Genomic DNA, 277,862 nt, shown 5'->3' with positions numbered 1-277,862 from the left:
CACAGTGCAACAGGAACCTGTCAATTAAAATGGATTCATTCTGCTCGGCGTGCACCTAGTTCAACCCGGGGAGGCGGGGAGGAGAGTGGTGCGAGGACGGCGTGAGGGGAGAGGAAGAGAGAGGCTGGGGCATAGAATGTCATCATGAGTACGTGAGAGAAACGATCACAGTTATTCACCGAGACTCACGGAGTGTACACATGTACTGGCGAGGCTGCACTTAGTCAGCGTCGGTTGTGGAGTTTCACACGTATTCACAGCGACTGCTCAGCGCTGACGGCAAACTGGCAGTGAGTCCCGATGGGATCGCCATGGCAACCTCTGACCTCCACCATCCTTTTCCTTGATGGATATATTACGAGCACCGAGAGAGCAGCCCATTCATTTCACAAATGTGTCTCTCTCACCCCCTATGAAACACACACAGACATTTTCAGGCTCCTCTAGCTCACCGCCTGCACACGTTGATAAAACTAAAATAATATCTTTGTCTCAGTGGGTTTGAAATATAATTTGACATGAAGGTTTAAATTGTTAAAATTCAACAGGTGAGTTTCTACACACACACACACACACACACACACACACACACACACACACACACACACACACACACACACACACACACACACACACACACACACACACACACACACACACACACACACACACACACACACACACACACACACACACACACACACACACTATGAACTTCCTAGGGAAATAAGTAAGAAATTTAGTAAAGTAAGTGTGCGTATTTGATGAGTGATGAGGATTTCAGATTGTGCTTTTATCTTTCCCCAGTAATAAGGCTTTTACTCGATAATGGAAAAAAATGTTCATGCTCTTACTGAGAGGTTTTATCTGTGATGATCAGTCTCTGTTCTGATGGAATTTACTTTTCTTTGACCATTATTTGCTCAACCTGCCACATCCATTTTAGTTACTCTATGTATGGTTCTTGAACTTTTAGTAGGCTTTTATAAAAGCATTTTTTTTTAAAGCCCAAGCCTCCCCATCTCTTACCTCCCAAGACATATTTTCTATTTCTCATCATTCGGATCTTTCATATTTAATTATGGAATTACCTGTTATATTAGATTTTCATTTGGAAATTAAGTTGTTAATGCTGTCTTACACTGCCAAGAATAAATGGGATGGATGAAACCTTTGGTTATAAAGAAGAAAAATATGAGCATCAGCCAATAAAATACCCCCATATGTTCATTTTGAAATCATGTAAACTCATTTTGTGTTGCTAAAACTCACAAATTCCCAGCTGATCCCAGCTGACACTGGGTAAAACCAGGGTACAGCCTATCACAGTGCTGACATACAGACAGACAAAAATTCACACTCGCATTCACACCTACGGGTCAATTCAGAGTCAACATGACGTGCATGTGTTTGGACTGTGGGAGGGAGAAGAACCCACGCCAACATGGGGAGAACATGTAAACAGCACACAGAAGGCTTCATTCCTAATTGCATCACGATTTGCCATGTTCTCAAGTTAAAAATGTAATATATATATATATATATATATATATATATATATATATATATATATATATATTTATTAAGCCATCTTGTAGTAGATATTTTGTTTAGGTGAGTCTAAAAAGTAAAGTTTCCATCAATAGAGTGTTATTCCAATTTAGTGGAAAACAGTGGAAAATAAACTCTCTTTGTTGGAGAAATGTATCAAATTCCCCATCAAAGCAGAGCTGCCAACAATCTGTCAACAACAGGGAGAGAGGGACCCAAAAAAAGCAACATGCTCAGCCTGAAGAGAACTCTCCATCTGTCTGTTTGTATATCTGCACGGAAATCGCAGCCACACAGACAAAAGCGACGTGTCTGCAGTCTGCGGAGGCGACATCACAAACTGATCTCCACTGACTTTTTCAATGCGTCATTGTTTTAATACAGACGTAATAAAGTACATCTAAAATTAATCTGTCTTTTTTGCTTTTTGCTTTTGCATTCTGTATGTAATTATCTGACCCTTGTTTCATGTGTCAAGGAAACTATATGTGCGTCTGCACCATTTGGAGTCCCCTCCAGATGTCTAGACAAAGTGAGTGAGACGAGAAGAGAGATTTTACTTCAAAAAAGATCAAAAAGATGTGGTCTAACCTCTGATCCATTTGAGCGAAGAGCACTCTCCTTAAGCTGCTGACAGACACTCGATGATATAACAGCACTTGACACCCTGTTGGAAAAAAACAACACTTAGAAGAAGAACTTCACCAGTTGAGGTCAAAGAGCACTTCAATTTTCAATTACTATCCCATTACTTTTCAGCAAATGGTTTCTCAAATGGTGTTCTCTAATTTCCTGGGAATTAACAGTGAAGAAAATAGTAAGTACAGTAAAGTAAAAACATTAAAACAACAATATAGAAATGACACATTCACATATTAAGAAAAAAGAGGACAGTAAGGCAGAGGACATACCATAAAATAGTAAAGAGTCAACAATCTATCTTATATAAACGCTTCACTAATCAAATCTGTCTCCAGGCCACATGAAGCTCTCCACAAAATGAGATAATGTGTGAAACTTGATATTGGTCAGTAGCTGCTCATTTGTACAGTGCTGTCATGGAGGTGCAGAGTTCAGCTAATTGTCAGCTGAAGGGAAGAAACTGGTCCTGAGCCTGCTGGTCCTGGAGCCGACAGTGCTGTAGCACCTCCCAGAGGGCAGGAGGGCAAACAGTCTGATGCTGGGGTGAGAGAGGTCCCTGATGATGCCGCTTGCCCTCCGTGGCCGGGAGCGGAGAACCAGTGAGGCGTTTTCTTCCCTAAGAGATAGCAATGAGCCTTTTTGACCAGGGTTGAAGTATGGGGGGGTCCAAGAGAGGTCCTCAGAAACGTAATGCTGTTTGAACGCACACATCCACAATGAGGTCTTTGGTCTTCTGTTGCCGGGGCGACCTTGTAGGCCAAATCATCATTGTTGCAGATGAGGACAACCACCTTGTATTCAATTGTATCCATGCAGGCGTGCAGTCAAAGTCAGACAAAAATGGAATGACTATGAGGTTTCCAGTCTGTATGCTAAGCTAAGCTAACTGGATGCTCTTGTGGGGTTTATTTTTGGCTGCAGAATGAAGCCGTTTTTTAGCAAATAAATTCTAAAATCCCATTGTACACTATCTACCACCACCAAACGGCAGACAGACTAGCAACTAGCTGGTGAACATAATTAAACATTTAACAGCTGCAGCTATTTCCCTCAGAAGTGAGCGAAGATCAAATAGACCTCAAAGAGTGTGAATATTCGACTTGATTTCACCAGAAACGCGACTCCAAAGCTGAATGTGACTGCTGGATGTGTAAATAAACAACTGTTTGACACCAAGTGACCAACAAAAATCCTGCGTTTAAAGTACACGCAGCACTTAATTTTTTTCTTGACTATTATTTCCGTATCTTTGTATATGTGTGTTGCCTGTTTGGCAACATGAATGAATAGTTGTAAGGATAACTGCACAAATTGGCTGTTTATTTCTGTTTCAGGTCTTGAGAATAAACAAACACATTGTCCTGCTTCCCTCGCAGTAATTTGATGGATCATTTGGTCCGCGTTGTGCGTCTGCGTGCATGTTCCCAGGTTTCACTTGATTGTGTGCATGTGCATGTAATTAGAGGGTTATCCGCAAAAAAACAAACGGGTCAAGGCAAACTCATCCATGACTCCTGGTCACGACAAAGTACAAGAGAAGAACTCCAGTTCACACACAGCTTCAACTTTATTAACGGACTACATTACATTGACTTCAAGTTATTTTACATTGGTCCCTTTAAAGCTTAAAATGATCTGGCACGTGTTGATGCTTTTGTTATCACTCCTGGCAAGATCCACTGTGATGTTTTGCCAAGATTCATTTTCCTGTTGCAGACAACGTCCATTATAATCCCAGGCATTTTTAAAAGTTTCTTAGAGAGAACTAAACAAATTATGTGCCAACAGAAGCAGAAAGGCATGTCTAGAAAGTCAGAGGGAAGGAGGGACAAGTTTGTCTGAGTCTCATTGAAAAGGGTCATGGCTCTAACAATACCTGCAATGGTGCAATACACCAATAAATGCATAATTCTTTATGTTCTGATTTGTCAACACGGCCTCCTAAAAAAGTGCATTCATTTCCACCATTCCAATCATCACACATTACAGTATACGCCTGATATACATGTCATTTTAAATAACCTTTGTAATTCTGCCCCCTCACACTGAAAACATATCAAAAGAGGGTTCTTCTGTGGACATTGACACACTTTTTTTTTGGCTAATATACCCTACAGTACATAACCACCTTCTGTATGTCTGACACAGAATACCCGATGCCGACCCAATTAATTTTTGCCAGGACAAACATACTGTTAAACCAACAACTAGCATCTCTCTATAAGCCATAAATCCCTAAATGAACTCACATTCACAGAACAACTTCATTAATCCCAAAATCACATTAGCGATCTCTTAACAGGAAAAAAAATATTTCTCATTTGAAGGGTTGATTAAGTTTAAAAAAATCAAATACCAGATATGGACATGGATATATTAAACATCTAGCAACATATTCATCCTGTATACCATAAAAACTGGAAGAAGCCTGGCTACAAGCTTACCATTACCATTTTTGCCGAGACGAAGCACAATTCCAACACCAAGCAATCAAATACAAGGCGCGCAAAACACGCTAATGGAGCAACAGTGTTGCTAGCGAGGTTGCTTCTTCATGCACAAAGAATATGTACGACCAAAACTTACTAAAACAATAGTCCAAATAAATTTCACATTACTTCACATAAGCGTCAAGTATGTCTTACCTTTGTGCCTGAGGGCATAGCAACGCTGCAAGGCGTAATTATTTCTAAGTCTTCCACGTTAAAACAGCATCTGTCTCCATCTAGTGGTGGAATGGTGATAAGCCACACATTCTAAAGGCATGAGCTGGTCACGTAGACCAATAGGTTACGATCTTTTTGGATGGGAAGTAAAGTGTCCTTTGTTAATCTGAGTCAAACACTTCCAATACAGTTTTAAGGTTTTTCACTTGTTGTGTCTAATAGCTATGAAAATGATTGCCTGACCAAATTAACTTCATCTTCAACACTGACCAAATAGCAAGGAGTGGTTGCAGCAGTAGGGGAGCAATTTAATATTATCTGGCAGAGGCCCGAGTCATCCTCCCTTCTAATTAGAGTTAATCATTTTCAGCTGGCGAGACACTACTCAACCATCTCACCAGCACTGAGTCGTTGAGTTCATGGCACATCTTGAATTTGAATGAAACCATCACCTCGCCTCTTTGTTTATCAGATATGGCTGTTTTTGTACACATCACTCTAATAAAGCTCAAGCAGTTTACATTTGAATACAATAAGATTAGATTAGAATGATCCCTATGAATATCAGCAAATACAAAGATTATACAAAATGATATTGTCATTATTTACACTGGTATACTGTTATTATTCCATGGTGTACAAATATAATGTTTACTGTTTACAGTGTAAAACATTGAGGAATGAGAAATGCCATATAGAGGAAAAACAATAGATACAGTTAGAATTTACAAAATAATAAATACTAGGATGTGTGGACAGGAAATGTAGAGAAGAGAAATATCCAGATCAGACTGCTGAACATCAAAGAACATCAAAATCAATTGTTTTTACCATATTGTGTTTTTGTCTGGAAATCAGGCTTCCCTCCAGTTCTGCTATTTATGTCCTGATGTTTTTACTTTCTACACGATGACTAAGAGTTTTAAAAGTTGAAGCTAATCTGTTTTCTTTGTATAGCTAAGCTTCTTTTATGACTGACTTTTGTTTCATTGCACTCTATTGTTAACTATAAAACTGTTCCCAATGTTGTCCACAATGTGCAACCACAGGAAAGCCTCACAAAACAAATACTGGAATTAAAGGAATGTATCGACGCATTATGCAAGATTTATTGTCAACCCAGTGCTTGAATTATTTCCAAACACAGCCCAAATTACACACGGCCCAGAGATCAGCGCAGTTCCAGTTGTTATTGTGTTCTTCACTTTTGTGTATATGCAATTTGTCATTTCATCATAGCGACAAACCTACTTATCAAAACATTTGAGGAAATGTAGCCATTAACATGATGCAGTATAATTTGAAATAATGGTCGCAAATGGCTCTAAATAAGAATTATAGTTGCCGTTCGACTTCCTGTTCAAACCAGAACAAATTGCACATTTTGTGGATGCTAAGTAGCTGAAGTGAAGTATGAATGCATTTTTCAGCATTCAGTAATACTGAACAATCTGTAAAACAACCAGCCGGCACACAATAACGGCAGCGACACAGAGAGCATTAATATGCATATTTTAAAATGAATCATCCACTTTGCCCTGCAGGGAGAGAGAGAGCTTATTTTACCCCAGAAAACGTACTTTTGGCAGTATGTCCCGCACTTTCACTCACTGCACTCTCCTCTATTTCAATGGCATTCAATACCAATCTCTTTGTGCTGCTAAAGAGGTAATTATGACTGTGCAGCACAGATAAAGAGCAGTATTAAAAACGATTTTATTTTCTTAATGAGAACTTTTAAAAATACTTTCTGGAACCATTTAACTGTTAAGAACGTTTAAACTTCATGAATCATTTTATTGTGATATCCCTCATTGTTTTGACTTTTGGAATCTTTAATATTGCAGAATTGTTCCGGGGTTTTCCATCTGAATGCAAATTGCCATTCTGATTATATTATTGCCACTATTTAACACTTTAAATGGAATGGTGAAGGAGGACCTCCGTGATGATGAGGTCCTTGTGTGAGAGTTTAATTTGAATTATCACGATTTAACATGCTTCCCAAGAAGTGACCTGGACAGCATTGAGAAATGCTTGAGTCGTCGCCTCTTTTTCTGTTTAACAAGCTACCTTCTATGGCTGTCACATCTCTCCTAATGCTCCCTCTTGAAGCACAAAGGGATTTCAGACATTACACTTCACCATACTTCAATATATGTCGCCTCACTCTGCTAAGGCCATCCAGGTCTAACCCTGTGGTATTATGTGCAGGCATGCAGATCTGTCCTCGTATCAAAACAAAGGTCCTCATTCGAATGCGTCCGCATGACTTCATTACCATACCATAGAAGAACATATGCAAACACAACAAAACGGGCATTTCGGGAATACCACTTCTCATTAGCGAACGGTAGCGAGTGGTGGTGAAGTGGTTTGCACCATCCTTTCACAGCAAGAGGGGGTCGGGTTTTGAACCTGCGTGCCGGCCCTTGTGTGTGTGGAGTTTGCATGTTCTTCCCATGTCAGCGAAGGATAATCGATGCCTCTCATTTGAGTGTGAACGCCTGTCGGTGTCCATGTGACAGACTACTGGCCTGTTCAGGGTTTATCCTGCCTTCACGGAGCGATGGATGGAGTAGTGGCAAAGAAGTAAAAGTAAACTGAGAATACTCTCGGCCCCGTGGAGAAGAATGAAATATGAGTGCAGCACTATCTGCAGGTTTGGGCAAATAGGCTGTCGTATACAGTTCTGACTCAACAATGATCATGCTAAATAACAGTGGATTGATCTGTTACTCTGGAAATCAAGAAGAATACAAAAATAGTTATTGATGAAAAATTACCATATAAAATGATGCATGCGTGATTTTTTAGCTCGACATCAAAGCTTATGTGGACACAGAACACCGCCTTCCTATAGTTTTCAATACATAGCTTTTGTTAGAACAGAATCTTTCATTTATTCGGTTATTATGTTTCTGACAATAAATCAATTTGCAATTATTTGTATTTTATTTTAGGGTAACATGGGTGAGGGCTTTCAAGAAAAACCTGCTTAACAGCAGAAAAAAATATTATTTATTGTCTTTTTAGCAACTTAACTTGATTATTCTTAATCATTAAGTGCTATTAATGTGGTCTGGAGGATCTGACAATCTTTTAACTTAAACTTAACTTCATTTATTGCTGAAAGTAGCAAAGTAAAAACTTATTTAATTACAAATACGACCTCCCATAGGGAAACCCTCCATGCAGTGTGTTTGGTTTCAGGCTACGACATTATTGCAGAACTTTTCTGTTGTTTTAACAGTAATGATGTCTCTGGATCATAAGTTTGATTAAGTGCATTGTAATCCCTTTGAGAATCTCTGACATCCAACGCAGCAAGAACTAGCTGTTGATAGATTATTCCAGCATCAGCGTCTGGGTAGTGAAGCGAAATGCTTTGGCAGCAAAATGCCGGGTCGAAAAGGTTCACAAAATTAGCCATTTGAAGAATGGGGTGTGACTTAAGCCCTGCATGAAGTTCTGAACACAGCAGAAAGTAATTACTTTTTAGTCGCTACAGGGACTTACTTTCCTTACACACCATATAGCATGATGCCTAGAGATTTACAGTAAACAAGTGCAAGTAATTTTGGAGCAGATGGGTTCACAATAATCACCTAAAAAAATATGAGGAGAGGCATCATTCAGAAGCACATATGTTTGAATCTGTGTCCTCGCTGTGAATCCCTGGACAAAAGGACCTGGCGGGTACCATGACATGACCTGACCCTGCTGCACTCCATCCAGACTGCAGTTCCCTTGCCTCAATCACACCACGAGTAATCAGCACTCAGATCAGCTCTCTCTCAGAGAGCTGTGCTGTACAACAGGTGTGTTTTTGTGAGTGCATGCAGGAGTGAATGTCAAGGGGGATTCTTGAATCTGGCTCGCGTTCCCTCTCAGACTGCTCCCGAAGGCCTTCGGGGGGTTCACGTTAGACAGGGCTGATGCAAACTCCATCCAGACTTCCATGCCTGGAGGAGGAGATGGCTGCATTTCATGTGAAAAAAAACCCCGAAACTTTAAAGAGCACGGCGGGATCACAGGAGTGTGATGAGACGAAGCTGCTTTTGTTGAAACAAAGTGTCTGAAGAGTACATTTGCAGGATAGTGAGGTCCTCAAACGGGCAAAAACAAAAAGGGACATATTTTCCCCCGTGACGGGTTCTTTCAAGTAAGACACAAACATGAATGAAGTCTCTCTTTTTGGCAGTTCTGAGAGACAGGGTAGTTATTTATTTAATGTGCACTTTCATCCTGTTTGCAAAGCGCTCTTCAAAGTCTGTCACCTTTAAAGTGAAAAAGTCAGATTTCACTCTCTCGTTAAATTAACAGTCTTCAGGCGAGGAGTCAACATTTCTTAACAGAGCACATATTCACACATTGGGTAACACCTCACACAGCGAACACGTTCTCCTTTGGTAGATAACATTGAGACGCTAACGCAGATGATGATTGGAATCCTTTGTAGTGGCTATGTGTATTCATTCGCCCACCTCCACTTATATAACAAGTGAGTGCATGGAATTGCACTCGGACGGTTGTTTGAGACTTTGGGCTAACAACAGTGCTGGAGTCGTTTTCTGTTCTTCACACAAAAACATGAAAAATATGAACATGAAATGGTATGAACTTTGCACCCAGGACAGCTGAATCCTGGGAAATGTAGCAGCTAACAATGATTAGGTCACATTAGGCCCTTGACCAGACATTCAATAAGTGTGGTCATTGGTTAATCTTTGGTGTTAAATCTTAGAGATTTGGTGCTATAAAAGACAAGACATTTGCAAATTATTCCAACTTCATGGGCGACCCTGTATTTGTAGAAAGTTATAAGGTGCAACATATGACATTCGGAGTATTAACATAACAGCAAAAAAACAATTTGCATTGTAAAGATAAAGTTGGCAGAGAATTAAGTTGCCTTCCCTCTGTGTGTGTTGTTATCAGAGCTAGCTAAACATGCTATTAGTGCATGCTAGTGCTCTTTAGGGTACGGTTAATGCATTTACAGAATCATGCTTCATGTTATGCTCTGTTTACATAGTTAACCATTAATTGAGTTTCAAAGTTCAAAGTGCCCCTATGGTAGATAAAACATGATGAAGTGAGCTCTTAAATGGAGAAAACGTGATAAACTCTCTTCTAGGATGCCCTCCCAGTGAAGAAAACGTTATGAAGTGCCCTCTAGGGTACTTTCTGTGAGCTCGTGCCCCACCACATGCAGCTCATGCCCTTTTTATGTGTCTGGCCTCTGCCCCTCATAGCCACTGATATCAAATGATCTTCATCAGCAGATGGAGCTTGCTCAGTTCGTTGGCAATCTCATCCTGAGCTTGTGGTATTTAGGAGAGGATATATTCTATTTATAAATGAATTAATAATCAGAATTTGGTTTCTCTCCAAATCATTCTAAAATGTTCACTCTTTCCTCAAAATGCAGTATAAAAGTAGAGTTTTACTACAGCGGTGTGCTGTTGCACCTCTCCAACCCTTTTAATTTAAACACCCTCACACCTGATCTGCTCTCATCCAGGTAGTCCAGGACTGGGTTGTCGTAAGCCAGCTGGGCCTTTCTCTGGGCAGGCTCTTCCTGCGCGTTGCCAGAGGATGATATATGCTCCTCTTCTTCTTCGTCTCCCTGCCCCTCTTGGCGCGAGGAATCACAGCAGGCGGTTGCCTTGGTGACGAGGCGGTCGAGTGGTTTGAGCGAGTGCATCCACTGGGGCAGGAAGTCCCAGCTCTGGAGCTTAGCGGGAAGATGGCGAGGGCTACGGGCCTGCAGGACATTTACCATGGCGATGAAGACGGTCACGCCCATGAAAGGAGCCCCGACGCCGGCCATCACCTGCCAACCCGCCAGCGAGAGGCCCAGCACCAGCGAGGGCAGGAGCAGGAAGCAAAGGAGAAGGTACAAGACTGCAAACCAGCGGTACTTAGCAGTGCGCTCACCGAGGACACGAGCCATCTTGATGGGCAGGCGCGTGAAGGGAAGAGGATACCACAGCAGAATACCAAAGACATTGAAGAAGAGGTGACAAAGAGCGATCTACGTACAAAGAGATGACAGGCACGCACAGAGGGTGTTAGAGAGGCAGAGTCGTCTCCCCGTCACTATGACAGACTTATACTGGATTGGCATACTGGTGCCTTCCCTTTCTTTTTTCTCATTTTCCGGTGAATTTAAAATGACTGTTGTATGAAACACTGGCTTACTTGTATGGCAGCTGCGAGTTTGTTCCCAGGGCTGGCCAGAGCTGCCAGCAGGGCTGTGGCAGTGGTGCCGATGTTGGACCCGAGGGTGAGGGGATAGGCCCGCTCCAGGCTGATCACGCCGATACCTGACAGAGACCACAGAAATGTAGAAACGTACTGTGACACGTAACCAGGAAACACTGTAGCTTCGATAGCATCTACTGAGGTTTTTGGTTTGTTAAAAAGGAAACTGTAAGAAACTAGATTGAGAAACATTGGTGAGAGTCGGTTCACCAATAAAATTAAAAATGTAATCAAATTAAAATGAACTATTTCAACTAAATAAAACCTATACAAACACTAATATGTGTCATTTAAGATGAAAAAAAAAATCCAATATTGCTGAGATATTACTTTGCCAGACACGATGACAAAACACTGTCAAAAGAGTGGCTGCATGACAGCAGAGCAAATCTATGTAATGAAACATACTGATACGGCTCTCTGAGTGTTATGATGGTTCCCATCTCACATTTATCACTGAGTTGCAGGCTGATGACTCAGTCGTCACTGATTTTACTCGCTTCGTTTAGGCAGTACAGTGCCGCTTATGCAACATGTTCTTACACACTTTCACAAGACTCAAATCAGTGGAAATCAGCAGGTTTATGCCCTTATTTGGTCTCATCTAGCTGGTAAATGAGTTTTAGCCAAGAGGGAAATTTAAGGTATTCCCTGGCTACGTGTGAGACTCAGGTAAACCTTTGGTCAAACGGCAGATAACAATTTGGAAACAACAGTTAGCGAGTTGCAACATTACAATGGAATTTGATTAGCAATAAAACGGTATGTGCTGTTGTTCTCAATGTTGTTCTCTCTCTCTCTCTCTCTCTCTCTCTCTCTCTCTCTCTCTCTCTAAAGAGAGCATTGAGAATAACCTGCAGTATATAGAAATAGCCATTCTTCTCACTAAGGGTCGTTGTTTATTTATGCAGATCACATAGAGTCATTTGTATAATAATTTAGATTGTTTCATAACCATTTAAAAGTTCCTCACAGTAAATTTAAGCCTCAAATTAGTTGGGACTTATAATACTAAATGCATCTATTTATTCATGCTCCTTGCCATCTGTCATTTTCCTTGTGACAGATGCTGGTTTTACATAACAGCAGCATTGTGTTGGTGGATGTCATTATTAAATAGTCTAGACTGATACAGGAAAATAACTCATTTATGAGGATTTAATAAATGAAAATGACACAATTTTAATTTAACAGCTTTTCCTCTCATTTTTAAGGTGTGGCATTTGCATTCTGTAATTTTCCTAGAATGGGATTTAACATCTCCACAACTTGAGACTCTCGTTCATTCACTCACCTACTAGAGGAGTCATGGCTGAAGTAAAGACAGAGCTGCTCTGGACCACAAACGTTACCCCTGCACCCACAAACATGGCCATGTATCCTGACAGCCACCCGAACGGATATGGCAGATCTGTTGAGATAAAGACAGGAGAGATGGGAATAACTCACATTTATGAACACACTACTCTTCTTGACTCTTGTCTCTTTCATGCAATTTGCATCCAAAGCAGTTTTTTTTGTTCCTGCAGCTTGTTAACGTGCTGCGAAACCTCCAGCAGCTCAAAAACATGCCCACCTGTGTTGATGACTTTATGGATGGCCTTTGCGACTTGGCCTTTAAGAAGCGAGTTGAGCAGTTTGACCAGAAGCAGCAGACAGGTACAGAGGACCGCCAGAGAGCCTGTCAGCAGAATCAGACCCACCGTGAGGTCTGAGAGCCCCGTGGAGACAAACAAATGCCTGCCTGCAAAGTGACAGCACCAGCAAACATCAGGAAATCATTCCACAGACACATCGCACTGTAACAGGGCCAATACTGAAAATAAAATAAATGCATTCTAGAAATACATGAGGTCGAACTCACACTTAAATGATGACTGGGAAACGTAGCTCGGGTCACAGTCTGGAGCGCTCACATTGCCAGTGGACTGTGGAAAAAAATAGAAGAAAGAAAGATGCATCTGTGATGAAAACTCTCTTTGGCGCCAGCGTTTGACACAACATGTCTGAGACGGCAGTGGAGACGGGTCTATTACCATAACAAGGTCAGTCTGGCACCATTCCTTCACCAGGCTCCGGTTCCTCATGTGCTCATTCCCCATGGCGATCCCCGTGATCACACACTTGTCGAGCTGAGGGTGAAAAAAAAGGGAGAAATGTTTTAAGTTCAGTGAGTCCAAGGAGTCCTTCAGTCCCATCCTCCATCAGAGCTGCCAGTTTGTGAAGCTCCGCCCCCATTAGTTTTGCTATCAGACTTTCTAGCTTCTGGTTATGCAATAATACTTATAATAGTTTTTCATTGATTTCAAACCGAGGATAACAAAAGAAGGCCTCTCATTTCCCCGCCGGCAACCAACTAATTTGCCAGCTTTAATGGCAACGGTTGCAAACTTTATTGGCCATAGCTCGCTAGCTAATAGGCCTTTTTTTTATTTGTTTTGAAAAAAGACATTTAGACTCGCTGATTTCATTTCGAATCGTATCGTGCATTCTGGCTCTCTGTCACCCACACGAGGAATCTCGTTTTGGAAGTGTTTCAGCCACCACTTTGTAGCTTCAGTTCAAAGTTACATCCCTGTGTTTCCTCCAAAGCTAACCCTGGTTTCTGTGCTGGATCCTTCCCTCCACACCTGCCTCCTGCTCAGCTCCTGTTCCACACTCACTGCTTTGCCATAGCTGCTGGTTTTCTGCCACCTAATCTCAAACCACACACCCTGCTCATTCCTCCAGGGCTCCTCACCTCCACCAACCCCCAGCGCCGTGCCCCTCCACCCTTCCCACATCCACGGCTTACCTCTGTGAAGTAAACCCTTGATTTATTCGCCACCAACAGAGTCACCAAAGTGATTGACAAAGTGATTGCATCTGGGACATACATTTCCATAGTGAGGGAAATACTGCCTTTAAAGTGATTTGTCCATTCGTTTGAACTTGTTTTTTGGTTTGCAAAAAAACGGTTGCTGGGCTATGATTGGATAATCTGTTTGGGGGAGGGGTTGAGCAAATGGTCAATTACAAAAATGCTTCGTGGCCAAAAGTGATACCTGTATGATGAGCTCCGTGACCGGCTCGGTGATGACCTTGAGCAGCTCGGGTGCTTCCTCCCCCGGTGGAAGCTGGAAGCTGGTGACCAGCAGGTGCGAGAGCCGGGCCATGAGGCCACTCGCCGCCTCCAGCGGCAGCAGAACCAGCACCGACAGCCAGTTGAAGCAGTCGTGAATCGTCGCCCCGGCGAAGGCACTGCAGTGTGGTCACAGACGTATTTCTGTGTTTGGCTATCGGCCATCAGCATGATCAACTACTCAGAAAGATTGCTTGTTAATCTGCTTTTCAGGGCTCAACTTTTTTTTGATTCGGTCAGTGTGTAATGAAAGTTTAATAAATTATATGTATTTTACCAGACACGGATTAAGCGACACGCCATCTGTTAAGTGTCGTACATTTCCGTGCCAAAGGGTTACTGGTGGGATCACTGTGGATCGGTGCCATTTCTGCCGCTGTGGTAGAAATTGACACTGGAATGGAGGCTGAAGCAGCGTGAAGCTGCTGATACATTCTCCCCACCCTCCACTGTTTTCTCCTCAGGACAAAACCTTTTATCCTGCTCTCCTCCATCTCCCCACTTATCGTCTTCACCTTTTCCATTTCAATTTCTTCTTCGCTGCTCTTCAGCATCCCCCCCTTTAATGCAACCCCTCTCTGCCTCGCCACCTTTCTCCCACTCACCGTTGAAACTCGGCCCTCTCTGCCGCTTGCATCATGGCTACTATGGTGTTCGTGACCGAGGTCCCGATGTTGGACCCCATGATGACGGGAACAGCCGAACTCACGTCCAGCACTGGGAAGTGAGAACACGCAGCATTGAAACAACGTGCATAGCTAAACAAAGACCATAATAAGTGCTAATGCCTCGGGTACGTAATAATGAGACACGACCTTGCGGCTTTTCAGAATTCAGCCTGAGTTTTAATGGGGATGAAAGATGATTGTAATTTGCAGGTGAGTGGAGGCAGCTTAGCCTTCACGGAGCTTAATTGTGGAGGTCTTTAATGACGATGACACATCCACGCAGACGCACATCCATGCCTTTGCATCTCTCTTTATCCTCTGTGATAATGACATATAATCTCTCTCCTACAGAAAGGATTTAGAAGCACAGAGACAGCTCCTGTGTGCCGATATCATTCACTTTAACCACCGTGACGAAAGAGGGGAGACCTCGGAGCCTGCGGACCGTTAGAGACAGACAGGTCATGACTTGGACATGTAATGGTGTAATGATGCATGATGAACTGCAGGCTGAGACAGTGGGAGATTACAGGGTGTGAATGATTTGATTTCATTACCTCTCTGATCCTGGTCAGACTTGCTAGATTACAATAATTCTCGGATGGATTTGACTAATTCGCCCCGCAGCACTGATGGCAGTTGCTGGTCAGTCAGTGTGTGAGAATCACAAATGAGAGAGATTACATTATGCAAAATGGAAACTAGAGTTATTTTAATTAAATGCAAAAGATAATGCTAATTTCATCAATGTATTCCAGTACTTTCTGTGTAGTAAATGCCTGATTTGGTTTATACTCTGCTCCATTGTTAGATGGAGCGCACTAGCTGCCATGTTCCCTTCATTCGGATGGACACTGTTGTTTATCCGCTTGGCTACTAGAAAAACAAGAGCACCAAATGAGTATTCACTGCAGCTGAAAATAGTCCCAAACAAAGTGCTCCTGTTTGAGTAACGCTTGGAAAAAACAACAGCGTCAAGTTGTTTGGAAATGTTTTACTTTAAAAGATGAAAATATGGATTTGGAACAGAACATTTAGTTGTTGGTAAGAATGAATGGGAGCCACAGACAAGAGACATTGATTAATATGGGCTACAATATATCTTTTGGTCTTGCTTTTCGTGGGATTTGAAATAAGATCAATACAGAATAACACAAGCATTATCCTTTAAATTATGTTATGGGAGAATGAAGAATTCATGTGTATATAAACGCAAATAAATGCATGTGAGCTAAATCTTTCGCTGTCCTAATAAACATTCATCTTTTTCATTTATGTACTTAACCTAAGACATGTTTTCTAATTTGGTCCATAATGCTAAGCAGTAAATCAAGAAGCATGGTTTATTGTATCCTCCATGGGGAACACAGCAAGGGAGAAAACAGAGATTATAACCATAAACTGCAGATTAATAGGATCTATTTGTTATTGCTACACATCACCATGGGATTCTTTTCTGTATTTATTGCTATGTTACTGTTTTTCTGTTTACTGAGATATGTTTGTCTGCTAAATAATAGCCTAGAATAGCATTCACGCACATAATGTACAGCCTACGAACACACACAACATAAATTAGGCCAGCTTGGACATCTTTCCATTTTCTCGAGTCTCAGTCAAAAACCTAAAATAACTTTACACAGACGTCCATGCTCCTACTCACATCCAGAGGCCACCAGACTGACGACAATGGAGGTGGAGGTGGATGAGCTCTGGACTAGCACAGTGACCAAGATCCCCACCACCAGGCCTGCCACGGGGTTAGACAGCACCGCATTGTCCTGGAAAATGTCCCCTGCCACTTTACCTGGTTAGATATGCCGTACACACACACACACACACACACACACACACACACACACACACACACACACACACACACACACACACACACACACACACACACACACACACACAAACCCAGACATGACTTGGTTGCAGAGAGCAGTTTCAGGCAAAATCCAAACAGCTCGCTTCTCCAGACCCAAAAAGGTCAGTAGATGATGCTTTGTGGTAAATTACATAGCAGCGCCCCGGCAACACAATGTGAACTGTTCTGGAGTGACTCACTTATCTGTGGAACATCAACCGGCTGAGTCACTTCTAACCCGCTAAGGGGGGCAGTGAGGGTTGCAGTTCTTACCCCCTGCTAACTGGAAGGCAGAGCTCAGAGTGTCCAAGGAGCAAACGAAGAGGAAGAAGAGGATGAGGAGGAGGGGGATCTTGGATATATTGATCAGGAGCTGCCTGGTCTTGTTCGGTGCTGTGGTCTGTGGAGATCCATCTGTTAGAAAGAAAAATCAACCACCAGGTAGATGGTGCATAATGTGACCTCCAATAGAGGTCAAAAAATACATTGCTGTAAAATGTGGTTTCTGGCCTCTGTACGTCACACTGATTGTGTTTGATCTCTGAGTTCTGGGTGAGAGAGAGCCTCAGTAACCGATCTCACATGCTTTATAGAGAGCAAAGCCATCGGACATACTACGTTATTATGCAGCCAAATGCTGCTGAGTGACAGCAGGACTTTGCCTTTGTTGCTCAGACTGCACAATCCCAGCGGCCCTGCGTGTCTTTGAGCAAGTCCTTATCTAATGAGCCAGCGGTTCAGCTTCTGCTATTCGCCTTTTCAAAGAGATCAGACCTGATATGAAGGCGAGATTACCCTCTTCACGCCGCCCTTGTACCTCTCTGTTTTGGGACTCCGTCTGCCTCCCCGAGTGAAGCTTTGCTGGAGTGGTGATTGGTATGTTGTTTGCGGCCCTCGAAGCCGCCGCTGAGGTCAAGGGTGGAGCCTATGCCGGACTCCCTGTCCTCCTCCTGCGGGAGTTTGGGCTGTGAGGAGAGATGAGTGCCGTGCATCCTCGCCCTCCCTGATAACGGATGACAAACGAGTAAACACTCAGGTGGGGGAGATCGAGCTTTGACAGGCAGAACGATGGCGACTGAAACCCAAACGTTACCGTTGTCGTGGAGCCCAGTGCTCCGTCCAGAGGACACTATGGTTATGGCGCGAGAGGACATGGTGCTTTGGATGCTGTGTGGATAGACGGAGGCAATTAAAAAGACAGTGTGGAGGGAACACATGTGAGAGTGAATGTCTATCAGTAGAAAGAAACCAAGGATATCAACATGTCTGCATCTCTCGCCACTCTACTGAGATCAGCAGACAGGCAATTAAAGGGAATACTAACGCGGCCCACATTATTTGAAATTGGCAGCTGTTTTTCTTTTTCGAGGTCAAATCGCACACTTATACCCCTACACGCTGCTGTGCAACGTCTCGCCTCCTCAGCGTCAATAAGGAAACATCAGCATCCTTGCAACTTGTCTCGCCCTCCGTTTCCTGCAGCTGCAAGTCGGCTCTTAAAAGCGACTCTCGCCGTCTATAGAGCAGCGACTCCCTTCCACGGTTCTCTCGCTCTCCGCTTTAAAGAGAAATGTTTTTTTTATCACCCCCTTTTCATGTCAGCCACTTTTGCTGTATTTTGGGGACTCCAGTGTAGGAGGGAGTGCTAATGTGTCTCAAAGAGGATGGAAGTGAGTAATTACAGTAGTAGAAATGGCAGTAATTATAGTCGCTGCATCAGTCTCATTCTGTTTGGCATCCTGCTGCTTCTGGTGTGCAGAGAGGCCCTGTTAGCATATGGACACAGACTATGGGAGACAAGACCCATAGATTGCAGCTGATCATCTGATTGCCGGTCTGCTACTTTACGATTTGTGAGTTTTTTAAGTGACTGTGGCTCACATAGAAGTATCCATGCTGTTTAGAATTCTCAGAAATGTTTCTGCTTGAATTTTACTTGTAGAAAAGAAAAATTAACTAATCAAAAATGTAAGTCATGGTTGACCTGCCAATATTTTCAAAAGGATCTACGATGGATTTAGATAAAAGGCCAGATTTCCAGTCAAAATAAATAATTAGAGAAATCGTCAGCGTTGATGAAAGAAAAATTGTATATTGACATATGCAGTAAATAATCTTACCTTGCCTGAAACAGTCCTAGGTGTTGTGTATGACCCCCTTGGAAAGGAATAGATCAACCCGAGGTGTAAATCATCTTTAAATACGCTACCAGGTAACACCTCATCTCTTGTCGACCTCATTGTTAATCAATAACACGGAGCAAGGACTAAATGATGCATGAGCTGGCAAAAGCATGTTGTGTACCAGGTGATGAATGATGTTTGTTCAACCAGCTATTTCTTTCGCCTGACTGGAGGCCAGATAGAGGCTCCCAGATGAAGAGGACTGATTGATGGCATTAATGATCCTTGTTGTTGGAGGTTCTTCTGAGTTTACAGCAGGATAATTATGACACCTAGTGGTAAATGTTGGAACAGCACTACCTTATATTCTCACGCAGCTGTTTCCATCATGCACCGTAGTCTGGCACAGATTAAAGCCAGGGTATTAAATGATCATTTCTGACATGAGATAAGTCAGTGGAATCTGCACGACTTGAGCAGAATGCTTGGGTGCTTATGGTACTTCGTTTGAGTCGAGATCAAACATGTTGTGATTGGAAATAAACTACCGAGTGGATGGGAACTATTTCCTGAGATCCTCTTAACACGCACGTACACACATTTGTTTACACACCCTGCTTCTCTCAGGCGATATCCTCCCTATCATGGGAGAATGACACTATGGCCAGAGTACCAGGGTAATTGTTAACAATTAGTCCAGCCACGGTTCTGTCACGTCAGCAGTGCTCTCAACCAAATCTGGCAAACCTGCTGACCGCAGCCTTGCATCCATGAACTCAGAGGGGCAGAACTTAATAACCCACTAGTGTAGAGTTGTTACTTTACAAAGTGTTACGAGAGCCGGGAGCCGGAGAGAGGGAGAGATAAACAGCAGCTGGACCACAGTCTTGGCTGCCGCCACCGTCGATGGCGGCGAGGGGATGAAGCCTTGAGATCTGGTGCTGCATTAAGCAGAGACATGCACACATGTGTTATCACTTATACACACATGGCTAAATCTTTGGCGTGGATCCAGAGCTCTTAGGTATGATCCCCCCCCCCCCCTCCCTCCTCCTCCAGATGCAGAAGGCACAGGGAGGCTGCTGCTCAGCCTGGGGATGAAGAACACAGAGGCCAGCGGGTCGTCATGCACCATCCTGCCACTCAACACGCCTGCCACTCAATGAGCCGCTCAGCAGGCTGCGTTAATCTTAAACCGAGGATCAACACGATGCTTTCAGTGAGCGAGACATTCGTTTGACCATTTTATTATCGACAGTGTGGCAAGATGATATTGTAACTGTATAAATATTCCATAGTCTTCATAAAGAAGTATGAGCTCTCCATCATTGTCACGGACATAATCCTGTTACCTATAAAAGGTAGAATGAAGTTTGTTTTGTAGAATCTAATTTTCATTGTGGAAGTTTGCTGATGACATAAAGGCTGCATATGCTCTCCAGGTTTGGTGCAAACCTGAAATAATTCATAAATTCACAGAGAATGTATTTGCAATTGTTTTGCTACATTAATCATTTCTATACTTTTAAAGAAAGATTGCCAGGAATTCACTGCTTCTGGCTGCTGACGTGTGAGTATTTGCTGTTCTTTTAATCATCAATGAGAGTGAATTGAATGTCTTTGGTTTTGGACTATTGGTCAGACAAAACAATGTGACGGCGTCACCTTGGAATTTCCCTGTTTTCTTTCAACTGTTAGTTGCAAACCTGATTTGGAGATTAATAAGACTAAAGATATTATGACTTGTGCTAAGCAGGATTTCTATGTAATGAAAGCCTCTCTGTTGTTATCCAATGGTTTTACTAGGATTTGCTTGTGGAACTTCCTGTTCAACTTAGTTTAAACCACGTAATGGTTTTACTTTTATAAAAGAGTGCATTTTGAACCTCAGACAGACAGATCCAGTCAACGGTCACTTTATTGTCAATACACATTTTGTGTGGTATGAATACAACACTCAGAGTACAACAAAACAGCATCATCACGGGTGTTAACAGGCGATTGTTTCAGTGTGAGCGAGTTTTTGTGTGTTTGATTTTCCATCTGTTTGCTTCAACCAATCATCTTGTTGTCTATAATCTAGTTCACAAATATCTTACATAATACTTTGTATGTTTCCATGTGTACATATGTACATTTGTATGTATGTTGTGTTTATGATGATCTCGTCGTTTGATGTCAACTCAACTGTCCGTCCGTGTATCACTTCAGCTCCTCGGTGGAGGACGACGGCGTGTCGGAGCCGTCGGGACACTCCTGAAAAGACATGTTTGTAACAGAGAGACAAATGCATAACAGCGTTCTTTCCCTCTTGAAATACAGTGGTGGTATGTAACTAAGTACATTTACTCACGTATTGTACTTAAGTAAAAATTCAAGGTACTTTATGCTTCTACTAAATTTGACAGGTTTATCTACTTCAGAGATCAAAGTTTTTCATCCCCTTCCTGTCCGGTACAAACCATACGTCTCCAAATATGGTAATTTTGAATGCTTGTTATAAACTGTTCCTCTTTGTGTTAAGAAAATGGAAAGTGCATCGCCACAAAGTTGAAAGCACCTTCAACTTCTACATCAGGGAAACACTGACAGGGAACATTTTACTGCACAATGAGTACTTTTACTTGTAGTGGAGGATTTTCATTAGTACTTTTATTTAAGGAATCTGAATTAATCCGATTGCTTCTGTTGAAAACAAACATGTACACAACTCACCTTCACTTTCTCCAGCTCTGGTCTGCCTGGGAGGGATTTCTGTGAGGAAAAGGCCTGTAAGGAGAGACACAAGCATTCATCTGTAAAGAATGAGTACGGGACGAATCACTAACGAGGAATGAATGTCAGATTGCTACTAACCTTCCTCGAGTGTTGCATCTCCTCTGTGGATTTGGACCGGTTCTTCATGTGCTTCTGAGGAGAGGTGGTAGTGGGACACTAGACACACAGGGGAGGGGGATCAGATCAGACGGGACCAGAATCAAACATGTATACTTGTCTCTTAGGCTTTCACATACCTCATTCACCTTCTGTTCCATGGCTGACTTGCAGATGTTTATCCTCAGGAGAAGGTCAGCACGGATCTCGGTTCAGGATCAGAAGATACTTTCCTTTGGAATCCTGCTGGTTGAGCAACTGGAGAGAAAGGAGGAAGGCATGTCATACAGTTGCAAGATATTTTACTGGTAGTTAGTGATTTTTATTTTTCATTTAAATATGAACAACGCTGATCTTTACATCATGAGGGGTCAGATGAGCACCAGCCTAAGCCTATGAGAGACTACATGCAAACAGACAAAAATGCAATTATAGCCTCCTTTCACTAGATGGCGACCCAGCACTGATCCGACTCTTATGTTGGGTAATTTTACTCAACGGCTTTCCCTTGGAGTTTGGTATTAAAATCCTAACGCAGCACTGCTCCCATTATTGCCTCTCATTGTTATTTGTAATGCCAGAAAGGAAAAACAACCTGTTTACATAGTTTGTGTTTTTGTTGTGAAACAGATGCTAAAATGCTTCTTATCCTGTTTCCTCATCAAATAAAGATTTTTGTAACTGTGGGTAACTAAATAAAGGGTCCACAGTCTGCCAACCATTACGTTTTAGATGCTGAGGAAACAGGGTACATTTCTAAATTAATTATTTAAAATATCAAAATAGTTAAAAGTGAGATAAACCAAATAACCAGAGATGCAGAAGAACCTTCATGTATAAACAAAGGGAAGGAGAATCCCATTTGAAAAGGGGGTAGAGCCAGAAATATACAATCAACCTCACAAAGTTGGAGTCATGTAGGACAAAACAATGATTTCTGCTCAACTCAAAGGCCACAACGATTACCAGCCAACAGTCACAGCCAGATCCACAGCTGGTGTCAGGAGCCCTGGTGGCTGCGGACAAAACTCCTTCAGGTCCGGGTCCATTTGCTCGAGACAGATTTTTATACATCAACGATCTTCAGTGCTGTCTGTCAAAGTGTGTTTGTGTCTGACATCTGACCGCTTAGATCAGATCAATCAAAATACTTCCTGGCATGTCAGAGTGATACTGATTTCCTATCCTGCTGAGGCCTTTACACAGTGGAGACAACAAGGTAAGATATGTGAGGCTTTTTTAGACCTCACTGACAATCACAAGTAATCATACTACAAACTGCTGTTACACACTCATTTTTTTAAATGTATTTTATTGTATTGTGTTGTATTGTGCGGCACAGTAGTGCTTGCTGTAGCATTTCATTTAAAGTAAAAGAATAAATGAGCTACCTAGCTAGCTGGCACATTTACATGAAGGTTGAAACTTAAATTATGATTCTTATTCACGTTCAATGGTAAATAAATAAAAATAAACAAATGAAGCGGTAAAATGTATCAAGTATTCTAAAGATCAAACGGACAAAAAGATGAGCACAAAGAGATGTTGCTGAACGCTCCAGAAACACCCAGTAAAAGGCCCTTGTCCTCATGCAGACCTCAACATTATGATTATATTATGTTTCCCCAAAACTTGTATATATGTGTCACATTCAACTTTCAGAGTTGTCTCCTCCTCCCTGGCTTCATGATAGTCAGCGAGTTTAGAGATCTTCAGTGTAGGCCATAGTATTTGTGTGACCGGAGAATTTAGCGGCGCTTCCGACTCAGAAGACACTGATTTGGCCTGAGGGAGAGAAACTTCAATATTCATGACTACATAACTAGTACATAAAAAGGAGAGGGAAAAAAAATCATGTTCGGTCAGCTTTCTTTGAAACACCCTGAGTGGTGCACAGAGAGAAAACAGTGGAAATCCTGCAGGTAAAATAAACCAACCCAGAGTTGTGTGTTCATCACCAAGCTGATTAATAAACTAGTAAATCTGTGCATTATGTTTCTCATGATGAAATTATGTCTTCCTGACGACTCTCCCGAGGTCTGGCTGGGAAAGACAAGAGCGTCCACAGAGCACAGATAGAATAAAACACAAGAGAACATCCCTTCCTGATGTGACTGCATTGACAAAGACGTGCCGGTGATCTTTAGTTGAGCCTGCTGCTCTGCAGGAAGCATTCAGCCCACGTCTCATGAAGAATGAACGGGAGTCGATCGACAGGAGCTCACTCTCCCACTGTGACGTCTGACGTCAGAGTTGATGCTACAGGGCTGCCCATTAGAACGTCCCACGTGGACTGTAATGTATGTGGTGTTCAACGAGGCCTACCTGCTCATGAGCGACCCAGTGGCGTCTCCCCAGCTCCTTTCATACATCAGGCCTGTTATGCACATGGATGTCAGTTCAGTTGGCTCACTCAAGGGTATGCTTGACGGTTTTACTCCATGCACTTACTCTAAAATGTGCATTAGGCTGCAGCGAGTAATAGAGGAGGATAATCTCAGTCTTGAGGGCGGGACACGCATTCAGCGAGTCCTGAGTGCTCCCTCGGACCAGCTCACTGAAGGAAATGACCTAAATGAGAATGATTTGCCTGCTTGCCTCACTCTGTCACTGTCTGTCCAATCTTCGGTCGCGCGAGGAATCCCTTCTTTGTAGTCGAGGCCAAAAGTGGATGAAGGCGCCCATTGGCTAGACTGAAGTGCATCTCCTTTGTAGCCGAGGTAGAAAAGCCCTGTGGCTCTGAGAAACACTTCTCCATCAATTAATCCACATGAGCAAGCTAACGACAGCCAAGGTGACACATCAAAAAGAAAATAATAAAAACCAAAATGCTCATCCATTATTACGTGGCAAATATTTCTCTTTGCAGGGGGAATGTTGGGTCAAAGATATCAAAGAGACCAGCACAGTCAAGTTGCATCTACATCATCACTCCTGTTGTCTTTTTTCAAAAGGTCAAGCCCAAATCACTGACTGTCTGCCTAAGACAATCACTTCTGATAGTCTCCAACCGGTGTTCATTCATTCATCCAGCAACGACGGGAAGAAAATACCCTCGCTGTTGAACATGCTAAATCACAGAAGTTCACACGCGCCCGTTATAGCACATGCATGCACGCGGCGGAGGTTAGAGCACCAAGGTGGGCATGTGGCCAGTAGCTGCACCTGCAGCAGAGAGCACATTAAGACGGCTCACAGTGGCAAGGACATTATGTCCTGTAATTGATGATGATGGGCTGTCTGTTGAGCCACACTCAGGTGTGACGCACACACACACACTCACACACACGCGCGCACTCACACACACACATCCTAAACTGGATGAATTAAGTCAGCAGTCGACCAACACAGCTGTTCCCAGGCTGAATCACAGCTTGACCATGTGTATCTGACATGATAACTGAGTCACTGCTAGTGAATCCATTATGGGTTTCATTTTTAACACACTGAGCACAGAGCCCGTCCTTCACTGGCTGAGCAGAATCTCTCAGTGCACCAGTAATGTGCAAGCATTTATCTGATGGATGGGTTTTGTTTTGCACCACTTGTGTATTCCTCTGCAGAACTCTCAACGGCACAGTGAGCAACATTCAGAGCTCCCATTAGCAGACGATTGAGTTAGGAAAATAAACACTTCCCAGATATTCACAATCTGCTTGTTATCCATTCCAATGCAGATTACAAACCAATGACAGAAACGGAGACGCCAGAAAGCATCGTCCCAAAACGTGAGCTTTCCTAAGAATTAGGGGACAGAGTGGTTTATCTCAAGACAGCATAAGGCATATAATCAAGCAAAGAAATGACAGACAGGAGGAGAGAAAGAGTGATGGGAGTGACAGAGAAAGGGCAGGCAGACACATCTACTGACTGTACAAGCACAGCGATCACCACCACCCCAACAAAAAAAAAGATTAGTCAAAAGGCTGGGGGAAATTCAGACACTCACCTCCTTTTCTCCCTTCTTTCTCCTCTCAGTACAGACGTGCAGTGGAGTAGATGGCACTCTTCATCTCACTGCTGCTATGGTGTCTGTGAGAGCACACCCCTCCTGCCCATTCAGCTCCGACGCCGACGCACCACTCATGCATGGACACACGCGCACACACACACACACACACACACACACACACACAAAAACCACCAGGTGTACCAATCATGTATGCTAATGTCTCCAGCCTGGCAGGTGGAAGCTGTTGACAGGTATCATACTGCACGTTATTGTCTTCTTACACTGTTAATCAGGTTAATTACTTCAAAGACAATCACATCAAGGTGGGCAAATGAGATGCTTCCCAACCCCATACGGCCACGTACTCCGACATATGCACGCTGCTGACATCATCCATCTGTGACTCACTTGTTTTGTAACGCATATAATAGCCAAATGCACCCCGTATCAGTTCCCCCAGGCTCGTCAACTAGAAAACACCTTCCAGCAACAAGTCGTAGATGGATGAGGCTAGTTATTGCCTTCACAAAGAGCCAATCACAGCGCCGCAATGATCTGATGTCACCGTGCAAAAAAAAAAATGTGCCATCAAAAGGACATCATTAGAGCATTTAGAGGGGGCGTTTCTAGCAGGATACGCCACAATGTGATCAAAAGGAGTTCCAACTCCGACCTGTTTACACTGCATGAGTCATGCAGACAGACCGCTGGAGCAGTGGGGTCTGGCTGCAGCACATATACAACCAAATCACGTAGCATTTGTCAAGGCAGGAACTGACCTAAGTGATTCATCAAAAAACCTGACTGCTTTCCCAAACAACAGAAACAGACAGAAAGAAACCCATTTCATCATAAACACTTTAATTCTCTGGAAACACCCTGTGAGATATTTGATCACGTGATCTGATTAATTCCCTGTAATATCACATAATTCATGATCTGGACCCTGAGATATAGTCTGAGGTGACAGGAAAACAGGACTGGACCAGGGCTTCTCAAAGTGCCATCACAGCAAACAAAACTGCAAGTACACACACATTTAACAATAGCAAGTAAGCACAAAAGAAAATTAGTAATTAGTTATTTAAAATATTAAAACTCAACTCATTAAAAATATTCAATAATCTTATTTCAAATATAGGAGGGAAAACAAAACAATTGTGCAATACACTTCAAAACTCCCCTTCTGGACAGTCCTGTGCAGAAACATGTTTTTGCTTAGAGTTCAAAGAAAACCATTACTGCAATGTGATATTGGGAGAAAATAACCGCACAGCATTTGGATCCGGGAACACTAAAGGAAATGCATTGGCTTCAGGGTGAAACTTCTTTTCAAAACATTTTTGGGTACGTGAAGCAATTCATAGCAAATATTCTTCCCATTAACATGTTTAGTGTTTTGTAATGATACTATGGATGCTTGCCATGATCTTTCTTCTTTAAATATTGCCTCAAAAGGCCAATTTACCAGTAAGAGGTGTCAGCACACTGCTGTCTCAGAGCTTATTTGTAAACAATTATAAAAAGTGCTTGACCATTTTTCACCGTCTTTTGATTGGTCTCAGGATGTTGTGAAATGTTTGTTGTAGTTTCTGTCCATCCTACACACAAACACACACGATAGTCTTTCAAACTTGTGTTTCCCTTACGTCTTTGGCTTTAGGTTCAGCAGAGGCTGCGGTTTTCTCCGCTGCTGCAGCCGAGCTTGACGTCTCTTTGGAGTCTGCGGAGGAGGAGCTGGTACTGGGTTCATCTGGCATTGGGTCCTGTATGGCGACTGAGGCCAGCTTCAGGAACAGAGGGATCTCCAGCTGCTCTTTGGTCAAAAGGCCTCGCTGGTCATCAACCCTGCACTGAGCCCTCGTCAGCATGTCCAGAAACCCTGACACACACACACAAAATACCATGCTAACACTTATTTCAAATAAATAAATAACACTGTGCTATTTTTAATCTGCCTAAAAGCTATTTATTTACATTTTATAGTTTTGAGCAAGACAACTTTTTGATAAATAGGTTTTAGAAATATGCAATTCATCAATCATCTCTAAATGTTATATATCAATGGTATAAAATAATATGAATTTGTCAAATCTCGGGCCAGGATTATAGAAGTGGGCATTTGGGTTAAATGTTTTATCATGGTATATACATTTTTATATTGCAATATGAATGTATAAATTAATTAAACATTGTTTATTTTCTAGAAATTCAATTGAGGAACTTTAAAGTTGATTATTGACCTTAAAAACAGCAGCTGATAGAACAATCTAGTCAATGGATGTGCAATTCTATTTGTTTATATTTCCATCTGCTAAGAAAGATTGTGATATGATTGAAAAACCCTTTAAAAAAGGTACCGTATGGTCAGATCGCTGTCACTAACAGAAAAAACGCTGTTCCTTTATGTCCCACCTCGTCTTTAAATGTTATCTTTCTATAGATTCCAAATGTTGGGGATCTCTCTCTGACATTTGTCAAATATCCATCATCTTACAGTAAATATTGCCATGTCGCCCAATCCTACTAGATAGTGCAGAAATGTCCTACCCTCCATTTCACGGTTTTTACTGGACTTGGGCTGAGACTTGGTTCTGTCTGTTTGCAATGATCGGGCCTCCACCCCACCTGCACTCACTGCTCCTGCCTGGGACCAAAATACATTACAGTGTTATCAGTGTATGAAATAAAGTTTCACAGGTGTTTAAATCCTATTAACATTGGAGACACATTCTAGACATCACACAAGGAATAAGAACCATCAACATTCATCATTACTGTCTGCTATCAGTGTGTTTCATCCCATAGATATTAAATATTACCCATGCAACAGGCAAAATAAGTTATTTCTAAACAATAGATAAAAGAAATGTTTGTGGTTGTCATTTAGATAAGAATACAATGAAGGTTGTCACTAGGGTTGTTGTCTAAATTCACTCCCTTGTTCAAGCATAGGCTGTGGTATTCAAATGATAACTAACAATAGCACACAACAGGCCATTTGTTTACCTGGAGATGGGCACGGCTCAATCCAGAAGCTAACCTCAAAATATTTCCATTTTGTAAGGGGTGTAGCGAGCCCCAGAAAGAGTGCCGGGCTCTGAAGCAAATTTAACATAGTGGCCAAACTGTGGAATTACAACTTCCAGGTTTTATCTGAATTTTTATTCTAGGAATTCAAACTTTTTTTTCAACTTTAATAACTTTTAATAAGTTCTCTTTATACATCCATGGGGTTCAGCAGCCAACTCTAACCTGTTCAGTGTTGGCTGGAGTGATTCCGTGTACGTGACCCTGTCTTAAGCAACCGTGACAGCAAGCATGACAACGTAATAGTCTTTTATCAGATGCAGAGTGATACTGACGCAGTGCTATATGGGTTCTATGTCACAGCTATGAACCAATCAGATTGCCTGATTTGAGCTACCCATTTCATACTCTTCATTATATTCTTATAAATAGTTACAGAGTGTCTCAGAAGCTTGCCTTGTATGTATGACTTTGTCAGTATTGTACAAACAACATCGTCTCACCTGTGCAGCAGCAGAACCACTGCCTCTGGAAATGTTGGTCTGATCTCTTCCTATTAAAAAACAAGCAGATATAATTCAGTTTCCAACACGCTTCCACTTCAATTAGAAAACTGTGGAATGCTGATGGTGCTCCACTGCGTTTCAAACCAACATAAGCCAAATTTTATATTCTAGACCAGAATGAAACTGGTCCTACTGGGATACAACCAGTCTAATCTAATTCATTGCCCTAAATGCATCGACTGGGGCTGAGGTGGGGAGCGCTGATCCAAAGTGAAGTTAGCTCTGGTCTATTAGCAGTTGGGAAAAGGGGTGAGTGAACTCAGAGTGGCACAGCACTCAACAAACCAAATGGACTAAGACATTTCAACCCCACAGAAGAGAATGAAGACACAAAGAGAGACGCACAAAGAATTCTGAGTAGGAAAAAAAGCAACAAGAGCGATGCAGAAAAACCCTGCACACATAAGTGGATAGTGAAAAGATTTTCTCCTTACCACCAGCTCAGAGAAAGAGAGCGCCAAGAAGACCCATAACAATTACGTGAATAAGAAGACTCCTCCAAAGTTCAGGCAGCAGAAGAGAACACACAAAGCATCACCAATATATCGCCCACATTACCACAACAGTGGCCGGAGGGCCAGAATGTGCCTTTTTCTAATTTGATTGAATTCATTTCATTTACTCAGCCAAGCAGGTCTCTTTTCATCCTGTGGCTGCTTGTGCTTTTTCTGGGAGCAGTGTAGTTATTATTCAACGATGTAAACATGAGTCTCTCTGGTTCCCATTAAAAAAAAAGGTCAAGTGTATTAACCTTTGGTTTTGTCGAGCCGTAGCATCTTATTGGCCAGTCTGAACACATTGCCGGTCATGTTCACAGGCTCGTCGCTTCCAACCTTAAATTAACAAGGAAACAAGGCATGACGGACTGATGGTGACACACAATCAATGAAGAAGAGACCGAAAACAAGTCTTGATTCATTACGGAAAACACACATTAATGCATGACACAGATGGTGTCACCCTCGTCACTTACTCCACTAACACAATCGTGCAACCCATTACAGTTTGAAATAAAAAGTTACAAATCAAGGAACTGCTCAAGTGCTGGCTACGACATATGGTCTCATTCATACACACACTCACCATGGTGACCAGGGCCTCTTGCTGCTTGAGGTTGTGTTTCTGCAGCACAGAAGAGAGAGCTTCCTGGAGCGTCTTACTGGACTTCACCATAATCCCCACAGTTTTACCAGTGAAGGCAATCTCCAGCCTGAAAACACACACGTGTATAACGATAACCTCTCTAATGCAGTACACAAACAGTAAATGCAGCGGGACAGCAGCATGGCATCATCGTACAAAGCCACTAATCTGCCACCAAATGATATCTGAGCAGTATTTGATTAAATTTGGACATTTGATAATGTATTCATTGCAAATGATGACTAATCTATGTCTGCTGTTAACAGAAGGACTTCCCTCTAATATGGTGAGAAGTGGCATCCTGTAGTGGACACTGGGTGTGAAAGCCTCATAAGGGTGACAAAGATAGCAAAGGAAAAAAAGGAAGTGACACTCACGCAAACATCACCCTGAGCTCCAGAGAAACCTGTTGATCTCTCAGTACGGTGCAGTCCTGGTCCAGCGATAAGGGTTGCTGCAGGGAGAAAAAGGTGCATCAGATCTGTGACGATCAGAGTCGTCTGCATCAACAGGGGATCATTTCACAAAGTTAAAGACATTTAAAGAGGGAGTGAGAGGTTTAGAGGATGTTATAACAGGAAGAGGGTAGTCATGTTTCTCATACCGCCTGTTGCAACTTTGCAGTGTGGTATAGTTGATATCTTTGAACAGCTACTTGGTTTAAAGCCGTGGTGGTTGGTGCTGCAGACGGAGCAGCCAAGCCCTCACCTTGTCCTTGCCATGAAGATATATGATGACATCTTTCAGGGGAAAGCCTCTCTTCTCACACAAGCTAGCCAGCATGTCTTTGATGGGTTGGCCGTTACGCGTGGGGGCCAGGGAGGCACTGCCATCGGGTAAGTAGACACAGCAGTAGCCACCCTCCATCCCTATCCGACCCCCACCTCCACCACCCTGCTCTGGAGACCGGGGACTCGATCTACCGTTCTACGTCACAGATGGAGAAGAAACAAAAAGTTGGGTTAAGAGTGAAAAATATTCTGCAAAAAAAAAGAAGTTGCAAGAGCTTTATTATTTACTCATCCGTTTCTACTTTGATTGTACAATTATGTTTTAATTGTGTTAGAACAAGAAATGCATGCAGACTCTTGTCACTTAAAGTACACTTTGAGTCCGTTAGTAAAAGCTACGGCAGCGTGGACCTGCAAAGTTTCCAACCGTGTTGTGTGGATCATGTTTTGGATTAAACTGTAGACTTTTAGAGTTTGTCAAAGTAAACAGTTCCATTTTTTGGGAAGAAATGTTTGTTTTCACTCACTCAATCAATAACACCCTTTTTGTCATCAAAGCACTGACCTCTATCTGCCTGTAGAGGGAGCCGAGCTCCACACTGCTGCTGGACATGACCGACAAATGGGAAGCTTTCGGCGAGACTGAACCATGGATTTTGGATGCATCTATTATTATTAATGATGGAGGAAAAGAACAAATGGAGACATTGTGAGATAAAAGTCACAGGATGTACATCAAGGCATAACTTAGAAGCATAAGATCTGCCACAACCTCCCCAGGATCCTCTTTTCTGTTGCTGTTTCTCTGGGAAAGTCTTGTCACCTTGCAAGCTGCTGGAGTCCGACTTCTTATGCTGTTTGAGACAGTGATGATAGTGATGCCGCCACAGCAAAATTAAAGTAATCACATATTTCCCCCCCTTCCTCAGTCCACTACCTTCTTGTCACATAAGGGGCTTCTGGTGGCCACATCCTCCCAGGATCCCACGTGGAACAGCGCTGCAGAAAGCTGAGGCATTTTACTGTCTACACTCGCCAAAGTGCAGCTTTGGTAGAGGGGAGAGCGCACGAAGCGCCTGTAACTGTCCATCTTCATCAGTTTAAATATCTGACACAAAGCAGGGACAGTTGCACACACACGTCAGCAGAGGCACCAACAATTAATCACTAATGTTAATGAGTTAAAATGGGAGAGTGGACTCCAAACAGACCTGCGCTTGAGCCTTGTTAAACATGTCAGGTGTGGGCTGCTCCAGGTCCTTCTCCTCTGTCTTGGCTGTGTCGTCGATGTTGACCGAGTAGGGAGCGCTGTCAGACAGGTATGTGTTGTAGATGGAGCGACATGCCATTTTCAGCTGGGAACACAACAGCTCCATCAGACTGCAATCTCTTGAAAATTAGATATCAACTAAACTAATTGTGTCCGAGCTGATGAGACATCCTTTTAACAAGATTAGACACAAACCTCAATGACACACGGAACCAGTTTCCTTTAGTATGAACAAAAACATCTCAAACAGCTTAATCCGACATTGAGGTTAACAGCTACGTAAAGTGTTGATTAATGTTACTTAAAGAACTAAATATAACATATTCAAAGCAATTACAAAGCAGAGGAAACTTTGCCCCTGCTGACTGCTATAAAAACACAGTTAAAGCAACATAGCAACTCACTGTGAACATTCAACATCTGTAGAAGTACAAGAATGACTTCCAGGAAAGTTCTGATGAAGGGTATTTAAAAAAAACTATAAAAAAGGGCACTCATCCAGGGTAAACACACAACAGCAGCACTATGAATCGCATTGACAGGTAAGAGGGTTCGCCATGCAGAGAGTGTCATCATACCTCGTGCAAGGAGTTGGCTGGGATTTTCCTGAATTTCTCACAAGCTTGCCAGAATAAAATGTTCTCCGCACTCACCTCCGACATCAAAAAAGCCTGTGGAGAAAGACACATACGATGTGTACGAACACATATGGCACGTCTCATGATAGGTTGCCAGAAAACATCGATACTTGAGTTATTCCTGAACCGAAAATCGCAAGGCTTGAGCGTTGAGTGCGTCTCACCGTAAATTGGCGGACTCCAAAGGGGTCCTCCAACAGCTTCTCAAATGAGACGGCCCAGCCCAGCACACTGTTGGCTGGGCCGGCCTCTCCACCTGGAGTCCCTGGAAGGCTGCAGCTGCTGCCGCCACAGCCCCGTGCAGACATGTTCAACTCTACAACACAACCAGACAGAAACACACCCATTTATCAGCGCAAAAAAAAAAGAAAGAAGAATGACCAAGAATGAGACTGAATCAGATATTTTCTTCCGTCGTGCACAGACATGTTTCAGTTCGGAAGAAATGCACGATGGTCGAGGCTGTTAGCGTGCGTGTTTGTTGTGCATGCTTACCTCCGTCTGACACTGCCTGGCTCTGTGAATAGAGAGACAGAAAGATAAGGTAGTGAACTATGCTAAAACAAATTATCCGAGTCTGAGGCCGTCACGGACTTTTAGGATAATCCCTATAGTAGAAGTTGAGATATTCCCTTGATTGAATCAGAAAATCAAAGAGGAATTGTATTAAAATTCATACCTATTCTCTAAGATGTGGAAATCAAATGGAAATCTCAGTGTTTAATCACAAAAATGTTGGAATTTTCTGCACATTTAAATATTACAGTTACAACTTTACAATGCAAGTAGCACAGCATACTCAAAATGTTATTATAGAAACTAGACACATACACACACCAAGAGGCATACATTTAGGAAGTGAAATGTGAACAACATCTCTCTCTCTCTATGTAACAATGTAGTGCAATCAGTCAAGCTTTCACAGGAAGTGGTTGTGACACTGGTAACAATGGCTCTCATTCAGCTTTTAGAAGCCAAAAAAATTCACATCTTGTAAGTTATTTTACCGTTCCTGCTCAACAATCAAGTTACAGCGATATTATTTAAAGGGTGGCACATTGGCGGTCCTGGGTTTTAACCTGGAGGCCTTTCTGTGGCGTTCACAGAAACCAGACTTGAATCATTGGTCTGATCATTTGAAGTCTGGCTTGGTTTTGTGAAATGTCTTAAAATGTCAACTCTTTAGGTAAGCTCAGGTCGCAGTTTTCATAGGAAGTCCAGCGTATCTTGCACTAATTTATGAAATAACCCACATCAAACATGATAGGGGAAACTAGTCATACAGAAAGGTGCATGTCATGTTTGTCAAGTAAGTATTAAGCACACGGACAAGGCCCACCTCCTTTGTAGAAATAGATGATCAAAAAAATAGTACCCAATATTTTTCCGTAAACAAATTGCCAGTAAGAAGATACACTGTATGCGTGTGAATTTCAGTTCATGCAAAGCAAAAGTGTGTGAGATTCTGTGCTTCATAACGGCTCAAAAGGCAACAGCTCTTGATAAACTTTGCCCATATAAGGTTGATATGGGCCGGTAGTTTCTGCAGGTGTGAGCTCCGCTGTGGCTCCACCTCTTTACATTTTGCTCCACTGCTCTAACTCTGACTCCGAAAACATGACACATCGATGCCTACGAATACACTTCACAGGAGAAGCCAACACGCTTTTCATCCACAGTTTTCTACGAATGAAAATAAACGCCTTGTCTTGTTTTTGCAAGGTCTCATATATTGCGAAAAAGAAATATCTAAGGCTTAGGATTATCTGTAAACCCTTTGAAGGAGAGACGAGATATGCCGCCAAACAGTGAGGCAAGAGTCTGACGAAGCACCAGTTGTAGAAACATTGGCAAGCACACAAAATGCAAAGCGCACTGCTCCTGTGAATTACATCGTCATAAACACACTTTCACACCTTTTGCGGAAATGAACCGATTCAAGACAAGTAATGGTTTCACACCGACTCGACTGAAGCCAGCTCAGCCTACACATGACAAACTGGCAAATGGGCATGGCTTGGTTTCCGCTTCTGACTCAAGCAGGCCCGGGCTGTTTTCAGTAGCAACCAACTGTTGGCCACACAGCCCGTTTGGTTCTGGCACTTCTAAAAAAAAAAGTAGTTTTAGACAGACACGACAAGCCAACACAAGAAACTGCTCTATCTTACTCGACAGCTATTCTGACCTGAATGTCGAGTCAACAGTTTGCGCTTTTTCAGCAGGCTGAAAAAGTTAATAATGACTGGGTTGAACTCAAATTTATTTCTCATATCATACTCCTTCAAATTCCTCTACTTTAAGGGCTGATAAAGCCTCCTCTGGCATATGCATCTACAAACCACAGGCTCCAAAAGAACAGCTGCAGAACCAAACCAAAGCGAACAAGAGTCTTGCCAAGTTAACTCACCATGTGGCCAGCAGGAATCCCTAGAGTTTTATTGCAGTTCTTCGCCATGGTGGCTCAGACACAAGACTACAAGCCGAAGTCTCTATGCGATGTGCACACTGTCAAGGGGATACAGTAGAGTGCTCCACCCAAACATGATGCACAGTTTTCAAACACACACACGCACACACACACATAAACTCATCACTTGGGTCTTCCTGTCACTTCCTGCCTGGAAGGGAAGTCTTGCCATAGCAACAAACCACAAAAGAGGAAGTATGGCTGCTATGATCAAACTGTTCTCAGCCTGCGTCTTGAGAAACACTATGACATAGGAACGCAAACAAGACACACACACACCCTCTGTTTTTTTGTGTGTAGGAGTCTGTGTATTATGCATTTTGACACTGCTATATAATACAGAAAGCAATTTTAATGCTACAGCACTGGATCTGAGATGTTATTTACAGCATATTTAGTCATAGTGAGGTTTCCTTTTATTTAGCAGTCGTAGAGATTTAGATATTTAAAATACAACACACAGTACCTCCTCCTGATATTCACTTATTTTAATAGGATAAGCCTGCCAAACAATAGTAGGTCAACTTCTTAAACAATTATAGGCCTATTCTTTTTAGACACCTATTCATTATCTCACATGTTCAGAATAATATATTTTTTTAATGGTACACAGAGCACCAGAAGTTATAGTTATGAGTATAATTCTGTAGCTAGCAATTCAATGAGTGTAAATTGACAAACTGCACTTTCTGTATTGCCAAACACGTTAAGCAGGCATGCACACTCCATTTAGCTCGCGTGTGAAATGACTGTCGTACCTTCTTGTCCGCCATGATGACAGTGGCTGTGGTGGCGGTGCACCATTTGTCATATTTCCTTAATTGCTTTTGTGCAGCAACTTTTGCCAGGCGGGAGAACCCGTGATAAAGTCCTCTGAAAGCGAACATCTTCAGGGGGGGGGGGGGGGAACACGCGAGAGTCAAGGCGAGGGAGACGAGAGGCCGGAGGTTTTACAGGTCGGAGTTAATTAAACAGCTGAGACCTGAACGTTACCTGTCGTCTACGTCCTGACGTGCACGAGCACGAGCACGAGCACACACAGGTGATGGGGGGAGGGTTAATTGACTGCACCTGTGGGATATAGTAAAACATCTTACACAGTTTACTGTGTGCTTTTGTTTGCATATCAAAGGATTGTATGCAAAGTGGTGGTTAACATTATAAGCTAAGTCATATGAGATGCACATGTAGCTAGCTAGCTAACTTTCAACACATAAACTTTTAGCTACATCAAATATGTTTTAACATGGTTTGGATCGCACAAACTTTTCTTTTTTCATCATTTAGCCAACTTTAAGAGCGTGACAAACAGACAAACATCATGAAAAATGGAACAAAAGACATGAGTGAACGTTTCTGCTGCTTTACTTCAGTTCAATTTCAACTCAATTTTATTTATAGTGTCATATCACAACAGAAGTCATCTCAGGACACTTAACACATTGAGCAGGAATACGCTCAAAATCTCCAGTCAATACAATTTCAAAGTCCCAACATCACCCAGGGGCAAGCGTTACAGCGACAGAGGCGAGAAAAAACTGCCTTAATAGGCTTTTAGGCAGAAATCTCCTGCAGCCCAGGCCCTTGGGTTCCAACTGCATTTGGTGTTAAGAGATAGTATCAGCAGTAGTAGTCCATGGCAGCAGAGATGGATCCATCCAACCACGTCGCCGTAGACCAAAAAGCAGGAGTTCCCTTCAAAATGAAAACTCTCCAAAAAATAGAACTATAGTTATTTCTATTTTATATATATTTATATATACTCAGTTAGTAAACTAAACATGCATTATTTTGTGCATGTGATAAAGAAGGCCTTAATCTATCATTCAAGCCATTTGTTGTACATATTCAACATTTTTTTAAAGAAAATGATGCAGAGGTGGAACAGACTTGTTTCTGCATCATCAATGACCAGAACCTCGGTTTTAGAGATGTCATCGTGCACCCTGTCTCTTACCGAGTGCATGCTGCGTTAAGGAATGAGTGACGGATGATCAGCAGCACTCTCTGCTGGCCGCTGCACGGATAAATGAAGGCCCTGGATGACTAGACTGAAAGAAAATGCATTTCCAAGCTTCAGTTCCATATAATTCTGTCAATTTGACAGAAGCCCAAAAGGTCAGGGCAAAGTTGTACCTATGTGTCACATTATCTGCAAAGACAATGGATTATTTGCATACATAAACCACTGTTTTGCCTATAACAGGTTACAATCCAGCATACTGTGGCTGTCTTTTATGTTCCTGTGACTGCCTCTCTGTCTATTTCTCATTCTATCTGTTTGTAAAAATCCCATAATGTTACTCGGCAACATAAAAAGCAGCAGCCTGACTGTCATCGTTGCCATCGCTCCCACCTATAAAACACACAAACAGTGATACCGATGTGGCGTTCTGTTCCGGGGAAAAATTAATTTGCATTTACATCAGTGTTTATGATCAGCTCTGCCGTGCCCCGTCAGATGCAAAGCCCATCAGGTTAGGCAAAACAGAGCAGCTCATTATTCAGCTCCGTGCGTGAAGAGACAACAGGTAACAAGGAACACTTACGAGAATTATGATATTTCATATAATTGTTTTTAAATATTGTTGTTGTGTAGCTTTTATTCTAGATCCTGACGAACGTATTCTTAGGCTAAAGCAATTAAATGATAATAATTATTTTCTCTTCCCACAGAGAATGTTTATGAGAGGGGTTTACCTAACTATTTGGCTTAGTCATCTCCTCATAGGTAAGGAGCCACCTATGCATTTGACAGGCATATATATATATATATATATATATATATATATATATATATATATATATATATATATACACATTATTCTGACTTTACTTTATTTTAGTTGGTGCTGGCTCTACCTGTATTCCTGTCCAGTGTCTGAGATGTAACACCACAGGAGCAACTCAGGTTAATTCAGGTGAATAAAAATCTCTCACTGTTTTTATAGACTACATTTGGAAATGTTATGTAGCAGCTCATGTACCTGTACATTGTCTGCCATTAAATAAATGTAAAGAAAAATTCTCTCAATGTTATTCTCTCCCTATAGATCCTTGTAAACTTTGCCCAATTGATCCGACACAGTGCATCAATGGTGAGGGCAATCTTTCTGTTCATTTGTTTACTTGAAGATACACCCTATGCACTGTAAAGATGGTACCATAGGTACAGTAATTTGCAGTGAAATGTGGAAAGTGGTACTTCAATGAGGTTAATTGAACATGGCAAACATAGGAGACCCTAAAAAACAAATGTTCATGTTCTTCTTAAAGAATAGATTGCTGAGGGTTTTACTGAGTAGAATAAGTTAGAATGGGTGGATTTCTATTTGCAGAAAAAAAATTGCATCTGAAAATGACTGGAATGTGTCATGTATGCTTTGTTTTTAAATAAAATGCTGACCGTATTAATTCCCGTGCTTACTTTTCCCTCCAGTAACTCAAGATATTCCTTTAAACTGCAAAGAAGGTAACCTGTAACAATATGTCCGTCTACGATAGTGCACTTTAACACATTTAACTTCTACTCATTACTATGCATTATTTTCTATGCACTTATGTCATCAGTTATGCACATATCTCCCTCTTTACCTATTTTAATGTTTGCACAATGTGCAATGACAATAAAGGCATTCTATTCTGTTGCTTCCCTCCACATACATATTTACCCTTTAGACTTTCAGGTTTCCATCAGCAGCAATGGATCTGATCTGAACGAGGGCGATGACATCAATCTATCATGTGACCATAACCTTCCCAATTTGAATCTGACATTTGGGTGGAAGAGGGACTCGGAGACAATCCAGGAAGGCGAAAATAAAAGCAAACTTTCTCTCAAAAAGGTGTTAAAACGCGAGGAAGGCCAGTACATCTGCTTTGTGAACAGCTCATGTGGCTATTACGAGTCTTCGCCACATAGTGTCACTATAAACAGTAAGTAGACGCCGTCTCCCTGCTTATTTCACACATTACACATCACTGTAATGTTGCTTTTAAATCATTAACCAGCCTCAAAATAGTGTAAAGTACAATTTGGGGGATTGAAAATGAAAAAGCCGAAGCATTTCATGAAAATATGAATCATAAAAAATGCACACCTCAATGACACTTGGTAGCATGTATCTTTACTGTGTGTGTGTGTCGGCCTCTGTGTCCTCATCCAGACCAGAGTGTGTTGATCCTGGTGGTCTGCGGTGTCGCCGCTTTGGGCCTGGTCCTGGTTATGGGGCTGGCTATGAAGTTCAAGCTGAGAAGAGACAACGGTAAAGAGCTTACTTTAGCATGAATGAAAATGATGATAGATAGATATACTGTAGGGCTTTGTTAACTCAGGTTTTACATATAGAATATTTAATTCAATAGTTCAACATTGTGGAAAATATGCTGATTTGGCGTCCTTGGAAAGTGTTACAGAGATCGATAATCCTCATATGTCCATAAAATATAAGGCTTCAGCCAGCAGCCAATTATCTGAGCTTCACCTAAAGACTGGAACGGGGGGATCATAACACTCACTGATTAACATATTATCTATGATTTGGTTATAGTCTGCATAAAAACAAGAATAAAAATGGCAAGTTACCAGGGGTTTTGTGTAACTCCAGGACGTTACTACTACTACGTTTGCAAAATTAACCATATTTACGAGGAATTGTAAGGAATTTAAACTGAATTCTGAGTGTATAAATGTATCCACTGTATAGTGCCCTCAAAAATTCCACAATGGATTGACATTAATTGCGTACTGAAAATCTTAGAATCTCAGATTTGACTTCTCTCTATACTTTATCAAGTATGACACCCCCACCCCCCTTTTTCTCTCTCTCTCTCTGCAGCAAGACACAGAGAAAGGCAGAGGCAGAGGGCAAACATGGAGCCACCAGCGTCATTCATACCACACGTGCCCAGAATAATAACCAGTCCATCACCTTCAAAAAATAATGAGTGATATTGTTTTGGCTGTTGTCGTATTTGATCTAAATAATAAACTGCGTTTGAAGCTGAGTGTGTGTGTGATCAGCTGAGGCTACGAGGCCACATCCACTAACCAGAAAGCCTGCTCGGTCGAGCAAAAGGGTCTAGAAATGTTTTAATCCAGACACGGGACAGGCGTTCTGAAACTAATCCCACCGAATGCTCGACTCACAGGAACGCACACTACATACGACCCACACAGAGCAGCTTTGTAGCAGCTGGCATGTCATGGATATATGGGATGATAGCGATATCCACTCCTCTCCAGATTTGAGAGTTGATTTATCAACATGGAAATAATAATTCCTGTGGTCCATCAACGTGATATCATCTTTTGAAGTTTACTTGTTAAACTATGTGGACTCTTTTGTTTCCCACGTTAACAACATACTTTCCCCTCAACCATTTGGCAAAAGGACTGATCCTTTTTTTAACACATATATTTCTCCACTCGTAACATCCTGGAGTGTGTCAGGAAGGACTGTTTATTCGGTTTCCTCCTATAGCAGGTGGCTAAGGGATAATCCTGGTAAAGCCACTGCAAAGTGGAGATGGAGGCATGGACAGAGGAAGGGGGAGGAGGGTGGATGGGATGGCCTTTGCATGGATGACTAGGGCTAATTCTGGCCTCCTAATCCCAGTCCCATCCACCCTCCCCCTCTCCCAGCGAGGAGCAATTGACGCCCAGGTAGACATTACTAGCACATAGACGCGTAGCACTTAACCCACTCAAGCTTACAGAGAAGGAAGAGGGGAAAAGACAGACTTTTTTTTCCCTGGATAGCTACCCCGAGGGACCTGAATAGTCAACACACCTGTGGGAGCTTCACTGGAGAATGTAGCTGCAGCCCTCCAGCCAAGTCACAAAACACGCCACCATGGGAGAAGCTCAAAAGGTAAGTGACCTGATCTGGAGGAACGGGATTTCTAACCCCATATGTGAACCTTGTGGTATTTGTTTGATGCTCGGAACTAATTACAGGTGGTCATGGCCTCAAAAGGGATCACTGTTGGAGTATTTAGCTGCTATGCTGTTGGATGGCTTGTTAAATAGTGTCGATATAATGATTATACATACAAATGGAACCTCTAATGCACTTCACACGCACATATACACTGTATTTAAAGCTTTTTTTTTCCCAGCAGTGTGACGGTCTGCGATTGCACAACCTTGCTTCAGACTAATCACGTTACATAGTACACCATTGTATGAATGGGCTCTAATCAAGACTAGTGCTTTTCTAAATGAAGCAACAGATTAATTCTTAGAAGAGGATGGGGGTGGGAGCGACACAGTAGGAAGAGATTGGTGGATGGGTGGAGCAAGGTGGACACACGTGCGGCCAACAGTGCTATATGTAAGAGGAGCTTTGACCTCAAATCTAAAAAAAGAGGTCAGTGGGATCAGTTTTAAGGCGTCTGAAGACTGTTTGTCCTTTTTGTTTACCTCGGGATATTACGTTGGATGTATTTCACGGGATCTATGTCACATATTATGTGGTTTTCATGCTTTTTTTGGTTTTCTAAACCAAAACATTACAGGTTGACTTCCTCCAGAAACAGTTACACTCTGCAAATACTAAAAAGGATGCAGAGTGAGTGCTGAAATAAGTTTATAGTGTCCTCCCGAACCCCACCCTCCCCCTCCCATGCAGGGCTTACTCTCTGTCATTGAGAAACTGAAGGGAACCACAGAGCAGGAGGTCAGGATAGTGCTCCTGGGGTTGGACAACGCCGGCAAGACCACACTGCTGAAGAGCCTCGCCTCTGAAGATGTGAACACCATCACGCCAACACAGGTACGAGGAGGCTGTATGTGAAACACACACACACACACACACACACACACACACCATGACCTTAAGTGAAGTTACTTACTCTGCAGTATAATAAAGCAAGAAGCGCCGCTGACTGACACGCTCGCAGATGATGTTTTTGTGCCCTTCATTTTTAATTGAATCATCTCACCATGAACAGCCAAGCCACTTTGTAAGATAATTACCTGATGCTCATTATTAAGTGTGTTTTACATAAACAGCGTGCATCTGCCAAAAATAGAGCCTCAGTATTCTTTTGTTAACCAACAACAAACCATTCTTCAAAGAGCAATTTGTCCGCTGTCACTGAATCCATTTGCTAAAAACATTAAAACCGTGATGGATTTCGCTTGTTTTAATGAAGCTAATATATATATATATATATATATATATATATATTGCACTGTAACCCGGCATTATAAAAGGCAGGGGGATTGCATCTAATCTTGTGAGACCAGCTGGACCAGTGCACGCTGTCGTTCAAAGTAATGGGATTCAGAAGACCTTTGCTTTTTTGACACGCTGTGAAACGAAATGATTGGTCTTACGCGTTTACCACCAAACCAGTGGGATAATGATTTTGAGGACGTCCATCCTGTTAAATCCTATGTTAAATAACCTTTCAGCTGGAAATTGCCTCCCGGATTTGCATGCTCACAGCACATTTTCCGAGAATGTCCTAACATTGTAGTGAGGCAATTTTGTTATCGCCCTCTTGTGATGTGATTATCTAGCCTCTAATATGATTATCTAATACCCTTTCATTGCTCTCACAAGACGAGACATAGAGCAGCTGTACTGCCGGGTCCTGGACGAGTGTGACGGCTCATCAGACGCCAGGCAGGGAGGATGCTGTCCGCCATGACAAGTCACCACGAAGCTAAACCAGACTTGACACATAAACACACACACAACACACTTGATCCCTCCAGTCTTATCCTCAGATTTGCTCCTCAGCGAGCCCTCAGGATAAAGCAGTTACACAACCTCGCAGACTGAAACAGAAAAGGAGTTTGCGTTATGAAAAAGGGTGCCGGATTAACACATTTACCACCTCCTTATAAAACGCAGAGAGCACACGTTGCGCTTCTGCTGATATGTAACAATCTTCATGTAATAAAATGAACAGTGAGTCATTTAATACACACACACACCTGTGCTGTAGTACAGTGCCACCTAATGAATTGCTTCATAACCATTTGCGAGGCTCTCCAGGTGCTGCGTGCTGGAACGGTGTTAAATTGAAGGCAGTGAGGTGCAGTGCAGTGACTCCGGCTTTGTGTTTCCCTCCAGGGCTTCAACATAAAGAGTGTTGCCTCCCACGGCATGAAACTCAATGTTTGGGACATTGGAGGACAGAGGAAGATCAGGCCCTTCTGGAAAAAGTACCTGGAAAACACAGACCTGTTGGTGAGGGTACTAAAACTCAAGTATATAACGAGCAATCAAGAATGACATTGAAGTATATGCACAGCTGAAGCGCTGTAATTGCGTCTTGATGAAGGAACTTGTTAGTAAAACTCTAATGTTGTGGAACATTTTTTTTTTTTGGAGAGGTTGACAAGTGCATCTTCTGTTTTCAATTAACGCTGACTTTTTGGCTGCTCTTCAGGAGCAGCAGCTGTATTTGGAAAGAGTCGCTGACACCTTCAGGAGTTTAACGCGTCGAGGCCAAAAAGAAAACTTTATTCTGTGTTTAATCGTCAGCTAATTTTATCGCAACATATTTGTCCTTTCAGATTTATGTCATTGACAGCGCAGACAAGAAGAGGTTTGAGGAGACGGGACTGGTGAGTTCGATGTCATTTCCTGCATCATCATATAAAAGGACAAGAACCATAGCAAAACTACTTTTTAAAAACATATATAGTAAATTGCATGTGTGCGTATGTGCAGGAGCTGTCTGAGCTGATTACCGAGGAGAATCTAAAGGGCGTACCAGTGCTCATCTTTGCCAATAAGCAGGATCTGGCCACAGCATCACCGGCCAGTGAGGTCGCCGAGGGACTCAACCTGCATACATACCGGGACCGCGAGTGGCAGATTCAGGCCTGCTCAGCCGTGTCTGGGGAGGGAGTTCAGGTCAGACCTCGTCCCAAACTTGTCCTTTCATCCATTGATTAAAATAAAAGTACTCCCTGCCTTCCAGCTACAAGATAATACTGAAAACCAGTCTTAGCTGCTTTAATAGAGACTCATTTGATGGTTTTCATTGATCTGTAAACTCTGAAACTGATTTTTTTGTGTTGTATTTGTATTTCTCTGACAGGATGGCATGAACTGGATTTGCAACAACATTGTGAATAAGAAGAAGAAGAAGTGAATCACAGACCGGGGAGTCAAAAAGAGGACCAGCATCACATAAGGGATTAAAGAAAATGCGTCACTTCATTAAACACCAACACACCTCACATGACAGATCCCGTTCCCCTCACAGATTTGAATGTTTTTACATTTTTATGAACATTTCTCAACTGTAGCTCATTTAAAAGACATATTTCAGCTACAGTAAGTGCGTTAGGCACTTATTAATCAAAATGAATGTTTTTCTCCTCTTATCCCAGGGATCCTTGTCTGGTGAATCTGTGTGCTTTCTTAATCACTGAGAAAACACATGTGAGTGTGTAGCCGTGTAGAGCTGTTGGGGTTTGTCAGTTACATAGACACCAGTTCAGTGTGAGTGTAAAGTATGTGTTTTGAGATTTTTGACAATAAAATAATTAGTCACTTCTGCTTTTTTTTTGGTCGATTGTTTCAAATCTTAAATTGCCATCAGTCAAATTCACCCAAAATGTGCAAACTTGCATCTAGCGGCCTCTTTGGCGGTAGATGGAACTGCAGGCGAGCCTCTGGGACGGTGTCGATCTGCGTGATGCTTTCAAACGCTCCACACTGAAAGGAGGTCCGTCGTTTTCCCTTGTTCACGGTCACTTTGCTTCTTGATGACTTGCCCTTCTTCACTTCCATTAGTTTTTTGGTTCTTTTTCTCCAGACTGGAAGTTGAATGATGGTCCTTATCTGGCTGTTGATCGTCCATTGTGAGTCAGCAGTAATGGAATGTACCTGGCTGCGCCGGTCAAACACTTTAGACTAGAGGGAGCCTGACTCAGCAGTTGGAAGTTACCGATTTCCGATTACAAGGAAAGCTCCACCTGGGCAGAACCGACCGCTGCTGACTGACGTAAAAAGCGTCACTAATTTTTAATTGTGCGCGGGAACGTCGCCACAGACACGGAGATCCTATTTCTGGGCGAAGCAGCAAGAACAAGCACTTCCATTAGTGGGTCACATGATCAATCACCATTGTTTTAACTCACTCTCAGATAGATAGTAACTAAAAAGACACTTAAAAATATGAAAATATTTACAGACTGCCACTCAAACATGTTGTTCAGGGAACAACAGAAAACATATGACTTTGACTGTAAATGTCAAAACTTCAACTTCAACTTCAACAACTTTATTGTCATTTCCACATATGTCCACATACAGGAAAACGAGATACCGTTTTTCAAGGTCCACAGTGTCGCTGACACACAGACATTCAACAACAAATAATAAACAAATAACAGATAACATGTAACAACACAACAATCTAACTATAAGTATAAAAACAGTATAAATATGTAAAGTGTATGAAATGTAAAGTGTATGAAATGTAAAGTAAACAGTGTTGGTACATTAGTGCAAAAAGTGCAGAGGAACCGTAACCAGCTCAGCTGTCAACTTTATTTCCACACCACGATGACAAGCACTCGCATTGCAAAGTGAGAGAGAAAGAAAGAAAGAAAGAAAGAAAGAAAGAAAGAAAGAAAGAAAGAAAGAAAGAAAGAAAGAAAGAAAGAAAGAAAGAAAAGAGTTCACAACCGTACACCTGCACGGCAGAACAAGATATCCAATCTTCAAGGCACAGCAGAGCAAACAGTGCAGGAAATTACACGCAGAGAGGCTCATTTACATCAAAGAGACTTCCTCAAAATGTTTGTTTTATATGTTAATTCCAGGGCGATTACATAGCATGCTGTCTCTCTCGCAGCCATGTTAGAGCTCTCTGGATCCCTTTTCACAGTCGCCCATATGACACACCGAACGTCCAGCTGCGAGCGCTTTTGTTCTCCAAGCAGAAATACAAACGGCCTACTTTGTGTGAGCAACTTTCTTCACCTTCTGTTCCGAGATCTGCAAAGATTGTGTAAGATCATTGATTTTGGAAGACTTCTTCAGTCTTTACCCACACATCTCCACTAGGACAGCAGTGGTCAGGACCCCCCCGCCAGGCTTCAGGGCCCACACAGCCCTGTGGTCTTTTCTTCAAGAATATTTGTCCTTTGGAGTGACCTTGGTGTTAGGGTAAGCCCTCTATTCAGCCATTTTGGCTCTACTCAGCTGCAGTTGGAATGAATGGATCTTTTTGTTTCTATTGTTTGGAGCTGTAATTAACCATCTGATAGCACTCTAAAAATCACATCAGCTGGCGGGCTTTGTTCTGTGTCCCACTCTACATGAAATTACGCTAATGATTTGTTTTTTCTTTTCTATTGTTTGGTATTTATGAGTGGTTTTGAAAAAAAGAAAAAAAACAACTCACTGGTTTAATTGCTAAAAAAAAAATGTGAATATTGAGTTATCTCCCTGGCAACTCAAATTTGGTGCAAGAGCTGAAAATAAATGTTTAGGCATCAACTTCTGTTAAGTGAGCACGGCAGGGGGTGCGTGACCAATTACAACTTGTACTAAAGGATGTTAAAAGATGTTTGATAGAGACCAGACGGTGCAGGAGTCTGGCCTGGTGGGGAGATGAGATTGCATTCTGCTGTTGTTGCGTGCTGCTCCCTTTGACCAACAGGTGGCAGTATTAGAGAGGCTGATTAATCCGAGGGATGCTCTTTCCCATTCGTAATTTCGTTAATTTTGTTCCAGAGCTCATCTTTAATGGAGTTTATTCTATTCTTGCACAGCTGCAGAAGATATCATGTAATCTGTGATATCTGTACATATTTAAAACTAATTCTACTCTCATTTCAGCAGCCCCATCATGTGTATTTGTATGTTTAAAAACACATTCTTAATCCTAAAGTGATATGATGTCACTTCCATGCAAGTGGCCCTTCAACAGGTGTTGCCATGGCAACCCTCCCTGTTATTCGTGGTCCACCAGCCACCTCTCTTCTTCAGTCCAGCCCTCCCTCTCTTTTCCTCCATTTCTTTTATTTTTCCCAAGCTCTGCTCATCAAAAGAAAGCCTGCTCAGAGAGACTGGACTACCTCACATCCCAGGTATGAACAAAAGACACGTCTGTGCTCTGCTGTCTGCGAGGAAGATAATTAACCTGCTTAAAAACAGCAGGTTAATTGAACATTTATGTCGCTCAAATGAATAACGTTGGTTTGTAATATTTCACAGAAGTGGATTGTGTTAATAATGTGGAAAGTCATTATTTCCAAGCAGTCTTATCCTTTAACGGCAGGTTGACTTATCACCAGACATAATGAATTGAATAAAAAATGAATCTTATTAATGTGAGTGTTCATCTGTGCATGTTTTTCTTTTTTCCTCCCTAAAGCTGCAAAGTATCTCCAAGCCACTGAAGCGTCCCACCATGCCGGAAGTTGCCCACATGCCCTCCATGAAGCCACCTCCACCGGGCTTCAACGTTACCCTGACGACCTCCAGCCTCCTCACCACCACCACCACCACCACCACCACCACACTGCTCCCACGGGAGGAGTGGCACATGCAAGTGCACACCATATTGATTGTGGTCATTTTTTGTGTTGTCTGCTTCCTGCTCCTGCTCGCCTTCTTCTACGCCTTCTGCTTCCATTGTTCCATCGGCTCATTGCCTAAAGACTCGCGCACAGCCAACGGATGCAGCCTAGACCGTGAGGACGCCACCTTTAAGCGCAGCTCCTCTGATAACCAGTCAACGGGGAACGTTGTCTGACTGGGACACTGGACCACGATGACTGATATTTGTCTGTCTACCGAAGGATTTGTGTTTGCATCTTGTTCTAGTGGCATATATCGATGTAACACCTTCATTAAACCAACGCATGGGATTTCAGACTTGCTTTATCTCCCATATTGTTTTAGAACACTAATCATCAAAAATACAATGCATGTTGAAGCTTAAATACAAGGGCATAAGGTAAGGTGCAGGCACACATGCATACATGTCACACGAGCACACATAGACACAACAAGAACAAAAAAGCACACCTATATATCCATACAGATGGAGAAATGAAATGTGTTTAATAAAAGCAAACGTAAATGTGAGTCTGTACGCCGATGCCTTTGAGTGACAAGACAAACAATAACAAGCGGATCCACGCGCGGCTCGGCAGTCTGCTCTCTTTATTTTCACTGAGCTGACAAGCGTTTACATTGTGCCGCGGCTGTGTGTTTGACGAGACTGATATAGAACAATGAATCCAGACATTCAGGATGAAGGGGAGAGGAGCGGGAGGGATGGGAGGGATGGGGTGGGGGGGTACAGAGGGGATTTCTTCCAAGGATGAAATAAGATGTCAAATCTACAAAGTGCAGCAGAACAAACATGAAATGACTGAGCCAGTGTCCAGCTCAACTGTGTGGCAGTGCCCACTTTTTGGTGTTGATACATGCCGTACAATGATTACACAGCAGATTTCCGTGGCAACTGCTGTAATCTGAAGAAGCTAATCTAAAGTGTGAAGTTAACAATGATAGCCGCGGTTTTCTTTCTGTATCGCCAGAGCTAAACGAGCACTGAGAATGTTCCTGTGCAACATAACACCACGCATAGGCCACTAGAAATTTCAAGCATTACAGACTAGGCCATGTGCAAACGATACATCATTAGAGGCTGTCATGGTGTCACCGCAAGAACGCCAACATAACAGCAAAAAAGGGCATTCCTATTTGACATTTGAATTGTACAAAAAAAGCCATTGAGGACCGCTGGGTATCCGCTAGCATCTGTTCATGATATGGAGCACATGGCACTCTTGGAGCAGTGGGAATCGGAGCTGCCACAGGATTCCATGATGGAGTCTCTGCCGTCGGGGGAGTCCAGCTCCAGGTGAGCATCCTGGAGGTCGTCCTGCAAAGCAGCCTTACAGTAGGACTGGGTAAGGAACAATTCAGGAAATCACAGTGACGGGGACGGATGAAGAAAGAATGATTTACAAGTTTACATTTACATTTATATTTAGGGCATTTAGCAGACGCTTTTGTCCAAAGCGACTTACAATAAGTACATTTGTCAAAAGAAGGAAACTACAACATATCATTGCCGATAAAGTAAGAGCTAAAAAATAGAAACAAGTGTTCGGTTCTTGTCTGAGTAAAGTTGTTGTTGTTCCGGAGTCAATGAAAGCCTAGCGATCTCGGTACCCATAATTCCCTCTCACCTTATGAGCAGCCTTGTTGTCGCCCTGGCGCGCCTTCATCGATTCCTCCAGAGAATGACCCGAAATCTCCATCTTGACATCGTCCTTGTCCCGCTCTGCCACCTGTGGGGAACCCTGGGGGCAAAGACAGAAGAAGACTCAAGGATTCAGAGATGGTGATGATGATGATGATGATGATGATGATGATGATGATGATGATGATGATGATGATGATGATGATGATGATCATGGTGGTGGTAATGAAGCGAATGCCTTTTGTGTGTGTGTTTTTACCCGTCCCTCCCTGTGTTGCGGGGCCTCGGGGCCTGAGAGGTTGACCTTGCTGATGGTCTGGGACTCAAACTGAGGACACGCAGCCTGAGCGTTTCCGTCTTTGTCCCTCTTTCCTTTCAGCCAGTAGGACTCAATTTCAACATTTCCCTAAAAATGGACAAGAAAAAGTAAGATTAAGGTTTGGATATGAAGGTGCATGAGTTATGCACAAATATTCAAAGACTCAAATGCACAACTTCTGTTATGGAGTGGAGTAAAATTGCAGGTGGCAGATTTTCAATAATCAGGATATGCTGATGAAAAACGAGCCGCTCTTGCTTTCTTGGGATTGGCGCCTGTAATCAGCTGCCTTGGAAACCTTTGGGAGTCACTCTCGACGTCAGACCCGGCGATAAAACAAATCAACATGCGAGCTGCAATTACCAGCTCTGGACGCTAAGTGTGCTGACTCCCCAGAGGCAACACATTGTGAACTATTATTATTTCACTTATTTCCAAGAGTCAGCAATGTTCATGATTACACGATTGCTGATACACAGAGATTCTGTTAATGGGGATTACAGCATCAATGTTTAATTTGGAGTAGGTTGTGTTTAATGTGCAGTGGCTACTTTTAAGTGGGGACCTTCAGACAGGCCCTGAACCGCATCATCATCACTGTGTCGCTGATGTGTTCAAAACCAAATCATATTAACAACATGTTGGGGATGCAATTAATGCGGTGCGTGTAGTTGCTGCGGTAACCGTTTTGACCTCTAACCTTGATAGTAATGGTGCCTCTCCTTTCAAAAATAAAGTGACTTCCTTTCAGGTGCTCGTAGGTGGCGCTGCTGAGCTGAATGTGCATCTCCTGAATGAGATAAAAGAAGACCAGGAAGTTAAAACAGATCACAGAGAGCATTTACTTCAGTCATCATATACTCTGTTGTCCATAAAGTTGGAATTGGAATGTATATATAGACATGCCGACTCAGCTTTCCCTACCTTTCCATTGCTCTCCATGGCTGATGCGGTGTGGACCGTGTCACCGTGGAGACCGTAGCGTGGCATCTTATGTCCCACCACGCCTGCCACCACCATCCCGGAGTGGATCCCTGCAACCAGAAGAAGATGAGAAAAAAAAAAAAACACATTACTTCACTTCGTCAAACATAGACACACAAACAGGTCCAAAGCAGGTTCTACCCACCGACACGAATCTGTACGTGGTTGCCGTTAGACGGGTCTTTCAGGTGATCTATGGAGCGCACCATGTCCAGGGCCATGTCGCAGATGTTGTGCGCGTGATACTTTGTCTTCTCCGGGGCCCCCGCTACCACCATGTATGCATCCCCGATGGTCTCAACCTGGAAAAAAAGACAGGTGAGTGCAGCAGCACTCATTGGACAAAGTAGCCCATTTCAAAACCGAAATCACACGACGAACCTTGAAGACGCGGTGCTTCTCGCTGAGCGTGTCAAACAGCGTGTACATGGTGTTGAGCATGGAGACCACCTGCATCGGAGTGATGTGGCTGCAAATGCGAGTGAATCCCACGACATCGCTGAAAAGAATGGTCACATCTGGGAACACCTGGTGGGAAAGAGATAAGAGTAGTTGATGTACTGCACAAAAACACACACAGAGAGGTGAGTCATTTTGTGTCTATGCACCATCAGGCAGTCGCTCTTAATCAAGCAGAACGTTTCAAATAGGAAAAAGGGGGGATTTGCATGGATGTGGGTGAGTGTTCAGGTACCTGTCACTATCTGGGTTTGGCAAGAAACATAAATGTGACAATTTAGCCAACATTTGTGCCTCATGCATGAATGTGAGACACTTCAGGAGACTGATACGGCTGTATCTGCCTCACAAAAAGACTGGGAATGTGGAACCAGCTAGTCCCTGTAGACAGCCAGTCTGATGCTATCGAAAGGTAACACGATCCGCTTCGCAGCACTTCTGCATTTCTAGGTGGATTTTGTTATCTTTGGATGGTGCCGGGCTAGCTAAGCCACGAGTGCTATCAATCCACTCATCTAACTCTCTGCAAGACGGTGCATTTCTCACGATATAAAACTATTGTTTCAGAGAGCAGCAAAAGTCAACTTGCTTTAGGCGTTAAATCATAGAGTAGTGGCACGATCCTGACCTCACAAGTGTTCACGGCCGGCTCTCCTTTGCGCAGCCGTTTTGCCACTGGCTTGGGAATCATCCTGTACAAGAGGTCGTCGGTCTTCTTCATCTCGTAGTCCAGCATCTTCATGCTCTCCTCCAGCTTACTGGATTTCTTTTGCTCCTGTGCTCACAATGGGGGGGACAGAAGAGAATAACGCTGTACATTTGTGTGTAGTTCTTTAACCCCCATGTCTGCAGGTTTATCTGGGGGCTGCCAGAACCGAAAGAAGGGCTTCAGAGCATCTTAGCACAATGCAAGTGAGCTGATCGACACAAAATGCAGCTGTGCTTGGCGGAGGGAACCTGTATGAGAGCTCTCTTCAGCTCCTCTGACTGCTGCGTGCCCGCCAGCACCAGGTCTCTGCTGGAGTCGTGCATGCTCAGGTCGTTGATGTAGAGGCCGGTCTTAAACATGGCACTCAGACTCTCCATCCTAGACACACACACACACACACACACACAGACAGTTGAAGAGAAAAAAGGCCAAAAAAGGACGAATTCACAATGATGTTCATAATATGTATTAAAACAATTCATTAAGAAACAACACATTGATACAAATCTGGGAATTAGTGATAAATATGTATAGTTTCCTACAGTATGCATAATGTAAGCAGCGTGATGTGGCATTAAACATTTAAGTAGTTTTGTCAATACATGCATAAGGGCATTTACTTGCAAAACAAAATGTTTGGGGGGGGGTTAGGTAATGTACTCTGTGGAAAACACTCTCAGTTGCAAATGGGTTCCCATTAGACTCACAAGAGCTGCACTGTCTGATTACAAGCTAATTAGCAGCTCATTTCATGCATGGTAAGTGCTATTAGAATGGGGCCCTGATTTGATTCACTGCCCAGGCTTTTATTTCCAGCCTCCTAATTCAGTTTAGCTCTTTACTTTTTTAGAATGTTTTACATTTCATCTGCACGTTTTAATAAATATTGGTGTCTATGTGTGTGTGTGTAGGGGGGGGGCTTACACAGGGGTTCCCAGGAAGATGATGGACTCCCACTCTGGCATATATCTCATTTGTCCTTTTAGTTTTAGGCAGCGGCTCCCATCTCCCCAGCTCTCCATCGCATTAGCGCTGTTACCGTCTAAAAGAAAAGTGATGGAATGCCAACGAGACAAACATTTAAAGAGGTGTTTTAGGTGAAATGTAAGCTGTAGATAATAACTGCACTGTGTTAACAGTGTCATTCTAATGGATTTGGCAGAATAGTTCATCTATTTGGGTGAATGTGCTGATTTGCTTTGCTAACTTTTAGTCATATCAGTGTGTTTCGTGCAGCCGTTTAATGTCAGCTTCACATGACGGCTGCAAACAGGGGAAAAGACGCTAACCTGGCTCTGTTTTAAGGTAACGTCAATGAATGTGGGGTTTGTTGTTTTTGTGTTGGACCATTTCTAGGATGAGAACAGTGACTTCCAGGAGTGTCCGCTGGTTGCCTGGCAACCGCATAGTGAAAACAAAACAAGTCAGAAAGTAATTGGTCTGAGCCAATGACTACTCCCATGTCTATAACATCTTAATTGTGAAGCTTTATTACCTTTGGACAGAGCCAGGCTAGCTGTTTCTAATTTAATGCTAATCTAAGCTAACCCAGTGCTTCATATTGAACACACAGACCATAGATGGTATATGAGAAACTCTAAATGGGACCATCATTTACAAAATGGACATCTTGCTGCCAACTATTACTACTAAAAATGACAACTATTACAATGTATAATTTTTTTTGCAGTCATTCTCTCAAAGACTTCCATGCAATTGGACTTCTTTTTGTAACCAGAGGAGTCGCCCCCTGATGGACAGTAGAAAGAATGCAAGTTTAAGATTTTTCAGAACCAGAGCAGACGCCTTGTACAGATGTGATATTGAACTTCTAAAACTTCCCATCAACTCAACAACTTTCAACAAGTAAGCAAATAAGCCTATTTTCCAAAATGGTGAACTATCCCTTTAAACTGAGATTCCTCTGTGTTGTAAAGGTGCCTTTGATAACAGATAACAGAAAGGTACCTTTGTAGTCATCTCCAATGATAGACTGGAAAGCCATGAGCTCCACGTCTACGTCAGCAAAGCGATTAGCAGTTTCATAGTCAGAATCTGTGGGCAAAAAAACGGGGGAATCAGTCAGAGCCATAAACATATTCACCCCAAACCCCACCCCCACCTACCCATGACAACCAGGACCGGGATCTGCTCCACTACATTCAATCAGTTTAAGTCGATTCAACACATCAATGCATCTCAAAGTGAGCGAGTTTCGCAACTGACTGCAGTGAAATTGATCTGTCCACAAACCCAAAAGGACACACACCCCTGCGAGGATTTGCATGGCTCCCACTCTTACTCTGGACTCGGTTGTGAAGGTTCCTCTCTCTTTTCACGGGCTCCTTGGACATGATCTCAAACAGGTTGTTGGGGTGGGAGATGATCTGCATACAGATGACTTAAGTCAGTATTATCAGCACTCTTTAAAGCTGATATGTACATGTATGCTGAACAGGAACAAAGTGACGTCTCACCATGTTCCAGGTGAACTCCCCTAGGGGGCGAGCAAGCAAGAAGGCGTCGTTGATCTTCTTTCCATCCAAATCGGGGAAGACCGTCGCCAGGCCCGAGCCAACGTTGTGCACCACCATGTCCTAAAGAGTTGAAGAACTGCTGAGACATTTTCCGTTCATTTCACGTTTAATTTCATCCATTAGGAACGTAACTCAAAGGACTTACCTGTCTGAAGACGATGTTAAAGGGGAAGACCTCGAAGAAGAAGTCTGAGGTGATGGGCAAGATCTCCTGCTCTTCCTCGTCCTCCTTCATGATGTAGCGATAGGCTGAGTTGTCAAAGTTCAGCCTGCACGGACATACAGATCGATATGTTTCCTAAAGTTAAGTTTAAATTCCACTACTGAGAAAGAAGCTGTGTGTGTGTGTGTGTGTGTGTGTGTGTGTGTGTGTGTGTACCTCATGGTGACATGGGAGTAGTCTCCGACCATCTGCTCAGACAGCACCTCCACATGGATGTCGCAGTTGTAGAACTGCTTCCCCATCTGCCTCAGCTGACCCATGGCATAGTGCAGATAGCCTTTGCGTTTACTCCTGCCAGCCAGAGGAAGAACATTTCATATCGGTCTAAAAGAAATGAATCACACAGCGTTCTCCCTTCCTTTTTTTGCCTTGTTCTTCTACTTTTATGTCCTGCCCCTCCTCCTCCTTGTCTCTGACCTGTAGTGGAGGGTGACTCCGGTGGCTGACTCCTCCTGGCAGAAGAAGGTGGGAGGCTGGACTTTGGGGTAGCTGAAGCGCAGGTACTCATGGAGATTATCGAGGCCGTTGACAAAGTCACGTACATGGCGGCCCAGCACCTGCATGCAAGAGACGGAGATGTCTCAGATAGTTGCTCTACGTTTTTATTACAGTACTTTTAAAGGGACACCACTGATTTATCAACAAAAGGCCATGGGGAGTATTGCTCAGCCTATAAAAATTGATTTTAAAACATCTTCTGGGGTTCTGGAGGGAAATCAGAGAAAACAACCGCCCAAAGATGTCATCAGTGTTATTTTTGGCTGAAGGACACACCATTTAAAATGTCATACAAGTGACTACAATTCACAATATCTTGTCACTCGCTGCTGTGGTTTTGAATCTCAACTTCCTCATAATAATAATAGACAATATTTTTTTCTACCTTAAGGATCCTGTCATAGCCGTACTTCCCAACAAAGCCCAGGAAGTAGACACCCCAGGAGTTCATCAGCTCGTTGTAGGGCGTGCCTGTCACTCCACTGGCTGCCTTTGCAATACGGGGAATCACACTTTCACTATACACCTGCAGACACACAAATATAAACCTTAAATTATATCAAAATACTTCTCTTGACATCAATACGCAGCTTCAGATAAAAGCAGACAGAGTGGTTAATGTGTGGATGCTGCACACAGACAGCACAGCCTTTTGCAGACATATTACTATTCAGTGCACACATACAAAATGATATTATGCAAAAAAACGTACCTGGTGGGTGACAAAAGAGTGTAACCTGACATCTGCTCTCTCTCTGACCAGCTTCCACACATCATCTCCGTACGACTCCTTGATGAAGTCGTGCAGACTCTCACACAGCAGCCCGTACATCACGTCTCTCTGGATTGGAGCTCAAAACCGAGCACTGTCAAGACAGCTCCCCAACTGATTGACTTCCAACGGTCTTTCCAAACGGCACCTGCAAACAAATAAGAAGAAGGTTCAGGGTGACGACTCTTTCAGCCCAGCCACCTGAATTTTAATGCCTGAAAGCTATATATATAAAAAAAAAAAAAAGCCATACACTGAATATTGTTGCTCTCAGGACCGCCTGTGGAGCTTTGAACTTTCCCAGATTAGCTAGCCAGATAAGGTTTCATCTGAAGGCCACCAAGACAAACGGTTTTAAAGGTGCACTCATTGCCCATGAGTGTGAATGGGCCTCTATTGTGTTCTTGTGTCAGCTGTCAGCACCTGGTGGCCGTCCTCCTCTCTCCATGTGACATGAACACGCTGCGGAGGCCACCTCTCAAACACAGATGTCACCAGTCAGGAGAACTGGCCTCCGTTTCCATTTTCTTATTGACCCTTTAAAGAAAATTACATTCTTACCACTGAATTATCATATATATATACGTCCATTTATAATTGATTGTAATAAGAAATACGTTTGGAGAACATAAAGGAAGAGACAGATTCATTTAATCACTCAGTTCCACTCAAAAGCTTAAATTTGACATTGAAGGCACAGCGTTCCACCGTTTTGCACTTTGCGGCTCGTTACCACAGTTTTGCAAGCGTGTCGGAGAACTACGGTGGCCCTCAGGTGACATAAAAAGCAATGTTTTATTGGTTTGTTCTGGGCTACCGTAGAAAGAGCCTCTCAGAAGAGGATCCTCTCCCCATGTAGATATGATGGTCTCATTCTAAGCTAATGGAAACACAATGATTCATATATGTTAGATATTAATATCATAGTCTCCTAAATCATACACTTTACAAGGAGACTGTTAACCTACCAGGCTTTCTTTTTATAAAGCACATTACATTTTTTCCAATAAACAAATGTAAATAAACCCCTTAATGGGCGGCAGCTATTCAACTTCCAGTGTGTCTGCAGATGTTTTTCTGTGACTAAGGATGGCTCCACGTTTTCTTTCAGACGCCAGCAGGCTTCCCACTGGGGGAATAGTGCTGTTGTGGAGTCGGGCAGGTGCAAAATCGATATCCAATCTTCAACAGGGATGAGGAAAATGTTTTTTTCCCTCCAGGCTCCTGCTGAGCTCAATGAATCAATTTGCGGAGGGGAAAAAGTTACTTGATAAAGACGAATTTGAGTTTGAAAAGGCCAACCAAATATAAAGTTTACAGCATAATTTGTCCTGTAACACAAAATGTGAGTTCATGCAGAATACACAACTGGATGTTCCCAGCAGTTGGTAACCCGAGGAATAAATGAAAATAGTGTTATTGGAGAATAGAGTAGACCATATTTTAGGCTGCTGAATAACTGACAAAGATGGGAAGCACAAATACTTTGTTACTTGAGTATTTATTTTCGGACATCTTTTTACTTTTACTCCCTACATTGTACTTAATACTCCTTACATTTTTCAAAACAGGCTCGTTATAGTTTTAATACATTTAAGTGGAAGTGTTTTTTCTCATATTAATATGACGCAAGATTCAGTTAGCCTTGCAAAAAAAAAGAAATGTCTTTCATTGAATGCAACTTGAGTATCGTATGACTTTGACAAGTTTGTAGAATGAAAGAAAAGGACGTCAGAGGTCTCACACCATCAAAAATGGAAACCGCAAACAGCCACGGAGCTTAACCTTTGACCCTAAGGTCTTAAACGAAATCACAACCTCGATCGCAGTGACCTCATGAATTTTACAGCAGAGCATGTAAACCTGTCTGGGAGACACATGGTGCAACTCAGGATACAGTATGGTGGTGGTGGAGCGGCTACAGAGTGCTTCACAGAAGAGAGAAATAGAAACTGTGTGCGTGTAGGTTTACAGTGGAGAGGTTGGACACATTCAGTCTGGACAACAGCTGTTATCACCCACGCACACACAGACAGGGGATCAGATTTTTATTAGCAAAGAGGTTCGAGGTCAGGATGCAAATCTCTATACTTGCCCCCTCCCCTTAATTGCCCCCTAAACGCTCCCTCTATCCATCCTCACTCATATCCCTCTGCTAAAATAACCCAGTGAGGTAAGCTGCCGAGGCATCCCGGGATGAGTTTTATACAGACTGCTCCCCCGCTGCCGAGGAGAGTCGGAGTGGAGCGTGGAAGCATCCCAGCTCGAGAGCAGGATAAACCAGAGGGGCACCCAGACCAGCTCCGACACCCGGCATACAGGCAGGCAGGAGACCCAGGTAAGGACTGGGCTGACGAGTGTCCTATTATAGCTGTGGTCAAAATAAGCAGGGACAAAAGGCACTGCTTACACTACAACCAGGTCCTTAAGTGAATTAAGAGAAATATACATTTCTATGATGCTGTAGAGTTATACTAGTATAGTTACTAGTTATACATGAAATCACATTCACATTAGTAAGAAATTAAGTATTTTAATTCTAGAAACGTAATCAAAAATATCTGTAAATATATTGTGTGGATATAATGTTGAAGTCATGCCCTTTGCACGACTTTGTATTTAAGGCTCGTTTTATATCTGAGTTTACGATATGTATAAAATGTGTTTTTCTTGCTTCACTAAATATGAGGTCATACTGAAATAGGTTTGCGGTGGTAAATGGTCTATTAAAGCAGTAAAAGTATGGCAAAGCAAATAAAAAAATCCTCAATAATAACCATTCACATGGAACGTGTGTGTCCATCAGAGGAAGATGATGATGATGATGGTGAACTCAGGCCTGGATGACATGACTAAGCAGAGGATGTTGCAGACTCAGGCTCTGTGTAAGGAGGCCAGGGGGGGTGAGTACGTGTGGATGATCGTTAGAACTGACATACGGATCATATTTGGAAGTAAGCTAATGCATGAATATATTGTGTGTATTTGCATGTTTAATCCACCATCGTGTGCACTCTAAATCGAGGAGCTCCAGTGTGTTGAAATCCTCCACACATTCCAGCAGGGACCGTCCCAGCTGCAATGTTTGTTTTCTGTCCGCCAGCTAGGCTTTGAAAGCGAGTCTCCTCTACTCAGCAGAATGTGACTCCCGCCACTGGATTTAATGCAGGCGGGATCAAAGGCAGCTCCTCAAGGGTGGCACATGCCCAGACTTCTCCCACTTTTCATGTGCGAGAAAGAGGGGCCATCCTGCTCTGACGCAAGTCTTTCATCCAAAGATTTTATTTATACGCCCAGTTACCCATGCAACCCCTGGACCACAACAAACATTACACACCCCGTGACATCATCTCCAGGCTATTTCAGACCCTCCACTGTGCCATGATAACACGAGAAGAGACCCTGAGCTGTGCAGATACCAACTTAGCGGTGCGGTACACGTTTTCTTTTTTTCATATCAGTGCCCCTCAGCTGTCGACAGAAACAAGAAGATCAGAGGAGACATTATGAATTGCCAAAGGTCCTTATGAGTCTGTGTTGCTTTTTCTGTTTCTTTTCTATTCCCCAAATGTCTGGAAGTTGCTGTTATCACAGACGTTCCCTTTGCACTATCAACTAAATGTCACTATGTATTTATGCACCTAATCTGATGACACGCGAGGACCTGCGGTGAATAGATTTCCCTACTCTGATACTGCCATTTTGAAAATGATAATATTAAATGACTTCACCTCCGTTTGTCTGCCGTGTTGTGTCAGGTGGTCTGAACCTCGGGAAGAAGATCAGCGTGCCAAAGGACGTGATGATGGAGGAGCTCAACCTTCCATCTAATCGAGGCTCTCGCATGTTTCAGGAGAGGCAGAAGAGGGTCGAGAAGTTCACGCTGGAGAAAACCGCCAACAGCTCTTACAACCCCAACACTGTAAGGAACTGAGGGAAGGCACATCACACAGGAACTCCTACACCTTAAACACACAAGATGATCTACCTGTGATTCTCACACGTCGTTACAGTGGTTTTGTTTTGGCTGAAACTGGGGTCTTCTTATATTAGTTGCAAAAGTATGCCTTATAGACTATGAAGACATTATGCTGTGGGTTTATTCTCAAAACTCACAGACTCATAACAGAATCAAACACAATAAATTTATCTGAAGAAGGTGTGAAAATAGTTGCTATACAGAAAGAATGAAATACAGTATAATGCAATTACTGTCATCTACCTTTCTCTCAAATAAACGGACCTCCATTGTTGTGCCCACCAAAGAGAAAACCTGAATCCCATTTAAAGTGTTAAAACTCTAACTCACAGATGCTCTCTGGGAAGAGATGCCTGATAATTGAGTATGGTCCTTTAATGTTTTAAAAGCATGTCTAATGTAAATAGCCTTGTGTAGTTATTTTCAAGAAATGTTGGTTTAGAATTTCAGACTTGTGTAAAGCAGACATATGTTTATGGTTTAAACACTGCAACTGCATTTACCAGAATGCCATTCAGCTGCATTTTTACTACCTACTAAATGCCCACTAAGTCTTCTTTCATATCCCACACCTCCAGTCAGTAAGACATGCTTCTGCTAAAATGCTTAAGTCCCAAACCAAAGCTGAAAAATCTGATGACATTATCAGAAATATTTTTTGAAAGCTCCCTTTAGAGCCAAGGAAGGATATTAACAGTTCATTTCAGAGCGCTCTTTGCTACAAGTAACCAAACTTCTTTTTTTTTTTTTAATTCTTTCCTCAGACCATCAGGATGATGAACTCGGTCCAGAATGTCTGTCTCAGACCACAATTACTATTGCACAAATGTGACAGTATTCATTTTTACATTTTTCCAAAACCAAAAAAGACACTTTTCTTACTTATATAACATATATGAATCTTTTTTTTTTTATCTTACAAATAAAAATCCTTCATCTCATCCTCGTTGAAAACCAGAAATGTGTGTGAATTTCCAGGTGTATGTGGAGGAGGTTCCTCTCCCAGAGCAACAGGGAGGTAAAGAAAACCAGGCGTTCTCCATCCCTGGTAAGCACAGCCTGGTGATGAACCTTCAGAAGACCGTGGCAAAGAAGGGAAGTCCGGATGTCCTCGCTCCAGGTACATCTTAGTACACAGTGAAATACAGCCACAGGCTGCCATAAGCCGACTAACTAGCAACGCATGCCTGGAACTGCCAGTGTCCACTTTGTCAAATAAATGAGTTTTCTTATTGTCAGAGCTAGGAGAGCTGGCAGTTTGCAGACGGTGGTTATGTGACCATGTTTTGTGTATTTGTCCTGCCAGAAGGCACTGCTTGTGCTCTGACTGACAGTGCGCTAAGCTCTGTTTATTATCAGGGATTCACACTGAGATCTAATTACTGTGGCTCCTATTGTTGACAGGAGTGACATCAAAGAGATTTATATGAATATTAGATCTGTTTGCGCTTTGCTCTAGCTTTGCTTTTTATTAGGTTAACTAATGGCTTTTGTCATTTGTTTCCAAAACCAAGGAATATCAATTTTACTGAAAAAAAGGGGGGATTTATTTAGCTTGAATTGAATAACATTTAATTTAGAAGGGGAAAAAATGCTTAAAATGAAATTGATAAAACTCTTATTTTATGTATGTTGCTATAAATCAATGACATTACTTGTTTCTGTCAGGATACTCTGGTCCCCTGAAGGGAATCCCTCGTGAGAAGTTCAACACAACAGTAATCCCCAAATCCTACAGTTCCCCGTGGAGCCAAGCTCTGGGAGACAACACAGAGCTACTGAACACCCTAAATACACTGCTGGCCCAGCTCCCTCAAACACCACAGCCGTCCAACTACAGGTCCTTCAACAGGTAAATCTACCTTTCCACACCTGCTGCTGCTTAGTAAATAAACCATGATTTATCCACTGGAAGCAGAGACGTCGAGACCCACCCATCTTCAAATAGACCCACAGATGACCTACCCATGTTATCCATCACAATCATCCCCTCCCTCGGCTCCACTCCATGTTTCCACAGTTTGAAAATGAAACTCTGGCTTGCACCTCCTTGGAGTATGGCTGCATGATGGCTATTTTGAACCCTCTTGAAAGATGATCTACTTGGAGGGTTTTAATGCCCCCCCCACAAGACAGATTACGCACGAAAGCGCATCGCTTCTCTCTTGGCACACAAGGAAATCACACCAGTGAGGCGGTACAAAGGTTAAGCTTGGGCAGATGGAGAAATGACGAAGATCCGTAAGACAAACTCAGACTTTCCTCAATTACACTTGTCAATCACCGTTTCCATTCTGGAACTGTACCCCCTGTGGAGGATCCACTTACGCCCTCGAGATAGTTATGAAATTGTGATGCTTTAATTAAATCTTTACTCCGACGGTCAGCGCAGCCCCACAAGAAGAAAAAAAGCTCACCACACAATCCCAGCTGGCTTTCTCCTGTTAACAGGACGAGCTAAAATCAGAGCTGACCAGATTGGGTATCATGTATCATTTGAATGGCCCCCCTTTATGGTAAGGAGCCTGAGCCATACGATACCTTGGGTCATATTCCGCAAAGACCATGAAACACAATGCATGCAGCCTGCTTAGTAACAACTCTCATCTCCTTCTCCCAGATCTGCCAGGCCATTCGGTGGAGCTATGGCCAGCAAGAGAGTGATTCCAGTGATTGGCTTTGAGGCAGTGGAAACGAAGGAGCTGCCCGGCATCGCTCTGGACAGGATGTGCCGACGGCCCAACTTCAACAGAGCGCCCAGGGGATGGGGAATTGATTACAACCCCGAATCTAATGAACTATGAAAAGTGGCTGATCAGCTAAAGACTGAAGCACTGACCTATGCTTGCTGCTCTCTTCCTATGATGATGATCCTGCTGTTAATCAGTGGGCACTGCAAGAGAGAAAAACACTCCTGCATGATATTTAAAGTGGTTTGCTACTGCTGAGTGGTTTGACCAGATGAGGTAAACTGAAGACTGCTGGGATCACTTGATTGCCAGTCGAGTCCCTGGCAATGCTGCCAAAGGCTGAACAGCTCCGTTCCCTTTTGTTATGCTTAGCCGTATCTGATCCAATCAATGTCGATACCTGACACCCTTCTCTCGGTCTCCATCTGATACGTTTCACACCGTCTTGACATCTTCATCCCCCTTTTATTCCTTATCTTCTATAGATGTAAGAGCAATAGGAGAGAACTCTGCACTTGCACAACAAGTACCAATGAATAATATGCACTCCGTGATGATCAATGACAAAATTGTGTCATTTTAATGACAAGTGAAAACAACATTCAAAGAAAGCCTTACAATAAACAAAGTCATTATGCTGTGTCGTATCACGTTTGTTTAAAATAAAAAAAAAAAGTAACTGAAGACGAACAGGTTTAAAAACGCGCCTCAAGATTCAGATCTAAGTTGGACAATGTGACTAATACAAATTTAACCGACATTTTTATATGTACAACGGCTCCAACTAGAGGAGCCTGTAAAAACGGTACGGCCCTGATCACATCGGCCAGTGCTCTCGTGTTTGTAACCTTCACAGAACGTTCTGGTACTTTTCAGCTGCGAGTGGCGACGCAGTCGTCTTGTAATATCCTGGCTGTCGTCTCTCCAGACAGATGGTGCCGTTTCAGTTCATTCGCTGCACTGCAGGTGGCATAATAAATCAATGTTATCCAGTAAGACATAACTGTTTTCTCCCAGAAGTAGTCTGCAGGTTTCAGGCCCGATGACAGCATCTGTGGTGAAAGCCCCCCGACACCCAACTGCAGTGTGACTTCACTCTGCCAGCTATTCACCATGACGTGAGCCATGCGCGGCATGGGCCCCCATGCGCTGAGGATCCTGAGAAGGGTAGTGGATTTGACCAGGAGGTCTCATGCTCATTGGAGGGGGCATAGGTGGAGCCATGTGACCCATGGGGTGAAACATCGGAGGGCCAAAACCTGATTGAGAAGATGAAAAGGAAAGGGATGAAGCTTATCTCACCGTGTTGAAATCATTTTCACCGCATTACATGATTATCTAATTCCTAACAGCAGCTTTGCAAACATATTGTGTAAACATTTAATAACAGATCAGGATTACCAAAGTAGATTCTTAAACAGTATAAAGTCAATGGGATTATTTAAAAACGTTCATACTTGACATATATTAGCATGTATTAGATAGAGAGCTGCAGGAATGAGTCCTAAATCCCTGAAATTTGTCAGTATTTTTGCACTTCTGGTTCCCTCGATTCAAAGCCAAATGGGGTTGTTTAAATTTGTTTTTGGTTTGATGCCTAAAGTAAGGTTTGTGCTCAACACAAGCTTAAGATATGTTTTGTTCCACAATAAAAAAAAATACGACAGTAGATATCCCGCTTGTGAATTTGAAGCTTTCAAAAAAGGCTGTTACTAACAAGAAGCTTAATGAGACTACAAAATGTCACCACGCCAGCTAGTCGGTCTTTACAGCCTCATTGTGGATATTCATAGGACTGTGTTGTCGTTTGTTTATAGCCCCAATTTCGTACTTCTTTCGATTGCATTTACACCTCAAACATCATAAAAGATCTGAAGAAAATGTAAGTATAATAAACTTGTTTGCCAGATTATTTTTTTTCTGCAATGGTCCCATTGGCTTTTTGTCAAATGAACTAATAAGTTAATAATAAGGTGCAGAGTTATGATTTTACCTGGAGGAGGTGGGTTGATGCCTGGAGGTGGGGGCAGAGCGATGTTCATGACCGCAGGAGAGGTGCCAGGGTCCAGGTTAAAATAGTTTGCAGGAGCTTCTTCATCTAAAGCTGGCGGTGGAGGAAGAGCTGCAGCACAAAGACACAGAATTAAAGCAATTTCAGGTATTTTAATTTCCAGCAGCAACCCCAATCATCCTCTAGTATGTGTGACCGAGAAGAGAACGAATCAACAACTAATGACACGATGTAGACATTAGAGACAACTTACTTCAAACAACTTACTCTCACATGACATGATTACACAATACACACAAAAACACCTAACCCTCCCTGTGTTTGCAGACTCACTTCCAGGCAATCCAGGTACAGGATCAAGTCGGGTGCCCATCTCACTGACGCCATCTTTGATGCCTTCCTTCCCTCTTGCTGCCTGTGACCTAAAAAGGCAAACAATACAAGTTATACTATATATTAACCACATTGCTTACTTTGTGTCACACCACTGAGTAGTGTGCGGCATTCTGTCCCGAATACAGTAGTCCAAGTAACCTGACACCAAATTCTTTGCTGTGGTTAAGTTCTTACAGCGTATGTAATAACATTTTGCAGGCAGTCATTCACTCTCAAGCATGTGTTTTAAAGAAACAGCTTGGAACATTTCATTTAAAAACACATGCTCTGTGAACACCACCTTGCAAATTAGCACTATAAATCTTCACATCTCCTCCCATGTGGCACCACCTAGTAAGGTTGTATGGTGGCTACCCTAATGTTCACATTTTACCATCTTAATTAGACTCTTACCTTCCCCACTTGACAGTGAGCCTCCGTCCATTGATGATGAGTTTGTTGAAGGATTTCTCAGCAGCCATTTCAGCTGACTGCCGAGTGGCAAACTGGATGAAGGCACACTGCTGCCTCTGGACTATGGTAATGGTGCGAATCTCACCAAACTGGTAAAAGTGACTCCTGCAACAAAACAGATTAAAACACTGGAAGTTGGAAGGTTTGAATTGTAACAGTCATTTTTATGATTATGAAAATTCCACCAAATAAACGTAAATCCCACTATCAATGAAGGACGTGTACAGTTATGAAATATAAATCCTTACTTGAGATCTCCATCAGTGACAGTATCTCCCAGACCCCCTATGTAGAGGGTGGAGATGGACTTGTCATCTGGTGGGTCCAGTCGGGGCATAGTTGAGGCGCGTTTCAGCAGCTTGTCAGCGACTGGGTCATTGATGCCGTAGTAACGGTCCTTGATGTTCTGGTCGGCGAGAGGGTCATCTGGATCTGTGGGCTTCTCGTGCCTGTGTATAAAAGGACAACCAGAATGGGGAAATGCTGACGTAACATTTTTTTTTATTTTGTCTATGACAATAGGTAATCAGATTACCTGATAAATAAATCAGGACCAACTATCAGCACAAAACACTGACAACACAGCACCAAGCCATAAGGTCCTGCAACTTTAGCCCATTTCATGAAGTGCCACTCACCTGTAGGGACACTCCTCGCCTCTCTTACACTCTCCCTTCACCCAGAAGGAGCAGATGTGCGGCCGGTTCCTCTTGTAGTATGGAGTGGTCCGGGCCAGTTTCAGCAACATATCACTAGAGCTGGGTGCTTTACCTAGCTGGCCCACTGGCCGTGTGCCGTCAGAACCGGCTATCTAAGAACACAGAGGTCCAAATGGACACAAGGGGTCAATAACCAAAAAAAATCCAACCTTAGAAAGAAACTTAAATGACTTATGCACTAGCGGGATGTCCTGTTTTGTCCTCTATTTTGGTGAAATTTTAAAGGGGAACCAAAGCTCTAGAAATACATTAACTTTCAGGGTTTTATTAATTGTGTTAATAAAGACAAGCTAAAGTGTGTCCTTTCCTATAGTGTCGGTAAACACAAACAATAAAAATTGGACTAGACTTGGATACGTATTTAAGGATGTGAAATCGAGGACAAAGAAAAGTGCTCAGGCCATCCTTTAAAACTAGTTTTAGCTAGTGTAGCTGTATGAAAATAATACACTGAACAGCAAATATGTTTCTCTGCATCAGAAAGCAAATCATACCTCTCTCTCCATGTTCTGTGTGTAGTACTCTTTGTTCACATCCGACTTAGGAACCTCGTCTTTAACTGAAAGCCCAGTGTCTCTGACCTGAATGGGCAAACCTGTAAACCACAAGGTGTGACAAGTGAGTCAAACTCAAACAGCTGTATGCTTCACCCAGCCATAACAAACGTACACGGGTCAATTTCAAATGACAAGGAGTAGGTTGCAGAGACTCACCATACTCCAGGTCCAGTAGACATGTCTGACAAACATTTTTCATTTTACTGCAGGTCTGACAGACCTCCGTTTTCTTGAAACGCATCCGTGTCCCTGGACACCATCTGAACACGGTGAATGGTCGAGCACAAATCTGATGGGCACAGAATGAAAAATGACACTCTTACATGATCATAGCATTACAGGTTTAAGCTAAACTAATGTTGTGTGCTGCATCATTAAGATTTAAAATATGAATGCAATACATACCTTGCATTCTTTCCCATACTTATCCTTGGTCTGTAAAACAAAACATGAACAAATATGAACCTTTACTCTGGTTAACAACACTACAAGGAAATAACCTAGCAAGTCATTATGATGTACAGTAATGTAAACTCACCATACGGATGTAAGGGTTTTCTCCTAAACATGTCTGACATAGAATTGGAAAATCCTGAAAGACAAAAGGAGAACATGTTGATTTTAAACCAAGAACCATATCCGTTAATCATCCAACAGCCCCCTGAAGTAAATTATCTGAAGCAGGACCATTTTCCATCTCATTTTCTGCTGTGGGCACCTGGGCGATGTTATATGTGTGAGGGCTTGCCTGCTCTTACTTTGCCATCTGTTGAAGGATGCCGTTTCAATCAAAGTGTTAACTGCTGAAACCGACCTCTCTTATCCAATCTTACCGACAGCATCAGCCAACCACCTAAATATAAGCGGCTCATGTGGCTCACACGTCTACACACACACAGTCTAGTGTTGCAAAGTTTGTATTCCGGTGTGTTAATAAAACCAACATTGGTCCAAGGTTCTGTTGTGTCATGGTTCGAGAGGAGTATGATTTGTTGCCTTATATAGTAGGATTTCAGACATTTAATGGACGCATAATAGAATGTATGGTTAAGATTTACATTTGTATAGCACTTAAGACTTAAAAATACGGATGACATGCCTTCTTCGTGCGTCGTTATGACGTTGAGATGCGACGCTGGGCAGGCGGAATTGGGTCCTCTCCTGTAAACGCCTGCTAAGCTAACGCTAACGTTCTAGCTTTATGCTTCCAGTTTACAATTGCCGAATCAAAGGACAATCCCAAACAGACAATAACACAACGATGTGCCGTAATGCTTCGGTTCCGCAAAACCCGGTAATGACTGGATATGGAACTTGTTAGCAGTTTTAATAGTTTGCCTGCTAGCACTAGCCTCATTTAGCTCAGATAGCCAACATTAGCAGAAAACATATGGCGGTTAAATAAGCCGGTAGTGTTTGTTTTCACGCCAATATGTGATGGAATTAGTATACCCACCTTCTGTCGGACCTTATTGTTGGACGCAGATTAAACGTGTAACGTATTATGAATTAACGTTTACACGGTAGCAGCCACGCTTCTACTAGCTAGCGTTAGCTAACGGTATGCTAACTAGCAATTTAGCAAGGCACTCGGATTTGTGGCAAACTGGTAGTTTTTATGATCACATCAGTTCCTACAATTTACCTCGAAACGACCGTGTTAAGTCGGACTACGTCTCCCGTAAACCATAATGCAAAAATAAACGTACCGCGTCTTCCCAGTTCTGTCTGTTGTAGGTGTTGGATCCGAGGGAAGTCGCCATTTTGCAGAGTGAGAGCCAAAGGGCTCGAACAATCAACGACACAAAGTGTCTGACCACAATGCACCGCGGCAGAGAGCCACGTTTCACCTTTGGGTGTCGCCCTATTTCAATAAACTATCATGCATAATCAAATTAAGAAAATGTAAGGACTACACATATTTGGAAAGGAGAATTATTGTAATGAAAGCAACTCTGGAATGGACCGTTTATGTATAAAAGTGTAGCTATGTATTTTCCCTATTATCATCATTTTGCTGTACTGATGTTATCGCTCATCATGCACACAAGTTAGGCCTCTATTTTACTTTAAAATTCTACTCCTTATTTTACGTACCGGCATATATTTATATATATATTGAAGTATATAAAAATGATGCAATAATCTTTCATTAAAAACCCAGCAGTGATAAAGTTCTTAGCACATTTCCACATTGACCAAATGTAAATGTAGGCTAGTCTACTGTAAATGCATCATACAAACATGAGCGTAATATAGGCTAATTAAGATAAATAACAAATTTGCTACTGATTTCTGCAAAATTATTACTTTTAGGTTTGACACTTCAAGTAGGCTTCATTTAGCTGGTAATGCTTCTCTACTTTTATTCAAATTAGATTTTGAGGACTTTTTCTCTAAGTATTTTTTTTATATTCTGTTAGTATTGCACAAGTACTTCACCCCCCTTCATTCACATGTGAGTGAGTGAGTGAGACAGAAGCCTTGACTGTCTGGTGTGTGCGTGTGTTTGTGTGTGCGTGTGTGTGTGAGAGAGACAGCTTTAAGCCAATCGTGTAGTCCACTTACTGTTTATCTTTCCACCTGTTCCATTGGCGGTGAGGGTGTCTTTGCTGTGTGAAACTCCAATTAGCGGGGCATAGGATGTTTGAGATTACGGATGGGCATTAAGCCCTTAATGTTTACTTAAGGTCAGGATGAGGTTGTGGAGGAGTCAAAGGGTCGGGATTGGAACCAGGTCTGAATAGCTAAGGAATCTTTCATATCTGCCATTCCGGAGGTCGGAAAAGGAAGTCTGCTGTACTTTTAGGCTACTTATGAAAAGCATCTCCATACTCTTCTCTTATGATGTCTGTCAATTGCATTGTGCTCATCAGTCAGGTAACACTGAATATTGATCAACAACCTGTCTGTGCACTGTGTGAGGGACACTAGTGGGACGCTGAGGTAAAGGCACAGCCTTCTTTGTCTTAATAAGCCATGCAAACCTATCTCCTCTATCATGTGATGTGGATGACAGCCAAAGTTGTTTTGAAGGACGGCTTTGTATTAGATCTAACCACACCATAATCAAAATCACCTGACGAGTCAGAGGACATGGTGTACTGTTACCTCCCAGCTGCTCTCTGTTGTGTGGGCCATTCAAGATATTATATTGGAATTGTATTGATATTATGTTCCTTTGTGGTACAGTGAGGAATTAAGCATACTTTATATGTTCATTAATAATACTTTTTATACTACATATTAATGTATTTGTGTCCTGCAACTACAGTACCTTGAATATAAGGTTATACAATCACGAATATATGGCATACCTGTAATATTTTGTGATTTTTGGGGGCATTTTTTCATCTGCATGTTTGTGGTGACTAATCAAAACCATCACGACCACCATCACTGTTATTAAGAAATAGGAATCACACAAACTTTCAGGATAATCCCAGTATCACTGCGCCGTGTAATTCCGAGTGGAGCGGAGCTGTGCAGACACGGTCCACCAAGGCCACTATAATCTCACTACTGAGGATAAACCCGTGCACGAATATGATCGCACGGTGATTTTTTTTAGGAGTTATGTAGTGCACGTATGCGCATATCAGAGACAAAAAAAGGCGCCGCGCTGGCGCCTCCTGTCGACAGTTATGGGCCACTGCCGGTGCACTGAGCTGCAGAAAGAGAGGGGCATTCTCAGATTTCTCGATTTCTCCCAGTCGAGTCCGCTGTGCCGCTTCTACCTCACGGCCGCCAGCAAACCGAGACGACGACGACTACGACGACGACATGCGCCCGGCGCGCCGTGCTTCAATCCCGCAAAACATCCCGACCGGACGGCGTCGTGCCAAATCCGTCTAAACCTCCAAAAAACGAGGTGAGTACGTCGACAAAAAAACGCGAGTCGCATCGCAGTGTTTTCGCACATGTTCGGTGGGCTTTGCGAGACCGAGAGCCCGGCCGCCGCTCGGTCTCCCAGGCCAGGCTAGGGAACATTGTCTGGCGCAGGCGGAGAATGAGGCCAGTTTTCCGGCCCCGACTCTCCGCTGGCTGCAAGCGTCAAAGCGGCCGGAGACATAGCGGGGAGGCTCGGTGCGAGCTTTTCGGCTCGTCCAGTATGGCAGCAGAGAAAACGAGGCTAACGTTATTTTGTGTGTGTGTGTGTGTGTGTGTTTTTTTTGAAGCGGGTCAGAGGGAAGTTTGCGCTCAGGGAAGAGAGAGCGGCGTCCGGCTCCCGTCCGTGATTTAATATCGGAATTCCTTTATCCAGCCGGATACCGTAATACAGCCCGGTGGCGGCTACGAGCCACCAACTTGTTTTTCTAACTTTGAGGCAGCTGCAGTGTGCAGAGTATTCATCCCCAAAAAAAAAAAAAAAAAGCTGGCCTCAAGTTAGCTTCAACAATTTGCCAACAGCGTAGCGATTTGACCACAGACGTAACATCCTTAACGTGTCTCCTGCAATGGAAAGAAGAAGGAAAAAAAAAAAAGATGGATTCTGCGTGCGCGAGTTATAATTAAAGGTCTATACGGGAGTCTGCCACCTAATCCAACAGCGTTTGCAACAGAGGTGGATGGAAGAGCACCGTGGGAATGCAGCGGCCGCTTTAACATCGTTCAATTTGTCCAAATGATTTCGGGCAACTTGGGTTAATTATCAGCAGCGACGGCAGCCCTCTTGTGTTATGACAGATGATGCACCAGGCTATTAGGTGGGCTACCTGTAGGAACCATCTGCAGGGGCTGATTGTTGCACAGATTCCTCTAAACTAAGATTTCTATTTGATCCCAACCATAAACTTGGATTGTAAGGGAGGAAACCAAATAAATAGACTGCTGACTATGCTATATCATGTAGTTTTAGTTAGTGCGATGCACTCTTAACAAATAAACACCCAGTATAAAGTGGTTTAATATGTGGCACAGTGGCACCAGCGATGCAGTGTCCTTTTTATAAGTAAGAGCTGTCTTTATTGTGTGTGTGTGCGACTGCTTTGTGACTCTTTGTTGTGTGTGTGTGTGCGTCTCCACCGAGATGGCTGCATCTATTAAATACTATAAACACTTGACTCTGCTCTGTAGCAAAAAGGGGCAGTCCAGACCTGCCTGAAATCCGTTGCCTAGGGGTGCGAGCGCGTGCAAGCGTGCACCTAAAGTGAGTAAGAGATTGCTAAAGGAGAATGACTCACGCTCAGAATGTGTTTGGCAAAGTCAAAAGGACTTTCCCTGCGTTTTTTTTTGCCTCAGCTGCAGAAGACATTCTTGAAGAGTGCTGTCCTTCTGGTTTTATGCGTCATGAGATTTATTTGACCGTTGCTTTACTTTCCCCCCCCCCCAAGCCATGTGTTGTTTATCACATGTCCCACCCATCATTGGGGAAAAAAATGTATTCTATTTGCAGATAATACTTAAAAAAAAAAACAGCGTGGTTAGTGTCATTTGTTTGTCACAATTTGTGGCGAGCTTGAATCTGTAGGTTGCGTCCTATTTTATCCGTGCCAACTGTTTGTCTGGTTGTTCTAACCCTCCATCTGACTGCTCCCGCTGGCTGCCAAACATGCTGTGATCTAGCGCTTTCAGTTGATGAAAGCTGCCACTGCTGCTGCAGCCATTTGATCATATATCAGCATCCCTCCACTTAGATATGCCCGTGAAAAAAGCTGCGACTGAGTTACAATGCCTACACGCGGAGGCTGATAAAATACTGTGGGCATGACAAGCATGTGACGGATCGCGTCACCAAACGGTGTTTGGCGGTTTATCAGAATGAGACATGATCACAGACAGTTTGTCATTTTTAGATTTGAATGGGGAAGGGTGTGAAGGATGTTGTCAAGTCAGGCGCTCTGGCTGCTTTCTCCACGTAGAGGAGGATGCACGTCTAAGTGTAGTGCATTACCAATACCATCGCATTTAATGGTTTACACAGGGTAACTATAGGGAACTTCAGCGCCCAACGACATGCCATATCTTGTATTTTTCCATGTCGGTGCCTCTTGTATCCACATGCAGTGTGCGTGGGGGGCAGACCTCTCTCCGGAGCGGGGCTGAAGCCAGGCATCCCTCCAAAAACGCGAGCCCCCCCAACCCACTCTGCTGGGTATAAGCACTGCTTTGTGCCACAGTACTGCTCCCTATGGTTCTTATTCATATACTACTACAACACCACTGGCTCCACCAGATACTGGAATCTAAAATTGGAAGTGCACCCAGAATAGCCCGCTGTTTGACAGATAAAACTCGTTTCCTCATTAAGTCGAGCATTTTGATTAATGCGCCGGCATGCAAGGGGGACGACTGTACCCGTCGTAAGGCCGCGAGACGGTTTGTGTCGAAAGGGCCCGTTTCTGCCTGGAATGCGGCTGCTGCATTTGTTGGCTTAGGCTGCGCTATCGCGAGGGGGTATTGGAGAGCAGGAGCCGGGTAAATACATTTCAAACAGCACAGCACAACCGAGTATTAGCAAGTGATCCGATAGCATCAGTAATCCTCGGGAAAACCTGGAGAGTTGTTTTTGAATAGCGTTAGCCTCCATCTGATAGTTGGCAGGCACCGGGGGTGTCCACATGTGTGACTGACTGGCTAGGTTAGCGAGTCGTGGCTGAATGCTACAGTATGCAGGCAGATCAGATTACTGAACGATTAGCCATGGCCTCCTATCCCCGGCCCGGGGAAATGATTTTCCACTGTCATAATTCCCTGGACTGAATTACGCAGGCCACTGACTCAGAGATACTCAATACTACAGACCCCAGTGCTGCTCTGCATAACTGTTGCTCTCTGGAGAAGGGAGATAGGTGGGGGGGAGCGGTCATGCCATTGTTGCACTAGAGGACAAGTAAGTTTTATAATTTGAATTCCCAGTTGAGCTTCACCGCTTCTGCTCGACACGGCAGCATCGAATGTAGCCGAGGGTTGACGCTCATCGGGATGTTTACCGTTCAGTTGGGACTAAGACATGACGTAGGCAGCTGGAAACGGTCCCCAAACCGTAAACAGTCCCTCACATGTCCTTCTATTGTGAGACGTACGTCAAAAAAAATGCGAGCACATGTCAGACAGCCGACGAGGCGGGCGTAAATCAAGCAGGCCTCTAGTGGAATTCAGCTGAATGGAAAGATGGATGGAGAGAGGGAGAGGCTATAGCTGGTGGAGGTAGGACTATGTTTCTAAGGTTCCTACCCCCCCTGAGGCAGGAATCCGATACATTCCAGAGGCTCCTGTATCCAGACGAATAATGGAGACTCGGGTGTAGCGTTTCATCAGATGACATATGATTGGAGCGTAAGTGCTGGGAAAGTAAGAGCTATGTCATAGGCTCGGAGGTAGCTGGCTCTGGTTGCCGGAGGGATCAGGAAATATGCCAGAAGAACGGGATAGTTTTATGTGCGATATGGATTTATCCCCCGTCGGAAGACGGCATGTTCGGCAGCTCTTATCACACAACCGCTACCGCTTAGAGAGACCGTCGCATCATTTTAAGGCATTTAGGTGATGCTCTGATCCATAATATGTTAGAATGAACGGCGGCGTAGGAAAATTTTTCAGTAGTTTTATCCTATAAACTGTTCTGCATAGGTCTATAGCGGCAGCTAAACTGGTACTTCAGTGACGAATAATCAAATGCCAAGCAGTAGATGAGAGTTGAGACCGTTTTCTGGGTCCACGACTTTCTGAGAACTGTGGGACATCGTCTCGATCAACACCTGTGTTCACACAGTATTAGGAAGCCAATCCAATTTTCTCTTCTGATGCGTTTTCAGCTTCAGACATGCGGCTCGCCAGCTCCTAAGCCAAAGGCTATTTATATTGCAGACGCGGAAAAATGCCCTGTTTTATTTAGTGGTCAAAAAACAAGCTGTTGTGTGTGTTAATGGACTTCACCTCAGCCATTCCGGTGGACCCTCGGGGTGCAGCGCTTTCATGCACTCGACGAGGAAGCTCTCGGCTCTGCTCCCTTAATGAAGCCATTTTCAGAGATGCCGTAATGGGAACGCACCACTTCACTGTGGGATATTCTAACCCTGTCCTCATCATAAGTGCTATCAGTCATCAGATACAATTAGATTTGTTTTTTTTTTTTCTATCTGTCCATTTAGCAATTTAGAAGGCTCAGGTTTTTTTTTCTCCCCCTGTGAGATCTCTGTTTGCCTTGGTGTTGCATTGAGACATGCTTGTAAATCAGATTGAGGAGTTTTTGAAATATTACCAGGAGAAGAGGAAAGCTGGGATGAAGAGTGTTGTGTGTAAATGTGAGACATTAGCTGTACATCAGCTGACCTAAGGCTCGGTGCTAAAAGCTCACCGATATGAGCTCAGAGGGCAGACAGGTGTAGGGTGGGGGGGGGGGAGGGGTCTGAATGTTTACCCAGTTGTCTGGTGGCCTCGCTGGGTCTGGCCACACCACAGATCTCACACACATACTGTCACCTACTATACGCTGTACGCCCACACACACGCACGCCTCAAGTTGTTTACCATAGTATATATGCAAGTGCAACGCATAAACAGTTTGAGAAACGTGATAAACTAATTTAATAGAGTATTAAATAAGGTTTCTTAGTGTAATATTTGAAGACACTTTCACTATTATACATTACGATACTTTGCTTAAAGAACACTTTACTGAAATGCACATATATGATACATATAAACACTAAGTTTATGAGGTACACCCAGCTGAAATGAACATTTTTGGACAAAAACAGAACATGATAACCTTCATTAAGGTGGGTTATTTTTTGTTTTAGTTAGGTGCACCTTTTTAAACTGGAACGTGTTTAGTCGGTGCTTTTAACAAGCGCGTCTGTCTTTGCTTGCCCTGTTTGACTGTTTTGCCTGAAGCCTCGACAAGACCACAGCCGTGGTCCGCTGCTGCCAGGGAGACCCTGATCTGTGTTTACCAACCAGCGTTTGTGTTTACAGTGCTGTCACGGTGGGCAGGGATATCGCAGGAAAGTCAGGAGTGAACACCTACACAAGGTCAGGTAGCAGTTTCAGTTTGCTTTTGTTAGCCTGCTCCGATGGTCGTGTTGTTAGCCGGGCCAACAGTACTACATAAAAACAACCACCTCTGTGCCGTTGGATCAGAGCAGAGCATTGCGGCGTCCCACCACCACAGCGGGACTGGGTAAACTTCAGCAGGACATCTGGTGCCCCCCGTTCTCTCCTCTTTTCCCCATCTCCCTCGTCTCCTTGCCTCAAATCAGACCACAACACCACACACCGCAAAAAGTCATCTGGTGTCCATTCGCCTCCCACCTGTGAGTGCGTTTGGCTTCGCTGCAAACAAAGCATTGTGGCATGCGAGAGGCTACGTCTAAACAGCTCAGCCTCGCTATCTGGCTTAATCTTCGGGTGGAAACTATGCGTGCGTTGCCAGGGTTATGGGTCATCTCCATTTCAATTCATTAAATTGCACGGAGGCGTTGAGAATCCGCCGTAACAAACTGACCACAGCTGATGGCATACCTCTTCTCCATTTTGAATTGCCGAAGTGGAAAGAATTGTAATGGTGCCGACCCAGGGCTTAGCGGCTGGCAGCTCCGAGTGTACCCCTCCAGTGAGCCGAGGCGGTGCTGTGTCTGCCCAGCCTGCTGTCTCTCATCTGTCCTTGGTGGTAGGGAGGTGTGTGTGTGTTGGTGTGTGTGTATGTGCCAGTCTGTGCAGGACAGGTGTTGGCTGCCCCGAGGTCAGTCCAGATGCAGCTGGGGCACCTAGACAGGAGGACGGCTGGAGACCGCAAGTGACAGCAGGATGAATGAGCTTTGTTTTGTCCGGTTTTTTATTCCGACGGTGCAGCTTCGAACAAGGCCAGCCGCGGTGGTCAGGTGGCGTAACGGCTGGCTGCTCTCAGCGGGACGTGCGACAGCCGCAAGTATCTTGCAGACAGGCTCGGAGGCTGTTTGGGTAAAGGAGCTAAGACTAAAGGAGCCACAGTGAGGTCTGCAAGCCTGCAAACACAAACAGCACCCTACCCCCTCTGTGAAGTGTTAAGTGGCCGGATATGTTGGGTGAATGGGACACAGGTGTCTGGGCCGCGCTGTGTGTGCCTGGCCAGAGGTCCATGTTTGTTTTCTCTCTGTAATGGCCTCCAACTCTCTGCTGCAACTCGACCAGAGCTCATTGGCTCTCAATGGGCCGGGGTGGAGGCCCCCTCTTTTCTTGGTTCTTTTTTTTTTTTTTTTTCTTCTCCTGTGTGACTGAGCATTAGATGAATGACAATAATCTGATAATGAAATTCAATAACACAATGCTGAGGCTACACATTGACCAAGACCGGTCCTTTTTTATTTTATTTTTTTTAAGATCGTTCCTCCTTTATTCTTGCCTGTATCCCTCCTGTTGCCTGTGATCTACTCCAGCAATGTGGGCGTTTGAAGTTGTCAAGACTCTGGCTTTACTGTTGAGTCCTCAAAGTGCTTATGTGACAGGTTGAGAAGAGCTGGAGGGGAGTAATGTGAGTCCCACAGCCTCCATCTTCTACGCCCTCGTCTCCAACTTGCCTCCCGCACACAGGCGTCAATGCCACTCAGCCACCCATTGGTTGAGTGACCGCCTAAAGGTGAGCTATGGATTATGAGGACACACACACACTGCCATCACAACCCCCCTACTGTGCGTCCCAGGGGAGTGCAGCAGGGTGAGGTAATGGGTTGTTAACCCCTCAACCACCTCCATGTTTGGACGTTGTACCGTCAAGCAGTGGCCGCTATCACCACTCTGATCTGATTGTTTGAGAAAACCTGTGGCCTCTCCAGATGGCGAGGCCTCTGGGCTGGTTTATGATAACCATACACTTAATAACTGGCCCACATAACGCGTTCCCAGCTTCCTGACCCCCCCAACCCCCAACCCCCCCAAACAAACTCTGCTGCTCTCATTCCTCGCCGCCACCCTCTGTGCTATTGTCTCTTATGCCTTCTCCCGAGTGCCCTGTTTCATTTCTTCATTTCACTCATCTTTTCAAATTCCAGAATCCATTTTTTTTTTTTTTTAAGTCCCCCAGGCACAACGGGTGACGGCTAGAGACGGTGCAGCAAATTAAGTTTGGTCCCCTTCTTTCGCTCCCCTTGGATGTGGGCACGATGGAGCAGTCGGAGGAGACGACGAGCAAAGAAATCTGGAGGAAAAAGCCCATTTCCCATGCATTACTGTCTCTTTGCTCGGGGGCTATAGTGGAGAAACACCAACACCTCTATAACGCCTTTATTTTCTCTCCTCTCTTTTCTTTTTTCTTGCTCCCTCTCCGTCTCGCTCTCGCCGCCGCCTAACCTGAAGGTCTCTCTGCTCTTGCTACCACTGCTAACACAATCTGACCCAGTTTATTAGTTTGGGTCTAGTGAATCATTAATCGAGGTTATCTAACTGTTCTTGTAATGATTCCGCTGTGACTCGCGTGTTGGAGCCTCCCCACGTTGGGAGCTGATCAAGGCTTGGGCTTCTCGCTCCATACATTTGTACTCTATCATAACCATCTTGCAACAAAAAAAAAAAAGAAGAAAAAAAAGCACCGACCCTCAAGCTAGACTATATGTTTAATAGGTGTGCCATGCACTGTAATATGTCATTGTGTCAGCGCACAATACGAGGACTAAGTGCACTGAATGCAAATTAATCTTGTGGGATGGCAGCAGCTGAATAGAGTGCAGTTTTTGGGAAAGGAGGGGAGCAAAGGGAGGGACAGAAGGAGGGCTAATAGTGGCGACAGAGAGGAGAGGGGAGAGAAAAGAGCATGTGAGGAGGAGGAGGAGGGATGTGGGATTTAGTCATCGCCAGGCCCATTCATCATGCAATGCCTGCTGGGATGCGCTGGGGTCAGTCCCGCACAACACAATTACAGCCTGTTCTGGTGTGTTGTGCCCGGCTCCGGTCTGTTCCGACTATGTTCTGTTGTCTTTTGTTAGATTTCCTCTGTTCTACCTCTCTTGTTTTCCCCCTATCTCCCTCTCTGTCTCTGTCTCTCTCTCTCTCTCTTCTTTTTCTTCTGTTCCGTAGTTTTTGAACTCGCTGCTCGAGCTATAGCTAAATGATCTGCTGCTGTTCTTGGAGCAAAACATCTCAATTAGCTGAGCATTTGTTGTGTTCTCTGTCGGTGTCTTTGAATCTTAAACTCTCTCTTTTGTCTTTTGCAATTACTTGCCACATTTCTTTTTATTTATTGTTTTTCCCAACGATGTGGCGTAGCAGCTTTGCCGGGCTGCTGTACCATCCTTCTTCTTTCATCCACATCTGAATGGCAGCCGCTAGCTTGATTCGTGTGATTGACAGGCCTGGTTAGCATGGTGGCGTGAGATTCTAGTAAGCATGTTGTTTACCCGGCCTGCCTGACAGTCCTCTACGAGCCTACAGATGTTTCCAGATAGCTGTAAATATCTGCGGTGTGCTCTAATGTCAGTCGACAGCATATCTGATGATAAGGATATCTCTGTCTTCCTGTCCTTGGCTATTCTTCATGCGGCGCAAAAAGGAATTTTCCCCTGCCAGGAAACCTTTTAAGGTGGTCTGAAGGCCGAAATGAAAACATCACACGAGGATATCCAGCAGCATCGACGTCTGAAGGCTGATCCAGATATTTGTGTTAACATCATAGTGCATAGCGGGGCTTTATGTCGTCTTGCTGGCGTGATCTGTTTCTGTCACTTTGCTGAACAACAACACGACGCTGATCTGATCTCGTTTTGGAGCGTCTTGCTATAGTTTTGATTTGGCGCTTGAAGGAATAAACCTTTGTAAATTTGCCAGTTTTCTATAAGACCCTGTGAGTATTTTATTTTTAAAATATACATGATGGGTAGAATCCCACTGAACACACACACACACAAACCTGTGCGTCTTATTAACTGTGCAATTTACTGTCAGATGTGACACATTTTTCACATTTAAGAAGCTCGAACTATCAAATATACAATCAATTATCAAAATTCCTGTCATTAGTTGTTGGCGACTTATTGTTAACTACATGCCATAAACTACATGATAGCATCTGCAAATATTAATTGGATCAGGTCGAGTTTCATCTCGTGTGTTTTATTTATGTTTTAGTTAATGAGTTAAAGGTTCCTGCTTTGTTTTAAAATGTAATGATGGATGCTAGACATTTGGAGGACAAATTCTGCTTTTAATTAATGACATCGTTACAACAACTGGTCATATGTCGTCATATATCACGTTCATTATGCTGAATTGTTATGCAGTTGAAGCTGCCTGTTGTTTTTCTATTCTGAGCCTCGTATGTAATTTGGATGATTAACCTGCCAAAAGCAAATCCTTGGAATGACGAATACTTCCCGGTGTTCGTGGAGAAACGTATCCTTGGCATAAACAAGCTGTTTATTAAACGGCATGTGGACCACGGGGGGAACCTAGCTTTTTCCTAGCTTGTGTGTATCTGCGCAAATGACTTCCAGTAGTTGTTGAAGGATTTCTCGTAACTGAACAGAAGACAAACACACCCAAAGGGCCCAGGAGTTCACTTGCTCGCTAAGGATGCATTGGGTGGTGGCTCGGCTTGACGAGAACTAATAGGCAGCCCAGAGATTGACTGAAAGAATGACTAATTGTGGCCAGAAAATGCAACAGCTTAAAGAATGGAGCATCTGGAAGCGATTTTTGAAACAACGGGATCGTCTCCAGCAGGGCTCCATGTCAAACTGTATGGAGGCTCCTCCTTCCCCCGACTTCCTTGAGTCTCTCGGCCTCCCGAGGCGAACTCGGTAAGGAGTTGGATGACAGGATGATTGACTTGGCGTTCTCTGATGTGATATTCATCTTAAAAACTCCGCACTGAACCTCGTGCATACTCGAGCTGTTGGTGGATTGGCAGAATGAGGCTTTTGAGGGTTTCATAGACCCTGACGGGGTAAAACCACATCCCTATTCCAGTCGTGTCAGCTGTGGATTTTTACTGAATGATATCATTTATCGTTTACAGGTCTAACCCCGATCTGAAAGACTTATGATCCTATGAAGGCAAAATGAAATCAAACATGTATTGAAATACAAAATGCCTTATTAAACAGTAGACTTCTTTTTATAATTGGCCACAGCTCAAATCAACAGATAAGCCAAGTGTCTTTAATTAGGCTCTTTTTTTTTAATATATCCCCTAAACCTGTCCGCATCACCGGGGACGAGCTCTAACCACATCCCGTGGCCGGGTTGCCAGGAACACCTGCTCGGCGCCTCTCCAACCTGCAGACGCGGCGGCCTGTCTGTCATCGAGTTGTCTTTCGTGTGCCCTAATGAAGCTGGGAAAGATGTGACGACATGCCTCACATTTCACTCTTCACCTAATTGTGTTGATGTGCAGGCTGATATTAGCGTGGCGGCGGCGGCGGTTAATCTTCCCTGTGAGAGGAAATGGCGGAGTCATCAGGGGGATACGCCGCCGCTAATTAGACTTGTGTACGCTTCCGCGTATGAGAGAGGAGAGTCAGGGGGTGAAGTGAGACGGAGCGGGAAAAGAAAATGTCCCTTTTAAAAGTTTTTTTTCTTCTTTCTGTATCGATTGAATGGGCGCCAAAAGTTGCTTCAAAAAACCTATGTTGAATACGCGGCGGCGTCTTTGAATGTCACGCCGCTTAATGACGGCATCCGCTTTTTGACAACTTGAGGGGGTAATACTCAACATTCATTACAAGCCTGACATTTTCCTCACCCGGTGAAACACCATCTTGGAGAGTCTGAAATTAAAGTCATGTTGAAGTTGCACTGAGAGCGAATGGCCCACTGGTACAAAGATGCTGTTTTTTGACTTCATCTTCCCCCGAGGAAAGCTGTTAGTCGTTTTTGACTGATTAGGGCCCCAAGCCACCGCCTCTCAATTAGACCGAAGACAAAGCTCCAACCTTTTGCTGGTGGAAAATCAGAAGTAATGAATTAGTGATAAAGGTATTTAAGACAACACCATTAGCGGGCGCTGCTGGGGAGGAGGTGGACTGGCTTTTCTTCCTCGCAATTTGCAGACGAGCTAATTTGCAGTCTAAACGAATACAAGTGAAATGCTTTGGATTTCTTTTTCATTTTCTCCCCCTTTTACCTCCTCTGCTTCTTCTCACTCCCAGCCTCCGGCTACTGGTGACAGTAATATTAACCTCATCTGCGCTGCGCTGTCCTCACGTGCCCTACAAGTCATCTCTCGTGAGGGATGGTCAAACCGCTCTGCCGCTCAGGGTCTCAAACCTCGGCGGAGCTCGTAAATGCATTATGACTGCATCGCTCGGGGGTGGGGAGGATCAAATAATATATTAAGATTATGTTGCGATCCGTCACGCCCCACTTGGGTTCGCGAAGTACTATGCCAGCGAAAATATTTTGCAGAGTCATACTGTCATAGGCGTTTTTTGTTTCCTTCCAAAGGCCGCCCGAGGCCTTGTTTGATTTAGTTTTGTATTCTGACCCATCGCAAAGACATCCACACCGCTCCCCCGCTCCATATTGACCATCAGCACACAGACGCGGTGTGCCTATATCCATCTGGCTGATAGTGACACTGTTGACCACAGTCGGGTCCTTTTCTGTTAGTGGAGGGAACTCAGTCCTGTCACCTGAGGGATAAAGTGCATGGTGGAAACTTGTATCCTCTGAGGTATGCGGGGCAAATGCATGGCCTCCGTTGGTTCAGCTGTTCGCCAACAGGGAGGCCACCGTATGTCTCCGTCTGTGTTATTGGAGGAGTTATAGAGCTGGGATTGTGCTGTGGTATTTATGGTTTGCTTTGCTCTGAGGTCACCGTGCCTCTTTAAATCACAGTTTTGTGTCGTTGTGGGGTGACTGTATTTAACCGTGTAAATAAATGGTATTTAACCAATTTCAACCTCCTTGGAGATCTTGTGGAATAGAGGATCTATTCCACAGCAAAGAAAAGGGGTTTGTCCCACGATGGTTCTTCTTTGACCTCTCGTATGACATTTTTCAAAGACACTGGTTGGTGGTTGTGGTTTTGTTGGACATAGTGGCTCAAAGCTCTCAAAACGAAGCAAACCCTAATTACTGTTGCAAAATAGTTTTTTTTTTTTTGCCCACACACATCGGATAAAATCCACCAACGATGAACTCCCAGCTCTTTGCAGTATCTTTTATAAACGGAATAAAATTAAACAGAATCCATCAATTTACAGTTTTTTAATTGAACTGGTATTTTAGGATCTTAACCCTCAACCCTTAGAGAGGAAAGGTTAAACCTCTTCTAACAGGCTGCCTTGACTGCATTTCATTTTTAAAGCAAAGCGAATACCGTATGTTTCTATCGAGCATTTCCAACCGTCTCAGAGGTCATTGGCCTCATCAGCTGCGTTGCACTAGAAGCCTGGTGCTTCAGATAAAGCCAATGTCTCTTTGACCTTGGTCTATGTTCACAACCACCTCAGCACTTTCCCTCACCTGCTTCCGTCTTCTTCCCACGATTATGGTCGGATCTCTGTGTAAAAACACCTGCAGCCATCACCTTACCGCAGCCCCCACCGATCAGGTGACGCTACGATGACTTCACCCTTCATAATACGATCCAACCTTCCTCGCCGTCCCTCTTTTGCTCTCATCAGCTGCTTGCCCTAATTACACGAGGGTGATTTCAATAAAGTTACCGTCGTCCTCTCACTCCATTAGTTATATTAACACTCGGATTCCTGTCCCGGAGTAGTCCATCTCCCCCTCCGCCTTTCACCGAGGGGGGGCGATCCTCTTCTTTTCATGGATCTGTGTAACCTAGTTACTGAGGCCCAGCAGGGGAGGCCAATCAATTAATGAACAAAGGAGCCTGCTCGCTGAGCAGCGGCGTGAGTCTGGGACTATAAACAGGGTGCTCCCAAAACATGGTCGCTGTCATTTCAGTGCTCATCTGATGGATGTTGTTTTGCTTTGTTGTTCTGTCTATGAGTGCTATTTCAGAAGAGCCTCACGCCAGCGGATGCTGCTGCGTTACCTGTTCAGAAACACCAGCAGCCAATATTTAGGTGTCGGCTATTAAGAATTCATAGTGAAATTACTGAAGGAAGCAATGAACATGGAACGTCTAGCCTGTTAAAGTACTTTGAGAAGGGCCTGAAGGACATTGTCTGATCTTCATTTTATATATTTTTTATTTTGAGTGGTCTGTAATAAGACAGTCGCTGATTTTCCAACCACCTTTTTATGTTATTTATATTTTAAATGTTTATTTTATCGATTGTGTGCACAAAAAGAGAGCAGTGAAAATGATGGACTTGAACATTTTTTTCATCATCATCATTATGTTCCATCATAACTGAGATGTAGGTCAATGGAATGGCATTTTCTGCCACCCTGTAATGAAAACTTCGGAAATGAAACCGCTGCTTCCCTCCGACAAAATACGGAGCCGAGCTAACAAATTAGGTATGTGCCGCGGTCAAAGGTTAAACGTCCACATTCAGTGATTCTGATCAGTCTCCCGCGGCAACAGGCAGATCTGCACGGACAGCCCTCCTCTTCTGCACACCTGTGCTCTCTCCATCTTTCACCACTTTCTCATCCTTCCCTTTTCTCACTATGTCTTTTCATCTTTTTGGATCCCCTTTTTCCCCCCTTCGCCTCATCTTCTTTTTTTCCCCCTCCACATCCCAAAGTTCCACCCCTCATTCTGTCCTATATTTTTTTCTCCAGCCTCCCGGTCTCTCCTGTCATCCCTTTTTTTCTTAATCCGGCTATTCGTCCCTAGTGTTGCCCTCCCCGGAGTTTCCAGCTCCGTCTCCCTGTGTGTGAGATCAGGGAGCAGGCTGTTGTAACAAGCTGTTGAATAATGTAAGCAGCGCAGGGCTATAGGCCAGAGTTTCAGTTAACCCTTTGATCTCTGATCACACAGTGTGCGAGGCGGACACAACGTAAATGACAGCTCGACAGCAGGGCGAAGCAGCCCCGAAGGCTTCCGTCTTCCTCCAACCTCTACCTAAAGGCTAAAGTTCCCCCATCCGGTTTCATTGTCACGGCCTTTGTAAGCAAGAACACAGCAAGCGTCCCTAGCCTTTTGTTATTCTAACGCTGATGTATAATTAAAGGGTTAGAAAAGGCAATGCTGAATAATTGATACCGGAGCAAAGATGTCGTGGCATCCTGAACCTTATCGTACTTAGTATTTTTACCTGCAGTGCAGATAAAAGAGTCACCCGTTTTTCTTTCATTCTGGCCGTCTAGTTCAGTCTGCAGTGATTCACCGTGGCACCGTCTCCTCTCCCGTGACTGACGAGCTATTATCATTATTGCATCCAGCCTCATCTCACCTTTTTGTGTGTACTGTGAAGTGTCAAATCACAAGGCAAAGAGACTCAAAAATAGTTGTATTAAATCCTGAACAGAAGTGCAGTTTGTGTGAGTGTGTGTTACCAATTTGTATCAATAAACTGACCTAGTCGCGCATTTCCAATCTCAAAAAAAAGCTGAGCCAGCACACACAATCTCATTAACCCTTTTGTAATCAATACAGATTCCCCTCTCCTTAAGTGCTTCTAGTTAACTTTAGAGCCTCATATCCCGAGGCTAGGGTGTATTGATCGGGCCGATTGGAAGTTTCCCTTCAGGAGGTGAAGGATAGCAGCAGGACTGGGGATGTTTTGGCAAGAGAGGAGAAGTGGAGTGGGTCTTCATGGCTGGATCAGCTTACTACTTCCTCCCCCCACACACCTGTTACAGCCAGCGGGAGGGAAAACACCCACCAATCCGTGTGTATCTGTGTGTATCTCTGTGTGTGTGTGAGAGAGAGACAGAGAGTGGAAACGGCTGTTTGTGTGCTCAGGAGAGCAAATGGTTGAGAGGCGTATCAAATGAGAAATGTGTTACATAGGGTTTATGGTGACAGCGTGTGGCTGGACCGCATTGACTCTGGCAGCTGCTGGCTGGTTATGGATGGGCGGCGGGAGACAGACATTAGATTTTATATGGCTAACGCGCTACATGACAGTCTGCTTTTTCAGTTTGGGCGCTTGGACCCGTAACCCCGCACCTAGCACTACGAAAACGTGCACACGTACACACGCCGTTAAACTGTGTGTAAAATGTGTGTGTGTGTGTGTGTGTGTGTGTGTGTGTGTGTGTGTGTGTGTGTGTGTGTGTGTGTGTGTGTGTGTGTGTGTGTGTGTGTGTGTGTGTGTGTGTGTGTGTGTGTAATGCTGCACAGTGATATTTAATACGTAGCTCTTACATGCTTCCCTTGAGCTGACAGGGAAAACAGCATAGCTCTCTTCCCACATAAATACACCTCTCTGGTCTGTTTCCCTCTTTTAAATAGAATAATGAAATATGGCTTTGATCTGAACTAGTTGTGTTCCAGGACATACACCATGCATGCAGCGCTGTGGAGGCTTGACCCCGTGCACTGGCCCCAGCTTCCCCCTTCTGTAAACCGATATTCGCTTGTGTATATGTGTGTGTGTGTGCTTGTGTGTGTGTGTGTGTGCGCGGTGTCACGGTAGGATACACAGCAGCTGTAGAGGCGTCAGTGAAGAGAGGAAATGGGAAGAGCGAGCACACCAGACAGAGCCCAGATAGACCTGTCAGCTCAGTGACACCCACGCATGCCTCACCCTCTGGTCCAGGGCGGGAAGGGTGGAAGGGGAAAGCGGCGTGGATGGCGGCAGGTAGAGCGCTTCAGCGAGGGGCTGAAATAGACACTGAGTCTTGACCAGCTGCAGTTGACACTAAAGCTGGGGAAAGGATAAAGGTGAGGCGTGGTGGAGCCATGTTTATTTTGAGGAACATGGGGAGACCTGAGTGGATAGGAGACCTGGTGGGCACAATGCCCAACAAAGAATTCCCATTTCTTCTTTTTTTTAATCCACTAAAAGACTAAACACGAACAAATATAAAACACCAGAAGTGTTTATCCATCTGGGGTTATTATCTAGTAGTCGTCTGTCTGGTAGCAATTACAGGGTTATGACTGAGGAGGTATTTCTGTATCGGCACATGGACAGACTCTTTGTCATGTTTCATGAACTGCAAGTTTAGAGTCCTGGAGCCAATTCTGCGTTGTATTGAGGTCTGGACCCCGTCACTTTAGGACATTAACGTTGTTGCGTTTAAGCCATTCCTGTGTGGCTTTTAGCCTATGTTTGGAAAACTGACGGCTTGCTGAAACATAAATCTTCTGTCAGACTTCTGCAGGTTTTCCCATACGCTCTTGCTGCATTTATTTTACCCTCTTCCTCTACAATTGTTCGAGGTCACGCTGCAAGGAAGAATCTCCAAAGCATTGCATTTTTTTGTCTCATTGCACTATTAAGTCGAATTCAGTTTTGCTTCAAAGTTTCCCCGCATGCCTTCTGGCAAACACTAGCCGAGGTGTCATGTGAGTTTTATTTTAACAGGGCCTTTCTCTTTACCAGTATTCTATAAAATAGGACCGCTCTATCCCTCAGGCAGACGTTTTTGAATGCACAGTGTCTCCCACGGGCTCCTTTAGTGGATGTCACAGCAGTTTCCCTTTAATGCCCAGAGATGCTCCGTTTTTTTGAGGATGGCTTTTTCTCTGTAAATGCACAGCTGTGCCTTCTGTAATGACTGCACTTACTGTACTACAAGGGATAATTCAACGTCTGTTTTCGGGTATTTGTTTTGAATATTCCCTTTGACCTCATAATGTGGTTTTTGATAGGAAAATGTTTGCCTTTATATATCATCCAGACACAATTAACATTGTCTTAATTTCAGAAACTGTTCTGATATTAATATAATACCACATATAGAGCTTATACATATGGAATCTTACGTTTGTCATGGAATGTCTGTGTAGAGCCAGCTTATATTTTTTGATACATTTGTCGATTTTCTGAAAAATCCTGTTTTCAGTTGAATTAATCTCCTACAGCAGCAAAGAAACAGTGTGAGGGGGTGAATACTGCCACGTTGGATTAAAGGAGAATGTAGCAGAGCTTGACTGTGGTTGTGTTTTTTTTTTTTTTTTTTTTTAAACGCGACTGAGGCAGAAAGTATGAGAGAGATGGAGAGAGAAGAGAAAAGCTGGGGCTGATCCTCAGTTTGAAAAAAAAAAAAAAACACAGGGTCTGTAATAGGATTCATGACTGGGGCTACAATTGGGAGTGTAATTATTGTTATTGCGATAAACCAATCATGGGGCTGGGTATTTCTCTACATTTGGAGTTTTCATACATTTTAGTGCCTGCAATTACTGCAATGGGGGCACGTGTCAAGTGTGCACTGTTTGTTTATGTAAAAACATACAGAGGACAGCACACATTTCCACTTCAATCCGTTTTATCTGTAGTTTTTGATTGGTCTTTTGAAAGCGAGCTGCTGATTATGAGCACGTTTTCATGCAGGAGGAAAAATCCTATCCGTTTGATCTCGTAGGCAAAAATATGGGCAGCACAACAGAATCTCATCTCTTGTGTCAGCTATTCTTTCGCACCGTGATATTCCCATGGGAACAGCATTTTCTGCTGCGCGAATCGCCGTCAGATCAGTGCGGGCCGTTTTCTTATCTGGACATGAAAGAAGGGAAGATGGGAGAGGGAGGTGTAATAAAAAATGGGGAGGGGGGGGAGAGAGACAGGGCTCCCCCGGGAACGATAATACCTGAAATGCACTGGGCGGCCTCTGAATCCAGCTCATCATCATTTCATGAGCAGGTATTGTACTTATCCCCGTTACAATCCGAGACGCATGCCCCCGCTCGGCAGTTTCCCCCCCTTCAGTCCCTCCCTGATTGATCGAATAGATTAGTTGTATTGTTTATGTGTGTGCCGCAGCCTGTGTTACAGCATGCCCGGGGAGTTTATTATTAGCTTGATCGCTTTCTCTTATTCATCTGCTGGTCATCACCAGCGTTGTTGTTGTTGTTGTTGTTTGATAGCATCTCTGGTTCACGTCAGGTCAGCAGATCCGTTATTGCCGTTCCGCTGCAGGTGTAAAAGTCTTAATAAAACTGTTGTGCTGTAGTCGGAGATACTTTGCGGCTCCGGATGGGTTTTTTTTTTTTTTTTTCCACTGAATAGGCAGTTGATTTCATCCGTAGACCCTGCAGTATGAAACCACACTGACAAGCATGGTTATCTCTGCTTGCCCCTTCCACTCAGAACCCCCCCGAGTCCCACGCTCACTCACACATTCACTCACACACACACACACACACACACACACACACACACACACACACACACGCAGAGACGTGCCTTATCCACGAGCAGTGTGACTTTCACCTCTGAGTGATGCCCATTGTCTGTATAAGGAGAGACCCATTACGGATCCCGAGTCCCAATGGAGACATTGTGCTGGCCGCCATGCTCCCTTGTCCTTCAGCGGCGTCCCGAGATGACAGTAGATAAACAATGTGAACAAACAGTCACTCCCACCAGCATTGATCGGGCCCCCTCGGCCCCCCCTCCCCTCACCAACAACGCCACATTGATTCCACCTACACTCAATTTATATGAAAGAGCCCGTGCCCCACCTCCCTTTTCTACCAGGACTGACAAAAATGATGAATGACCCTCTCCTTCCTCCCTCTGCCACCACCTCCCCGTGCCTCGCGCTGGCTGTCCGAGGCGCTACAAGCCTATTTCTCCTCTCAGAAATCCAATAGACTGAGGGGGCCCCCCCTTTTCCTCGGAAGTGTATGTACCCTTTTTTTTTTTTTGCAGGGAGACGGTGGGGGTTATTCATTGCCTCAGGTCTTTCCTTTTAATTTCCACACATAAACATGCCACTGCTGTAATTTCAGGCCTGCAGGATATCCATATGCATGATGTCAAACCAATCAAAAAAGACTAAAGGAGTACATTATTTTGAATTTCGGGTTGCACACACGCCGTAGGATCTCGTCTCCCGTGGCTCGCTGGCTAATAGTCTGCGACGCCACTCAAAGATGAAATCGTACACGGCGCCTCCAAAGTGGGGTCAATTATTTCTCTTTCTCTGATTAATCCACCGCGTAGTCGCATGAATTGCAGTTAATTAAGACGCGACAACTTTCCTCGTTCGGATCCGTCATAATTTGTGAATTGGTAACGGTCTGACCGAGAATAGAGTTTCAGCTTAGTATTCTGTATATATGTATTTTTTTTCTTTGTTCCTTGACTGCAGAATACAAATGATGTCTTCCATGTTTTTTTTATTTTTTATTATTATTGTACAGATCCAGTGTCCCCATGCTTGTAAATGGGGCACAGAATGTCTATAAATAGATATACTGTGGAAGCGAGCGCCCGGTGGTTATCAGCACGAGGGGGCGGGGTGGTGTACATGCGTGTGCGCTGCTGTTTTTTTTCTATATGTGCTGCGTCGAGGTGATCGAGGCTATTGATGAAGGTGTTGGTTTCCGCTCTCGCCAAGTCCATCTCACCACCCAGACGGGTAATACCATTCAGGAAAGTCTCCATTTCGCATCTCTGCATCGGTGCCTAATGACCCTTCCTCGCTTCGTCTTCCTTCGCCACAGTTTTCCCATGGCTCCCACAGCTCATCCACACTGCTTCTCACACTGTGAGGTAATCCATTTTACACTTACGCCAGTCTCAGATTCCTCCTAGATCTGAAGAGGAACGGGGAGGTTCGGGAGCCTCGTCTAAGATGAAAAAGAATCCGCGATTTGCCATGTATATTTCATTCTCTGCCCTGTGTTTTTATTCATCTTGGTCCAAATAGTCCCCACATAATCTAAATATATATATTTATATAAAACTATGAATGCGTTATCATGCCATTATGCCTGTGCCTGCTCGGGTTTTCTTGGCGGAGGGTGATCAGTGTCGACGGGATCTGACAGGATCTCCTCTAATGGACGTCTAAGTGTGGGATCCGGCTCTGCCAATAGAAAGTACAGCAGTGGTACAGAAATGCCCCAATTCTCTCTAATTGTCATTGAACACTCTTTAGCTGTCATTCCATTCTGCTCATAATTGCTCTTAGGAACAAGATTGCACTTGTCTGGATTTGAAGACGAGCCTCTGCCTTTTTTGCTCCCATTACTGTGTCAACGAATAACATTGGCATCATTTCAATTACGACAGCGCTGGGGCCGAGGTCTTCAAGTAGGGCCTTGAGATGTAATTGGAGGGGCACGGGCGGATGGAGGAAAGGCGTTTTTTTTTCCTTCTTCTGTGAAATTGCCTCAGTCTTGGGGACAGTAAATTGAGGTGCTGAAAAATGATGTGATAATTCAGCCGCATGGTTCGGTAGGGAGGGGAATGGTCTGAAAGTCACTTTCCCGGAGAATTAGAAGGCAAAACTACATTTCCCTTCAGAGTCCTCTGTCCTTCACGCAGTGGCATGAAAATGAATTGATGAGACGGCGGGAGAGGGAAGTGTCGGGTCGGTGTAAATGTTTGCAGCGAGAACGAGGCCCGCCCGCCCGCTTGTGCATTCAGATTGGCTGAAGGGTGGGAGGCTCGAGCGGAGAGTGAAAATACGGCGCCACGTTCCACGCTATTTCATGGCCTAAGCCTTTAATCGCGGCAGCGGCAGCCACAATGGATGCATAAAATGGAATTCAAATTTCAGATTGATTGATTCTATATTGACGAATGCCAAGGCTGACTTAAGGAAAGAAAAAATAAAATAAAATATAACCTCTTTAAGAAGGCGAGTCCTTGCTCCTCTCATGTGTCTGTTTGTTGCTTTTTAGATGTGCTTCAAAAGAAATATGAAAATTTGTGCTTGTTTGAAGTTTAATCTCTGGCAGGAGAGGGTAGGAGGCTGAATGCAAATACAGAAATTTGCTTTAGCTCTGCTTCTTACAGCTGGTGGTGGAGACGTGCAGCGCAGCGGTCTCACAGCAGCATTTGTGCACCAAGCCGAGGTGTAAAGATGCATTCCAGCCTCCCCTCAATACAATGTTCACTCCTCGCCGTCATTGCTCTATTGTGTCTTGTTCCTTTAGTCCCTTCAAGGCCTCTCATGCGGAGCTGGCATAAGCACATTTGGTACTGTTTGCGGTGTCGAGATTAACAGGATTACAGATTACGGATTACACTGGCGTCATTGTTACCCACTCTTAACCTTGACCCGTGCCCCCGGTGTACAATTCCGTCGGACCCAAGTAGTTTGTTTGTCTCTTGTGAGGCCTGTGAGTGTTTGCACAAAAGCTCAGTAATATTTGCTCAGGAATAAAATGGGGAACGGGCCACACGGGCTTTGTCATCGGATCATTTGGATTCTTCTAATGAGTCTTTGGAGTCCGTCCCACGCTGTGATCCGGCCACCGCGGTCCACGCCGACGAGGACGGAAACGTGACAACAACGGTAGCCTTTGAAGAGTTACCCTCCCTCCGTTTCCGGTTGCATTTTCTCCCCCGTTGCCATGGAGAACGTGTTGTTGCCATGGCTCATGGTCATTGAACACATAGGGTCATAGTTTATTTCTGTCACTCGATGGCAGGGAGGGGGGGTAACTGTTGGGTCCAGCCCTCCTTTTTAGAAAGTTTATTTGTCGAAGGGATCACCCACGGCTTGTCTGCCTCTGGTTGACGGTGTTAATGTAGTAATTCCCCTCACAAACCCTGGGACACTTGGTGTTATTTACGCTTTAAAAGTGTTAGGGAGGGAGGGAGGGAGGGAGGGAGGCAGGGGGACACAGGACATGTGAGGCTACATATGGCCAACCGTAGCTTTGTTTATCCAGAGAGTTGTTACAGCTGAGGACCAGGCGTTCCTCATCGTCTCTCATTAATCTAGCAGTGTGGTTCTGGCATGCTTCCCATGATGTGGAGGGAGCAGGTTTTAGTGACCACCCACCCCAAGGAAAAGCATTAGTCTGTCCTCTCGGCCGTCACCTGCCATTGTTTATGCCTCCACTTCATCCTGTCACCATCTTTCAGCTGCTATAAAATAACGAGGGGACTATTTTAATTGATGTTTCCAAAGCCTTGAGATTGATGGTCGCCTTAGGGTTGAATTTCTCGCTCAGTTCCGAACCAATCTGTTTTTTTTTTTAACTTGGTAGTTCATGGTCATCTCGTCTTTTCCTCTGCTTTTGTCCCTCTTCTCCCTTTGCTTTGCTGCTTTTTTTCCTCGTAGTGGTGTTTTCCACCTCTCTTAAAGGAGACTTTTAATCCATGTGTGCATATACTGCACTCATATTCTATGAGCTTTCCATTGAGAATATAAACGGTTGGCCATCAGACACACATTAGTCTCCGTCTGCCTCTCCCTTTTTATGCACAAGTTAAGACACAGACTCTCTCAGACAGACTCTTGTCCTTCTGGTTGCTCTTTACCTCAGGTGTGTCTTCTGTCTACCTCTCATTAGCTAAGCATGAAATATTCATGTTCCCGTTTCTTCCTCGACTTCTGTGCATCCGTTATTCTGGAGGAAGGAGGGGGGAGATGTTTGTGATTGTGCCTCGGCCTCTTCTAAGGTATACATTAGGTGAGATGGGCATTCACAGCAGCGGTTGAGATCCATTAGTCATCGTTCCCTTTAGTCAGGGCTATATCCTCATCTCCATTATAGTAATGTATTGTACTCTGTTTTAGCCGGCCCAATCTCAAAGCTGTAGTTTTGCACTCGAAGCTCTCTCTCTATTTGTGTCAGCTGCTCTCTCACTCCCCCTCTCAGGCTGTCACCTTGTCCCTCTCCCTTCCTGTTGGTTGTAGCGCTCTGTATTTCCGTTTGGAGGTCATCACTGGTAGGCGGTCATCGCTGCTCGCTGTGAGTTGGGCAAGAAGCGAGGTTTTCAATTAACAGGAAATCACTTTCCTATATCAGACACAACACGTCTCATTCATGTGCACGAGGGCGGCGTTGCATATTCAGGAGGTGGTAGACCGACAGAAGAAGACCTGCTACTGAAAAGTGCAGGTTGTGCAGTTAAAACAAAAATTAGTTTTGGAAATATTTTTATGAGGAAGGAAATGCATTTAACGTGTTTGTTACATATCAAAGATGCACCCGTTTCTTTTTTTTTCTTAGAAACAATGAAAAATCTGCAGGACATCTTTAATTGATCAGCTGTTTAAATGTAATATGTTTTGTTATTTGATACAAAAGAAGTTGTTTGGAAATGTGTGATATTAAAGAAATCAATTCATTGAAAAAAACAACAATAAACAGATTATATTGAATTATTGTCCAGTCCTCATACCTAGAATTTGGTTATAAGAAAACCTCTTTATTGGAAGTTTTATTTATTCTTCTATTTTTTTTATTTGTTTGCAAACTTTGCCCAAAAGACTTGAAAATACAGTTAAAAGTCCCCCCCCCCCCCCTGTCTTCTCTTCTGCTTCACCGTTTCCAGCAGCAGTCACTTCCTGTGGCTAATCATACTCTGATATGCCATGACACGAGCCCCGGCTCCCTCAGAAACAAACAAACAAGGCACCGGGAGGATCTTCAAGCGACCAGGGCTGTAGGCTTTTGTCTGCTCCTCTGTGATACATTCTCCGAACGCCCACTGCTTTTTCACAGCCTCTCGTTACATTAGACTCTGCCTCCCCGTAAAGAAGAAACTTGGACACGACTCAGAGAAAAAGTGTGATTTCATCCCCTGCACTCGCAGGGAGATTTAAGGCGTCCTGTTAAGCTTAGCTGGAAGGCTAGAGGGCGCAGAGCTGCTCGCCAGAATGCTGACCTTGATTACATTAAAGGGACACTATATGGGCTGAATTTCCCCAAAAGATAAATTTTTTTAAATAAGTTCAGAAAGCAAAGAATCATCTGGAGAGAATTCTGTAAGAAATAAGGTACGAAATGTTCTGAAGTTTATCTCCTTTGTGAAAAATCAATAATGGTTGTAGGTGGATGGTTGCAGCTAGGATTCACAGTGCTGAGCATAGCGTGGCCTCTCTTGTATTTTTAATGTTACTTACCTTTAATTAAACCTTGGTTTATTGTGCTACTAATAAACCCTTTTGATGGGATGATCAAATCCATTTTACGTCTGATTTCTGTCTGATGAGTCTTGATGGGTTTGGTTGTCGCTGTTTAATGTCTTTGTGCTGAGAGGGGTGTGACTCTACTCTGGTATCTAGGGCTTTATAAATGTGTGTGTGTGTGTGTGTGTGTGTGTGTGTGTGTGTGTGTGTGTGTGTGTGTGTGTGTGTGTGTGTGTGTGTGTGTGTGTGTGTGTGTGTGTGTGTGTGTGTGTGTGTGTGTGTGTGTGTGTGTGTGTGTGTGTGTGTGTGTGTGTGTGTGTGTGTGTGTGTGTGTGTGTGTGTGTGTGTGTGTGTGTGTGTGTGTGTGTGTGTGTGTGTGTGTGTGTGTGTGTGTGTGTGTGTGTGCCTCGATAGCTCTCCATCTTAATGGACGGAGCATCTCCATGCAAATGTAATGATGCTCCGTCCCGTTTCTCCACCAGGCCTCTAAATGGAGAAGCCATGTATTTGTAAGTGACTAGTTCACACTGTTCTCACGCTGCATCTTGTACTTTTCTCACTCTGCTTGATGGAGACCGACTAAAAGGCTGGCATATTATGATAGGTCTGCAGAGGGCATGGGGACGTATATTGAGTGCGATGAGGGGGTTTTTCTCCCGGAGTAATGGATCCCAGTGTTGCCAGGTCTGTCCGTCTGTCACCTCCATGCACTCCTATTCTCTTGAATTTGCTCCCCTTCCATCAGCCGTCTTCCCCTCCCTTCTCCTGCTCTCCATTTTGGTCTTGATGCCGTTGAGGATTTTGAGAGAAATGGAAGGAGAGTGTCCCCGCGGGTGACGGCTTCACTTGTATGCAGTCGCACAGTCCTACTGGACTGAGTCGGGAATTGGCTCGCCTCGAGGCTTTGTTGTCACTCACTTCCTGCCTATTGATTGTGTGGAGGCTCCGTGAGCGAGTGTGTTTTTTGGTTGTTTTTTTTTTGGTTGCACACGGGTTAGGCGTGTGTGTGTGTGTGGAGGGGGGGTGAATTGGCAGCTCTTACTTTGTGTAGGTGAATGCAAGGACTACTTTGGAGTGAACTTTGGAGTGTTGGCACTGGCAGCATACACACATCTCCCACACACAGCTAAAAAACCCACACAACAAAAGCAAGCAATATGTCGTTTTGTTCTATAGGAGCTGTTTCTGTGCTCTCCTGATTTTTGACATTTTTCTTCCATCTCTCTGTTTTTATTTTTATTTTTTCCAGGTGAGGAGATCCGATCCTAAGGGAATGGTGCAGCTGAGATGACCTGCGTGACATTGCTTTTCTCAAGAGATCATTCTCCAATCAAGAGAGCGGAGCGGCATCTAACCAGGACATGGTTGGCAGGTTCACATGATGGACAGGCGATGAAGTCTTCCATCATCTTTCTCCCCCAGTGACTCGGCCTGCCAGCCCTCCCTCTGAGGCATAAGTGTGTACCAGCGGTCCAAGGCCCCCTATTTCTCTGCCATGGTGACATAAGCAGCGCTACAATATGAGGGAGAGCCAAAGTGAGACCGTCTCATTTCTTTCTCCAGTAGCTGCTGCAGCTGCTACCTTAACGCCGTTTTTATTTAGCTCGATAACAAGACTGCGCCTGTTGTGAATAATCCCTGCTCGCCGCTTTCTACGCACGCCGAGAGAGACTGTCCCCGTGTTGCTGGGCTGGTGGGGTGGAGCGCTGTGGCGAGAGACGATGCTGGGATGCGTGACACGCCTCCGTCGGCTGGTCCGTCTCCTCCCCCTGCAGACCTCCCTCCTCCTCCTCTTCCTCTTCTGCACCGTCAGCGTCTTCATCTCTGCCTACTTCCTCTATGGCGTCAAGCGGGAGTTGGAGCCGTCGGGAGGGGGCGTGTCCGGAGCCGAGGGAGCGTCCGCGGACTCCGACGACCTGCGGGTCACTCCGTCCCGCCTGCTCCCTTTGCGGGGCGTCTCAGGAGGCCCCGGGGTGGACCCCGGAGGGGCCAGGACAGATCCCGTGGTGCTGGTGTTCGTGGAAAGCCAGTATTCTCAACTGGGTCAGGAGATCGTGGCCATCCTGGAGTCAGGCCGGTTCAAGTACAGGACTGAGATCTCTCCCGGTAAAGGGGACATGCCCACGTTGACGGACAAAGAGAGAGGGCGTTTCACACTGGTGATTTATGAGAACATTCTCAAGTATGTCAACTTGGACGCCTGGAACCGAGAGCTGCTGGACAAATACTGTGTGGAATATGGAGTGGGCATCATTGGCTTCTTCAAGGTTAAGACAACACTATACTCCCTCCCTCCCCTCCCATCCCTCCCTCCCATCCCTCCTCCTCTCTCTCACACCTTCTGCCCTGTCCATCTGGCTCCACCGTCTCTAAGGAGATGGGATTCACAGGGTTGGACAGACCTGGCTGGTTCAGTATCACTCAGTCCTATTGCTACTGTTGTGTTCTCTTATGTTCCATCCATTTCTTGTTTTTCTTTATTCTGCAATCTGGTCTCCTCCACTCTCCTCGCTCCCTCTCTTGTTTCTCTTTTCTTGTTTTCTCTCCTTTTGTTTTAGTTCCTCTAAAGTCCACAGCCTCTGTACCTCTTTCATCTTTTCTATCTCTCACCGTCTCTCCCCTTCTCTCTCTCTCTCTCTCTCTCTCTGTCAGTAATCCCTAGCTGAGCCTGTTTGCCTGAGGCCTGTTTTCAGGTCTTATGGTTTTAATCACCATCTCTGAGCCACGGAAAGAATATAGAAAGAGATGTGGAGGCATGGATGGTGGTGCAACGATATTAAGCGGTGTAGGTGAAGGTTAGAAACGAAAGCCTGGTGGGATTTACTAGCTATTGGGGAAGATGAGGAAGTAGAGCGAGGGTGTGCATCCCAATGACCTGGACACACAAGGCTGTTGCTCTGCTCTCTGAGCCAATCTGCTTGAAGTGGAACCCAACTAATATCAGTATTTTAGCTCGTTAGAAATCTGCATCGACACGCATGCTGATACGAAACCAGAGAGATGAGTTACGGATGAGTTTTGAGGTAATAAAGATTTGTCGCCATTACAAGTATAGCTTTGACACATAACTTAATCACAGTTCTTTAAAGGATCCATATCAGAAATATATCCGTTGTGTTTATGTCCACTATAGAAAACCACACACCATCTCTGTTTCTCCATGACCTCAGTTCTAAAATGCAACAGGTTTTCATCTGTGCCACCCGAAGTCTATACTAATTTCATTTCTGTTACTGCTGTTTTACAACGATTTGTTAGTAATTTCTGACTGTAACCCTACACAGTGACTACGTAGCTTTTACTATGTTTTTTGTGAACATGAAATATTCCTTTATTTAATGGATTACAATCATTTATGGTCATTTTTCTTTCTACGCGCTGGGTTTAAATGAGGTCAGAAGAAAATAAATCAAATATCCAATTATAATATTAACACATACAGTGAAGTGTGGCGCCTATAATGTCGAGGAAAGCCAGTGTGAACAAAACATTGCAGCGTACGTCAGTGTTAACGTACCGATCCCGCATCCAACGCCCACCGACACATGCATAGTGGTGCAATTCGAAGTAAGACTTTAGTCAAAATGCAGGAGAAACTTGGACTTGTGTATCCGTGGCGGCGGAGATGTGAGAGAATCCGAGAATGACACATTACAGGAGGAGAAAATTTCAATGAATAATCACTGAACCCTCGGTCTTTGAATCTTAGAGGACACAGCGGGAGGTTATTCATTTTGACTGCAATCTCGCAGCACAGCAGATTGAGCGTAGCAGGTAGATGCTGCACCATGGCTTCGCGTTTGAGTAGGCCTGACATCCTTTATTTCACACATGATTGGAGAAATTGGGGAATTATATCTAATACGTTTCTGTCCTCATCAGTCTGGTGTAAGATGAATCTGTGTGATTTCTCTCTCTCTCTTGTCTCCCTGTTGATCAGGCCAATGAAAACAGTCTGCTCAGTGCACAGCTGAAAGGCTTCCCTCTCTTTCTGCACTCTAACTTGGGTCTGAAGGACTGCACTGTCAACCCCAAGTCCCCCCTGCTCTTTATCACTCGATCCGGGCAGCCCCTGCCAGGCCCCCTCCCCGGGGACGACTGGACCGTTTTCCAGTCCAACCACTCGACGTACGAGCCCGTGCTGCTGGCCAAGACCCAATCGGCTGAGAGCATTGCATCGATGGGGCAGAACGCCGCTCTGCTCCCGTCGGTGGTGCAGGACTTGGGGCTCCACGACGGCATCCAGAGGGTCCTGTTTGGCAACAACTTGGTCTTTTGGTTGCACAAGCTGGTGTTCGTGGACGCCGTGGCCTTTCTGACGGGGAAGAGGCTCTCGCTGTCCCTCGAGCGCTACATCCTAGTGGACATCGATGACATCTTTGTGGGCAAAGAGGGCACACGCATGAAGGTGCCCGACGTAAAGGTGAGTCGGCGCTCGAGTTTCGAACTTTGTGAGGATAGAAACTGAACCCCCCAACTTACATATGCATTGTTTTCAACAACCCTTTTGCTAAAATCTAAAAAGTTGCCTCACACGTAGCATGTGCTACCCTCTGCCAGTCATCCAGAAACCCCGTCTTCTCGCTCCTCTTCTCCCTTTGAATGCGTTCGTCCCAGTAGGCCGCTCAAAGCTGACAGGCCCCACTGCTCACACTGTCACAGAAGCTCCATAGCAATGAATATTTCAGGGGCCCAGAGACATACAAAGAATGTTGAAAGCTCCTTGCTTGCGTCCCCTCAGAGCAGAACAGACCCCCTCGCATGTGGAGGCAGAGGCTATGGGGGGGGGGGGGGAGCAAAAACACGGGGGAAGCATCAAGCCCTCCTCGCTGGCAATGCAACAGCGAGCTTTTAGGGAATGAATCACACCCCCCGACAAGACGGAGAAATCTGTGAGCGTGAGAGAGGGCGTGTGCTGGGAGTCTCCTCCAGCGTGGAGATCAAATGAAACAAACACCCGAATCAGAGGAGAGAGAAGATATCAAACAGAATGGAGGAGAGGAGTGAGGCAAGCGGGAGTGGATGTTGAATGTTTACCCAAAGAAAACTTGCAGAATGAAATATGGATGTAGGCATGCACGTGCCCGGGTGTGCACGCATCCTCATTAATGCACTTATGCACTAGTATGAGCAAAAAAAAAAATGCATTAGCTTCTTTTTTTTCCCCTTCCACTGTTTTCAGGCCCTGCTGGAGACACAAAGGGAGCTGCGCACCCATGTGCCCAACTTCACCTTCAATCTGGGCTTCTCAGGGAAATTCTTTCACGCTGGTAAGATGTGAAGAGAACCTTTTGCTCCCGCAGAAGAACACACACTAAACTAAAAGAGATGACACGTCGTACGTCTTGAGTCGCATTATTTAAATGTCTCTGCTCCTCCTATCCTCCTACATGCCCTGACTTCATTTCTTCTGCCGTTAATCTCCCACATGCTTCACATGCTTCTGACTTTCATTTCCTCCCTGATCCCATTTCACTTCTGCCTCTGCTTTGTCATTGTCCATTTTTTATCTCTTCCATTTCCTTTTTCACCCATCGCCCTCCTCCTCCCCGTTCACCTCCCCTCATCTCCCGCCTCCTCCTCCTCACTCACTTTCCACCGCCTCCGTCACGTTCCAGGATCTGACGAGGAGGACCTCGGCGACGACTTGCTGCTGTCCTTCGTGAAGGAGTTCTGGTGGTTCCCTCACATGTGGAGCCACATGCAGCCCCATCTTTTTCACAACCAGTCCGTGCTGGCCGAACAGATGTTGCTCAACAAGAAATTTGCCATGGTGAGTCACAGGAGCGAAGGTCAGATCACATCTCTGAGCGAGCGCAGCGCAGACCATCTTCCTTGTTCAAATAGGCAATCTCAGGCAAGGTGTCTGTATGGGTAACCTGTGCGGTCTCAGTCCTGGTTGATTTTGGATGATACCTGGAGTTACCACGGTAACAGCAACTGTGGATTAATACCACAGCAAACACTACTTGAACAGTTTCTTTGTTCGGAATACAAGAAGGTGTTAACTGTTTGCAGTGCAGCCAAAAACCCTGTATAATGACTGAATTTAAATGCAGTAAATGGCAGAAAGCATGCTGACCATAAATATGAACATATTGAGAATTGTATTATAAAGTTTTAATCTCGCTCATGTTTTTCCAGGAGCATGGGATCCCCACCAACATGGGCTACGCGGTGGCGCCCCACCACTCCGGCGTCTACCCCGTCCACATGCAGCTCTACGACGCCTGGAAGAAGGTGTGGGGCATCAAGGTGACCAGCACGGAGGAGTACCCACACCTGAAGCCGGCCCGCTTCCGGCGAGGTTTCATCCACAGCGGCATCAGCGTAAGACCACTTCCCACACACACACACACACACTGGACATCCATAAGGCCTCGTTATCTCGTTACCTCTGGCCCCGCCGCCTTCCCTCCACTTGTCTTCTCTACATCCATTATCTTTTCAGTTAATAATCCCTTTCAGCCTCCTCTTTCTCCATCTCCATATGCTATCCTTCATTCATTAATTATCCCTCCATCTCCACCTCCTCCAGTCCTTTTGTACTTATTATTCTCTCATTGCTGGCGGCTACTCTCCATCCTGCATTTGTCCATCATCCTCCTTTCCCCTCCGCCTCCGCTTTTCTTAACTCTTGTCCCGAAAGATACCGCACAGAATCTTATTTTCATTTAGCGTGCATCACTTAGGCAGTTATCTCATTAGTGTTGCCGGGATGCTCTATTATTCTACCGAGTGTCGGATGGCGGTGTAGTCTAGTTCCTGTGGTTTTTATTCTTTGCCTGCTTATTTTAACATCTTGTGAAGCACTTTGTGACTTTGTCTGTAAAAGGTGCTATATCAAATAGACGTATTACATGAAACCAGTTGCACATGAGGCACACCTGTTTGAGAAGTGTTGGCCAGCAAGCCCCAGCACCATAACGAAGACTATCGTCGGCAACAATCACTGAAATGTCAACAGCCCCCCCCCCTAAAAAAAACTCCACTCTCCTCAACTTCACAGCGCAAGGTGAATCACATAGTTATGAGAGTGGAATTAAAGTTGAATAGATTACATTCTAGAGGTTCAAAAGAAGAGGGGGAAGAATCGTATGTGTTTATTTCCCAGGTTGACCTTCAGCGCTGATAGGGAGCCGCGGCGCCTCGGTCCAGTTCCTTTTGTAGTGTTGGCATTCAGTCGGCCTGTGTGGTCTCAGAGCTCTGCTCGCGTCCTTCAGATAGCACCGCAGCCTGAATGGACAGTCTCCGCTGCTTACTGATGATTGATATTCAGTTCCCCTGACACTCCAAACTGTAAACGCATTTCCATGAATTTCCATATAGACTCAGAGTGAATAAGGGGTTTGCTTTGGCTAGATGAGCTGCATAATATGAATGTTATTGAGAGCAAACAATGTGTGGGGTAACTGCCTGGAGTACTGACGGATCTGCTCTCAGTGGAGAGCTGATTGTGTGTGAGTGTGAGTGTGTGTGTCTGCATTTCTTTGTGATTCCTTTTTAATGTTTGTGTGGATTTTTTTTTTTTTTCTTGCTATTTCTTTCTTTTTGTGGGTGGTAACTTTGTGTTTGTATCACAGGTGCTGCCCAGGCAGACGTGTGGTCTTTTCACACACACCATCTTCTATAAAGACTACCCAGGCAGTCCGAATGAACTGGACAAGCTCATCAATGGAGGAGAACTCTTCCTCACCGTTCTGCTGAACCCTGTGAGTCAAGTACACGTCCACACAGCGCAGCTTTTGTCTCGCACACTGGGAAACCCATTTAACTGCTCGTGTAAATTGAAATTTAAACAAGGGCCTAGTCAGCGACACACGCTGCGATGCCTGCATTGTGCTTTCTCCTTTCACACTCCCGTGAAAGCTTCTTTTATGGAGCAACATTCGTCAGCTTGCTTTGATAAAAAAAAGAAGTTGCTTTTATTAAAATATCTGCAACAGATGTCACCCTGCAGATAGTTTCATTCTTCTTAGTGACCTTTTAAACCCACCCCTTTGTTCAAGTCTTGTTTTTGTGTCATCCTCATTAAAGGATGGCTTGGTGGATGGTCAGGTGCCAGACTATTGTTCGAGGACGCACTTAAAACTGTTAGCTTGAGACGTTTGAAGCTTTAATGGTTGTGCTGCCGTAATGTTGATAAGATCAAAATCCATTATACTTGGCTTAAATATAGGTGGTCAAGTAATGGTTATTTTCATGATCGATTATATCTAAAAACTTTAACGCTCCACAGGAGTCTAACAAAGAGCCTTGTTTGTTGTTTCCATCACGGAATATCTCCGTCCGTGTCTATATCACGGAATCTCTCCGTCCGTGCCTATATCACGGAATCTCGCCGTCCGTGTCTATATCACGGAATCTCTCCGTCCGTGCCTATATCACGGAATCTCGCCGTCCGTGTCTATATCACGGAATCTCTCAGTCCGTGTCTATATCACGGAATCTCGCCGTCCGTGTCTATATCACGGAATCTCGTCGTCCGTGTCTATATCACGGAATCTCGCCGTCCGTGTCTATATCACGGAATCTCTCAGTCCGTGTCTATATCACGGAATCTCTCCGTCCGTGCCTATATCACGGAATCTCGCCGTCCGTGTCTATATCACGGAATCTCTCAGTCCGTGTCTATATCACGGAATCTCGCCGTCCGTGTCTATATCACGGAATCTCGCCGTCCGTGTCTATATCACGGAATCTCTCAGTCCGTGTCTATATCACGGAATCTCGCCGTCCGTGTCTATATCACGGAATCTCGTCGTCCGTGTCTATATCACGGAATCTCGCCGTCCGTGCCTATATCACGGAATCTCGCCGTCCGTGTCTATATCACAGAATCTCGCCGTCCGTGTCTATATCATAATGATCATTTTGGGGGGGAGGCCTGAAGGGGACGGTCTGTCAGTGTCAGACTTTCATGCTAAACTAAGCGACTGCTGCTAGAAACTTTCATTGGTCTGTTTTGTGGTTGGACAATTTAAAAAATGTAGCATTGCTGGTTTTTAGGTCAGAATATAGCAAAAATATGAATTATGCTTGTTGAGAGCTCAATATGACAACTTACAGTAGTTTGTTTAAGCAGATCAATAGTGAAAATAATACATATACATGCATATATATGACAAATAAAATTCTCTGAAGAAGCCAGAAAAATGTCTGTTCTCAAATCAATTAATTGACTGATTGTTTCAGCTCAAAGTTAATATAGCATATATTATTATTATTATTATTATTATTAATGATACCAGTAACACTCAATGTACGCCACATTGAGTTTATCTTCATCCCCTTTGCTCTGCTCGTTCCTTCCCATTCACAGATTAGTATCTTCATGACCCACCTGTCCAACTACGGGAATGATCGCCTCGGCCTGTACACCTTTAAAAGCCTGGTGATGTTCCTCCAGACGTGGACCAACCTGAAGATGCAGACCCTGCCTCCCATTCAGCTGGCTCAGAAGTACTTCAGCCTCTTCCCCTCCGAGAGAGATCCACTCTGGCAGGTGATGATGATATGATTCATTTATATATTTATTGCATATTAAATGTGCATTCAGTAATTTTTAACAGCTTTTCAGTTATGGAATGCAGCAATAATGACACAATGTAGCAGACGCCGGTACTGTACAGGTACACATGGTGTCCCTTAAAAATAGGACATTAAACAGCAATAGCTTGAGTCGTTTGTAATAATGACTTTGATAGTGAGTAATACATTCTTTTAACGCAATGTCATTACGAAATATATTTTATTAAATGCCTCTCCTTGGTGAACTGTAGTGTCTGAGGGACACAACCTGCTTTCTCTTTTCCTGTTAATTGACATATCTGTTAGAATTCCATAGGAACGGCACTTTTAATACAAAAGGATTGTTTATCTGTTTGTGGCTACAGGATCCTTGTGAGGACAAAAGGCACAAGGACATCTGGTCTAAAGAGAAAACATGTGACCGCTTCCCCAAACTGCTCGTCATCGGACCTCAGAAGACAGGTGAGACGCGGTGCTACAACCCCCCCTACAGGATAAAGCTGGAAATGATTAGATCAGAAGTTCATCATTGAGTTCAGCAGAAGTCTTCTCATGTTATTAGTCGTTTGTACGGAGCCCTGGAGGCCAGCCAGAGAAAAAAATATATATTGAGGCCACGTTTTACTAAATTGAGCGAACGAGATACAACTTGTTCCCACGTTTTAATTAATTAGTTCATATATATATAGAATATGCACTCCCTTAAACCTCTTTCTCTATTCTCTCCCTTTTTGTCTTGTCTGTACCACTCGTTTTTCCTTGTGCTTCTCAGGGACAACAGCGCTCTACCTGTTCCTTGGCATGCACCCTGACCTGACCAGTAACTACCCCAGCAAGGAGACCTTCGAGGAGATCCAGTTCTTTAACGGGCACAACTACCACCGAGGAATTGACTGGTAAGAGAGGTCACAGACACACTACCAGCTACCAAGCGCATTTAACAAGCCATATTTTAGAAATGTCGCATATTGTCATATAATTACTGAGTTGTGCTTAGTTTTAGGACTGGGTCATAATTAAATATGATATTTTATTATCCTTCAGTCAAGGTTACTGTGAATCTGCCTGCATGTAAACATATAGCTGGCAATATTTATGGATATAATTTCTTTATAATTACACTTAAAACGTTATGTTGTGGTAGTTGTACACTAAAATACTCCATATTTTCCATTTGTCAAGTATTTCATTCACAATGGAGAATACAAAAATAGGCTTTACCGTGTGAAATTACCTATATTGTGATAACAGATTTTGTTTTTTGTCCAGCCCTACGTGATTTTATGGTTTTAACTTTGTTTTTGATTTGTTTTTTTTGTGTTCCGTTCACTTCAGTTTGTGAGCACAATACGTTTGTGAGCACAATACACTCATTAGTGAAATTCAGCCAGACAATTAACATCTATTTAGTTCGACATTCACTGTTTAGAGTTTTCTGTAGTTCCAATTTATTTGAAACCTGCATCAATGAGAAGCTTCATGCATCAGAGCACAAAGACTCCAACATTTGTTTGGCAGGCTTGATATTTATGTGAGTGGGTTGCCCAAATATTAACATTGTACATGCTGCTAGATGTTTTTTCCCCCCTGTATTCGAGATGAAAAGCTGTCCAGAGAAAGTACCCTCTTCTACAGAGAGCAAATTGGACCTCCGGCTACTTGTAACACTTTTTATGTGTGTGTGTTTGTGTGTTAGGTATATGGAGTACTTCCCCCTGCCCTCCAACACCAGTTCAGACTACTACTTTGAGAAGAGTGCCAACTACTTTGACTCCGAGGTGGCCGCCCAGAGGGCTGCAGCTCTCCTGCCCAAAGCCAAGATCGTCACCATCCTCATCAACCCGGCGGACAGAGCGTACTCTTGGTACCAGGTGGGTCACGGGCAACCTTGAACCAGACTAATGACTCGCAATGTCATGACTCTGAAAAGTTCACACCACTGTTACATAATTAGGAATTTAGACTTATCCTCTCTTGTCTGCAGCACCAAAGAGCTCACGACGACCCGGTGGCGTTGAAATACTCCTTCCATGACGTCATCACCGCAGGCCATGACGCACCGGTCAGACTACGGGTCCTCCAGAACCGCTGTCTGGTGCCAGGCTGGTACGCCATCCACCTGGAGCGCTGGCTCAATTTCTACCACTCCAGCCAGGTACTGTGGGTGTTTTTGTGAGGTGAAAACTTCCCCCTCTGTGTAAATCAAGCTTTTATGGCTGTGATTTTTTCCCCAGAAATGTTTGGGGTAAAGGAGACTTATTTACTTTGCACAGTGCTTACAGGCAGTGTTAAATCCACTTGACCATGAGGGAAGAGGAGCCATTGTGACAATATTACAATTTTAATGATGTGAGTTTTTTTCTCACAGCTGTTACAAGTCTGCTCCTGTTCTGACATTTGGGTACCATTTGTGTGTCTCACCCAGTTGTTAGTCTTGGATGGACAGATGCTGAAGACGGAGCCTGCTTCCATCATGGATAAAATCCAGAAGTATCTGGCCCTGGTCAACGTCATCAACTACCACAAGATCCTAGCGTGAGTATCGGCCCTCACTTTAAATAACTTGGATGACTTTTCACCATGGGTGTATGGTCCCAGACAAGTGTGGTTTCACATGCGAAATGAAACAAAGCAGATGTTTGACTTAATTGTATTCATTTGATTGGCGGTTTCTGCTCCTTGTTTTGTTGTAGAAACCAACATCTGTTGCAAGGCCTTCCTTTTAGAACATGTTTGAGGCTTAGGGGTAAAGACGCCAGCTGTGAGCCGCAACATCCCTGTTACCTAATAATAAAAGGCATATTGGCCACAAAGTAACTGTAGTAATTGTGTGTTTTTGGATGTAACTATAGGATGGTGGTGATTGGTAAAAGTAGATTTACACTCTAAATTAAGGATTCTATTGTTCACAATAATGTATCTGCTACAGGTTCGACCCTAAAAAAGGGTTCTGGTGTCAGCTGCTGGAGGGAGGGAAGACCAAGTGTTTGGGGAAGAGTAAAGGGCGCAGGTACCCTGATATGGACCCTGAGGTATGACTTTTCTCTTTTATGAAAATAATTTTACCATCTGTTCATGTTTTGGCTTTAATTTTCATTCTTGACAATGTTTAAGATGATTCAGCTTTCCTCCTTTTTGTCTCCATCAGTCCCAGGGGTTCCTCAGGGAGTACTATAGGGATCACAACATCGAGCTGTCCAAGCTGCTCTACAGGATGGGTCAGCCGCTGCCCAGCTGGCTTCGAGAAGAGCTGGTCCACACCAGGTAGCAGCACCACAGGGGGAGACCACAACTCCGCACACTGAACTCCACCCCGCGGGGGGGGACTCTGGCCGAGGGGCCCGAAACGTTGAAGATCCCGAATAGATTTGAAAGGGACTGAAATATATCAAAATTTGAGGATGGGATGTCCGACCAGAACTCAAAACTGAACTGTGGTCTTCCCAAAGCGAAACCGGCCGACGGTGAATGATGAGCAAGAATAGAGCGTAGTTGCTTTCAGCAGCTGACGGTGCTCTGCCTCTCTCTCCCCCGAGATGCTGTTGCTCCGCTGCAGGACAAACCAGGACCACGGACGTCCTGATGACGGCCTCCGCCGTGGGCCTGCAGAAGAAGGAAAGGCTCCGTGATGGCACAGGAGACCTCCAGTCAGTGTTTGATAATCAGATCCCTGCTCTCCTTAATCAAACCTTTTCTTCTTCGCATGAACTTCATCTTGAAATTCAAAGGAAGAGAAAAAAAAAAAAAAAAAAAAAAGTCTGAAGCATGAGCGGTCCTCAGAGTTTCAGCTTTGGAAAAGATGAACACAACATCTCACGTGTCTCCAGCTATGAACTGTGGTGTCTGGATTAAAAACGGAGAACGTAACTTTGACTGTAGCCTGTTTGACAGAGAGACATTGGTGGCAAATGGACATAAGTAAGTGTATGAGAGGAGAGTGGGACATCTGGAGTCTTGACTCGGGCTGCATGTTGTAGCCTTACATGATAGGCCTTGGTAGAATCTAGTTATCACATTTCCAAGTGCCGGGACAGAATCTTCATTACAATATCACCACATGGACTTTTAAAGGGGGGTTCCTTTTTTTTCTTTTTTTATGTTTTCTTTTCACCGATTTTTGTTTTAACGCGTCTTTTATTGCTGACAGCAATGCATTATTGTAGAATGTACCAAAACTAAACATCTTAGCTCAGTTTTCTCACATAGGCCAGATGTACAGAAGAGCGGATTGTCGGGCTCGGCCTTCCTCTGTAGTCAGACCCTGACCAGTAAATCGGCTCGAGCAGTAGGATAGATGTTGAAAGCACAATATTTAAGGCACTCATGTGAGCATCGATTCTGAACATACAGGTTACTGGAAAGCACACTAACAGAAAAAAAATAAATAAATAAAAAGGTTCCTACTACAATCTGTGAAGAAGATCATAAGCTAGCTACTGTATGTTTAATTACACACTGTGGTCAGAGAGAGTCAGATAGTGTACAGAGCAAGATTGTGCGTTTCAAATCTGTTTTCAGCATTGGATTCCTTTTTCTTTTTTTTTTTTTGTTGTCAAAACTGTATATTTTGTTTCATTTATTAGATGTGTTTAAGTTTGGGGGGGTGGAGACGCCGTCTCCGAGGGGGGGGAACCTTTGAAGGTTCCAGGCAAACTCAACAGTATGCCCAGTGAGACCATACAGACGTTCGGTTGTCGGTCGAGGTGTTACCACTACAACTAGATGTCGAGCATAGATAACAAAAAGCTGCTCTTATTGCAATAGTTTTGTACAATGTTCTGATGTAATAACAATGCACATGTTGGTCCTTTTTATTTCCTGACTTTGTAATGTACATAATCCGCAGCCCTCGGTAGACCTAAATTATTGAATGTGTTTGGGTTTACACTCTCCATCAGCCCGTTCCCATCGTGTGAATCGTCAGTGTTGTACTGAGGGGAGTTTGGGTTACTTCGTCGCTCGGATGGTCTCCTCTCATTCCTCTCACTGCCAGCTGTAGTACACAGGTACTGAGTCTCTCCATATAAAGTATTAAGTGATAACGCATAACAGCAATGATGGTACTAATCTCCTGGACTGTATGATAAAGATTTGTAATTGTTGTCAATAATTTTTACAGTGTAACTAATATTGTCGGTGCTTTTTAATTTGCAAATAAAACACCACTGTATTTTTCAATATTTTAAGCTTTTATTCCCCCCCTTTACAGTTTAATTTCCACCTGTTTATCATCAACACGCTTTTGCTGGAATTGAGCGTCTCTCTGAATTCGGCTGACATGGCTGTTTGATTCAGAGATTTCTAGAAACTTACATCATTGTCTGGCTTGAATATGGCTGAACGTCTTTCTGTTTCACTTTTGAGACAAACAACCTGAATCTCTCAAAATCACACGAAGCACAGGCAAGAAAACACACTTTTTGTTTTTGTCCATGCGATGTTCAACAGAACTCAGACTAGTTTAACATGTGGCTCCTGTTAATTAGATTTGAACTGTAGTTTGGGAAAACACCTAGACTGTACAAAAGAAGAAGCGGTCTGCCTCTATTGTTCCAGGAAGTAGCCAGTGGCCAACATAAACTAAAGCAAATTGATGCATTTAAGAACAATAATGGTATACATATTGTTCTTAAATGCATGTATAGATTCTTACCACAATTCATGTTTTCATTGTTACTACTGATAAAATTGCATTTTAGTGTTATATATGTCGTTGCTCTCCTGTTATTGTTAGATGTAGGAGTAATAACTTTATTTGCATTTTTGCCTTTGTTTGCTTATATTCCTTTCCCTGTCCAACACTTTTTAGCTAAACTAAAATTGTATTATAAGTATTTATAGTATACCTTATCTAATAATACAAGTATAGTACTATTTAAACATATTTAAACAGTATTTAATCTTTATTGATTGAATAGCCCAAGTTACCTTTTAGAATTAGCAAAAACAATATATAATATACAATAAAAGAATTTGGGTGAAATTGAGGCCATAAACAAACTCAAAACTTCACTATTGTCTGCCTCTGGCAACAAGTGATGATGTTATAATCGCAGCCAATCACAGCCCTCGCAGGTCCACTGAGCCATCCCACAGCGCCTTTAAGGCTGAGAGTTTCTACATCCTCTCACCTATTCTGAAGAACCTGTCCTGGTACTGCTTCCTCGTTTCTCCCACCGTTTAAAGAAGGGAACCGTCGGACTTCACCCATTTCGTTGCCCTGACCCGAAGAGATGGCCCAGCCTGCAGAAGACGCTCCCCTGGCCAGAGGCAGCCTGGCGGGCAGTGAAGATGCCCTCATTCTCCCTGGAGGTCCCAGAGGGTGAGATGAACCTGGCGTATATCATCGTGACGTAGCTCCAAATTCTTAGCGTTGCTAATAAAGTTATTGTTCCTCTTGTGTGCAGCTGCAGTAAAAATGTATATCATAGTTAAAACTTTTTACTATAGCCTACATTAAAGCCTGCAGGGGGGAAAAAAGTTTATATATTTCTTTAAATTGTGTTTATATAGTCTGTTTTTCACAAATAGTGTTGATGTCTTTTTGCATCAAATTACTTCCTGAAATAAGTGGATTTAGTTATTGTTTTCAAACACTGTATATGTTAAACATTAAACATGTTAATAACTACGCATCTAAGTAGCCCGACATTAAATCGCAAATCGGCCGCTTGACAGAAGTCGTCTGCCTAGTAACTGGTGACGACGTCATGCTATTGGCTAATAAATAATCACGGCAGAAAACGTCGGAGTTTTATATTCCAGTTTATGTATACATCTCATTTATGAGTGTATGAAACATAATAATGTTTTATTTATTTAGTTAGAATAATATTCTCTTAAGATTACAACAGAGTATAAATGCCTAATTAGACACGATTGCGTTGTTTACTGTAGTGTGTGTTTCACTTTTCACTGTTGCAAAGTTATTTATGAAATAAGTAAATGTGTGACCTTTTTAAAACAATAATTTAACACCTGTTTATAGTTTTGAAATGGGTGTTAAATAATAGTTTTGTGTGTACTTCCTCAAATGGAAAGTACCTCCATGGGAAGGCATCTGCCTGGTAACAAGTGATGCTCGCATTCTATTGGCTGATTATGAGCAATGGAGAATAAGGCTTACTGGCTGTGTATCACAGGACAGTTTCATACATACATATGTATATATACACATATATACATATACACATATATACACAGACATTCCAAAAATGTCATAAACACCACTTTTGTAAAAACCTGAATTTACCCGAAATTTTATCCTCGCGTATTTTTCTATTTCCCGTTTTCAGTGGCTCCAATAGCCGAGCCTTGAAGGTGGCCGGCCTGACGACCCTGGCATGCCTGCTGCTGGCCAGCCAGGTCTTCACTGCCTACATGGTGTTTGGCCAGAAACAGCAGATCCACTCACTGCAGAAAAACTCTGACAGATTGGGCAGAGAGCTGACACGCTCATCGCAAGGTAAAAGGAGACGTGAGAGTCCCGATGATCAGACAGGGCGAGAGGAACCTGCTGAACAGAGGGACGACAGATGGAAATGAGCTTATAGCAAAGAAGCTGTGCACTATTCCTATCAAATAAATCAAAATAAAAAAATATACCAGGCTGCTCTCACCCTATGGTGGGCCGAGGGATGTGTCACTAATGAGTAATAGTGAAGTCAGACAGGAGGAGGAAGCTGGAGGACTAGGGAGGTGACAGGGAAGTGAGAGTCTGCTTTAAGGAACTTGATATGAAACCTGTAGCTGCTATTCTTATGTTGATCTCATCATTTCAAGCAGAATCATATGGATTTACCATAAAATTAAATATATAATCCAGCATTAAACACATCCTTTTAAAAGCATCCTTTAGACGTTTTTATTAATAATTTCTGTGTTCATTTATTCTGTTTTATACCACAAACAACAAATAATGTATTCATTGTTCATTAGCTTTTATTTCTTTTGTTTCGGTCATATTTTTTCTTCGCTAACCAATCTGTTTGTCTGTGTTCAGCTCCGGTGAAGATGCAGAGGGCCATGAACAGCCTTCCTCTGATGATGGACTTCGCTCTAGACCAGGATGCCATGACTGAAACCGAAACCCCCCAGGCCGTAGGTTTACACCTGCTTCTTAAAAAATAAAATGCGTGTCACTCTATCTAGGTGACAGCAAATTTGTTCAAGACTGCTCGATTTTATATAACAAATGAATAGATTTCAACGTGAATTAAATTCAAGCATGCACTATTTAACTCCTCTGTTCCCTCCCACCAGAAACTGCAGGACGCCGTCGTCAGCGTGGAGATGCAGCTGAAGGATCTCATGAAGGTACGTTGAACTCTCTGCATCCTGCGTCTCCTCCCTGTGCTGATTGTTGTGTCGTCACTAAACCCTGTTCGCGTTTTTGAGCAGGACTCCCCGCTGCCGCAGTTCAACGAGACCTTCCTCGCCAACCTGCAGAGCCTGAAGCAGCACATGAATGAGAGTGAATGGCAGGTAAAGCCTCACACGCGTGTACATGGACACTAAAACTAAGATAGACTATGTTAAAGTGTATTTCATTTAATTTTCCTCCCTGTTTTCTACACTTCACAGAGCTTTGACCAATGGATGCGTTACTGGCTGATCTTCCAGATGGCCCAGCAGACTCCTGCACCCCCAACAGCTCAGTCAGGTTACTGCAACTTTCTTTCCTTTCTATTGTAGTATTTGGTTAATGTTTGTTTGGTGCTGTGACAGTAGATGGTGTTTTTTCCTAGATTTCCAGAAGGGGGTTTAAGGACTCTGGCTGTAATATATCACTGGCAATATGTATTTATTATTTGTATCAAGTACAGATAAACATTGACAGTTGCAGAAGCAGTGTGTATGTAGCCAAAGCTTATTTAACCAAAATCTGTTTTTTAAAGAACGAGTGAGCTCTTGAAGTGACACAGCCTAGGCTAGCCGTCTCCCCCCGTTTCCAGTGTTTGTGCTAAGCTAAGCTAACCAGCTGTTGGCTGCAGCTTCATATTAAAAGGGGTAGATAAGATAGCGGTATCGATCTTTTTATCACAAAATAAGCAAATCATTATCACTGTAACTTTGCAGTAAGTATCTAAAACAGCAAACAAGTCTTTTAACGTCCTCCACGCTTCCCATCCCTCAGCCACTGTGATCAAGACCAAATGCCAGATGGAGGCAGCACCTGGAGCCTCCAAGATCGGCGCCTACAAGCCCCAGTGTGACGAGCAAGGCCACTACAAGCCCATGCAGTGCTGGGCCCCCACCGGCTTCTGCTGGTGTGTGGACCAGACTGGCACCCCCATCCCGGGAACCAGCATCCGCGGCCGCCCCGACTGTCGGAGAGGTAGGAGACGAGGATTGAAAGGGGTTTTGATGCAATGCCTTTTCATGCCAGGCTTGAACGATGAACGATAATTGCCCCATTTTTCTTTGCCTCAGTTCATCCTCGCCGCAAGATGTTTGTGCCCATGCCATTGCAGAAGGCCTTCAGCGCTGATGAGTGGTGAGCGCTTCAAATAATTTATTTTTTTAGTTGATTAATTTTTGTTTTGCAATTGCCAAGACACAAAAAAATGGTACTTGTGGCTCAATTATTGATTCATGAAGGCTTTCTCTTGACCAGATGTGCTAAACTGAAACTAAAACTCCAACATTACCACTCTCAATCACCTGCACCCATAATGCACCTGTGAAAACACCTGTAATCAATTAGATCACTGAGAAATAAGCTTAATGTTTTATGCTTGTGTACCGTTGGCATGTGGGAAGAACCATTTAATTGGTGTTTTTAAAAATAACATTTTTTGAAGAGATTTTTGGCAGTTTTGACAAAAAGGGACCTGGTTTCAGAAATAGTTTTAGCAATTGCAAAAAATAATTTAGATGTTTATCCACATTTGTTTGTTATTACGCATTACCATGTGTGTTCTTTTTTTTTTTACAGATCAGTGAAGCAAAGCGTTGTTTTTCATCAAGCTTGGCAGACGGAGAAAGTTATGTTAATCTGAACGCAGACCTGCCGCAGCAATGATTTTAATCCCTGATTAGTTAGTGCTCTTCCATGTGATTTCACTTCAACCATTTTTGCTGGCTGCCTGAAATCAAGGCCTGATGCAGTGCATTGCTTTTCATTTTTAATTGTATTTTTTTTTGTCTTTTATAACCAATACTTTTTTAAATGTTCTCATTGATATTTCCACCTAGATATTACTATCATCTATGTATTTTCTCACTTACCTCTACTGGTATCTAGGCATGGAAGGAGGGGAATTTAAGTTTGTTTTTGAATACAGAATTGTTACATTACATTTAAAATATGAAGAGCCAGACTCTTTCCAGAAACATGTACATTGTGACTTTGATAATGGACATATTATAATCGGAAGCACAGTGAAGTCTTTGGGTTATTTAGAGGGATGGGAACACTTCCACAACAGAGAGGAAGTTAGGGATTCATTTTAAAGGCTGTGAGCACAAAAACCAAAACCCAGACTAAATCAAATACAAACTATCTGCGTGGCTAGTAGATAGTTTTTTGTAATTTGGTTTAACCTTTTTAAAAAAGATTGCGAACATATGAGGAAGTGACTTTTCTATGAATTATTTTCAGGAGGCTAAATAAAGTTTTTCAAACTGTTTTTGCATTATTACACACATCAATCCATCAAATCATTTTCCAAAGCTATACAGACAAAAGGACTAAATTAACTTGGATGCACTGGTCACGTAGTCCTGCCATCTGTTTCATTTTTTTAAGTTTCATTTTTCATTGAAGCACACTGGACTCAATTTTGCACTCGCCTTTAATTATCACTTCCTTTGTACATGGATTTAAAACCACTCATCACACCCGCTTTCCCCCACACAGCACTCGAGCACTAAGTTTTGAATTTCATTAACATTAAGAATATCTGCTGGTCCTGCTAACTGAACGCTCGACTGGAGAGAAGACGGTTGTACAGCACCACAACGAAAATACCACACACAAATCCAGGTGGAACAAGGGAAAAAATAAAATGTTCTATTTTTGGATCAGAAATCAGCATTTCCCCAACAGTATATACGCAGTTTCTTTGGGTTCCAGAGGGTCAAATCTAAAGCTTTTCAAGATATCTTTAATGATACCAGGATGCATTTAAAATGTATTATTGATTCTGTTTTAAAATGTCTTTTCAGGATCTGCTAATAAAATCAACATTTTCAATCAGGGCACTGAATCAGAGACTGATTCTCCTACTTTCAGGCAACAACGTTGTGGCTTCCGCAAACTCACAAAGTGTTTCTATGCTTTAGAGCTTAAGCTGAGAGATTGCGAACAGATGGTGGCCTATCTGAGATGGTTATATTCTTCTATCCAAGTGTTAGATAAAGTTTGAACAGAATTAACATAATTTCATCCACTCTGGAAGTTGCCCATCTCTTAGGGTATCCAGAGTTCCCCAAAGCATCTAAAATTAAAACTGCACATTGCTCCTCTCTTTCATTCAAGTATCTGAAATCTCTCCATCTGAGAGAACCTCGGCTCCCTCCCGTCTCACACCTGCCCTCACCTACCTCGACTCCAGCAGGAATAGTTTCTCCATTGAACCACTATCCACTCTGGCCCACTATGAAGTCGCTCACAGAGATTGATTCATTGCTCTCTACATCTCTGGAAGATCTGGATTGAATTTATGATTCTTCTGGAGGTATTCAACAATCCACCACAGACCCTGAAACAGCTACATTTGTCTAATAACCAGCTCATGTCTCCCCTCTCCGAGTCGGCTGGAGGAGAATTTGCCGGCCCGATAAATTAAACAGGTGTTGTCCTGAACAGCACAGCCATGTTTGTTTATGAATAACTTCCCTCAAGACTTTCAGTGGACCAGCAGGGGAATAAATTTGAATCCTGAAATGTGTGAAGCCGACCAGTACTGTCCTCTCTGCCTGACACTGTTTGGGCAGCATGTTCTAATGAGGCCTAAAGGGTTTAACTACTAGCTTTATTAGTGGTAAACAGATTATTTTATAGAACTTGTATATCTTTTTTAAGCAATAATGAGAATAAGTTTTGGGTTGCCAGGTTGTGAAAATCCCTTTTGCTGATTGGATGCTTGCCTTTGCAGACGATCTGGACCAAAATAAATTTGTTGACAATTGATTATGTATTTATTTATAGATGACCAATATAATATATAACTGCACTGGCAAAAAAGGCTAAGCAGCAACCCATAATTTGCTCTTATTCATGGTTTATAACTGATCTATATATCATTATAAACCATTAGAAAACTCGAATACCATTGATAAAAGGTCATTAGTTACAACTTTTAACCACATTTACTGTATTTGAAAGGCAACTTTTTGAGTTATCCAGTTGAAATGTAATGAAGTATAAAGCAATTTCTAAAAACACACATTTTACCACTGTTTCATATTGCAGGATCTTTGTACATCTAGATGATTCAAATTTAATCTGATGACTCGATGCTCAGTGCCCACAGTTGTGACCTGACCTACATCTTGGTAACTGCACCCCATCAACCAGAACAGCGAAAGTAGATTCTGGCTTATTAATATTTCAGTGCAGTGTAATGAAACCCAGGTAGCTGTGTAAGACCAGAAGCTGTGGTACACATATGCATTCGGATGGCCACTGTGAACATGAATGCACCTGTAAGTACTTTATTTTTATCAATCAGTGTGTAAAGATTTTTTTTTTTTAAACTAATTTCCATGTTTCTCCAGTTGTGCGAGGGAGCTGTGCAAGTGGGAGTTGTATTTACTGCAATCCCAGGTAAAGCAAGGACAAAATGTAAAATCTGTACATTTGCTACGCTGTCGCTGGGGATTTGTATTGATTTGTGTGTGTGTGTGTGTGTGTGTGTGTGTGTGTGTGTGTGTGTGTGTGTGTGTGTGTGTGTGTGTGTTTGGGTAAAGACTGTCTAGTTGTTGGTGAAGAAGGACGTGGTGTGGACTACAAATTGGGAAAGAATGGGGTAAAACATTTGAATACGCTTCATCTACAGTCCGAAATGTGTTTTCTGAAACGCCTCACTGTAGAAATGTGTTTTCCAATCAGGAAGCAAAGTCCTTCTGCTTCGACCGCGTTGTGACCATTGACAACATCCAGGTACAAAAGAGCTTCCTAACTCGGATGCAAACCAGTGTGACTGTCATACTCCGCTAATCATCTTCACGTTTCTGGGCCGTGTGCAAACTAAAAGTCTGAATATAAATCTGCAGAGTTTCCAGCCCGAGTTCCTGCAGCCTCTATCTAAGTCCATATCTGCTGGTTATAATGGAGCGCTGCTGATATGTGGAGCCTCCACAGAGAAGATTAGCACGGTGATTGACCACAGTATCATCAAGCAGGTGGAGCCCAAAACACCACTAGACTTAATATAAGATATCCTTATTAGCTATCACTACTCACTCCGGACTCTGTGTTAGCTCTTGGCAGATCTGTTTAGCTGTGTGGCAGAAGTGAAAGAGGAGTTGTTCATCACCGCGTCCTTCCTTCAGGTTTGTCCTTTTCATTTCGTAACATCGCCATACATCGTATCGGACAGATGACACAAGAATAACTTCTGATGTTCGTCAATGTCAGTTTTATCCAGATGGCAGTGCCGTTGATCTCCTGAGCACCAATAGAAAGACTCTTAAACTCGTGGAACACCCTGTCCTTGGAAGGTGAGTTCAGCTGACGACCACTGATGTATTTGACTGCACTGAGTGTAAACCACTGCTTGTTTTCCCAGTCTCGTAGTGGGTCTATGTGAGGTGTGTGTGTGCTCGGCAGAAGAGGCCTTTGCTCTCTATGAGACATGCAGGGAGACGCTGACGGCCAACGCAGGCTCCGTTTGCAGCAGGTAAAGCACTCGTCAAATAGACGCCTGCCATGTAATCCATTAACTAAATGACTTTGCATGGATTAGTAACAATAGAGCTGTGTCTTACTGCAGCATGAGTGATTGGATTGTCACGGAGCAAATTTATCTCTGCGTTCGCTCGTCTGGTTGTCGTACACATCGAGTTGCTTTATGAACAAATGGACTTGTTATTGTAGGGTCGTCTGTGTGTGTGTGTGTGTGTGTGTGTGTGTGTGTGTGCTTCCCTCAGATGCAGTTCCCTGTTCTCGGTGGCCATCGAGTGGAAGCTTCATCCAGAGGAGGTGGAGTCCGAGGTCTGCCGCAGCAGACTGCAGCTGTTCAGGCTGGCGGGAGGAGCCAGCAGGACTGACCTCAGGGGGTCAGTCATACTCTCATACGCAGTGAGCTATCAATTACACGGGCCAGAGGACGAAAAATGACGTCCGCTCAGTGTTCAGCTAAGTGTTATAGCACCGTTCTGACTGATGATGCTGGGGAGTTAAAGAGCTGCGAGAAAAAGGCAGAGCAAGTTATGCTGGAGGAGGAAATGCTTTTAAAACAGTACCAACGCATTAGGTAACACACATAAAGCCTTTTAACCTTTAAGATATATTTTATCCCTTTTGGAAATGTCACAGTAGGAAGCAATGGTGTAAATAATTAAATTAATGATTAATGCTTCAGTTTCAGGGTTTTGCTCTTGTTCATGCTGGATTTAATCTACCTTACTGTTAATGTTTGACAGGCCCAAATATCTGCAGTGGAAATCAGCAATAATTTAACTTGATTCCTATGTAAACACAGTTATTATCAAAGTCATGCAAGATGTTCGACCGTGGAAAGACTTTATTTCAGCCAGCTTTCATACATATTTCTTTACATTCATATTTATTTTAGCAGTCAAATAATGAGACTTGCAGCTTGATGTGGTGGTGAAAGGCAAAAAAATAACTATTAAAGTTAAATTAAACATTTTTCAGACTTTTTGGAGTTCAATTGGCATTTTTAAAGATGCAGTTTGATTATAACTTTTCCTGTTTGTATAAAATAGTAAGGTATATTAAAAACAGCATACTAAAAAGAAAATACTTTCCAGAGTCAGCCCATTAGTGAAGGTCGTGGACCAAACCCAATGTGGAGCCACAACAAGTGACAAGATCCTCCCTCTCCTCCTAAACGAGGCCTTAACAGGAAACAGCAGGACAGCCCTCATCTACTGTATCCAGCCTCAAGGTAGCGCTCCTCCGGGCCGAGCCACTCCCACCTACCCATAATCCTTTGAGCATTACAAATGTCTTTATCCATCAGGTCTTCTAGATGACGAGACCCCCTCCGCTTTAGCTTTGGCCCAACAAGCGAGAAGTTTGGTCACTAAGGCGACAGTCATTTGCTGGTGTCCCAGGGCGACTGAGCAAAAGATCAGAGATAACATGGTGGATCAAAGAACCGTGATGATGTCACAGGGGGGAGGTGGAACTCACAACACGTTCAGGCTCGCAGAGCTGACCCAAAACCTGCAGGTAATTCATAAAACACATTTAGAATCATAAACAGTGTTTTCTCACCATCTTCTAGGGACTAATTGAGTTCTTTTGCTCAAATACATTCTGCGATCTCTCCAACAGATTGTAAAAAATCAGTCTTGGGAGAAGAGGAGGGAAGAGTCAAATAAGATACAGGCCAAGACGCAGGTTCTTACTGAAAGTGTAAACATTTCCACACAACATGAATAACATGAAGACGGCTTCTGTGTATTCCCAACATAATGAAACGAGCCCCGTGTTTTGCATTGATTTAGCAGAGTTGCTGGACTCCAAACAGCAATTTGCACAGCGGAGATCACCGAGAGGGCACGGACATGATGAAAGATTTACAAGCCCAACTCAAACAAGAGATGGAAGAACATATCAGAGGTAATTCACTGTGATGTGAAATATGTTCGTAGACGTGGACATCGATGATATCGTGTGTTTCCCGTATCTACAGAGGGTAAAGGGAATGCAGATACAGTACAGGAGAGAGTAGCAAGAATCCAGCAGCTGAGGGAGGCTCTCCGAGAGGAGACACTGAAGAACGGGGCCGCTACAGAGACGTTTGACCTCTGCCAGCAAGTAATGCACTCCATTCATTAAATATGATAGTGCATGCCGGTACATCTGATTAGATAACGTGCGGACAAGGCTCTGCAAATACCCCATTTTACATATTAACAAGATTTATGATTACGCAAGTGTGCAACCCACACTCCACGCAATCATTTTGCCAATTTAAGTCTCAGTTGGAATACAGCACAGCACAGGAGCAGAGGAGGCAACTTAAGGAGGACCACGGGAGATTAATTCAGGAGGAGGTGGAGAAGATGGAGAGCGACTTGGCTCGGGAGCAGCTACCGGTGAGATAATGAGATACGCTGTTGTCCAACATTATTCAGTTTGTGATCTATCTTAGCTGAGGATGCTGAGTCAGTTTGAATTAATGCAAGCCTGGATTTATGGTGGGCTGCATTTGGAACTTAATTATGTTATTCCCTTGCGGTTTTTTTTATGGTTTCGTCCGTTCCTCTGCTAGACAGAAGGTCCCCAGAGAGAGCTGCTGGTGCTGACCAGAGAGAGGCGGGTCTTGGTGCTGCAGATAGAGGCCCTGCGCGCTGAGGCCCAACAGGCTGAGAGCGACCTGCAGAATCAATATCGTAAACACCAAACAGAGCTGCGAGGTCTAAGGGAAGAAAGCCTGCAGGTTGGAGTTTATTATTATTAGTTTTACCCATAGATGTATAAATGATTCAGGCTATATACAGGACATAAATGTGTATATTCACTCACGTTAGGGTTTTTCTCACATCCAATATGGATACTGACTGTGGTTGTTCCTCTGGAGGCTCTTATCTCCAATAATACATTTATAATGTTAGAAACAATGCATGATGGGTATTAATTACGATGATTTATGTAATAACTCAGCTCTGACACATCACACCTGGGGGGCTGCTATTGGCTGACTCACTGCTTGATGGATGGTATTTTAGGTAGACACAATTGGACACATTTGACACATTTTTATACCTGTCTGCAGTCAGTTTCCAAAAATGGAACAGAAGTGAATGCAATATTTAAAAAAAAAATTCAGATCACTTCATGTCAAACAGATTCTACACATGACTAGGAAAAAAGTGAATAAAAACATAAAATAAAATGAAACTCAGCTTACAAAATGTAAGAAGATAAGAGCATAAGAAGCATTTTAACCCGTGATCTTTCTTGCGTCGCCCATTTTTGCGTGTTGTGTTGTACTGCAGGTGTTCGGGGTCTTTCGGCAGGTAAGTGAGGAGCAGAGGAGGGTTTCAGAGGGCAGATACAGAAGCGTGCTGCTGGAAGCTGTGCAGGATGCCGTCTACCTGTCTGCCCAGAACCAGGAGCTGCAGGCCGACAACAACCAACTCCGTAAAGGTCAGTGCATGTTCCTTAACTTCTACCAGACTGGCTGTTATATTATAAATAGAACTTCCTCTGACCTCTTAGGTTAAATGTGGCAGAAATACCAAGGCATGATCCTTCCTCCTACTAGCATTCAAAACGTCTTCTTTTTCTTTTACAGCATTAGGAGCGTTAAAGGATACTCTAGCTGTGCGAGGTGATCCTTTGGCTGAACGGTTATCCCAACCACAATAAATATATCAGTGTGCTTAATGTAAATCATTTGCAATAAAACAGTTTTTAACAATTTATTGGTTTTAACACTTTGATATTATCTTTGACAATGTTCTTGGTAGAGAATGAAATACAAAACAAAATCACACAAGCAGCACTCTTCAGAAATGTTGAAGAGACAATAATCCCGACTTATTTGAATTGACTTGCATCAGTGTGACAGAATTAAATATTCTATTCTAAAATATGATGTAAATTATACTCGAGTTCAGCCGACAAACGTTCACACATTATATGGAATATGGTTACAAATCAAAACTTGTGTTGGATTCTGGATTCCAGACAGATGGATATAAGGCAGAAAACAAATAGAATCTGAAGGAAACAGACAGGTGGACTGAGTTCAATGGTCATTGTGGTCCAGTGGTTTACTATCTGTAGTAAAGGTAAGCTGCCAGTCCAATCATAGAAACAGGTAGGAGGAAAAACGGTGTCAGCTGCAGCCCTAAGACGGCCCAAGACAACAGAACATTAACTAGCATGGAGCAGGAAATGACGAACAGGCGGGTGATCCCGCTGCCGTGCTTTAGCACCACAGACATCAGCAGTCCGTTAGCTGCCTGACCTACTATAATGACCCAAACTATGCTAGAGTATCCCTCCAGAAAGCTCTTTTCACCTGCTCCAAAAGAGGAGGAGAGCCCATTGATGGCCACACCAAACACATAGAGGTACAGATTCTGCAGGCTGAGGGGCAGCTTCTGGCTCTTCAGCACCCTCTCTGTGTAAACTGCTGCCAGCCCTGAAACACAGCAGTACACCAGAACAAGGAAAAGCCCCCAAGCTGTGATGTGAAGCCTGGGACCTTCCTCAGCTCCAGGCCTCTCAGGGTCCCCTAGATCCAGACTGCTGTAACTGTGGCACACCCCTGCACCCATGAGGAGCCCCAGAGCTAACCACTGAGAAGGCCGGAGCCTCTTGCCCAGGCAGACGGAGTACAGCAGGGCTGTGAAGGCAATTTTCAGGTTCGAGAGGACTTGGTATGAGCTTGGATCCATGTAGGCCTGCATGAGAACCACCAGGTTGTTGTTGAGGGCGTAGAGCATGGCAGGGACTGCATAGGGGGCCACAGTGACTAAAGGGGGAGCAGCACGCAGGGCAGACGTACTCCCAGTTAGAACGAGAGCCGCCAGAGAAGTCAGGAGTTTGGATAACTCAATCATGAGAACACATGACGAGGCGTTGAAAGGGACCTGACCGTCTACCTTGGTGAGAGTAATGAGTGGTGCATGAGAGCCATAAATAAGCACCATCAGCCCAAAGAGGCCACCCCACAGAATCCTTTTCACCCACTGTCTCCTAATCCTTGCTGGAGACCTGAGCCCCACATTCTGCATCACAATCATAATCTGCAAAATAAACACTTAATATCTAACAAATCTGAATACTAGTTATAGTGCAAAAAGCTCACTTTCTGGCTATTTTTTTAATAAATAAATAGCTCTGAATCTCAACTATTTAAATATCCATAATAAAATACATGCACTATTCTCTGTATAAATTTGTATATGCATTTGGGAAGTAACAATGAGGAGGTATGAGACATTTGCTGGAATTATGGCCTGTTTTACACATGACCAATAAAAAGAAATCTTACATACTTAGATAACTGCTCCCAGCAGTCGACAATTGTTGAAATCTGATGGACCAAGCATTAAAACCTTGTAGGCACAAAGTCTTCCATTTTGCATCAACGGCACACAGATGCAAGCGGAAATTAAATGGCAGCTTTAAACTGAACCCAGAAAAAAATAAGCAAATAAAAACAGCAGTCTGTTTCTTTGAGTCCCCAATGAAATTCCAGTTATATCCGTTCTCCAGTCCACGCAGAGATCTTGCAGGGCTGCTCTGTCACAAGCCACTTTGAGCCCTTTATGTCACTGACTTAACTAGGCACCAATTATTTTGGTCCTTTTCTGAAGCCGTTCATGTACTCTTTCACGGTCCTTTCAATGTTGGGAACTTGATAGTTCTGTGCTGCATATATGCCAGTGATTGTTCCCAGCAGCACTCCCAGGAAGGCCGAGGAGCGTAGCTTGGCCACCACATAGCCGGCCAGAAAGCCCTTCAGAAATGGCGATCCCAACACCGAGCCTCCCTTCAAGAGCAAGACCATTTTCAGGGTGAATCAATGTTAACACAATTACAGTAGGACATACTTATTATAAAAACATAATATTGTCAAGAGTTTAACAAAACAAAACCATAAGGAGGATGTTTAAGGAAACCTGAAGACAAAATAAAGTCAACACAGAAACTTCCATCACCTTCGGTTAAGAGAAATGGATTCCCATTTTTTGAATACATTCACCATCCAAAATATATATATTTGAAACAATCCACGGTTGGCAGACGAAGGGAAAATGCGTTCAACAATAAGCTTTAAACAACATTTAACTTATTGCACTGGTGTGGTCAGTTATCAGCTGCATTTGAATAACTTACCTGAGGAATTCCTACAGAAACTTCGCTCTCTACTCGCCTCTGGATCTCCTCCAACTGATTTTTGAGCTTCGTCAGATCCTTTAACTGTCTCAGAGGATCCTAAAATACAAGAAATAAATCACATTGATATTAGGAAACTGTGTACCAATTCCAACGTTATCCTAAGTTAGGGTTGCTAACGTTACTGCACGACGTTACCTAAAGTTACAGTCACTGGCAGAAATGACCACGAAGAGCCTCTATAGCAAAACAGCTACATTTCTCGAAGTTTGCTCGTTAGTTAACAGCGACGTAACGTAACCCGCAACAGTAACTTAATTTTACAGCCAACTGCGGCTGAAACGACCCTTTATTTTCCGTCTACCTAGCAGTTGCTGTCATCTGACGAATCACGTGAATTTAATGCATTTAAAACCGAGAACACACTAGATCACTCACCTTGTCATCCGCCATTTTTGCTCAGTTGAACGATCGGCGCTCGGCTCATAAGCCTGGGAAACTTCATTTGGATTCAGCTCGATTCATTTGGTCTGGGTGTAGTGTTTGCGTGCCGCAATCTTGTTGTAGGCTAAAACATAACAGTGTATTTATGTCGAGGGAAATACGATAATACGCGTATTGTTTCCCCTAAGTGGAGTGTTGTACCCGTTGCAAAACATTATCTTATATTAGCTAGCTATGTGTGTAAAACCACTGGGCGAAAAAAATAAAAAATAACGCCCATGGGACGCACGCGACGCGTTACTTTGACGTATCAAAAACGTATTTCGTGATTCGCCCGTATTTGTCTATTCCTGCATTTGATTGGTTGAAGACCATAGCAACAAACCGCCATCTTTTTTTCCTTTTTTTTTTTTTTTTTACAAGCCGACGAGAAAGGAGGCTACTTTACCGACATTTATGCATCGCAAGTGGATTTAACATGAAGCACAGGCGAATTCCAGCATTACTTACCGTCGGTACGATCCCTGACGTTGTCGGCGACTTCTAAAGGTCATTCAGGGCAGTTTGTAGAGCTTCGGGCTATCGTAGGTAAGGCTTCAATAAGGAGGCATTTCATTGGATAGCTCACAGACTGCAGGCAGTATAAGTACATGCCATTAAACCTACTTTTAAAGCGAGCAAGGACCAGTGTTTTTAACATGTTAGCGCTTTATTATATATGCACGGCATGGCTCCATTATATGTTATTATTATATATCGTCTCTGACGTTGTTGTGCTTTATTCTCACTGCATGGTGTTCAGCCCGTTGTCACTCTGCCCTACTTTCTGTGGCTTTTATTAGACAACGTATCTGTTTGCCCCTATGAGCTTCCCACTGAGCTATAATAAACGTCAGAAATCCAGATCTGTCATCCAAGTGCAGGTCATTGACGCCCCACAATCATGTGAAACGCTGATGGTTAAAAACATAGAATGCAAACGAATATATGTTATAAACTAGCTAAAAGGAATATATATGCGATATAACATCCCTGACATAAACTAACTTCAAACAAAAACGACCGGCTGATCTCATACTGTATTTCAGGTTGGCCCTTTTGGAGATCATGGAGAAAGTGGAGGTGTTTGAGGTTGTGAAAGTGACCGAGGAGGTGGAGAGCTACTACAGCCAGATGGAGGTGACTTCCCCAACAAAGAGGAAAAGCAAAACACAAGATGACAGCGTTGACAAACCTAAGAAGCCTAGGTAATGTGCTTTCACACACATAGCTGTTACAATATCATGTCTAATCCTATTGTCGTGAACTGATTGAAAATGTGTAATCTGTTTGTTTTAGGTCTGCCTACCTGCTCTACTATTTTGATGTTCATCAGATTATGCAACAGGAGATCCCCAATTTACCACAGTCGGAGATCAACAAGCGAATCAGCGAGAGCTGGAAAAGGCTCAGCGTAGCGGAGAAAGGCTACTATCTGGAGAAGGCCAAGTCCGAGAAGGAGGGAACAGACACCGTAAGTTGACATTGATCAAAAGTGCAGAAAAGTCTACGATAAAGTTAACATCCAATGTTAAACAAGTCAGAAGTTACATGACTTTTCGTTTTTGAATATGTTCTGATACCTGCATGGAAAGTAATGTGAGACAACTCAAGCCTATCTTTAAAAAAAGGTTTGCCCATGATGGAGTGCTTGATTTGCTATAGGCTGTTTAGTGTATCAGAGCACTTCTTTATGATTAAGCTCTGCAGAGTACTCATATCGTCAACTGGCTTGATTTCATTTGTAATTAATACATTTGGTTCATGTAACTACAGATAAAGTCAGAGCAATGTATCCCATTAGCATCCAGCACCAGCACAGATAAAGTCGTTTTTGCCTGCTTTGTCTCAACAGCGGCCTCATTCACCGGCTTCTAGTCTGATGTCAAAGTGATGGATGTATGGGATAGCCATGACAATATTCTCGATTGTGCTTTTCCCTCAGTCGTCTCTCAGCCCCTCAAACGACCTGCCAGGCTTCCGCAAAATCCTCCCCAGAGCCAGTTACTTTCTCCTGTCTAAAGGCTGTTCTGCAAATCAGCAGCTGGGGGGCTCTCAGTCAGTGGTGAGTGTGGAGTCTCTGGACTCTCCTGTGGACGGAGGCCTGACTTCCATCTCTCTCACTCAAGACACCCAGTTCACACCTCTTGGAATCGACAACGAGGTGCAACTTTCTGAGCAGCACATTGTCGTCGACGACGCGGGAGAGCGAACGGAAGTGGCGTCTAATCTCACGGCAGCCCAAAGAGTCCCTCCCTCCTCTTCTTCCTCTATCTCATGCAAAGCCCCAGCCTCCACAGATGTTCATGCGTCACAGGGCTCCGTTGGCCTTAAAGCACATGGGGTCACGCTGAAAGGAAATGAGGGTGGAGTTGCCGGTTGTGGTTTTGGTGGGGCGGTGGTGCAGCAGATGCAGGGGGAGGCAACACAGGTGGTTGCCATCGTACCCACCCAGGTGAGGCTTAAATGTCCTTCTACGACTTAGCAGAATTAGCTTATTGTAATCAAAAATGATCATTTTAATCAAGTGTATTTTCAGTAATGCAGTGAAGGGATTTGTCTGTCACTTCAGAACCTACCAGAGCCCAAATCTTTGCCAGGTGTCAGCTCTATGGGCCCAGTGATGATGGTCTCTGTAGGAGCCAGCACAGAACAAAGTGCCAAACCTTCCTATAAAATGGTAAGCACCTGCATTATTCATCCACCTTGTCAACGTCAATACAGAAATTGGCAAGCATAGCATAGACACAGAGGATACCATTATTTAGATTTAAGATGATTGGGGTTGGTAATAGCAGCTGAGGAACATGAAGCTTCATGTCTGCTGCTTTTTGCAGTCTGTGAAGACGTACACCCGGAGAGGTCGAGGGAGGTGTCTAAATGCTGGATGTTCCTTTGTCTATGTCACCCGCCACAAGCCACCAAAGTGCCCTGAATGTGGGAGCCACTTGGGAGGAAAATGGATACCTGCTGTAAGTGTCAAGAAATAACTGCACAACAGTTTGGGATGTTCAAGCTCTTGAGATTCAGCCTCCAGTTTTGACCTGTGGTTCAAGTCGGTTAAATATGTCTGCATTTATATATTAGGCAAAGAAGACGCAAGTGAAAGAAACTGCGTCCAAGCAATTGCCACATGAAGCTGAAACCAAGACTAATGAAAGATGCCAAGCCATGTCTCAGGAGGGGAATTCAGATATGGGTGAAACAAATGCCAGTGGGAGCAAAAAAGAAGGGCAAGTTCATCAGCGCTGCAGGAAGCAGCGAGCAGTTCCAGCTGGGAAACCACCAGAGGGCAGCAGCACCAAGGAGCAGGATAAAAAGTGAGCAGTTTTTATACAAACTTTCAAAAATACTATAATATTGGCTTGCTAGCTGTGTGATGAATAGTTAACATGGATGGAACAGGATTATAATGACACCTGTGTGTTGTTATTGCAGCTATTTTCTATATTGGTTGGTTTTGTTGAGAGAAAGTAATTTGTTTTTACACCACAGACCTTTATATAAGCACAATGTAAAAGAGAAGAAAAAGTATGAAGCGAAATGAAACATAGCTACATTGATTTCCTTTAGATGACATGGAGGGAAATGATTGAGTTAATTGTTGCCACTTTAAATGTAGAAAATAGCCGGTTTCAGTGTCACTTAAGTATTGTATCTATTAACCCAGTATGACTGAAATCTGTTTACTTGCAGCTTTTAAGAAAAGGTTATTTTTCCCATTAGATAGATGTCCCCCACAACTTGAAAGTCTTCTAGGTGCGTTAGGCTGTAACCATTGTTTGTTATAGTTTTCTAAAATGATTTTGTCTTCCTAAAGCTGTTTTCATCGCAGGTCTTGATAATGGTGTGCGTCTCATTTGATGTACTTTCCCCTCTCTTATTGAGCAGACAGATGAAAGAAATTCTTCAAGGCTCAACAGTCCAAGGTCGAAACCGAAGCAACGCTGTTCAGAAGAGGCCCGTTAGACCCATCCTTCCTGCCTACTATAACACAAGTGAGATGAAGCACAGAGCACTCAGGCAATATTCTGTTGTTGGTGCTAAATTAAGGTTTCACCTTATGGATTTACGTGCTTGTGTTACTAGGCCGCACCTTGTTCCAGATCATAACAGTCCCACCCGACAAAGGAAAAATCCAGAGTGCAAACAACAGCAACAAATCATCCACCGGTACTGTGCATCACGGAATTGTATCTGTATTCCACTTTATTAAATGTGATCTTTCAGTTCATAGTTTGGATATTCAGCCAGTGCTTATTGTTGACATGATAAACCTTTTATGATACAGAGAGGAAGTGATATTTATAAATAAGTGACTGCACTGTTTGAGGTCACTGCTTTCAGCTGATGTGGTTGTTGTCTAACCACAGTGCCTCGAGAGAGTTTCTCCGGTCTCAAACCAAGCACTTTAAAGCAGCTCGGCCAGGCAGTAAAGACAACCGCAGCCAAGCAGGTGAACACACACACACACACACACTTAGAAACACATACACAAATACAAACAGTAAAGTCTAATATTGTCACTTCCTGTATGTCTTGCCGTAGGACTCTTCTGTCCCAGCAGATGGAAGCAAGCCTGCATGTTCAGTGGTTGATAAGGGAGTGAATATCCTGTCGTTCGTGCCTTTCAAACAACACGCCGTTTCCAGCTTTGTCAGTATACTACTATTCTCTGTGCAATTTAGCCTTTTTTAGGATAAGAATATCCCCCTTTTTCTTGAATTGTGGGTAATTCTCGCTTTTCTGGGTTCTTTTAGGATTTGGGACTGTCTACAGCACGAGGAAGGGGTCGGTGTAAGAATCCGTCCTGTGACTATATGTACAAGAACAGACACAAACCTGCAGTGTGCCCTAAATGTGGCTGTGAGCTGACCCAGAAGAATGCTAAGGGAGCAAAGGTGAAAGTTTACTTCCTCTGCGTGATTCGTTGCCACCTGTATTTTGTACCCTTTGACCCCTTTTATGAGTTGCTAACCGTTCACCTCATATTTTAATATGGATTTCCTGTTTCCTTTCTCAGTCTGGGACTCTGCTCGATCCGTACCAGGCCCTGAGTCCTGCTCAGAAGGACATCCAGCGCCAAAACACCCTGCAGTTACTGCACCGTTCCCTGCAGATTCCTGAGAGCGAGACTGAGCTTCAGGAAACGCTGACCCTCATCCAGGAGCTCAACAGTCTCCAGATTATCTTGGTTCAACCATGTGGCCAGGAGCACGGGGAAAGCGTAGAAACGGAGACCCTGGTAGAGTCTGGGTGGCCTCGGTTCTATGAATCAGCAGCTACTCACTGTGGCTTGTGTAACTATCCTCTCTTCAAAGGGGACCAGAGGTGAGCAGATGGGTTTCTGTATTCTAAAGATCCTGTGTTGTGTTGATATCCTGTTCCCTAATGTATCCTCTTGCGTGTGGTGTGTTCTTGTACATCCTAGTACCGCTGCAGGACAAGAGGACTGCTGGCTGCTGACCGAGACACTGATCCAGACAGCCACCCTTCAGCTCAAGGTGTGTCTCAACGTTCAGTGTCTGGCTCTGCACAGCTTCACTGACCTGCATCCAGGTAAACGGCACCGCTCAGCAAAACTCGTACGTTGTTCAAATAGTGAAGCCTCCAAGATGCTCTTTACACTTGGTTCATCATGTCTCAAGTGACGGCCTCAAGTGTTCAGACATTTCAGAACCTCAATAATCAAATTACAGGTGTGTTTCTGGGAATGATTTATTATTTACAAAAAACTGATGTTGGTAAGACTTATAATCATTTACAATCTGTATTTTGTTATTGGGCCAAAAGGGGGAACCAGAGCTATGAATTATGTGTTTATCATCCAAGATTCCAGTAATTGTCCCATTTTTCTTGAAATATTAATTTGTCACACATTTTCTACGGTTTTGCCCTTTAAGACTTGTTTATCAGGAACATCAGAGTGTTGATGAATACCAGCCAAATCATTTTTATTTTTAAGATTTAAGATATTTAGCTGCTTAGTGTGACAGGTAAATATTTCAGACCAAGCATTGTTTGAACAGAAACTATCCGTTGCTAAGTATAAGATACAGTAAGTAGATATTGGCTGCAGCTTTTCATACTGTTTTTGTTTTATTTGTGGGCACAACAACTATCCAATACTTTGCTCGGGTATTGATTGTAACATCCTCAGTCATTTTGTTTTACCTGTGGTTGATGTTGATTAATTTTGTGACAGGTTTGTACAACATTGGGAACAGACTGCTAGTTAGTATTGACCTGTTTGTGAAGATCCGGGCCTGTATCAAACTGGGCCAACCCCCGCCTCAGGCAGCCAGGACTATACTGGACAACGTCCCCAATCACCCTGGTAAATACCGGATTGAACACTACATACATGAATACTGCAACTGTATGCGTTTAATTTCTGCCTGGTATTTTGAACATTTATCATCTTGTATCGTCTGCCTTTTACAGTATATATATTCTGTGACTTTCATTGTGTCTTCCTCTTCTGCATCAGTTCACACTCTGAGTCCAGAGGAGTTCTCTCAAATACAAGAGCTTCTCCTGAGTGGCTACTGGGCCTTTGAGTGTCTGACCGTGCGGGATTACAATGACATGATCTGCGGCATTTGTGGCGTTTCTCCCAAACTGGAGATTGCGCAGCGATACTCAAGCAACGTGCTGGAGCTGAAGAAAGTGGAGGTGAGAGATTAATGCAAGGGAATAAATTAGCTGGAAATGAAAGTGAAAATAAAAATAACGTTTTTATCTTGTCCACAGTTCACCTGGCCTGAGTTTTCTGTCTCGGACGAGGTACACGTGGATGACTTCTGGCTGACCATGGAAAGTGAGGCTATTGAGCAAGCCACTTTCCCCACTGACATCCCCATCACACGGGTGGATGCTTCTATCATCGCTCCCTTCATCCCCCCGCTGATGAGGAGTCCCACCGTCATCAACACGGAGAAGGACAAGGTCCTGTCAAACGCACAGCTGCCTTCAGGTACCCGATCCTTTTAAATGTGTTAATCCTATGGAATGTTTAGCAGCAAAAACACAAGTACGGCCTTTGTTCGTCTGAAATATGGGAGATGTGGTTTTCACAGAGAATGAGATGATAATGGGATGATATGCTTTGTTTGTTATGGATGCACATGTCATGCAAGGGTTCCAGTTTCATCGTATTCTATCTTGATGTTACTTGTTGAGTTCTGCTCCTATGCAGTACAGATTTACATCATGCAATGTTTTCTCCAAGTAATCGTGTTTATAGATGGAATTATAGAAGTATTGAGTTTATTTTGGTGGCATTGTCTTATTTAGATCATAACCCATTTTTGAGAGATTGGTTGTCATCATCATGTTTTAGGAGACCCGTCAGTTCTGGTGCGTCTCATTCACGACGGTCAGTTGAGACTCGACAAGATTGAGGATCACAGTGAGGACGAGCTGAGAATAATACTGGGCCGCTGCGGGACCAGTATCAACCCGGGCTCCACCAAGGTGTGTGTGTGTGTGTGTGTGTGTGTGTGTGTGTGTGTGTGTGTGTGTGTGTGTGTGTGTGTGTGTGTGTGTGTGTGTGTGTGTGTGTGTGTGTGTGTGTGTGTGTGTGTGTGTGTGTGTGTGTGTGTGTGTGTGTGTGTGTGTGTGTGTGTGTGTGTGTGTGTGTGACCTGGACCCCACCAGCTATAATACGACAGCTAATATTTGGAGCTTTATTATGATGATCAGACATGAAAAGATTATCCCAAGAAACACAGCAGAGTGCTTGCGGGCACAGACGGTCTGGCCCATCTCAGCAGTTATGTGGGCAACGCTCTTAATGTTGTTAATTAGTATGACAGACACATACGGACAAGGATGATTTGCTTTAAGTAAGCTGACTGGATGTAACATGTCATAAAATACTAGTGTTACTGTTTTGAGTAAACACATCATCATGTGATAAATAGAAAAAGTGACTAAAGAACAGGAAATACCCCCCCGTCCCCACACCCGGGCTGGTGAGACTTCGTGTCTTGCTCAAGGGTGCTATGATGAAAGGTTGAAAGATGGTTTCCTTATTAATTACACGGTCTTTGTTTTCATCTTATCTCTGCTTCCTCTGGTGTACTCATATCTGTGTGGGAGCTTGCTTATATAAAAACCTCCTTTCTGTCTCGCTCTGTTAGAGCGACCTGCTGGCGTCCCTGATTTCCTTGTACACACTTGTTCACGGTGGCCTGTCCACGGCCCCGAAGCCCCCGCCGCACCTCACCGCTGGCAAGCTGTCCAAGGTCTGCCCCCACAAGGTAAAAACAGCAGCCCATTCCAATATGAAAAACGGATATATGGCCCTGTTTAGACATGGGTGATCTGATTACAAGTGTACAGTATGTCAGTTCACACCCGGCGTTAGAATGCATCTCCACATGCGTCTTGAGGGACTTGATCACACCCCTCCCCCTCTCTATATGCAAATTACCACGTAGGAAACGTATGGCTAATAAAGCAGAAGTTGCTACATAAGAATAGAAGATTATCTGTAGCGATATTCGTGAATTCGGGTATATTTTATGACCCTAAGGATATAAGTTTAATGTCTAATGCCTGGGCAATCCCCTGGGAATCCCCGAGGAGACCATGTGTCACACAAAACTTCAGAGCTGAGGAGCCACTGGAACAAAAACATGCAATGTCCCCTGTGTGTTTTGAAAAGGTTTTTCTTTTCTCTCTGTTGTACCTGTCTCCAGGTGGTGTGCGGCTCTAAGTACTTGGTGAGAGGAGAGACTGCTCGGGATCACGTAGACCTGCTGCTGTCCTCTCGCTACTGGCCCCCAGTCTATGTGAGTGACTGTGCCCGCCAGGTGGCGCTGTGTGCTGACATGCAGTACCCTGAACAGGCAACCCAGATGTGGAGCAGGAACCAAGGCTGCTTCTCTGACCCTTTTGAAAAGCCAGAGGTGAGTGATTGATATTAAATCCTGTATTAAGGAACTCATCTGTGTTGGTTTAAATTAAAAACTAAAAGGTTCGAGGCCTGATCAGAGTGTAGGATGACTTTAAAATATATCAACTGAGTATAATGTAAATATTAGTTATGTCAAACAAAAAAATGGTAAAAACTTTAGAGTTAGACCTTGCATTTCAGTTAGATTAAAAGCAGGTTTTCTAAATTAAGTACTTTTTGATTCAGTATACAAAACCACAGATTCAGCCTGTAATACAGTACATCTATTTATATCAAGACGATTCAAGAAGTCTCATACTGTTTGCATATATTGGTTCCTTCAATAAAGGCTCATACTGTGTCGCTATCTTTAGTTTGTGTCATGTGCTGAGCTACAAGACCAGCCGTACAGTGCTGACCTGTCGTTGGTAGCAGAGAACCAGCCGTTCCACCCCATCACCAAATCATCTTGCTGCTGGCTGGTTCATCCTCCTGGAGCAGCCCAGGATCCTCCCATTCTTCCCACAGAGCACCACTCCATGGTCCTCTGCAGAGATCTGGAGCCCTACGTCAGCCTGGTGGCTGAGCTGGAGGTAGAGGAGGAAGACGAGGAGGGGGCAGAGCCAAAAGAGCAGAGCGACAAAGCCGAGAACGTCTCCACGGAGAACTCGGAGGACTGTTACTCGGTAAGCCGTGCGCGCAGGCAACCCGTGGTTTTCAACAACACGGCTTATTACTACCTTTACAACCGTCTGGTAGATTTCCTCACCAGCAGAGACATCGTGAACCAGCAGATCAACCAAGTAGTGAAGGCCTGCCAGCCAGGGGAGGTGGTAATCAGGGATGCTCTGTACCGGCTGGGTGTGGCACAGATCAACACCGAGAAGGAGGAAGATGAAGGAAGTGGGGTAGAGGGGCAGACACAAGAGGCGGGGACAGAGACATACGAGGTTGTGCTTTCTGAATAGAAATGGTTCAAGATGGACGATTCAGCACGCAGGCAGACGGACGGACTGAATGTAAAGATGGCTGCATGCAAAGACAAGAACGCAGATAATAAGACATGAGAGGAAAAGTGAGCTGCATACTGGAAGGATCCAATCATGTGTGACTGTGCTATCCACACTCCAGTGTAAGGGAGACTCGCCTGTACAGCAGCACATTCAATCAGCCATACATTGTGTTCCTGATGCGAGTAAAGAATAATCCATAGTGTTCACTGTGAGAATGTACGGGTTACAAGGTCACATCCTTAACCATCCCCAACTAGAAAAGTCCAGATGATAAAGACTGAATGTCAAAATGATTCATTCAAATGACTAAAAGAATGTACCAGTGTTTTGTTTTTTACCAATAGGGCGCCAAGCGTGTGTGAAGGTGATCTTTCCTGTCACTGAAAGAATGTAGGACAGGATTTTAATAACTAAATCAAAGCTAAATGTATATATATGGAACCATGAATATAGTATCTCGTATTTATTTCACTTTAATGTCTGGAGACGTTTCTGCTTTTACCTCTGCCCCGCCACTTGTTGCCTTCTGGACTTTGCTCTTAGAGAAATGATGCTTAATGTGTGTTTGTCCATTGTACCGAATCATAATGTGTTGGTGGACCTTGTGGCCTTTGCTTTATTTTGGATTACATTTCCTTCTCAACGAAGATCCATTCAAGGACACATGATACAATTAGTCGTCTTAACTCCCGTCAGTCAATCAGCAGTCAGCCTTTGAGAATGAGCTGAACATATGTATTCGATCTGCCTGCATGAGGTGCTTCAGAGATTACTTTTACTTGCTTAACAAAATGAATTATGGGCTAACAAGACTTCCATGAAGAACCACAGCTATGCCAAGTGGTTGAAACCTGGTTAATTTGTCAAGACTGTGGTCACAGGAGCCACATACTGTACATAGTCTGGGCTAAGAAGACGTTGCAATAGCTGAAACAATTAAACCCTGTAAATGAACCTGCTGATGCAACAAATAAATAGAAATCAATTCAGGATTTCGCAGCTCCGGTCAACTGCTGTGAAAAGGACCCGAGCCATCGAGTTAAAAGATGATACAAATGTGTGTCTGATTTTACATTGCTAATGCAGGGAACATTTAAACATGGAAGAGCAGTATTTATGTGATTCAACGGTGATGAAGCTTCTTTTAACTGCTTTGACTGCAAAAACTCTGATCCTACCGGGCATGCACTATGAAAACAACATCAATGTTATGGTTATTCAGAGTCTTGGATGTATTTGTGTTCTGTCTTTTTCCATTTATTTGCGGTTTTTAATCCCTTCACTCAATGTTGTCATCATTGTATATGCTCTGGAATTCTGTATAAACTTAATGATATTTGAAGCATTTCACACTACAGGATATTAAGATGATCATGCCAGAGGAAGAAACGCACCATCTCATGTGACCTCATGTAACAAAGCGGTGACTGACGTCTTGTTAATTCTTTCCGAGAGAAAAAACAAGTCTGGATGAGAAATGTTTTAGAGGGCAGCGAGAACTGGAGGGCAGATTTGAACCACGTTTTAATATCGGACAACAGTAGTATGCTAGCTAACGTTAGGTTAGCCGCACCGTTGCTTGGAAACGCCATCAGCTGCTCCGGCTTGTGTCTCATATTGACTGATGTGGTCCCGCTTGGAAAGTACTGATGTTATCGTCCAGATTTTAACTCCTAAATAAACATGTTTGACATGATATAATTGAGTTCATTATTTATAACTAAAAACAGAACATGTTTTAACAAGAGGCTTATTGAGGCACATACCTTTTCTTTTTACTTTTAGTACATTTACTGCAGCTGACCTTACAAAAAAAAAAAAAACATTGCATGCAGTGTGCATTCAATTGGGACTCACTACTTCATCATAATATGGCACCTAGATATTGGACCCTCTCACTCATATATCTGCTGTGCAAAGGATTGTGGGTCAGAATAGCCAGAAACGCATGCTGGCTTACTATAAAATAGAGATGGGATAACCGACTGTGTGTGTTTGTGTGTGTCTTTGCCCTCCTTTTATGTGCTATACAATTACAATTGACATAAATTGCATTACAATTTCATATTTAAAAATATTTTATAATGAATTCACAAATAACATTCTGACGGATTACATGAACAACTTGTGTATCAAACATAGTCCTTTTCCATCACTGGGCTTTAGTTTTTTAATCAGCAGAATCTAATAAAATATGTTAATGGCTCATGGGATCAGTTGATGACTCAAATCTGCCTAGAAACCATCATCGGAGACTTGCAATGTTAGGCTATTCAGGCTCGGTCTGACCTGCCAACAACCAATTACCGCGCGAACCATGACAACACTCTATAGCGGCAGTAAGTCACACACTCAATAACCGGTCTCCTCAAGCCATTTATTTATAGCGGGCATTGCATTGTTCAATAACAGTTTACGTACACAAAAAGAGTACACAGTGCGACTCGTAGGCTACATAGCACAAGGCTAACGCTAATCTACTAGACTATTTTATGAGCAGAGTCTTGATGCACTAAAACATTGCAAAGGTTTTGGTTCAAAACCGGCCGGTACAAGCCTTTGTTTATCACAGTATGTAGAGCTGCCACATGGCCAGTAGAGGCGCTAGTGGGCCAGGAGACTAGTATGTCAAACACATAGAACAAAATGGGCTTCCTGCCAAAGCCTTAGCCTTGGTAATAGCATGTTATGTATTTCCGTTCTACTGGGACAGACGACGAAAGGAAAACTTTACACACAATACAACCGATTGACAGACGGGATGTAATAAGACATCTTTGACATATTGGGACGTACTTAATCTGTTTCTAGCATACTAATGGTGTTATTGGTATTGGAACACACAGCTTATATCTGGGGGGAAAAAATCCTGTTTGTGTGATTGTGCGATATGATGTTTGTCAATTTCAAAGATACATTTTGTGCAAGAAAGTAGCATTTCTTGTAAAACTGTTGAATTATGAGAGTGTGAATGCATAATTACAAAGACTTCTCACCCAAACGTTGTGAAAGTGATATCTCTTACTTCACTTCCTGGTTGATTAAGATAGCATCACGTATGTAAGTTAGCTCGCGAGCTAGCTAGCTAGCCAAGGTAACGGCCATGTTGGTGTTGGCGATGTGCGAGACGACAGATGTAGTTCATTCATCAATTTCACACGAAAACTAAATCATCCCGCAACAAATTTATGACAAACTGTGACTTTCTTGACTCACAACGTTATCTTTTCATTTGACAAACATCATATGTGTACTTTTCAATTCAAACAGAATAAATACATATTTGTCTTTCGACTTTGACGGCTGTCTCTGAGGGCCATAACTTTGCCTTTCTTTTGCGGAGAAACATCAACATAAAGCCTAGGAAAATGTGTTTGTGCTGTTTCTGATAAGATCATTGAAAAGACAACCACACAGAGGGACAAGATAGTCATTCTGAGGCGACTGAAGGAAAGAATAGAGGACACTGGCAGAGCAATAAAGGCACAGTTACTGAAACTATCTCAGTTCCTTGATGGACAACCAAACAAAAACTGAAAAGTCTGGCCCCCCAGAACATGTCAGAAAGTGGTGAACTGTCTCAGCAGTGGGATGAATTCTTCTCTACAAAGATTTATGAGTGAAACGTAGACAGATACTGAGGGAAACGATGGGACGATATCCAATAAAAAAAATAGGAAGTGACAAGAGAAGAGGACAGAACAGTGTCTATGAGCTCAGTGATCAGTAAAACATAGAAAATACGTGAAATATCTGGCACCACATCATAATCTCATAGTATATAAAAACTTTACAATCTGCAGTTTGAATGACAAAGCTTCATTCAAAGCCTCTGCGGTTTTTCCAGTGATTTCATTTGCAGCGTTTACATCGATTGTCTCATTTGCATAAAATAAACACACAACACAGACATGCCGTAATGATCATCTACTCAACAACATTCCAGCGAATATAAAGATACTTCTTGATTTACATCATGAGATATGTACATTATTAGACATCTCAGTCAGATGCAAGCACATTTGAAATGCCTGAAGTCACCCAAACCTGCAGTCTGTATCTCTCACATAGCTTATAGATTATTCTAAAAGTTGGCAGTGTAAGCTGACCGCTACTGCTAGACAGATCAGTGAAGCTTTTCGTACTAGCACTTGTCTAACTCTACAGGAAATTAGAAGATTAAGTTGTGCCTCGCATGCAGAAAAAAAATAACATTGAAAAAAAAACATTTCACATTGTCAAACATGAAACATTGTTCATCTGATTCATAGCGGATACACAGATTTCCCTGTCGGTTGAGTTGTGTTCGCTGCTCCTAAATCAGACTGAACACTGCTAACACTAATGAAGTTGAAGTGGAACAATCACATGTCGACACCAACTGACAGCTGCAGTAAGTGTGTCACAAGAAACGCAGCTATGACCAAAGCGCAGAGAGGAAAACAACATGGTCATTCTTTGCCTCCTCCATGGTCGATTTAGCATGTTAAAAACAGGGAAAAAACACTCGCACTGTTTAGATGTTTAATTACTGAAGGCGATCGCGGAATGAAACTTAACTTCTCTATAGTACATAAAGATGAATAGTCACAATGTGTGCTTCCTCTGTGAAAACGAAACATGCAATCAAAGTGAACCTGCTGAAAAAAAAAGAGAGAAAAAAAAAGACCTCTACAAAGACATTCAGTGTCACAGGGCGGTAATAAAAAAATAGTCATAAATGCAGTGCACAATACATAATTAAGAATACTCTCAGAAGAAAGGAAACACAGATTCTCCGTTGGATAACAGATTATACCTCAAATTCATATCGGAACCAGAGACGTCGAGGACAAGGTATACAGCTTTGGACACTTTGTTGACAAGTTTCCTCCTCTTCCTCCTAGACGTGGCAATTTCTAGTCATGGTCTGCAGAGAAGCAAGTCACATGCTTGCTGCAGCTGCTTGGCGAGCAGGCACAACAGGCGAAAAAAATAGCTGTGAAGGCGACTCTGCGACTGCTTGTTGGCTAGGACAAGCTGTGGCGCTCTGGTGTGCCACACAAACTATGGCTGATCCCACTTGGGTGATGCTTGTTGACGATTGATTTACTGATGATTGGGCGGCAAGGACTTTCAACAAAACTGGTAGTTATTGGTCTTGATCAGAGGCTGCTCCTCTTCCACGTGGTCACAAGACCGGTCACAGGGGCCGTCACAGCACTTAGGCTTGTCACAGACTTCACCCTCTGTGACCTGCTGCTGCACATTCTGGTAGATTAGCTGTGGAGCATCGGCATTAGGATGGTGAGACTTGGTCCAGTGACAACAATACATATGTTCTACAAAAAATCCCGCCCCAAATTCCTTTAAAAGGAGGAGGGTTTCCAGAGGAAACGTGTGTTTTGTACCATTCATAATTTTGTTTCACACCAACTCACCTGTTCCTGCTCAGGTCGGTCCCCGAGTAGTCTCTCTATCATCTGACTGATCTTGCTGATGGTCGGACGCTCTGTGGGCTCCAGATTCCAACACATCTTCATGATCGTGTAGCTGAAACAAAAGCCAACCCAAAAACATCGATGGTATTCATTTGAAGGGGCTTTATATTTCCCCCGCAGTGCACTCGATTTTTAATTTTTTTTTAATTCTCAAACTTTGTAGTGTAAAATCGGAAATTAGAGGAAAAAGAAGAGGCTCACGGATGTGGTGACGCAGTTTGATAAGAAAGACTTGTTCATAAGAACCCCTGCCCCTCCAGTCTCATTTTGCTGCCGTGAAATAGCAGTTACATGGCTTCCTAGTTTTGAGATCATGTGGCTAACAGGCAGAACTGAGGCCTGACACACAGCAGAACAACAGATGATTAGGCCCTGACTCAGATTCAGTCCCCTCTGTTTCCACAGTTATTCCGGGTGGTGTGACAGCCACGCCAAATCAGCACACACAGATGTTAGGGCCCTCTCAGAGATACTGGGAAAAACACTCTTTTTTTTTTTTCTTTCATTTCGGCTCAAGTTTGGAGTTTAGGCTTGTTGTGTTTTGGGGTTAGGAGATAACCCGTAGCAAGTAAATTAAAATCAGGAATAATGAAAGCACTTCATGAGGTTAGCTCATGTGTCAGTTATTTCAGACGACAGAACAGAAGACTGGCGAGGAGATAAAGGATCATTGTTCTGCTGTGATAAACATTGCGAGAAGCAGGCTACTTGAACTGTTCAATGTCGAAGTCAACTTCAACTATTATAAATCAACCATTATGTCGTCGCCACCACCGTTGCTCAACGTCTGATAAGCGGAGCGCTAACATTTTACCAGCTGATTAAAACGCGCTCAACTGATAATCAGGTGACAGTATTAACATTTCCTGGACGAGGTTGTTAAAAGTGGACAAAGCAGCAGTGATGCAGTAAGTTTGAGCTTACATCTCAGCTGGAGCGAAGTTCGGTTGGCACATCTGGTAGCCGCGCTTCACCATCTTGTAGAACCTGGAGTCCACGGCCATGCTGGGGTAGGGGCTCTTGCCTAATAGAGAATGATGCATTAGTAAGTGTAGCAGGCAAGTCGTGAATTAAAAATGTGTGTAAATCGTTTGGTAAGTATGCACAGGTTTTGACCTAAAGAGAAGATCTCCCAGAGGAGGATGCCGTAGGACCAGACGTCACTCTGGACGGTGTAGACGCAGTCAAAGATGCTCTCCGGAGCCATCCACTTCACTGGCAGGCGGGCCTTCACATGAGGGTTAAAGAGCACAAAAAGGTTGTTTTTTTTCTACTTCATGTAGTCTGTAACTCGGTTAATGTTGAACTGAGGGGCTTACATTGCCCTTCACCACGTAGTTGGAGTCATTCATGATGTCACGTGCCAGGCCAAAGTCACAAATCTTGGCCTCTCTGTGGTCGGTCAAGAGGACATTCCGAGCAGCCACATCTCTATGAATGCACTGCACACACACACACACACACACACACACACACACGCACACACATCAATAAGCGCTCACTGACAATGACCAAATAAGAAGAATGTAATGGGAAATACCCCTCATAGCCCCCTCATCGATGATTTCACACCTCATTCATCATATTCTATAAAAAGCGACACGTTTTTCATGCAAATTTGGTTGCTTTTTTTTTTCAAGATTTAGTTTGTTGAGCGGGAAAATAACCACGTTGAGCCACTGTTGTAAATGATCTCGGTAATGTTTTCTGTTTTAGATCCTTTTTTAGTGGTAAAAAAAAAAAAAACTCACATTTTTGGCAGCCAGAAAGTCGAGGCCCTGAGCCACTTGAAAGGAAAACCTCAGCAAGTCATCGATGTCCAACGGCCAGTCACCAGTCTCCTCACACACCGAGTCTTTGCATGAATCGTCAAGTAACAACGTTAGTAACACCCTGGGTCAGGAAGGGAAGTGGCTGGTTCTTTCATTCGCCTGCTGCTGCACAATGGGTGCATTTGTGTTCATTTCAAAACTGTGAGGGGTTGAATGAAGCGTTTTTTACCTCGAGAAGATTCCATGTTCGGCAGCCGACTGGGTCTCATCTCCAAATAACTGCTTGAAGACGTGCTGGAGATCCCACTGTCACTGTTGGATGGGGAATACAAGAAATAATAGACAAGAGATGTCAGAGATTGAATGTCTTTCACCAAATCCTCCATCATCAGGCTGCACCCATCTGGGGATGTACCTTCTAATGAACTGTCTCTGGCTGGCGACATTCTTGTAGTCATTGGATTCCTCCGTAATGTCGGGAACGCTCATAACAAAGTTCTCAAACGTCTCTGCCTTCTGGCGGAGGAAGTTCAGGAGGTCACCGAGGCTGCAGTACTCCGTGATCACGAGCACCGGTCCTGAGGAGGAGACGCACCGGGGGAAAAGGTGGTTGCATGCAAGTTACTTAAATAAACTAGATTTTCATCCGACTTACTACAGAACAAATGCAGGCTGCTGTCTGACCTCCATAGGTGCAGGCCCCCAGCAGATTGACAATGTTCTTGTGGTGTCCCAGGTGGCTCAGGATCTTCAGCTCAGACATCAGAGCTTCCCTCTCATCCGAATGGGCACTGGCTGCAGAAACACAGTACATATCTTCATCCTGTTATCTTTCTCTCTCTATCGGATCCAGCACAACAAAGGATTTAGGATTTTCACATTTCACTCAGATTTACTCTCTCATAAACATAGCAATCTCTCTGTTTAATCAAAGGTCTTAACTTCTCACCTTTCAACATTTTCACAGCTACACGCAGCGCATTGTCTTCCATTCCCAGACCGTAGGCTGTCGCCTCGACGACCTTTCCAAAAGCTCCTGCGCCCAGGATCTTCCCTGGTCAGACAGGACATGCAACAAGAAAACATTTGAATACAACCCGTCTAAACCAGGACTGTTGTTCACAGTAAAATATCAGATTTCTATTCTATTTATTAACACTATTCTATTCTATTTTCAGACCTAGCTTCAGCTTGTCTCTTGGGAACTCCCACTTCTCATTATAAAGGAGCTGAGTCGGGTCAATGAAGGTGTAGTTGTTTCCATCTCTTGCTTCAATGATCTGCCAGCGGATCTCATACCTGGGTTTCTGAAGACGAAAACAGGAGCAGATTGTAATAAACCACAATGGCAATATTATGTGGAAATATTTGAATGTCGAAATTTTACAAGACCGCTGTATGTTTTAATGGCATCGTACCTGCTTATATTTGTACAACAGAAAAACCAGTAGCACAAGGAGGATGGCCAGGATGCCTGCTGCTCCAGTTAAGGTGGAAGTGAAGAGTTTGTCTGCAAAAGAACAGTTAGTATAGTTTTGTGAAATATTGTGCTTACGCAAAAATGAAACAATAGCATTATGCACTACAAAGGGATCTGCTGATCATGACATGACACAATTTCATAAACCAAGAAATTTCATTTCGTTTTTGCTACCATGTGTCTAGAACAGCACATTGAGAAGTACAGCACTTGTGATCACATCATAAAAAAAACAACGAAAACGACGGTATGATCCGAAACTCACCAGAAACCTCCATGGCAAAAGTGTCGCTGCTGATGCCGACGAGGTTGAAGGCCACGCATTCGACCGTCATCCTCCGGCTGGAGGGTCCCACGGTGAGGACGCTCTCCACCTCCACAGCGCCGTACTCCTCCCTCTGGACCTCCACGGTGGGAGCCTGGAGAGGGATCGCCAGCTGCAGCCCTGTGGTGTTTTCATTGCACCTGCCTCATTGCAAAAACATACACAGTCAGACAAACAGGTGAGATTGTGAATTTAAAGCCCAACACACCAAACGTCATGACATTTCTTTTTCGTACTGTTCTACTTACGTAGGCCGTATCCCAAAACACTGGTACCAGATGATTCTGGGTGCAGGGTAGCCAAATGAAGTGCAGGTGAGTGTGGTTATGTTTTCCCATCTCACCATGGCAACAGGTCTCTCTGCCAACCAACATCAATGATCAGATTTCAAATAAACATGTATTGCATGCTCAACACTGACTTTTACTGATGTGCTTTGTATGTTTCACTTACGATACATTTGGACTTGGAATGTGACGGACGCATTGGCCAAGTCGCTCTTGGCATAGAAGGTGTACTGGCCCTGCTCCTGTGCATTCATCCTCTTCAGCTGCAGAGTAGCATGGTACCTAAAATTAACCCCAAATAGGATCTTGTTACTGAGAAAAAGAGGAATCCAAAGTGACTAATTCTGCGGTTTGAGTTCAGACGGTTCCGATGAATCATCGCCGAGTGTGTCAACAGATTAAAAAGAGAACACCACTCCTCCTTCTAGCCTGACCTGAGGAAACATAATGACCTTGGTGTTCCCTGTCAAACTCACCCAAAATGCACTGACAGCAGATTTCAGATCCAGAGTAGCTTCCCCTTTCTCATCCTACACTTCATCGTTTTGACATATTGGAGAAACTGGAGATCATATTTTAACGTGTGCGGTTTCCTCTAAGCTCTTCTGTGTCGTACCTGTTGTTGTATCTGATGAGCTTGTGCTCCTGCGTGGACGTGTTGGGAGACGTTGGCGTCTGCCACCTGTGCTCTGTGATGTGGGGATACGCTTCGATGACCACGGTGAGCTCCAGGTCTTCTCCCTCGTTCACCTCCACTGAAAGACCCTTGTGGGCCAGTTTAGGCGACAGCTGGGGCAACAGCCTGATGTAGGCTTTGTCTGAAGAATCAAATGAGTGTGCTTATAGTGGTTGACAATGTTCCAAGCTTCTCGCTATGAGGCCGATCGTTTCTGCGGGCTTACCTACGACCAGCAGGTACGTCGTCGAGCTGTTCACTCCTGCTTCATTGGTGCCAATGCAGGAAATGTTTCCAGTGTCTGTAAGGTCCACAGAAGGGATGGTCAGTATGCTCTGTATGTCCAGGCGGTTTTCTCCACTGGAGCGAACCCTCTCCTCTATCAGTGGTTTCTGGAGACCAAAACAGGACATGGACAATCAGCGTTAAAATCATGACTATTACCACAAATCCAGAAACCTCCCAGAAATGCCTCATACTGACCGACTTGGTGGTGTATTTCCAGGTGACGTTGTAGTTGAAGTTGGGGTTGTGTGTTGTGCAGCGGATCTTGAGTTCCTCCCCAACAATGCGCACGTACTCGTCCGTCTCCAGGAGGACGTACGGAGGGAAACGAAGCTCTGGAGAGGAGAGAAAATCAGAAATGTGTCGGCGTCTTGATGCACGTTATGACTTTCAAAAAGACTCTGTGATCATTCAAAAAGTGGCCTCACTCTGAATGATGTTGATGGAAAACGCCTTGGAAGTCATTTCCACCCCGCCGACCCTGGCCGTGCAGACGTAGTCGGCATTGAAGCTGGGGTGGAGCCTGTGGATGAGAATGCCACGGTGCCGGTACACCGTGAAGTTCATCCCTGGTGGAACAGACGTGCCGTTGTCCATGCGGAGGCCCAGGTCTGTGGCTGCCGGGTTGGTCAGCAGGCAGGGCAGCAGGTAGTCCTCGCCCTCCTTCCTCACCACCCGCAGGGATGTGCTGCTGGTCCAGAACACACGGTTTGGGTCTGGAAAAAAAGTAGTAGCAGTATGAGATTTACCCTTCTAATAAACTGTATCAGATATGGTGGTGACGGTGTGGACACTGAGCCAACCAAAGCACTTACAAGTCAACATTAAGAAGCTTGTCCTACTGTTCCGTTGTCATATATCCGAGCTCACCTTTTACGTACACATGCACTGAGGAGGTCAGCTGCTGTGACCCAGCCGTGTAAACACACTTGTACGTTCCAGTGAATTCCGCGGACGGACGTTCCACCTTCAAGGTGCGCACGTTCCCGTTGGCCCTGGACACGAAGCGCCTGTGTTTGGCTAGCCTCGTTTGCCAGTTTACAGGCCCTTGGCCCTCACACCTCAGATCCAGAAGGGTCCCGGGTCTGACCACCACCTCAGAGGTCTGCACCACCTTAGAATTGAACTTGATCACTGGACGCCTCCATTCCGCTGAGGGAGGAACAAAAAACGTAAAGTGAGAACATATTCTCAGAGAGTATTTCTGCTGCAAAATGAGAACCCAGAGCTGTCTCGTCTGTATCTATTTCGGAAAATAATCTCATGAATTCAGGAAACAGATTGAAGACTTGACCCTGAGAACATCCCTCCAGCCATCTTACTTCTGCTTTTTTTTCAGTGACACTGGAGATATAAAAAAAGCTCTATTATTGTATTTTTTATTTTTTATATTTTATAAGAGAAGAATCAAACATTCAAGACTCTTAAGCGTGGAAACGGTTGTCAGAGAGATGTTTCAGGGATCTTTGAGGGAGCTGAAAAAGACCCTGACCCTCAGGGAGTGATGAAGAACAATGCTCTCTTTGATGACTTTGTTAAGGATTTGGAAGTTGGACAATTCATCTGATTTTTTTTGGGTGGGTGTTAGACTAGTATTATGAAATCACTGGAGACAGTGATCTGTCTTTCCTGTTAACCTGAAGCGATCTCTCATTCAGGGTTCAGTCGACACTTTCGAGAAAGGTTATAAAAGTGTACACTTTGACGGTTTTGACGGTGTGTTTCAAGGTTTGAAGCAGAACTGAGATTCCATGTTCAGCATTTTGTTTTATCGTGTGTTGTTTCCCGGCAACAACACACACGAAACAAATAGAGAATTAAGAATGAAAACATTCAGATTTTTTGTCAGAGAAACTGCCGTGAGTGTAAACAGTTGCCTTTCCCTGTTCAATCATCAAAAAGGACTATTCATCCAACCTCAAAATGACCCCAATCGCACCTCTTACAGTAACACAGCGGAAAGCAAAACTAATTCATTCAGCCATAATTAAATCCAACAACAGATGCTTTTATGTGCTCAAATGCAAATACATGAAATTGCAATTTGATGCTTGGCGGGTGATATTCATATATGTCGTGCTCAGAGCTCAACCAAAATGGGGGGAAAGAGAGAAAGAAAAGCGTTGTGTGTTATGTCTCAGATGGAGAAGCAGGCGTGTTTTTTAGCTCCTCTGACCACGAGTTTGTGCCATGAAATGTGTAAAATCATTAGAGCGTAATACACGAGAAGTCATGTTACTGTAGAGTATGTATTTTTATAGATAGTTGGTCAGTTGTGGTACAGAGAAATATGGCCTTTTTAAGATGATATCTTATTGCGATTGTGTTTAAATTCAAACTTTAATTCAATCCACACATTTTAGAGGTCTTTACAAAACTTTACAACTTTCAAACCAACACCAAAATGATGAAAAAAAATCATTTTTTTAGCACCTTTTCGCTCGCATTGCTTAATTTGATATTGTTTAAATCTACAACAGCTATCAATAAGAGTGAGAGAGTGAAAATAAACTATAGGCCTACAGTGGTAGATTTCAGTCAGTGTTTGAAGGCCTTACCTGAAGCAGCAGAGGCCACAATCCCCAGCAGCAGAGCGAGGTAGGACTGCATCCTGGATCAGCTCCAAAACTGCAGTTTGAATGCTGTTGTTTGTGTGCTATGACACCCTCTTCTTTTGATTTGTGGCGTTGGAGAGAGAAATGAGAAGAAAAAAAAAAAAAATACACCTCTGAAGTTGTGACATCACTCATCAGCCCCTCACTGACTTCTCTTTTCTGACCGGTCGGAGCGGCTTTGCCCCGTAAACTTCAACAACAATCTATTCTACTGTGAAGTCTGTCTTCTTAATTAATCAGGAAACAGAATAACGTACAAAAAATAATTAGTGGAAGTGTTTCATGATTACATTTAGGGAATTGGCGAGTCACTGCATCTTTATAAATACAGCTGACGTGCTATGCATTATGGAGGCATCGCTTTTAAAAGCACTCACCTGCCGATGTCTTCAGTGTAACAGAGGGAAATAATCACTTCCCTGGGTTTGATGTTTCCACCATCCAGAGTTGTCTCAACAGTCCCTTCCCTCTCTGTCTGCCTCTGCCCTTCCTCTCCCTTCTGCCTGTTTACAGTCTCCTCACTGAAGTCACACAGCAAATATGATTTTTTTCAGACAGCAAGTGGTGGAGGGTGGAGGGAACTGTGTGTGTGTGTGTGTGTGTGTGTGTGTGTGTGTGTGTGTGTGTGTGTGTGTGTGTGTGTGTGTGTTTGTGTGGGTTGGGGGGGGGGATCACGCTCAACAAATTAATGAGCCGATTCCAATTTGCCATGGAAAAGCACAATTCTCCCGAGACATCCATTGAAGTGAGACTAATCACCTCCAGCAGGCTTTTTTCAAGTGTGGCTTCGTGGGAGAGGGAGGAGTCAAAGGGCTTTTAGAAATCTGACCTAGGATTCAGAGAAAAGCACCGAGGGTGAAGAAAAGTCGACGTATGTGTGATGCACCTTCGAATGTCACGATTCACAAAAGACTCACGCTTCCAGTGCTACTATAATAATACACATTTATTGTCTCATTTACAACACATAAAATGGCACATGTAAAAAAAAAAAAACAAAGATACATTTGTAAACGTTAAGAAGAGCTTTGGTACCGTAGATTGTGACACAGTGATCTTGTGCATTTTAAATTGTTACAGACAAAGTGTTTGTTTTAAATGGTGAGCTACTGGATGTCAACACACCGTCGATACTCGAGTAATGACAGTCGACACATCGTGTGAGTGAGTACTATACAATGCAGGAAGAATAAAAGCATCATTTTTTTTACATACATACATATGGTTATCTAGGTTTCTAGGTTAGAAACCCTCCATAACTGACAAGCAACAATAGCTCGAAGGCAACAGATCTATACAAAGGCACTCACGTGTGCCACATTGTGCTCAGGCAGTGATATGCTGTGTTAAGTAATTTTCCTTGAGAGAGTCACCTGTCACCACAGAAAACCCATTAACTGCAACAGCCACGTGTTTCGTTCAAAAAGTTGATTCTGAGTGTAACTATTAAATCTCTGTTTTAGTATATATATGTATATCTTCATTATGAATATCCACATTTTGCTAAATAAAGTGCAAATCTGGCACAGATCTATGAATTAAAAACCTATAACAAGTATTCAAAAATTCACAAAAGACTTGTATTTATGGTTCTCAAAAAAGAAAGAAAGAAAAAGAACTGAAAACATCTGACACTATGGCATATGAAACTAAAAATAAAAGTATGCGTCATAGTAAAACAGTGCATGTAGAATCTGTCTGCATTTATATCCTGGAAATAGAGCTTCTTTTAAACAATGTTAGAATACAGTGAATACAGCTGTTTGTTGTACTTAAGGGGACATTTTTTTAATGAATGTACCTACTTGCCATGATGATTGTCATTAAAATGTGAAATACATTGTTCTTGTAAAGGGTGGGGGAGGGTGCATCATAAGGCCTCATAAGTCTGGCTACAGTAGAATAACAGTAAAAACATCTTTACTTACTGTAAACTGATTATGTGTGAGGAGAGTACCGTATTCATATTATGGCAAGCTTCTACTAAATGAATGCATGATAACATCACGCTCGTTATTTGTAACCGTTTTAGTTTCAGAGGTACAAAGTTTGATACAAAAACTCAAAAGAAGGGCAAAACTTTCCGAGTGCTTAGTGGAAATATAAAGATTGCCTTCTCAGTCTCAATTCTGCTACATTCTAGTTTAATCACGTTCCCTTTTTTCAGGCAGCTTTGAAAATAAAGAAGAAGAATCCCAGAAAAAAAAGGGGGATAGTTCCTATATGTAGCTACAAGAAGCTGTCTTCTACCTCAGGCGTCCCCGAGAAGCCCAGCAGAGCGTCTCTCTCGCTGGTCCGCTCCAGCCGGTCCTCTTCCGGGAGCGTGTCGGCGGTGTCCTGCGACACGGAGTCGGTCTCCTCCTCCAGAGCCAGAGAGCTGAGGATGGGAAGACCAAGCACAACTTCACTTTGTGCACTCAGTCGGTCACACAGCACGCTCTGTTTCGATTCATAATTAATCCTGACATCTTTCATCTTTTTCTACCTTCCTTCCAGCGGTCTCAACTAAAAAACAAACTGAAATGAAAATCACCCGTTTTGAGAACATTTCAATCTTTTTATACTTGCTTATTTTCAAGAGTTAGAAAAGTATTTCCAGTGAAACTCTGTGTACTTTCTTACATATAAACTCAATGTATGATAACATATTCTTATCAGTAAAACAAGTGGCAGTACTTTAGGCAGAAAATATCAGAAAATATCTTAATATATATCAGTATAAATATCAGTCTGTCTACTATAAGTGACACAACTGACACTAAACGGTCTTATCTTTGAAAGGCCATGGATAGGGCTGCTACATACAAATTATTTTTGATTGTTGCAAAAGAAAATGACTTAATAAATGCAATTATTTTGATAATCAACTAATTTGCTAATTGTTTCACGTCTAGTCATAATTTAACATCTTTAAAAGAATGAGGCTGTTGAACTGAAACTGAAATGTCTTATTTAGATCTTCAGATCCTCACAGACATCTGTGTTTGTGGTTCTGGACCAAAACTCCCCAAACTCCTCAAACCCAAACCACAACGTTAAAGTAAACAAAAGAATCGCCTCAATGCCAAAATTCAAACATACGGGGAAAATAAACTGTTATCATAAATGTAAACACATGAAACACTTTTTGGGCTTTTATTTGACTGTATGTTTATATCTGCCCGCATAATACAGCTATTGTCTCAGCTCAACATCTGGATGAGTGGGTGTGTGGTGAAAAAAGAAACTGTCTTAAGCAAACACATCCTAATCTTCCAAAAGTCAGTATTTGGCAAAATATCTGCAGCATTTCTTTCAGCGGCTCCGTACCTTGCAGGGCTTTCTGACGGCTCGTCAGTGAAAACGTCATCTGGCTTGGGGTCCGGAATGGGAATGATGTATTCGTTGTATGAAGTGATCATTTCCTGTGTGTCCGCCTCTTGCCCGAATTCTCTGGGGATGGAGCTGTAGGGGTCCGGGGGGACGTAGAGGGGCGATGGGGGGCCAAAAGCTGGGTCGGCGATCGGAAAGGGCGAGGAGAACCTCGGTTTGGTGCGGGCGACTGCCGGATGGTCACTCTTCAGGAAGTTGTCGTTAACTTGGTTGTATTTCTGTTGCCGGGGAAGAAAGGTTTTCAACAGTTTGTGAGTTAGATGTGCAGATATGAGACATTAACTCTCCATCTAATTAAATAATCAATGAGGAACTTCAGTTCGTGAATAAATAAAACACTAGGGGTCAGACAGGCTGATGGTTGATCAGTAAGATGTGGATATATTGATGTACCTTTTTATAGCTGTTTTCCAGCATATTCCCAACAGTGTGCACCAGAAAGGAGAACTCAGGCCTTTTCTCAAACTTCTCGTCCCAGCACTTCTTCATGATGTCATAACTGCAATATGAAGGACATGCAATTCATTCATCTGTTGTTCCATAGTTCCATGTCTGAGTTACTAGACGGGTGACATCAGATGCAGGGTTACAATGAGACTCACACTTCGTCAGAGGCGTGGGCCGGTTTGGCCATCCGGTAGCCTCTCTTCAAAGCGCTGTAGAACAACTCATTCATGGGCAGATCGGGGTAGGGGGTCCCTCCTGCAGGAAGCATTTCACAAGTGAACACGTTAACCCTTATGTACGTAGCACCTTTTTAAAAAAACACGGTTACAAAGTGACAAAGTCATATCGATTGCAATAGAAATCACCGAACAATGAGAGAAAAATCAAACTGGAGCAAATAAAAACGCACAACAGGGATTGACAAAAAGGCTTTCCTATAAAGAAGAAGCTTTATAAAACAGTTCAAACATTCAGCATCTCCGACAGCTCGGGGGAAGATGATTCCAAAGGGTTGGGGTAAAACAGCCAACTTTTGTTTCGCAGTTACAGTTGTAGTTGTAGATGAGCGTCCGAGGTTTGGGAGTGGTGGAGAGGTGGAATAAGTTATCAGAGGTTTAACTAGGGACCTTTATGTCATTAATCTTAAAATTTACTGTGAATTTTACAGTAAATCCATGAAGGGATGGACGAACAATGTGGTAACATCGGGCAGCTTGAATTACAATAATCTAGAGGAGAATATAAAAGTGTACTGAAGACAATGCATCTGATTTAGTGGAGAAAACAGGACGAGTTAGGTTACATGATGGTCCGGGAAGTCATGCACAGGCTAGGAATCTAAACTAGATCTAAATTTAAACTGTCACAGTGAACCATAAAGCTGAAGTCATGCACATTTATGTTTTCTGAGATGAAGCGGACCAACTGATCATTGTTGTTGTTCTGACAGGTCTGCAAGAAAACTGGAACTAAGAGGTCCAGTGAAATTCAGATGTAGACGTGGGGAAGTGCTGAGACACGGTTACGTCACCACTTTGAGAGGCTGGGTTGGGAGTTTGTTTTCCAACACTGAGGCTGAAGCTGCGTATGCAATAAACTGTCTCCTTTGTTTTCATGCTAGTTTCCAAAATTTGCAGGAAGAGGGTTTTTTGTTGTGTGTTTTTTTCTAAAAAGGAAATGATGATTTCAAAGTTTGACTGTGCCTAATAACATTAAGCCCTCATACACGTCTTCAAACAAAACTACTTTCAACTAGACGTGGACTTTTAAAGTCGCTATTCATACATTCATCGTCACCTTAAAGCATGTTTTCATAAATCAAAGTTCATCCGAAGTTCAGTAAGTTAAGTATCAACGAGGGGACAAGCAGGCGAAAACTGTACAATGTGACCTACATAAGGAATTAAAGATGATGAATCCCTCTTATGTGTAAACAAGTTCTGACTTGGGTTTGGCTGAATGGCATTTTGTGTGTGTGTGTGTGTGTGTGTGTGTGTGTGTGTGTGTGTGCGTGTGTGTGCGTGTATGTTTATGTGCAGAAATGTGTGTGTTTGGACTGACCCAGTGTGAATATCTCCCACAGAAGAATGCCGTATGACCACACATCGCTCAGGGTGGTGTACAAATTATGGAAAATGCTTTCTGGTGCCATCCACTTCAGGGGCAGGAACGTCTGAATGAATGAAATTAGACACAGGGTTAAAAGACACTGACTTCTACCACTAATTATGGTATTTGCAGTATCCCATTCAGCTAATTTTGGTTACATTATATTGAGTGGTTTTTGTTGAATAAGTGCATTCAAACTTGTGAGGAATGAGACCCAGGTCTTCATTTTTTTAATTTTTTATTATCCTTTATGATGTTGCCACTTACGCTGCCTTTGGAGATGTAGTTGGAATCATGCATGATATCTCTGGCCAGGCCGAAGTCACAGATCTTCACCAGTTTGCCCTCACAGATCAACACATTCCTGGCGGCGAGGTCACGGTGGACGCACTGTGGTGGAATAAATGCAATCAAATAGACGTTTTTGTACACATCCTTCTAGATATAAAGTGTTAATTAGTGAGTTGCTAAGCTAAGCTAACCAGCTGCTCACAGTAGCTTCATATTTGGCGTGAGAGTGGGATCAATCAAAGAATGAGAATGACCATGTTTCCCAATATATGTAACTATCCCTTTAAATGGAAACAATGGAATCTCGAGGCCTGAGTACGTATTATGCAACATCATGACTGATAGCCTACGTTCTTGGAGGCGAGGAACTCCATCCCCTTTGCCACTTGATAGCTAAAGCCCAACAGATCGTCGTAGGTGAGGGTGGAGGAGTCACTGATGGCCAGGTCCAATCTGTCGCCACCTGAACACGATGACAAAGTGACCGGACAAACAATGAGAAGAAGAGAAGGTGAAGAGCGTCGGATGAATGAAGGCATTGTCTTGTTGTCGGGGGGAACTCCGACTGTCCTGTGACTGCATGGGCTGAAATTAAGCTCCCGCCCTTCATATGCTGTAACATCTGTAAGTGCTTTTTGATCAAAGGCCGGAGAGAATGCAAAATGTAGTCATTGATTTACGACGCAAAAACAATTTGCGTGTTCACGAAATGCACTGTTTCAAGTCGGCTGATAAAATACAGTGCTTTTCACGGATAAATGGTGTTGATTATGCGACACTCATAATGTCCATCATTCTTCCGCGTTTCCTGGAGTCGGCGTGCTGGATTCATCATACTCGTTTTCATTGGCGACCCTGGAGAATGAATTATCATCCATGCTCAGCACTTATATCAACATAAACACACAAACCCAACCTTGTTCCTGATAGATGTCCTGCTGGTAGGGAGACTCGTAGGGAGAGGGTTGGATGTCTGCATACTTGATGGAGTCCATCTGCTCCTGCATGGGCACGTAGATGGTGGGCTCATCTTTACTCATGTCCATGTATCCGCCATCACTCTCACTTCCGAAGGACACATAGCTGCAGGGAGAGTTCAACAATGCAATGTGATGAACGGAGTCCCTATTTATTCAGGGTTCTTCATCATGTCAATGTGACAGCATAAATAATATGAATACTTATATATATATATATATAAATGTGTGTTCCTCTGACCCTTTCCTCTGGCTGAGCGGAGTGCTTCCTCTCGAGATGAGGCAGCCGTCATCTTGGTTCTTCTCAGCGTAGTTCTGCAGCAGGCTGTGCTTGTTCCTGTGCAGGTAGTCCACCAGGTCGCCATAGCGACAGTACTCAGTCACCAGATACAGAGGGCCTGATTAGTGGAAGAAATCAAAATTTGTGGTTAACCAAACATATACACATTTTCTTTTCGTACGACAAAAACACGCATTCAAGAGCAAATTTTTAGCTAGATTTAGTTTGTGAAATATTTTGGAAAGTCTTAAGAGTTTGCACGTTATTAAATGGTCAAAATGAGTCAATAACAAATTGTATACATCAGTCACTTAAATAATATTGTGTAAGATCAGTTATACAATTCTATTTCTGACATCATGGTAATATGTTTGTGTCTGTGGTTAATAAATGAACAGATGATACATGGTTTAAATGATGCACAGGCGTGCATGATAGGAGCCGCCACAGAGTGTTTCCAGTCCAAACACAATGTGTTTCTATCTCTTGCCATGTTTCCCTTTTTCTTCAACCTCTGAAGCCACATGAATGTTTGAACCCTTTGCATGAAATTGTAACTTTCTCGCTTGTTCTCAACGTGCAAAAGGATGTCTGTTACTCATTCAGATGAAGAAATACGGACACATTTTAATCAAATATAAACCTCTTTCTATCTTAACTGAGCATGTGGGTTTGACAGTAGCATTTCATTAGCATTTTAAACTATTCACTTGGTTTTCCATTTCCTCTTCACATCCAATAGAGAATACTTCTGGCAAGAAATATTAAAAACATTGTGAACTGATGTACACAATACTTTAAGTTAATTTACTTCCATTTTTCTACAAAACTAATGTTGTACAGTGTCATACCTATTCTAGACACAGCTACTTAAAAACAAACATTAACACTTTGTGGAAACCACATCATCAAAAAATATGGAAATCTATTTTTCATTGGTAACATCCTGTTAAATAGTTAATCTTAATAGTTTTTTTTGGGGGGGGGGGACCCCAGGAAGACTAACTCGTCCCACCTTGGCGACAGCTAATGGGGATCCATTTAACAATAAACAATAGTATCCATTTCTTTACTCATCTCAAAATATACTTAACTTTATAACCTTGAGGATGTTTTTTTTCTTCTTTTTTTATTTGACAGAGATTCACCTCAACAACATTTTCTTCCATAAAATTGGTATTTGATCACTTTTAGAGAAACTGTTGATGCAAAAATGTGTTTTATGAGTTCACAGACAAAGAAAACAGACTTAGAGGACAAACAAAGCCTTTGCAAAGTAGACATCTAAGCCAACTGCAACACCAGGACAGTTTCCCCTTGAAGAACATGCTCACAGCGGACTGTTAATGCCACAACTATAAAAAGACCTAATTATCATGTGTGTTAGCCCAGTATAGCACCGGCGCTCACTGTGGTGCTCACCATGTTTGGTGCAAGCTCCCAGCAAGTTCACGATGTTGAGGTGAGGTCCCAGGTGACTCATGATCTTCAACTCTGACATCAGAGCCTGAGTTTCACTCCTCCTGGCTGTAGCTGGATGGGGAGGGAGAGAGAGAGATGAATATAGTTGGGCAGCATGAGGCAGGTATGAGCTCTAAACAAACTGAGGCCTCACTGTGTCCTTGCCAAACTGCTCAATGACCCGTTGGCTGAACCTCAAACCAGGTTGGCAACCAAACTAAAGCACAGCAGGCTGCTGCTCTCTCTGTTCTTGCAGGAAATATGGCACCGGTGTCACAATAACTGACAGCTACTGTATGCAGGGGGCGCTACTGTGGGCTGCACATTTGTTCACACAAGTTCACATTTTAATGTCTTACATTTCAGCATTTTCACAGCCACCTTTGTGCTGGACTGGGAATGAGTGAGACCGTACGCAGTTGCCTCGACCACCCTGCCAAAGGCTCCCGATCCAAGAGTGCGACCTGAAAAACACAGAGAGTCTCAGTGGGACGGAGTGTGAATTGAGCATATGCTTTGCAGAGGAAAGGGGGCAACCTCTGTTCATTAAAATATCAATGTGAACACATTTCTCTGGTAACTGGATGGAGCAGCTTATAGCGGACGGCCCAAATTCTTGAGCAGCGGTCTAACCGCGGCGTTTTCCTGTTTGTAAGGAGCAGCTGACTACCAACAACGCAAAAACAAAAACAAAGAGCTTTAACAAACGAGGTGGGATTAGAGCCATTTGGTGCACCTCACTTAGTATTCTAGCCTGTTCTAGCCCAGACAACCCAAACCACCAGCACTAAAGTCACCTGGCATACTTGTTTCTTTGCTCTAAAAGTCTGTTAGTCTAAAAGTCTGTGAAAAGCAACAAACACACTGACCAACTATAAAAAGAGGCAGCAATAAAAAAAAAGGAGATGTAATTAAATCATATATTAACAGTAATCTGAGAATCAATAAATAGATTAAATCATCTATGCAGGTTTAAAAATGCAATCCCAAACTCTATTATTATAACAATTTGTTCAGTACATTCAGACAGCCCACGTCACATAGAGAGTCTCAATGGGCTCATCACTCCACACTGTCGTCTGTCCCCCAGGAGGACTCACCAAGCACCAGGTTGTCTCGTGGCATTTCCCAGGCCAGGTCATAGGGCAGGTGAATGGGATCCACGTAGATGTACTCGTGACCGTCCTGGCTCACGGACTCTATCACCTTCCATCTGATCTCATAGCGAGGTTTCTGACAACACACGGGAAGGAGACGAAACACATGAGTGAACAACCACCAAAGCAAAAGGCTTTTAATTCAGCATACATTGCATTTAAACATGGGGAGCTAAAAGAAATGGCGATGGTTGAGTTTGGGACTTCTCACCTTCCTCCACACAGCAATGAGGACGATGATAGATATGATAATGATGACCACGAGGGCTAATACAGCAGCCAACACTGCCACCTGGGAGTACAGAGCTGCAACAGGCAAAAGGACGCACGCCGTTAGATGGTTGAAAACAGAGAATATTCAACCAACAGACATAAAACTTCATTAAATTAACATGTTGGCAATCATTTTGTACAGAAAGTATAGAATCGATAGACGGATATTTATAGCTTAAGTACAAATATGATTTACTATTTAGTGAAACCGTGAACTGTGTCTGTGTGATGATTTTCAGACTTGTTCTTCATTTGTTGGACCAGATCGCTATGTTTGTTTGCTTTAACTCAAATGTCATATTATTGTTATCATATTTTAACGATCCGATAGCAAAGTGGTGCACACAAATGCAACATCCTCGTCGGGACACCTACTGCTGGACACCAGCTTGACGTCTCTTCTGTCGAGGAGCCCTGCTTGGTTGCTGGTCTCACAGCGCACGGTGACCTGCTGGGGCTTGTGGAAGGTCACCTGGCTCCGCACCTGGCTGGTTTTACGAGTCTCGCTGTAGCTGACATTTGTCCGGATGCTCAGCAACTCGGGCTCTGGTGTCAGCGGATGCCACAGCGCCGTCTGGTTGCTACATCTGCAGCAGGAGATCAGCGGAACGGAGCCGAAATCAAATTTTCTGTGCATGGTCAACCCTCCCAGTGTTTGTTATGTGACAGTTCAGAGATGAGGGGGGGGACTTACTGGTGCATGCTGTCACAGCTGTACCACTGGATGGTCGGGGTCGGGACCCCCTCAGCTACGCAGGTCACTAAGTGTCTCTTCCCAGGGAGGTGGTGGTCAGTCAGGTCTTTAATCTGAGAGGGAACTACACACAGGGAGTTCGACGGCCGTTCATCATTGCTGACGCGGATGAAAACAAAGTTTTCGTCCTCCATTTTTTTTTTTTTTTAAGCACTTTCAAATCATCTGCCAGTACTGCGATACAAGAACTCAAAATAGACGGGAACACACACGTACGGTGTGATTATTCTTAAAACGGCGTCTTACCATGGACCTCCAGGTCAAAGGTCACTTCCTTTGTGTCATCCCCGTTTGTGACGAGGACGGTGTATACGCCCTTCTGCTCCTTCCTCACTCTCACCAAGGTGAGCACGGTGACATACCTGAGGTAGAAGGAAGGAAAGAAAATATACACAAACTGCTGTTATAACAGGTTATACGTTGATTCTGTCTACTTTTACATGAAAGCAAAGAAGGGAGCTCAAGATTTTCTCAAGATGTCTGGTGCTCTCTTTCTCTCTCTAAATGATGCACCTTTCAGATATGGGAATATTTCTCAATTTATTTCCAGGGAACGTCGTCATGTACTCTTCTATGTGTTGTACTTTTTTGTTTCCTTTCAGTAAACGTGTCACATCTGGTATTTTTCTCTATTTTTATTTATGGTGAAGGGCTTGTTTGTGAACAGAGGGCTTGTCTCTGTGTAATATCGGTGATATTTCACTTTTGATCCCATTTGATCTGAAAACACAGTCCTGCAAACGCAACATCGTTTGGCATTTTACTGAAAGACATGTGTGAGTTGTGACAGGTATCCTGTGTTTATGGTTCCTGTGTGATGAATGATTGGAGAACTGCCCTCTAGAGAGTATTGTGTTTCTCTCAGCTTATCTGGTGGTGACTGACAAAAGCTGGACGCCTCTGGAGGCTGCCACCTCTAACAGAGGTCCACTGCTAAATTGCTAATTACCTAAAAAGTAACATATACGATGTCTTCAGTTGCTTTATAGTTTGAGGGGTATTTCTTTTTTTTTTACCGGGTTTGGTTGGATGTCTCACCTGATCTCATGCTCTCGTCTGCTCATGTTATCTCCCTTGATGGAGGCGCCGTCTTTGCTCCAGCGGACCAGAGGGGGAGGGTAGGCCTCGATCTCCACTCTCAGCTCCACGTTCTCTTGCAGCTTGACTGAAATGTTCTGCCGCTGAGCAGTCTTCACATTCACAAAGCCTCGCTCTGAGGACAGAAAATAATAGCATCAACGACATAATGCAAATAAGCTATTTTTAATATGAAATGATTGATTATGGCCGAGTTATACGATGGATTATATTCAGGCAGGCTAAAGACGTCACCGTACTGATGCTGTTTATTGCTCGACCTTCTGTGGCCAGACAGTATCTGTCTTTTCCACTGAGATGTCCAGCCAGCACTACTAAACTGTCCTAGTCTCCACGGAGCACGGCGGTTCAAGTTATTCAAGGATTTCATAAACATGGCACACGTCACTGCAGATAGAATAAGCATTCACAGACCCGAATGTATTCAGTGACTGTCGAGAAAGAAGGACCAGAAGTTCAGCATGATGAATCCTGCTTTTAGTGGCCCTCATGTCACATATTTGCTTTAGATTTTTGGGCTTACTGTTAATGGTTGACGTCAAATTTACACAAACATATCGTGTGTACTTGGAATGTAAGTCTAAATATAGAGTTGCTGTACCCTCCACGATATGAAGCTCTGTTTTTTAAGGTGTCACTCTGGGCATGTGAACGGTTTATTTCACACTCTGAACAGAAATAAATAGAAAGTCGTCTTCATTTCCTTTTGGAAGAAGCACCTCTTTCCCCTTGACTTGTAAAGGTTTACATAATAAGCAGACTTCTCTCTGTCAGCGAAACACAATAATAATCTGCCCAGCATCGGTTTGTTTTTAGTTCTGGGTTGCCTGTGTGGGTGAGTCTCACCGAGCACAGTGATGTTGACGCTGGCAGAGGCGGTCTGGTCTTCGATAGTCTCGCGGACATGGCAGGTGTAGCTTCCACTGTGGGCCACTGTGGCACTCGGATAGATCAGGCAGGAGCGCATGTGAATGGTGGACAGGATGACTGTCAGCGGCTCCACCTTGAAGAGAGAGGGACGGGACGAAGATGTGACACTTTAGATTATTGAATACGATTGCGATCGGACATCTAGGTGTTGTTTTTTCGTCTGGATGTTTATATTCCCCAGGATTCCACACATGGATGGCTTTTAAGTAACATGATCAAACAAATCATGAAAAATTTAACTCAAAAGAACTAATACTAACAGCACATGTTCACAGGGGGATATATTAAAAAAACAAGGTGTGTCTCTACATCTTGATGCGATTTCGGCTCGGTCTCAAGGCCTGAGAGTGGATCCCGAAGGGGGAAACGCTGAAACAAAAGCGTTCGTTCTGCTCCACTCCTACTCACCTCTCTGTTGGGGATATCCCACAAAAAAGACACCAGCTCCACTCCGTGCACCGTGCAGTTTACAGTCAGAGGTTCGCCCTGCTTCAGGACGGTCTTTGACGCATTGACGTAGGCGTCGAGGGCCTCCGGGACTGGGACGGGAAGAGAGTGTGGGGGAGAGGAGTAGGAAGAGGTGGGGATGATGTGGTTAATCAAAACAAGATGTAGAAAAGTCTCCTTCACTTCTAATCAATCACTGAACCTGCAAAAATAAACCCTGAATTATTACTTCAGTGTTGAGCTGAACTTTGTAGCTGGCTCCTGTCGGGAGACGAGGAGTAAATATATTTTTACCAAGAGCTCGCGCAGCAGATTGTTAATGTGTTTTCTAGCTGAATTAATGCATTCTCAGACCAAAAGTCCGATACCTCATCATCATACTCACTAAAACAAGCCTGTAGCAAGTCTTCCATTAGAGAGTTGTAAGCTGACTGGAGCATATGTGATATTATGGGAATGAATTATACGTTTGGCCGGACATTGGAGTGCAATACTTTGACTATGAAACTTGTAGATTATGCTGAATATGCTGTTTGAAGAAATGCGATGGGCATTTTATGGGTATTTTTTTTATGGCGCTTTTAAAAGATAGACTCATTAACTTTAATAGTTTGGGTGTCGGCTGAGATTAAATGAAAGGAGCCAACTGTGCGTGTGTGTTTGTAGCTCTCTGGAGTTTTAGCGAATCGAATTTTTATTTTAAGAAAACTTGTTTCTCGAACCGAACGCTTTTCGACCCGAACACCTACCGGCAATGCTGAAGACGTTGAAGGCCTGAGACTCTTTCACCTCCTCGTTCAGCTCTCCCCGACACACATACGTCCTGTCCTCCAGCGGTGCCTTGTACCCCTCAATAGGAACATAGAGCCCCCTGATGGGCAGGTCAGTGTCCTTCTCATACAGGGTGACATTGATGTCTGGATTGGTGACCAAACAGGGGATGGTGTTGTCCTCGCTGGTCTTTGTCACCATGCCGTGGGACCTCTCTATGAACCAAACATCCGGGTCTGTGGACACAAACACCACTCGTGTGATTATCTAAACAAATGCTGTTCTATAAAGTATCGTTAAAGTATCCTGTCTTTAAACAGAAAATGATATAACAGTTGAACTGTGACTTTAACAAAGTGAAAGCAAACTTTTGTGATACTTTTTTCCCCCCAAGGTGTGTCCTGTGCATTGCATTGTGGGTTAATAATGTGCATCAAAACTCCATCTGTTTGCTGACCATTACCCGTTACTTTACCAATGTGATAATTCATCTAAATGTGTCTTTGATGTGAGGCATTTTAAGTTAGTTGAATGGCAACGCAGGCCTCACCTGGGACAAAAACAGCCACCTCCACGGCGTCTCCCGTGTGTCGATCAACGCACTGGTAAACCCCCGTGTGCTTCCAGCTCACGCTCAACAAGGTCAAAACACTGGTGGTGACGCTGGTTTGCACAATTTCGTGGCTTTGACCAGCTTGAAAGGACAGCACTTCGTCCCTCTTGAAGTCCCACGTCGTGTCCCCTGAGCCGGAGCACGTGAGAGTGAGGGAGGAGCCCTCGGCCAGGACGACCTCTTTGTCATCAGGTGTGATCTCCAGACAGCGCAGCTCGGGGCAGAAATACAGAAGGGCTGCGGTTGTCAACAACAAGGGGGGGATAAAAACAAAACAAAACAAAAAAGTCAGGAAGGAGGTCAAAGAGGCAACAGCATGAGGTCAAAGGTTAAAACAACAATACATGCCAGATCCTGTTCTATCTCTAAATGATGAAGGATATGAGTTGTCTGGAGTGGCTATGTGGGAGGGTAATGATGCCTTGTTAGTGACAGATGTATTTCAAATGACAGAGGTCAGTTTGAATGCTTTAGTTGTCCTTTACAAGTATTTTTGATATCTCACAAGCTGGACAAGCAAAGAAATACTCCAAAAAGATATAAATAAAAACTAATAAAACACAAAATAAAACCTAAATGTTTTTTTAGGTCATGACCCTCTCCATCATATAAAGTTTTATTTGGATATGTTTATGTACAGATGTTCATTTCTCACCTGTAACTAGCAGATGAAGCATGGATGGCGTCGCCTTCTTCATGCTGGAGCCTTCAATACACTTTGTTCTGTTAGACAAACACAGGGATAACAACACTGATTAAACTTGATGTACCCTTTTATGGAAATAGTTTTCCTCACACATTGCCTCAGTTATTTATATTTAAAAAAAAAAAGATAATTTTGTCCGCACATACTTCATAAAGAGGAAATGAAACAAAAACAGCTGTAAAAAGGCCACGTTGCATGTGACATCTCTCAATAAGGCTCCATATCATGATGGATTGATTCCTGCCCACATCAGCTCCAGCGGGTCACACGAAGCGAGAGATTAGAAAATAAATCAGAACAATCTGCTTCCAATCACAGAAAATGCTCTGCTCGTTCTAGAGGAAACAATAATAATTTTAATGTGCTGTCAAGCTGCTTTCTTTAATGGAGGCCGGCCGGCCCACGGAGGTGCAGAAGCAGCTCACCCTGGAGGTATTTGATGCCTCGCTGCACCAGGACAGAGCGACAATGTCTGGCTCTTTTTTTTTGTTGTCCCAAGTTCACCGGCATTCTGCCCACTAACAAACGGGTCACTGTGTGCAGCTTTGCAACACGCTCGCTGGCAACAATGCTGCGTCCAAGCTATTCTAGAGCCGCGCTGAGCCATTAATTGGTTTTGGTGTAAACAAAAGTGAAAATGAGGGCATTCACATAAGCTGCTGACACAGGAGCGTACGAGGTTTTGAAAGGTTGCTTCGCTTTCTGTAATGTTAATAGGATAACATGTTGTACACCAATGTGATATTATCATTATATTGGGTTCAAAGGTGGTTAATACTGTACCACACTCCCATGCTGGAGATTGATTACTGTTAGTAGTGGCCTGGAGGAGAGAAGGCAGAAGGAAAGAGTGAGGAGAAAATGAATGGTTTGTTATTATGTTTGGTATGGGGGTTAAGTCTTAGCAGCACAAAGACGTCTGGAAACAGTTAAGGATGGATCACAGGCCTGTACGCAAGAGGGTGGGAAAGAGAGAGAGGGCGGAAGTGAGAGGCTTGGGAAGAGCGAGGGTGGAGGAGGTTAGTGGAAATAATTGTGAAATGTGTGTTGAGAAATCTTGCACCATTCAACATTTTTACTGGATATTGCAACTGCAATTTTACAATGTCTATTTTAAGAACTGGGACTATCCTCATGCATTATGTAATGGAAATATGTTTCCATCTTATCTCCAACTATTAGGTGTTTTATCAGTCTTCAGTTATCAATTGAACCGGTGTAGCAACACAAACTGTATGACTGAAGGCTGGAGCCTTAAGATAATACGGATGAATGATCATTTGGCAGTGAGGTGTAAGAAATTCCATGACTAACCCAAAAGCCAGTTACTCAAACCAGAGATACTCGTTGTCTCTCTAAATTAACTGCCTCTGGAACTTCCGCTCCCAAAAGGAAAAAAGCTCTTGAGTTGCTCCAAAAACATGACTGGTCCATTTCCTCCCCGGCCTCCTGGTTCTAATAAAAACGGGTGAAGGAGAGGCAGACAGAGAGAGAGGGATCCTTTTTTCTTTTTTTTTCTTTCTGCTGTAGCTCTCACACACACACACACACACACACACACACACACACACACACACACACACACACACACACACACACACACACACACAGATACAACCTTCCTGGCACATCAGCTGAAGCACACACAATGTATACACAGGCACATGCTGTAATACACTTCAACCCCACCATCTTCTTCACCCACTACACCCCCCCTCTCTTTCCCCTTTTTGTCACTGGTGTCTGTGTTCGGTTCACGTTCCCACAGTATTTATCTGGAACTTTCCCAGGACCGCTGATACACTTGGGACGCTGCAGGAGCAGGGGGGTCACCGTATCCCCGGGGGGGGGGGGGGAGCTCCAAGCAACCGTCCGCTGGAAGCCGTTCATCAGAGCTTAAGAGAACCAGTAACCTCAGTGTCGGGAATGATGACATTGAGCGTCAACAGCCAAACGCGGTGACGCCGAAGGCATGTGTCACTTGGCAGCATGGGGACTAACAAATCTTACACCGGCTGGCTGCTGGTGCTATTTCTGCTACGACGAGCCGAAGAGCTCCATCAGAGCTGCTGCAGGATATGAACGTACATCAGCAGAAAACCGAAACAAGAATCTCAGTGTGTTCAAAATCTTATTTGGGGGGTCTTTGAAGAGGACGGAAAAATAATGTTTGGCCACTGCAACACGATGAGGTTTTATGTTGACCGATGGGTGTGTGGGGGGGGGGGGGGGGGGCTTTGGAAGGACAAGGAATCTGACCCTCAAGATAGGATGTGCTGACTAGAATCAGAGGGCTAAATGGGAACCAGAAGACCACTTCAAAAAGGGTTTGGAGGGTGGACACTATGACAATATTTATCCAAGGTTTGAGAACACGCAACACTAAAGATCATAGTCATCAAGTCATAGTGCAAGGAGACATTTCTAAAGACACTTTTGAAAACACTGCAGTTTTTGTGCTGCTTTATTGCAGGAGCTGCACATCTGACAGAGCAGCTCTATTTTGTTAGATCACTTAATCCCCAACAACAAGTTGCAGTCACATGGCTGGACACTTAACAAAAACACTTAGCAGTTTGACCAATAAAACAAATAAGTAGATCTTCGCTTGAATCATGGAGACGACGGAGTGATGTTTGAAGCTGTTTAAGCCTGTGGAGGGTCTTAAAGATGATTTAAAGGATCTGAACAAAACATTTCCATAATCTGCATGTTTATTGTTGTTTGAATCTTTGAAATGGGATACACCATTCCTGCAATGACTGTGGGGGTCAAAAACAAACAGTGTTTATGCATGTGATGGTGCAATAACCACCATGACGGATAAACTGTTATCCCGCTGTATATGTTTTCCCACAGATGCTGGGAATACAGTGACTGGCTGACCCTTCCTGATTTCCATAAACATCGCTGCTACACTCAAAGTGTCACCAGCTAATGAGGAAGAATGGTAAAAATCGACCTCGGCGGGGGGCCGCGGCCCACGTACAACCCCACAGGAGCCTGTTATCCCACTTCTGGGATTATCTATATATACTGTAGCTGCATGTTTTATTCAAACATCTGGCAGTGATGAAGCAGTCCTCGATGAGGTGGGAACTGTTTGCTGGAGTGCGTCCCGAAGGAGTTGCATTTAGGAAAAGGAGGGGAATCGTGCAATCTAGAAATATGTCCAAAAGCTCGAGTGCAGCTGGAGAGCTCTGACTTCCTGTATGGGAAAATTTCCTGTGTGGGTGTAAGACTGTGATGCATCAGTGACACGGCAGACCGCTAACAAACACTAACCAAATACTCATGGAGACAACAAGGGATGCCACAATGAGAAGAAGGAGAAACTGCACATCATGAAAGTTGAACTAAATCACAAGCTGCAATGAAAAGATGTAAACTCACGATGAGGAATGAGGAAAAACAAGAACAAAGAAAGAGAGATGCCGAACAGGAACATCAACGTGTAAAAACAAACTAATTACACCAATGACAGAGCATGACATGGACAAACCACAAGAACACTGCACACGGCAGCAGACAAGACAACAAAGGGAGCGTGCAGACATATGCAACGCAATTTATGGGCAACGCCGCATCAAAGCGCGGAGTGGGACAGCAGAGGGAGTCCTGCATCGCTGATGTTTACTCTGCTCAAGTGTATAGGAAGCTGCGATGCTGCAAAACAAACATCTCTAATTTAGCGGCCGCTTCTTTCCAATGAAAACAATTATAGCTCAGATAAGACAGACTACTGACGGCGATCACTTTATTCGGACATGTGCTAAATCATGTTACTGGAATAGTTGAAGAATAAACGTGCCAAACTCTCCTTTTTTTAGTTTTTTTAGAAGGATGTTTTCTTCTCTGAGCAGCCGGACTTTGGCAAGCTCTGTGGGAAAAAAATGACCCAGAGTGTCTTTCTTAAAACAAACCTCCATTTTTATCACTCTTCTCGGACAGACTAATCCCCACCCCCTCCCCACCCCCCCCCCCCCTCGAGTAAAACCGTCTGGTCCCTGGGCAGCAGACCCACGATGCACTGCACACACCCCAGGCGGCCTCGCTGTCCCCGAACATGGCTAATGCACATACTGCACATTAGCAGGGCTGTAATAATGACAGATTAACTGCAGGCCCATGAGTAAAAGGCCGTTTCAAGTGGGAGAGCACACATGTCGTCAACATGCTGTCAGAATATGTGAGTTACTGTAAACAGGAAATGTGTACATTCTGATTATGGAGTCTGTGTTTGTATGAAAGTAATCCATCTTTCACACTGTAAAAGGAGAGACGGGGACTGTTGAATCTCTAGCTTGTGGGCCCTCAGAGATCTTTGTTGTCAGTGCCACATAAACCTGTTTGATTGTATCTGTGTGCCATGTGTGTCAGAGCTGCAATAAACAGATTTAGTTTGCCACTTGGGGGCAGTGGAAGCAATCCATGAATTTGACATTTAATACAGAAAATGCGAATCAATGCTTCGCTAATTAATGCTAATGCTCCAGTAACCCATAGCAGAAGAGGATGCTCGATCGATGATGTAAATAAAAGCATTCAATCCTCCAGACAGTGATGTAGAAAATGTATGGCAATAAGGCAGTTATGTTTATTTTGTGTATTCGCCGTCTCCTCATCAGCTCATACACACTTCACGTACGTCTTTACTCAGTGACTTACAGAAATAGTCATATTTATGTATATTTACTTACTTACAGAAATCCCTAACAAGAAGTTTGCAGGCTGGACAAACAGAAAAACGTCTGGATCAGCAACAAAAACCAGCTTGTATGCTGTAACTTTAGAGCTTGAAGCTGCACTAAAGCATCAGCTTCTGGTGCATTTAAAAAAAGAATCCTGGTTTCATTTGGTTCAGCAGTGAGACACGGTGACCGTGAGTGGTCTTACCTTGGTAACCATAGTGACTCCACTCATGCTGAAGCAGCACATGTTGGAAACTGTGGATTTTGGGTTGCTCCCTTTCAAACAGGGTTGTAAATGCTGTTTGTAGTGGCGGTGGGGGGATGCAAAGGGCTTCTGGGTAAAACTGTCGGTTGTAGAATGACAGCCTTAGATGTGGCTAGTGTTTGATATCGGTTTAATGATCGAATTTTCGACTCATTTTGGAGCCTAAATGAGGGGAAATTATTAAGATGTCCAAAACTAAAGCAGCTGTTGTCATTGAAGTCGTTTCCCCCATTTATTTTCTTGAACTACAGTTAGGTTGTTATTTTCTGTGTGCTTTGTCCCAATTCAAACTAATCATAGGGAATCCAGGGATATCTGATCAATTTGCTTGCAAAAGCAGTGCCACATCCGCCCAGGTTAATTTCTTCTGAGACCTTCGCACCAACACTTTAGGGTATTAGCCCCCCAACCTGCCACGTGAGAACTGGAGGACGCCTACGCACACTTCCAGTCCCTCCACAGTGACACACCCACACCCCCCTAAAAGAGGGAAACAGCTGAATTCAATTAGGCCTGACTGGCTTTAAATTCCACTTGTTTCTCTAAACATGGTTGGAAGGAGAAATGGAGGGGAAAGAGTGACAGGAAAGGATGAATCTGGGTGATAAAGTGTGAAGTTTGGGTTATGTCATCTGGGACGCAGCAAAACAATGTTGGATTTTGGGTATTGTTTTCTATGCGTGGGTATTGGGAAATCAGAAGAAAGGCCACTGACAATAATGACTGTAACTCAACAGTGTTCCAACTTTCTCTGAACGCAGCACATAAACAGAAGAGAATCCAAATGAGACTCATTTTTCCATTGTGTGGGATATTCACATCTTGTAAAAGCAAACGGCTGTTTTTCTTTCGTCCTCCTGTCTCACTGCACCGTATCACCAATTCCAGCATGTTTTTGTTGGACTGGGGCAGCAAAAAAAAAAAAAAAAAAGAGTGGTGCTTTGAAAGAATCTGATCGAGACCAAAACTTCCTGCTGAAAATCTGGGTTTTTTCTAGTAAATTCAGAGAGGACAATGTAATATCTTGATGTCACGCCCACACAGTAGTCAAATCGTTTGACTGAGTAAAGGTAGTAATTCATGTAGTTTCATGAGAAGCTACTCTGATGTTTGATAGGTAAACTTAGTGTAGACTCGTAACATTGGGACAAAATTAAGATAAATGTACTTTCCACCAACTTTGATTTCCTTCTAAAAGTTTGGAATTATAACAAAAAAAGAGAACATGTTGTCCAGGAGTCATCCTGCAGGAGTGGCTGTGTTCTCCGTCTGAAGATGAGATGCAGCTGCCTGTCAGCTCTGTGTGAGTGGGTGGGTGGGAGGGAGGGAGGGAGAGAAGGAGGGAGCGAGGGGGGGAGACCAGATGGACAGGCAAGCGGTACAGGATGCTGAATGGCAGCACCACTTAGTTCTGAGTATTAAAGCTATATGAGTCAGATAAGCGTCTAAGTACCGTGATCTATAGGCATGGCAGCGGCATGAGACTAATAGACTTCCAAAGAAACAACAGCTCAGCTCAAAACTATGAAGGATGAATTATGAATCACCCAATAAGTGAGTCAGAGTCTGCTATATCTAAATAAAAAAAACAAACAAGATGCACTCAGTAAGTGTCACATATACATGATAACATGTTCTCTGAAATGCTTTTTTAAAATTCTATACATCCCGATCCAAACAACAACTCACTAGTTTTCTGAACACGATGGCCGAACAGCTGTGTGTTCAGCTCACGGAGGATAAATCACAAGTGGACAGAATGGGATCAATGTGTTGCAAAACTTGCTGCCGAGCTGCAGGGCTGTAACACATCGGCACATGTGGGCCAGATCAGACTCCTGGCATGTTTTCTGCATGGTCATAATGTGAAGCACATTTTCTCAGAGTGGTTGGCATGCGGAGAGCGCCGGACAGCCAGGAAACAGCTGATGACGAAGGATTAGGTCCGGGCTGGGGGAGTGGAGCCGACCGCGCTGCATCAGAGCCGGGGTGAAGAGCTCTGCTGCGGTGCATACCAGCAGCCTGACGCACAGGGGGAAGAAATCCCCACGATCGGGAGACAAATGAATCTTCACTACGTCCCACAAATCCATGCCATGAAAAAAACCGTGTGAGTGTTTCTAATGTTTTTAAATTTGAATGTTCAGCAGGAGATGGTGAAACTGTAAAAAAAACAGTTGAATACCGTTGATGGTAAAAGTATGACATGCATGCTATTTTTTCCAACAGCTCATCTGCAACAACAATGGACCAGAATATCCACAGAGCCAGAGAACATCAACAACATGCAAAGGAACCGACTGTAGAGGAGGAGAGCAGCAGGCTCCAAACACATGCCGACATTGTTTTGGTTACAGCTAATGCTAATGCTAATGCCCCCATATCAGAAAGATCATCTGCATGAAGAAGATGGATGTGCATTGAAAAAACCCAACAACTTAACAGCATAGCAGCCGAACATATAGCGGGGAAATGGGAACGCTTTCAGGTGCAAAACACATGGCGGATTGGAATGAGTCGACATGCGTGCCACATGTGTCTGCTCACATAATGTAACTCATTACAGGTACTTAAACCTTCTCCTGTGATGAACGAGAGGAGATGGTTCAACGGACTGTTCCTTAGCGTTGTACAAAAAGGGTGGACGAGGCATTAATCCGTAAATTCAAGCTGGTTTGTGTTATCACTAGAAGGGGATCCGGAGGATGCCGGTGACAGTGAGTGATGTCGGGCTTGATATCAGCGCACAGCCACGGCTTTTCAATGAGCTTCCCCGTGTTAGCAATGCAGAGGAGATTGATTCTGCTGGGGTCGTTCACAGGGGGGAGGAAAGAGACTGATGGTCTCGCGGCGAGGACCGCCGGTTCACTCAGGGTGACTGACGAGAGTTGTATAAACAAATCCTTTAGCGTGGAGCGCATACAAACAGCCTGTGCTGTAAAGCCCAGTGTGTGTGTGTGTGTGTGTGTGTGTGAGACCCTTGTTGAACGTATTCTCTTAGTGAGAAGATAAACATTGTTCAAGTTGCGCTATGCAAAGAATGAAAAGGTGTCTATGTGCAGAGATGCAAGCCGTCGCCGTGTTGATGTTTGAACAGGTTGCTCTTTCACATTGTAATTCCTGGTGTTTACACGCTCAAGTATGCGGGTGGCAAACATCACTACAGAGACACATAACCTCCAACTAGCAGCAACATCACCCACATTACAAGTGTGAAAAGTAAAAGGTTTTAAATTATTTTATCAGTTTAAATCCAGCGTTGTAAGGATGAGGTGCATCCCATCTCTGATAGACAGCCATGAAATTCAATCTGTCACACTGGGCTTCCCATGTGGGCTAAGTGAATTTGAACCACATAGTTCATCTTCACTTCTTTCAACAGCAGGCTTGACTAATAGTGAGATCCTTGACAGGGACAGAGAAGTGAGACCTCTTACCTTCAGAGTGCTCCCGGAAACATGGACAAGTCGTCCCTCTCTGTCCGAGGAGGTTGCCGGGACAGCGGTCGGTCGCCTCCTCCTGAAATCAGAGGAGAGATTTCCAGCTGGTCGTCTCTACAGGGGCTGCTGCCTCAGATGTACAGAGCCCTCAGATGTTCAGAGTCTGAGGTTAATCTCCGCTGTCCCGGGAGTCCGCTGGAAAAAGGGGGTACAGCTCTGAGGCCGGCTGTTTGTTTAGTCAAATCACAGCACGGCGGGGGTGTCCTCTCCTCTCCCACAGTCTGACAACGTCTGCCCACCGCTCCCAAAAGAGTGCTACAAGTTTAAAAAGAAGTGTTCTCAATGGAGACATGCGCACACACACACACACACACAGCTGCCCTGACAGATTCACAAAGAGGAGGGAACCAGTGGTCCGGCCCTGCTGAAGCTGGAGTACAAGTGAGTTGGAGAGGGAGAGGAGGGAGGGAATTGTGAGTGGGAGTTGAGCAAAAAAAAAAAAAAAAAGAAAGCAATAGAGGGAAGTTTGAAAAGAAAAAGGAGTGAAGGGGGAAAGAGAAAAGGCAGAGGGAGAAAACTTCAAAACACAGGTTGGGTCGTGCTTGTTGTTCTTTGGTAGCGGCTCAGAGGTCCCACGCCGGAGTGATTTGTTTATGAATGGATTGGCGAGCAACTGGAGGTGAACTGAGACAGTCTCTATTGGCAACAGCAATCTGGACCGCATCTAGCCCCTTCATAAAGCAACAAACACAATAAAAAAAAGGAAGAGAAAGAGTGGGAGAGTGAGTGAGAGGTCCAAGCCAGGAGGGGAAAAAAAGAAGAGAAAAAAAGGGTTTGGGCAAAGCTCTGGTGGCCTGCTTTGGAAACAAACATGGAAGTATCAGTTTCTCAGGAAAATATTTTCACTTACATAATCACACTACTAGAATCAGGTGAAAAGGGGGTTAAAAGGTACTTTCAGCTTGAGTGGGACCTATTTGTCATTTTCTTTCTCTTTTTATTTTCCCTTCCTTTTCCATTTATGCCACATAAAATAAATCAACACCTCGACTTCTGCACACCATGCAAATACGTCCATATTGGCTCTCTCCCTATGGAGTGCATGGCTCGAAATTCATAACGAAACCCTGCAGCTGATGAAGGCCTTTTTCTCTCTAACAAGGGAGGGGGGGGGGCACGGGGGCTAAATTGGACAGTACCCATGTTCTCCTCTAATTGTGAGAGTAAATCTAAAAGCCCTGTTGGCAGTAATTAGAGAGCAAGTGCAGCCCCCGTTATTAGATAGGAGGGGAGCAACACCACACAGGACTGTCCCACCTTAACATCAGTCTATTTCTAACTTTGTAATTAACACCTCCTTGCAATAAATCTGCCCCAAACCCACCGCCTCATGAATCTACTTTTGTACCTTTTAGTGCTTGCAAAGGCCATTTATACATAAGAAAAATCAGTAATAATGCAGCAATGTACACACTCCTTTATCAGCTGGATTGTAAGACACACACTCTGCATGAAGACCCAAAACAGAGAGGAAACACTGTTTTCAGAGTCTGCGGGGGCATTTTGTAATGTCAACATGATGGTACATTGTGGTGGAGAAAAGAGAACACAGGCGGGTATCTAAGGTTTTATATTTGGCAGCTGTCCTTGTATATTCGCACAGCTCGACAAAGTGGCAAACCACTTGATAAACTGGACTCTGACTCATTCTGCGACAACAATGCCGAACCAATTCAGCCTATCGGAACAGCCGGAGAGTGGTTTGTCTCAGCGGTGATCTGGGTTGTTTCCATCGCTATGAGAGCAACCGGTGCAGAAGCAGCAAACACTGAGGGGAGCTGGAGCTGAATCCAACACACCTTTGATGGATGAAGATGAGGAAGGCAATGCAATGAATGATCTGGAGTCAGACCCATAATAAATTATACCGAGAAAGGATACGATGATTAGAGGCTCCTACAGATGTTGTAAAAAGGCGTCCCGGTATCCTTTGTGTGTGAGACGCTGAATGTGTTACCACAACATTCCTGGTTCGAGTCCAGCCTGAGACCTTTGTTGGATGTCATTCCTCTGACTCTCATTTCCTGTCGGATCAAAACTGCATACTGTCTGTATAAAATGCAGGAAAGGAATACATACTTTAACAAAAGAGAAAATAAAGGATGGGTCGGATGCAAAAGTTAAATCTACATTTGCTATATCTCTCTCTCATGTGTTTTTCTTGTTGTTGTTGTGACCTTTTAGAAATTGGTGAAAAGAGGCTTCAAGTTCCCCAGTTTCCTCTCCATTAACACGTTCTGACCAAGACATGAATATTTTACGATCGCTTGGTCAACTCAGATGCAGAAGGACCCACAGACAAAGTCAACATGTGTTATTCACATAATAAATTGATATCATGGGTACGTCAACTGAATGTGGGAAATATGCCCATATTTATCATATATTTGGAATTTGCAAGTTTGTATATCTGCAGGACTCCACCTGATAACTTGGCAGGATTCAGTTTTTTGCTGCCCTCGTGTGGCTGGTTTAAGCAGGGATGAAGACAACACTTTGCCATAACTTTCATTTGAATTTGAACAGCCAACGTATTTGCCCCTCATTTGTAGCTGACTGAACATTACAGGAAGTACAACACAGTTAACATGTTTCCCTCATTCTTCACGTCTATGCAGCTGACATTTTTGCACAACGCTTATCTTATCTTAAGGAAATAACACAAAAGATAATATCTGACTGAAATGATCGAGGTTGTTGAAGAGTGAAAAGAGCAAGTCAGCTATATTGTACTTTATTAAAAATAAACTCCAATGGGAAACACGTTGCAGGGGGTAAAAAGCACACACACACACACACACACACACACACACACACACACACACACACACACACAGTTAGTCGAGTAGGAACTGTAGCAGTCAGATAAATGTAGTGCGGAATTAATTAACAGTTTCAAGTAAAGTACTGAAAGGCAGGGCCTGCAATATTTCTGTAAATGTGGGAGATTATATGACATCAAAATGAGTTTATATTCTACTATTACACACACATTTCACAGGTTGAGTTTCTCAAGGCTGGCTCTGATAGTTCTGTAATTAATATATTTAAATTATTATTGTATTGATAGCACGTTGGCGATGTAAGTGATGGTAGCAAAGCATACCATGCTTTATGGGTTTATCTATTTTACTCTAAACGGGACCATCCTTTACTACATGAACATCATCCTGTATTGAAGAAGATTTTAAACTATTGATTGAGACCCTAAACCGATGTTTATCATGTTTACTGAGTTAATAAATCAGGTGAGAAGTCGGATAGCAATCAGTCTTCTTTTTCTAACCAGAGTCGTCGCCCCCTGATGGCCAGTTGAGAGAATGCAAGTTTAAGGCTCTTCTGCGTTGGCTTCACTTTTCTGAACCAGAGGTTGCTGCCTGCTACTGCCTGGTTGACCTAATGAATACTTCTCATTTTGTTCATAATACATATATGTGTACTTGAATTATGAATATCTTTCACATCGCAGCGTCTAATAAACGTCTACCACCACTGAGCCAACTCATATCTTGGTTTACAATCTCTGTGCTGGATGTCACATGAGACCTTCATGTCCGCGTGCGTGCAGGAGCGCGCGCACACACGCACCTCACACCCACCTTACGTGATGGCATTATCAAAATGAGGCACCAGGTCAGACTGGGTTAATTAGTGTCAATGCCCTCGCGTCGCCAAGACGAGCAGGCAGGTGGGCCTCAGGTAGAAGGTGACGTCATGATGATACTTTTGAACTCCTCGGCAGTAAATCTATAAAGGTGTGTGTAGTCTTACTGCACAGGTAGCCGAACCTTAGACTGGAGTGAAAACAGAGCGTCCGAGAATAAACGAGGATCCCTAACATGCGCCAGGTGGTTTGAGTCACCGAGGTCTACCTGACAGTCACCTTACCTGTGGGACGAGGACACCGGGATGTACCCCAACTCGCAGTCGGCCAGGTACCCGGCTCAGACGCTGTCACTGAACAGTCAGTACTTTCCGCCTCCGTATGACTTCACCGGTTATCATCACGTCCCGGGAGTCGGTGAGCCGTCGACGAGCGCCTGGAACTCCGCGTACGCTCCCCGGGAGGAGTACCCCTACAGCTTCCCGGGGTCAAGCCCCAGCGTCGGGCAGGTCAGCTTCTCCTCCACGGAGCTGAGCGGCACGCCTACCGCCGCTGGAGGGGCGTACAACTTCATCTCCGGACAGGACCCCTTTAGCCCCAAGAGGAGACCACATGAACCCATCAGACCGTCCGTTTCAGGTGAGACACACTAGATCGAGCTATAGAGGTCACCCTAGTGTGGTGTGGTGTCATTGAACACGGTTCTGACCTATAATTAAATAGTCTGTGTTATAATTACTATTACTATTTTCATAGTAATAGGTATTGTTTATTTCTTGTATAGTTTATTATTGTTTATCGTATAGTTTGCACTGTATTTATACACTGTGTATATATCTTGTTTTTTTTATATTATGCTTTAGTTGTACAGTGTTTTTGCTGACCCACTGCTGCTAATAATTTCCCAGTCTGGGATTAATAAAGTAATTATATTCAATTCTATTCTCTAAAATACAACTAAGGAACTAAACACATATTCTGGTTTATCTTAGGGCTCGTTACAAATAGATACATTAAAATGATGATAAATGAATTTATAAGGAATATTACTGACCTTATATTAAGTATATTCAAACTAACAACTTTTATTAGATGGAGGCCTTGGTGCAATCACAAGAGGATGGCATGCTAGCGAGTGTGTGTAGGCCTACAGATGACGGCAAAACACGTCATAAGCAGGAACAATTTCAACAGGTCGGCCACACAGAGTAAAGTCAGACCGACTGCACACACACATTCATCAAACTTTTTTTTGCCTCTCCCTTCCGCCCGCATGGTTTGAGATGTGAAAGCAAAGCTAACAGTGGCGGCCGTGAAGTCTGCAGAAATGTCATTCCCCACCCTCTCTGTCCACTGGGTGGGTGCAAAAGGGTGACAACCTGGCTAGATAACACAGGCACTACAGGAAGTCTGCACAAGTCAAACCAAATCTCCTCTTAAGGCGAACCCTCAGGCCTCATTTGTGTGTGTGTGTGTGTGTGTGTGTGTGTGTGTGTGTGTACGTGCGTGTTTTGGTCTGCCTCGATCGATGCTGTCACATGGTCAAGATTTCAGATCAATAACTGACTTACCCTGTGTGTGTGTGTGTGTGTGTGTGTGTGTGTGTGTGTGTGTGTGTGTGTGTGTGTGTGTGTGTGTGTGTGTGTGTGAATGAATAGCTGCCTGTGTAAACACCTATGTAAACACCACTCACGGTGATAAGAGGGACCTACTGATGCAATGCGGAGGGGAGTCTTTACATTACTTATAGTTAGTGTGATTAATAGAGTTGATGAGGCTTTAAGTGGCGCCTGAACTTGAACGTGGCACCAGACGTCTTCAGGTGAGTCATCTGTTTTGGACGCGGCGAACGTGAATCACGCGTGCACATCATCATGTTCAACACGCCTGTTTGCTTGCATTCGCTCGGCCCGTCAATCAATCGATCTAGAATTTGTCGTTTGACTGTATCGGGGGTTGTTTTTGCGTATATTCAGGAACGAAGACTCGTACTAAAGACAAGTACAGAGTGGTGTACACTGACCATCAACGCCTGGAGCTGGAGAAGGAGTTCCAGTACAACCACTACATCACCATGAGGAGGAAGACGGAGCTGTCAATGGCACTGAGTCTCTCCGAGAGACAGGTGAGAGTTAGGAAAGGACTATCTTACTGTGATTGACATTTTAATTCTTTTTTAATGACGACTCCTTAGAATAAGTAGTGTTAGTGGTGGATCCCTCACTCTTGTTTAATGTTGCTAATATGTTCTTTTTCACCCAATGATTCTCTTCGGAAAAACCACGGCTGCGTGCAACAAAGTTATTCCCCCGAAAGGACATTTCTTAACTTAAGCAGAAGTAGGCGGCAGGGTGAGAAGAAAAGAAAAAAAAAACGGATTGCAAGTCATCACCCACTGAAAATAACACGTGATTAGATAGAAAGGCCCAGAAGTCAAAGGAAGATCATCGTTTGTTATTCCTGATCATATTTTATTACCACCCAATAGGAGCATTCACCCTAATGAATATGTTTCTGGTGTCGATATCTCAGGTGAAGATCTGGTTTCAGAACAGACGTGCCAAAGAGAGGAAGATAAACCGGAAGAAGCTGCAGAATTCTCAGCAGGCCTCCACAACGACGCCCACCCCACCTACATTCGGTGCACCCGCTGACCCCCACATCAGCACCAGCCCGAGCAGCAACATTTTGTCCGATACAATATCAGAGGAATACTAGGTGGATTTCATATGGAAGACTGATACAGCGTGAGATATGTACATAGCGTTATTTTTTTTTAAGTTTAACACAGAATGAACGTGATGTTATAATACTGCACCTCCTACCATTCCCGATTTCAAGCACTACATGTTTGTTGCACTGGACATCCCCATTGGACATGAATGTGTTAATGTAGATCATTTTCAGCACCAAGATACCGATTTTAATGTCAAAGAATCACTTCTTTGAGAACGGTCGGTTGACGCCACAATGAAAAACGCATTTAAGTATTTCTCCTTTCTTGAACGCAAACAGGATGTTAAAATTTGCCTGAATCTTAAGTGACCATGCGTCGTCTTCATGAGTAGGAAAGTAGGTCGACCGCTAACCAATTTAACTGCATCTCAAAATCACACTTACTGCATGAACATAAAATGGAATAATGCATTCATCTCTTTATGAGAATTTAAACGTAGAGCAAAAAGGGCGAGAGCAGAGAGTGTTACGTTTGTTACTTCTAGGGACAGAAGCAAGAACAACTTAATCTATTATTGTTTTATATATTCAAAAGTACAAACCAGTGGCTTTCAGTTAAAGAGGAAGAATGGTGAATGCAGTCATAAAGAAATAAGGAAACAAAAGCAGTGGGGTTTTGATATGAAAGTGACACAAAGGTTGTCATTTGGCATTTAATGTGGTATTAAATATGACATGATAAGCATTCAAATATATAGGTTTTTTTTTGCTACAACATTGTGATAACAGACATGTTTAAAAATGACCGTGGAACAACATGTTCATCCAGCTGCCACATGACTCATGGTTGTGTCTGGGTTGTAACCACTGCAGACATTTCGCTTTGTCAGAGCATTTTAAGCGGAGAAATAGCTGCTGCTTAAAGGCTTTTGGGACTTATAGTACGCATGAAATGTTGTACGACACTGATGTAAGGAATGTTCACACGCTTTGAGATTGTTCATCTTTTTATGTCACTTTTAAGAAAGAGGAAGGAAACGTGGCAAATGAAGCAAGGTAAATTTAGTATTGGCAAATCAGCCAAAGATTGCAAACAAAAAAAAACACATTTCTTTAAAAAGACTACCAGTATGTTGAAGTTGAAGTTCTTGTTTGTTCTTGGGAACATGCTATGAAAAGTATGCTCAGTGTAGTTTACCAACGTGGTTTGTATTTCCTGTTCATTAGCACTGTTCTAATATCTCTGCTTTTACTGCACTATAATCATCTGAAATATTCCAACAGAGAAAAGCTTCTCAATAATAATAATAATGCCACCAATGAGGAAGTGTACAAATGGTATATATAAAAAAAAAATGTACATGCCCACGAAATAACTTCGAGTTACCTCTGTTTTGTACTGTAATTTTACTGAACTTCATGAAATCACACACAAATAGGCTGCATTACAGAATGATCTTTTCAAAGACACTTTTTTATTTACCAACACTGCATTGTATTTTTTTTTTTTTTACATTCACAGTAAACAACTGTACTGTACAAATACTGAATAAATAGTGAATCAAACTATTTACTTTCCTTACAAATGTTCGACAAAGTCTTCAAATGTTAAATCGTATGTCATTTGAAGGATATCTTCAAAACCAAAACTGATTTTATAGCTGTATAAATTTGGCATGGCAGGGCAGCGTCACATGAATGTATCACGACGATGATAAAATCACCTGCTTTTTATGAGGAAAACATAAAATACTTCATTTAACCTATCAAGAGCTAATGTGCAACATTTAACTCTCTTTGGTACACGAGTGTTAAAAGGTCAACAGCTGCTACAATATTGGACATTTTACTTCCCATACAATTATTGTATTAACGAAGTAGCTGACTGATTGCAAAAGGACACTGGATTGTCGGAGCACCTTAATGACCCTTCTGCTGTGTTGTCAATTATTTGCTCAGTGGATTATGTCAGTGGCAGGTGGTTGTTTAAGGACACGACAACGATCATAAACCATAAACACCAATTTTATGGCTTTGCAAATCAGCTGAATGGTAGTCCATGGCTGTCGACCTTTAATCTCAAGCTATCAAACCAGACCAATCATCAACCTTTCTCCTTGATATATATATAGGTGTGTGTGTGTGTGTGTGTGTGTGTGTGTGTGTGTGTGTGTGTGTGTGTGTGTGTGTGTGTTTGTAATATCTAATAAGACTAATATAGCAACGTTTCTTCAATCACCCTGTAAAACATTATTTATACAAAAAGAAAGAAAAGAAAGGTGACCTGTCTAACATTTAGCTTGACACCTCTGACCTCATCTACACCCGTATCAAAAGGCTAGCTGTAACAGCCTTTTTGTTTGATTTGATCTATTTCTTTATTTTATTATGTCTTGTGCAGTCGAGAGCACCCTCCTATGGGCGGGTGCTCCTTAACTGTAGTTATAACTAAAACATGGAGTCTTTGAGAAGAGGCTATTTAGATGTTTTTTTTTTTTTCTTGTGCGTTGTCTCTTCATGGTCGCCTCACTAATTTAAGAAATAGGAAACACGTCATAGTATAAATAGAGTAAAAAGCCGATTGTGGTAAAAGATAAAGATCACCTGCACACAGTTTGACAGGTTGTTAACTTCCTCAGACTACTTGGGTAACCATGGGACCAAAGTAGTCTGAGGAACTTAACTCTTATCACGAAAAGGAGAAAGAGTAAGACAGCAACGTCCTCTTTTACACGTTTTTTCTCTGTTGCTGCAAACCCACTCCCTTAAGTAACATTAAGCAACTGCATGTACTGCAGTTTTGAGATATAATGTCATTTGACTGTGTGCTATTTGTCTTCATCTACTTAACTTTTATATTGGAATAAGCAGCATGATTATAATTGCATTGCCCACTTACATTGATCAGTGCATCAAGGGGAAATTCCATCACATTATGTAATACGTTTGACATAATAATCAACCCCTGCATCTGATAAACCACAAGAATGAAAGCACATGCCTGAGAAGAAGCAGAAGCGTTTACATCGTGGAAACTAATGTGATTACTGCAGATTTCCGGAGAAAAAGGACATCTTAACTTCTACCACAGTGGAATCTGACATTAGCTCCCACACAACGCACCAAAATAAGTGTGTGCTAGTTTGTACTCTGACCCTCAACTAATCCACGAGTGTTTCATTCATCATTTTTACTTTAAATGAATGCAAACTTCATCATTTTGACCTGAAGGGAGTAACACAACTTAATACATTGATATTCTTAAGGTTCATATTTACATTATTGCTTGTTTGTTTAACAATAAAATACAAGGAAATATTATACTCATAAATTAGAATTAAGAGACAGCAAATGTATTTATAATCTGAAGATAAAGAGATAGATTTTGATATGGGATAAAAATCTTGTAAAAGAAAATGTGGTGGAGGAAAAAATAAAGATATATTAATATATAAAGAGATATTTTCAAACTGGAAATCACATGAAATGACCGTGATAGACTCTTCCAGCATCTTTCTTTTAGCACCGTGAATCATTGGCCTTTTTGGACCTTGGCATACACACATTCATCTTCCGCTGGTTTAACACTCCGTCGAGGTCGTTCTGCAAACTTGACTTGGCCGTACTCTACCTCTGTCTCTGCTCGTTGTTGCATCTGCCTCTCCGGCCGATGTGCAAACTGGACATCAGCATATGTTAATTCCTGTTCTTCTACTGCAGGGCGAAAGGAAACAACAGCACAAACGTGTCATATTTAATAGCTAGATATAGGCTTTGCATCGGTGGAATGCCACAGTCACTCATATACTGTACTTTCTACTACTTCAGTCAAAATGAGCTCCTCCTCAACCAACTACAACGATAAATCCTGCTTTTACATTCATGCATGCGTGTTAATAATCTAATAGTAGAAGAGTATAACATTTTTCTTCATTTAGCATATTTGCCTTTAATATTTTAAGTACATTTTTTCATCGTACGTACAATTTCAATGTAGGACTCTTACGTGTAAAACTATCTAAATTTTCTCATGTATTGCCCCGATTGTGCAACTATTTGTTTATTCTCTAAAAAAATAAAATAAAATACACTTTGAACGCTGGGTTTGGAATAAGGAAGCCTTGTTTTGTACCTTTTTTGTTGCTTTGCTTTTTCTTGTGAGCACAGACGACAACCACCCCGACTACTAACAGAAGTACCAGGACAGAAAGTACACTAGCCATTACGGGCAAGTGTTCTGTTCCAGTGGTACGACACACAGGAGACACACAGATATTTAAGTTAGCAAACACTACAGGTGTTTTGATGGAGACAGACAAAGAAAAGCAAATGGATATGACTAATGAATCCACTGCAGTTATTGAGTTAGTTTTCACTTACTAATGTGCCATGCTTCAACTCTGGGAGGGGCGGTCACAGTTTGATTGGCGGATGTGGTATTAGTGCAGGGGTTAGTTGACACTTGGGTGCTAGTCTCCTTACCCGGGGTGGAGAAGTCTGTACTTGTGTCTTGAGTTGTTGTTGGCTGAATACATTGGGTATTATTGGCTTCAAACACCCACTGTGCTATGTGCGTCCCATTGGTTGAAGTGCAGTTAATGAATATGAAGCCTGTGAGAAAGACACAGATCAATGGCTGATGTAAAGCTAATCATCAGTGTTGTAAACATCAAACCGCTGTCTATTTTCACTCACCACAAGTAGATATAACCTTTTCTTTAAAGACTTCACTGACGTAGTTCCTGACTGAGCAGACCAGTCGTCCTGAGACGTGTTGTTTCAGAGTGATGCTGTTAGTCTGCGTTGTTCCAGAAAGGAGCTCAGCGTCTGTCAGTGAGCGACCGTCCAGAGTCCAGCTGTACTGAGGACTGTCTCCTCCCTCAGAGGAGCAGGACACCTTCATCTCTCCCTTGGACAGACACTCAGAGACCAGCAGGACAGAGGACACAGGAGCTGAAGGAAACACATTCTGATGAGTGTGGCGATAAAATGTCATTATAAATACTTCTACATTTTTAATTTCCCTGTTGGCAAAAAATAGTTATTTACCTTGAATTGTTAACTGTAGAGTCCGCGGATCTGATGACTGTCCATTTGAATTAAAAGTTGTAAGTTCATATTCACCATCATCAGTCCTGCTGAGCTCATTGATCCTAAATGTGCCATTACTGGGAGTAAAGGATGATCTGCTTTCTATTGCATTTATTACAATGAGATCCTTTCTCACAATGAGTATCTCATTCGGTATTGGGTTTTTTTTCAATGAGAGTCTAGATATTTCTAAGGCGCTGTCCATCAGCTGGAGGCCCACAGTTCCTCCCAAAGCTCCATAACACTGAGCTCCATTCTGTCTGGCATCACAGGAGGTTTCCACACCTGGACATTTAGGAAAAGAAAACATGAAAGTGTTTTATACATAATATGTATAAATAACAATATGTACATATGTATGACATATTATGCTAATCAAAGCAGGCCAGTCATTAACAACTCATGCTGTGTTTTTTGCACCTATAGAATTATATTTTGAATTTCAGGCTGAATTTTGGTCAAATGTATAAAGTAATGCTCACAATATCGAATACTCATTTTAATAGTGCTTCAATTTAAAAATACATTAAAAAGCAGCATGATATAACATGGCGACACATGTTTTATCTTTCATGTTACTTTAAGGGTTAAAGTTCATGGTAATAGTAATATTTACTTTAATTTTCACAATAATATTGATCTCTAGATTTGCCACCTTTTTTTAAATAAGTAGATTTATGGAATTTAAAGCTACTGAACCTTACAAAAGCTCAAATATCAGTTTTAAACAGTAGATTCTTATATCTTAGAACCAACAGGTGTCTCCTCCTGCAGAAGTTGAGCTCACTGAGGACAATGTCTATTCAACAACTATACTTCATCAACAGGTTCCAATATTAATGAGTCATTAGTGTTCAAAGTTAAGCAGCTCACCATGAGAGACTCCAAGTAGCATCAGGAACAGTCCAACCAAAGCTTCCATGTCTCTTCAGTGTTTAGCCTCCGTTGATCCAATCAGCAGCTTCCAGACAAACTTTTCTACTTTTCCCCCAAAGAGCAAACATGCACACGCTACACTGAACAGCCTGGAATTTGTCCCGTTAGTGATCAACCTCAGGGAGAATGTGTGAAATTGTTGAACCGACCAGAGCGCCGCTGTATTCATCTTTTAATAGGCAGAGAAGAGAAAAGGAAGTCAGTTTTACTTCCCCTTTCAGGCTCCAACCACACGACCTCTGTATGCAAACGTCTGAGTGAGCGAGGGAAACATTCCTACTTCACACTAAAAGAGGATTTGAGACTGACAGCTGGCATTTGTCATCCCTCCATCTCACCATTTCCTACCAAATAAGATATGTAATAATCTCTAAATGAATGAGAACAAGTGACTTTTACTCAAACATTACCTCAATCTCTCAAAATGCCTTTAACCCACCTGCAGGTCATTATCATGAGAGCAGGTTGAGCTCATACCAAACTTTAAATTCTGATGAGACATTGAAGTCTTGGGTTTACATCATGGAGAAGAGGCCTTGTGTCCCCTTTAGATTTAAAGCAAAGGAGAAATTACAGATTAACACAGACAGCACTGAAGGTAAAATGGTAAAACGGTTAGAATGTGAAAATTAAGGATTAGGATCCACTAAAACACTGATAAGCAAATAGAATAAACGTAATGCAATACTTTAAATATGAGACCAACTCAAATATTATTTATTTCTTCAACAAAAGTCTTGTATTTTATCAGAGGTATAACAACAAGGTGAAAAATGTAACCATGCCATCAAAAATATACATTCACACACAGTAACGCCTCCTTAAACCAGTAGAGGGAAACCTCACACTTACTAATACAGATGACAAGTCAGGAAATGTTATTCAGTGCTCAGCTGCAATTAAAGGAACAGTCCGTGATCAAAATGTCAATAACAGGGCAGCTTATCAAAACTGGCCGATGACACATGACTGACTCATTTACAGGTTTTGAAGATATAACAAAACGACAAAGCAAATAAATGAAGGCACTTACTATTAAATGTTGTGAAATGTTTTACATTATAACTCTTTGCAAAACATGGGAGAAAAACAGACCTATATTTGGAAATTTAATAAAAAGAACAGAGAACTTTTATCTACATAACTCAATCTTTAAGAAATTAACACTTTTATCATATATATGCACATCATTTAGCTTGTGTGTAAAAGAATGTTAAAAACATGCATTGATGCAATATCAATTATGCAATTATTAATTTAAAAAAAACAGATTCAATTCATCACCAAAACATCTTTTTCTCTTCTCAGAAAAATGTCTGTTTCCAGGATTTTGATGAAGCATTTCTCAGATAATCCAACGTGTGTTAAATATCTGCTTTACATCAAGAAGATTTTTTCACCATATTTGGAGAAGCATTGTTTTCACCAGAGAGCAACGATGTGGAAATGTACAGTACAATGATTTCCAAATGGCATCTAAATGAGTTGCACTGCTAATATGACGATACAACATTGACCCACACGTTGCTTTAGGATGCTTTGTCCCTCTCCAAAGACAGTGGTGCACTGAACATTTCACAATAAGCCCGTCTCTCCACTTGAATGAATTCTGTGTGAATGATCCCACTTTCCCCACTCAACACCTGAAATGAGTGAAAAGAGTCACCCGACACCAAGCGGTTTGATCCACGAAGTTAGAGTTCAGACGCAGAGCTTCACATTTCAACCATCACAACAGAGTTCTCTTGATGCTCCAGCTGTGAACGGACGGCAGAGTCTACGGCCTTCTCACGCTTGTTTTTCTTCCAAGCAAAATAGACGGTGATCACAATTAATGCAAGAATCACCACAGCTGCTCTCACCCCACATATGAGGAGGGAGTTATCTGCTCGGATAAAAAGACAGAAGAATTACACGTCAGGTTTTATTACTTCAATAAGTACCAGGGGTCGTCTCAGCCGGAGGAAGAAACAGTTTGCAGAGTGGACTAATGTGAGGTGAGAATTTTCAGAACAATTTGATGTGTCTCTCCTTACCCGGGGTAGAGCATTCTATATTTGTGGCTTGAGTTGTTGTTGGCTCAATACATTGGGTATTATTGGCTTCAAACACCCACTGTGCTATGTGCGTCCCATTGGTTGAAGTGCAGTTAATGAATATGAAGCCTGTGAGAAAGACACAGATCAATGGCTAATGTAAAGCTAATCATCAGTGTCGTAAACATCAAACAGCTGTCTATTTTCACTCACCACAAGTAGATATAACCTTTTCTTTAAAGACTTCACTGACGTAGTTCTTGACTGAGCAGACCAGTCGTCCTGAGACGTGTTGTTTCAGAGTGATGCTGTTAGTCTGCGTTGTTCCAGAAAGGAGCTCAGCATCTGTCAGTGAGTGACCGTCCAGAGTCCAGCTGTACTGAGGACTGTCTCCTGCCTCAGAGAAGCAGGACACCTTCATCTCTCCCTGGGACAGACACTCAGGGACCAGCAGGACAGAGGACACAGGAGCTGAAGGAAACACATTCTGATGAGTGTGGCGATAAAATGTCATTATCAATACGTCTACATTTTTAATTTCCCTGTTGGCAAAAAATAGTTATTTACCTTGAATTGTCAACTGTAGAGTCCGCTGCTCTGATGTCCGTCCATTTGAATTAAAAGTTATAATTTCATATTCACCACCATCAGTCCTGCTGAGTTCATTGATCCTAAATGTGCCATTACTGGGAGTAAAGGAGGATCTGCTTTCTATTATATTTACTATAATGAGATCCTTTCTCCCAATGAGTATCTCACTGAGTATTGGGTTTTTTATCAATGAGTATCTAGATATTTCTAAGGCGTTGTCCATCAGCTGGAGGCCCACAGTTCCTCCCAAAGCTCCATAACACTGAGCTCCATTCTGTCTGGCATCACAGGAGGTTTCCACACCTGGACATTTAGGAAAAGAAAACATGAAAGTGTTTTATACATAATATGTATAAATAATAATATGTACATATGTATGACATATTATGCAAATCAAAGCAGTCATTAACAACTCATGCTGTGTTTTTTGCACCAACAGAATTATATTTTGAAACTATGCCAAATTATATTTCAGGCTGTATTTTGGTCAAATGTATAAAATAATGCAAACAATATGGAATACTCATTAGCATAGTGCTTCATTTTAAAAATACATTAAAAAGCAGCATGATATAACATGGCTACACATGTTTTATCTTTCATGTTACTTTAAGGGTTAAAGTTCATGGTCATATTAATATTTACTTTAATTTTCACAATAATATTGATCTCTAGATTTGCCATTGTGTTTTTGAAATAAATAGATTTATGGAATTAAAAGCGACTGAACCTCACAAAAGCTCAAATATCAGTTTTAAACAGTAGATTCTTCTATCTTAGAACCAACAGGTGTCTCCTCCTGCAGAAGTTGAGCTCACTGAGGACAATGTCTATTCAACAACTATACTTCATCAACAGGTTCCAATATTAATGAGTCATTAGTGTTCAAAGTTAAGCAGCTCACCATGAGAGACTCCAAGTAGCATCAGGAACAGTCCAACCAAAGCTTCCATGTCTCTTCAGTGTTTAGCCTCCGTCGATCCAATCAGCAGCTTCCAGACAAGCTTTTCTACTTTTCCCCCAAAGAGCAAACATGCACACGCTACACTGAACAGCCTGGAATTTGTCCCGTTAGTGATCAACCTCAGGGAGAATGTGTGAAATTGTTGAACCGACCAGAGCGCCGCTGTATTCATCTTTTAATAGGCAGAGAAGAGAAAAGGAAGTCAGTTTTACTTCCCCTTTCAGGCTCCAACCACACGACCTCTGTATGCAAACGTCTGAGTGAGCGAGGGAAACATTCCTACTTCACACTAAAAGAGGATTTGAGACTGACAGCTGGCATTTGTCATCCCTCCATCTCACCATTTCCTACCAAATAAGATATGTAATAATCTCTAAATGAATAAGAACAAGTGACTTTTACTTAAACGTTGCCTCAATCTCTCAAAATGCCTTTAACCCACCTGCCAGTCATTATCATGAGAGCAGGTTGAGCTCATACCAAACTTTAAATTCTGATGAGACATTGAAGTCTTGGGTTTACATCATGGAGAAGAGGCCTTGTGTCCCCTTTAGATTTAAAGCTAAGGAGAAATTATAGATAAACACAGACAGCACTGAAGGTAAAATGGTAAAACTGTTGAAATGTGAAAATTATGTATTAGGATCCACTAAAACACTGTTAAGCAAATTAAATCAATGTAATACAATACTTTAAATATAAGACCAACTCAAATATTATTTATTTATTCAACAAAAGTCTTGTATTTTTTCAGAGGTATAACAACAAGGTGAAAAAGGCAAAAATATGCCATTAAAAAAATACATTCACACACAGTAACGCCTCCTTAAACCAGTAGAGGGAAACCTCACACTTACTAATACAGATGACAAGTCTGGAAATGTTATTCAGTGCTCAGCTGCAATTAAAGGAACAGTCCGTGATCAAAATGTCAATAACAGGGCAGCTTATCAAAACTGGCCGATGACACATGACTGACTCATTTACAGGTTTTGAAGATCTAGCAAAACGACATAGCAAATAAATGAAGGCGCTTACTATTAAATGTTTTGAAATGTTTTACATTATAACTCTTTGCAAACATGGGAGAAAAACAGACCTATATTTGTAAATTTAATAAAAAAGACAGAACTATTATCTACATAAGTCAATCTTTAAAAGAGTAACACTTTTATCATATATGTCCATCAATTAGCTTGTGTGTAAAAGAATGTTAAAAACAGCCTATATTTGTAATTATAATAGAAAACACAGAACTATTATTTACATAACTCAATCTTTAAGAAATTAACACTTTTATCATATAAATGCACATCATTTAGCTTGTGTGTAAAAGAATGTTAAAAAACGTGCATTGAATGCAATATAAATGATGCAATTATTAATTTAAAAAACAGATTCAATTCATCACCAAAACATCTTTTTCTCTTCTCAGAAAAATATCTGTTTCCAGGATTGTGATGAAGCATTTCTCAGATAATCCAACGTGTGTTAAATATCTGCTTTACATGAAGAAGATTTTTTCACCACATTTGGAGAAGCATTGTTTTCACCAGAGAGTGACGATGTGGAAATGTACAGTACAATGATTTCCAAATGGCATCTAAATGAGTTGCACTGCAAATATGACGACACAACATTGACCCACACGTTGCTTTAGGATGCTTTGTCCCTCTCCAAAGACAGTGGTGCACTGAACATTTCACAATAAGCCCGTCTCTCCACTTGAATGAATTCTGTGTGAATGATCCCACTTTCCCCACTCAACACCTGAAGTGAGTGAAAAGAGTCACCCGACACCAAGCGGTCTGATCCACGAAGTTAGAGTTCAGACGCAGAGCTTCACATTTCAACCATCACAACAGAGTTCTCTTGATGCTCCAGCTGTGAACGGACGGCAGAGTCTACGGCCGTCTCACGCTTGTTTTTCTTCCAAGCGAAATAGACGGTGATCACAATTAATGCAAGAATCACCACAGCTGCTCTCACCCCACATATGAGGAGGGAGTTATCTGCTCGGATAAAAAGACAGAAGAATTACACGTCAGGTTTTATTACTTCAATAAGTACCAGGGGTCGTCTCAGCCGGAGGAAGAAACAGTTTGCAGAGTGGACTAATGTGAGGTGAGAATTTTCAGAACAATTTGATGTGTCTCTCCTTACCCGGGGTGGAGCACTCTGTACTTGTGGCTTGAGTTGTTGTTGGCTGAATACATTGGGTATTATTGGCTTCAAACACCCACTGTGCTATGTGCGTCCCATTGGTTGAGTGCAGTTAATGATTATGAAGCCTGTGAGAAAGACACAGATCAATGGCTGATGTAAAGCTAATCATCAGTGTCGTAAACATCCAACCGCTGTCTATTTTCACTCACCACAAGTAGATATAACCTTTTCTTTAAAGACTCTACTGACGTAGTTCCTGACTGAGCAGACCAGTCGTCCTGAGACGTGTTGTTTCAGAGTGATGCTGTTAGTCTGCGTTGTTCCAGAAAGGAGCTCAGCGTCTGTCAGTGAGTGACCGTCCAGAGTCCAGCTGTACTGAGGACTGTCTCCTCCCTCAGAGAAGCAGGACACCTTCATCTCTCCCTGGGACAGACACTCAGAGACCAGCAGGACAGAGGACACAGGAGCTGAAGGAAACACATTCTGATGAGTGTGGCGATAAAATGTGATTATCAATACTTCTACATTTTTAATTTCCCTGTTGGCAAAAACTAGTTATTTACCTTGAATTGTCAACTGTAGAGTCCGCTGCTCTGATGGCCGTCCGTCTGAATTAAAAGTTATGAGTTCATATTCACCACCATCAGTCCTGCTGAGCTCATTGATCCTAAATGTGCCATTACTGGGAGTAAAGGAGGATCTGCTTTCTATTAGATTTGTTAAAATGCGATCCTTTCTCCCAACAAGTATTATTGTTGTTGTCTTTCTCAATCTGTATCTATATATTTCTAAGGTGCTGTCCATCAGCTGGAGGCCCACAGTTCCTCCCAAAGCTCCATAACACTGAGTTCCATTCTGTCTGGCATCACAGGAGGTTTCCACACCTTGACATTTAGGAAAAGAAAACATGAAAGTGTTTTATACATAATATGTATAAATAATAATATGTACATATGTATGAGATATTATGCAAATCAAAGCAGGCCAGTCATTAACAACTCATGCTGTGTTTTTTGCACTAACAGAATTATATTTTGAAACTATGCCAAATTATATTTCAGGATGTATTTTGGTCAAATGTATAAATTAATGCTCACAATATTGAATACTCATTTTAATAGTGCTTAAATTTAAAAATAAAAAGCAGCATGATATAACATGGCTACACATGTTTTAACTTTCATGTCACTTTAAGGGTTAAAGTTCATGGTAATATTAATATTTACTTTAATTTTCACAATAATATTGATCACTAGATTTGCCATTGTGTTTTTGAAATAAATAATGGAATTTATGGAATTTAACCTCAGAAAAGCTCAAATTGACTGACAGCTTCATCTCTCCATCTCATCTCATCATTTCCTACCAAATATTAATATGATACGTAATCATCTCTAAATGAATGAGAACAAGTGACTTTTACTCAAACGTTGCCTCAATCTCTCAAAATGCCTTTAACCCACCTGCAGGTCATTATCATGAGAGCAGGTTGAGCTCATACCAAACTTTATATTCTGATGAGACATTGAAGTCTTGGGTTTACATCACAGAGAAGAGGCCTTGTGTCCCCTTTAGATTTAAAGCTAAGGAGAAATTATAGATAAACACAGACAGCACTGAAGGTAAAATGGTAAAACGGTTTAAATGTGAAAATTATGTATTAGGATCCACTAAAACACTGATAAGATAAGATAAGATAGTCCTTTATTTGTTCCGCAGTGGGGAAATATACAGCGTTACAGCAGCAAGACAGTAGAAAAATAAGGATAAAAAATAATAAAAGTGCATTAACAAGAAAAGTACAATATAAAAAAGATATTAACATTAAGACTATATAAAGAAAGTTAAATAAAGTAGAATGTATAATGTACATAATAGACAATTTCCAGAATATATACAGAATGGACTAGATATTAAGCAAATTAAATCAATGTAATACAATACTTTAAATATAAGACCAACTAAAATAGTATTTATTTCTTCAACAAAAGTGTTGTATTTTATCAGAGGTATAACAACAAGGTGAAAAATGTAACCATGCCATCAAAAATATACATTCACACACAGTAACGCCTCCTTAAACCAGTAGAGGGAAACCTCACACTTACTAATACAGATGACAAGTCAGGAAATGTTATTCAGTGCTCAGCTGCAATTAAAGGAACAGTCCGTGATCAAAATGTCAATAACAGGGCAGCTTATCAAAGCTGGCCGATGACACATGACTGACTCATTTACAGGTTTTGAAGATCTAGCAAAACGACAAAGCAAATAAATGAAGGCGCTTACTATTAAATGTTTTGAAATATTTCACATTATAACTCTTTGTAAAAATGGAAGAAAAACAGACCTATTTAATAAAAAGTACAGAGAACTTTTATCTACATAACTCAATATTTAGAGTAACACTTTTATCATATATATGCACATAATTTAGGTTGTGTGAAAAAGAATGTTAAAAACATGCATTGATGCAATATCAATTATGCAATTATTAATTTTAAAAAAACAGATTCAATTCATCACCAAAACATCATTTTCTCTTCTCAGAAAAATGTCTGTTTCCAGGATTGTGATGAAGCATTTCTCAGATAATCCAACGTGTGTTAAATATCTGCTTTACATGAAGAAGATTTTTTTCACCACATTTGGAGAAGCATTGTTTTCACCAGAGAGCGACGATGTGGAAATGTACAGTACAATGTTTTCCAAATGGCATCTAAATGAGTTGCACTGCTAATATGATGACACAACATTGACCCACACGTTGCTTTAGGATGCTTTGTCCCTCTCCAAAGACAGTGGTGCACTGAACATTTCACAATAAGCCCGTCTCTCCACTTGAATGAATTCTGTGTGAATGATCCCACTTTCCCCACTCAACACCTGAAGTGAGTGAAAAGAGTCACCCGACACCAAGCGGTCTGATCCACGAAGTTAGAGTTCAGACGCAGAGCTTCACATTTCAACCATCACAACAGAGTTCTCTTGATGCTCCAGCTGTGAACGGACGGCAGAGTCTACGGCCGTCTCACGCTTGTTTTTCTTCCAAGCGAAATAGACGGTGATCACAATTAATGCAAGAATCACCACAGCTGCTCTCACCCCACATATGAGGAGGGAGTTATCTGCTCAGATAAAAAGACAGAAGAATTACACGTCAGGTTTTATTACTTCAATAAGTACCAGGGGTCGTCTCAGCCGGAGGAAGAAACCGTTTGATGTGTCTCTGCTTACCCACAGTGGAGGCCTCACTCTCAGTGATTGTGGTCGTTGTTGTCTCACACAGGGAATTATTGCCCGAGAGCACCCATCGTGATACGTGTATCGCATCAGAAAAGGTGCAGTTGAGTAATGTGAAGCCTATGGGAAAGAAACATACATGACTGATGTACAGTTAATCATCAGCATTATTATTATGAAGTTGTTGGGGTTTTTTTTATGTTCACCCTCACCACAGGAAGTTTTCCTACTGACGTAGTTCCTGACTGAGCAGACCAGTCGTCCTGAGACGTGTTGTTTCAGAGTGATGTTGTTAGTCTGCGTTGTTCCAGAAAGGAGCTCAGCGTCTGTCAGTGAGCGACCGTCCAGAGTCCAGCTGTACTGAGGACAGTCTCCTCCCTCAGAGGAGCAGGACACCTTCATCTCTCCCTGGGACAGACACTCAGAGACCAGCAGGACAGAGGACACAGGAGCTGAAGGAAACACATTCTGATCAGTGTGGCGATAAAATGTCATTATAAATACTTCTACATTTTTAATTTCCCTGTTAGCAAAAAATAGTTATTTACCTTGGATTGTCAACTGTAGAGTCCGCTGCTCTGATATCTGTCCATTTGAATTAAAAGTTCTAAGTTCATATTCACCACCATCAGTCCTGCTGAGCTCATTGATCCTAAATCTGCCATTACTGGGAGTAAAGGAGGATCTGCTTTCTATTATATTTATTAAAATGCGATCCTTTCTCCCACTGAGTATCTCATTGAGTATTGGGTTTTTTCTCAATGAGTATCTATATATATCTGAGGCGCTGTCCATCAGCTGGAGGCCCACAGTTCCTCCCAAAGCTCCATAACACTGAGCTCCATTCTGTCTGGCATCACAGGAGGTTTCCACACCTGGACATTTAGGAAAAGAAAACATGAAAGTGTTTTATACGTATGTTTTGTATATATTCAACCATCACAACAGAGCTCTCTTGATGCTCCAGCTGTGAACGGACGGCAGAGTCTACGGCCTTCTCACGCTTGTTTTTCTTCCAAGCAAAATAGACGGTGATCACAATTAATGCAAGAATCACCACAGCTGCTCTCACCCCACATATGAGGAGGGAGTTATCTGCTCGGATAAAAAGACAGAAGAATTACACGTCAGGTTTTATTACTTCAATAAGTACCAGGGGTCGTCTCAGCCCGAGGAAGAAACAGTTTGATGGGTGGACTAATGTGAGGTGAGAATTTTCAGAACACATTGATGTGTCATACCAACAGTGGAGGTTCCTGTGTTTGTGGCTTGAGTTGTTGTTGGCTCAATACATTGCAGGGTATTATCGGCTTCAAACACCCACTGTGCTATGTGCGTCCCACTGGTTGAAGTGCAGTTAATGAATATGAAGCCTGTGAGAAAGACACAGATCAATGGCTGATGTAAAGCTAATCATCAGTGTCGTAAACATCCAACCGCTGTCTATTTTCACTCACCACAAGTAGATATAACCTTTTCTTTAAAGACTTCACTGACGTAGTTCCTGACTGAGCAGACCAGTCGTCCTGAGACGTGTTGTTTCAGAGTGATGCTGTTAGTCTGCGTTGTTCCAGAAAGGAGCTCAGCGTCTGTCAGTGAGTGACCGTCCAGAGTCCAGCTGTACTGAGGACAGTCTCCTCCCTCAGAGGAGCAGGACACCTTCATCTCTCCCTGGGACAGACACTCAGGGACCAGCAGGACAGAGGACACAGGAGCTGAAGGAAACACATTCTGATGAGTGTGGCGATAAAATGTCATTATCAATACGTCTACATTTTTAATTTCCCTGTTGGCAAAAAATAGTTATTTACCTTGAATTGTCAACTGTAGAGTCCGCTGCTCCATCAGCTGTCCATTTGAATTAAAAGCTGTAACTTCATATTCACCACCATCAGTCCTGCTGAGCTCATTGATCCTAAATGTGCCATTACTGGGAGTAAAGGAGGATCTGCTTTCTATTAGATTTGTTAATATGCGATCCTTTCTCCCAACGAGTATTATTGTTGTTGTCTTTCTCAATCTGTATCTATATATTTCTAAGGTGCTGTCCATCAGCTGGAGGCCCACAGTTCCTCCCAAAGCTCCATAACACTGAGTTCCATTCTGTCTGGCATCACAGGAGGTTTCCACACCTGGACATTTAGGAAAAGAAAACATGAAAGTGTTTTATACATAATATGTATAAATAATAATATGTACATATGTATGAGATATTATGCAAATCAAAGCAGGCCAGTCATTAACAACTCATGCTGTGTTTTTTGCACTAACAGAATTATATTTTGAAACTATGCCAAATTATATTTCAGGATGTATTTTGGTCAAATGTATAAATTAATGCTCACAATATTGAATACTCATTTTAATAGTGCTTAAATTTAAAAATAAAAAGCAGCATGATATAACATGGCTACACATGTTTTAACTTTCATGTCACTTTAAGGGTTAAAGTTCATGGTAATATTAATATTTACTTTAATTTTCACAATAATATTGATCACTAGATTTGCCATTGTGTTTTTACAATAAATAATGGAATTTATGGAATTTAACTTCAGAAAAGCTCAAATATCAGTTTTAAACAGTAGATTCTTATATCTTATAACCAACAGGTGTCTCCTCCTGCAGAAGTTGAGCTCACTGAGGACAATGTCTATTCAACAACTATACTTCATCAACAGGTTCCATTATTAATGAGTCATTAGTGTTCAAAGTTAAGCAGCTCACCATGAGAGACTCCAAGTAGCATCAGGAACAGTCCAACCAAAGCTTCCATGTCTCTTCAGTGTTTAGACTCCGTTGATCCAATCAGCAGCTTCCAGACAAACTTTTCTACTTTTCCCCCAAAGAGCAAACATGCACACGCTACACTGAACAGCCTGGAATTTGTCCCGTTAGTGATCAACCTCAGGGAGAATGTGTGAAATTGTCGAACCGACCAGAGCGCCGCTGTATTCATCTTTTAATAGGCAGAGAAGAGAAAAGGAAGTCAGTTTTACTTCCCCTTTCAGGCTCCAACCACACGACCTCTGTATGCAAACGTCTGAGTGAGCGAGGGAAACATTAAACTTCACACTAAAAGAGGATTTGAGACTGACAGCTTCATCTCTCCATCTCATCTCATCATTTCCTACCAAATATTAATATGATACGTAATCATCTCTAAATGAATGAGAACAAGTGACTTTTACTCAAACGTTGCCTCAATCTCTCAAAATGCCTTTAACCCACCTGCCAGTCATTATCATGAGAGCAGGTTGAGCTCATACCAAACTTTATATTCTGATGAGACATTGAAGTCTTGGATTAACATCACGGAGAAGAGGCCTTGTGTCCCCTTTAGATTTAAAGCTAAGGAGAAATTATAGATAAACACAGACAGCACTGAAGGTAAAATGGTAAAACGGTTTGAATGTGAAAATTATGTATTAGGATCCACTAAAACACTGATAAGATAAGATAAGATAGTCCTTTATTTGTTCCGCAATGGGGAAATATACAGCGTTACAGCAGCAAGACAGTAGAAAAATAATGATAAAAAATAATAAAAATGCATTAACAAGAAAAGTACAATATAAAAAAGATATTAACACTAAGACTATATAAAGAAAGTTAAATAAAGTAGAATGTATAATGTACATAATAGACAATTTCCAGAATATAAACAGAATGGACTAGATATTAAGCAAATTAAATCAATGTAATACAATACTTTAAATATAAGACCAACTCAAATATTATTTATTCCTTCAACAAAAGTCTTGTATTTTATCAGAGGTATAACAACAAGGTGAAAAAGGTAACCATGCCATCAAAAAAATACATTCACACACAGTAACGCCTCCTTAAAGCAGTAGAGGGAAACCTCACACTTACTAATACAGATGACAAGACAGGAAATGTTATTCAGTGCTCAGCTGCAATTAAAGGAACAGTCCGTGATCAAAATGTCAATAACAGGGCAGCTTATCAAAACTGGCCGATGACACATGACTGACTCATTTACAGGTTTTGAAGATCTAGCAAAACGACAAAGCAAATAAATGAAGGCGCTTACTATTAAATGTTTTGAAATATTTTACATTATAACTCTTTGCAAACATGGGAGAAAAACAGACCTATATTTTTAAATTTAATAAAAAAACAGAACTATTATCTACATAAGTCAATCTTTAAAAGAGTAACACTTTTATCATATATGCCCATCAATTAGCTTGTGTGTAAAAGAATGTTAAAAACAGACCTATATTTGTAATTATAATCAAAAACACAGAACTATTATTTACATAACTCAATCTTTAAGAAATTAACACTTTTATCATATATATGCCCATCAATTAGCTTGTGTGAGAAAGAATGTTAAAAACATGCTTTGAATACAATATCAATTTTGCAATTATTAATTAAAAAAACAGATTCAATTCATCACCAAAACATCTTTTTCTCTTCTCAGAAAAATGTCTGTTTCCAGGATTGTGATGAAGCATTTCTCAGATAATCCAACGTGTGTTAAATATCTGCTTTACATGAAGAAGATTTTTTCACCACATTTGGAGATGCATTGTTTTCACCAGAGTGTGACGATGTGGAAATGTACAGTACAATGATTTCCAAATGGCATCTAAATGAGTTGCACTGCTAATATGACGATACAACATTGATCCACACGTTGCTTTAGGATGCTTTGTCCCTCTCCAAAGACAGTGGTGCACTGAACATTTTCACAATAAGCCCGTCTCTCCACTTGAATGAATTCTGTGTGAATGTGAATGTCAGGCAGTTTCTTAGCAACTTCAGTGTCCATCTTTACATTCGGGCAGGGAAATTCTCTCACGGCCCCTCTGCCTACAGGCGACTGCCCTATGGTACTCCAGTCCAATTGGGAAGATACAGAGCACATCCAGTAAAACTAACCTCTAATACCTTTAAAGTTTAATAGGAAGGAAGAATAGAAATCATACAAAACTGTTCAACGTAGGCTGGTCAACCCATCGATCCCGTTAGTTAAACCTGACCCTGCCTAGGAAATCTCACCCCAAGCTCGTGGAAAACAATAAAACATTAAAAACTTTCTTCCACCACCGCAGAACCACCAGATGTCCGCCCTGGTCACAAGTTGTCTTCTCACCCACGCATCCTGCACACCCCAGTCTCCTGCTGATAACTTCAGGGTTAGATTACAGGGAGCCAAAGTTCCTACACTAACCGTACCTTCTTCTCTAGACAGACAGGTGTAGTTGCCGTCATATGGCTCAAACCAGGGTGGCCGCGTGTGAGTTGGCACAGGGGGAAACAATTGGTGTACAGTGGTGCAGTTCCTGTCACCGGGTAGAGACACAAAGTTATACAATTTGCGGTCCAATTTCTCTTGTAGCTCTTAATTTGGCCGGTGTTGAATTAGCTGGCGTTGTATTGGCTAGTGTCGAATTTACAATCAGTGATTCAGCTGCGGTGCGATTGTTGTTGCCATTCGATTGTCGAGAGTGACGTTCGTGTACCCAGAGTATCGGAATTACCACTATCACTGCTACCAGACTGATTAGACACAATGTTCCTCTCATACGGCATCCCGTCCTTCGGTATGGATTCCACGGTCTGTCGGCCATGGTGTGGTGCTTTTACTTATCTGTCCCCTCCGGAGTGCTGTATGCTCTCTTACAGTGTGTCAGATGAACCCACGTTCCTCTCTCAGCGATGTGGACTGCTGTCGGTGTAGATAGCAGAACCTGATATGGACCTTCCCAGCGAGGAGATGACCAGTGATACCAATGATAACTGCAATGAAACTTTTAGTTGAATGTTAAACATTTCTGATAATTTAGCCATGACTTGGTTTCTGAAATGTGGACCGTTATCGCAATAAATTGTTTCTGGGAATCCGAATCTTGGTGCAATAACAGTAGCAAAGATTTTTGCTACCACTATAGCTTTGTTTGTTGCTGTTGGTGTGATTTCAACCCATTTTGAAAACATATCTACTATTACCAGACAGTATTTCTTCCCCTCTGATTTGTTTAGTTCGATGAAGTCCATGCATATTGTTTGGAAAGGATATTCAGCTTTCGGGAACGCTCCTCTTTTAGGTCTCATTCTTCCTTGCGAGTTGTGCTTGGAGCAAATCAAACAGGATGCACAAACATTTTTAGAGTACTTTTGGAATCCATACATTGTAAAACATTTACTTATCATTGCCACCATCCCTCCTGTTGAGACATGGGTAATTCCAGGGCTGAAAATAGCCGCAAATCGATAGAGGGTTTTAGAAAGGATGGGCTATCAGCTACACAAATGTAATCTGAACCCTGTCCCTCTGTCGCTGCGCGTTTACAGAATGCAACTGCTTTTGGTAGGAGAACAGCATCCAATAAAGTTAGTATCAAATCTTTGTGTTGAATAGATTTGCCTGTAGATGTTACCATGCCTCTGTTTTTTCACTGTTGTGCGAAAACATGCAGTGTGGAGAATGCATACTGGCTATCTGTGTAGACTGTGATAGCTTTCCCTTCCCCCAATCTACATGCCTCCGTCAAAGCTACTATCTCTGCTGCCTGTGCTGAGAAATGTGATGGCAAAGGTGAGGATTTCGACACCCTCCCCTGTGTCCCCACCGCACACTACTGGCATTCGTGCCATCTGGATCTTTCCTGCAGGAACCATCAACAAACATTATTATGTCTGGATGTGTGAGTGGTGTATCATTCAGGTCTGCTCTCGGTAAAACAATCTCCTCAGTTTTAGCTAAGCAGTCATGTTTATCACCGTCCTGTTCGTGTGGCAAAAGTGTAGATGGATTCAATGTGTTGCAGCGTTCGATCGTCAAATGTGGCTGCACCATTAGTATTGTCATACAATTGAGATGCCGTGCTGGTGGCATGAAAGCTACTTTGTTTTGCATCAGAAGTACAGAAACTGCATGTGAAACCTTCAATGTCAATGGATGAAATAACACGAGTGAAGCTGAACTCTGTACAGCAATAGCTGCTGCCTGCACTGCCTGTAAGCATGGAGGCATAGCTCTTGCTATGGGATCAAGTTTAGAAGAGTAGTAAGCTATCGGTCTTAGTTTTTGTCCAAAAGGCTGTGTTAGAACGCTGGTCATGAATCCTTGTCTCGCGTCACATGTTTGGATGAAAGGTTTTTTGTAGTCTGGGATTGCTAATACTGATGTGCTCACTAAAACCTGTTTTAGTTGTTTGAAGGATTGTTCTGCCTCTTGTGTCCAAATATTATCTCTGGCTGCCATTTGTTTCTATTTGCTTTGTGACCTTGTTCAGCCAAAAACTTCAGCAGTGCTCAAGTGTCTGTTTTACAGTCAGCTTGAGCTATCAGAATATCATCAACATACAATAGAATTTTTGTGGGTTAAATTTAGCTAAATTTGATGACATCCCCTGTGTGCTGTGTATGTGTGTGTGTGTGTGTGTGTCTCAGCATGACCTGTCCGTTGAGATAGTCACGCAGGTGTTGATTCTCGGTTCCGGGGAGATGAGTCTTGATGCCGTCTGAGTCCTGAGTCCTTTGCCTCTTGCCCCTCCTCCTCGTCCTCCTCCGGACCTGCAGCCTCTCACCCAATGTCCAGTTTTAGCAAACACCGTTCCTGTCTCTCGATCTGCTCCCCTCCGCGCCCCACTCCCTCCTTCTCCTCCTCCTCTCCGCCATCCACCCCGCTTTCTCGGTGCACCCGCTACGGGTTTAACCCCCTTGTTCTGCGTCCCATGGGTGCCCTGGTATTTGCGGAGCGGAGGCTTCTGGCGGTTCGGAGGAGGCCGGAACATGTGCCGGCCTGGGGTGGAGTGGAGGTGGCCGCAGATGAGGCTGATCCGGGTAGGGGGAGGGACAGGCGTCGGACCCAGAGGGACCTCGTCATCATCTCTCCGTTGTTCTCGGCGAGAATAAAGAACAACAACAAAGATTAGAATTTGTCTGTTTGTGTGCTTCTTTTTCTTTTTCTCTCCTGCTCTAGTTTCACCTCCTGTTCTAATTTTTTATTTCTATCTTCCTCTTCCTGCTTTTCCTGTTCTGTTCTCATTTTTTATTTATATCTTCCACATTTAGTCTTCCCCGAAACCCATATTTGGTTTTCCACAGCTTAAGATATTTGACGTTGTCTTTATCTTTCCCCTGCATATACTTTGCATCTCCTGTATACTCACCTTCCGTGTTCCGGCCGCAACACGAATGGCTGTTACCCATCTTATTTTATTTATATCTAGTTCACTCTATTCTATTTTATTCTATATAGGTTGTATATATACTCACAAACAACTTTAACAATAATAAAAAAATACACAGAAAAAAAAAAACTAATGTTTGTCTTACCTGAGTGATAGCGCTTTTCCTTTTTTTGTTAACTCAGGCGGCCTGGTGGATCAAAGTAGTTTACGTCGTTCCAAAGACGTTTTACTGGCCTCAAGACCCAGTACTTTGAGGTAGGGATCAAAGCAGGTCTCGTCGTTCCAAAGACGTCCCTTATACTGTTCTCAGACCCAGTACTCCGAGGTGCTTGTTTGACCTCTGATTTTTTACTGACTTAGCAAGACTCCCTCCTAATCAAAACTACCCGATAGGAGAATCCCTCCTCTCCTTTTTTGGTAACTGGTCGACTGTTGTCAACACAGTTCTAAATGAGTAGAAAACCTTTTCATCCGATCTGGTAAAACCCTTTCTCAGCAAGTTGAGAATCCTGGATAGCTTTGTTGCTTTTCGGACCTAAGCCCCCGGACTTTAAACCCAACGCTTTTCGGACCTGAGCCCCGGACTTTAGACCCAACGATTTTCGGACCTAAGCCCCGGACTTTAAACCCAACGCTTTGCGGACCTAAGCCCCGGACTTTAAACCCAACGCTTTTCGGACCTAAGCCCCGGACTTTAAACCCAACGCTTTTCGGACCTAAGCCCCCAGACTTTAAACCCAACACTTTTCGGACCTAAGCCCCGGACTTTAAACCGAATGCTTTTCGGACCAAAGCCCCCGGACTTTAGACCCAACGATTTTCGGACCTAAGCCCCGGACATTAAACCCAACACTTTTCGGACCTAAGCCCCGGACTTTAAACCCAACGCTTTTCGGACCTAAGCCCCCGGACTTTAGACCCAACGCTTTTAGGACCTAAGCCCCCGGACTTTAGACCCAACGATTTTCGGACTTAAGCCCCGGACTTTAAACCCAACGCTTTTCGGACCAAAGCCCCGGACTTTAGACCCAACGCTTTTCGGACCTAAGCCCCGGACATTAAACCCAACACTTTTCGGACCTAAGCCCCGGACTTTAAACCCAACGCTTTTCGGACCTAAGCCCCCGGACTTTAGACCCAACGCTTTTAGGACCTAAGCCCCCGGACTTTAGACCCAACGATTTTCGGACTTAAGCCCCGGACTTTAAACCCAACGCTTTTCGGACCTAAGCCCCGGACTTTAGACCCAACGCTTTTCGGACCTAAGCCCCCGGACTTTAAACCTGGCTGTTCTATTACTGGTTCCAAACGCAGTCTTCGAGATCCTAGATCTTGGTAGTTTTACCAAATGGTGAAAACAACCCTCACTCAGGAATTTTTATGTTGGCCTAATTTATTTTTGATGCCTCAGATTCCTCCTTCGTTCGGACCCCGTCACTGCTCTCCTCTCCAGCCGCGCCCGCCTTGCAAGGTGTTCAGGTCCGGTAGTTGGAGAAGAGAAACAGATATTGGGCCCCACGTTGGGCGCCAAAATGTTAAAACAATTTTCCCGTAAACAAATAAATTCACCCAAGGAGGAGATCGGACACATAAGTAAAGTCGACGTCTGACTTTAATCTTGTACAAGAGGAGCAGTTACAATGCAACAACGTGTGAGGATGCTACAGAGGAAGTGCTCAAATCACTGTTGTGACTTGAGTCTTTTAAAGGCACAGGAGATAACGCGTCACTGACAGTTAACCTTCATGTAGAACAAGACATCATGATTACCAGGCCTCTGATAACATTTAGGTCAGCCATGGGGATACTAAAGTAATAAACAGTTCAACACATAAAGCTGTAACCTGAACAAAGAAAACTTTAAGACATGAGGTTATACAAAATTCTTATAACAGCTCTCTATTTTCACTCACCACAAGTAGATATAACCTTTTCTTTAAAGACTTCACTGACGTAGTTCTTGACTGAGCAGACCAGTCGTCCTGAGACGTGTTGTTTCAGAGTGATGTTGTTAGTCTGCGTTGTTCCAGAAAGGAGCTCAGCGTCTGTCAGTGAGTGACCGTCCAGAGTCCAGCTGTACTGAGGACTGTCTCCTCCCTCAGAGGAGCAGGACACCTTCATCTCTCCCTGGGACAGACACTCAGGGACCAGCAGGACAGAGGACACAGGAGCTGAAGGAAACACATTCTGATCAGTGTGGCGATAAAACGTGATTATCAATACTTTTACATTTTTAATTTCCCTGTTAGCAAAAAATAGTTATTTACCTTGAATTGTCAACTGTAGAGTCCGCTGCTCCATCAGCTGTCCATTTGAATTAAAAGTTGTAAGTTCATATTCACCATCATCAGTCCTGCTGAGCTCATTGATCCTAAATGTGCCATTACTGGGAGTAAAGGAGGATCTGCTTTCTATTGCATTTGTTACAATGCGATAATTTCTCCCATTGAGTATCTCATTGAGTAATGGGTATTTTCTCAATGAGTATCTAAATATTTCTGAGGCGCTGTCCATCAGCTGGAGGCCCACAGTTCCTCCCAAAGCTCCATAACACTGAGCTCCATTCTGTCTGGCATCACAGGAGGTTTCCACACCTGGACATTTAGGAAAAGAAAACATGAAAGTGTTTTATACATATGTTTTGTATATATTCAACCATCACAACAGAGTTCTCTTGATGCTCCAGCTGTGAACGGACGGCAGAGTCTAAGGCCTTCTCACGCTTGTTTTTCTTCCAAGCAAAATAGACGGTGATCACAATTAATGCAAGAATCACCACAGCTGCTCTCAGCCCACATATGAGGAGGGAGTTATCTGCTCGGATAAAAAGACAGAAGAATTACACGTCAGGTTGTATTACTTCCCGAATGTGGCAGGATAGTCTTTTCCTTCCCATCCCTTCCCCACTCCTCCTTGCATCCATCCACATCAGGTGTGGGCTGGCGCACTGATTGATGGGCGGCACTGCATACTTTTCTTATACTGGTCTGGTCACACCTGCGGTCTCTCTCTTACTTTCCTGTTCTGCTCGTCCTCCGTGCTGGCCGCATTGGTGACACGGTTCTCCCTTTTGTGACTGTAGTGCGGCAGGCTGCTGTTGCCGTGGGACCGAGTTGTCGCGCTGGAGGCCGTCCCTGTGTGATTGTGTGGCTCCTCGTGGTAAGTCGGCGTTGTCCGCCCTCCTCTTTTCCTTCCACCTGCTGCTCATCCCTCCTGGCTAATTGTTAATATTCTGTGCCACAGTTGGGATCAGGTGGAAGCCGTGTAGTAACTCTGCTACCTGGTCTGCTGTGACGCTGCGCCGGAGAGGTCCATATATGTCCATTTATCGCCACGGCTCCCTGGACGACATTGCTGTTTTGTTCGGCTGTTTATTTTGGCTCATTTAAACTGTTCTGTGGCGATCGGCTCTCCAGAGCTATGATGGAGCTGTGATTAAGACAGGCTCTTCACAGAGCTGGTGTCAGGGTTTGTTACAGCCTTAAGAATTTTGTTTGATTTATTAATTATTTGGGCTAATGTGAAAAAGGATTTATTTGGTTAATTTTGTTTAACGAATATTGATTTACTGTTTGTTTTGTTTGTTTTTCTTATTTAGAACATATTGTTTGATTATGTTAATTTACAGAACATTCAACATTGAGCTGTGAGGCCTGAGGGAAATTATTTATATATATATATATATATATATATATATATATATATATATATATATATATATATATATATATATATATATATATATATATATATATATATATATATATATATATATATATATATATAATTTCCCTCTTTTTCTTTGTGGACAGGTGCTGTGGGCCAAAGCCGCAACCCAATCCCTGGTGGTGGTGTTTTCTTCGTGAACCCCCTTTGTGTGTGAGTGTGTATGCGGTGTCACGGGTGTTTTGGTAAGTAATCCCTCCCTTAATTTCCTTGTTGGCAAAAAATAGTTATTTACCTTGAATTGTCAACTGTAGAGTCCGCTGCTCCATCAGCTGTCCATTTGAATTAAAAGTTGTAACTTCATATTCACCACCATCAGTCCTGCTGAGCTCATCGATCCTAAATGTACCATTACTGGGAGTAAAGGAGGATCTGCTTTCTATTACATTTGCTGAAATGCTTTCCTTTCTCCCAATGAGTATTACTGTTGTTGTCTTTGTCAATGAGTATCTAAATATTTCTGAGGCGCTGTCCATCAGCTGGAGGCCCACAGTTCCTCCCAAAGCTCCATAACACTGAGCTCCATTCTGTCTGGCATCACAGGAGGTTTCTACACCTGGACATTTAGGAAAAGAAAACATGAAAGTGTTTTATACGTATGCAAATCAAAGCAGGCCAGTCATTAACAACTCATGCTGTGTTTTTTGCATCTACAGAATTATATTTTGAAACTATGCCAAATTGTATTTCAGGCTGAATTTTGGTCAAATGTATAAAATAATGCTCACTATTATCAAATGCTCATTTTAATAGTGCTTCAATTTAAAAATACATTAAAAAGCAGCATGATATAACATGGCGACACACGTTTTATCTTTCATGTTACTTTAAGGGGTAAAGTTCATGGTCATATTAATATTTACTTTAATTTTCACAATAATATTGATCTCTAGATTTGCCATTGTGTTTTTGAAATGAATAGATTTTTGGAATTTAAAGCTACTGAACCTCAGAAAAGCTCAAATATAATTTTAAAACGATAGATTCTTATATCTTAGTTCTTCAGAACCAACAGGTGTCTCCTCCTGCAGAAGTTGAGCTCACTGAGGACAATGTCTATTCAACAACTATACTTCATCAACAGGTTCCAATATTAATGAGTCATTAGTGTTAAAAGTTAAGCAGCTCACCATGAGAGACTCCAAGTAGCATCAGGAACAGTCCAACCAAAGCTTCCATGTCTCTTCAGTGTTTAGCCTCCGTCGATCCAATCAGCAGCTTCCAGACAAACTTTTCTACTTTTCCCCCAAAGAGCAAACATGCACACGCTACACTGAACAGCCTGGACTTTGTCCCGTTAGTGATCAACCAGGGAGAATGTGTGAAATTGTCGAACCGACCAGAGCGCCGCTGTATTCATCTTTTAATAGGCAGAGAAGAGAAAAGGAAGTCAGTTTTACTTCCCCTTTCAGGCTCCAACCACACGACCTCTGTATGCAAACGTCTGAGTGAGCGAGGGAAACATTCCTACTTCACACTAAAAGAGGATTTGAGACTGACAGCTGGCATTTGTCATCCCTCCATCTCACCATTTCCTACCAAATAAGAATATGATACGTAATCATCTCTAAATGAATGAGAACAAGTGACTTTTACTCAAACGTTGCCTCAATCTCTCAAAATGCCTTTAACCCACCTGCAGGTCATTATCATGAGAGCAGGTTGAGCTCATACCAAACTTTAAATTCTGATGAGACATTGAAGTCTTGGGTTTACATCACGGAGAAGAGGCCTTGTGTCCCCTTTAGATTTAAAGCTAAGGAGAAATTATAGATAAACACAGACAGCACTGAAGGTAAAATGGTAAAACTGTTGAAATGTGAAAATTATGTATTAGGATCCACTAAAACACTGTTAAGATAAGATAAGATAGTCCTTTATTTGTCCCGCAGTGGGGAAATTTACAGCGTTACAGCAGCAAGACAGTAGAAAAATAAGGATAATAAATAATAAACATGCATTAGCAAGAAAAGTACAATATAAAAAAGATATTAACATTAAGACTATATAAAGAAAGTTAAATAAAGTAGAATGTATAATGTACATAATAGACAATTTCCAGAATATATACAGAATGGACTAGATATTAAGCAAATTAAATCAATGTAATTCAATACTTTAAATATAAGACCAACTCAAATATTATTTATTCCTTCAACAAAAGTCTTGTATTTTATCAGAGGTATAACGACAAGGTGAAAAAGGCAAAAATATGCCATTAAAAATATACATTCACACACAGTAACGCCTCCTTAAACCAGTAGAGGGAAACCTCACACTTACTAATACAGATGACAAGACAGGAAATGTTATTCAGTGCTCAGCTGCAATTAAAGGAACAGTCCGTGATCAAAATGTCAATAACAGGGCAGCTTATCAAAACTGGCCGATGATCCATGACTGACTCATTTACAGGTTTTGAAGATATAGCAAAACGACAAAGCAAATAAATGAAGGCGCTTACTATTAAATGTTTTGAAATGTTTTACATTATAACTCTTTGCAAACATGGGAGAAAAACAGACCTATATTTGTAAATTTAATAAAAAAACAGAACTATTATCTACATAAGTCAATCTTTAAAAGAGTAACACTTTTATCATATATGCCCATCAATTAGCTTGTGTGTAAAAGAATGTTAAAAACAGACCTATATTTGTAATTATAATCGAAAACACAGAACTAATATTTAAATAACTCAATCTTTAAGAAATGAACACTTTTATCATATATATGCACATCATTTAGCTTGTGTGAGAAAAAATGTTAAAAACGTGCATTGAATGCAATATCAATTATGCAATTATTAATTAAAAAAACAGATTAAATTCATCACCAAAACATCTTTTTCTCTTCTCAGAAAAATGTTTGTTTTCAGGATTGTGATGAAGCATTTCTCAGATAATCCAACGTGTGTTAAATATCTGCTTTACATGAAGAAGATTTTTTCGCTACATTTGGAGAAGCATTGTTTTCACCAGAGAGTGACGATGTGGAAATGTACAGTACAATGATTTCCAAATGGCATCTAAATGAGTTGCACTGCTAATATGACACAACATTGACCCAGACGTTGCTTTAGGATGCTTTGTCCCTCTCCAAAGACAGTGGTGCACTGAACATTTCACAATAAGCCCGTCTCTCCACTTGAATGAATTCTGTGTGAATGATCCCACTTTCCCCACTCAACACCTGAAGTGAGTGAAAAGAGTCACCCGACACCAAGCGGTTTGATCCACGAAGTTAGAGTTCAGACGCAGAGCTTCACATTTCAACCATCACAACAGAGTTCTCTTGATGCTCCAGCTGTGAACGGACGGCAGAGTCTACGGCCTTCTCACGCTTGTTTTTCTTCCAAGCAAAATAGACGGTGATCACAATTAATGCAAGAATCACCACAGCTGCTCTCACCCCACATATGAGGAGGGAGTTATCTGCTCGGATAAAAAGACAGAAGAATTACCCGTCAGGTTTTATTACTTCAATAAGTACCAGGGGTCGTCTCAGCCCGAGGAAGAAACAGTTTGCAGAGTGGACTAATGTGAGGTGAGAATTTTCAGAACAATTTGATGTGTCTCTCTTTACCCGCAGTGGAGGATTCTGTGATTGTGACTTGAGTTGTTGTTGGCTCAATACATTGGGTATTATTGGCTTCAAACACCCACTGTGCTATGTGCGTCCCATTGGTTGGAGTGCAGTTAATGAATATGAATCCTGTGAGAAAGACACAGATCAATGGCTGATGTAAAGCTAATCATCAGTGTCGTAAACATCCAACCGCTGTCTATTTTCACTCACCACAAGTAGATATAACCTTTTCTTTAAAGACTCTACTGACGTAGTTCCTGACTGAGCAGACCAGTCGTCCTGAGACGTGTTGTTTCAGAGTGATGTTGTTAGTCTGCGTTGTTCCAGAAAGGAGCTCAGCGTCTGTCAGTGAGTGACCGTCCAGAGTCCAGCTGTACTGAGGACTGTCTCCTCCCTCAGAGAAGCAGGACACCTTCATCTCTCCCTGGGACAGACACTCAGGGACCAGCAGGACAGAGGACACAGGAGCTGAAGGAAACACATTCTGATGAGTGTGGCGATAAAATGTCATTATCAATACTTCTACATTTTTAATTTCCCTGTTGGCAAAAACTAGTTATTTACCTTGAATATTTAACTGTAGAGTTCGCTGCTCTGATGTCTGTCCATTTGAATTAAAAGTTATGAGTTCATATTCACCACCATCAGTCCTGCTGAGTTCATTGATCCTAAATGTGCCATTACTGGGAGTAAAGGAGAATCTGTTTCTTATTACAGTTATTACAATGAGATCCTTTCTCCCATAGAGTATCTCTATTGGGTATTTTCTCAATGAGTATCTAAATATTTCTGAGGCGCTGTCCATCAGCTGGAGGCCCACAGTTCCTCCCAAAGCTCCATAACACTGAGCTCCATTCTGTCTGGCATCACAGGAGGTTTCCACACCTGGACATTTAGGAAAAGAAAACATGAAAGTGTTTTATACATAATATGTATAAATAACAATATGTACATATGTATGACATATTATGCAAATCAAAGCAGGCCAGTCATTAACAACTCATGCTGTGTTTTTTGCACCAACAGAATTATATTTTGAAACTATGCCAAATTATATTTCAGGCTGTATTTTGGTCAAATGTATAAAATAATTCTCACAATATGGAATACTCATTTGCATAGTGCTTCAATTTAAAAATACAATAAAAAGCAGCATGATATAACATGGCTACACATGTTTTATCTTTCATGTCACTTTAAGGGTTAAAGTTCATGGTAATAGTAATATTTACTTTAATTTTCACAATAATATTGATCTCTAGATTTGCCATTGTGTTTTTAAATAAGTAGATTTATGGAATTTAAAGCTACTGAACTTCAGAAAAGCTCAAATATCAGTTTTAAACAGTAGATTCTTATATCTTAGAACCAACAGGTGTCTCCTCCTGCAGAAGTTGAGCTCACTGAGGACAATGTCTATTCAACAACTATACTTCATCAACAGGTTCCAATATTAATGAGTCATTAGTGTTCAAAGTTAAGCAGCTCACCATGAGAGACTCCAAGTAGCATCAGGAACAGTCCAACCAAAGCTTCCATGTCTCTTCAGTGTTTAGACTCCGTTGATCCAATCAGCAGCTTCCAGACAAACTTTTCTACTTTTCCCCCAAAGAGCAAACATGCACACGCTACACTGAACAGCCTGGAATTTGTCCCGTTAGTGATCAACCTCAGGGAGAATGTGTGAAATTGTTGAACCGACCAGAGCGCCGCTGTATTCATCTTTTAATAGGCAGAGAAGAGAAAAGGAAGTCAGTTTTACTTCCCCTTTCAGGCTCCAACCACACGACCTCTGTATGCAAACGTCTGAGTGAGCGAGGGAAACATTCCTACTTCACACTAAAAGAGGATTTGAGACTGACAGCTGGCATTTGTCATCCCTACATCTCACCATTTCCTACCAAATAAAAATATGATACGTAATCATCTCTAAATGAATGAGAACAAGTGACTTTTACTCAAGGGGGGGGGCTCAGTGTGTCACTATAATCCCCCAGCAGTCTAGGCCTATAGCAGCTTAACCAAGAGCTGAGCCAGCCCTAGCTATAAGCAGTGTCAAAGAGAAAGGTTTTAAGCCTACTCTTAAATGTGGGAACAGTGTCTGCCTCACGAACCAGAACCGGAAGACGGTTCCACAGAAGAGGAGCTTGATGGCTGAAAGCTCTGGCCCCTGTTCTAATTTTGGAGACTTTAACTACAAGTAACCCTTTATTCTGAGAGCGGACAGTAGGGTTTAATGAGCTCTTTAAGATATGATGGTGCCTGTCCATTAAAGCCTTGTAAGTGAGGAGAAGGATTTTAAATTCTATTCTGGATTTTACTGGGAGCCAGTGCAGAGAAGCTGATACAGGAGAAATGTGATCCCTTCTTCTGGTTTTAGTCAGAACACGAGCTGCAGCATTCTGGACCAGCTGGAGAGATTTAAGAGATTTATTAGAGCAGCCTGATAATAAAGAATTACAATAGTCCAGCCTTGAGGTAACAAATGCATAAACACAGACAGCACTGAAGGTAAAATGGTAAAACTGTTAGAATGTGAAAATGATGTATTAGGATCCACTAAAACACTGTTAAGATAAGATAAGATAGTCCTTTATTCGTCCCGCAGTGGGGAAATATACAGCGTTACAGCAGCAAGACAGTAGAAAAATAAGGATAATAAATAATAAACATGCATTAACAAGAAAAGTACAATATAAAAAAGATATTAACATTAAGACTATATAAAGGAAGGAAGCTGCTTTGTCTCTTGTTGGTAAGTCAGAAACTAATTGTAGATTTGGGTTTAGGCATTGTGTGTGTAAAGCTAGTGGTAACATTTAGTCTAGTATTGATAGCTTGTTGTTGAACTTCTTGTGAAGCTGTCTATGGTAAGTGAGCAATCAGCTTGTTTGAGCCAGCTCACCTGTAGTGAATAGACTTGATTAGAGGGAAGGAGGAGCCACAGTCAGTACTTGCGGTAAATTGAGCACTTAAAAGGCTGTCACTACAGCGTCAGCTGCAGCGTCGGGCCATCAGAACAAAGACAGCTGAACAAAGACACAGGGAGTCTATCTGTGGGAGTCAAGACAGCTGAACAAAGACACAGGGAGTCTATCTGTGGGAGTGAAGACAGCTGAACAAAGACACAGGGAGTCTATCTGTGGGAGTCAAGACAGCTGAACAAAGACACAGGGAGTCTATCTGTGGGAGTGAAGACAGCTGAACAAAGACACAGGGAGTCTATCTGTGGGAGTCAAGACAGCTGAACAAAAACACAGGGAGTCTATCTGTGGGAGTCAAGACAGCTGAACAAAGACACAGGGAGTCTATCTGTGGGAGTCCATCGAGGAAGCCCATTGAGATAGGTATAACATCTCAACCCCCCCCCCCCCCCCCCCCTTCCTCGCAGCCATGTGTCTTATCCCAGTCAGGACATCGCACTGGAGAAGATTTTACCGAAGTCCCTTCATTCGAGGCTGTAACCCATCCAATCTCTGCTACCCACCAATCTCCACCGGTAAGGAACTTGAGGTACTAGGGGGGCTATGGAACTGCCAGTCTGCAGTCAAGAAGGCGGACACCATCTCAGCCTATGCCTCCCTGCAGACTCTCCACTTCCTGGCCCTCACAGAGACCTGGATCACCCCAGAAAACACTGCCACTCCAGCTGCCCTTTCAACTGCCTACTCGTTTTCACACTCCCCGAGACGAACAGGGCGAGGAGGAGGAACTGGGCTCCTCATCTCACCCACATGGTCCTACCAGGTCCTTCCTCTCGACCACCTACCCCGATCTACGCTTGAATTTCACGCCGTCTCTGTCACCATTCCTTTCAAACTCAACATCATAGTGATCTATCGCCCACCCGGTCCTCTTGGTGACTTTTTGGATGAGATGGATGCCCTCCTGAGCTGCTCCCCTGATGATGGCACACCGCTCGTCGTCCTCGGTGACTTCAACATCCACCCGGGAAAGCTGCATTCAACTGAATTCATCGACTTCTTTTCCGCATATGACCTTACACTCTCCCCCTCTCCACCGACTCACCGGGCCGGGAACCAACTTGACCTTGTCTTCACAAGATCCTGTGGCATCTCGGCACTCTCTGTTACCCCGCTCACCGTGTCCGACCACCACTTTGTGACTTTCTCCCTCCCCATGAAGCCCACCTCATCCCTCCCCTCTACGCCTCGAATGGTCACCAGCCGCCGCAACCTGAAATCCCTCACTCCCTCCGCTCTCTCCTCAACTGTTATCTCCTCGCTCCCATCCTCGGAACAGTTCTCCTTAATGTCTACTGAGGAAGCCTCCTCCATCCTGATGTCCTCACTCTCCTCTTCTTTGGACACGCTCTGTCCCCCCATCTCACGACCTGCACGATCATCTCCCTCCCCTCCCTGGCTGTCTGAACCTCTGCGAACCAACAGATCATTGTTGCGAGCGTCAGAGAGAAAATGGAAGAAATCGGGCCAGCACGAGGACCTTGCTCACTACCACCTCCTCCTCTCTGACTTCACCTCAACTGTTTCGGCAGCTAAATCTGCCTTCTACCTGGCAAAGATCAACTCTTCTGCCTCCAACCCCAGGAAACTCTTCTCCATGTTCTCTTCCCTCCTCACCCCTCCTACCCCTCTCCCTCCCTCCTCCCTTACTGCCGATGACTTTGCAACTTACTTTACCAAGAAAGTAAATGACATCAGCTCCTCATTCACGCCTATTCCCTCCCAGAAGACATCTCCCCCAACTCTCAACTCGGATGGTCTTACCAGCTTTAGCCCCCTCACCTCTGAAGACGTTCACGCACTTGTTACATCTAACCGTGCCACCACCTGCTCCCTTGACCCGATTCCCTCCTCTCTTCTCCAGGACATCTCACACGACATCTTGCCATTCCTCACCACCCTGATCAACTCCTCCCTCACCTCAGGTGTCATTCCAGCGGATTTTAAGACCGCTATCGTGAAGCCTCTCCTGAAAAAACCCACCCTTGACGCTACTGACATCCAAAGCTACAGACCTGTATCTCTTCTTTCATTCCTCTCTAAAACCTTGGAACGTGCTGCCTACAACCAACTGTCATCCTATCTCTTGCGGAAGAACCTCCTAGACCCTAACCAATCAGGATTCAGGACTGCCCACTCCACTGAGACGGCCCTCCTCACGGTGACCGAGTCCCTGCGAGACGCCAAAACATCATCCAACTCCTCCGTTCTCATTCTCCTTGACCTATCTGCTGCATTCGACACAGTCAACCACCAAATTCTCCTCTCCACTCTGGCTGAACTTGGCATAACCGACTCTGCTCTCACCTGGTTTACATCATACCTGACAAACCGCACCTTTCAGGTCACATGGAATGGCTCTATGTCCAAACCCTGCTCTCTGGACACGGGTGTCCCTCAAGGCTCAGTATTAGGACCGCTTCTGTTCTCACTATACACCAGATCACTAGGTTCTGTTATCACATCGCATGGATTCTCCTACCATTGCTCACCCAGCTGTTCCTCTCTTTTCCCCCGTCCTCTGACGCTCACATTGCAACTCGCATCTCGGACTGTCTGGCTGACATCTCTGTCTGGACAACTGCACATCACCTCAAGCTTAACCTGAATAAAACCGAACTCCTCTTCATCCCAGGGAAAGACTGCCCTCGCATGGACCTGTCGGTCACTGTTGAGGGCATCACAGTATTTCCTTCCTCAACTGCGAGGAACCTGGGTGTAATCCTCGATGACCAACTTTCCTGTACCCCCAACATCACTGCTGTGGCCCGATCCTGCAGATTTGCCCTCTACAATATCCGCAGGATTCGGACCTTCCTCACAAAGGATGCAACGCAGCTCTTGGTCCAAGCACTGGTCATCTCCCGCCTTGACTACTGCAACTCTCTCCTGGCCGGACTCCCGGCCTCTGCGATTAAACCATTGCAGCGTATCCAGAACGCTGCAGCACGCCTTATCTTCAATCTACCCAAATTCTCCCACGTGACCCCCCTCCTCCGTGACCTCCACTGGCTCCCTGTTGCAGCACGCATCCAATTCAAGACGATGACACTGGCCTTCAGGGCCATCAATGGAACGGCACCTGCCTACCTTCAAACACTGGTCAAACCTCATGCCCCGAAGCGAGCACTTCGCTCCTCTACTTCAGCTGGCCGGCTGGTACCACCATCGCTGAAATCAAACAAATGTCGCTCAGCAAAGTCCAGACTCTTCTCTGTTCTGGCGCCTCAGTGGTGGAACGAACTCCCGACCAATGTCAGGACAGCAGAGTCATTTGCCATCTTCCGAAAAAGGCTCAAGACTCACCTGTTCAGACTTCACCTTGACTCTACATAGCATGACCCACTAACACCCTCCCTCGACCCCCCCCCCCCCCCCCCCCCGCAAAAAAAAAAAAACCTCACCTATAGCACTCAGATCGTAGCACTGTTGCTCTTGAAGTACTACTTTACTCAGATGAGGACCTAACACTTGTTCTATTTTTAGCTCTTACTGCATCGGCAATGATACGTCGTGGTTTCTTTGTTTCCTTCTTTTGACAAATGTACTTATTGTAAGTCGCTTTGGACAAAAGCGTCTGCTAAATGACCTAAATGTAAATGTAAATGTAATAAAGAAAGTTAAATAAAGTAGAATGTATAATGTACATAATAGACAATTTCCAGAATATATACAGAATGGGCTAGATATTAAGCAAATTAAATCAATGTAATACAATACTTTAAATATAAGACCAACTCAAATATTATTTATTTCTTCAACAAAAGTGTTGTATTTTATCAGAGGTATAACAACAACGTGAAAAAGGTAACCATGCCATCAAAAACATACATTCACACACAGTAACGCCTCCTAAAACCAGTAGAGGGAAACCTCACACTTACTAATACAGATGACAAGACAGGAAATGTTATTCAGTGCTCAGCTGCAATTAAAGGAACAGTCTGTGATCAAAATGTCAATAACAGGGCAGCTTATCAAAACTGGCCGATGACACATGACTGACTCATTTACAGGTTTTGAAGATATAGCAAAACGAGAAAGCAAATAAATGAAGGCGCTTACTATTAAATGTTTTGAAATGTTTTACATTATAACTCTTTGCAAACATGGGAGAAAAACAGACCTATATTTTTAAATTTAATAAAAAACAGAACTATTATCTACATAAGTCAATCTTTAAAAGAGTAACACTTTTATCATATATGCCCATCAATTAGCTTGTGTGTAAAAGAATGTTAAAAACAGCCTATATTTGTAATTATAATAGAAAACACAGAACTATTATTAACATAACTCAATCTTTAAGAAATTAACACTTTTATCATATAAATGCACATAATTTAGCTTGTGTGAGAAAAAATGTTAAAAACGTGCATTGAATGCAATATAAATGATGCAATTATTAATTAAAAAACAGATTCAATTCATCACCAAAACATCTTTTTCTCTTCTTAGAAAAATGTCTGTTTCCAGGATTGTGATGAAGCATTTCTCAGATAATCCAACGTGTGTTAAATATCTGCTACATGAAGATTTTTTTCACCATATTTGGAGAAGCATTGTTTTCACCAGAGAGCAACAATGTGGAAATGTACAGTACAATGATTTCCAAATGGCATCTAAATGAGTTGCACTGCTAATATGACACAACATTGACCCACACGTTGCTTAAGGATGCTTTGTCCCTCTCCAAAGACAGTCGTGCACTGAACATTTCACAATAAGCCCGTCTCTCCACTTGAATGAATTCTGTGTGAATGATCCCACTTTCCCCACTCAACACCTGAAGTGAGTGAAAAGAGTCACCCGACACCAAGCGGTTTGATCCACGAAGTTAGAGTTCAGACGCAGAGCTTCACATTTCAACCATCACAACAGAGTACTCTTGATGCTCCAGCTGTGAACGGACGGCAGAGTCTACGGCCTTCTCACGCTTGTTTTTCTTCCAAGCGAAATAGACGGTGATCACAATTAATGCAAGAATCACCACAGCTGCTCTCACCCCACATATGAGGAGGGAGTTATCTGCTCGGATAAAAAGACAGAAGAATTACACGTCAGGTTTTATTACTTCAATAAGTACCAGGGGTCGTCTCAGCCGGAGGAAGAAACAGTTTGATGTGTCTCTCCTTACCCACAGTGGAGGCCTCACTCTCAGTGATTGTGGTCGTTGTTGTCTCACACAGGGAATTATTGCCCGAGAGCACCCATCGTGATACGTGTATCGCATCAGAAAAGGTGCAGTTGAGTAATGTGAAGCCTATGGGAAAGAAACATACATGACTGATGTACAGTTAATCATCAGCATTATTATTATGAAGTTGTTGGGGGTTTTTTTATGTTCACCCTCACCACAGGAAGCTTTCCTACTGACGTAGTTCCTGACTGAGCAGACCAGTCGTCCTGAGACGTGTTGTTTCAGAGTGATGCCGTTAGTCTGCGTTGTTCCAGAAAGGAGCTCAGCGTCTGTCAGTGAGTGACCGTCCAGAGTCCAGCTGTACTGAGGACTGTCTCCTCCCTCAGAGGAGCAGGACACCTTCATCTCTCCCTGGGACAGACACTCAGGGACCAGCAGGACAGAGGACACAGGAGCTGAAGGAAACACATTCTGATGATTTTTTTTTTTTATACTTAACAGAATCTTCTGTTTCTAATTCAGACCAGGCATATTTACAGAAATACAGCATATAGAATATTAGATGCATGTAGCTTAGCAAGAGAATATGACATGTTTGTCTAACAATATTACTAAATTACACAGAAGGTTAAAATTGTATTTACCTTGAATAGTCAACCTTAGTGTCCGCTGCTCTGATAAACGTCCGTCTGCATCAAAAGTTGTAAGTTCATATTCACCTTCATCAGTCCTGCTGAGCTTGTTGATCCTTAATGTGCCATTACTGGGAGTAAAGGAGGATCTGTTTTCTATTAGATTTGTTAAAATGCGATCCTTTCTCCCACTGAGTATCTCAGTGAGTAATGGGTTTTTTCTCAATGAGTATTTATATATTTCTGAGGCGTTGTCCATCAGCTGGAGGCCCACAGTTCCTCCCAAAGCTCCATAACACTGAGCTCCATTCTGTCTGGCATCACAGGAGGTTTCTACACCTGTAAAAATAATAGAAAGTAATACATTAATAAAATAGATAAAGATATATATGTCTACGTTAAAAATATACATTTATAAAGAGAAAAAAAAACTTCCCTCTGCCTACTGGTACCTTTGGGTATTGAATACATTGTATTTCTGGTGTACAGTATGTTGCAATTGTGACAGTGATTTTCACATTTCAATTTGCTAAATAAGATAATAGATGTTTGGCAGTCAGAAAAAAACATATGTGATGATATTTAATTAATTTATATGTCAGAATTCTTGCGTGAATTTGGTCCCAGCGTGGCTCAGTGTTGGAGCTGCAAAACACATTAAAGCTTAATTCCATAAAATGTGTCAAATTAGAAAAGTTCACAGCTCACTGTGAGAGACGCCGAGAATGAAAACCAACAGTGCGATCACAGCTTCCATGTCTCCTTGGTGTTCAGCCTGTCAGCTTATTCAGTAGCAAACATGCACAAAGTACACTGAGCAGCCTTCCTCACGTTAGTGGTCAACTTCAGTTAAGAAAAGAATCAGAATATTGCCTCATCATCTCATTTCCTCATTTATGTACAGAACATCATGACGAGAGGTCGCAAAAAAAAGCCTTAAAAGGACACTGAAGAGAAATCAATTGAACAGAAGTCTGTAAATAGTTCCTGAACTTCTGGGTATTAAGATAACATCTTAAGTGTAATACTGTACCAAGAAAGACAGCCATTGTTCTCAGCTATGAAGGAAGTGAAGCAAAGTGTCATCTTACAGTTTATACTATGAGAGGCCGTTTAGGAAATAATTCATATTTGCTCTCATATGTTATATCATACTGTCTTACAAACACTACTATAGTCACGCACACTTACTACTATAGTTACACACACTTACTATCATACTCTCTCACAAACACTACTATAGTCACGCACACTTACTACTATAGTTACACACACTTACTATCATACTCTCTCACAAACACTACTATAGTCACGCACACTTACTACTATAGTTACACACACACACTTACTATCATACTCTCTCACAAACACTGCTATAGTCACACACACTTACTACTATAGTTACACACACTTACTATCATACTCTCTCACAAACACTGCTATAGTCACACACACTTACTACTATAGTTACACACACACACTTACTATCATACTCTCTCACAAACACTACTATAGTCACACACACATACTATAGTTACACACACTTACTATCATACTCTCTCACAAACACTACTATAGTCACGCACACTTACTACTATAGTTACACACACACACTTACTATCATACTCTCTCACAAACACTACTATAGTCACACACACATACTACTATAGTTACACACACTTACTATCATACTCTCTCACAAACACTACTATAGTCACACACACATACTACTATAGTTACACACACTTACTATCATACTCTCTCACAAACACTACTATAGTCACACACACTTACTATCATACTCTCTCACAAACACTACTATAGTCACACATACTTACTATCATACTCTCTCACAAACACTACTATAGTCACACACACATACTACTATAGTTACACACACTTACTATCATACTCTCTCACAAACACTACTATAGTCACACACACACATACTATCATACTCTCTCACAAACACTGCTATAGTCACACACACTTACTACTATAGTTACACACACTTACTATCATACTCTCTCACATACACTATTATACTCCAAATTACTAAAACAGGAAGTTAGTTTGTTTAAACAGGAAATAGTATAAAGCCTCATTCCTTGATTGGTGCACAGCTCTGGGAGCTTACTGCTAGCTAAATGGAAGCTGTGTGGGAGAACTGAAATCAAGAAGGCAACTTTATAAGTTCAAATTTTGTAAGTAGCTGCAGTTGCAAATATGATTTTTCCACTAATTTACCTTCTTTTTCAAAGCAACTTTTTGTTAGCAGTAAATGGTAATGAGGAGAGTATTAGGATTTTTTTCACTAATGCAATGAGGTGCCTTCAGCACATTGCAAGGGAAACTGACAGAGGTGGATATGACAGCATGATTTTGGATCGGTTTTTCTTTGAGCTTAATGGATATGCACGGACAATTTTGTTCTTTAGCCAGCAGTTTGAAGGAGGTGTCGATCAAGAGAGCTTTTTAACACTGGAGGCCCTACATTTATGTTTTTGTTCCATCATAAATTAATTTCAAAACTCAAGATCACTGCAAATGAGCCAAAGGGAAATGTTGACTTCAAGAGGCCCACCAACAGGGCTGGACTGGGACCAAAAATTGTCCCGGGCATTTTCAACCGAGACTGGCCCACCAGGTATCGATGGAAAGACAATGAAGCCTATGAACAAACTTTTTTGTGACAATGCTTGTACACTGTCGGGCACCGCCCCTCGGCTGTAATTGGTCCAGCCCAGAATCAATCATGACTAAGGGGCCGATCTACCAGTTTTGTGTACCAATAGCAGTGTTTCCCACAGGATTCTATCGTGGGGTGTCTTGCAATCTTCTAGGGGGGTCCCCCCCCGGGAGAACATTTTTAATAGATTTCATTTTAATGCATCAATTTGGTGAATTTTGAGAACCAAAATATGACATTAATCACTGACCAATTTCTTACAAACTGCTGGTACTAATACAAAATGTTGACATACTAAATGGGGTTGAGGAGTTGAAGCATTCAAGAAAATGTGACGGGGAAACCAGAGTTGCAGTTGTTGGTTCTTGAACACACCCTTGTGTTCAGGCCAACCCCTTTCTACTGCCTCCTGATTAGACTGAGGGCATTTAAGTCACCTGTGACCTCTTGGCTGTCTCTTTGTCTCTCTCTGGCTGCTGTGTGGGCTTCCTCTGACTCTGAGGTAGGAAATAGAGCCACTAGTTTAAATGTTACTTTAAATCAATTATATGTAGTGACCAGGTTGCAATTGTTTGCCACAGCTCTCCTCTCCCTCTCTCCCCCGGTCTTACTGGTGTCTGCATCTACTAATGAATGAATGGAGTTCTCCAATGTGGGTACTCATTAGCTGGTACCTGGGTTAGCCGGTGCACCTTTTTATTAAGGTCATTGTCAGCTGCTGTTTTGCCTTGCTTTTAGTGTTGCCTTTATTGTTGATTATTGTTAGTCTGGACCAACTGGTGTTTTTGTTGCTTGTGTTAATGTTTGTTTTGCTTTATTTATTTTAGTGGCATTAGTCGGCTTATAGCGGAGGCTAGTCACGATAGAGTGGTTCCCTTCACCGTTTGTAGTGTTAAAGCGCACCGGGACACAGTTGCAGTGTGCACCATTTGCAGTGATTTGCCGTGAGCACGCGTGGTGGGTAAGTTGTTGCACCTCTGGAACACATCCTTAGGTAGGCTGCCTCCCTGTAGTTGGCTTCTGTCCACTCCTTTTTGTTAATTTCAGAATAAGTTTCACCAAAATAGTAATTTTAGTGTTTTTATAAAAGAATCCCCTGTTAATAAAATTTGTTATACTTTCCTAATTTGATTCATCTTTTTTGTGCCACTAATCCCCTTTTTTTACAGATATCTCCAGTTATTAATTAATTCAATTGAAACAAATAAATTTGGCTTTATTTGGAAACCACGTCTCTGTCTTGTCTTAGTATACGAACTTGTGTTGTCTGTGAAAGTATTGAGGTCTTATTCAGAATTTCATAGGATATTTCCTGGGGTGAAACTCCCCAGGTGGCGTTGTTTGGGTCAGGTTCTGGTGGCCTCCAGCCACACATTCACCTCGCCACAAAAAGATGAAAACAAAAATGACTAAAACACAGTGCTAAGCCTTCCAGGGTTCCCTAATTAGTTTTCACTGAGGGCCAAATTATGCCCAGGTTGCCAAGTCGCGGGCCAAATTGTCTTTTTTTTTTTTCATTGGATAACTAAACATTATTTTATCTGCAAATGTTATTATTGTTGCTGCTATTATTTGAAGTATTATGATTGTAATGATTAGTACTACCAGTGGTAGTTGGTTGTAGTAGCAGATAGTAGTAGTAGTCATAGCCTGTGTTGAGAGACAGATAAAAATGTACACTTGAAAGAAAATAAGTCCAATATCAACGATTTATTTATTTGAATGCCCCTGGAGAATGTTTTGATCAACAACAAAAAACAACAGCACTACAGCAAGTGGTGCACAAGAGGAAAACAATATTGTATAACAGTAGAGTTAATGGTTTTTGTTTGCAGCGTCTTGCTTTTGTCTTGTAATTTGCAGACGGTCCCTGCGCACTCGCCCGGCTGCCGGCTGCGCATATAGATCAATGTTCTCCGTTCAGCTCGGAGGAGGGCTGATTTATGTACAAAATCTGTGTTTTGGTGCTTGTAGCTCGTAGTCTATGATATTACGGTGGGAAAGAGGCATCATTTGTGTTTGAAAACGTTTCTCTTCAGATTTATTGATCCCGAATCTGTGAATATATTTCCAACTTTACAGAACTCTTTATTTCAGCAGGTTATTGCATAGTGTCACTGGGTCCGCACGGGCCGGACACTTTGCTCTTTATTATTATTATTATTAATATAAGTGGGTGACTATTCCTCAGCCTTCCTTGGTGTTTTGGTTTTGACATACGCGCACGCACTGTCAAACTCGCGCAGCTAAGGGGGGCCGGCGGGGGGGACGCCTTGCCATGGCGACGGGGGAAAACAGAACGTTGATGAATCAAACCAGCCGCGAGGATTTCCCCTTAGAATAAACGCTGCTGCCCTCCTGTTTAGGCCTACCATTAGAGCCGCTAGTTAAGTCCATTCAATGTGTGGTAAACACTGAATAGGTATCATGACTAATACCATTACTAACACTAGTACCATTAGTAAAAAAAAAAAAAAAAAAAAAAAAAAAAAAAGGCTCGGCCCAAAATCGCCATCGGCCCTTCGGGCAAATGCCCGAATTGCCCGACGGCCAGTCCAGCCCTGCTCCTCCTTGACCCGCCGCATTTCCACATCGACCGCGCTACGTGAGGGCTGTTGATTACGGTTCGAAATTTCCGACATTGTGGTTATCACATCGGAACGGGTTAAAATGGTATTTAAAAGTCCAATTGCCTCATTGACACGGTCCCGGTCGACCATTTTCACATGTTAACATCATAGACTGTATACATCCATGCATGGTCATCTTAGAGGAGGCGGGACATTGTCCTTGAGATCCCGCTGGAGAGACACATCCGGTACCTACACCCGTGATGAGCCAATCAGAAACTGAAAATTCAAGTTGACTTCCGTTTCAATCAAACTCTCTCACACATACTACTATACTCACACACATCACATATTATTCTCTAGTATGTGTGTGTGACTATAGTAGTGTTTGTGAGAGAGTATGATAGTAAGTGTGTGTAACTATAGTAGTGTTTGTGAGAGAGTATGATAGTAAGTGTGTGTAACTATAGTAGTGTTTGTGAGAGAGTATGATAGTAAGTGTGTGTAACTATAGTAGCGTTTGTGAGAGAGTATGATAGTATGTGTGTGTGACTATAGTAGTGTTTGTGAGAGAGTATCATAGTATGTGTGTGTGACTATAGTAGTGTTTGTGAGAGAGTATCATAGTATGTGTGTGTGACTATAGTAGTGTTTGTGAGAGAGTATGATAGTAAGTGTGTGTAACTATAGTAGTGTTTGTGAGAGAGTATGATAGTATGTGTGTGTGACTATAGTAGTGTTTGTGAGAGAGTATGATAGTAAGTGTGTGTAACTATAGTAGTGTTTGTGAGAGAGTATGATAGTATGTGTGTGTGACTATAGTAGTGTTTGTGAGAGAGTATGATAGTGTGTGTGACTATAGTAGTGTTTGTGAGAGAGTATGATAGTAAGTGTGTGTAACTATAGTAGTGTTTGTGAGAGAGTATGATAGTATGTGTGTGTGACTATAGTAGTGTTTGTGAGAGAGTATGATAGTGTGTGTGACTATAGTAGTGTTTGTGAGAGAGTATGATAGTATGTGTGTGTGACTAGTAGTGTTTGTGAGAGAGTATGATAGTATGTGTGTGTGACTAGTAGTGTTTGTGAGAGAGTATGATAGTATGTGTGCGTGACTATAGTAGTGTTTGTAAGAGAGTATGATGTAACATATGAGAGCAAACATGAATTATTTCCTAAACGGCCTCTCATAGTTTCTCACATTTCCCACATTTGAAGGAGGAGAAGAAAATATATTTCTATCTACTTTTGGGTCCCGAAAACAACCACGCAGTCTCAGTAACATGAAACACAAATGTCTCTTATATCCAGGCTGTAAACTCAACAGAAAGTTACATTTGAAGGTGAACATAAACAGCGATCACATAGCCATGCTTAATGTGAGTGAAACCAAACACAGCCTGCAGATGTCATCACAACCCAACGGGATTAACAAGCTGCAGCATCAACCATGTGTTAAGACTCACAACTTTTAGAAAGCCATCTACTTCCTGCTACCCTTCAAAGTCTTCGATTTATATTATTTTCAGTAAAAGCAATAACCTCTAAATCCTAGTGAGTGATGCAGCTTAATAATACAACCCAATTCCATTTATCCCGCATTTAATGCAGCATTTAATCAAAGGTCCAGTCACAATATTCAAAAAGCTATTACAGTTTTTTCAATGTACGCACTGAAACTGGTACTTGAGACAGACGACCACAAGCTGTGACTCATGTTCCCCTCGACCAATTCTGCTAAAACACAACCACATTTATAATAATAATCATAATTAATTTTATTTAAAGGCACCTTTCAAAGCACTCAAGGATATCTTACAAGACTTTCATAAAAACAACAGTCCATCACACAGTACAAAAAAGAAATGTCGCTACTAAATGTCAATGCAGTGAATAAGGATTCTTACGGATAAGGATTTCTTACACTCCGACTCCTCACATGAGCAGTATATATAAAATATTTGTATCTAAATGTCTACAGTATTTATTTGACCACTTTTTTATATTACAATATCTTTGTGACTAAAGATATTACCCTGAAATATAGTACAACAGACTGCCCTTCATGCAGTTGAACATGCAGAAGTCCCTGATAATGCATGAGTGTTTCATTTCATTGAGCTCACCAGTGTTCATCTGGCTCTGTTCATATCCTGTTCTGTCTGTTTGCACATAAAACACCATTTTGAGAAGACAAAGCATTGTGTTGAAGGGTTTCGTTACCTTTTTTATTATTGTTTTTTAAAAATCAAAACAACACCTTTCATAATCCGTTCTGATCATACGTCATAACGTTGTTGATGCTGCGATTTACATGACGTTTACTGATGCTGTACCACAAGTCAGTGTTTTCCAGTGAATACCTTTTTCAACAACAATGTAGGGTCCAAAAAAAAAGACTTGTCCATCCCCTGCCTGGTAAAAGTCCTGTTCTTTCAGTGAGTCCTCAGCTCAGTGTCCATTTGGGGATCCTGGTCCTCAGTTGAGTTTACTTACGTCCAAATTCAAGGTGTTTATTCACAGTTATTTACCTGAGGATGGACAGAAAAACGCAGTTAAAGCAGAATGAAAGGCTTTTTTTTTCTTTTCTTTTTTTTTTTTAGAAATGACCACGTAAAGTTTGACTTGAACTGACTTCTTCTTTTGTCGCCTCATTTTACAGCAAATACAGCAACACACCACCACTAGCAGCAGCAGAGCACCGACTGCAGAACAGACCAGGATCAAGATGTGCGAAATGTTTTCTGGGGAGACAATTATACAGACTTACATACTGTGTGACTATATCTATGCTGAGTAAGATAAGAATGGATTTGATCAAAGGGGAAGTTTTCCTCCCTGAAATGCATCAAACACAGAAAACATCTCCCAAACATCCACTGTAAGAAGGTACACATCCTGCAGTTTTTATCATTTTTGATTAAACAATAAAGAAAGACTCCAAATACAAGTATCAAGGAGCTCCATCTGACTGCAAAAATCCGATTAACAACACCCAAACCATTTTGCACTTCTTCTTTTTTTTTACATCCTAAAAACAATGTGTTTGAGGTGGCTGTTGAGAAAGCTTTGGTTTTATTTGATTTGAATTTATTGTGAGATTTGTCTAGCATCACTGTTTCACATAAAAGTATTTAGCCAGAAGGACAAAAGGACTTCTGGATGTGAAAATGAAACCCTTGCCTTGGTTGATTGGACAAATACTGAAAGTTCCCTTTGGACCACAACCAGTTCCTGTAAATGTACCACACATTGCACTTCTTTTAGTTGGTATCTTTCATCAATGCCATCCACAGAGTAGTCTCTATTTAGTAAATGAACATAATCAGGGACTAAACTGAACACTTATCAGGAATAATTCGCTACTGTGCAATGCAGGAGTTATATTTTGGTGATTTTAGAGACATTTTGAAATGTCACCAGATTTAGAAAGTGAAGTTAGAGCCTTCAGGCAGCAGGTGTTTAGATTACAGTAAATCCTGGGTGTGCAGAAATGAGGCTTTTTCCTTGAACCACTGAGTTTTCTATTTATCATGACTGATAACATTTTCATCAACTTTACAATATTGAATAGGAATATTAAAGCAAAAACAAGATGTGAGAAAAGGGTACATTTTTAGACACTTGCCTTGAACATCCAGTTTAAAATAAATGTTTCTCAGGAGGACCCCATTGGGATCAAACACATCCACGGTGTATTGACCTGAATCATTCCTCTCCGCGTTAGTGATCTTGAGGGTCCCGTTGTTGATAAAAAACTCTGTCCTGTTTCGAAGAGGCTCCTGTATCGTCACCTTTTCCTTCTTCAGAGAGAACACATTGATGGACAGCGTGCCGAGCTGTTTCTTACACCGCAGCTGATGGCCGCTGGCGTTGGTCATCAGCTGGATGTACACAGATCCTCCCAGAGTAGCGGAGCACAGAGATGAGTTCTGCGTGGCATTGCATTGTGTCTCAGCAGCTGGAAGGAAAGCTAGAAAAAGGCATAAGCAAGATAAATCACATTTATTTGAACTAAATCACCATTTACACATTATTTAATGTTTCTTCTTAATGAGGTCTTTTACCATGTGATACTCCAGCTAACATCACAAGAAGAATAAGAACTGGCTCCATGCTCCTCATGCAGAATAGCGTTTTTCTTTAAGGAGTAGCGAAACTGCAGAGAAATGAAGATCATCCAACAGACAGGAAACAGTAGATGACTGGGCGGTCGGAAGGCAGGAAATGAAGAGAACTGTTTCACTTCTTGCTAACGCAAGCCTCTGGCAGCGATGATGTTGCCCTTCAAAGTTAGATTGCACTGACTAGAGAGGCAGTGAAGTTTAGGGAAAAGGGACTCCAGCTGCTCGGCAAACTGTACAACTGAGTAGAATAACTTACATTTTATGTCTTCCTAATTGCCATTGGATACACGCAATACATTTTTAAAAAAATACTACACTTGAAATGTTGCTTCCTTATTGATTTTACATTTTACAGTATTTATAGAGAATTGACATTTAGTTAATTAAATATTCGCAGTACATAGCTTGTAGGAAATGTTTTTTTATGTTTGGTTAAGTTTCTATCCATCCAGGAAGGCTATTTTTATATTTAAGTCCATCCATCCATTGTCTACCACTTATCCTGTATTCAGGGTCGCGCGGGGGCTGGAGCCGATCCCAGCTGTGATTGGGCGAAGGCAGGGTACACCTGGACAGGACGCCAGTTTATCACAGGGCTAACTTATATTTAGGTCAATATCAGATATTTTATTTGTCTTTTTTGATACATTTGAATACATTTAAGAATTTAAAAAAGCATATCTAGGCCTACACTACCACTGAGAGCTGAGAGCTTTAGCAGAGTTGGCTGTTTCACTACTGCCGTATTTAATTGTGTGGAATAACAATCTGAACAACCTAAATGTCATTAACAGATTACAGATAAGGGAAAAAGCTAAGGCTAGTAGCTGCTATCTCACAAGCTAGGTTTGTTTAGCCAAAGTACAGATAATGCGTTTTCATGGAAATTACATAGTATATCATTTTCTGATCTATAAACAGATGTCAGAATGAGAGCTATATGTTAATGTTGACCAAATATTGAGGCAAGTTACTGCAGTAAAGTGCGCTCGTCTTGGGAAATAATTGCTGCATGTCAGGAAATCTTCTTTTTGTGCCGCTCTGTTGAAATCATCTGTGAAATTGAACAGCAGTTTCAGCATGTTTAAAGTACATTTGTGAGGCAACTTGGATTTTGTTTTTGTTTTTTAAGTACTTCTCAATCTGCTGGGAGGAAAAGACGTGAGAATTATAAGCGCACATGTGGGAGACAACTTGAGTAGCTTAAGTAAAGATTCCACCCAAAAATAATATTCTTAATAAAATATTTACTTTAGAGCCCTTAGGGCATGAACATTCGTTTGGCCGCCTCAAGCTCATTTTAATTCAAGGGTCTTGCATGGCAACGAGGTGGCAGTATAAGAAAACCCTTGAACAAAAAGAGAAGGAGATGTTGCGTGAAAGAAATGAAGCTTGCAACTGATGTCACAAGAGGTAGTTAGTTACAAATGCTTGCAGATGATTTCTCCTTGTCATCTTGTCATCCATGTCAAATACAACAATTCGGATACTATGAAAATATAACCAGATCATATTATATCATCTTGTAAGATCGAATCAACTTTCATTTTCATTACAGAATTGTCAATTTGGGGGAACACACACTTTTATTCAAAATGGGTACAAACCAATTGAACAATTAATACTTGAATTTGATTTTTTTTATTTTATCACACATTTCTTCGAGAGACTGAACATACACCTGCAGCTACACATGGGTATCTGCAGCTATTTCTTGTAGAATCTTGGCTCCTTGTTCAACAAAAACAAACAAACAAGTGTCCTTCTATATCCTGTTGGACATGATTCTAGTGGTGAGTCTCCTGAAAAATGACCTGGACAATTTCAGCTTCTTCTTCCAATCCTTGTTCTTTTTCTGGTAGACGGTGTCCCAGCTGTCCTCCTCCTCATCTCCTACCCAGGGCACCCAGGCACCTCCGTTCAGGTGGGGGTCAGCCCGTAGGTCCTCTGATGGGTACCTCACTGGCACCGCAGTGCGATTGTAGTACACCAATCTAGCCAGCAGCTCTTTGACAACATCCGGCCTTTGCTCGGAAAGGTCAAACCGTTCGTAGGGGTCTCCGGAGATGTTGAAAAGCCACACAGATTTCTGGGGTACTGTGTGACGCTCCAGGTTCCACCAGCTGCCGGGGAAACCTGGAAGCATCTGCGGCGGTGTCCAGTCTCCATAGCCCGGGTCTCCGGTTAGGAGTTTCCAGTCTCCAGCTCGTATAGAGGCCTGAATGGCTGTATTCCAAATCCCGTGTCCTTTCTGCAGCGAGCCGCTGCGTGCGTGGTTATACAGAGGGTCAATATTGTGGAGGATCTCCAACCTTGGTGACTCCTTCCCCTCACTGATGGCTTCCCAAACATCATACCCATCCACCCCCTCCATCAGGGACTCATTGCCACCTGCTAACCCCACCAGCGTTGGGTACCAGTCCGTGATGTGCACCAGGGCTTTACTCACCCTCCTCTTCTTCCTCAACAAAGGGCTGTGGACGAACCCCAGACCCCGGATGCCGCCTTCCCAGTAGGTGCCCTTACGACCTCTGAGCGGCCAGTTGTTGCCGCCGGACAAAGGCTGGCCACCGTTGTCAGTAGAGAAGATGATGACACTGTTCTGGTAGTAGCCATACTTGCGGAGTGCGTATGTGATATTATGCACCGCCTCGTCGACAGCCGAGACCATAGCAGCGTATTTCCTGCGCGCCACATTTTCTAACCCGCGGTACGGGTAGATGTACTCCCGCGGCGACTGCAGGGGTGTGTGGACAGCTTGGAAGGAGAGGAAGATGAACAGCGGCTGGGACTGAGGATCGTGGGTTGCCAGGATCTTGCGGACTCTCTGCGTGTAGAGATGTGTGGAGTATTTGCCTCTCTGACCCCAGGCGACCGACTCCCCCTCGTGGAGGTCGAAACCACACCGCTCGGGGCCGTCACAGGAGTTGTAAGTGTAGTAGTTCACGCTGCCCGTTAGGGAGCCAAAGTATGTGTCGAAACCACGGCGAGTGGGCAGGCACTCCTTCTTGTAGAAGCCCAGGTGCCATTTGCCGACCATGTGGGTGGAGTAGCCGAGCTCCTGCAGTCTCTGGGGGAGGGTGACCTGGTCAAAGGGCAGGCAGTTGGGCTGGCGGGGCCGGATGATGGAGTGCTGCAGGCCAGTGTGGATTTGGTACCTGTAGGGTTAATGATTAAGAAAACATCCAGAAGGAATAATGTGTCATCATAAGATGGTTAGATAATTACACACAGAGGCCTCATGGCTTTAAAGTCAGGTAAATATATTATTTAAATTAATAAATTATAATTTGTCCTTTGATTATAGCAGATATTTTATATCAAATACTCTGCATAAGATGTCATTTCAACTGCTTTTGTTTCTCAAAAACAACAAATGACGAACAGATTGAGCACAAAATAAATCTGGTCCACACAGACAACAGCAAACAACCAAACACTTGACCTGCCGGTGATGAGCTGACTGCGGGAGGGAGTGCAGATGGGCTGGATGTAGTAACTCTCCAGCTTCACTCCGTCTGCAGCCAGTTTATCCAGCGTCGGGGTCCTGATGTCAGAGCTGTGATAGCCGATGTCGTTGAATCCCTGATCGTCCGTCATGATGAAAATTATGTGAGGTGGCTGCGAGACGGGAGACCTGTCGGCAAAAGTTTGGTCGGGCTCGTGTTCCACCTGGTTAGGGCTCATCAGGTCCCAGGTCAGGTAACCGAGGCTAAGCAAGCTCATCATAGAGAACCCGGTCAGAGCTGTCGTTGCCATGGTTCCTGTGACACTTAATGTCAGTCAAAGTTTTCAGTATATTGTCAGCAAATCATTGCGGAGTCTTAAAAGTGAACAAATGTAAAACTCATCAGATGTCACAAAAAAAAAAAAAATCCTTAAATGCAGTCCAGCAATCCAAAATGTACCGCTCAAGAAAAGCTACACCTCCTCCATCCTTACTGATCCCCAAACTGTTTCAGCCTTCTCTAAAAACATTTCACTTTCCCATTAGCCCCGCCCCTTTGCCTTGCTGCCTCACTGAAATAACATCAGCCCCCTACCACCCAAAAACACACAGAAATGTTTCTGCTATATCCAGGTGGTAATAACCTCGTATGAGATATCTAGTGGTATAATTTAATATATCCAGGCAGTGATATTTTTGCAAGATTTTAGTATTCCTCCTCTTCATTTGTGCCATTTCATGGTCACACTGCCAACTTTAGGAATTACTAGAAAGCAAGAAGGGAAAAAAAGTAAATTCCCATCCCATCCCATTCCCAGAAGGACTCCTCGCTCAGAAAAACACGGTTTGTGGGGGAGATTTGAGTCTCTGGGTAACTTCGAGGCCCTACACTCACAGACACTGTTCCCCACTCCGCTCCGCTGCTCTCACAAACACTGTCTTATTCTTCCCACTGTTTTTCTGAGTGCTCCGGACCCGAGGAGCGAGACAGAGCTGGCTTCCCAGACTCTGATAACATCTCCAACCAGGCCTCAAAGAGCCACTTCACAAATCATGTTACAGGTCGACAGAAAGCAGCAGGATACACACGGCCTCAGCACACACACATGCTTTTAACTTTGACTGGGAATCAAGGGAGTTCTGTGGAGAGTTGTGGAACGTGGAGCAGTGAATGCACGGGAATATAAAAGAAACGTATTTGTAAAGGAGGATACGGAGCTCGAGAGAAGGAACGTCAACGACCACGGCGTTCTGACAAAAATATTCTAGCATCCCTCCAGTGTCTGAATGTCATGTTCACTTTAAATCTAGGTCACTGAGGTGAAACATGGGGCCTGCGCATGAAAATGAGATGCTTCGCGAGTCCGGAGTTGGTCAACACACTGGAAAGCAAAACATCACACCTTGCAAATGTTGATATTGGTTACGGGGGGAGAGTTGCGGGCATGGAGGCCGCGTGGCAGCCAAAGGAAGTATGAGCCTGCCGTATAGAGGGCATGCAGCTGCGACTGTGGAGCAGAGCATCTGAGTTTAAGGCAGGTCAAGAGAGAGAGAGAAGAAAAAATGAATGCGATGCAACAGTTTTGCACACTTGTGTTTAAATATGTAGTTTTCCTAGAGCGAGTGGACAGCTGAAGGTCATCGCACAAACCCCACCAAAAAACAGGGAGATGTTATGCGATGGAATATGGAGGGGAATATATAAGTGTGTGTGTGTGTGTGTGTGTGTGTGTTTGTTGTCAGGGAAGTAAGAGTCTCCAGGTCTTTGAGAAATGTGACTCATCTGTTTTCTGTTTGCGTAACCATGGCAGCTCATCGGGTCAACAACAACTCCACTCACAAACAACACCGCCACACAAACAATACACATATACTGGCTCACACCGACTTAAACACACACATTAACACAAGCCACACCGATATGTACCACAGATATGACCGCCGTAGTTTGGAGTGAGAATGTGTTGCAACGTTACAGATGACATCACACATTTGCTCATCCCTTTTTGAACTTTGTCATATCGCCAAAATAAAGAATTCAATCATGAGCCAAGAAATGGTTTGATGACAGTATTTATGGAAACGTGTTACCTTACGACACCCTACGAGAAGGGCCATTAAATGTTGACCAAACACCGTATTTGGTTTCTGGAGGTTATTTTCAGTTATTTGTTTGTCATAACTTGACAAAGTTATGGCTAATGGTCGATGTCAAAATAAAAGCTCAGAATAAATGTAAATAATTCAAACATAGTAGGCAAACATGTCAATTTAATGAACCATGTCATGCTGACTTGGACTTGTTGTTGATCCATTTGTGACTCAGTGGAGATTGAATTTTGAGTCTGCTATCCTCAATGATTACATATCAAAAGGACATTTTCAGTGTGGGGTTTCATTTGGAGATTTTCTTATTTTCAAATCAAGAGTGAGCTTAATGAACAAAAGGCAAGAGCAGTATGAACGTATGTGAGTTTTATCTCCAAAGATTAGGTTTAACCAACTTTTATGCTCCGAACAAACACACAGAAACAGAAACATTCACTTGTACTGTATTGTATTCACATTCCAACCCGTTTCTAAGCCTTTATACTCTTTAAACATGAGTTGAAAAGGAAGCAGAGACTGGGGGTCCTACAGCTGCTGCTGCTGCTGCTGTTCTGTGTCGGGCAGCACCAGATGTTGGCTTTGGCTAAAGGAAGAGGTGCTGTTACCGAATACGACTGCTCTCCTTCACCATGAACACTACCCTCTTTCTAATCAACGCAGCCCTGCCAGTAAACCTGCACATTACTCCCCCTCTTTACCCAATTTTCTAATCTGAGTAAGACTGGTCGGAGGTTTTCTTTCTGCATGTGCACCGACCCCCGAGCCAAAACCCTCACTTCAATCGGACTGTATTCACCTTCTAGCGTACAAAAGTGTCTTTGTTTCTTGGGTTTGCTCGACATCGCTTTTTCTCCTCGGTTATCCTTTTTTTTCAATATCAGTTCATCAGATTTGCGCTAATCTCAGGGCAAAAGAGTCAATAACTTGCCCTCTGAAGGCAGACATACAGTAACTACATAGAAGCACAGTCGTTGAGAGAAAATGGATCAATGTTTTCAGGCTGTGAAATAGATAGAACACCTTAATGTAGATTATTTCCCCATTTAAAATAAGTTTATATGTGTCTTTGGATACGTTTCTGACACTTCAATTCTATGGAGCAGTGTGTAGGTTTTGGGTGATCTATGAATGGAGTCCAGAGTGATTGCTTTCTGTATTTTACCGGCTTGGCTTGGTTTCACTCTTACTGCTAATTTAAAAAGCTGTTTTCACAGATATACATCAGCATGACAAAGTATAGCTTTTAGCCTATAAAGTGTGATTATGAGAATTATCTCAATTTTGACTGAATATGCTATATGTTACTCCTTTTTCCTTTGTAAAGAGGAGAAGATAAATACATGCTTATGAGAGCACAATGAAAGTAACAACAAATCCCAGTTCTATCGGGTTTGATTTGTAGCCCTCCCTCACAGCGGATGTGGTTTACCCCGCAGAGTGTCAGCTTCAACAGCCACACCCTCAACTATCAGTAGATGTGCAGGGCGAGAAAAACAAGCATGTGTTCGAAGTAAAGAAGAAGAGTTTTAATCCGTATAAATGACACTCAGTTTCTCCTCCGTCTCTGCATCCAAACATTATGGCGTACCAGGTGGGACCTCACAGGTGAGGGGCCAGTCCAGGGCTCCATCGCTGGCCTCAGGCCCAGACCCGAAGGTGTGTTTGATTTGGCTCTTGTGGATCTGCAGCAGCACCTGGGCCGGAAGGCCTGACACAACACTTCATTATGGCCCTCCAGCAAAGCCACCTGGATGGACATGGACTCAATGAACAATCACTGTGTTTGATTGCTAATCTCTTAGAGCTTCATATTAATACATGCATACAAGTGTTCTAGTTAAAACTGTCTCATTGCAGCTCAGAAAGGCAGGTTGTGACTTTTTAAAGGTCCCCTGTAATAACAAATCTCACTGGGTGTAGTTGTAGGTAATTACCTGCAGAGTGAGCGCAGACGTGTGCTGCTAAACGTGTGGAATGTAAAGTAGATTTATTTCCTGTGAAACAGAGTGCCATTTACAAGCGTAACCTGTACAAATATTTTCACTGCGACGTGCCATCAAAGCAGAGGGAAAAGCCCTGCTTCTATTTTTCTTGCGCTCAAGGATGCTACGTTGTTTGGCCTCGTCTCTCCGATAACTTGATAACTTACTCTCTAAAGTTCTCAGTTATTATCAGTTATTATTACAATAAATTGTGTCGTTAAGAGCAAAAACAGGCTGGGGAAATATTACATTTCCAGTTTTACAAATTGTTATTCTTCTATAAAATCTTGGTGGTCTGTGCCGTCAACACGAATGGGAGCTGAGTCAGCCTCACAACCAGCTTTCTGTGGTGTGTGTGTGTGCTTAGTGGGGTCCACTGAGGACTAACGTTGAGTTTGGAATAGACACTGCTTACCTTTCCCGGTGTTGATCCATGAATGGGACTCTTTCAGCCGTTGGGTCCTGCTGACCCTCTGCTTACCCAATACTCTCCTCCAGCGTGACCCAAGGTCTCACCACTAGCTCTCTCAGATCCATTGCCCAGACCCCTTTAAATTCTTCCCTAACCAACCAGCCGAAAAAAGTCATGCTTTCATCCAAATACACCTGGGGGAGATCGACCTTCCTGGCAGCTTTAAAAACGTAAGTCTGATCTGTCAATTTGACTCATTGGTTCATCTGGCTCTGTGGTTGGAGGATGTTTTTCTAACATGAAGGGATTTGAGAAGAGTTGAGAAACCAACTGAAATTGGCATATCACTATTATGATCTCTTCCAGCTAAGTCCCATTGCCCCTGGAGGGAATTACCTAGAAGATTAGATTGATCTGAATCACACAGGCCTCGGCTGGTTTATGGGAGTGGCCGGCATGCTCACGGGTTTCTTTCCTGAGACAGGATATGAAACTCAAAATTCAACAAGAATCAAAGGAAGGTTAAGTGCAGGTAGAACCGAAAGAAATGTAAAGAAAACAGGTCTTTGTCAGTCGGTGTGAATGGCTCGATATAATACTGGGACCACTGTGATATTCTGCTTAATAAAAGCAAATAGAGGTGAAACCGCAGACTGTACACTGTGTCCAGACAGACCGGCCAACAAGGACCCGGAAAAGACTTTCCTACATAATAACTTAATTGGACATTTTATATCAGCGGCGGGGGGGGAAAGGCTTCATTTAAAATACAAACATTTAGCTTGGACCACTGGCAACTTGCGACGTGCCGAGTAGAGCCTGTTTCGCGGCAAAACTACATCCCCCATGGTGCATTGCAGCGGCGAACGGAACTACGTCACGAGTTCGGAGTTCAGCGTGCCACCATGCGTGTTTCGGTGGAGTAGCCTCGGAGTGTTTTGTTCGGGTTTTTAACATGAAAATGCGTGTGAGGTAGCCCGTTACCGTCGCGTGTTTGTTTGTCCTCGTGCGTGGAACATGTCAGTGAACGCACCACAGCACGAGCTGACCCAGCTGATCCACCGTCATCTGAAGGAGCATGGTTTCCACTCAGCAGCAGATGAGCTACAGAGGCACTGCCCACAGGTCAACGCCGCACACACACACACACACACACACACACACACACACACAGTTGCAGCTGCTGGACAATGTCTCATTTGAACGCAACAAATAATTTAAAAAGAAACTATTCCGTGCCTTCGCGCACAAAACTATTATGGCATTGAACCCCCCTCCAGCTATCGCCATACAAACGTTATGAGTCATGAAATAACTTCGATCGAGTGTCTTTCAGCTTCCGGGTTAACTCCCACACTCTTACCGTATTTGCGGTAGTTTTCAAACTCCTCATTTCCAGTCCGCCCCCCTCCCCCCTCTCTCCCTCCCTCATAATATAATGATTACATTGACATTTAGGGCATTTAGGACGATGATTTATTTTATTTGTTTATGTACACCCAGCTGCATCTGACTCTAAAAAGAGCTCTGATTCATGAGCCCTGTGGGACTGATTAATTTATAATAATAATGATGATGTTTTATACAAAGTTTTCCTAATAAACTGCTAATCGTTGCATGGTTTGATGCTTTTCTGCAGGCGGAGACAAATGCATCTGCCTCGTTGTTGGACATCTACAGTTCGTGGTTAAAGTGAGTGTGATTTTTCAACTCTCTGCAAGAGTCAAACATCTCGATTTGAATTTGGTGGTAGTGAAATATTGTTTCTCTTCCCGACAGTGACTCCAAAAAGAAACGGCGTCCAGCTAAAGGTATGACGATGTATTTATTAAAATCTTAATAGAACTGATGGATAAAATAGAAGTTGGCAGCATCATCAATACAAGGTAGCTGTTTAGAGATCTGTTTTCAGATAACTTGGGTTTTTCTTTCTATTTAAAATTGTTCTAAGATGTACTGTTTATTATGCAGTGATTTAAACTAAACTTTACTTAGCACTTCAAACCTTAATTTGAATGTAATTTAAGTTGTCGAAGAAAGAAAGGCAGCAGCACCTCTGAGCAGGAAGCCTGATCATCACTTGTAAAAGTCCTGTTGGGGGATGAAGTAAGAAATAATTTTAACCGATTGTACACCGTGTTTAGGTCCAGCTACACCAAGGAAAAAGAAGGAAAATGGAAAGGTGATTGTGTGATTTATTTTTTACTGCAACATTTGAGTGAATGGTTTAAGAACTGTTCATATGTGTGTTCTTTAACTTTACCAATTAGGTTGTTCTTTCTTTTCTTTTAGGCTGTGCCAGCAAAAAGAAAAAAGGGGGGAGGCAAATCTGCAGAAAATGTTGTGAAGGCGAAAAGATCACGGACCCAAACAAAAGACAAAGTTTTGGCTGCTGGAGGAGCTGATTCAGACTCTGACAGCAGTCTGGATGTAGACAAATGGAAGAATCTGCTCTTCCAAATGACAGGTGAGGGTATGAGAGAGAGACGGGGATCATTGACTAAATCCCACTAATATTTCCAAAGATCAAGCACTAAAACAAATTAGATTTGTCATATACTTCAGGTAAGAGGGAAAATGTGTTTTTAAATTGGAAATGGAAAGTACAGGACATGGTGGAAGATGAAAAGAGCTGGGTCCTCTCACTTTAAGGGAGAAGGCAAACCCCAGACAGGACAGCACCTCACCGTGGAAAACAGTGATTTCATACAAGCAGAGCTGTGCACAGTAGCTGTGTGTCTCTTTTCGTTGAAGCATTTTTGCCAACTGGCCATGTTTGTTCATTTCCGTCACCGTCCTTCCACAGAGTCTGACAAAGTCAAGATGGACACGATCAACGCGCTGGACTCGTCTATACCGCCGCCCGTGAAAAAGAGAGTGAGGAAACCCCGGGCCAAGCCTCCTGCAAAAACCGCCACCCCCGTTCAACAGAAGAATGGGACAGTTGGAAATAATGAGAAGGTTGAGGAGAAAGCCATGACAGAAACACCCATAAAGAAGAGTCCATCCAAGAGGAGCAGGACCAAAAAAGCAGCACCTGTGACGACCTCTGCTGCACCTGTGACGACCTCTGCCGCACCTGTGACGACCTCTGTCACACCTGTGACGACCTCTGTCACACCTGTAACGACCGCTGTCGCACCTGTGACAACCTCTGCCGCACCTGTGACGACCTCTGCCACCCCGAGCCAACTGCAAGGCATCATCACTATAGAACACAGTACAGCGACACCCACGCTTTCCCCACTAAAGCAGACGCCTAAGAAGGAGAAAAGGAAAGATGTGACTCCCAGTGAAATAAAAACTGATGAGACGTCTGAGCCCAAGAAGAAGAAGAAAAGGAAAAAGGAGATGACAGAAGAAGTGGAGGAGAATAAAGATGAGACTGGTGGAGATGAAAAAGACAGTAAAGAGGAAAAGAAGACTGAAGTCATAGAGCAAGAGTTTGATAAACCTGCAGAGAAGAAGAAAAAGGCAGAAGGGACGAAGGGAGATGGCAAAAAGCAAGAGACGGAAGAAGAAATGATAGTGAATAGCAAACATGGGGATGTTGCTAATGAGGAACTGTCAGAGTCAATAGTGCGAGAAAAGAAAGCCAAGAAGAAGAAAAAGGAGCAGGTCGCCGAAATAGTTGTGGAAAATTCTGTGCAGATAGTTGAAGAAAAGAAAGCAAAGAAGAAGAGAAATGAGATTGCTAATGGTGAAGAAAATCCAGAGCAGGATGTCACAGCCAAGAAAGCAAAGAAGAAGAGAGAGGAGAATCCTGATGAAGAAAATCCAGAGCAGATAGTTGAAGAAAAGAAAGCAAAGAAGAAGAAAAAGGAGAATCCTGGTGAAGAAAATCCAGAGCAGATAGTTGAAGAAAAGAAAGCAAAGAAGAAGAAAAAGGAGAATCCTGGTGAAGAAAATCCAGAGCCGGTCGTTACAGAAAAGAAAGCAAAGAAGAAAAAGGAGAATCTTGATGAAGAAAATCCAGAGCAGATAGTTAAAGAAAAGAAAAAGAAAAAAAAGCATAAAGCTGATCATAATGAAGAGACATCAGAGCTTGTAGTTGAAGAAAATACGACGACGAACAAATCCGAAAGCAGCGACAGAGAGGAAAATTCAAAGCAGATTACTGAAGGGAAAAAGAAAAAGGACTCGTCATTGAAAAATGATACAGAGCCAGCGCCTCCACCGAACCCTGAGACACCAAGTCCTCCAACTGAGAAGAAGAAAAGTGAGTAGATGACTCGTATTCATTGTGACAAAATGCAATTTTGTTTGTCGTTTGCGAGTTTGCATTCACTTTTTCCATTTGTCATTCTGTCAGAGAAAAGCAAGTTGAAATCGGCTGAGGTCCTAGAAACACCTGCAGCTTCTGTCCATGACGATGAAGCAACACAAACCCTCCAAACACCCTCAAGTGACACCCCTCACAGAAAGGTACCACTGTACTCAACTCTTCACCAACTCTTGTCAAAGCAGAACATGTTCAGTTGCTCAGATCTCATTTTGAATGTACATTTTTTTTCTGTATTTCTTCGCAGAAGAAGAAATCCCCCAAAGAACAGCCATGACGATGTTTGATTCTACATCAGAGTCAAAGGATGAAGGCGACACACCCCGTCTGTCTTATTTCGAATCGTATTTTTATGGTTCAAAAGACCATATAAAACTGTAAAGAGAAAAATTATTTTCTATTTTAGTACATTTGTTATCTTTTTATTTTGTTTCATTTGTTTACCCACATTAAGTGACATACAATGCTGTATTTTTTGTTTTTGTTTTATCTGATATTGCCATTTTAATGGCATGCCTAGAAAGGGATTTATATCTGATTGTGTCGTGGAATGACAGCTGGGATCGGCTCCAACCCCCCCGCGACCCTGAATACAGGATAAGCGGTAGACGATGGATGGATGAATGTGTGGTAAAATGGATGATCATATTCCTTTGAGGGAAATTCAGTCATTGATTGAACTGAAAAATGTCTCTTTTAAGCACATTCTCTTTCAGTCTCTGGAAGTTTTCACACGGTGGCCCTGAATCTTTAATTGTTCTCCATCTCTTTGTGAGGGAAAAAATAGAAAACATCACTCACAACATTTCTTGACCAATTTGTATTTATTCAAAAATATATTGAAAACTGTTTTAAAGAGCCATTTTTGTATCTTGTTTAATACCCGTTTGTGAAATGCATGTTTTTTAAACATCTGATGAAGCTTTCATATATGCATTTTACATTGTTTTTAATACAAATTAAACTGCATAGTTGTTTTTTTACTAAATACTGCCTACCTGAAGTCTTTTAAGCATATAGCCAGAAGATTAATGCAGTGTTGCTGTTGAGCAGCCTGGCTCTACCAGGTGTGAACGCTTGATGGCGCTGCAGCAGCTGGCTGAGGTCCGTCAAAAGTCACCTGAAAGAAGTTACCAACGGCTGATACCGTCCTTTATAAAGTAAGCAACTAGCTTAACTATCGTTTTACTAGCCTATTTTAAATTAAAATACATTTTTAAATTAAAATACATTTTTAAATTAAAAAAAACTTTTAAAAAACGGAAATAAAGTAGTATTTTTGCACTTCCGGTTCCCTTGTCTCAGAAGTTAAATACCTGAGGCCTGTGGAGATTTTAACCTTTTATACTAAGCTAAATACGTCACTAAATTTCACATTTATTAATATTCGTGTTTAGGGTCACACAATTAAAAGCACATCAAACATTTATTTTGTCCATGTCATTCTTTTTTGAAAATCTTTTTAGGGTTTTTTTATTGTGTTTTTTGTTGTTGTTGAGGAATGCAGTTTTAATGTGCAATTTAAAATTATACTGTACTCGTTCTAAATAAAATTAAAACTGTCGGGCGGAACTATCTCGTCGGTGGTGCCGTGAAATCACGACAGCAGTGTAGCTTGTTAATAGCCTAACGTTAGCTTCTGTCACGTTTACGCTTCATAAGTAGCGAAAGATAATATGTGAAGATTATTTTTGCTCAATAACACGTGTTATTATCATAAACATGTGTTTGCCACAGTGCTTATTTTCTTTAATATTCCTAAATCCAATGCAAAATCGGGGGACCCACAGAGCGACGCTAACTTCCGGTTTGGCCTACAGAAATCATCCCTCGAGCGCCATCTGCTGTGAACCTCCAACACGACAGCTTGAGTTTCACTGCGCATGTGCCATTGCCTATTGGTTTTTGAAACCTTTTTACCTCCTCGGCTTTCGGACTCGTTTCTCCCGCAGCATCCAGAAACATCAAATAACAAGATGTGGAGGTTAAATAAAGTTCGCCACAAAGCTGGTCGGCATAGCGACAGCTTGGAGGAGCTAAAATTAAAGAGGCGAGACCACGACAAAGGCGAGTGTTGGGGGGAAAAAAACGTTAACGTAACGAAGTGTTAATTTTCTAACTAAAAGTAAGTGTAACTAAAATTCCGATAGGCAGGTTTTGCTTTGACGTTAACGTTGAATCATTCTATAGGGGAAGTACGCTGCAACACTTAACGACAATATAGCTTAGTTATGTGTATGTATTTAGCGGTAACTAAGGAACAGATAATCGATCTTTAAAAAAAAAAAACTTGTTTGTGAAAGCCTAGCATACAGTCAACGTTAGCATTAACATCTTCCTCAAGCTAAAGTTAGCTACCAGCTACATTTTAACTCAAACAGGTAAAACTTAATTCCTCCAGCTAATGTGCAATCCCTATATTCAACTCATCATTAGGCTATCTGACAGATTGAGGGCATCTTGACACTGAACAGCTAGCTATGATGGGCTACTCTCAGATGCTGAAGCAGAAGGTGGTGTGATACTTGTCTATGTTAAATGTTGTAGCACTGAGACAAGCCCGCAGAGACAGACAGCTGGTGAGTAAGAGACTCCTCCTGAATGACGATGAGGACCAGCCAGAGGTCACCATGGATACTAGCTCAGGAGAACAGGTGAGATGAACGTTGTGATAGAAGGTGGGTGCCTTTAAATATCTTAACTAATGCTGTGTGAATTAAAATATTTAAGTGTCCAGCAACACTGTTATGCTCATTTGACAGATATCATGAAATACAGTGCTCAGCTCGTGTCTCTTCCCCGCCTCCTCGGCTCACATCTTGTGGGCAGGACCGAGAAGTGAGGAGAGAAGGCGAGGAAAGGAATTGAGGAGACATGTTAGCATATTGAAAAGCACCCAATGTTTTGGTAGATCAAGTAAAAAAATTTCATCTGAATCTGCTTCTCATTTCCAAGGACGTGGTCAGTTTGTTCCGAAAACTTCAACACACTGGACCGGAGAGGAAGGCCCACCTGAAAGCTTTGAGTAAAACTCTCCACGACCCATCAGCACAGCTCGCCTTCATCAAGTATGGTGGTGACTTTTTATCACCGCATCAAATGCCAGATTTAAATACATTAAGGACACACTGTTTCTCATCCGTCACAATGTCTGTGTACAAATCTGTCCTCCCTGTAGGCAGGAGAATAGCATGCATCTTCTGGTTGGTCTCCTCACTGGCGCTGATGCAACGTGCCGTCTGCAGGCTGTTCGCTGCCTTCATGAGCTGTCTCACTCTTCCCACGGCAGCGTGGCCCCGGCCTGTCTGCCTGCCACCCCGTACCTCCTCACCTACCTGTCTGGCCAGAGCACCAAGTTCACTGTAGGTACCCATTCATACCTGGTGGTGTCTGATAGCAGGGTGGGGGTTAACACTCCATGTATATATGTTCATGTGTTCACAGGAGCTGTGTCTCTACACTCTTGGTAATCTATGCCCAGACAGCGAAGTTGTAAAAGAGAAGCTCCTGGCCCAGGGAATCATACCAGCTCTGGCCAACTGTATCGAGGTAAGCTAACAAGATTCCGTCACCAATGTCTTTACTGAGCCTTGTTAATATGTCAGTTAATAATTTTTAGGTATTACATATTTGAATTTGTATATTATATTATATTTTTGGGTATTTACATGCATAAAACACACCAAACCTTTCTTGAAAATGTATGTCAACGGAACGATGCGTGTTGATGCTGTCATCTGAGCCGAGAACAGAGTCTGGATCCTTAGGGCTGTCCCAAATAACTACCAAAGCTCCACAGCTAAATGTTGACATCTCTTGATCTTTCTGTGTTTATGTCCAGAACCATCGACATAACCTTGCGGTGGTGGAAGCTGTGGGATTCACTCTCTCTCAGTTCCTCCAGGCCAATGATGCAGCAGAGAAAATAATCCCGTAATGACACCAATTTATCTCTCCATCCTTGACATTGCTGTTGTCTCCGAAAAAAAGCTCACATCATTTCATTGCTCACATTAAACCCTGTTGTCCGTTGAATGAGAGTCTTCCTCCGTGTCGGCAGGATGGTGCTTGCCTCCAGCTTACCTTCGAACTTGTTATCAGTCCTGACTCCTGACCCAAAGTTTGGCTTGGCCCCTGCCATTGAGTGTGCGTGGTGTCTGCACTACCTCACATCCAGGTGAGAGAGAAGTGTCAACAGTCTCTTATACATTATAAACTCAGTTGTTATTATTTGTGTTTGCCTCAAAAACAGTGTAATTTTACTCACCATTCAAATGATGATCTCTCTCTCCTCGCCTTTATCTCATTCCAAAGCATGAAGGACAACAGTGTGCTGCTGGCTCATGGGGCCCTTTTGCAGTGCAGTTCCCTGTTAGTGTCACTAGGTGGTGCTGTGGCTGAAGGAAACAAAGAAGAAGGGCTGGAGCTGGTTAGGAATTTCATTTCTGAGCTACATGTTTCATTATGTTTGATACGTTTTAAGGCTCTTGTTTGCATGCTCTGTTCTGATTTTATATTATCTGCCGTGTTATCAGACAATCCAAACAAATTTATTATGTGTTTTGATTGTTGATTTTCACAGTGAACAGCAGACAATCCACAGTCGATCTCCTCACTGAAATGTTGTCAATGTGTTCTTCCTCCCTAGTTTATCTGTCCTCTGCTGAGGTGCGTGGGAAACCTGCTGTCCTCCTGTAAAGTGAAAGACCTGAGCACTCAAGTGGGTGACGTTCGTGTCGTGGTTGCTCTGTGTGCACTTCTTCAGGCCTTCCTGCAGACTCAGCCAGCATTGGCGAGAGAGAGTGCCTGGGTTCTCAACAACCTCACAGGTTTGAACAGTGTGTTGCAGTCGCAACCTAATCTATCTGCTGGAAATGTCTTTCTTTGACCCCTTTTTGAAATATATCTGGTTCCAGATTTATAGTAGAACGTCTTTAGAATGCTGAAAATCTAACTTGCCTAAAGCTTTATGAAATTTGTGTACTATAATTTGAGGAATTACATCTGAGGATTGATATATTTCTTAGGAATTCCATTGTGTAATAAACTTTGTTCCAGTGCATGTACCATCTTGCTCCTGCAGCTCACTCCAGGTCTTCCTGCTCTGCTCTGCTGACTCTCAACTTGGTCCCTGGACTGATCCAGCTCCTCCCGTACTCCCAAGGCATCAATACTATGGTCTGTGCTAGCTCAAGCCAAACTTTGACCTTGTAGCACTGATGATGAATAATGTGTATGCAATTTTTTACGTCAAACTACTCTGTGCTGTTATGTTCTTATTAGATCCTGAGGGTTCTAGCGAATATTGCCCACAAGAAAAAGGAGTTCTGTGCCCAGCTGGCCCATTGTGGATTGCTGTCTGCACTTTGTTCCACCCTTAAAATGGCTGACCAAGAGATGGTGACCCTGAGTATGGATGTCCTTCACATGCTGGTACTTAGTGGGCCGCAGGTAAATGAACCAAACCAGATAATAATTCGCTTTTCTAGCCAGTTTCTGTAATTGTGACAGTTTTTAACCCAAGATATTCCTTCCCACTAGGTGGCAGAGGACTTTGTGAGGCATGGCGGGCTTTCACTGTTAGAAGCCACTCAGTACAACAGTGAAGGAGAGATTAGACGAAGAGCAACACTTCTCCTGGAAGACCACCTGCTCTCCCACTCCTCTTATTGCCAGGTAAATATTTTCATTTTGCAGTTTGTTGAATTTGCACTGATTTGGAATTTTAGAAATTGACTGATATCACGTGTTGTGCTGCAGGAGAACATCCCATGTTCTTGAAGCAACGGAGAGGCATCAAACACACACCTAGAGGGTACAGTGTGTCACCAATCCCATGAGGGTACACCTGCAGTGCAGGACTGCTCGTTTACACAATGTTATATTTAACAATGTTATATTCAAAGTCATTTTAATACATTTTTGAATATGATCTCCAGTGTTGTTATCAACAGTATTTTAATGTACCTAAAGATGAAATATTTTTTTAATACCTGAGACTCTTGGTGCATATTGTGCCAACATCACTTCAGAGACTGAAGAAGACTGATATGTTTGCTCATCAAAGGTCATCTGAGACTGAAACGCTTACTGATGGTGATGCAAAACCATGTTTTTGAGTGTTTTTTGATGATGATGGATTTTAGAAGTATCATGTACTGTGAGCCAATAATGTAATGTAATTAATGACTGTACACACATGAGATGAATAATAAATTAACAGCAACTTTAGTACATTTGTTTTGGTTTATTGTCTAGATGGGGATGGTAATAATCAACATTAGGGTTATTACTCAAGATCGATCTTTTCAACTATTGTAACAAATCTCAGCTGTGACTCTGTGCAACCAGAGAATAATAAACGTTTCTACAATGACTGCCTTTAACCCTGAGATATAATATTCTGATTGTTTCCTGCAGGTCTTTTGAATTCTTCTTACGAGAATGAATTTATACCTAACTGAAACAGTTAGTCTACTGATTAAATCAATTGACTGAAAGATAACTTGCAACTATTTTAATTTTATTTGTATTAATTAATCAATCATCATAATCAGTTAATTTAGAAAACAATCAGCAGATGCATTATTAATGGCATCTTTAGTTGCAGCCCGACTTCTGCCCACATCCATTAAATGTAGATTAGAATTAAGACTCTTGACCTCACCCGTGCAGTTTATACATTAATGGTTCAAATCTACTTATAACCCACATTTTCTTCGACATCCAGTAAATAAACATGTAGTCCTGGCTGTAAGTTTTACTGTATGCCATGACTGACTTCAGAAAGTTGAGCTTGATTCACAGAGAGCCATTGCATCACACCAGGAAGTTGCTCTTGTGAAACAAAACATTGTTGAAACATTTTCCAACTGTTCTTTACCCACAAAGCACCACTTCAGTTTTCATAACATTTGCCATTGTTGTCTTTTTGTCCTTGGATTTCCACAAAGATCTCAGTTTTATTTTTACTTGACTTGGTAAAAAAATTGGATTGAGGAACATCCTCAGTCTGTAACTTGCAAACAAAGTGTTCAGCTCCACCCCTTAGTGAAAAAGAAGGTCTCAGATTTCCCCACTTCCTCTTTCCACCCACAACATTCCCTTCCCGTTATCTTCCACACTGCTTCTCAGCCTGAAGAACTAATACAAGGTGGGTCACTTCATGTTTTTGCTTTTTCTTTAAGACTCCTACAATCTGGCATGCAGCTGGTATCTGCACTAAATCTGCCTCTTTAAATCTGCTTAGTGGTGGAGAGAATACATCTGGTTTGATTTCTTCTTCTTCTCCCCTCCCACAAACTAACAGTGTGGCAATGGAGGGAACAACTAGAGACAGAGCAACAGGAAAGGGTGAAACTCAGGCGGTGGACAACGTGTTACTGATGGACAGCAAACCTCTGCATCGCTTCGTCCAAAAAGAGCCCAGAAGTCTTGGGGTAACACGTTAGACAATCCAGGGCCACAGAAGTAGTGTTGAGCTTGCATGTTTACACAAAGAGCAGCTGTGATCCGTCATTCTCCTGTAGATACTCTAATTCATCCTTCCTTCCCTTTCGCCTTCTCAGATTGTCATTATGATCTTTGGCTGTGCAGAGGTCCTGATGGGATTTCTGCTGGCCCAAGTCAGTGATCGAATGTCTTCTCATGGAATCTACATTCCCTTCTGGCAGGGAGCTCTGGTACATAACATTTGGTGCATGCACCTATCTATAAATAGCAAGAGTTAAATAAGCATACTATTATTTTAAGTCAAGTTCAATTATTAAATGATTTACTGAATTAAAAATCCTTATATTTTAACAGTGCAGGCCATTGGGTAGACTGTGGATTGTGTTGTATTCTGCATTATATTCTACATTAAATACGATTAATTCTCCAGTTGCCTTCAACATTAACATGACGTGATCAAGGCTGGAAAAGCAACATACAATCATCAAAATATCCTTTGGGTAAATGACAACGGAACAATGATGTGATCATATTTTTATTTTATTTTTTGGTTTGTTTTAAGTTTATTGTCTGTGGAAACCTGTCTATCTACACTGAGATCCATCCATCCAAGAAGATGGTATGTATATTGTGATTTTACACTGTAGAGACGGTGTTTAAATGTATCTCTCTTAATAATTCACAACCATATAACCAAAACGTGTTGATCTTATCTTTCCCAGGTCACTGTATGTTTGGCAATGTACGTGGTTTCACTTTTGGGAATTGTGGTCTCCGTCGGCTACCGGATTTACTTATTAAGCTTCATTAACTTCATGAGGTACAGACGCTATGCTGATTATGATCTGGTGAGTTACAGCTCATACAGTTTATGGAATTGGACACATTTTCAGTGCATATGAATAACTTTCTCTTAAACTTTCTCTTGTTTTAGAACCAAATTCTTAGCATTGAAGTCGTATTGTTCACCTCCTCTCTGTGTGTGTCGGTGCTTCTCATCTTCTTGTCTACCATCGCACGGCTTGCCCTGAAATCCACACAAACTCAGGTAAAACGTTTTTCACCTTTACTTCATCTGAAAAATGTCTTTCCCAGTGACAGTTGTATAATATACTATGCTACGGAGCCAGACATCCGGTTACCCAACTGAACCGGAAGTATGTTGAAAAACGTGGAAGTACATTTGCACTTTGCAAGATCTTGTAAAACTAAGATACTAAGTCCATGTTTTTTTGTAAATGCCAGAGCCATGACTAAAGAAATTATAATCTAGGTTGCATTAATGGGTTTTTTTCTGCTCTTGAATCATATCTTTTTTGAACCATAATCGAAACCGCTCAGATTTATTATCAAACTGGTTGATAGTTTGAAAGGTTCCTTCATATGATCTTAACTGCACAAAAAGTACGCCACAAAATCAGAATTCAACAGAAATGCAATTCTAAAATGTCCAATTCAAACAACCAAAACAATGAAATGACTCGCCAGCTGCGTGTTATTGTATTGTTATTGCCTTCTTGTTGTCCTCTCCCCTAACACAAAGCACCTCCGTATCTTCAACAGGTCATTGTCCAGCACATCCCACCACCCCTGAGCAACACACCATCGGACTAATCTCCACCTTTTTTGAAGTATTAATCCACAATCACTTGCACTAGTTTCCCTGCAGCAGACCTACTCTGTGCAACAAACATGTCACCCTTCTGTAGATGCGACGCCACCTGGAGGCAGGAGCTCTGTAAAACCCAGCCACGGCATTTTTTTAGTGATCTACATCCGCATTGGGCGTGTAACTGCAGTAAGGAATGCATTACTTAACCTTTTGGAAAAGCTTGTTTATGTGAGGGGGAAAAATATTTTACATGCACTTAACATATAAAAAATGTATTGTATGGGTCATATAGTCGTAAACACTCAGCTATGGGATATTAATTTGACTTGAAGCCTCCAAACTAACAGGTCTTCCATTCTATTACTGATATCTTTCAATTAAGTCATCAATATGCCATGGTAATATTATATATCCTTCACTCTTAATGTATATTGTACAAACAATAATAGACATTCATGTTAGTTAACACTGGTCAGCGTAAAATGTTAATGTTTTGAGGGTTTTTTTTGTTGTTTTTTTTTCAGAAACTTGCCCAAAGTCATTTTTTGCTTGTCCCTTAACAAATTGTTTTATTTATTAACAGTAAATAATCACAGTAAAGACCTATTTTATGTAGTTAAATGAATCTGGAGTTTCGCCCACATCTTCTCAACTGTTTCCAAGATAATGCAGCTCATAAACTTAAACTCATAAACTACTGCCATACTGTTTAGTATGCTAGAAAAAAAAAATATGTAGTGAAATGCAAATGCAGTATGCAAAAAGTACCAGGATTTCTCACTGCATCCGCTCACATATTCCAGTATGCAAGCCACGGTGCTTTTCTGGCTATTCTGACCCACCATCCTCCTCCTTTATGAGGGTCAAAGTTCAAGGTGCATTGTTATGACCATTCTCTCTACTGGCCATCAGGGGGCGACTCCCCTGGTTGCAAAAAGAAGTCGGATTGCATGGTAGTCTATTTGAAAATGACCCTACTTCTCATTTGATTCATTATCCCAGTAAACATGAGCTTAATCAGGGCTACCTTGTGCTTGATCGCTGCCGATGCAGTTAGCTAAATTACTTTAACACTTAGCTTTAAAGTTTACGTTGAATTATGTAAACTAACTTTACTAACAGCTTCGCACCAGAAGCCAGATTGAGCCAGATGCAGTAATATTGCCACTCGTGTATTCTTTTTTTGCCACTTGTATGATCGGGCAAGTGAGTTGCCTGAAATTGTGTTTTAATTGCCCCGGGCAAGTGGACAAGCGTTGTTGATTTTATGTGGACACTTACCGTTAATTCTTTATCCTTATCGTCAACGTGTGTGATAATTATCTACGTTAGCTGCATTTTTATGACAATATGTGCAGCGTCTGAGTATTGCAACTTCAATCATGTCAACCTCTGTATACACTTGGTTGCCGATATGTTACACTGACTTTGGAGGAGGGAGCCGATGTGGGCTTTGTGTTTTGATTACAGGACGGTTCATCCACCTGTGATCGCAACTTTTACATTTGTTTGAAATAGATTACATTATATTGGAATACAATCCTTATACATTCATCCAGCAAATTTAAATAAGCATATGACTGAATGTATATATATTTTTTACATGTGTTCAATTTTACTGTGATATGAAGAACCTGTTGCCATGTTTTGTCTGTGAATGTGTGCCAAAGCAATATTTTGAATTTAACAGCTTATCTGGTGCCATAAATGTAATGAGTCTTTGTTAAATAAGCAATACAATGATAAAACAAATTGATTTGATATTTAACACATACTGTACACATCCATATGCACAAAGGGCACTAATGCTGTCTGCACAAGTCATTCCACACACCGTCACGTTCTATAGATGATCGCTAATTATTTTAATGTTACCAAATTGATGATTAGGCATTTAAAAACTATCTTAACATTTCTAAATGATATTCAGGTTTTTTTATCCTGCTTTGAATTTTACATTGAAGCAACACCTTCAGTAAGATCACTAGACGGTGTCCTTAAATGCTGTCAGTATTTCCCCATGACTTGTGTAAGCAGTGGCTTCATCCTAGTTCTGTTTTTCCACAGACGGTAACCTCAGCTCTTCCTCCTTTGTGCAGATTCAAAGTCGTCTTTGTGACAATGATTTGACGGAGCGATGCATTAGTCAACTATTATACCTTCTACAGTGTATGCAAGACATTTAGTCAGTGGTGGACGATACACACAAAACAACTACAACAGCAAGACATCACTGGCAACAATCTCTGAAATCACAAAAACTGCAACTGACACACGTTATAAGAATTTTGTATAACCTCATGATTTTGGTCTTCTTTGTTTTCGTTAGGGTCTTGTTAGTTTTACGACTTTGACATCCTCATTGACCTAGGAGGCCCCATGTCTTCAAGCATATGTTGAACTGTTTATGACTTTAGTATCCCCACTGCTGACCTAAAAGCCCTATTTTAAAGTGACTAGTTGTTATCAGGGGCCCTGTGCACATGAAGTCTTGTTCTACATGAAGATTAACCGTCAATGAAGCGTTATCTCCTATACCTTTAAAAGACTCAGGTCACAACACTGATTTAAGCACTTCCTCTGTAGCAGCCTCATACGTTGTTGCATTGTAACTGCTCCTCTTGGCCAAGATTAAAGTCCGACGTCACTTCTCTGTCTCCGATCTCCTCCTTGGGTGAATTTATTCGTTCACGAGTGAATTCATTTAACAACACCAGCAACATCTTGGTCACTTAATTTATTTCATCGAGTAGACAAACGGTATTTCAGTGTTAGAATGGAAGTCTTCCTCTGACATGGGAAGTAAAATCTTGCAGAGGCATTGCATGTTGTGATATTTGGTCCATGTGCATTTTTTTTTTTTATTGTTTAACATTCACAGTATTTAATAGACATAGCTGGCTGTGTACAGAGACTGCATGGAGGCGTCGTCAGCTGAGGCGGAGGGCTTGTACTCTCCTTTGGCAGCCAGTCCATTGGTCTGAAGAGAGCAACAGAGGGGGGGGTAGTTAGGGCAAAGTCAAATCCGAGTGTTAATGATCAGCCTGGACCACATTAGTGCAAGGCTGAATGGGCAAAAGTCTTTTGTATTTAATCATTTACCAGTCTGTAAAGTTGAGTAATACAAAGAAGGATTAATTTAATAGCACAGTCCACCACGACACAGCATTTATTATTGATGATAGCAGCTGGTGCCCTCTGAGACTAACCTTGGCCCTGCTGAAGAAAGCTTGCTGTGCTGCCACCTTGTTGGCGGCTTTGCCCTGCCAGGCTGCGAGAGCAGAGGCTTGGAGTGCACGACCGTAGGAGAAGGTCAGCTTCCAGGGGCGATGGAGGGGCACCTGGTTGATGGCGCTCAGGTTGCGGGAGGCCTCCTCCTCACTCTGGCCTCCAGACAGGAAGCAGATGCCTGGGAAAGACACAGGAAGCGGTATGCCATTGAGTCCCGTGTGCTTTTGAAGCTAAAAAGGGACAAGCTGGCCTCATGACACTCACCGGGCACGGCAGCGGGGACGGTGCGCCTCAGAGCCGTCACTGTGGCCATGGCAACCTCCTGAGGGGTGAACTTCTTAGCGCAGGAGTGTCCGGCAGTGACCATGTTGGGCTTCAGCAGAGTGCCCTCCAGGTAGACGTGGTGTTCGGACAGAGCCTTGTACACGGCAGCCAGAACCTAAACAAACGTGGCAGATTTATTACGACACTTGCTTTAAAATGTGGTCTGATGGGGAAAAACGTTCTCCTGCTGGCGTTTTGGCCGACTAAGCCAAAGACTATAAACAAACCTTTTCTGTGACGTACTGGCAGCGCAGCAGGTCGTGGTCTCCGTCGGGCAGGATCTCTGGCTCCACGATAGGGACCAGGCCATTCTGGTGGAGAATATGGACGTCAAATTAAAATGAATAACCAGCAGGAAATATTTTTGATTCAGTCCATGATTGCCCAGCACACAAACACACACACACCTGTTGGCAGATACTGGCATATCTGGCAAGGACATTGGCGTTCTCCTCAATGGCGAGAGTTGATGGGCAGCTTTCTGAGATCTTGAGCACACACCTCCACTTGGCAAAATCACAGCCGTCCTTCTTATACTGGGCACAACGCTCCGAGAGTCCATCGAGACCTGTAGGGGGGGAAACAATCCACAGAATGTTAGCATGCTGCTGGTTGTGCTCAGTCTACATCATGTTGCTGAAGCTTGCAAAGAAATTTACGTATTTAGCAATACATCAATTTCAAGTTTCACCTTGTGTGGTGGTCTCTCCGTCTGTTCCGTTTAGACCAGCTGTGCCTTTGTCCACCTGATGCATGAAAATCAAAACACAGCCAATAACTCACAGGGTCAACACGTGGAGGAACCAGAAGCTGCTTGCAATCGAATCGGCTCAATCTGCCCTTTTAAAGGCTCCTCACCTTGATGCCGACAACGATGCCCTGATCCTTGACGACTTTGGGGAAGAGCTTGCCACTGTCGGCTTTCTGGTAGAGTGTCTCGTGGAAGAAGATAACCCCACCGATGCAGCTGGACATCGCGGGGTCCGAGGAGAAGAGGAGGTCACGGAAGCAGCGACGGTTCTCCTCGTTGTTCTCCACTTTGATTTTCTCCAGACGCTTTCCCATGGTCCCTTGACAGGAGAAGAGGGTACGGAAATGATTAAGGTTGCATACTTAACTCGTATAGAATGATACCTGGAGACTCGAGGCACACCTGTTGACTCATCTGCTGCCAGAATTCCCTTTCCCGTTGCCACGATCCTCTGAGCAATGTCAGAGAGCTCCTTCTTCTGCTCCGGAGAGAACGATGGGAACTGATGAGTCATCCTAGAAGAGAGAATGATATTTCACAGTTGGTTAGAAATCCCTCAAGACTAAAGTATGAGGAAGATTTTAACACAATGAACGCATCAGGCTGCCTCCGACTTCCTGCTTCTCTTGCATCACCTCTGTAAATAGTTGGCTGGTCTGGTTGAACTTCGGCCTTCAACCAGGTAAGTTCTGACATGAGATGTTCAACGTAAGTCCATAGCTCACTCTCAACTTGTCGCCTCCATGACGTTTATCAAATACATAAATAGGTCTGCAGCATAATGTGAACTACAAAATTTTAACTACAATTAAATCATTGTAACTCGAGCACACAGACTTGACAGCCTATTTATCCAGTTCTACAAAGACTCTAGACTCAAAGACTATTGCAAATGTCCATTTAATCCATTACTGTAGCATTACTTCATCGCTGCATAGAAACACGAGGAAACACGAAGATGCAAAAAAAAAAATTAAATTCACTTTGCATGAAAACAAGTGGGAATCTGCCACAGAAACCAAATGCAAACGCTCAAAACTAGAAAAAAGACGTCTTACTTGAGAGTTTTGTCAGACAGCGACGGCAACAGACGGTCTATGGAGCCTCCCAGCAACAAGTTGACTGATAGAGAAGGCCGAAACAGCGAACACAATGCTGTATTTATCGCCTGCGCGTCGCTGTGGAGGAGGCGCTGCTCGTGACGTGGCGGGGCGTGTGTCACCGTGGCAACGCCATTGGGTCCATCGGACACGCGGGGGCGGAGTTTGCATGATATCATCAGTGTTCTTTTGTGGACTTTACTTCGTATCCGGATGTAATGAGTTGAAGGGAACATGGAGGGAACACTGTGTGTCGCCTGAAACAAGTTATACAGTTATACAGGAAAGCATAAATGCATCGCCCGAAACGACCCTGCCTCCTATTGAAATGTAATATCAGAGGCAATGTAGCACTTCAGGTTTCTTTAGTTTCCAATCCCAAGATAAAGGAAGGAATGTATTTGCATTAATAATGTTCCAGACATGTTAACTACTTTAATGATTAAATATGTCAATATTTGTCTCATTTAATTGAAATGTCATCTTCCAGAGTCATTCAGTCATGACATAACGGTGTGCATTTGTTTTTATATAATCATAATAAATGACCTTTTCCTCTCCCTGCAAATTCATTTTTATTATGTGTATGCTGTATGTAACTCAAAACTAATATAATTCAGAAATGCATCTATAGTTCTGATCAGGGAAAACATCAATTTTCATTATAATTGATTCACTTTCAAATTTATTGTCACTTATTGGACACAAATATGCCCTTAGATACAACAGAAAAGATAAACAGTGTTTTCATGCTTCCTTGTGTATCTGCCTCATGCGTCACATCGCTTGTCAAGCACGTCATGCATAAACAGTTCTCCTATCGATTGCTGAAATGTTGCCCCCCAAAAAAACGTGTAGTGGTCATTTGTAATGCGCACAGGTCCATGAGTGACCTCAGCAGATATTTGAACTGATAGGCTGGGGGTAAATCTGTAACTCACAATTAAGTAGGCCTACTTTTACACAATCTGGACTCTGCACCCAGTGCAATGTACTCTTTATTAGTGCTGATCAGAGTTCAGTGTCTGCTTGTGAATCCCTATTTACATAAGGACTGACTGAGAAAAAAACTGTAGATATATCACACAATATTTGGGATCTAGTGAATTTCTATTATTGCGAACTCTGACTCATGTCATCAAATGACTTGTGAGCATCTCTGGGGTCTAGGATAGAGGTATATGTTAAGTTACAGTATAACTTTTACATCCATATTGATTACGGTGCAAAATACAGTTATTTACTTCACAGGAAAGTTTTTATTGTTTTTTTTTTCATATTGTATTGAAATAGCCTGTATGAAGTGATCATAACAAATCAGTGCTTTTTTTGTGTGTGCAAAGAATAGAGTAGTAAACAAAGTATATCTGCCAGTAACTTACATAGCAGTAAACCTGGGTCATGAAAGTAGGCCTATCCAGTATAGAAGTACTAAAATAATTAATCTGTTATCCAGAGGTGGGAAGTAACCAAGTACAAATACTTTGTAACTGTACTCAAGTAGACTTTCAGGTATCTGTACTTAACTTGGTTATTTTTTGCACTTTTACTTTCTACATTTTAAAACAAATATCTGTACTTTCCAGTCCTTACATTTAAGAAATACAGGCTTGTTAATTTAATTTTAATGCATTTGAATGGAATTATCTACTTTACCAGATGATTCTTTTTATACACAAGTATCTGTATTTCTACTTAAGTATAGAAAATCTGTACTTTTGACACCTCTGCTATTAAGTGGGCTACATACATTCCTCTTCGTGGAGAAACGGGTCAAACAGCAAGTCGTTTTTTCCTCCTGGTTCAATCTGAATTAAAACTGCGAGCAGTGATGAACGGGCCCTCGCATGGCACGTAACTTGGTTAGTTGCTACGACCGCCTCACATGTCGGACAGCCTGGCCTGGCCACCGCCACGGCGCGTCGTCCCCGGCCACCGCCACGGCTGGTGCCTGTCGTCTCCGGCAGTGGCGTGCACAGACATTTTGGGGGGCAGGTGCTCAGTGAAAAATAAGGGCACTTTATGCGGCATGTAGAACTGACAGCTGCCTTATTATGGCAGTGTGAGATTTAAAAAATAAATAAACATTACAGGCACATGTTGAACGTTATATGCTATTGTTTTATTTCCCACAGAGCTGCTCCCCTGGGCTGCCTGCTGTAGCTCCCTTTCTTTTTTCCCTTCTTATCCTCTCCTTTCTAGGCATTATGCTGCAATTGGTAAATAAAAAGAGACCAACAATATGAATAAGACTGTTTGGTTATATTTCAACAAGGCACAGGGCTACTTTTTCTGCAGGCAATTGGGTATTGCCTGTTTGTCATTTAGCAAATACATTACTGCAAGTGTTAATTATGTAGGCCTAGCCTAATGTAAACCTACACAATAGCCTACTAAATATTCATCTTAAGTAAGTATACAGATAGATTCACATGCTGTAGGATACCAATGACAAACTCTACTGGTGGTCATCATCATGTCATATCTATTACTGATTTTGGGTAGCGTCTAGCTTGTGAGCAGCCGATAATTTATGCCCAGCTGTGTGGCGTTGAGACCGGCTACTTCACAACAGAGACAAATAAATGCAAGTTGCAGCTTGGCAACTGAGGCGCGTTCACACTGCTTTTATTTTGAAAATTGACCGGATTGTCTCGTGTTTCTTTGTGTGAAAAAAACGAACTTTCAAAAGGGCACTTGCTTGGTCCAGAGGGCAAGGGCAGGTGCTTTAGCACCACCTAGTGTCTACCTGTGCACGCCACTGGTCTCCGGCCACCGCCACGGCACGGGTCGTCCCCTGCCACCGCCACGGCGCGGGTCGTCCCCTGCCACCGCCACGGCGCCGGTTGTCCCCGGCCACCGCCACGCCGCCGGTCGTCGCTTGCCTGAATCGTCCTGTCCATCACTGTGTCAGATGATTGAAGTCATCACGCTCGACAGGGGTGCAAAGTTCCATGACACTGGGACCTTATACAAGTTTAAAAACATGACATTTCATGTCGCCATTAGGTGGCGCTCTGATTGTCAGTCAAAATTCTAGTGCAGACGCGTTCAAGATGGGACTCTCATCAAATGTGAGATTTTGAACCAGATCGGACAATGGACACTGAAGTTATAACAGTTTAGAGTATTGTGGCGAAGCATGAAAATCGTCCATGGGCGCCGTAATTGCGCTCCCGTAGGACTTATGTAAGACCTTTCGATGATTTTTAATCGTCGAGGCCTCTAGAACAGGCTCACAAAGTTTGGTAGGAATCGGATCAACGGTGTAGGAGGAGTTCGTTAAAATACAAACCTTTCAATTGAAAAATGGCTGATTTACAGTAGCGCCCCCGAGTGGTCAATTTTAATAAATCTTTCAGGATATGTTCCACGCACATATGTCAATATATCCTGCAAGTTTCGTGATGATTGGGTTAAATATTGTGGAGTTATGTCTATTGATTGCTAGAGCCCCGCCCCTCTGATGTTCATTGGCTAATAACTTCTGAACACAATGACATTTTACAAAGCTTTTGATACATCATTTGACCAGCTTGGTCTAATGATGATGCACAGAAATTTTGGTGAGAATCGAATCTACAGTTTAGGAGAAATTAGCAAAAACGTGTTTTTCACAAAATTCAAAATGGCGGAAAATTTCGGTAGGCGGACTTTGGTACTCCAGGAGGGTTTTTGTAGAGCACACTTGCCTGCACATGTGTGGCAAATTTTGTGTCAATTGGAGTTACTGTGTGCGAGGCGTGGCGTAAAACGCGGTAGGTGACGCTAGAGAGCCACTTTTTTGTGGCCGATTACGAGACCTCTAAAATGTTGCGATTTTCGCCAGTCCCCATGGGCTCAAAAACATTTTTCAACTTCTGAATATGATGAGCAGTGTTGGGAGTAACGCGTTACAAAAGTAATGCATTACTGTAATGCATTACTGTAACGTGGTAATGTAAGGCATTAAAAAAAACTGGTAATATTTTACTCGGTACTTGAATCTCAGTAACGCGCGTTACAATGCATTTTAAACCCGAAATCAATTGACTCTACATTCGCGATCGCGAGATGGGCATACGCTCCACTTTTGGAAAAGTGTGAAAGCCGGTCCGTGTAACTCTACACTATGTTAATTAGGCGCTGTTGTTAGCAGGCTCCATGAGCTGGACACCGACTCACGGAGCGGCTCCCGGTGGGTCAGAGCGCAGCCGACCCGGCACACCGAGGATCAACAGCTGAGGGGCGGCGAAGAGGCGGAGGCTCCGATTCTCCCCATCGGTTTTGGACCGCTTTTATGTCCGCGTCGTAACGCTTTTGGTGCGTGTTTTAAACAGTCGGTTTACTTCAAAACGCGAGCGTCAGACGCTGTCAGAGCGTTTATGAACAGTGTTTTAGAGCTCCCCCTAAATGTCTCAGGTAGGCTTTCAGGTAATTTCGCAGCATAACACAGCGCCTTCCGGGTAATTAAAAAAGACGTACAGCAAATCTGGAATGAAAAATGGCCCTGTTATTTCATCCCCGAATCCCATTCATGAACACAATATCTAATATCAGTTAAGGAGTCGTTTTCTGTTCCTCGTTTTCCGTTTTTACGAATAACGGGATACGAGTCATTTTCCGTTTTTCGTTCTTTTATTTTGAAGCGAAAAACATCACATCCTGCTGTGTAATGAGCTGCATTGAACACAAGAAGATCTATTGAGAACAAAAAATCCATATTTCCTTTTATTTTGGCGGAAAGTAATGCAAAAGTATTTTGTTTCATCTGGATGTTGATGAAAAGAACGCCATTGTAAACGCCGTTCTTTTTCAAAATGGGGAGGGTAGGAGTACAACATACAGAAAAGCGTTAATATTGTATTCTAGTCCTGCTCAATGTGTTAGTGTCCTGAGATGACTTCTGTTGTGATAAGACACTATCAATAAAAGTGAATTGAATTAAATATTCTCATTTCTCAGCATTGGTGGCACCCCCACCTTTAAGACATCACTAAAAATGTTGTGCAGTCGTGAAATCTGTAATCAGTTAAATCTAAAGATTTCACTCAAGGCAGGACTAGGATGTTTTCCAGTCTATTCCATCCAGCATCTCAGGGACGAGTAGAAAGGGTTAATCGTACTATCAAAGAAGGATTGGCTAAAGTCTACACAGATACAAAACTAACTTACGGTAGATCGAAGAACTCCCTATAGTACTATTTAACCTGAGATCCACTCCAAATGTACCTGTACCTGATGAATATAAATTGATAGATCAAGTCAATGCAGGGTTTGAGTCATCCCTGTTCTGGTGGACCACGATAGACAAAAAAATGGACAGAATTAATAACATTCATTTTAATGTTCAAAGGCTTAATAATGTGACTAGAGATGCCATTGCCGGACTACATGAACAATTGGCTGCTACTTCTCTGATGACTTACTAAAACAGAATGGCCCTTTATTTCCTCCTAGCTGAAAGAGGTGGTGTGTGCGCTGTTTTCCCAAGATTGCTGTGTTCATTCCTAACAACTCCATAACTCGAGCCCTCTCTGGCCTCAAAACTATGTCAGAGTTATCAGAACACTCAGGTATAGACAATCCATTATCTGATTGGCTAAACAGAGCCTTTGGCAAGTGGAAAACATTAATTATGTGTGTGTTACTTAGTTGTTGCAGTTGTAGTGGCTAAGGGGTTAATTATTTCTGCAGCCTAAGGATATCTAAGTTACCATGTCAGGCTGTGATTTAAAGGCCCGGCACCTGGGCTCATGAGTCTACACAAACTGTGTACACTATTGTGTCATAATGGCCTTGAGGCCTGCTGCAGTGAGGAGAGGTGTTTTAGGAACGCTTTAGGAAGCTAATGGGGAAAAACCCTGCCAAATTGGGACAGCTGGGAGAGTTCCAAATGATGGGTGGGGAAATTATGACAGTCATTGTTTTTTAGAAAAATAAGATCCTGATCTGTAGAAAAGGTGAGGGTGGCAACCTGACATGGGCGTGGAATCCTGGGTTCAACAGCATATAAACCGAGGACACGGGGCTCTCGGGCGCTTACCCCGGTGTAACCCGTGATGTTTGGATCCTGTATTGGCTAATAAACATCTCTTTTGGATTAAAGACTGTCTGGACTTCTTTTCATCTGGGACTACAATTGTGAGTTTGTTAGAAAGATAGTTTAGTTGAAATGGACCTAGAAATTATGTAGTTGAAGGTTTTTCGCTACAACACAGTGACTGTGTTAACCTTATGTGGATGTTGCGGCATACCATGTATCAGGCACCTCTGTCTACAGTGTATTACCAAGGCCATTAATGATAAATTCCCCACACCACCTCCTTATCAATTATCACAGCATGCAGGTTAAACTGTCCCAGTGATCTCTCTCTCTGAGGATGTGACTGAAGCTTACAAGGATGCCGACGAAGACCGCCGTTAGTACTCCTGAATAGCCATAGATGCACAGATTTTGCTAAAGTTACCACATCAACATATAGCATTACATACACGTAGAGGCGTGAGACTCATAGTTTTCTCTTATGATTATTGTGCTCATAGCAGACATTTACATTTACATTTAGGTCATTTAGCAGACGCTTTTGTCCAAAGCGACTTACAATAAGTACATTTGTCAAAAGAAGGAAACTCCCAACACTGCTCATCATATTCAGAAGTTCTAAAAATAGAACAAGTGTTAGGTCCTCATCTGAGTAAAGTAGTGCTTTAAGAGCAACAGTGCTAATATCAGAGTGCTATAGGTAAGGGTTTTTTTTTTTTGAGGGGGGGGGGGGTCGAGGGAGGGTGTTAGTGGGTCGTGCTATGTAGAGTCAAGGTGAAGTCTGAACAGGTAGGTCTTGAGCCTTTTTCGGAAGATGGCAAATGACTCTGCTGTCCTGTCCTGTCGGGAGTTCGTTCCATCACTGAGGCGCCAGAACAGAGAAGAGTCTGGACTTTGCTGAGCGACATTTGTTTGATTTCAGCGATGGTGGTACCAGTCGGCCAGCTGAAGTAGAGGAGCGAAGTGCTCGCTTCGGGGCATGAGGTTTGACCAGTGTTTGAAGGTAGACAGGTGCCGTTCCATGGCCCTGAAGGCCAGTGTCATCGTCTTGAATTGGATGTGTGCTGCAACAGGGAGCCAGTGGAGGTCACGGAGGAGGGGGGTCACATGGGAGAATTTGGGTAGATTGAAGAGTTGCAGTTGTCAAGGCGGGAGATGACTAGTGCTTGGACCAAGAGTTGCGTTGCATCCTTTGTGAGGAAGGTCCGAATCCTGCGGATATTGTAGAGGGCAAATCTGCAGGATCGGGCCACAGCAGTGATGTTGGGGGTGCAGGATAGTTGGTCATCGAGGATTACACCCAGGTTCCTCGCAGTTGACGACGGCAATACTGTGATGCCCTCGACAGTGACCGACAGGTCCATGCAAGGGCAGTCTTTCCCTGGGATGAAGAGGAGTTCGGTTTTATTCAGGTTAAGCTTGAGGTGATGTGCAGTTGTCCAGACAGAGATGTCAGCCAGACAGTCCGAGATGCGAGTTGCAATGTGGGTGTCAGAGGACGGGGGAAAAGAGAGGAACAGCTGGGTGTCATCTGCGTAGCAATGGTAGGAGAATCCATGCGATGTAATAACAGAACCTAGTGATCTGGTGTATAGTGAGAACAGAAGCGGTCCTAATACTGAGCCTTGAGGGACACCCGTGTTCAGAGAACAGGGTTTGGACATAGAGCCGTTCCATGTGACCTGACAGGTGCGATTTGTCAGGTATGATGTAAACCAGGTGAGAGCAGAGTCGGTTATGCCAAGTTCAGCCAGAGTGGGGAGGAGGATTTGGTGGTTGACTGTGTCGAATGCAGCAGATAGGTCGAGGAGAATGAGAACGGAGGAGTGGGATGAGGCTCTGGCGTCTCGCAGGGACTCGGTCACTGAGGAGGGCCGTCTCAGTGGAGTGAGCAGTCCTGAATCCTGATTGATTAGGGTCTAGGAGGTTGTTCCGCGAGAGAAAGGATGACAGTTGGTTGTAGGTGGCGCGTTCCAAGGTTTTAGAGAGGAATGAAAGAAGAGATACAGGTCTGTAGCTTTGGATGTCAGTAGCGTCTAGGGTGGGTTTTTTAAGGAGAGGCTTCACTGTAGCAGTCTTAAAATCCGCTAGAATGACACCTGAGGTGAAGGAGGAGTTGATCAGGGTGGTGAGGAATGGCAAGATGTCATGTGAGATGTCCTGGAGAAGAGAGGAGGGAATCGGGTCGAGGGAGCAGGTGGTGGCACGGTTAGATGTAACAAGTGCGTGAACGTCTTCAGAGGTGAGGGGGCTAAAGCTGGTAAGACCATCCGAGTTGAGAGTTGGGGGAGATGTCTTCTGGGAGGGAATAGATGTGAATGAGGAGCTGATGTCATTTACTTTCTTGGTAAAGTAAGTTGCAAAGTCATCGGCAGTAAGGGAGGAAGGGGTAGGAGGGAAGGAGGAGGGAAGAGAACATGGAGAAGAGTTTCCTGGAGTTTGAGGCAGAAGAGTTGATCTTTGCCAGGTAGAAGGCAGATTTAGCTGCCGAAACAGTTGAGGTGAAGTCAGAGAGGAGGTGCTGGTAGTGAGCAAGGTCCTCGCGCTGGCCCGATTTCTTCCATTTTCTCTCTTATGCTCGCAACAATGATCTGTTGGTTCGCAGAGGTTCAGACAGCCAGGGAGGGGCGGGAGATGATCGCGCAGGTCGTGAGATTGGGGGACAGAGAGTGTCCAAAGAAGAGGAGAGTGAGGACATCAGGATGGAGGAGGCTTCCTCAGTAGGCATTAAGGAGAACTGTTCTGAGGATGGTAGCGAGGAGATAACAGTTGAGGAGAGAGCGGAGGGAGTGAGGGATTTCAGGTTGCGGCGGCTGGTGACCGTTCGAGGCGTAGAGGGGAGGGATGTGGTGGGCTTCATGGGGAGGGAGAAAGTCACAAAGTGGTGGTCGGACACGGTGAGCGGGGTACATGTTATCATGTTATCACTAGAGTTATAGAAGGTTGTATTCTCCTGGGAAAGAGGTTCTGTTCCTGGTACCATGATGGCTACTCCTGATATGAATTGTTTAGCTTATGCTTTTAATATTATGATTGTTTTGTTTTAATCAATATTGCTCTGTTTACTATTTCCACATGCATGTGCAATGAAGAACTGCTTGCTGCGAGTAACTGCAATGAAGAACAACTTACACATCCTGGCATACATATAGGATGCTCAACGCAATGAAGACATGCTTACATACCCACTATACGATTATGAGATGTTTATTTGTGTTGATATAATAGGATTGTATCAAAAGGGGGATACAAATACCTGGTTGTGTTGCAGCTCAGGATGGTTAGTCACTCACAGTTTGGGGACCTGTTGAGCTGCTGCTGCACAGAGTTGGGACACAATACAGGAATAACATTCCCACCTGGATTTATGATTATAGTGACATAATAAAATTATGTCAAAAGGGGGTGTTACAATGCCCGAGCGGCCATGGAGGCGAATGATGAGAGGCACAGAGTTCAGCTGGCGTTTTCAGTTATCTTATTTATTGCAGCATTGACAGCACCCTCATTCCATACCGACACTTCAACCCCACAAAAAAGAAGCCCCTACATATATTCCCACACAATTTATAAAGGAGAGTGTGCTTTGTGATTGGCCGGCACAAACCATTTCTCCCAGGGAAATATATAATATAATATATTACTCTTGATTGGTGTATCCACAATACCCACCAACCAAACATACACCCTCCTGACCAACATATACACCTCACCTAAGCACCCCAGAGAAACATACATAAACATATTTACATTACGAATATATTTTCGTAGCTACCACCGAACTCCCCTCTACCTGCTTCCCACATACCGTTACCCTCCCGGAACCTCCAGTAGGTGCGCTTCCCCGGGGACCTCTTTTGCCCGAACACCCTGGGAGGAAGAGAAGACGGCAGAGGTAAGCTTGCTTAGTACTTATGTTACGTTAGCATTTGGAATGAACTCCAATTATTATTTTTCACCTATGCGTTAATACTACCGCTGCTACTCTCAGGTCACCAATCCGTCTTTTATGTTTGTTCACAGGCCACTCCGACCCGACATGGGCAGACGTCCACGCTGTGCACCCTCCGCCGTGAACCCTCTGCAATATATAAACAAACAATAAAAGACAATATAAACATATGACTTGTGTTCCTTTCCCCAGTCTGTGACATTACGTAAATATATATACACAATTACTCGTGCCCTCGTGACAACGGTGGCGGCGGCCCGTCGTTACAGGGGGAATTATTAGAATTGGCTTTTACTTTGTTCACTTTAGACTTATAGAGGATATTATTGAAAAATATTGGAGACAAGCTAATACATTAAACAATTTTGGAAAGTGTTGGGAATTAATGAAATTTGAGATTAGGAATTTAGCTATAATCACTGGGAAAAGAATTGCTAAAAGTAAAAGAGAGAATGAAACCCAAATAATTACAGAAATAATTAGATTCTCTGAAAAAGTAGGTCTTTCTGAAAGGGAACTTGGAGAATTAGCAGCTCTACAACTCAAATTAGACAAAATGTATGAAGAAAAAGCCAGAGGTGCCTTTATTAGGTCCAGACGGAAATGGTTAGAACAAGGGGAAAAGTGTACAAAATATTTTTTTTAATTTAGAAAAAAGGAGCTATGAAGTTTCTTCCCTATCTAAACTTAAAATTAATGACCAGATTTGTGAAGACAAAAAAATATTTCTCAATATGTTGCTGATTTCTATCAGAGGTTATATTCTAATGATAATGAAAGTGGAGATAACATTGATTTATTTATTAAAGGAATTGAAAATGACATCAGAGGTATTGATGAAGGATTTAAATTAACCTGTGACCGGAAGATCGATTTGATTGAGGTTCAGAAGTGTATTGGTTCCCTAAAAGACAACAAGTCTCCTGGTAGTGATGGTCTGATAAATTAATTTTATAAAACATTTGTCAAAAACTTAGCCCCGTTCTTAGTTGCTGTATTCAAAGAAGCCATAGACAAAGGAGAATTACCACCTACTCTTCGACAAGGACTTATTAAATTGATTCCTAAACCAAAAAAAGATAAATTAAGTATTGAAAATTGGAGACCAATTAGCCTATTAAATAATGATGCCAAGATTTTTGCTATGATCTTTGCTAAAAGATTAAAACTAGGATTAGAAGATATAATTGACGAGGAATAATCAGGTTTTATGCCTGGCAGAAATATATGTAATAACATCCGTTTAGTTTTGGACATGATTGATTATAAAGATTATATTTTAGATGATAGTATTATTTTATTTGTCGATTTTTATAAAGCATTCCCCAGGAATGTGTTGCAACTTCTTTTTGGTTATACAACTGATCATTATAGGACAGCTCCTTTAAACAATATTTTTCTGGGGAATGTTGATATCACAACTCACAAATGTACAAATAAATACATCAGGAACCTTTTGATAAATGTATCTATTCCTTCTGCTATTTTTTTTTGGAAATCTCTTTATAAAGATGTGAATTGGAAAAAGATGTGGTTGATTAGTAATACATTTTGTCTGAATAACAAGATCAAGGAAGTATCTTACAAAATGATACATAAAATATATACAGCAAAAAAAACATTAGAAAGATTTAAACTTGATATTGAGTATTCCTGTGATTTCTGTGGTTTGTTTAATGAATCTATAACACATTTATTTTTTCATTGTTTATATTGTCAAATGTTTTGGTTAAATGTACAAAAGTTTACTGAAAATAAAACTGGACATTCACTAGAACTACATGAAAAGGACATTTTTGTTTTACTTTGAAAATAACGAAATGGAAAATGATTTCATTTTTTTTTTTTTTTTTGTACAACTTGTTTTATCTTTAGGTAAATTTCACATACATAAAAAGAAATGGACTAACAGCAAACCAAATTTTACATTTGTTTTTTCTCTTTTTCTCTCTTTGTATATTTATACCTTTATTTATTTTCTCTCTTCCCCTGGCTTGACAGTTTTTGATATGTATAATAATTATTAAAAAAGTAAAAAAAAAAAAAAAAAAGAAGTACAACACGTTTCATATTACATTTCCGTAAGTTCACGTCAGAGATAACTGACCAGTGAGACCAGTAACTGGTTGTGTGAAAGTTCATCCTCTGTATGGGGCAGTCCCAGCCCAAGAAGATTAAATGTGACCAGCACCCAGAAACGGGGCTTGCTCTAACTGAGATCCTGCGGGAGCTCTGCCATTCCGAGCCCAGGCCTGCCATACTTTACCTGTGACCTGAATAAATACTATATCTGTGAACTTAAGATTTCTCCGGTTTATCCTTGGGCTTCCAACAAAAGAACTGGGGGTTAATATAGCAAAAGCAGCCATCTCTCCTCTGTCTCGTTTCACACAGGGTACTTAGTGATGATTTAAAACATTTTCTTTTAACTCTTTAGTGTGCACACCAATGAGGATGTAACAACCACATTGTGTGAGCTAAATCAAAATGTAATGATAAATGTAAGAATAAAGTCAAATATCTCCACCTGATTCTTCATGCAAGGTGCAGCAGAAAAACACAAACCAGGAACAGACTCTTGGAGGAAGAGTGACGGAATAGGTCTAGTCCATCAAATACAAATCAAAATAGTTTATTATTAAACACAACCTTCTTGTTCAGGGTGTTCACAAATCATAGATCATTGCAACAATACACCTATACTACATACAAATTAAGACATTGTTTGTTTCACTCTTGACTATTTATCTACACAATAAAGACTGTCAAAGATATAGAAAGTGACAGATGCTCAGTTAGTTGAACTCAGAATTTGACCTTTGACCTCATAGCAAAGGACACCTCAAAGTCACATGAGAGAAATCACTTTTATGAATATCAAAAACTCATTATCATTTGCTTAAACTGATCATTTAAGGAGGTAAGATCACTTTGAAATATCTGATTTTCAAGAGAGCCGTTCCCAAGACAGAAGTATCAACACAAAACAGTATGACAGAATATTACAAAATCCAATATTATACAATTGCTTTTAAATGTGATATATTTATTTAAAACAAGACAAAAACTGAACTTTGAGGTTGATATATACATAAGGTTTCTAAATTACTCTAAACATACACCATCTTGGGCATTTCTGTACCGCAATTTCTTGTTAACTGGTGTCATATACCCCAACAAGAATATATCTGTCGGTATTGATATTAGTTCACATTGGTCGATGCCATTTCTGAAATAAACTCAATCTGGTTCTCTGTTTTCTCAGAAAAAAATCTGACTGTACGACGTTGCATATTGTGTTAGATTTGAAGAACCTAAGTACACAGAAATTTAATTTACAGACAGGCTTAAAAACAAGGTTTGACAGGTGCTAAACAAAAATGTTACATATGTATTTGTATGGACAAAAATGAGCATTTGCAGATACAAACATGACTAAAAATGGCTATGCAGAAATCGTAGTTTCTCTTTATCCAAAAACTAATTATGGTTACTTAAAACAATGAATACACACACGTTTCGTGTGAGATATTTTCCCCAATCCCTGGACTCCTTAAAGTATCCTGATATATGACAACCGACATGACAGCCTTTGTTGCTCACTGCAGCAACTGCTCTGTCAGCAGTTGGAACTGACTGTGGACACTCAATCGGTGGTGTCCATTGGGACAGCTTCCTCTCTCTGACAGAAGAATTCAAAGAACTTCTTCAAACTCTCACGCTTTCTGACCTCTGGATGGTTTGCTGAACTTGTAAATGCTGGGCGACCTCTGCTTTCAACCAGTTTCTTCAGATTGCGCATCATTTTTTGTTGATGTGCATAACTGCAAGCCAGGAACTTCTCCAACACATCGAACTTTCCTTTTTCCACCATTTGGACAATGATGTTCTCAATAATGTTGGACAAAGGGTAGCCAAATTCTATGACACTCTGGGTGGCACCCTTTGCATTTTTGTAGGCATATCCACCTGTATGCATTGCAACAACATTGCAGTGCTCATCGAAGACAGGAGAGCCAGATGAGCCAGAATAAAAACAAGTATCGTAAAGTAGAGCGTGTCTGTTATGGTTATCATTTGCAGCAAAGAAACGGTCAGTAACCAACTGCATAGAATTTTCATGGCAATGCCTATCCACAGCATTTTTGCGGTCTTCAGATGGAATAATGAAGCATGGATCTATCTTTTTGACACCATTATCAGGATGCCCAATAATACAAATTCCACCACTGTTGCCACGGAATCCAAAGTGTGTTAAAAGAATCTCAGGCAATTTCTGATCAGCACTGAGCCTCAACAAAGCCCAATCATACTGGTCTCCTGACACATCAGGGCGGTATTCAAATCCAACGACCTCCTCCACTGTTGCTCCTGACTCCACCTGACCTAGACTTTCATAAGAGAAATGGACAGTGGACTTCTCATTAAGCTCTCCTGTAATGGGGTCACAAACGGCGGCAACTACATGTGCATTTGTGAGGACAAACCTGTCAAATAGGAGGAAGCCACTTCCCTTTGGTACCTCATTTGCTCTAACATGGCAAACAGAATTACTGAGATCCATCAGTTTCTTCATCATTTTCACTTCCCTGCATGTCTGAGTGTTCTTTCCGTACTCCACACGGAACAGATTCTGGATACGAGAAAGCCTTGATCCTTGCTGAATTTTCTTTCCTTTCACCAAATCTTGAAACTGGGAAGATAGGTCACGCAACAATTTTTTTGAATGAGGGATTTCATGTAACACCCTGTGTGGTGCGTCATTATCATGGAACGGTGGATTCTGTTTTGTTGTGTTGTCGTTCACTGACTCAGTTGTGGTAGAGTGCTGTGGAGGACCTTGATCAGACCTCTGAGAGTAATTTTCCATCATGTAAGCATCATCCAAACTACTAGGCTGACTGTCTGGAGGACTACACTTGTTGAGCAGTTTTAACTTGAAAGTTTTACCATCAAGATCATCAACGAGACTGCCCATCTCAGTGATAGCTTCAGTGCTCGTGTGAGAGAGCGCACAGTTCTTTTTGAATACAAGATTACTCAAGCGATTATCTCTTTTCAGAGCTTCCTTCACTGTTTCTCCTTTGTATGCATAAACAGTCATTTCATGAATGCTTAACTGTAGTGCTGGGTTTCTCAAAATTTTCTTTATACTGTCACTTCCCTTTGTCAGTAAATGAAAGATCACAAGGTCGCCACATGGCCCCTTTCTCTCTCTTACCGGCTGCCTCGACTCGTCATCAGCTTTAATATATTTGATGGTCAGACGTTCATTTCTAATCAAGTTGCATGGAAAGTGTGAACTGACAGCTTTCCCATCTCTTACAATCACAAGCTCTTTGTTTTTGTTTTTTCTTGCAATTTCTTTAAACCGGGGACTTCCATTCAGCAAGTTCTCAACAGTTCTTGCTTTATTGCAGGTCATAGTTGTGGGTTCGTTTTTGTACCACCACTCAAACGAGTGGGTTTCATGTGGCTCCTCTTCCTAGGAACGAAACAAGATTAAGTCTCATTTAATTTAATTACAGTAAATGTTTTATTCCAATAAAAATACCACTCTTAAACCATCCCTCCATTAGCTTTACCTTTTTAACCAGACGGACTGAAGCCAATCCCTGCTGACTTTGGGTGAGAGGCGATGACCTCTCTGAGGACTGACAAATAGAGACAAACAACACACTGTAAACCTCATCGCATCATTTCATAAACATGGGTGAAACAAAACAACATAAATATTTTTGTATCATGTGCTCTTAATTATCAATATACATAAACCATTAAACAAAAAACAAATTGTACCACAAACGTTAAATTAAAATGTAAGACTCGAAAAATAAATATATGCAACACAGATAAGAAAATACAATATGACAAACCTCTGCATCAGTACGTGTACCGCTTTCCTCGTTCTGGTTGTCTGTTTCTTCTTTGATCTAACAGACAGGAATGCTTAATAGTAGCAATGTATCACAGAATGCATGCTAAAGACTTTTGACATGGAGTTATTGTTTAAATGTATTTCCAAGATGTATACAGTACTAGATGCAACAACATAAAAGGTACCTTGACAACTTTGTCCATTGGTCCATCAGTTGTGGTCTTCAAGGGTTGGTCTTGTTCCATTTTCAACTTTTCCAGGTGAGTTTCAGTGACACTGAAAAGAAGGTGATGTAATATCTCACCTTCCAAAAAAGGTAAAGAAATATGATTGAACTTAATACATTTATTGGGATTCACTCAACGTAAACACAGCAATAACGATAACGCATTTAATGTGCTGCATTACATGTTTGTGTGAGGCGTGATGTCGTTTATAAAGGCGGGTCCACACCGGACCGACTGCCCGACTCGCGTCGGTAAATGAAGCATGGCTACTTAATATGGCCGACTCGAACAACGACATGGGCGGTTCACACCAACGGTATTACAGCCGACGCCATACGTTCCGCGCTTGCGCGAGATGTAATGTCTCCAAAACAACAGGCGGCGCTAATCTGTATTGTGGGCCAAAAACGAAAACCGGAAGTAGGCGGTCCTCGTTAGACCACCTTCTTCGATTCCACTGGTTAGCTGGTATGTTTATCATCGTCACTTCCGGGCTTCACTGATTCGCTAGTCAAGCTGCTAGCCTCCACCAATCAGAATGGTAAAAGAGTGACCGACTCGCTTGGCGCGGCTGAAATGAACGCCGACGTGGGCCGATTCGAGCGACCACACCAAGCTGACTCATGTCACGGCCTGTCAAACATGTTTGCGAACGTCTTTAATTACAGGAACACCCATTTCCCGCTCTCTGATTGACACAAAACGAAACTAAAACAACTTAAGCAAATGCGAAGTTTCATAAATAAATAATGCTACAAGGAATGTACAGCATACAGCCAAATAATAATACACATGCCTAAAAGAATATTCGATGAGACTACAGCAAAATAGTAACAGTAGTTTACATAGTAGGCTACTCTGACTTCTGGACGATCACATAAGGATAACATTTATATCCAGCTTATTGGCCTACTTTCATTTCTATATTTTTCAAGCTGTGAAATGCGCAATCACCCTCAACACTAAAAGAGTTAGATTTAGATTAGATTGAATAAACCTAGACTAGATTTTTTTTTATAACTACAGTTGAACGAAAACGTATATCACCAAACAACCGGTGTGACAAGTTTACAAGAGACGATATTTAAACTTTTTAACTTACCTGTGTGTGATCAGACAGCCCGCCAAGCGTGCAATACTGGGAAGCGGCGCGTCCACTCGCGTTTAAAATCGCCCCTGTGGACACGCACCTTGAGTTATATCTAGCGCCCCGCCTGCTGTAGAGCGCCGCCCGCTGCTGTAGCGCCGCCCGCTGCTGTAGCACCGCCCCCCCCCCCCCCCCCCTCCCCTCCCCTCCCTCCGCCATCCTGCCGCCAACCCTTCCGCATACGCTCCTTTTTTACACTTTACACTCGCTAGATATAACTCAAGGTGCGTGTCCACAGGGGCGATTTTAAACGCGAGTGGACGCGCCGCTTCCCAGTATTGCACGCTTGGTGGGCTGCCACTAGAGGATGATTGACAGGCGCTCTCCTTTAAACAACACATTTTTGCGAGCGTTCGCGAGCGTTCCAGAGGCGGCGAGTCGAGCCCTGCGCCTCTGATTAGCATAAAGTAGATTCGACTTCAACTTTAGGAAAAATGAGGAGCGGCCAACTCGCGCGCCGTCTCTCGACATTCGCCGCGACGCTACCAGAATGCATTGCACAGCTTTTCACATAGACAATGAATGGGACGCGGGGAAACACCGCTGCCTGTGGACACGCACCTTTAAGGCGCGCGAGTTGGCCGCTCCTCATTTGCCTAAAGTGGAAGTCGAATCTACTTTATGCTAATCAGAGGCGCCGGGCTCGACTCGCCGCCTCGGGAACGCTCGCGAACGCTCGCAAAAATGTGTTGTTTAAAGGAGAGCGCCTGTCAATCATCCTCTCGTGGCAGCCTGCCAAGCGTGCAATACCGGGAAGCGGCGCGTCCACTCGCGTTTAAAATCGCCCCTGTGGACACGCACCTTAACTCCGATGTTCCGGTGCCTGATCGAACTTTTAATTACGCCTGAATAGACAATATAAACTGTCTAGATGGACCTCTTTGTATTTCATGTTGCAACATTATTTGACTTGTCGTCTTTATCCCGCTCCAGATATGTTGACAACATATCAGGCAAGATGTGTGATTGACCAGGTTTGCTTTATATTATCCCTTCGGGCTACAATCTATTTGACATTGTGTGACGTATGAAACTCAGGAGGGACACGGCCAAAACTAATTGATCCTCCATTTACTACGGGGACGTCACTACGGTGTTTCTGAAAAGTCCAGTTCTGTTCGACTAGAAACACTCGGGGACTTCTCCATAGAGGAGGCCCAGGAAACGACACTGTGCGCAGCTAGTGTCCTCCAGGGCTCCGCATACGCTCTTCCTCGGTGTGAACAACTGAACAAAGAGACGCTGGCGCTCAGAAAAAGGCAGCAGCTGACAGGAAGTAAACTTGGACCAAATCTGTTGCCTTAGCAACAGGATGGCAATCGAAAGGGTATGCAGCCGTAACCGTAGTTGATAAGCAAAGGTGTGGGAAACCACCAAACGCGATGAACGCGATTGAAACGCGCGACAAATGAAATCGCGTCGCGCTAGACGCTCCAGTTTTGACGCCGGTCCAATATGCCAAAAAACGCCTCATCGCGGCATCGCGTCATCGCGTCGAGCTCGCCCAAACAACAACATTTCTTCCGCCATTTAATTCTCTCGTCGATCATGGCTGAGATAACCACCATCGCTGCACTGTATCTACTCTGGAGAAGTTCCCAGCTTCGTCTGCGGGCTAGGCGCCGACGTCGGTTCTGGGTGCATGCTACCCTACGGAGGCGGCGTGAGCTCGGCGAGTTCCACCGTCTCCTGCAGGAGCTGCGCCTGGACGACGGCCGGTTCCAGCGGTACTTCAGGCTGACTGTTGCCCAGTTTGAAGACCTGCTAACCAGGGTACAGGACCGGGAGGTTTAGCTGCTGCTCTGCCCAGAACTGGTGCTTCATAGCCGGCCATAAGCCCCAGTGATAAACAATCGCAAAAAAAAAGATCTCTGTGTGTGAAAGAGCTGGGATTGATATGTATGTATGTGTGTGTGTGTGTGTGCGCGCGCGTGCGTGCGCCCCCCAACTTTGATTATGGGCAATATATAATATAATATAATATAATATAATATATAAATATTGTGGCAAAAAGCGAGGGAACACCAGGACGTCCGTACGTCAGCACGTCGGTGACGATCTCAACGCTGATAGGCTGTCGCGGCGCGTCTTCACGCGAATTCGCCGCAAAAGTTCAATTATTTCAACTCGAGCGATGGCGCGATGGCGCGATGAAGCGATGGCGCGATCAAGCGATGAAGCGATTTTTCGCGTCCATCGCGTCCATCGCGCCGCGCTATCGCGTCCATCGCGTCGCCCGGCGCGATGAAGCGTCTAATCGCGTCTTTGCATTGACTTTACATGTAATCTTGTCGCGCGATGAAGTTTCATCGCGTTTGGTGGGTACGCCCCGTAACGCCTTTTAGCCCGGCAAGGCGACAGTTGTTCCTCTCATGCCGGTTACGGATAACGTAATATGAGACGCTTCTGTTTAGGTTCTAAGAGGAGACTGAAAGTAAAATAGAGCAGCGAAGTAGTAAATGAAACACTTTTATTTCTTCCCACAATAACTCACACCAACAACTAAACCGTTTAAATTCACTGTATCGGTTTCCGTTTCAATTTTTTACGGTATTCACCTTTAAGTTAAACAATAGCTTTAAATGGATTTTTTTCACTTCAATACACTTTTTTTATATTTGTAACGAGGACCTTTAACCTGGTACACAATTGGGCATGACAAAATTTAAACACACATCTGGCCCAACTTGAAGTTAAATGATCAATACCAAAACAAATATGGCAACTTAATTATCACCATGAAATTTAGCGATAAACTTGCATTCAACCTTGTATCAATGTACAAATAAATTGTTAAATAAATCGTTGAAACCCAACCAAAATAAAAAAACAAAAAACATTGAGATCTCAATGAACAAAAAATGTACTCTTGTGTCAACAGGTTGAGTATGAGTCAGTCTTTGGTTACTCAACCCAAGTAAACACCCGAATCGACATTCCCCCGGAGCTTAGTTTTTATTATTCAGAAGCGCGTCCGGCAAGTAAAGTGTTTCCCTCGCTTAGCCTCTCGGCGACCACTATTGTTCCAACCATAGTCGCCTAACAGTAATAATATACATAAATAAATGTTAAACCCTATCCATTAATCCTGTTTCCCTCAAGTACTTGCTCACATACCTGCTAATGCTTTCTGATCTTTGCAACATGTTCCCTACCGTGAAGCTCACTTTTTCCCTATGCATTGCTGCTTTTAGTTCTTTCCTCTCTCTCTCATAACCCTTGCATTCCATGAGAAGGTGTTGCACAGATTCAGGATGATCACACATTCTGCATTCACCAGTAGGATGTTTGCCGATTTGGTGTAGCGTGCTATTAAGCGCCGTGTGTCCTAATCTGAGGCGGGTAATGACCACCCCCTCCTTCCTGCTCCTGCCCACCATTCCTCCTTTCCCCACCTGTTTTTGTATATTGTAGAAGTGTCTTCCGGTCTTATTTGTATCCCAGTATTCCTGCCAAACTTTTCGCATTTGTGATTTAATGATTGTCTTTCCTTCTGCTTTCCCTAGTGGGATGTTGATGTTTACTGCTTGTGACCTGAGTGCTTGTTTTGCAAGTATATCTGCATCCTCATTGCCGTCAACGCCTGCATGAGCAGGAACCCACAGAAATCTGACCGTTCTCCCCCTATTATGAAAGCTGTATAACTTTTGGTGGATCTCCATGATCAGATCTTGCCTGCATGACTTCATGGTCTTAATACTGTTGAGGGCTGCCCAGCTATCTGATGCTATGAGTGCTTTGGCCCTGTTGTTTCCCCCTAACCATCTCAGTGCAAGCGTGATAGCCAGGAGTTCAACTGTATATACTGATGCGTGGTCGCTCCTTAATTGCCACTTTATATTCCGGAATGTACACCGCAGTTTCTGGCTCGTTTGATCCGTCTGTAAATATTGCTATTGTATTTGGATAATTCTGTTTGATATACTTTTGAACCACGACTCCAGTAACTCCTTGCTTTGACTTATTTTTGATCTTCTGTTGGATATTAAAGTCCACTGATGGCATCGGGAACAACCAGGGAGGAATTTCTGGTAATGAAACATGAGGAGTGTACTGCATGTTGCACAAGCCAACGCTTTCTGCCTTTTCAGCATTTCCAACCCAGCCTAAGCTCCAGAAGTTCGACTTATCATGCTCTGAGCAGTCCTCTAATATAGCCTTTGCTGGGTGAGATCTTTTATGGCCCTGCAGGTGAACCCAGTATGCCAACATGAGCTTTACCCTTCTTATTCTTAATGGCTCTTCCCCCATCTCAACCTGCAGAGCTGCAACTGGGGAGGTCTTAAATGCCCCACTACATACCCTGAGTCCTTTAGCCTGCTCCACATCCAGCTTCTTAAGGTGACTTTGTGCTGCTGACATATACGCAACACTCCCATAGTCTAATCTGGTTCTCATCATGGTTTGGTATATGTTTAATAGAGATTTCCTGGTTGCACCCCAATCACGACCTGACAGGCATCTCAAAAGGTTATTAACATTTTTACATTTGTCTTTTGTCCTCTCAATGTGTTCTCTCCAGGTGAGCTTTTCATCAAACAGGACACCCAAAAACGAATGACTTTGACTTGCTCCAGTGTTTTTCCATATAACCCTATTGATATGTCTTTATGGCGTTTTGCAAAACATATCACTTGAGTTTTTGCAACTGACAACTTAAATCCCCACCTATTTGCCCACTGTTCCACTGCGTCAACCGCTGTCTGCAACTTCTTCTGTAGATATTTTAGATTCCTCCCCCTTACCCATAATGCCCCATCATCAGCAAATCGTGATTTACTTATTCTTCCCCCACCTCCTCAAAGATGTCATTAATCATGCAGTTGAAGAGTATTGGACTGCAGACGCTTCCCTGTGGCGTTCCGTTTTCAACCATATATACTGGTGAATATTCTCATTCCCTACTCTGACCTCTATCGTCCTCCCAAACAGGAAGCCCAACACCCAGTTATATAGCTTCCCTCCCACTCCTAACTTATCCAGTTTAATTAGCAGGCCCTCTTTCTTTCTTTTCCTTGTCAAAGAACACAGCAACCACCATCTCTTTATTTGTCTGAGCTTTCCTAATTTCTGATTCTAGGCACAACACTGAATCCATTGTATTTCTCCCTTTGCGAAACCCACTCTGACACGAGGACATAAGGTCTCCACTTTCTATGAAATACATCAACCTCTCTGTAACCATCTTTTCCACAGTTTTCCCTAATTGAGATGTAAGAGCAATAGGTCTATAGTTTGACGGGTCTGATGCAACTTTGCCTGGTTTTAAAATTGGCACTATAATCGAGTGTTTCCATGCAGCTGGAATCTCCCCTGACTCCCATCCATCCATCCATCCATCCATTGTCTACCGCTTATCCTGTATTTAGGGTCGCGGGGGGGCTGGAGCCTATCCCAGCTGTCATTGGGCGAAGGCAGGGTACACCCTGGACAGGCCGCCAGTCTATCGCAGGGCCAACATGTAGAGACAGACAACCATTCACACTCACATTCACACCTACGGGCAATTTAGAGTCACCAATGAACCTATCCCCATCCTGCATGTCTTTGGACTGTGGGAGGAAGCCGGAGAACCCGGAGAGAACCCACGCTTACACGGGGAGAACATGCAAACTCCACACAGAAGGAACCCGGGCCGACTCCCCTGACTCCCATACTTTATTAATCAATTTTAATATTACCTCTAGTGACCTGTCATCCATGTTGTCTAACATACAGCTAGCATAGTATTCTTTTGTTGCCTAGCCTCTGCTGATAAGTTTTCTGAACAGTGAACTTTGATCAGTGTTTCCGCCAATAGCGTCGCTTTTTCTAAACCACTAACCGCTGTTCTACTGTTACTTGTCAATACTGGGATTGTTATATTCCTTCTTATTCCACTCATTTTCCTGATCATTCCCCAAACCTCCGACAGCTGTACCTCCCAACCTATCTTACTACAATATTGCCGCCAGCATGCACGCTTAGCTGCTCTAACAGTTTTCCTAACCACTGCTTGCGACCTTTTATACTGCGCTAACGACCCCATTGAATGATGTTTCTTTAATAGCCTAAATGCCCTATTCCGTTCTCTTATTGCCTGTCTGCAATTTTCATCCCACCACGGCACATTCTTTTTACTTCTGCACCCTGATGTTTTTGGTATTGACTCATTTGCTGATTGTATTACAGCTGTGACTACTTCCTTATTCAACTCCTCCACATCTGTCCATTCCTCTTTATGTAATTGTTCAAATCTGTTTCTACACGCTGCCCGGAAAAGCTCCCAGTTAGCTTTATCAATTTTCCATCTTGGCAATCTCATGTCTTCCTCCCGTTGCAGCTCTATTCCAATCTTAATAGTGATTGGATAGTGATCACTACCCATTAATGTTTCACTTAACACCTCACGCAGTGACACCAGCCATTTCATTTGACATCAGCGTTAAATCAATCACACTTTCTTTGTTTTGAACACAATCGTACCTTGTTCCCCTCCCGTCATTCATACTTACTAATCCTTTATTTTCTATAAATTCTTCTACTATTGAGCCATTTGTGTCAGTTCTCTCACTTCCCCATAGAGTGCTGTGTGCATTGAAATCTCCGCACCACACTACTTTCCCCTGCACTTCCCCCAACACCATATTCAGTATATCTATACTCAGTTTGTTACATGGATTATAGTAATTAATTATTGATAGCTCATATTTGCCTGTCCAAACCTTAATTATTATGGACTCACATTCGCTCCCTAATTGGACAGTACTAAACCTTATTTCATTTCTGACAAAAGTAGCCACCCCACCACCTTTCCCCATCTTCCTGTCATTTCTGATAGCCGTGTATCCGTGTATTATGAAATCCCATTGCGCTCTCAGCCATGTTTCTTGAATACAAATTATAAGGGGTTTATCCTGCAGACCTGAAACAAACTTCTTAAACTCCTGCATTAGCTACAAGACTTCTTGCATTCCACTGCAATATACTTAAGACCATGAAGATCCACCACCCCATACAGATGATTGTGACGGTATCTGCGAGCTGGGTAAACCTGCCTTCAACATGTCCTCCACTTCCTCCCACCCAATGGCCTCAATTCCCAGATATTTCTCTGCTGCTTTCACTATTATTTTGATTTTTTCTGTTTTCTTGTCTGTTTGCGCAGTACAATTAATTACATCAACCATGAACATGAACTGCCTTTTCTCCACAATCAGCGTGTCTTCTTTAACTCTTCTGCATCCCTCACATGTTCTCATTTCAGGCCTGTCTGCCATCTTAACACTACTGCCATTTGGCTGCATCCCCACCTTTCTGACCGCTTCCGCGTGACCCCTAGGGATGTTTTCACTCGCTGCACCTCTTCTGCTCTCTTACTGACTTCACACCCTCTATATGCAGAGGTGTGCTCCCCTCCGCAGTTACAGCACTTACGTTTAGCTCCTGTTTCACACTTCCCGTATTCATGCTCCCCTGCACATCTCCCACACCTTTGTTTACCCTTGCATACTGCCGCTACATGCCCATATTTCTGGCATTTAAATCACCTTAGCGGCGGAGGAACATAGAGTCTAACATCATAGCTCATGTATCCGATAAACACTTTAGCAGGGAGTCGGTCCTCATCAAACGTGAGCAACATTTTTGGCCCTCACGAGTAG

The 277,862-nt window shown here is 42.8% G+C and overlaps 28 protein-coding genes and 2 long non-coding RNA genes across 42 annotated transcripts; 11 read left to right on the top strand and 19 right to left on the bottom strand.

Moving 5' to 3' along the window:
* Positions 1–9,248: 9,248 nt before the first annotated feature.
* On the bottom strand, positions 9,249–18,961 carry slc34a1b (solute carrier family 34 member 1b). Of its 2 annotated transcripts, XM_084009016.1 has the most exons (13): positions 18,909–18,961; positions 17,882–17,955; positions 17,606–17,791; positions 17,062–17,202; positions 16,582–16,725; positions 14,856–14,967; positions 14,174–14,369; positions 13,155–13,261; positions 12,994–13,040; positions 12,706–12,873; positions 12,424–12,540; positions 11,067–11,191; positions 9,249–10,899 (listed from the first exon to the last, which is right to left on the bottom strand). In XM_084009016.1, the coding sequence occupies exons 2-13, from the start codon at positions 17,940–17,942 to the stop codon at positions 10,312–10,314; spliced, it is 1,992 nt and encodes a 663-aa protein (XP_083865142.1). In that variant the 5' UTR covers positions 17,943–17,955; positions 18,909–18,961; the 3' UTR covers positions 9,249–10,311. The 2 variants fall into 2 exon arrangements, with proteins under 2 accessions (XP_083865142.1, XP_083865143.1); XM_084009017.1 differs by lacking the exon at positions 18,909–18,961 and having other exon boundaries at positions 12,994–13,057; positions 13,172–13,261; positions 17,882–17,990.
* Positions 18,962–20,813: 1,852 nt separating this feature from the next.
* Positions 20,814–35,661, bottom strand: rgs14b (regulator of G protein signaling 14b). The gene is made up of 19 exons (XM_084010073.1): positions 35,523–35,661; positions 33,611–33,632; positions 33,280–33,431; positions 33,056–33,148; positions 32,419–32,562; positions 32,145–32,315; positions 31,980–32,061; positions 31,773–31,873; positions 31,185–31,403; positions 30,854–30,930; positions 30,417–30,543; positions 30,085–30,166; positions 29,271–29,320; positions 28,288–28,384; positions 25,735–27,619; positions 21,926–22,043; positions 21,768–21,845; positions 21,627–21,680; positions 20,814–21,167 (listed from the first exon to the last, which is right to left on the bottom strand). Exons 1-15 carry the CDS (start codon positions 35,568–35,570, stop codon positions 27,366–27,368), a joined length of 1,719 nt encoding a protein of 572 aa, XP_083866199.1. The 5' UTR covers positions 35,571–35,661; the 3' UTR covers positions 20,814–21,167; positions 21,627–21,680; positions 21,768–21,845; positions 21,926–22,043; positions 25,735–27,365.
* A 2,383-nt stretch (positions 35,662–38,044) lies between these two features.
* Positions 38,045–40,587, top strand: LOC311013194 (uncharacterized protein). Its single transcript, XM_084009152.1, has 8 exons — positions 38,045–38,113; positions 38,259–38,313; positions 38,429–38,503; positions 38,636–38,680; positions 39,022–39,054; positions 39,261–39,518; positions 39,749–39,847; positions 40,421–40,587. The coding sequence occupies exons 2-8, from the start codon at positions 38,262–38,264 to the stop codon at positions 40,531–40,533; spliced, it is 675 nt and encodes a 224-aa protein (XP_083865278.1). The 5' UTR covers positions 38,045–38,113; positions 38,259–38,261; the 3' UTR covers positions 40,534–40,587.
* Positions 40,588–41,227: 640 nt separating this feature from the next.
* arl3l1 (ADP ribosylation factor like GTPase 3, like 1) lies at positions 41,228–45,091 on the top strand. 2 transcript variants are annotated; one of them, XM_084009416.1, is made up of 6 exons: positions 41,228–41,455; positions 42,179–42,358; positions 43,670–43,786; positions 44,116–44,166; positions 44,273–44,458; positions 44,646–45,091. In XM_084009416.1, exons 1-6 carry the CDS (start codon positions 41,438–41,440, stop codon positions 44,697–44,699), a joined length of 606 nt encoding a protein of 201 aa, XP_083865542.1. In that variant the 5' UTR covers positions 41,228–41,437; the 3' UTR covers positions 44,700–45,091. The 2 variants fall into 2 exon arrangements, with proteins under 2 accessions (XP_083865542.1, XP_083865543.1); XM_084009417.1 differs by having other exon boundaries at positions 41,232–41,455; positions 42,215–42,358; positions 44,646–45,089.
* A 4,229-nt stretch (positions 45,092–49,320) lies between these two features.
* LOC311013512 (soluble guanylate cyclase 88E-like) lies at positions 49,321–56,347 on the bottom strand. 4 transcript variants are annotated; one of them, XM_084009603.1, is made up of 18 exons: positions 56,226–56,347; positions 55,899–56,039; positions 55,433–55,572; positions 55,172–55,306; positions 54,938–55,061; positions 54,733–54,852; positions 54,525–54,642; positions 54,224–54,310; positions 53,180–53,297; positions 52,504–52,633; positions 52,175–52,321; positions 51,469–51,615; positions 51,233–51,389; positions 51,028–51,137; positions 50,804–50,893; positions 50,044–50,190; positions 49,771–49,884; positions 49,321–49,484 (listed from the first exon to the last, which is right to left on the bottom strand). In XM_084009603.1, exons 1-18 carry the CDS (start codon positions 56,343–56,345, stop codon positions 49,341–49,343), a joined length of 2,289 nt encoding a protein of 762 aa, XP_083865729.1. In that variant the 5' UTR covers positions 56,346–56,347; the 3' UTR covers positions 49,321–49,340. The 4 variants fall into 4 exon arrangements, with proteins under 4 accessions (XP_083865729.1, XP_083865730.1, XP_083865731.1 ...); XM_084009604.1 differs by having other exon boundaries at positions 49,321–49,472; XM_084009605.1 differs by having other exon boundaries at positions 49,321–49,460.
* A 2,144-nt stretch (positions 56,348–58,491) lies between these two features.
* Positions 58,492–63,348, top strand: LOC311013827 (myozenin-2). Its single transcript, XM_084010060.1, has 6 exons — positions 58,492–58,623; positions 59,092–59,188; positions 60,044–60,207; positions 61,243–61,384; positions 61,933–62,116; positions 62,885–63,348. The coding sequence occupies exons 2-6, from the start codon at positions 59,098–59,100 to the stop codon at positions 63,066–63,068; spliced, it is 765 nt and encodes a 254-aa protein (XP_083866186.1). The 5' UTR covers positions 58,492–58,623; positions 59,092–59,097; the 3' UTR covers positions 63,069–63,348.
* Positions 63,349–63,505: 157 nt separating this feature from the next.
* Positions 63,506–68,897, bottom strand: rbm22 (RNA binding motif protein 22). The gene is made up of 11 exons (XM_084010059.1): positions 68,800–68,897; positions 67,629–67,682; positions 67,496–67,525; positions 67,247–67,379; positions 67,028–67,128; positions 66,453–66,625; positions 66,063–66,263; positions 65,755–65,919; positions 65,299–65,387; positions 64,948–65,076; positions 63,506–64,213 (listed from the first exon to the last, which is right to left on the bottom strand). Exons 1-11 carry the CDS (start codon positions 68,851–68,853, stop codon positions 64,059–64,061), a joined length of 1,284 nt encoding a protein of 427 aa, XP_083866185.1. The 5' UTR covers positions 68,854–68,897; the 3' UTR covers positions 63,506–64,058.
* A 1,853-nt stretch (positions 68,898–70,750) lies between these two features.
* Positions 70,751–109,573, top strand: ndst1a (N-deacetylase/N-sulfotransferase (heparan glucosaminyl) 1a). The gene is made up of 15 exons (XM_084009031.1): positions 70,751–70,961; positions 96,114–97,131; positions 98,805–99,287; positions 100,047–100,134; positions 100,483–100,637; positions 101,009–101,194; positions 102,448–102,576; positions 104,187–104,369; positions 104,761–104,857; positions 105,168–105,291; positions 106,092–106,266; positions 106,380–106,550; positions 106,821–106,930; positions 107,325–107,427; positions 107,544–109,573. The coding sequence occupies exons 2-15, from the start codon at positions 96,586–96,588 to the stop codon at positions 107,661–107,663; spliced, it is 2,670 nt and encodes an 889-aa protein (XP_083865157.1). The 5' UTR covers positions 70,751–70,961; positions 96,114–96,585; the 3' UTR covers positions 107,664–109,573.
* A 943-nt stretch (positions 109,574–110,516) lies between these two features.
* cd74a (CD74 molecule, major histocompatibility complex, class II invariant chain a) lies at positions 110,517–115,597 on the top strand. Its single transcript, XM_084010514.1, has 9 exons — positions 110,517–110,717; positions 111,691–111,860; positions 112,398–112,495; positions 112,658–112,711; positions 112,796–112,879; positions 112,979–113,057; positions 113,532–113,732; positions 113,828–113,891; positions 114,333–115,597. Coding segments are annotated over exons 1-9 (840 nt in total). The 5' UTR covers positions 110,517–110,628; the 3' UTR covers positions 114,334–115,597.
* On the bottom strand, positions 115,131–116,800 carry LOC311014115. The gene is made up of 2 exons (XR_014597227.1): positions 116,234–116,800; positions 115,131–116,109 (listed from the first exon to the last, which is right to left on the bottom strand). It is a non-coding gene; the product is annotated as an uncharacterized lncRNA (long non-coding RNA).
* Positions 116,801–116,856: 56 nt separating this feature from the next.
* LOC311013644 (uncharacterized protein) lies at positions 116,857–121,962 on the top strand. Of its 3 annotated transcripts, none has more exons than XM_084009773.1 (18): positions 116,857–117,046; positions 117,119–117,167; positions 117,311–117,369; positions 117,453–117,503; positions 117,617–117,745; positions 117,824–117,895; positions 117,981–118,063; positions 118,132–118,242; positions 118,493–118,621; positions 119,339–119,475; positions 119,551–119,762; positions 119,868–119,933; positions 120,044–120,155; positions 120,229–120,353; positions 120,515–120,634; positions 120,811–120,978; positions 121,538–121,688; positions 121,837–121,962. In XM_084009773.1, the coding sequence occupies exons 1-18, from the start codon at positions 117,020–117,022 to the stop codon at positions 121,908–121,910; spliced, it is 1,875 nt and encodes a 624-aa protein (XP_083865899.1). In that variant the 5' UTR covers positions 116,857–117,019; the 3' UTR covers positions 121,911–121,962. The 3 variants fall into 3 exon arrangements, with proteins under 3 accessions (XP_083865899.1, XP_083865898.1, XP_083865900.1); XM_084009772.1 differs by having other exon boundaries at positions 120,041–120,155; XM_084009774.1 differs by lacking the exons at positions 121,538–121,688; positions 121,837–121,962 and having other exon boundaries at positions 120,041–120,155; positions 120,815–120,974.
* LOC311013645 (putative UDP-sugar transporter protein SLC35A4) lies at positions 121,961–123,448 on the bottom strand. Its single transcript, XM_084009775.1, has one exon. The coding sequence runs from the start codon at positions 123,293–123,295 to the stop codon at positions 122,321–122,323; it is 975 nt and encodes a 324-aa protein (XP_083865901.1). The 5' UTR covers positions 123,296–123,448; the 3' UTR covers positions 121,961–122,320.
* Positions 123,449–123,838: 390 nt separating this feature from the next.
* LOC311013646 (SLC35A4 upstream microprotein-like) lies at positions 123,839–124,878 on the bottom strand. Its single transcript, XM_084009776.1, has 3 exons — positions 124,833–124,878; positions 124,395–124,493; positions 123,839–124,047 (listed from the first exon to the last, which is right to left on the bottom strand). The coding sequence occupies exons 1-3, from the start codon at positions 124,845–124,847 to the stop codon at positions 123,850–123,852; spliced, it is 312 nt and encodes a 103-aa protein (XP_083865902.1). The 5' UTR covers positions 124,848–124,878; the 3' UTR covers positions 123,839–123,849.
* Positions 124,879–125,272: 394 nt separating this feature from the next.
* hmgxb3 (HMG box domain containing 3) lies at positions 125,273–136,479 on the top strand. Its single transcript, XM_084010513.1, has 21 exons — positions 125,273–125,426; positions 125,927–126,085; positions 126,177–126,351; positions 126,823–127,332; positions 127,450–127,557; positions 127,715–127,849; positions 127,965–128,197; positions 128,769–128,875; positions 128,967–129,050; positions 129,251–129,333; positions 129,426–129,533; positions 129,638–129,778; positions 129,901–130,208; positions 130,309–130,436; positions 131,083–131,214; positions 131,368–131,552; positions 131,631–131,853; positions 132,220–132,353; positions 133,022–133,141; positions 133,583–133,792; positions 134,154–136,479. Exons 2-21 carry the CDS (start codon positions 125,946–125,948, stop codon positions 134,745–134,747), a joined length of 3,858 nt encoding a protein of 1,285 aa, XP_083866639.1. The 5' UTR covers positions 125,273–125,426; positions 125,927–125,945; the 3' UTR covers positions 134,748–136,479.
* Positions 136,480–136,930: 451 nt separating this feature from the next.
* On the bottom strand, positions 136,931–171,684 carry pdgfrb (platelet-derived growth factor receptor, beta polypeptide). Its single transcript, XM_084009919.1, has 45 exons — positions 171,291–171,684; positions 162,847–162,914; positions 162,129–162,428; positions 161,557–161,814; positions 160,769–160,899; positions 160,277–160,433; positions 159,371–159,545; positions 158,579–158,694; positions 158,273–158,396; positions 157,954–158,165; positions 157,517–157,611; positions 157,249–157,381; positions 156,508–156,612; positions 156,110–156,220; positions 154,649–154,805; positions 154,347–154,513; positions 153,781–153,893; positions 153,407–153,529; positions 153,092–153,203; positions 151,687–151,786; positions 151,478–151,583; positions 151,022–151,302; positions 149,946–150,089; positions 148,090–148,233; positions 147,656–147,708; positions 145,968–146,249; positions 145,526–145,813; positions 145,296–145,432; positions 145,039–145,204; positions 144,753–144,954; positions 144,303–144,418; positions 144,098–144,209; positions 143,790–143,989; positions 143,463–143,554; positions 143,225–143,351; positions 142,994–143,098; positions 142,729–142,839; positions 142,460–142,622; positions 142,274–142,356; positions 142,024–142,127; positions 141,592–141,714; positions 141,389–141,500; positions 141,197–141,296; positions 140,213–140,324; positions 136,931–140,054 (listed from the first exon to the last, which is right to left on the bottom strand). The coding sequence occupies exons 2-45, from the start codon at positions 162,887–162,889 to the stop codon at positions 139,908–139,910; spliced, it is 6,342 nt and encodes a 2,113-aa protein (XP_083866045.1). The 5' UTR covers positions 162,890–162,914; positions 171,291–171,684; the 3' UTR covers positions 136,931–139,907.
* Positions 171,685–175,025: 3,341 nt separating this feature from the next.
* On the top strand, positions 175,026–177,675 carry cdx1a (caudal type homeobox 1a; the record flags this gene model as incomplete). Its single annotated transcript, XM_084009151.1, has 3 exons — positions 175,026–175,596; positions 176,934–177,082; positions 177,490–177,675. The coding sequence occupies exons 1-3, from the start codon at positions 175,263–175,265 to the stop codon at positions 177,673–177,675; spliced, it is 669 nt and encodes a 222-aa protein (XP_083865277.1). The 5' UTR covers positions 175,026–175,262.
* A 1,411-nt stretch (positions 177,676–179,086) lies between these two features.
* LOC311013925 (uncharacterized protein) lies at positions 179,087–183,888 on the bottom strand. 2 transcript variants are annotated; one of them, XM_084010232.1, is made up of 6 exons: positions 183,598–183,888; positions 182,683–183,009; positions 182,329–182,586; positions 182,014–182,244; positions 181,766–181,870; positions 179,087–181,347 (listed from the first exon to the last, which is right to left on the bottom strand). In XM_084010232.1, the coding sequence occupies exons 1-6, from the start codon at positions 183,644–183,646 to the stop codon at positions 181,166–181,168; spliced, it is 1,152 nt and encodes a 383-aa protein (XP_083866358.1). In that variant the 5' UTR covers positions 183,647–183,888; the 3' UTR covers positions 179,087–181,165. The 2 variants fall into 2 exon arrangements, with proteins under 2 accessions (XP_083866358.1, XP_083866359.1); XM_084010233.1 differs by having other exon boundaries at positions 182,116–182,244; positions 183,598–183,887.
* Positions 183,889–184,354: 466 nt separating this feature from the next.
* LOC311013926 (uncharacterized protein) lies at positions 184,355–187,451 on the bottom strand. Its single transcript, XM_084010234.1, has 5 exons — positions 187,192–187,451; positions 186,264–186,590; positions 185,910–186,167; positions 185,697–185,825; positions 184,355–185,545 (listed from the first exon to the last, which is right to left on the bottom strand). Exons 1-5 carry the CDS (start codon positions 187,238–187,240, stop codon positions 185,376–185,378), a joined length of 933 nt encoding a protein of 310 aa, XP_083866360.1. The 5' UTR covers positions 187,241–187,451; the 3' UTR covers positions 184,355–185,375.
* Positions 187,452–188,605: 1,154 nt separating this feature from the next.
* Positions 188,606–190,326, bottom strand: LOC311013743 (hepatic and glial cell adhesion molecule-like; the record flags this gene model as incomplete). Its single annotated transcript, XM_084009918.1, has 3 exons — positions 188,606–189,263; positions 189,627–189,884; positions 189,981–190,326. 3 exons carry the CDS (start codon positions 190,324–190,326, stop codon positions 189,094–189,096), a joined length of 774 nt encoding a protein of 257 aa, XP_083866044.1. The 3' UTR covers positions 188,606–189,093.
* A 778-nt stretch (positions 190,327–191,104) lies between these two features.
* Positions 191,105–205,956, bottom strand: LOC311013272 (uncharacterized protein). 2 transcript variants are annotated; one of them, XM_084009310.1, is made up of 11 exons: positions 205,691–205,956; positions 204,796–205,116; positions 203,102–203,428; positions 202,748–203,005; positions 194,472–194,792; positions 194,118–194,375; positions 193,902–194,033; positions 193,209–193,535; positions 192,873–193,112; positions 192,655–192,780; positions 191,105–192,545 (listed from the first exon to the last, which is right to left on the bottom strand). In XM_084009310.1, the coding sequence occupies exons 1-11, from the start codon at positions 205,737–205,739 to the stop codon at positions 192,376–192,378; spliced, it is 2,529 nt and encodes an 842-aa protein (XP_083865436.1). In that variant the 5' UTR covers positions 205,740–205,956; the 3' UTR covers positions 191,105–192,375. The 2 variants fall into 2 exon arrangements, with proteins under 2 accessions (XP_083865436.1, XP_083865437.1); XM_084009311.1 differs by lacking the exon at positions 204,796–205,116.
* On the bottom strand, positions 196,116–198,847 carry LOC311014161. The gene is made up of 2 exons (XR_014597231.1): positions 196,904–198,847; positions 196,116–196,778 (listed from the first exon to the last, which is right to left on the bottom strand). It is a non-coding gene; the product is annotated as an uncharacterized lncRNA (long non-coding RNA).
* Positions 205,957–206,420: 464 nt separating the features above from the next.
* On the bottom strand, positions 206,421–209,937 carry LOC311013273 (uncharacterized protein). Of its 2 annotated transcripts, XM_084009312.1 has the most exons (5): positions 209,639–209,937; positions 208,713–209,033; positions 208,359–208,616; positions 208,146–208,274; positions 206,421–207,994 (listed from the first exon to the last, which is right to left on the bottom strand). In XM_084009312.1, the coding sequence occupies exons 1-5, from the start codon at positions 209,685–209,687 to the stop codon at positions 207,825–207,827; spliced, it is 927 nt and encodes a 308-aa protein (XP_083865438.1). In that variant the 5' UTR covers positions 209,688–209,937; the 3' UTR covers positions 206,421–207,824. The 2 variants fall into 2 exon arrangements, with proteins under 2 accessions (XP_083865438.1, XP_083865439.1); XM_084009313.1 differs by lacking the exon at positions 208,146–208,274.
* Positions 209,938–215,447: 5,510 nt separating this feature from the next.
* Positions 215,448–217,736, bottom strand: LOC311013274 (HEPACAM family member 2-like). The gene is made up of 5 exons (XM_084009314.1): positions 217,613–217,736; positions 216,917–217,243; positions 216,488–216,727; positions 216,270–216,395; positions 215,448–216,160 (listed from the first exon to the last, which is right to left on the bottom strand). Exons 1-5 carry the CDS (start codon positions 217,659–217,661, stop codon positions 215,991–215,993), a joined length of 912 nt encoding a protein of 303 aa, XP_083865440.1. The 5' UTR covers positions 217,662–217,736; the 3' UTR covers positions 215,448–215,990.
* A 6,625-nt stretch (positions 217,737–224,361) lies between these two features.
* Positions 224,362–226,383, bottom strand: LOC311013588 (uncharacterized protein). The gene is made up of 4 exons (XM_084009701.1): positions 226,228–226,383; positions 225,789–226,133; positions 224,796–224,904; positions 224,362–224,691 (listed from the first exon to the last, which is right to left on the bottom strand). The coding sequence occupies exons 1-4, from the start codon at positions 226,283–226,285 to the stop codon at positions 224,688–224,690; spliced, it is 516 nt and encodes a 171-aa protein (XP_083865827.1). The 5' UTR covers positions 226,286–226,383; the 3' UTR covers positions 224,362–224,687.
* A 1,479-nt stretch (positions 226,384–227,862) lies between these two features.
* Positions 227,863–230,270, bottom strand: LOC311013568 (arylsulfatase I-like). The gene is made up of 2 exons (XM_084009681.1): positions 229,733–230,270; positions 227,863–229,445 (listed from the first exon to the last, which is right to left on the bottom strand). The coding sequence occupies exons 1-2, from the start codon at positions 230,044–230,046 to the stop codon at positions 228,053–228,055; spliced, it is 1,707 nt and encodes a 568-aa protein (XP_083865807.1). The 5' UTR covers positions 230,047–230,270; the 3' UTR covers positions 227,863–228,052.
* A 4,832-nt stretch (positions 230,271–235,102) lies between these two features.
* Positions 235,103–239,502, top strand: LOC311013441 (uncharacterized protein). 3 transcript variants are annotated; one of them, XM_084009520.1, is made up of 9 exons: positions 235,103–235,363; positions 235,878–235,930; positions 236,018–236,049; positions 236,383–236,426; positions 236,531–236,705; positions 237,045–238,156; positions 238,220–238,457; positions 238,551–238,663; positions 238,768–239,502. In XM_084009520.1, exons 1-9 carry the CDS (start codon positions 235,256–235,258, stop codon positions 238,795–238,797), a joined length of 1,905 nt encoding a protein of 634 aa, XP_083865646.1. In that variant the 5' UTR covers positions 235,103–235,255; the 3' UTR covers positions 238,798–239,502. The 3 variants fall into 3 exon arrangements, with proteins under 3 accessions (XP_083865646.1, XP_083865645.1, XP_083865644.1); XM_084009519.1 differs by having other exon boundaries at positions 235,104–235,363; positions 236,383–236,420; positions 237,045–238,457; XM_084009518.1 differs by having other exon boundaries at positions 235,104–235,363; positions 237,045–238,457.
* A 933-nt stretch (positions 239,503–240,435) lies between these two features.
* tmco6 (transmembrane and coiled-coil domains 6) lies at positions 240,436–244,750 on the top strand. Its single transcript, XM_084010524.1, has 13 exons — positions 240,436–240,587; positions 241,068–241,174; positions 241,476–241,588; positions 241,699–241,882; positions 241,965–242,069; positions 242,362–242,453; positions 242,581–242,697; positions 242,835–242,949; positions 243,169–243,349; positions 243,604–243,698; positions 243,804–243,971; positions 244,062–244,196; positions 244,281–244,750. The coding sequence occupies exons 1-13, from the start codon at positions 240,497–240,499 to the stop codon at positions 244,299–244,301; spliced, it is 1,524 nt and encodes a 507-aa protein (XP_083866650.1). The 5' UTR covers positions 240,436–240,496; the 3' UTR covers positions 244,302–244,750.
* A 484-nt stretch (positions 244,751–245,234) lies between these two features.
* LOC311014099 (uncharacterized protein) lies at positions 245,235–249,335 on the top strand. Its single transcript, XM_084010488.1, has 7 exons — positions 245,235–245,673; positions 245,830–245,959; positions 246,089–246,202; positions 246,535–246,591; positions 246,695–246,820; positions 246,907–247,020; positions 247,536–249,335. Exons 2-7 carry the CDS (start codon positions 245,837–245,839, stop codon positions 247,584–247,586), a joined length of 585 nt encoding a protein of 194 aa, XP_083866614.1. The 5' UTR covers positions 245,235–245,673; positions 245,830–245,836; the 3' UTR covers positions 247,587–249,335.
* A 971-nt stretch (positions 249,336–250,306) lies between these two features.
* Positions 250,307–253,184, bottom strand: aldob (aldolase b, fructose-bisphosphate). The gene is made up of 9 exons (XM_084010487.1): positions 252,949–253,184; positions 252,293–252,405; positions 251,998–252,209; positions 251,831–251,885; positions 251,547–251,707; positions 251,367–251,450; positions 251,080–251,254; positions 250,794–250,993; positions 250,307–250,564 (listed from the first exon to the last, which is right to left on the bottom strand). Exons 1-9 carry the CDS (start codon positions 253,167–253,169, stop codon positions 250,469–250,471), a joined length of 1,317 nt encoding a protein of 438 aa, XP_083866613.1. The 5' UTR covers positions 253,170–253,184; the 3' UTR covers positions 250,307–250,468.
* A 12,631-nt stretch (positions 253,185–265,815) lies between these two features.
* Positions 265,816–270,249, bottom strand: LOC311013896 (serine protease FAM111A-like). The gene is made up of 5 exons (XM_084010180.1): positions 270,175–270,249; positions 269,031–269,149; positions 268,844–268,900; positions 268,553–268,621; positions 265,816–268,452 (listed from the first exon to the last, which is right to left on the bottom strand). The coding sequence occupies exons 2-5, from the start codon at positions 269,088–269,090 to the stop codon at positions 266,614–266,616; spliced, it is 2,025 nt and encodes a 674-aa protein (XP_083866306.1). The 5' UTR covers positions 269,091–269,149; positions 270,175–270,249; the 3' UTR covers positions 265,816–266,613.
* Between the last annotated feature and the right edge of the window lie 7,613 nt (positions 270,250–277,862).

This window comes from Eutrigla gurnardus (assembly GCF_963514095.1).
Source record: "Eutrigla gurnardus genome assembly, chromosome: 5".
Taxonomy (NCBI): domain Eukaryota; kingdom Metazoa; phylum Chordata; class Actinopteri; order Perciformes; family Triglidae; genus Eutrigla; species Eutrigla gurnardus.
The sequence above is the reverse complement of the archived record's forward strand: the minus strand, read 5'-3'. Positions and strand labels throughout refer to the sequence as shown.

Bases quoted from the DNA above. Each gene is read 5' to 3' on its own strand.
- LOC311013645 (XM_084009775.1), bottom strand. From the start codon at position 123,295: ATGATTGTGATGCAGAATGTGGGGCTCAGGTCTCCAGCAAGGATTAGG.
- LOC311013441 (XM_084009518.1), top strand. From the start codon at position 235,256: ATGTCAGTGAACGCACCACAGCACGAGCTGACCCAGCTGATCCACCGT. The intron at 235,931-236,017 runs GTGAGTGTGATT...TCTTCCCGACAG, and splicing joins ATCTACAGTTCGTGGTTAAA to TGACTCCAAAAAGAAACGGC. The intron at 236,427-236,530 runs GTGTGATTTATT...CTTTTCTTTTAG, and splicing joins AGGAAAATGGAAAGGTGATT to GCTGTGCCAGCAAAAAGAAA.
- pdgfrb (XM_084009919.1), bottom strand. From the start codon at position 162,889: ATGAAGAAGGCGACGCCATCCATGCTTCATCTGCTAGTTACAG. The intron at 158,397-158,578 runs GTAAGACGCCGT...CCCTGTGTGTAG, and splicing joins CTTTGACCTGGAGGTCCATG to TTCCCTCTCAGATTAAAGAC. The intron at 141,297-141,388 runs GTCAAAACCTGT...ATTCTCTATTAG, and splicing joins CTGGGAGATCTTCTCTTTAG to GCAAGAGCCCCTACCCCAGC.
- LOC311013273 (XM_084009312.1), bottom strand. From the start codon at position 209,687: ATGGAAGCTTTGGTTGGACTGTTCCTGATGCTACTTGGAGTCTCTCAT. The intron at 209,034-209,638 runs GTGAGCTGCTTA...CTAAATGTCCAG, and splicing joins GCTACTTGGAGTCTCTCATG to GTGTGGAAACCTCCTGTGAT. The intron at 208,617-208,712 runs GTAAATAACTAG...TGTTTCCTTCAG, and splicing joins TCTACAGTTAAATATTCAAG to CTCCTGTGTCCTCTGTCCTG.
- LOC311013926 (XM_084010234.1), bottom strand. From the start codon at position 187,240: ATGGAAGCTTTGGTTGGACTGTTCCTGATGCTACTTGGAGTCTCTCAT. The intron at 186,168-186,263 runs GTAAATAACTAT...TGTTTCCTTCAG, and splicing joins TCTACAGTTGACAATTCAAG to CTCCTGTGTCCTCTGTCCTG. The intron at 185,826-185,909 runs GTGAGTGAAAAT...TCTTTCTCACAG, and splicing joins AAAGGTTATATCTACTTGTG to GCTTCATATTCATTAACTGC.
- ndst1a (XM_084009031.1), top strand. From the start codon at position 96,586: ATGCTGGGATGCGTGACACGCCTCCGTCGGCTGGTCCGTCTCCTCCCC. The intron at 101,195-102,447 runs GTAAGACCACTT...TTTGTATCACAG, and splicing joins TCATCCACAGCGGCATCAGC to GTGCTGCCCAGGCAGACGTG. The intron at 106,931-107,324 runs GTGAGTATCGGC...TATCTGCTACAG, and splicing joins AACTACCACAAGATCCTAGC to GTTCGACCCTAAAAAAGGGT.
- LOC311013568 (XM_084009681.1), bottom strand. From the start codon at position 230,046: ATGGCAACGACAGCTCTGACCGGGTTCTCTATGATGAGCTTGCTTAGC. The intron at 229,446-229,732 runs GTCAAGTGTTTG...TTAACCCTACAG, and splicing joins AGTCAGCTCATCACCGGCAG to GTACCAAATCCACACTGGCC.
- arl3l1 (XM_084009416.1), top strand. The intron at 43,787-44,115 runs GTGAGGGTACTA...TTGTCCTTTCAG, and splicing joins TGGAAAACACAGACCTGTTG to ATTTATGTCATTGACAGCGC. The intron at 44,167-44,272 runs GTGAGTTCGATG...GCGTATGTGCAG, and splicing joins GGTTTGAGGAGACGGGACTG to GAGCTGTCTGAGCTGATTAC.
- LOC311013512 (XM_084009603.1), bottom strand. From the start codon at position 56,345: ATGTACGGGCTGCTGTGTGAGAGTCTGCACGACTTCATCAAGGAGTCG. The intron at 56,040-56,225 runs GTACGTTTTTTT...GTGTGTCTGCAG, and splicing joins ACTCTTTTGTCACCCACCAG to GTGTATAGTGAAAGTGTGAT. The intron at 55,573-55,898 runs GTAGAAAAAAAT...TCTTGCATGCAG, and splicing joins GCTATGACAGGATCCTTAAG to GTGCTGGGCCGCCATGTACG.
- LOC311013646 (XM_084009776.1), bottom strand. The intron at 124,048-124,394 runs GTAAGTTATTCA...TTGCTCTTGAAG, and splicing joins TTTCTGTAGGAATTCCTCAG to GGAGGCTCGGTGTTGGGATC.
- LOC311013896 (XM_084010180.1), bottom strand. From the start codon at position 269,090: ATGGAACAAGACCAACCCTTGAAGACCACAACTGATGGACCAATGGAC. The intron at 268,901-269,030 runs GTACCTTTTATG...CCTGTCTGTTAG, and splicing joins CAATGGACAAAGTTGTCAAG to ATCAAAGAAGAAACAGACAA. The intron at 268,622-268,843 runs GTTTGTCATATT...TCTATTTGTCAG, and splicing joins GTACACGTACTGATGCAGAG to TCCTCAGAGAGGTCATCGCC.
- rbm22 (XM_084010059.1), bottom strand. From the start codon at position 68,853: ATGGCGACTTCCCTCGGATCCAACACCTACAACAGACAGAACTGGGAA. The intron at 67,380-67,495 runs GTATGTATTGCA...TGTGCCCATCAG, and splicing joins AGTATGGGAAAGAATGCAAG to ATTTGTGCTCGACCATTCAC. The intron at 65,077-65,298 runs GTGAGTCTGCAA...TTTGTGCTGCAG, and splicing joins TGTACCTGGATTGCCTGGAA to CTCTTCCTCCACCGCCAGCT.
- aldob (XM_084010487.1), bottom strand. From the start codon at position 253,169: ATGATATCATGCAAACTCCGCCCCCGCGTGTCCGATGGACCCAATGGC. The intron at 252,406-252,948 runs GTAAGACGTCTT...TCTCTCTTCTAG, and splicing joins CTGTCTGACAAAACTCTCAA to GATGACTCATCAGTTCCCAT. The intron at 252,210-252,292 runs GTGTGCCTCGAG...TCTCCTGTCAAG, and splicing joins GGCAGCAGATGAGTCAACAG to GGACCATGGGAAAGCGTCTG.
- cd74a (XM_084010514.1), top strand. From the start codon at position 110,629: ATGGCCCAGCCTGCAGAAGACGCTCCCCTGGCCAGAGGCAGCCTGGCG. The intron at 112,496-112,657 runs GTAGGTTTACAC...CCCTCCCACCAG, and splicing joins AAACCGAAACCCCCCAGGCC to AAACTGCAGGACGCCGTCGT. The intron at 113,733-113,827 runs GTAGGAGACGAG...TCTTTGCCTCAG, and splicing joins CCGCCCCGACTGTCGGAGAG to TTCATCCTCGCCGCAAGATG.
- hmgxb3 (XM_084010513.1), top strand. From the start codon at position 125,946: ATGGAGAAAGTGGAGGTGTTTGAGGTTGTGAAAGTGACCGAGGAGGTG. The intron at 127,850-127,964 runs GTAAGTGTCAAG...TTTATATATTAG, and splicing joins GAGGAAAATGGATACCTGCT to GCAAAGAAGACGCAAGTGAA. The intron at 130,437-131,082 runs GTAAACGGCACC...ATTTTGTGACAG, and splicing joins CTTCACTGACCTGCATCCAG to GTTTGTACAACATTGGGAAC.
- LOC311013274 (XM_084009314.1), bottom strand. From the start codon at position 217,661: ATGGAAGCTGTGATCGCACTGTTGGTTTTCATTCTCGGCGTCTCTCAC. The intron at 216,728-216,916 runs GTAAATACAATT...TGTTTCCTTCAG, and splicing joins ACTAAGGTTGACTATTCAAG to CTCCTGTGTCCTCTGTCCTG. The intron at 216,396-216,487 runs GTGAGGGTGAAC...TCTTTCCCATAG, and splicing joins CAGTAGGAAAGCTTCCTGTG to GCTTCACATTACTCAACTGC.
- LOC311014099 (XM_084010488.1), top strand. From the start codon at position 245,837: ATGGAGGGAACAACTAGAGACAGAGCAACAGGAAAGGGTGAAACTCAG. The intron at 245,960-246,088 runs GTAACACGTTAG...TCGCCTTCTCAG, and splicing joins AAGAGCCCAGAAGTCTTGGG to ATTGTCATTATGATCTTTGG. The intron at 246,821-246,906 runs GTGAGTTACAGC...CTCTTGTTTTAG, and splicing joins GCTATGCTGATTATGATCTG to AACCAAATTCTTAGCATTGA.
- LOC311013272 (XM_084009310.1), bottom strand. From the start codon at position 205,739: ATGGAAGCTTTGGTTGGACTGTTCCTGATGCTACTTGGAGTCTCTCAT. The intron at 205,117-205,690 runs GTGAGCTGCTTA...CTAAATGTCCAG, and splicing joins GCTACTTGGAGTCTCTCATG to GTGTAGAAACCTCCTGTGAT. The intron at 193,536-193,901 runs GTATGACACATC...CTAAATGTCCAG, and splicing joins CACAGGAACCTCCACTGTTG to GTGTGGAAACCTCCTGTGAT.
- slc34a1b (XM_084009016.1), bottom strand. From the start codon at position 17,942: ATGTCCTCTCGCGCCATAACCATAGTGTCCTCTGGACGGAGCACTGGG. The intron at 14,370-14,855 runs GTGAGTGGGAGA...ACCACACTGCAG, and splicing joins GAGAGGGCCGAGTTTCAACG to TGCCTTCGCCGGGGCGACGA. The intron at 12,541-12,705 runs GTGGGCATGTTT...TTATCTCAACAG, and splicing joins CCATAAAGTCATCAACACAG to ATCTGCCATATCCGTTCGGG.
- rgs14b (XM_084010073.1), bottom strand. From the start codon at position 35,570: ATGGCGAAGAACTGCAATAAAACTCTAGGGATTCCTGCTGGCCACATG. The intron at 31,874-31,979 runs GTTGTGGCAGAT...TAATAATAATAG, and splicing joins GAAAAGAGGATCCTGGGGAG to ATGCATCCAAAATCCATGGT. The intron at 27,620-28,287 runs GTAGGACATTTC...TGTGTGTGTCAG, and splicing joins TAAAAACCGTGAAATGGAGG to GGTTTCTGGACATGCTGACG.
- LOC311013644 (XM_084009772.1), top strand. From the start codon at position 117,020: ATGGCCACTGTGAACATGAATGCACCT. The intron at 118,243-118,492 runs GTAAAGCACTCG...TGCTTCCCTCAG, and splicing joins GCAGGCTCCGTTTGCAGCAG to ATGCAGTTCCCTGTTCTCGG. The intron at 119,934-120,040 runs GTTCTTACTGAA...GCATTGATTTAG, and splicing joins AGATACAGGCCAAGACGCAG to CAGAGTTGCTGGACTCCAAA.
- tmco6 (XM_084010524.1), top strand. From the start codon at position 240,497: ATGTGGAGGTTAAATAAAGTTCGCCACAAAGCTGGTCGGCATAGCGAC. The intron at 242,950-243,168 runs GTTAGGAATTTC...CTTCCTCCCTAG, and splicing joins AAGAAGAAGGGCTGGAGCTG to TTTATCTGTCCTCTGCTGAG. The intron at 243,699-243,803 runs GTCTGTGCTAGC...TGTTCTTATTAG, and splicing joins CCCAAGGCATCAATACTATG to ATCCTGAGGGTTCTAGCGAA.
- LOC311013588 (XM_084009701.1), bottom strand. From the start codon at position 226,285: ATGAGGAGCATGGAGCCAGTTCTTATTCTTCTTGTGATGTTAGCTGGA. The intron at 226,134-226,227 runs GTAAAAGACCTC...GCCTTTTTCTAG, and splicing joins GTTAGCTGGAGTATCACATG to CTTTCCTTCCAGCTGCTGAG. The intron at 224,905-225,788 runs GCAAGTGTCTAA...TTGTCTCCCCAG, and splicing joins TTTTAAACTGGATGTTCAAG to AAAACATTTCGCACATCTTG.
- LOC311013827 (XM_084010060.1), top strand. From the start codon at position 59,098: ATGATGATGATGATGGTGAACTCAGGCCTGGATGACATGACTAAGCAG. The intron at 59,189-60,043 runs GTGAGTACGTGT...GTGTTGTGTCAG, and splicing joins GTGTAAGGAGGCCAGGGGGG to GTGGTCTGAACCTCGGGAAG. The intron at 61,385-61,932 runs GTACATCTTAGT...TGTTTCTGTCAG, and splicing joins TCCGGATGTCCTCGCTCCAG to GATACTCTGGTCCCCTGAAG.
- LOC311013925 (XM_084010232.1), bottom strand. From the start codon at position 183,646: ATGGAAGCTTTGGTTGGACTGTTCCTGATGCTACTTGGAGTCTCTCAT. The intron at 182,587-182,682 runs GTAAATAACTAT...TGTTTCCTTCAG, and splicing joins TCTACAGTTAACAATTCAAG to CTCCTGTGTCCTCTGTCCTG. The intron at 182,245-182,328 runs GTGAGTGAAAAT...TCTTTCTCACAG, and splicing joins AAAGGTTATATCTACTTGTG to GCTTCATATTCATTAACTGC.
- LOC311013194 (XM_084009152.1), top strand. From the start codon at position 38,262: ATGTTTATGAGAGGGGTTTACCTAACTATTTGGCTTAGTCATCTCCTC. The intron at 38,314-38,428 runs GTAAGGAGCCAC...ACTTTATTTTAG, and splicing joins GCTTAGTCATCTCCTCATAG to TTGGTGCTGGCTCTACCTGT. The intron at 39,519-39,748 runs GTAAGTAGACGC...GTCCTCATCCAG, and splicing joins ACATAGTGTCACTATAAACA to ACCAGAGTGTGTTGATCCTG.